We start from the raw sequence: 288,358 nt of genomic DNA on the forward strand, positions 1-288,358 counted from the left end.
TGTTTGTATTTGGTTGTACTTGCTGTAAATGTGTTGCGGGTACACAATCTTCAAGATGTTGAAGATGTTTGTGATTGAAGATGTTTATAATAATGAGCATGATGAAAGGAAGCTATAAGAATGATGATGATCAAGATGACCTTGATGCCATAAGAAAGATGAAGCCTTGAAAGAATGAAGTTTCTCCAATGTTATGAAGTTGTTAATCTCTCTAGGGTGAGAGGGAGCCTGGATAGAAGAAATAGTACATTTCCCCAATTGAGAGGGAGGGTATATTATGATAGTCATGATGGATACCTTGAAGAAGAAATCGAAGAATGAATGAAGACTACAAAATAGATTTGCAATGTACTGAGGATGTATTTGATACCACTAAAGAAGTGAAAGAAGAAGAAAGCTTCCGACAATTTGTATATGAATAAGTGGCATCAGGATGATTGAGGACCCCGAAGGTTTGTGTTTACTTGTATGTATATTTGAAAGTTTATTGTTGATTGGGGTTTGTGTTTGTATAGGTAAATCTCTCCACAAGAAGGTTGAATACTTTGGAAGCATGCTTGGACAAATGGATATATCTAGTTTATTAGGGAGAGATAAAGCATCTAATGGTGGATGCTTGGGAGGACATCTGGACAGCCTATGTGTTGATTTCTAGATCCTAAAGAGGGAGGGTGGTGTTGGTCTTGGAGCTCTGACCTTGGATATGCACCTAGATCCCTGGGTTGATGGTTAGCAAGTAAGCGTGATGGTACTTAGACTGGATGAAAGCTTTAGTCCATCGTAGCCCCACTAGGATAGATTACCCTAGTCAAGAACCCGGATAGGTTACCCTGGTCAGGAATCTAGTCCGTAGCACTGAGTGTGCTAGAACTCTTCGTAGTTCATTTCATTTTGAAATCTTCCATGTACTCTTATATATGTAATTATGAATACCTCCCTAGTTAAGAGGGAGTGTTGAAGAATGTAACTAGCTTCGGTCTTCATAATTGTACTTGTTAAAAATAAAATTTATTATTAAAGAAAATGGCTTATTAAATCATGGGTTTCATGCTTGGGTCAAAGTTTTCTAGGTCAAAGCCTCCATTGAAGGCTTCTAGGTTTTGTCTTGAGTCATTAGAGTCATTGTCATTTTTATTAGACCCTTCTTGGGCTTTTGTATCATGTAAAAAGAATTATTTTTGAGTCAAAAAGGTAATTTGTCACCTCCACACCAAGTCGACCTTGTCCCCAAGAAGTCGGCCTACATAAGGGCAATTCGACCAGCAGAAAGGTGATTCGGCCTATTTGTCACATTCATTTAACAAGTTCGATCTTCAAGCAAGTGAAGCAGAAAAAGAGTGTGAAGTAGCTGGAAGAGGATGAAGTTGCTGGGAAGACCTAAATCAAAGTTTCTAGGTTATCTATCTCTCACACGTGCATAGTTTTTGGGGCCGAAAATCTATGTTTACTACAGGTCCGAAATTCTGTTGCTGGGGTCGAAGTTCTGTTGCTGGGGGGCCGAAATTTTGAACTGAAGTTGTTGTTGGGGAGCTGTCACTTGGAGTATTTTGTGAAGATCATCTATTGCAGGGAAGGGCTGACTTGGTGGTTGGAGGAGGTCTTTGTCTAGGTCTAAGAAGTTTGGAAGTGTCTCATCTTGAATTGAATCTACTAAGGAAGAGTTATTTATTGGTTTTTCCCCTTATAGGGGTTTTGCCCTGGCTATGCGCCTACATCTTGTGTCTCTTGTTTTTGTGATCTTCATACACATATAATTTGGTAATTGCTTGATGAAAGATAAACTAATTAAGAAGTAAAAGAGGCCAACATAATTCACAAGTAATTATCAGGAAAGAGGAATCAAACCTTAAATCCTACTAGTATTGATATCTCAACACCAAAAAGCCTTTTATAAAGTTGGATGTAAAATTTGATTTGCCCATGTTTAACAGAGAATCTAATACAGAAAAGCTAAACAATTGGATCAGATAGATTGAAGTATATTGTCGAATACAATAGATCAAAGAGGATGAGGCAAAGATCCAGTTAGCATCTCTTTGACTGCGAGACACCACTCTTGTATGGTGGGAGAGCAAACTTCAGAAAGGTAGCAAGCATATGGGTAAACTCATCTTTTCTTGGTTGGAATTTGTTTCTGCATTAAAAGGGCAATTTTATCCATTGGGATACCGACAAAAAGACATGATGGATGGCAACATTTAAGACAAGATAAAGGCTAGATTGTTCAAAGTTTCACAAAAGAGTTTAGGAAACAAGCATTAACATTAAATATTACTATAGACTCACATGATACTTTGATGAAATATATTGGCTATTTACATAGTTACCTTTGGCATTCATTGTTGATGTTTGAATCCACTACTCTTGATGAAGCTAGTGTGAAAGCTATTCACCTTGAAAATAGGGGAAAGCATGAACAAGACGACCATGCAAAGAAGACAACGACAACAAAGAAAAAGGAAGAAAAACCCTCTTGCACTCATTGTAAGAAAGAAGGGCATGATGAGGAGCATTGTTGGAAACTGCATCCAGAATTGAAGCCTAAGAAGTATGGTGGCAAAGGGAAGTATAAAATTGTTGCTATAGTGCAACATGACCTGGGTTTTGATTCAGGCGATGAGATGAAGATCACAGCTGTTGGGATTGTAGGTGTTGGACCAATGATGGGCAGAACATCAAAGAATGCATGGCTCCAAGAACTTGAGGAGATCAACCAAAGCATTCAAGTAGAGAATGTTGAACTAAGAAGACTTCTACAAGAAGCAGAAGAGGAGAAGCAGGGATTGCAACTTCAATTACAAGCCACAAAAGAGGCCTTGGAAAAGTTGAAGTGCAGTGAAGGCTTAGTGAAGCCATCATCACCTACTTTAGAATTGGCAACTGAGGTAAACAATGTCAGTGATTTTTTAGTTTCATGTTCTCATTATAATGATGATTTTGGTGCATTTGAAAAGCACACTACAAGAATTGGTTCAAAGGTAATAAAGAAGATGGGATATGAACGAAAGGGCCTAGGAGTTAATGGCCAAGGCATTGTGAATCCCATCCAAGTGGTGGAACTACCTTGATATGCAGGATTGGGCTATGTCAGAGAGGAACTTGAAAGACATTCCAAACCCACGGAGACGGGAGTCTTCAAGTGAGAAGGCTGAGTCAGTACAAGATGTTGAAAGCACATCGCAACATTCTAGTGATAGTGAGCATTTCAAGGGAAGTGCTAAGGCAAGTTCTCCCAATTGGGCTTGCACCAAAGACATCCGTTCAAGGAAGGATATGTCACCCAAGAAGCAGACACAAAAGAAGGTCAAGAAAGTCTGGAGGAAGAAAAGCCATTGCAACAGGGGTGGACATAAAAAATCCACATGTTGGAAGCTCCATCTAGATATGCCCAAAGAAGGACCGAGAGCATATGAAAGCACCTGTGAAGGAACCAGCCGATGAAGTAGTTCAACAAGGAAGCCAACTACAAGAAGAAAGCCCATTATCTTGGTTAGGTAAGATATGGGTAGCATTTTTAAGTAGTTGAGTATGGCCACCATTGTAAATCACATGTTGCTTTTAAAAACCCCATAGATGGGAAAAAACTTGTAAAAGTGATGAGGTGTATAACATCACTTATGAATGCAACATAGTGATATTTTGGCCTTTAGTTGGATAGCAAAGGGTATGGGTTCTATTGTAAAAACTTGACCATGAGTGTTTTATAAACTCTTGGCAAGTATGGTCTTGTTTGGAATCTTGCAAGTTGGACATGTATTGGCAGCTACAGATTTGCATATGGATACAGGTGTCGACTTCATCATTCTTGGTTCCAAAGTATAAAGGTGAAGGAAAGAAAAGGTGGCCTGTCAGAGACATTTGTTATGCAGATCAAGATTGCAGTACTGTTTATACTTTTAGAGGACCAAAAGTCCTTTAGTGGGGAGGAATGATCTAGGAGTATCCCTAATGGCCCAAAAGACAAAGTCTTCAAAATTCAGGGAAACCAATACCAAGTTTAAGAGCTCGTCACAAGGAATCCAACGACGCAAATGGCGCCTCAATCCAACTTCATAGGAGAAAGTTACTCCCATCTGAAGTTTGAAACAAACAGTAAAAAAAATTGCATATTGGTACCACATGGTGCCACGTGGCATTCCCTCAGGTTGCCACATGGCAGCCCTGTCAGCAGCACAACAGGTAGTACGAATTGATATTGCACCATCCAGCAACACCACATGGCACCACTTGTTGACCTCAGTGGCACATGGTGGCAGTGATGTGGACTAACCAGCGGTCGCCATGTGGCCCAATCATTGGGTGCCACATGCACCTCGTGGTTAGCCACTCAGGTCGACCAATTATAAAAAGAGGAGTAACGGACGGGGGTCGAACCCCCAACCTTGTCGACACCATTCCAAACCAACTAAACTACTGACCATTGCACCAACAACTTCATTGTCAAAGATAGGGTGGTCGAACAAATATTTTAAGGGGTTGTTTGTAGTATTTTTAAAATAAAAAATGGGGGTCGGAGGCCCACCGGTTTGACGTTGGGACCCCTGCCCAATGGATGCCACACAATGTTTTATGAATGGTTAGTGCATAAGGTTATGCTGCGAGATCAAAATATGTGCCCAACAAAAAAATAATTTGGTTAACTGTTATGGTACAATGGTCCAACGATTTGAATTTGTTTAAACAACAGTTTAATTTGGTGGGTTCCAAACTATTATGTAATATTGTTCGACGGATATATATATCTATATATATATATAGCAAATGGGTGTACACCAAAATGGGGGTCCGTGGGGTTTGAACCCGCGACCCCCGCCAACAAACCATTTTAACATATCATATGCCAACTGAGAGTCCAAACGCCAGGGCTTTGGTTAGTCTACCAACCATGGATTATTTAAACTCGTTCATTTCATTCAAACATAATAGAGGACTGGCGGGAGGCTGTTGAACCAGAACAGTTAGGAACCCTGTGCGCGACGGAACCAGGCCAGGGGCAAAACCTTGTGGCACAAATTTTGAGAGAATATTCCTAGGGGAATATCCCTAGAAGGAATCTGCGGTGGAATCTAAAAACTTCTTTGAGGGGCCCGAGTTGACATTGATAGAATATAGTCAAGTTTATACTCAAATTACTTGGAATTTTGAGAGGATTTCACTGGTGTAGTTTGTTTGTGGATCTGAGTAGCCCATTTTCAAGTCACTCCCAGTATTGGAGGTATAATGATGTATTTTGCCATGTACTCATTTTCACTTTTGCTTGAGATGAATGAAGCGTCCTCCCCACTATCGAAGCAGGGCCCGGAGATGTAGTCCACATTGGACGAACTCCATTATCAAATATTGTGTGCATTGTCTCTAGGATCTCCTTTATATTGCTTCTTCTTTAAGTGTTTGCATACATGTTTTTTCATGCAATTCTGAAAACATCAATCAAGAAAAGATCCCAGATCATTCAATTCTTTTGATTTTTGCTGATTTTTGCAAAAAAGATTTTAATACAGATATTGCTGCTATAAGATCGCTGACATGAGGTCTTCCAAATAATATCAACTTTCTTATCTTGGTTTACTGTCGAAGTTTACATATGCTTGTTAGATGTCTTTGGCTGATTAGAAAGCATTGTTAAGAAGATTAAGCTTTATTAATTGGAAATCCTTGTAGAAAATATTAAGTCTTACTCCTGTATTTGTATCTGCAGATAACTTGGTGGGCAGAGGTGGATATGCAGAGGTCTACAAAGGAGTTTTATCTGATGGGCAGATGATCGCAGTTAAGAGACTGGCAAAAGCAAACACAGATGAACGAAAAGAAAACGAATTTCTAACAGAACTAGGAATTATTGGGCATGTATGCCATCCCAACATAGCCTCATTGATAGGGTGCTGCATAGAGAACGGTCTTCATCTCATATTCCATTTCAATGTACATGGTAGCTTGGCTTCGCTCCTTCATGGTAATTATCCAAATTGTCCTGAGATGGTTTGTAAGATGTGGATGTGCAATCTTCCCAAGGCGTGACTAGTTGTGTTAATTTCATTCTGCTACTGAAAAACCGCCAATTGCATTCAAAATCATCTTCTGAAGTTAACAGAGGCTTGTCTGGTTGGTTAAACGATGGTGGTCATATCTCCCCTAGCAAATGTTAGCCCCTTGCCATCATGGCCATGAAATCTGGCAAGATGTGATGGATCAAGCTTCTAGCTAGCGTGCCAACAGCTTACACAGAGTTTTACAAAAAATATCATCTCCTGAAGCGCAAGATGGAGACCACCATTTTTAAATTATTTTTCTATAAGGGCAAACTTACAGTTATAGCTCATTGCCGATTAGATTTCTGTTTAGGTTTTCCTAACAGAAAAGCAAGAACCTAAATTGAGAAACATTTTTTGTATTTTGTTTACAATTTCATGATTTGGAGTGCTTTCAGCTTTATTTCGTGTTCAAATCAATTGCTGAAACTCCACTTTGATTACCATATTGCATGGACAAGCAGTGCATTAGTATTCTAAAATCGCAAAGTAAATTTATCTATGAAAAACAGGTACCAAGACTAGGGTGCTGGAATGGTCAATTAGGTACAAGGTAGCAATTGGAACAGCACGGGGGTTGCATTATATACACAAATGCTGCCAGCGACGCATCATCCATAGAGATATAAAGTCTTCAAATGTCTTGCTAGGCACGGATTTTGAACCACAGGTAACCCAACTCAAATGTATACTTGCAATAAAATGGAACACATATGCAATCTTTTGGTAGGAAACCCATTTGAAAACCATGGTAAATTCAATTTGATCGGACAAAAGCACAATAGAAGATACCTTCACATATCTCTCTGTTTAGGATATTGTTGACTCATATATATTTCATCTCAATGCAAAAATGTTTCCAAAGAATGATAATTCTTGTAACTATGCTTGTATTCTGATTGTCATTGATAGTAGAAGTACTTGAATATCTAATTTTTGGTTTATAATCTTATCGTTGTTTTGACCTTTGCAGATTTCAGATTTTGGATTGTCAAAATGGCTTCCAAAACAGTGGACTCATCATTCTGTAACTCCAATTGAAGGAACTGTTGGGTTCGTAGTTTTTTAGTCTTCCACCTCTACCTCAAATCTTACATTACTAATGCCCATAATGGCTTGTTTTCTTTACAGGGTTGTGATATAATGCGATAAATTTCTCTAACAGGTACTTGGCACCTGAGTATTTCCTGCATGGGATTGTCGATGAGAAAACTGATGTCTTTTCATTTGGGGTGCTATTACTTGAGATTATCTCAGGTCGTAGACCAGTTGATGCTTCTGAGCAGAACATATTGTCTTGGGTGAGTACAATTGTTTGTCTGTAAGCAACTATGTTTTACCCACAAACTTAACAAAAGCATGCCCCATCAAAAGATAGATGCCTTTCCTAGTTAACTTTCTAGTTCTGCATAGAAGGCCATTTACTAACCCATGGACGTGCGCATGTATAGTTGTGACATGTGATGGCCTAATACAATGAAGATTAAATCATAATAATATCTCTGTGTCAAATTCATTTGTTTGCATTGAAAAATCAAGTTGAGGGGTTTCGGTACTTGGATTCTTCTTAATACCATTGAACGTCTTTGTTGAATATAATTGACCGAATAAATCAAAAGCAACAAAAGATAGTTGGTGGATAAGTGGATTTATGCCAAGTTTGACTGCATTTGGTCCAGGCCAAACCCTTAATGGAGTCTGGAAACATTCATGAACTAGTAGATCCACGGCTTCAAGGTCAATATGACACTCATCAGATGCAGAGAATGGTGTTAACTGCTTCACTCTGCGTAAGACATTCAGCTATCTGGCGGCCATCAATGAATGAGGTGTTTTGATTCATCTTTCAGAATTCAAGTTCTCATTGGCACACCCGGATTTGTTATCTTATCTCTTTTCTTTAAATTATTTCAACTCTTGGCAATATTGATATTGATTTTCCACTTGGCAATGTTGTTGTTGATTTTTCCGTTCAGGTGTTACAGTTATTGATAGAAGGTCAAAGTAATGAGCTAGCGGATTATTGGAAAATGCCAACATCCTTGATAAATGAAGATGATGATGACTTCTGGGGATTTGGGGAATCGGAATCTGAATGTGCTGATGCGAATAGAACCATATAATAGAGAAGCCTCCTCAGAACAACTGTGATTTTAATTTGTTTTCTAAGCAACCAGAAATTGCTTATCTAACACTGAAGCTTGTATCTAACTGGTTAAGGGTAATAGAATGCTGCTCGTAGAACTATTTGTTTGGGAGGTAGGGAGTTCCCTTGGAAAATAATTTGAGTCCATTTGGATGCACAAAATGTGGTAGATGTCACTGGTCAGTAACTTCTTCCTCTCTGGTAAATATATTACTGACAAAGGAGCATCATCACTTTGATATTTAGGTGATTATGTCTGTTGATGTTTGTTTTCCACTTTGATTATCCCATGGCATAAAACTACCTAAAAAACTGGGAAGACAATGCTTGATAGACCCACCTGTGACACATTGCAATAATAATCATTCCGAAATCGAGCAATGCCTTGTAAACAATGATTGTGCTTGGGGACAAGTGGATCATCCGACAAGCTGGGTGGAGTATGTGGTAACTGGGATTTCTTTCTTATGGAGATGTGGCCATCATGCCACTTTTTATAATGCTAGCATATCTTTCACCCTGGCAAGTCTCTCTCTTCAGAACAGATTTGGCTATTCAGATCGCTGCTAGAATGGCTATTCTCTCCAAGCGGGTGCCAAGGCGGATATGCTAGTCCTTCTTGCTTGTGTATGCAGGGGTGTCTGGTGTAACCACTGTGTGGGGCACTGGATATGTTACCATTGATGTTCTTGCTTGATTTTTCAAGAAATACATGATGCATTTTCAAGGAAAAAAGTGACTCCCCATTTTTGAAGCTATAGTACCTGTTAATTGATATGTAATATATGATATATACTTGATTTTTATTAATATAAAACAAAAAACAAAAGTCTCCTAATTTCTGAAGCGATATTACCTGACATTGTTGGATATTAACAAGAAACCAAGAAAGTAACTTTTCTAATTAATCAAATCACCACCAAAATAGTGAATTTAAACCAAAATAGGTCAAAAAAATTAGAACAATTAGACAATTTCTTATTGATGAGGTCATTAGTCAAATGCAGAACCAAATTTGATAAAAGCAACCCATATAAACTTATATGATGGCTATTAATCTGATTTCAGGTTGTGCATGAAAGCCTATGCGTGTGACATCCACTAATCAAAATTGCATCTGGATTCAGTTCTGATAGTGAGTAGGACCAAGAGAGTGTCCTATTTGTTATTTCTTTTGCGATAATTAATGAATTACAATATTACTTGCTGTTACACATTGATGAATTTATAGCTAATGTTCAACACTGGGTAGGGAAACTGTGGCCTGCACATACAGTGCACGATAGCCTTGAAACAATTGGTAGAACCTCAGGTTGACAATTAAATGTGGATTGGGTGAATTGCATGATTCATACTTGGACACCAACAAAGGCCTTGAAGCAGTTCAAGCAAGGTGAACAAGGGAAAGAGATCTAGAGGGAGAAATTGTTTTTCAGCAGCAAACTCCATTAACTAAGCCTCCTTCTCAGCAGTTACCCGCACTAAAGTGGAGATTATTCCAGCAAATCCAACTTCAAAGATCTTTCTTGACATTGAAGAGATCCCTTCGATGGATATTTTTTACAACCCTGCGCACAAAGCGGTGGTAAAAAGAGGAAGGAAGAAAAGGAAGATAGATGATTCCCAGGCCTTAGTCCCAGGGAAAACTTCACAAGCTTCTCCTTTTGAAGTTCTTTGGAAAGGTACTTCAACTGCCCCTGCTGATGAACTTGGAAAGTTAACTCAATTCATAAGTGCATATGCTTCTGCCACCATGGACAAAGCCATTGAAGTACAAGAATTGCTAAGGGAGGAGGATGAGAAGATTGCCTCTTTGATCAAACACTCATCAATAAGGAAGAACAACTGAGAACACAATGGAAAACTCAATTATATCAAAAGGAGATTGCACTGGCAGAGCTGCAAAAACAGTTCAATCCCCTTCAGATTCAACATGCAAAGGAGGTCAAGTCAAAAGATAAAAAAACTCTGAGAATCTTAGCATAAGAGAAATCAATTATAGGACAGGACACTTCAGCTGAAGGATTTCAAACAAGAGGTCCATGATTTGAATGCATGGCTACAGAGGCAACAACAGTTGTTTTGTGAGAAATTGGGTTTGATCTAGGAACAATTCAGATTGGGAAATGCTTTGACTAATGAGTTAGTAGAAATGATCATGTTTTGATGAAGCCATGAAGGATCTCACTGAAATGTTAGAATGGCAAGATAGTGTTGAGGGGAGGAAATCCAACTTTCCCAAAATCAATGCAATGCATAAATCAGTGATTCTTAAGGGATGGAAAGCCAGGATACATCCAGTTAAAAAACTCATCAGTGATGCTCGTAAAATGTCAAATGCCCTAGTTGAATCCATCAATGATTCCCTACTCAAATTGAATCTCATCTCCAGTTGTCCAGAGGATTCCCTGCCAAATGTGGAGAGCTTTCTTAAGAATTAGCTTGAAAAAGGGGTCGAGGTCACAAAGAGAGTTAACCAAGTAAAGTTGATCTCGAATCTAATTGGCATTTTATGTTCAAACCCCACACCAATTGGTTGATTTTAAAGTAACTTACCAACATCTCCACTTAGATGTTGTCACCATCGCAAGTGGCTATCTGCAACAGCCATACTCAAATCAAACCTCGTTCCCCTCCAGAATTGGTGATGCTTCTAAATATTCAAAAATCATGGCAAGGATGGATAGTGGAGCATGGGTCCACTTCAAAGGATCAAGCGAGCCAACAATGAAGAATTTTCTGATTCGGGAATCATGACAGATCATTGTCATTTTGCATTTTGTAAATATTTTATTTTCAAGAAATAATCAATTATGTTATGTAATAATTAGGATAACTAGGCCATTGGCATGCTTGCACAGCTAATTAGTTAGACAACTAGAGCACTCTGAGATATTTTGGGTCACTGTTTTTGTTGGGACTCTCCCTATAAAAGGGAAGAGGAACTCATTTGTAAGGGTTCAATTTTCTATTCTAGAGGCCATAATCTTTTTCAAGTTTGGCAAGTTTTGAAGTTTATGAGATGTATGATATTCCTAAATACTAAAGAAGATGTTTTGGTGATTCCAAGCATTGATATGTGAAGTATGTGTTCCTGTCTTTGTTTATCATTTTCATATGTGTTTCTTTCCTCTTAGAAATCATGTAATTGTAGTTGTTGGAACTCAGTCTTGTATGTCAGATTTATCTATGTCATGCTATGAAAAATGGTCTCCATGGTTTTCATATGTTAGATTGAAGGTCTTAAAATGCGCTCCATGGTTTCTAATTTCATTCACTTTGTTTATTCATAATTCCATTGGAATTTAGTGCACGAGATTCTATAACTAGCCCTCTGCACCAGATTTCTTTCTTTTATTTCTTCTTTCACCTATACTACAACAACTGAAAAAACTTCATTGTCTGTGTGTAGGCCACCATGGATGCGCATTAATTCTTTGGAACAAAATATTGTTAATGTATGGAATGTGATTCGCCTTTCAGTCAAATAATTCAACCAGATTTAAATCATTTTACAGGTAACTCTTGTGCAACATTGATTTATCTTCGAGAGACACTAAGATGTCCTAGGCACTGACCCTTCTCCTCAACCTGGGGGTTGTCTCTAGGAGCAACAACACTACTTTCAGATAAGGTTATGGACCATGTTGAAGATGGACTAAGTTGAAGATGCACTTCAAGCCCTAAGGAAGGAAAATAAGTTATTGTTGCAAATAATGTTTTCATATGATATATGAAGGGACAATTGACAATGTGATGCTAATGGTAAAAAATGTTGTTGATCTTGGCATGGATATAGATGCAAGAAGGAAGATAAAAATTGAAAGCACAAACTCAGGGGGTGCACGAGAAGTTCTCAGTAATAGAAATAAACGAGACAATGCAAATAGGGGGAACACATGTCAAGAAGTGATGAGAAGATGCAAACAAGGGGAGCACACCATTTTCCATTAATGTCAAAGGGGGAAAGAATATTGAAAGGAGGAGAAATGGAAAGATTGTTGTCATCAATGACAAAAGGGGAGATTGTTGAGTAAAGTTATCATTGATGTTAGAGCCCTAGCCCTAGGATTGGTGCCCTAGCCCTAGGAATAAAGCCCTAGCTCTAGGAATGATGGAAAAGAGCTTGGAATCATGTTAAATCCCCAAAAGGAATGTCAAAGCATGTGATAATAGTTCAACAAAAGCCCTAAGAATCCAACAAGAGGTGTTGCAAAAGGGTTTAAGCCCTTAAAGGCAAAGATGATAACTAAAAGAATCCTTTCAAGAAAATCAAGAAATAAGTGGTCAAAGTCAAGGCAAATGCAAAGGAAAGCTACATCATCAATGTAGCCCTCAAAGATACCTTTTCATAGGTGGCATGGCTCCTAACTCTTAATGGTCTAGTAGAAATGAAATTTTGAACGTAGCACTAAAATCACATCAAGTGGACATGATGGTTCAACCAAAAGTCAAGTTGGCCCATGTGTGACACCTAAAAACTAGTATAAATAGCCATCCATATTGGTCATTTTACACTTATAAACTTGTAGATCAAGGAAAATAGAGGTATGCAAAACCATAGGAAGGAAGAGGTCTGAGTTGAAGAAGAAAACTATAATTTTTGGGTATATATTTTTGTATTTATTTTTTGAATTTGTTAATACCAATATCTACTCTAGCCAAGTTGGAGTAGAGGTTAATCTGTGGCTGAACCAGGAGAAAAAATGTCGAAACTTTCTTGTGTATTTATGTCGCACATTTTTAAATAAGCAACTCGTAAATAAAGATGAGCATCAACATAAGGTCGTAGTTTTTATTTGTTGTGGTTATCTTCATGGCATACTGAGTCATCTGTAGGTTTTTGAGGCCCATCCGCAAGAGAAACAACAAAATAGTGAGCTTGTGGAACCGATATTAGTGGCACATCTAAATAGATTTGTGAGTAGGAGAAATTCATAGCTATTATCGAAATTACGTGGCAAATTGGAGTTATTTATGTGACATATAACGTATATAAAAGAATTTGGAGAAATATTATTTTATCTACTATGTTTTATGGGAAATTTTCCAATGCCAAATATGAGCGTGTACTTGAAGTAAACCGTAGAGTTGCTTTGAGTTTTTCAATCCAAACCATAGTTAAAAAGGAGCGGGTGGAGATAAAAGGAAAAAGGTCGGAGACTTGTAGCTAAAGTGCCACACCACTTTTGCAGTAGTAATACGATCCACAACAACTTAAGAACTGTGACATAATCTGACCTGTAGTAAAAAATTGAGCCAAAGTTAAATTGTTTTACTTGTGACTTTTCTGGGTTATGTAGCTAAGTATTATTGATGTGAGCACCAAACACTATTTTCATAAACTTGGAATCAAAGAAGGATCATTTTCGTGTGAAGAAACTTTATGTCAAGGCCTGAATTAACGGTAATGCAATTCACAGATTTATAGGCTAGGCTACACTAGTGTATAAAGGGTGCCAATAGAAGAGGACTAAGTTTTTGAAACAGGGATTGAAGTCCTAGTAGTAAGGAATACAATAGTGTATTAGGTTCTTGTTGAAGTATTGTATGAATATTTTGTGTGAAGAACTGAAGGAAGACCTAAGTCATATACAACAATATTGACAGTGACCTATAATAATAAGTTTGAAGAAGCCCTAATTGCAAAAATGAAGCTTTAGTGATGAGTGTTAGTTACTAGGTTGGCAAACCCCTTCTTGATAAAATATATAAGAATTGATGTATTGTAGAACAAGCTTGATGAAACAAGTCAAAGTTGAAAAGCAGATCATGCTAGTGTACAAGCCGGGTTGTTGTAATCAAGGTAGAAAGGGTATCTGAAGATTGTGTGGTAGAGTGATGATCATTCAATGAAGGAGAATTTGTTGAGGACCTAATGTTATTTTTTATAGACTAAAGTACAAATTGAAGCTAAGGTGGTGCTCAGTCGAGGAATTGGTGTCTCCCATAATTTGTTGCCTACAAATTCACTAAGTTGGTGCTCAATTGGGGGATTGGTGTCTCCTGTAGGTTGGTACCTACAAAAGTTCTAAGTTGGTGCTTACAAAGGATTGGTGTCCTCTTTGTGACATTGTATCAAATTGAAATTATTAAATTAAAGTTGAAGAAAATCTTTGTGTTCATATATTGTTGATTGATACTTCTATGTGATTGTTGTTCAAGAGGAAAAAAGAGTTAATAATTGGTGTGATGTTGATTCATCCCCCCCATCTCAGTATCACTATGTGTTCCTACAATTGAATCCAGGAGACAAGGTCATCTTATTCCCTTTTCCTTCCCATTCAACTTGGAACAATCTTCTCTTAACATGCCCATTAGTGTAATCCCTTGATCCATTGATCTTTGTCCACCAAAAAGTTTTCCATATTGTGCTTCCAAAACTCAAAACTCTACCAATTAACTTTATCGATTTATGCTCGTGATTTCCTTTCACCACAAAAATCAATATTGTTGATCTCCCACTGCAAAAAGGTTTTCGATAGGCCTGAGCTGAAACCCTTAGTCACAAAGATGTCTCCTTGAAGCCAAATTGTTGTGATATCAAATGCTTATTTTAACCCTGTGTAGTTAATTATTGAAAATAGATTCTTAATAAAAACCCAAAAGATGTAATGGCACACACACATTTAACACATAGATTTTACTTTGGAAACCCAAATCGGGAAAACCATAAAAAAATTTCAATATATTATTTCTTTGTAATGTTATAATACAACATGTAAATCCCACAACATCCATAAAACCCCAATCCATTCACCTTGGATTAGAATACAATTTTAGTAATTCAACCAAAATTATAAAACCATGAGCTAAACCACCATGCACCACAAAACCTCCAAAGGTGAAAATCTTGTGTCAAAAACCACTAAAAACATATGCAAAAAGACACCCAATCTATTTTTAGGGAGGGGTCCACCTATGACCCCTTAAACAAGGGGGGATGTTGCCTCTTGTGACCCCTTTGCTATACCCGGCATGTATGAATTATGTATGTGACGAGTCATGTAAAGACGATAAAACATACCCAACACTTTTGTCGTCATACCACTCTTGTGAAAGAGTTTAGGCTAACCTAGCTTTGATACCATATGTTAATTCCTAAAGGGAGAAATATTAAGAGATCAACACAACATAACAAATATTAATCACACGAGACACCATCATTTATCCTAGAAACCATAAATTGGGAAAACCAACACCTAAAAGATCTATTAATTTTGGCCAAAACTGGCCAATCAAGGCATCTTACAATTGAGTTTCCAAGATATTTAATAGGTTATATTACATCAAATATCATAGGAAAATCCATGGGTTACCAAGACCATAGACTCGTTAACCCATAAATTACTATTATCTTCTACTCTACGATTGAGTCAATATTTAAACTGACAATCCCTAAGTCATGTGTCCTAGTAGATCCACTCCAAGTTCCCCACACACCTGTACCAACCATAAATGACCTACAAGAGATAGTTAGTAAAGTCGTACAATTAGGGACTAGCTTGCAATGGGGACTAAGAGGATGGACCATGACTAAACACAAAGGGTCTAGCAGAACAACCTAGATGGAAAAAACACTTTACGTAGGTCATATAAGCATAGTCTAATACAATGCATGGAGTTCAAATGGTCACATTTTTTGTTGATCATAATATGATACTGAAAAAGCATCATGGTGGCATATGTAATCATGGTATTTTTAGCTTTTATATCATCAAGATAGGCATAAACCTACTCATATGATGTATCACACATGGCAAAGAAAATGAAGTAGACTAAACTCAAACTAAGGGGTAACACCTCCAACACCTAGTCATGCAAATTATAAAATGCATCCAACTCCTTGGACCATTTTCCTACCAAAACGTTAAGTCCTAATAGGTAGACATTAGCCTATTTAGTGTTAACATCAATTGGTTACATGTCTTGAACAACATACCATTCAAATTCCTTGGTGTTGTACAACTATTGCGTGATTGGTCTAAACTATGCCAAAGTATGAGTGGTCTAAACTAGTGCAACAGAACTTAGACTCACCTGTTGGACTAGAATAACTAATCTCGTTCTTCATTGGAATATCAAATTTCTTGTAGCTTAACATCCTTTGCCACTAGGCGGATCATCTGCTTGGCTTTTTGTTGTAACTTATTAATGTTCTCTTAGATGGATTATGTAGGTTGCTTCCTTTGTCTAACATTTTGCACCTAACTCTGCATGGCTATCAAAATTTATGGTATGTCATGACCTAAATGTTCTCTATGAGCTACCTAACTAAGTGTGTGGTAGGATCCAAACTTTGTAATAACTAGGACAAATTTTATTGTTTGGTCAACTTCTCATAATTCCAAATTAACTTTAATTTTTTTCGCTACTTCATCTGATGAAGTTGTTTAGTAATAATAGGGAACAAGGTATACAACTCTAAATTGTGGAGAACAACATCTTCTTGCGGGGCCATCCACATCTTAATTAACTTATTTTAGGTTTCTTTGAATTTATTTGTTATGATGACCTTCTCTTATTAAAGGTTATTTACTTCTTCCAAGTTGTCATCAAGTTGCAATTAGAGCTAACTATTTCCCCCTTTAGTTGTGTCAAGTCCTATTCTACCTACAACAATCTATACTCGATTTCACTTCCAGAGATGAAGTGTTGGCAAATTAGGTCTACCATTAACACCTAGTTAATATTTAACAAATGGCACACCTAGGAGTGGAATGTTTCTTATGAATTCGAGATGGTTAGACACATTTATATGGTTTTGCTTGAGGAAGGCATGAAACTGGCCTCCATATTGTCCTACTCAACCACTTCATGGATTAATACTGGTGGTTCTAATTCGATCATGTATATCAACAATGATGAACTACACATTGTCAAAAAGATTTTGATACTCTTCCATGAGTATAAACTAATAATTTTTTATTTGCCAAGCCATAAGGTTAATTGCATGGTTTTCCTCATGTCTAAAGGTTTGGTCAAAACTATGATAAACGTAGCACTAGTCACTTGAGTGGTACTAGTGCTCAAGTGAACTTTTGCATCGACTCATTAATAATTGCTCCTACTAGCTTGGATCTTACTTGGGATTTGCAACTAGTGCTTCTTCTTTATCCATCTGCTAACTAAACACACCAATAAGGTCTTCCTTAGATTTTTGGATGTCCCCTAGTTGTTGTTCTTGGGAAAAATCCTAGTTGTCAATGGAGCCTCAACCATCTACGAGTTGTTATGTATGTTATGGTTTTTGACATTCTGCTAGGTCTAGTAAGCTAGTTTCTATTTTCAATATGATTGTCAGTAACGGGGGATTGTTTCTCATGTTCAAGGTCAACCATGGATTGTTGCACCAATGTTTGTGTTGGTAATGGTAATGTAGTGAGGGAAGGCATAAGGCGACTCACCATCGATCTAGTCATAGTGAAACTACTTGTGACTATGGAGGGCATCCCTTATGATTTTTTTCTTGGGAAAGTTGTGGTAGGTAAAGGGTTGATATGTGGCTTATTGGCAAGGGGCTTATGCATCAATATTTAGACCAATTGGGTCACTCCCTACACTGCTTCATCTTTAGTCTAGTTGGTTTTGTGAAGTATGATGATATTAGGGATCTAGAATGTTGACTTGGTGGATGTTAGGGCTATAGGGGATGACCCCACCTCAATTATGTGACTTGATGAGGCACCCTTTCTTGATCCCTTTCTTATCTTTTGTGCAACAAAGGCCAAGATTTGCATCTAATCATGTTATACTATGGTAACCCTTTCTAGATCCTCTTTGTCATTGTTCTACTTCTTTTCCAGAAGAGGAATAAGTCATCTTTGTTTATGTTGATCGTGTCGATCCTAAGCCAACTCTACACTTATTGACAATTGTCATAGGCAATTAATATATAAGCAATCGATTTGCCTCTATCTAATCTCATTAAATGATATGTTTATCATAGTTATTATCCTAGCTATCTTCAAATTTTAACCACTTGAGGTAGTGGTTATTGCTACAAAAATGTTGATTCATTGTCACCTCAACCATCCTTTTATACCAAGTCATAAGGACCTTGTCATTAAATTCCAGATGGTCCAATTCTTTCCTCTCCCTCTAGGGTACAAATGCCATCATGACTAGACCCTTTTATTAGGGATAAGTTGATGCCCAAATGGCACTTCCTAGTTGAACATGGTAAGTGTTATCAAGAAATAGTCATAGGTGAAGGAGGGTGTCTTCTTGTAGACCTCCAATATGGCCTCAATGAGTTCATTAATAAATTTCTAGCACTAGTTCTCTAGCCTTGTGAGAATGCCTATACTACAAAGAGGGTGTATAAATTACATGTAATCTTCATTTGTTTCCTAATGACTTGGCAGGAAAAAATTGTGTTTCTAGCTAAACTTGTATTGAATTATTAAGCTAATATCATCATTTCCACTACATCTGCATCTACCATAATTCATGTGCAAATAATATTCACCTAATTTATCGGCCCTCTTATGTTGTTGGAATGACATGGTTGTTAGGTCTCAATACTACTAGTGTAGCCCCTTATTGTTATTAGTGTAACCCCTTATTGTATTGTTGTGCCCATGTAGTCCCCATATTGTTATTATTGTGCCCCATAGAATCCCACTAGTGTTATTGTTGTGCCCTTACATTATTATTGTTATGTCGGCTCTGATTATATTGTGACCCCTTAGACTCCTATCTATAGAAATGAGGTTTTTTCATTTGTATCATCCAAGAATTGCTCATTTGTGTATTGTAAAGGAGGTTTCCCCCTCAAAGAGGCTTATTTTGAAGTCGTTGATCAATCCCTTCTTCTATTTTGTGAGTTGGTTGTATAACATTTGGAATCAGAGCTTTAGATTCTAAGGTTTCGCTGCTTCAAATAGATCATTGTGGCATTTTCGCTACAACTTTTTTTCTACGAATCTTCAGACGTTGAAATTAAAACCCATTTGAGCTGCAATCTTGACACACCTCATGACCGAATTTCAGATCTTGTATCGCTATATTTTTAGAGATATGAACTGAGGAAGTGAGGGTTTTTGCAGCCTCCAGAATTTGATCGCAAACAGGGGACCTTGGGAAAATCATCATAAATTTCTCTCTGATCATCACATTAAAATTTCGTTAAAAATGACAGAAAGAGTACGAACAATAGTTTGTTGGGTAATGTTTTCAGGGCCAAAGGTCAAAACAGTGACACGTGGAACTTCGTACAAGTTCACTCTACTGAACTAGTCTATAATCAGGTCATCGTGGGAGATTGGGCATAACTCTTTCTTGAAGAATCCAATCTTGATCAAACTTGTGTATTTGGAAAGAGGACTCAAAGGGATACCACATGACAAAATTTCAGACCTTGTAGATTCAAAATTACAAAGATATAACAGATTCAAGATCGAGCTCCTAAAAGCAAGAAAAAGAATGACTCGAATCAAGAAAATAGAAACACCTAGTAAGCAAAATTGGAGGGATGATTTGAAGAATGTGATCGAAGCTATGATCAATAAGATCAATGGTATAGAAGCAAAATTGAATGGAAACATGGAAGATTTTAATAATGACATGGAAGGTTTGAAGGAAGGAGGCACAAAGTCACTACACGAAAGGCTTCCTAATGGCGAAAAGGTAGTAGAAGAAACTCATGATGAGAACAAAAGAAATGTTAATCATGATTTCATAGAACCTAACGTTGGATTGAAGACCCACCATATTCCAAAGACCGATACGAGGAAGTTTGATGGCAAGGATCCCGCAACATGGATACTACAAATCGAGCAATATTTTGATCTCTATAATGTGCAAAACACACGAAAGGTACGTATTGCAACTTTATATTTAGAACCCAATGAGTTTGTATGGTATCTATGGATTTTCTATCGTAAACAAATAGCAATTAGTCCAATTTTATGGTGGAAATTATAACACATTATGAAGATACAAAGAACAACACATTCCTTAGCCAATTGATAAATCTCAAACAAAAGGGTTCAATGGCAAAGCACATTGAAGACTTTCAAAAATTGAATATAAGGGTAAATGATATTCCATAGGAGCATATGATTGATGTCTTCATAGGGACTTTAAATGATAACATCCAACTTGAGGTTCGCCTTTGGGAACCTTATTCATTGGAGAAGGCATTCAGGGTAGCCATAAAAGTGGAAAGCAAAATTATGGCAACAAGGAAATCTACCACTCACAACTATAAAGATGAAAGTGTTGTTGCTCCTAATCTTCCACCACCTACAAGGTTGACGTCACAAAAATTGGAAGAAAAAAGAGAAAAAGGGCTTTGTTACAATCGTGATAGAAAATACATTGAAGGTCATAAGCGTGCTGAGAAGAAATTAATTTACATAGATGGGGAAGAGGAGGATGAAAAGGAACAAGAAACTTCAAAAGAAGAGGATATACACTAGGAACCAATCCTAGAGCAAGAAGAAATGAATCTGACCATATCTTGTAATGCATTGACAAGAATTACCACTCCTCAAACTCTCAAGATTGAAGGACATATCAAGAAGAAAAAGTAATAGTGTTGATTGATTCGGGTAGTACCCATAATTTTATTCATTGTAAGATAGCCAAGGAATTGAATTGTTTCCTATATCCAACACCAAAGTGTCAAGTAATGTTTGCAAATGGAGGAACCATAAATTGCTCTGGAAAGTGCCATAATATCAAGCTATCCATGGGAGAATGTCTTGAATAGTCCAATACTTTCCATTCCAATGGGTGGTGTTGATGTTGTACTAGGAGTCCAATGGTTATTATCTTTGGGGGCAATAGCTTTCAATTTTCAAGAACTTTTCTTGAAATTTTTTTGGGAAGGAAAGGAAGTTAAATTAAGGGATATCGCCCCGCAAAGGTTAGGTCTCGTGGCCAACGGACGATCTGCTAAGTCGTCCGTGCCGTTGTGTAGGTCACGAGTTCGAGTCTCGTCTTAACCGAGGGTCGTTTTTACAGGCTGGGCAGTTCCTCCTAGAGGTTATAGTGGCAACTGGTGGGATTCGACCCCGTGTAACGTGAGTACGATACCACTGTCGTTGCCGATTCCGCTAGTCAACAAAAAAAAAAAAGAATTAAGGGGTATCGCAAGGAATCCAGGAAAGATAATCATCTCTAATGGCATGACACAGATTCTAAAGAAAGAACAACGGGGCGTAATTGCACAATTATGTTCACTAAAGGTTCAAACAACGAAATCATCTATTTCTCATGATCTCAAAAAAGTCTTGGACAATAATTCTAAGGTTCAAGCAGTGGAAGATCACTTCGAGCATAAACAACAAGTTCTCCAACTCTTAAAGGATAACCTCACTTTGGCACATAATTGAATGAAACAACAGGTAGATCAACATTGTAGCGGAATAAGTTTTGATGTAGGTGACTAGGTATTTTTACGGCTACAAGCATACAAACAAATGTCCCTCAAGCAAGATAAGAAGGATAATAAATTATCACCAAAGTATTATGGTTCTTACAAGGTGTTGCAAAAGATTAGTACTATGGCATACAAATTGGAGGTTCCTGCATCTTCCTAAGTGCACCCAGTTCTCCATGTTTCATGCTTAAAGAAGGTTATAAGTGACAATCTCTTAGTTCAAACAATATTGTCAGAACTTGACGAGGAAGGATAAACCATATTGGAACCTGAAGCAGTCACGGAAACAAGAACCCGACAGCTACAAAATCGATCAATTTCAGAGTATCTCATCAAGTGGAAGAACTTACCCACTCAAGAGTCCATATGGGAGGACGATAATTTTATCTCATCAAGTGGAAGAACTTACCCACTCAAGAGTCCATATGGGAGGACGATAATTTTAAATAGAAGCATCGAGAACTACTCAAGCGTTGAGGACAACATTTTTTGAAGGAGAGGGGCATGTTAGGTCCTCATACTACTAGTGTAGCCCCTTACTGTTATTAGTGCAACCCCCTTATTCTATTGTTGTGCCCATGTAGTCCCCATATTGTTATTATTGTGCCCCATAGAAGCCCACTATTGTTATTTTTGTGCCCTTACATTATTATTGTTATGCCAACTCTGATTATATTGTGACCCCTTAGACTCCTATATATAGAAAGCAGGTTTTGTCATTTGTATCATCCAAGAATTGTTCATTTGTGTAATGTAAAGGAGGTTGCCCGCTCGAAGAGGCTTATTTTGAAGTCGTTGATCTATCTTTTCTTCTATTTTGTGAGCTGGTTGCATAACATTGGCCACCTTTGGTCCATTAATGGACAAATTACTAAAGTTTTGACCCTTCTCTAGCATAAATGGTATGGTTTGTCCAACCATTAATTTTCTTGGTGAATGTTATTGGGCAATAATTTGATGCATTTATGTATAGGAAGGGAGGCTTGAAATGTAGATCGATTAAGAATGTTCAATATCAATGAAATTTGTAGTGGCTACAACTCTAGAAGCATTTCCTCTCTTGTGTCTTCATCTATGAGTTGATTAGCACATCTAATAAGTAGGTTATAAATCTAGAAATTATTCAACGTCAATTAAATTGTCCTTCACAATTAGCATCTATTTAATCTTTCATTCAAATTCCCCTCTTTTTAAAATTTGTGGATCGATTGTCTCATCTAAGATGACCCATTTCCTTTCACTTTCACATTTGGCTTACCCATGTCTTCTACACCATGAAATCACCTCGTCTATACTAGTGGCAACTTACTGATAAATTATTGAAGCATTGTTCTCTATTCTCCATTTTGTTGTACGTGAGTCATCAAGCTATACATTATCCTTCAACCTATTTCCATTTTTTAATGCTTTATATAATGACTTAAGAAGCAAACAATGTTAATTTATGTGGATTACTCTATGAATCTTGTCAATTTAGTATCAAGTTGAAATAGGGCAACATCCTCCATAAATGTAAAAATGTGACCAAATCTCTCCCAACCCTATCCCTAATTTTTTGTTATTAAAAAAATCTACTTAAGAGAAACATAAATTTGAAAGCAACAAAACACATATAATAACCACACAATTGTTTATCTTGGGAAGCTCCAATCCAGGAAAAATCAGCTAACATAATATTCTATTAGTGTCCCTTGGTCACACACGACCAAGCTAGCTAAGTGAGCATTCATTTCTCACATCCCTAGCACATTACAATGAAGCATTCCCAAGAATTTAAAAGGCTTCATTACATATAATCCATGGGAACAAAACCATGCACCCAAAACCACCATTGTTACTTTGACTCTTTCACTGAGTCAAGTTCACCCAACAATTCCCCCTTAAAACTTGACTTTGGGTTTCCCTTGACCAAATCCAACCAAATTGGCAAAGTGAGCCAACACCTCTCATCTCTGAGCCCTATCCATTCAAGGTTTATAACTAGGGTATCCGATAATTTGACATGCCCCCTATTACCTAAGTCTAACTCTAGACTTTACCAATAATTTCCCAAGGGTATGCATGTCGTATCAGGTCTTACAGTTGTGTGCCTATTTACCTGTAATTAAAAAAAAATATAATTCACTATAATGATATTTTTTTTATTGTCTTAGCACTTAACTACCATTCTCCTTTGGTGCCCCTCTCTAGATCCAACTTTTGTGCTTGTTCTCCCTATGAACCTATACACAACACCTCCATAACCACCTAATTCTTAGCCATTCATTATGGCTCATAAACATGAACCATTACTTCAAATTCATTAACATCGAACACATCTCCAAGGAGTTGAACCATCCTACATCATTTCAACTCCTATAACTAGATACTCCCACTACAACCCCCATCTTGATCTAATCAATCATGTGCTCGCTCAAATCACAATTCCAGTTGACCCGTTATCCCTAGACAAGGTATATGCCAACTCATCACTCTTGTCCCAAGGGGGATTCACTACACACGCCAAATACAAGCAACCTTTCCTTTGACGTGGTGTCTCAATGCGTTGCTTGATAAACAATAACGACTCATACTCTTAAAAAATCCAACATCTGCTTCATATTGACACCACATCGTGCTATGGGCATGGTTCACCTCTGTCTCCTTGCACTAACAACGAGAACAATCTCCTTCACTATTTCTTCATTCGTAGTGGCCATCAATTTTGTTGTTCATCTTGCACCTTTTTGATCTAGCAAATATAACAATTCCCTTGCCCATGCACCTACAAAGCACATCATCTCCAAATATTTCATGCATCCAAATGCATCATCTAAGAAATTCCTATGCCACTCTTGCTAGAGAATCTTGGCCAACTAGGGCTTTGAAACCAACTATTAAAAAATTTACCATAAAGAAATATAAATTAGTGCAACAAAACACAAATCATAAGCACATAGTGTTTATCCTGAAAAACTCCAATTTGGGGAAAAACCAACTAACAAAATATTCTATTAGTGTCCCTTGGCCAAACCCTATCAAGCCACCCAAGAGAGCTTCACCACTCACACCCCAAGCACATTACAATGAAGTATTCCCAATCATTACAATGTTGTGTTTGACTTGTATTTCATGTGTTTTATTCCACTATGCATGTTTAGTCAACTTCATTCACAATTCAATAAATTACTATGATGCACACGTATATGAATGTCATGCTATGCACATTTTATAATAATTGGTATCAAAGTCCTTTGTAGTAGTAATATGTCCCAACAAGGGAGTTGGGTGTGTGATAGAGTGGTAAGAGTCATTTGTTGTAGTAATGTGGCCTAACAAGGGAGTTGGGTGCGTTACAATACAAATAATGACATCAAGAAAAATTGAGTTTGAACAAGTTAATTAGTGAATTCAATGTATCTCAAATATTATCAATAATGTAATAAATGCAAATGGTGACATGCTTAATAAATAAGCCAACCTCACAACGTAACCTGACAAAAAACCGACTACATTCAAATGATAAAAAGAATTCAACATATCCAACATTAAATCTTATGCTAATAAAATCATAATTGACAGTTGAGCTTGAAAGAACAAATGAAATGAAAGGCATAGTTTGTTGATGAGGCTTGACTAATTTTTTTTAAGGGGTCCCACAATTCTAAAGACTCAGAGCTAGTCGAGACCTTAATAATTGGTCATGAAAGCTATACAATGTACAAATAATAGTGTCAAAACACAAATAGTTGTGTTTCATCTCAAACATAAACATATATAACATGTCATTAGATAAAATCAATTGAAATGTCTATTTGATGTAGCTCAAGTGGTTGTAAGGAAACATTGGTATCCTCTCCTTAGGGTCAGATCCCACTTTCTGACATGTTTTTTCTCATTGAGTTAATTGTTGATGTGCTATATATAATGTATCCATAAGTTTCTTGACTTGGCATTGTGCCCTAAAGAATCTAGGGTTTACCTTGAGTATCATTCTCATAATGAGGGTAAGTGATAGGGAAGTTTCCCTTGGGATATGTTACATGGAAAATGAAGAAAGAAGAAGTCATATTGTAATTGGTCCGCAACCACACATGACTATTAATATCACCAATGATTGCACAAGTATACCACACCTAGGTAATCACCTTAATAACCACTGGAGTAACACCATATCAAGATGAAGTATTATTTCCCAAAGTTGCAATACATGAGCATGCATAGTTACCCCATGCATGGAATGATGAACTTGGATAAGAAAAGTTTAATGTATAAATAAGTGACCAAAATTAGAGGCATTTCGGTGGATTTTGATAACACATAGCTTTGCGTATATCAATAACACTGTGAAGCTAAATCTTTTTGTGTATGTCACCAAGAATATCATTGTTAAAATAGTGGATGGGTAAGAAATCAAAGGAGAAAGAAGGTGCCATGAACTTTGAGTTCAAATACAAAATTCAAAGCTATAAATAGGATTTCACACCTTACCTCTTGCTACAAATGGATATGGTATTATGGGTTAAATGGTTGATTATGTTGGGTACTTATGCTACAAATCTCAAAAATTTGATCATGGAATTTAGTTGGAAGGGGAGAAGTATAAAGTACATGGTTTTAAATTGGGAGGCATCCCAAAACCTATAACCTTATGATTGAGAAATGAAGTATCATGAAAATGAATATAAAGGTTCCTATAGGAATTTACAGGGTAAGTTCCTAAGATAGAACACCAAAGGACACCGCTCACAAACAGATCACAGATCAATACACCAGTATTCCTGACGTGGTTAAAACCATCAAAGAGGGAAATAGTCCACGGACTGAGCCAACGCGGCCACTTCAGACAATTTATTAATGTAAAAGAAAGAAAATTTACATAAGCTTCTCTCATGAACAGTCACCCTACAAATGACCCTCCATGCTCTTTAAATAGATATCATGGACCAATTGGGTGTTAAGCCATGTATCAAGTGTCGGTAATATCGAGGAGAGAATGAACCGTCGGATCATTTAATGTCTAGAACATATCGTGACTGTCGGATTGTAAGTTACAAAAGTACATAGCAAAGAAACACACTTTACCTAACTCTATACTAGACCAAGTTATACTTAACTATGTCCTCTGTGTCGAAATATCCTAACATCCCCCCTTAAGAACAACTTGGGATAGGATTGAAGGATGTACACATATGACACAATAGGAGAAGGAAGGAGGCATTAGAGCCTATCCCCCCTTAGTGACAACTTCTTGAACTCCAACCATAAATCGAAGTTTAGTAAACGTCGCCTCTGTGAGAGCCTTTGTAAAGATGTCTGCAACGTGATCATCAGTTGAACAATATTGCACTTCAAGAACATGGTCATGAATGAGCTTTCTGATGAAGTGCATGTGTAGTTCAATGTGTTTGTTGCGCTGATGTTGGATTGGATTTTTGCATAGTTGAATGGCACTTTGATTATCACACCAAAGTGTAGTCGGATGCTGCTGCTGAAAGCCAAACTCTAACAGGATCTGACGAAGCCACATGGCTTCTTTACTAGCTTCTACGATGCCACGGTACTCTGTTTTTGCTGAAGAAAGAGAAATGGCACTTTGTTTCTTACAAGCCCATGTAATAGATCCAAAACCAAGAGTGAACACATAACCTGCAGTAGACTTCCGATCATCAGGGTCACCAGCCCAATCGGAATCAATGAAACCAACCAATACAAGGGATGTTTTTTCTCTGTAATGAATTCCAAACTGAATTGTACCTCAAAAATAACGAAGTATTCTTTTAGCTGCTTTCCAATGACTTTCATGTGGGTTTTGCATAAACTGAGCAATAAGGCCAACATCAAAGGAAAGGTCAGGACGAGTATGAGTCAGATACAAAAGTTTTCCTACAAGTTGACGGTATAAGATAGCATTAGCTTCAGTGGAAGTACAAGTGACTGAAAGTTTCACTCCAGATTGAAAGGGAGAAGGGGCTGGATTACAGTCTTCCATGTGAAAGTGGCGTAGAATATCATAGGCATACTTGGACTGGGAAAAGGAAATACCTTCCTTGGATTACAAAACTTGAAGACCAAGAAAATAATGCAAGTGTCCTAATTCTATCATTTCAAACTTCTTTTTAAGGTTGGACTTCACATGATTTATAAGGTTGGGATCACTACCAATAAGGATAAGATCATCAACATAAAGAACAAGAATGATAAGAGACTTATCCACTTTCTTGGTGTAGACAATATTGTCAGAATGACACCTAGAAAAGCTAGTATCTAAAAGAAAGCTATCCATTTTGGCATACCAAGCCCAAGGGGCTTGCTTGAGACCATAAAGGGATTTCTTAAGCCGACATACAAGGCTGGAGTCAGTTTGTATAAAGCCAGGAGGTTGTTCCATATAGATTACTTCATGCAAGTCCCCATGCAAGAAGGCAGATTTAACATCCATCTGATGGGCTTCCCATTTGAAAGATGCAACAAGGGAAAGAACAAGGCAGATAGAATTCATTTTGGCAATAAGGGAGAAGGTTTCAGTATAGTCAATGCCTTCAACTTGTGAAAAACCCTTAGCAACAAGACGAGCTTTATGTTTATCAACTTTTCCATTTGGTCCAAACTTGGTTCTATAAACCCATTTGCATCTAACAAGCTTTTGTCCCTTTGGAAGAGGAACAAGATCCCATGTATCATTTGCCAATAATGAACGATATTCTTCATTCATAGCTGCATCCCAATTTGGATGGCCTGAAACTTCTACAAAGGTGTCAGGATAATAATTCATTGAAGCTTGAGCCAGTAAAGAAGAGGCTCTATCGAACTGAGAACGTGTACGTCGTTGATCTGTAGGATCACCTGCAACAGCACCTGCTGCATCCCGAGTAGCACAGACCCATTTTGGAAGCTGAGTAGCTGAAGGAGGATCCTGAGAAGGTGAGGGAGGATTGTCATCTTCGTTATCATCCTCTAAAGAAGAAATATTTTCAGAAGTAGAAGGGATAGAGAGAGGTGGCACATCCACCGAACTAGGCTCGTAGGCCGATATATTTTCAGCAAACTTTACATCTCTTTTAATGATAACATTTTTGGATTTAAGTGGAATAAGTCTATATCCTTTGATATCTTCAGAATATCCAACAAAAATACATTTTTCACTCTTAGGTTCTAAGGATTTATGTTTCTCATCTGCAATATGGGCCCATGCTTCACTTCCAAAAACACGAAAGTGACTGACATCTGGTTTAATTGAGCTCCATGCTTCTTCTGGAGTGATATTCTTTAAAACCTTAGTAGGAGTGTGATTTACTATGTAATTTGCACAGTTAATTGCTTATGCCCAAAAATTAAGACTAAGTCCTTTAGATTGAAGCATACAATTAGCCATTTCCTTTAAGGTGCGATTCTTCCTTTCATCTACACCATTTTGTTGTGGAGTATATGGAACAATATGTTGCATTTGAATTCCATGCTCAGTGCAAAAGTTGATGAATTTGTTGTTAACATATTCTCCGCCATTATCAGATCTTAGCTTAAGAATTTGATGTCGAGATTGTTTTTCAACAAAGGCCAAGAACATGTTAAATACTTCACTCTTGAGTTTTAAGAAGTATACCCAAGTGCGTATGGAGAAATCATCAATGAAAGTTAAGAAATGCTTGTAGCCAGAGAATGAAACAACTGGAAGTGGACCACATAAATCACTATGCACAAGCTGTAAAGGGGCCGAGGCATGCCAAGAGGCATGTTTTTCAAAACTATCTCGATGATGTTTTCCGAGTACACATCCGAAACAAACACCATCTCTGCAAGATACCATAGGAAGACCTATCACCATATTTTCTTTAAATAGATTTTGAAGGGAGCGATAGTTTAAGTGACCAAATCGCTCATGCCAAAGTTTGCTCACTTCATCATTATGAGCAACAAATACCAAGGGAAGAGTTGATGACCCAAAGTGTTAAACTTATACAACCTTGTAGAATCATCAACAATGCCAATAGCTAAAACCTATCTTGGATTTCATATGTCCTTAATTACAACATCATGAGGTGAAAATTCAACAATTTTACCTTCACCTGAATGAGTTCTCTGATGTACATATAGAAGGTTGCGGGATAAGGTTGAAACACATAGTACGTCATTAAATTGAATATTGTCTAGATGAATAGTTCCAGTCCCTACGACACTAAGAGATCTATCATCACCAACATATATATTTTTGGTGTTACAATCATTTAAAGAAGAAAACATGGCTTTGTTTTTGGCCATATGATAAGAAGCTCCAGAATCAATGAGCCACTAATGAGAATGAGAAGAAGAAGATACATTTAGTGCATAACCAGATTGAGATGCTTGACAACCACATGTAGAAAGTGCAATTCCTGAAGATGAAGTTGAAGTTGAAGAATGCTCCAAATGGATGTTATGCTTCTTCATTTCTGCTTCCAAAGCTTCCATCTTCTTAAAGCATTTGGATTCTAAGTGGCCATCTCAATTACAAAAGTTTCAATTACTATCAGTCTTCTTCCCTTTGTTTTTATTTGCCTTATCATTTTGTAGAATTGATTTTTCATTTTGAGACTAAAATTGCTTAGGTCGTGTTGTCGCTGTTGCGACAACACCTCCAAAAATCCAGGTAACCATTAAATTTTTGGAGCCCCTACATCAAGCCCAAGCTTCGGCCCCACCAGGTCCTGCCTGAAGGTTCGTCAGCGTCGATAAACCTAAAGAGAAATCCAAGTTTCTGACTAAGTTAAGCCAAGTCATCAGTTCACACCTTGGTAGACCGTGTCGCATAGTCAGAATGTGACTATCGCCTGTAATCGGGACCATGGAAACCATTGCGACCACAACGACTCGCGGGTCGCAAGGTCACATAGTCGCACCACCAACCGCTCAAGTATCCTGCGACCCCGCGACCTTGCGGCCTTTCGAGTTGCAAAGTCGCAAAGTCACCTTAATTACCGTCAGTCACTTGTGCGACTCCGCGACTCGCAAGGTTGCAAGGTCGCAAGGTAACACCGCCTATTCATGCCCTCTAATGCGACCTCGTGACTCATGCGACTTCGCGACCTGCGAGTCGCAAGGTCGCAATAGCCACACTCCCGACCCTCGCAACCTCCACACGTGTGATTATTTTATAAATAGGAGGGCACCCAGTCGCATTTGTCAAGGCTCTGTTGGTCGCACTGGAAGCCAGAAGCCCCTCCGACCCGAATTTGTGCGCGCGTCCGACTCCGGTAACGGTCCTCCCTCCTGCAATGATTATTTTCTTCCAAGTGTCACTAACTGCATCTCCTGAACTCTGACTCATCTCTCGCCCTAGGGTTTAGCCTTTTTCTTAGCTTTCCTCTCTGTTTCATGCTTCATAGCTTGCCCTAGCATTTTCCCCGTGCCTCCACTCAAAGTTTCAAGTTTGCCTTGCATCTGATCCCCTTATTTGATCAAGAATCCAAAACTCCATCCTTCTGAAAGTGACTCCGGTCTCCCAAATCCATTCTCAGGGCCTTCTCTGAGCAGTAGACGCACGCCTCGTGGCCGCGATACCCTTCCCCTCGTGACTCCGCTACTTTGCAACTCCTCATCCCCGTGACCTTCGACCGTTTGCAACCACCACCCACTGTGCGATCTGCGACCAAATTTTGGGCATCGTGACCTTGTAGTCACTCCCCGACCTTTGACCTCAGTCGCGCAGTCACATTCTTAACATTGGAGACCATGCGACTTGCCTTCCCCGCAACCTTCCTTTCACCGGCTAGGTCTCCTTTTATTTTTCCAATATATTGTCATGCCCCTAGTCTCATCGTGGGATTGCGTTTTGGACATGCCAAGTGACGTCGAGCTTGAGTGAATATCCATTTCTTCTTTCGAAGAGGAGATGGGTCACCTGACTACTAAAGCAGCTCAAGGCACCTTGGGAAGCGGGGCATGGGAAGCCGATCCAGACGAACAACCACCTATATTCACAGACACGACTTGCAATATAAATAAAATCACCAGGCTCTCCTAGTATGAAATCTACGAGGAATTTGCTAAGAAGGATATCCCGGAAACACAGGAGGACTTCCAAGTATATATCAACGTCAAAAGGTCAAAATTACATAAAGTAGCGGCTCATCCACCAGTATTCCCGTGCACTGAAACCATCGAATGGATCTTGCAGTGTACAAGCACAGATGACTGGATGATCAGGGGTCATGATGGAGCACCCATAGCCACCATTGCTTCGACAAGCATCAACGCCTACTACAAATTGCCTGAGAAGCAACAGATTTTTAACACCAAGTGGCTCGCCGGGTTCACCATCCCAATGAAAGACATCTTGAGGGATTGGTGGCAAGAACCTGCGAAATTCCGGGTCAGGACAGACCAGGCTTACAAGATAGAGGGGCTACGCAAAGCATATCAGTTAATCGTTGCAATGATGTGCCGGCTATATGGCAAGGCAGACTGTGATGTTTTTTTTGGCACGTGGGTTCCACTCATGTATGCTGTCGCCACTCAGGGAATTATTTTTAATTGGGTGAGCATCCTCTCATCATCCTTGAGGACAAACATAGCCGCTGCCCAAAGCCCACCCCTCGAGCAACCTCCAGAATTTTATATGTCTTCATACCTCCTTGATGTTGTCTGTTCGAGGTGCCACTTCGAGCACTGGAGTTGTAATTGGGACACATTGGTAGCCCAACTCGTCCACTGCCACTACAAATTTTTCTAGGACACGGCTTATAGAATCATGTTGGATGTAATATCCGAAACATTTATCATCCCATTATACCAACTGCTATTTGGGGAAGAACCACCTTGCATGTCACAGAGAGCCATGAGGACCGTGGTTAAAGTAGCTCATTGGTTCCCCATTGATGAAGGAACGATTGTCAGGGTGTTTGGTACTCATAAAGCTCCTCACGCTCTGCCCAAGTTCGTCACAGATAGGACACTTCTACGAGAGGTCTGTTACCAGATGACACAAGGTTTCTCGAAGGTTTTGAACAAAGGCAAGAAGAAACCTTGGCCGCCTTTCCCTCTCACTATTGGGGCGTACGTAGTAGAAAAATTCAAACAGGTAGAAGCGGAAGTTGAAGAACTGGAGGGGAGCCATTTCATGACCCTAAATTACTAAACATATGACCCTGAGAAAGTCATAGCTGCCCACTGTAAGAAGGCGAAATTCAGTTGGTCTTACACCCACACTAGGAAGGATCTCAAGGACAGGATTAGGAACTGGTATAACTCCACAAGGGATATCAACCCCAGCAAGCAGCAAGCCATAGAAGATGATCTCCTTGATGATTTCCAGGATGATGTAAGCCTCAAATAAAGAACACCAAAGGGAGCCGAGGAATCAAGGAAACGAAAAGGAAAAGAGGTTGAAGACCCTCTAAGCGACAGCGAGGAAGAAGAAGTTACGCTCATACAAAGAAATGCCAAATCAGCAAGAAATAAGCGAGAGCTAAAGAGGCGAAGTGAACTAGAGAGCAAACAATCGCAGGAATCCGGCGACCAAAGCCAGAATGAGAAAAGGAGAAAACAAGAAGAAGAAAATAAATCGCAGGATGAGAGAGAGAAGAAAATGCAAGAAGACGAGAAAAGGTAGCAGGAAGAAGAAAAGAGAGCACAGGATGAGACAAAGAGGAAAAAAGAAGAAGGAGCTGAAAAGCAGAGGCAAGCAGAAGAAGTTGCAAAGAAAAAACAAGAGGAACAACAAAGGTTAGAACAGGAACTGAAGAACATGGAGGAGGAGTTAGAAAGGCAATGGGCACTAGCAGAAGGAGAAAAGACACAACAGGAGGAGGAGCTTAGAACAGACAGGGAAAAGGAAGCTAAAGTAAATGATGAAGGAGAGACAAGCAAAGCGGTCGACTTAGGCTTAGGACAAAGTGAGCTTCCTCCTTTGGGTGTACCTCTCATTACTCCCCTCACTAGTGGACACCTTCCCCTCCGAGATCTAGGCATCTTACAAGATCAAGATGAAGAGGTTCTAGATCTAACTAAAATCACATTTGATGAAGTAAACCTCAAAATTATATAGGAGAGGAAGAAATCTTGCAGCAGGAACCCAACTGACCCATTGTCAGTAACTACGGCAATAGATATTGTGCCAAATATCACGACAAATCCTCAAATGATCGCCTCTGTCGGAACAACATTCGTGGCTGCCACAGAACACAATGTAGCCCGGATGAGTAAGCAAATTGTAGATTTGCAAAACAGGCTATACACATCCGAGCAAAGGGCCACCGTTGCGGAACAAGGGAAGAGAAGGATGGAGGAGGAAAATGTGACACTTCGCTTATTACACACAGGATCAACTAAATTCCAAGCGGTAGTCGCATCAGAAACAGAGATCCTGGGGGAGACTATGGCAGTAGTGTATGAAGAAATGGAAAAACTACACCACACTATAGCACCCATAGTGACCATTCAAACTCACTCAAAAGAAAGGGTTGCCATGCTCAAAGAGGCCATGACCGCTTTAGATAAAATACATGAGTGGTCTGAAAAGTACCCCGAAGCCCCGGCAGTAGTTCCCAGGAAAGATTGGATCGCTATGCAAAATACCAGGGTCTAGCTTCGTATCAAAGTTCAGTCCAGAGAAAAATTGGCCAAAGATGTAGAGAGGGTGTTGGCCTCCTACAGACAATTGTTCAGCAGTTTGGAATTAGTGATCCAACTACATGGGGCCCCCTCTATAGGAGAGATTGGACAGGTAAAAAATCAGGAGGAGATCAACAATGAGGTGCAGGCATTCGTAGAGACATATAGACAAGCCGCCCGCACGGGAGATATGCCGATCTCAAGAGAAAATATCAAGCGTTACATAGTAGAACTAGTGAGGCTCTACACCAAGTTGGGTACCTTGAATAATCATATACATGCCAAACAGAATACCCTTCTCCCGGACGCATTGGAGTGCTTACACCAACATGATGAAGGCTAGCCACAAATCTCTCCCATCGTGGCAGAATACAACATATGGCGCGCTTACCTGATAGAAAAGCTCGGGCTCAACATTCCGGAACTTGCCATCTGTAGATTAGCCAATTAGGATGGTAGTCATTTTTCTTTTGTGTACTACAGTAGCACAGAATGCCCTATGAACATGAAAGGTCACATAGAATGCCAAGAGTCATTTGGTAGGTGAGAGGTCATGAGGAAGTCCAAGAGTCAAGAGTAGACCAAAGGTCACTCTTATCCTATAAATGTAACCTCATGCCTCATTTGTAAGGGCTTTTTGTTGAGGACTATTTTGGAGATTCATAGACATATTTCTTGAGAGAATTGTTGTCCTTCTAGTCAATACAAGAGTTAATTGTACATTTTCACTATTGAATTCTTCAAATATCTATGTGCTTGTGCCATGAGTATTTTCCTCACTTGATGGATTGAATGTTCCCGAAAGCTATTTGATGTGCGGTCTCCCCACATGTTGTTTTGTACTTCAAATCTGGTTTTGCTATGTATGAATGGTATTTGGTTTACTCACTCTATACTCGTGCCAATGAACTATTTCTTTAGGTATTAGTATAATCTGTTTTGATTGCGCAGTAATGTACGCTGATAAATGGTTGATTGTTGTGAACTGGTTTACAATCGTTAAGCATTATTTATCTAGCATGCACAAGTCTTATCTAAAGTCCTGCTAACAGTAACTCTATGTGAGATTGTGTGGTTTACCTTTTTGCTATTCATGGTATATATATGGTACAAGAAATTTGTCAATTATTCTCTTGTGTTTATTAAAGCTCATACATTCTCCTAGGTTTATATCACACCTCCTTCAGAAGCTAGCTCCACAAAACTAAACGACAGTCGGGCCTACATACTGGAAGGGATCTCTAGCACACCCGGCGCAGGCTCTAGTTGGTAACCTACACCAGAGGGATCCTCTTGATTGTTGGTGTAAAATTCCAGCGCATCAACAGATTTGGCGCTAGAAGGAGGGCCATGGCAAGCACTAAAATCCCTCCTCACACAAAGACTTCCCATCAAAGAAGTAATCAACCTCAGCCCAATGTTGCACGAAGCGCCCTCCCCCCCTCCCGGTTCCAAGCCCCGAAGCGCGTCCCGTACGGAAGCGCCTAGGAAGCTTGGCCGGAAGCGCCGCTTCTGAATTTTTTGCCACTTCCTGGAAATTCGGAAGCATGGTACGAAAGAGCCGCTTCCGAAGCACCGAGTTTGCTTGTTGGGGGTGGGTCCACCTTGGGTTAGGGTGACGAAAGAAGGCAAAAAAAAATATAAATATAGCAGATGCTCCCTCATGGTAATGTTAAATTCCTAAAGTAAAAGTGACATTCTCCTTTATTTTTCATTTTCATCCTTTTACTTAAATTTTTAACATTACCATGAAATGACTCAGGATGTTTGAGAGTGGTTCCAGCCTCATTGGACTTCATATGGAGAAAATAGAATTTCATATCCTATTCAAAATTCAACAGACTTAACAGTTTTCAGGAATTCAGGATCAATGGGATTGTGGCATTTCATTAGATTATATCAAGTATGAAGGTATGCGATTAGCATTTAATCAAGAGCACCAAGCCCTATATGTACCCTAGTGTTGGTGGTGTTAATTGTTGAACTCCTTTGTCACGCGGCATGCCCTTAGCAAAAAATTATCTTTCAATCAATTCAAAATCATCGATCAAGCATGTTAAGCTTTTTCTACCATATTTTAAGTCTTGAATTAGGTAGTTTGATCAAAATTGGGCAATGTTGACTAATATCCCTAGACAATCGAGGTAGAGGCAAAGGCTAGACAAGAGCAGAAGAATCTAGATTCTAGATGGTTGATGCATCTAAACGGTTGATGCTCGAATAATTAATCATTAATGTACAATGGATGTTATATTTATCTTGATTTATGCAAAAATATGCATGTTTTCATGTCTTCTACAACTAATTTGGTATTTTGGATGTTTGTTTTGAGTATACATGCAAAAAAATATAATATATATATATATATAGTAGACGGTTCGCTTCCTAGATTTTTGGAAAATGACGCTTCCGCGTCCCTGCTTCTAAAAACCGTCCCACACCCCCTGAGGTACGATATAATCCTCCTTTCGGGCCACCCTTCATGAAGCCACTCCAGGAAGAACCCCATATTCCCCTCCTTGAAGACACCCCTGGAGGAGAGGAACTTCCCATGTACGAAGTCACTAATGAACAGCTCAGGGCTTTGCGCCCTATCACACGCCAATTCGCCAGGGGTCTAAGATGTATCCCCGCCACTAACTCCCTAGCCAACTCTCGCACCTCCAACCTTCAACATACACGTCAAGGCATCCTGGTTAACTCCATATCGCAGTTAATCAGCTTAGCCCTGGATGACTACGCGGACGTTGTTGAAAGACTATCTATCGAAGGGTTGGAAATCCAACCTGAAGATGAAGAAGGGGAGCCTAAGAATACCTTTACTGGTGAGAATAACCAGATACATAGAGAGGAAATGCATGGGAACAACCGACGAATCACTGAGGAAACCCCCGTTAACAATCAACCTCTCACCGGGGGCACTCATGGGATCTTGGGACAAGGAGTCGGGGACTACCTTAGAGACCGCATAAACTTCTACAACAATCAGCATCTCCTTAGAAACCTAAGAGACACTCGGAACGTGAGAAACACGAGAGACCTGGGACATCTCAGAGTGCCGAGAAGAGAAGGCAGGTGCCCCCCTCGCACCAGCGGGAGGCCAAGCACAGATAGTGAATCGGAAGGCAACGATCGTCACCTCGTTTTCAACCCTAGAGAAAAACCCCATCCCCCGCCGCTGGCTTGGATGGCGCAATCCCCTTTAAATCTTAGAGGCCTCCTTCATGATATGCCCCAACATTCTGAGAAGCACCTCCCAAAGTTCGACCCAGAGAAAGGGACCTCAGCCGATGACCACATTAGCAATTTCTACTTAGCTTTGCAAATGATGAAGGTCTAGTTCGACGACATAGCATGCCGCCTATTCCCGCATACCCTTGAAAATAAAGCGACCACTTGGTATTGGGCACTACCCGTCGCCTCCATCCAAACGTGGGATGAGTTCTGGAAATCCTTTCTGGACAAATTTTTAGAAGATAAGACACCTTCCATGCTCCTCACCAAGCTCAGCACGCTGAAATTCCATAAGAAGGAGAAGGTAAAAGATTTTAATCAATGTGTCACCACTATTCTGAACAAATTCCCCATGGATGTAGCCCTTGATGATTCCATCACGATTGATTATTACACAAGGGCCCTGCCGTGGGACATTGCCGTATTCATTAAGCATGAAGCAAAGCTCACTCTGGTAGAGAATTTTGCCGTGGCGCTCGAGGTCGAAAATGATCTTCTTTCGATCAGCGCCCCAGAATACGAGTCACGAGAAGACGCAAAGTCCTCCGGTAAGAAAAACCAGGCCTCCTAAAATAAAATGACAGATAAAGAGAAAGACTCCTTCGATTTCGAGGGACTAAGCAAATCTCTAAAACAACTAACCAATGAAGTATCTGAGCTAAAGTGAAGAACCAGTGATGCTTCGGGAGGGTCCAAGCCCACTAAGCCCTTTTTTCAGAAGACCAATAATTTCCCCCCTAAGGTCTTGCAAAATCCTAGCTCAACCTTCAACGTAGAAGAGTTAGGCAAAGATAACTTCTACACTTTCCACCAGGCTTCACACTTCGAAAAAACCTGCCCACAATGGCTCCATAATATGACCGTCGTTGTCACCCAATTGTTAGAAGACCAGACCGTTGGGGAAGCAGAAGAGGAAACTGACGAGTCGGGAGAAGATGATCCCCCCCTTGGTGACGATTCCCCATCCGTTGTGTTAACTTTCGAGGTCATCCGGGGAGGAGACGTGTGCACTACACAAGAAGCCTTTGTCGGGGAGACTCCCCAAAATCCCCCCAAAAGTTACAATCTCAGGAGTAAAGGCGTTGTAGCGGACCCTTCCCTGGAAGACAAGAAGAGGGCTTTGTTGTGTAGGATCTTACCCCCGACCGATACCAGTCAACCATCTTCCTCCTCACCCAGAGGAATGGATGATCTATGCCCGAACAAATTGCCAGCCAGCGCGAAAAGGAACTCTTCCACACCTAAAGATGCATCCAAAGGGGTTACTACTAAGACCACCACGACAACACCGCGCATAACGCCAGAATCTTTACCCATGGATTTAGATTACAATATCATCGAAGATTTAAAGAAAACGCGAGCTAATATCTCATTATTCGAGTTGTGCAAATTGACCGCTCAGCGTGAGCTAATAGCCAAAGCCTTCGCTTTCTCCCCCACCCCTGTTAAACCCGCTGCGTCAAACAAGGGAAATTCTGTAGGCCGATCCCCAGCTGTGGTCGACCTCCAAGCTATAGTAAACGCCGCAAACACCAACTCGAGAGGCTCAACTCCCCCATTCCTCTTAACCTTTGAAATGTTTAATTTCAATGTCCACAACTGCCTCGTCGACTCCGGCGCATCAACCAACGTTATGCCTAGTTAGTATGCAAGAAACTGAATATTCAACCAAAGAAAACCGACGCCAAAATTATCCAACTTGACAGGTCTCAAGTCCCCACCATAGGAGAATTAAATAATGTCATCATTCGGTTATCTTCTGATTCCCGAGTGCACCAGTGCATCGACATAATCGTCGTGGACATCCTAGAAGCCTACAGTCTTCTTCTCAGCAGAGATTGGTCTTGCAAGTTGCAGGGCTACTTCGCCACAGATTGGTCTCACTTATGGCTGCCTTACAAAGGAAGGAATAACCAGATCAGGGTAAATAGTGAGCCTTGTATGAAACATATTGTTACCAACCTTGAAAGCTCTAATGAGCCAATCAATTATGCACAATAAGATCTACGAGTATGCCTCCTTGAATCTTCATTTGGGTGCTATCAGCCTTAGACCTCAACCATTTCCCCGGATACCCAGATTGAAATCCCCATGCAAACCCCGAGCCGCGGTGATGAAATTTTTTCCTTAAACTTACATACGTCAGGTTTACCTTCCCCCAGCACAGAGACGTGGACATTGTACTATGATGGTTCAAAAACCCACGATGGAGCAGGGGCTGGATGCGTCCTACTAAATCCCAAAGGGGATAGATTTTTGATCTCATGCAGGTTAGAATTCCAATGTACCAACAACACTGCAGAATACGAGGCATTGGTGCTCGGCCTAAAAAAGGCTATCAACTTAAGAGCAGACTGCCTGAAATTCATTGGGGATTCAAAAATCATTATGAGACAGGTATGTAATACCATCCATTGTTTGTCCCTGCATCTAAAGAACTACCATCAAGAGGTATGGCGTCTCATAAATTCTTTTAAAGCTTTCAATATAATGCATGTTCCTAGGTTTAACAACGCTGCTGCTGATACTCTAGCTAATGCCGCAGCTAGGTTCACACCCGTTAGAGATGGTTTTTCTAGTGAAATTATGTATAAACCTGCAGTACCAGACAACATAACTAACTTGTGCGTGTTCAATGATGACCAACAGATTATGGAATTCATGGCAAATGTGGAAGTATTCAAAGACGCGGCTATCGACGAAGAGGAACATGAGAAATCATTACAAGATGAGGCAGATTCCCGGAAAGGAAATACCTTACCGAAAGGAGTGGTGTCATTGGAAAAATTGTTCGACCTTTAGAATTGTTTCAGAGGTCCGCCAAATGCCAAGACACATAGTTCCACTCTCTTGCATGGGCAAATCAATCTTGGGACCGAGTCTGACCCCAAGTACGTTAACTTGGGAACAGAGTGCACCCCAGAGGAAAGACAGGCTTTCATCAGTTTATTTCGAAAGTACCGCGATGTCTTTGCTTGGACTTATGATGACCTGAAGGCGTATGATACTCGGATTATTCAGCATGTTATTCCTACCAGAGAGGGGGTCAAACCATTTCAACAGAAACTGAGGAAGGTGCATCCCATGTTAGAACCCCTCATACAAAAGGAGTTAAAGAAATTGTTGGATGCCCGCATTATTTTTAAGGTCAGACACTCGACATGGGTATCTAATCTGGTGCCAGTAAGGAAAAAATCCGGAGAAATACGCCTATGCGTCGATTTCCGGAACCTTAATCGGGCATCGGACAAAGATAACTACCTAATTCCATCCATGGAACAAATCCTCCAAACCATCTCAGGAGCCGAGGTTTTTTCTCTATTGTATGGATCCTCCAGTTACAGTCAGGTTATGCTATCATAACCAGACAGGATTAAGACAACATTCCGAACGAAGTGGGGAACATTCGCTTTTCGTCATATGCCATTCAGACTCATAAATGCTGGGGCGAGTTTCCAGAGGGCTATGGATATCGCTTTTCAAGGGTTAATGGTTCAGAGTGTGGTGGTGAAACAGATTTTTGAAAGATGTCGGAAATATGGGATCTCTCTCAACCCTAAGAAGAGCATATTTGTTGTTTCGGAAGGCAACCTACTGGGTCACATCATCACCAAGAAAGGAATCACCGTCGACCCCGACCGCGTGAAAGCCATAGCACAGATCCCTCAGCCAAACACCAAGAAAGGTATGCAATCTTTCCTCAGCAAAATTAATTTCCTGCACAAGTTTATTTCAGATTTCGCACAAATTGTCAAACCTTTACAAAACATGATAAAGAAAGATACGATTTTCAAATGGGATCGGGAAGAAAAATAATCTTTTGATCGGATTAAGGTAGCTATCGTGGAGGCACCTTCCCTTTCAAGCCCCGATTTCAGCAAAGATTTTATCTTGTACACTTTCGCTTCAAATTCATCATTGGTCGCGGTCCTTACCCAAAAGGACTGCGATCATGATGAACGTCCTATATCATTCATGAGTATAGGACTCCAAGGGGCAGAGCTAAATTACCCAGACATCGATAAGCAGGCTTATGTTGTTTACAAAGCAGTGAAACACTTCAGGCCCTACATCCTAAAGAATCACGTCACCATGATGGTTCCCCATCCTGCCGTCAGATCCCTCTTTGTACAACAAGAGTTGGGGGAGAGAAGAGCCAACTGGATGACATCCCTCCAAGAATATGATTTAGAATTTAAGCCCTCCCACACTGTAAAAGGGCATGGTCTTTGTAAACTGGCCGTCGAGGCCACAGATCATCAGGACACAGAGTCTGATCGACTGGCTCAGGAAACAGAAGGATGGGAGCACGAGATCAAAATGTACCACAATGAACTCCTTGGCTCACACGACTCCTCATCATGGTATGCCGATTTAAAACAATACCTAATACAGGGGTCTTTACCTAAAGCCATGTCCACTAAACAGAGGAGATCCATCAGGCTTAAAGTTGCCTCATATCAAATGGTCCAGGGGAACCTTTTCAGGAAGCATCACCTCGGTGTGTTACTAAGATGTCTAGAATACGATGAAGCTCAACAGGTGCTAAAAGATCTACATGACAGACCAGCAGGAGGTCATTATGCAGGCGACACCATGGCTCACAAGGTCATGCAGGCAGGTTTCTACTGGCCCACTCTATTCAAAGATGCTCATGCCTATGTACGAAAGTGTCTGATCTGCCAAAAGCATGCAGGCAGATAGGCAAGGTCATCTGCTCCTCTGCAACCCATAGCAGTCGAGGAACCTTTTCAACAATGGGGTCTGGACATCATAGGCGAGATCATCCCTAACTCGTCAAAGCAGCATAGGTACATACTCACAACCACCGACTATTTCACCTGATGGGTAGAAGCAATCCCATTACGAAAGGTTAACGACAATGAGGTAATATCCTTTATCAAGCAGTACATCATGGCCAGGTTCGGCGTTCCAACCTCCCATGTTTTTGATAACGCTACTTACTTCTCATCTTTGAAATTATATAATTTTGCTCTAGAAAATAGCATAGTGTTAAAACATTTGACTAATTACTATCCCCAAGGAAACGGCTTGGCAGAATCGACCAACAAGAACCTCATTCCTATTATCAAGAAACCCTGCTCTCGTAGCAAAAGAATTGGCACAATGCCCTCAGTAACGCTCTTTGGGTTGATCGGGTCACTCCCAAAACCTCAATAAGCACATCTCCGTATTTCCTGGTCTACGGGAAAGAAGCCATCCTGCCACCCAATCTGTATCTCCCCGCCCTTAGGCTAGCTCAAGAGTCGCAAGGCACCCCGTGCCCATCTATACAAAGTTGGATCGATACCTTGGTAAAACTAGAGGAAGAAAGGTCCAAAACTAAGGAGAAGTTCGCCATCCACCAAGCCCGGATCAAAAGATGGTTCGATAGGAAATCCGTAGGGTCCCACAAATTTGAGGTAGGGGACCTCATGCTCAAAACCCCTCATGGGGAAAAAGGCAAACACACAAAGTTTCAAGCTTTGTGGGTAGGTCCATTCTAGATTGTAGAAAAAATTGGTCATCACACTTTCAAATTACAAACCCTGGGAGGGCGAGTGGAACCCCTCCCAGTGAACGGCCATGACCTCAAACATTACTTCACCTAGCAACCCCAGAGTTGCTAGCCCCACCTTGTACTATAGTCTACCATTGCTTTCATAGATAGTTGTCATTTATTGTCAGTTAGTTTCGATTGCTAGTTTAATCGTTGTCTTTTGGAATAAAGTAGAGATGGTAGGTTAAAGTTAAAACAACCCTGCACTTTGGATCCCTTAGATGTTCTCCGGATCCATTAACGGACCAAAGCTTAAGTTGTGACAAGAGTATAGTAGGCCGGATTGGTGACGATGGGGAACTCGATGGCATACACAGGTCCTCATTCGCGCCCACGTCGGTCTATCCCCACTACTTACATGGTCAAAATTCTTGAAGTCGTTCTAGCTCACCCGTAGTCCTGGGAACGAAAGAGAAACTGAAGAAACCAGTAATGAGTATACATATATCCCGGGAAAACAATAAGGACTCTGAAAAATCCAAAAACAGCCTCTTTTCAAGTTAAATAAGTCGGGATCCCTCGTCTGCCCAGGTTTTAAGCCTTCATTAAATAAGTGCATATATGCACAGGCAAAATAAGTGCCAATGAGCACCTACACCTTTTCATAATAAGGGCTAAAGGACTGAGAAAGGCTTCCTGCACAAAGAGGTGAAGCAATGACTCCGTCGGGGTACTGACCAGGCTCACTGGCAACGGAGCAACGTTCGCGATTTCTAGGTAGTGACTCCACCGGGGTATTGTTCAGGCTCGCTAGTAGCGGAGCAACACCAAAGTACCATGACCACTATACCGGGAATACCTCAAAACTCATACTGTAACTTCAGTTTCCCTTTTGGGCCCAAGACAGCAGGAGGTAGCACCCTATTGCGTGTGCAAAGATCATGTCAGGCCAGTCGAGACAACTGACCAAGTTCGAAAGGGGGACTTGGAATACCATCAGTGGGACTCGCAGCTCCATGAAGCGATATTTACTCAAGTCCCCTTAAGCGAGGCCCGTAAATATCAGAGATCCTGGGTTCTTCCAGGGAATCGCCAATTGTTGTAGCTGTTGCGACAACACCTCCAAAAATTCGGGTAACCATTAAATTTTTGGAGCCCCTACATCAAGCCTAAGCTTCGGCCCCGCCAGGTCCTGCTCAAAGGTTCGTCAGTGTTGGTAAACCTGAAGAGAAATCCAAGTTTTTGACTAAGTTAAGCCAAGTCGCTAGTTCACGCCTTGGTAGACCGTGTCGCATAGTCGGAACGCGACTATCGCCTGTAATTGCGACCATGGAAACCATTGCGACCACAGCGACTCGCGGGTCACAAGGTCACATAGTCGCACCTCCAACCGCTCAACTATCCTGCGACCCTGCGACATCGCGACCTTTCGAGTCACAAAGTCGCATGGTCGCATCGCCTATTCACGCCCTCCAACACGACCTCGCGACCTACGAGTCGCAAGGTCGCAATAATCGCACTCCCAACCCTCGTGACCTCCACACGTGCGATTATTTTATAAGTAGGAGGTCACCCAGTCACATTTGTCAAGGCTCTGTTGGTCGCACTGGAAGCTAGAAGCCCCTCCGACCCGAATTCGCGTGCACGTCCGACTGCTATAAGTAATGGTCCTCCCTCCTGCAATGATTATTTTCTTCCAAGTGTCACTGACTACACCTCCTGACCTTCGACTCATCTCTCGCCCTAGGGTTTAGCCTTTTTCTTAGCTTTCCTCTCCATTTCATGCTTCATAGGTTGCCCTAGCCTTTTCCCCGTGCCTCCACTCACAGTTTCAAGTTTGCCTTGCATCTGATCCCCTTATTTAATCAAGCAGTTGAAACTCCATCCTTCTAAAAGTGACCTCGGTCTCCCAAAGCCATTCTCAGGGCCTTCTCTGAGTTGTTGTGAGCCGTAGTCGCGCACCCCGTGGCCGCGATACCCTTCCCCTCGCGACTCCACAACTTCGCGGCTTCTCATCCTCCGACCGTTTGCGACCACCACCCGTTGTGTGATCTGCAACCAAATTTTGCGCATCGCGACCTTGCAGTCGCTCCCCGACCTTTGACCTCAATCGCAGTTGCATTCTTAACATTGGAGACCGTGCGACTTGGCTTCCTCGCGACCTTCCTTTCACTGGCTAGGTCTCCTTTTATTTTTCCGATATATTGTCATGCCCTCTCTCTCATCGTGGGATTGCGTTTTTGACATGCCAGGTGTAGATCTTTGAAATTACACCTCTCCTACACACTTTCCTAGACTTTTTCCACTCACCTGGACCTCCTAAGCTATCAAAATTATTGAATATTGATTCTAAAAGAGCATTTAACGTGGTTTTCTAACTATGTTTTGTGTTTGCTATTTGAACTAGATTTTGCTCATTAACTGCGGAATCCAGTCACTTTCCGCAACTGATTAACCTTTCCGCAGTTGTTTTTGTTAAACTCTATATTGCAGGTGTCATCAGGCAAAACAAGCCACATGGGCAAGTTAGAAATGATCTGGACATGGATCAGGTCCTATTGGTTCAGCCGGATTTATCAAGGGAAGTTGTGGTCAACGGTGGTCAAACGGTGGTCCAACGAAGAGTCCTACAGCAACCAGACTCCGTTTTCCAACACGTGAAGGATTCTGAAGGATGCGTGGCTGTTCCTAACTCTCTAGGGTCTGTTGCCACATGTAGACTGGCCCATGACGAGAATCTAATAGCCACAATTGATAGATTTAATATTCTCGACAACCATTATGCTAAATCCAGGGACGTTGTCTTTTACGTGTCCCCTGTTCACGCAATTTTACAAGAAAACAGTTATGTCGCCTTTGTTATAAATAACACGTTTCTATAACACATAGAGTTAGTCTTTGGTTAATGTAATTTTGTTGTTCAAAGTTTACTGTGTCGTGACACTAGTTTTATTGCTGTAACTGTGTTTTGAAATATATGAGAAGACTCTATTTCTACATGATTGCGTGAACGTAATTTTGGATTGATAGCTTGTTAACCGAGGCTGTGCAGGGGGCCCCTGTACGCTGAGGTTTTGTTTCCTTTGTTGCTGTAAAGTTTTATGCATTGTTTTCTTATTTCCATTCCATAGTTATCCACCTGTGTATATTTCAATTGTTATGGTATTTCACTTCTGTTCATGATTTTAAAAGTTTGTATAGCACTGATCTGTGCATGTATGTTTCAGGATAGAGTAGGCAGCCCGAGCATCTGCATATAATTTTCACAATGACTAATGACATGGGATTAATTCTCTGCTGACTTTGCTTTTCTTAGTATTTTAATTCGAGATCTGTTTTGTTGATTTCAGTTTTGTTTACTTGCTTTGATAGTTAGCTTAAATATTAAATTACTCATATCATTGACGGTTACCTCCAAAAGCCATAGCTAGACTAACTGGCGAGGGATCGAATTATGAATGTGTGATTTGATTTTAGTTTTACTTTTCTGCAACTAGATATTAAATTGCTAATATCATTGACGGTTACCTTCGAAAGCCATAGCTAGACTAACTGGCGAGGGATTGAGTTATGAATGTGTGATTTGATTTTAGTTTTACTTTTCTGCAATTAGATATCAGATTGCTCATGTCATTGATGATTATCTCCGAAAGCCATAGCTAGACTAACTGGCGAGGAATCAAATTATGAATGTTGTGATTTGATTTTAGTTTTACTTTTCTGTAATTAGATATCAGATTGCTCATGTTATTGACGATTATCTCCGAAAGCCATAGCTAGACTAACTGGCGAGAGGTCGAATTATGAATGATGTAATTTGATTTTAGTTTTACTTTCTTTGCAATTTTTTATTTCTTTGAGTGCAGTAGCTTAAATTACTTTTCAGTATTTATACAGCAGCAGAGATAATAGTTTCATGATCAGTAGTTCATTATTTACTTGTTTTAAATAGCTGCACATTTTCCATTCTTGTTCAAGCATTATTGTCATCATTAGTATATTCTAAGATCTTTTGAAGTGTTAAGTGCTGGAAACCATTATAGAGGACATAATTGCCTAAAATCCATATCCATGCTTGCCTTCTAGAGACTCAGGAATAACCATTCACATTAGGAGATAAACGAAGTTAAAAACCCCCAAAAACAAAATAAAAATTGAAAAACGACAAAAATATAAGAAAGAAGCTATCTTGCACATATAGTGCGCCACACTTCATCAGTTTACGACTCCTGGATTGATAATTAATGTAGCAATTTAGGACACACTAAATTGACCAAACATTTTGGCGTCATTGCTAGGGAAGTGTAACTAGGTAGTCAATCTCTTGAGAAAAAAAAAAGGGAAAAATTGATAACTTCTTGAAGTATGCTCTCCTCTTGCACCTAGTGTGATCTGGAGGATCAGAAAAGAGAGTTTTTAGTTTAATAATTTCTTGATTATGCTCTCTTCTTGCACCTAGTGTGACCTGGAAGATCAGAAAGAGAATTATTAGCTCGACTTGAAAAAAAACTAAAAAATAAAAAATGACATGCATAGAGCAAGAGATTCTAGGGGAAGGTTTATAGCTAGGTCCAAAAGTTCAATTTTCACAACTCCAACTACTTCAAGGCTTAGACAAAATACACCTCCATTATCTCCGACTCACACTCCCAGCCTTAGGATTCCTGGAATTCAAGGGGCAACAGCTGAATTAGGAGACTCTCCCACACTATCCATCAAATCTGACATAGGAGAAGAACCTTTCTTCACTTCGACAGGGGAACATATTGTAATCAAAGAAGTAGAATCACCTGAAGAAGAAGAGGGAGAAATTCTTCCTCGTTCGCCATTAATAGAAGAACCAGAAGACTCTGAGAACTCTGAAGAAACTATCATGACAGAGGAAGTAGTAGATGGATTTGGAGGAGGGGGTAGAGGTAGAAGTAGAGGTAGAGGAGAAGGAAACAATGGAGGAGGTAGAGGTAACAACGGGGGAAATAGGGATGGAGATAACTCATTTGGATTCCCTATAGCCGATGAGGAAACCCATACAATGATGAAAAACATTTCACCATCTGTCCTCCCAAACTTTTATGAGTTGCGAAGTGAGGATCCTGAAACATTTCTATTTGAGTTTGAAGTCTTGTGCCGAACCTATGACTATATGGAAGACTCTCAAAAACTCAAACTGTTTCCTTCAACATTGAAAGGAGCTGCTTTGAAATGGTTCATGGGATTAGTCACTCAATCTATTAGGACTTGGAATGATATGGAACAAACATTTTTGGATAGATACCTGGATTATTGCATGTCCCACCAATCATAAGGATGAGGTATTGAAGATGATGCAAAAAGAAGATGAAAACTTGGAGGATCTACTTGAAAGATTTCAATACAACTTAAAGAGAGCAAAAATGAGTAATTTAGATGAGGAAACCTTGAAAGCCCTTCTATTGAAAGCCATTAGAGATGAATGGATAGATATTTTAAAAATGATGGGGAAGGAAGATATTTCTCAACTTCCACTCCATGACATAGCAGAACTATGTGTCCATCTCTCAAGGGGAAAATCTAAAACTGGAAAAGGGCCTAGAAATCCTTCTCTTATTAGAACAAAAAAATTTGCAACTGGATCAGTAAGTAGGGCAGAGATTGGCAATATGCTTGATGAGTTCAAAACTGATATTCTAGGGAGCCTTAGTGAACAACTAGACACCCTTAAAATACAAAACAAACATAAAGCAAAAGCCAAAGCGTTAGCCATATTTTGTCCAAAATGTAGAAAGAAACATGCTTTAAGGGAATGTCCCTTGGATGCAAAAGTTGTAGAGACATGTATGATTTGCTCAGAAAGCCATGAGACCAAGGATTGCCCTTCAATTCCTGTGCTCAAAGCTGTCTTTCAGGAAGATCCAAATTCAGAAGAATCCCTTTGTTTTGTTTCAAGAAGACCATGGCATGGGCCACAAAATCAAGGATTTAACAATCCTATGAACTTTCAACTCCCACCAAATTGGAATTCTTGGCAACAACCTTGGCCCCAATCTCAAAATCCATACCAATCATGGGCACAAGGGATGCAAAATCCTTATGGGAGATTTGCTCAATTTTATCAATATCCTCCATCTTTTCAAAATCAACAAATTCCACAAATTCCAAATCAAAACCCACAGCTTTCATCACCATTTCCACAACAACAACCTTCTCAACAAAATCCAAATTCTCAACTCTTGCTTCCATTTCAACAAAAGACAAATCAACTACCAGCCCATCCATTGCCAAATCCCAATAACAAAAACCCTTAGAATGCTTACATGGTAGAAGGACAACAATTTCCTACCTATATGATTGTTCCTCTCAATGATGTACAACTCAGGTCTGGTAGAGTTTTAGAAAAACCTTTTATAGATGTTCAAGAGCAAGATACCTCTGAGGAGGATTCTCTTAAAGCCAATAAAAGTTCTGAGGAAGCATCTCTTCAAAACCCACACATTCAAAAAGAAAAAGAAAAAGAGTCAACCCCCACAACTCCTGTAGTTGAGCAACTTGCATCTTCATCCACACCTCCTTTCCCTAAAAGATTACAAATTGACAAAGGAGTGGAAAAACAAATCTTGTTGCCTGACTATGATTTCCTAGATAAATTAAAAAATGTCTGTATCAAGATTCCCTTGCTACAAGCCATTAGAGAGATTCCTATTCTAGCAAAAAAAATAAAGGAGATGAGTCTCAAAAGACCAGGAAGGAAACCAAGGGATACAAGAAGAATCCACCTGGTAGGAAAAATTGCAGATATCATGATGGGAAAAATTACCATGCAAAAATATGTAGATCCAGGTAATCCAATTGTCAAGACACATATAAATGGGATAGAAATTTCAAATAATTTGATTGACTTAGGGGCTACTATCAACATTATGAGTAGACAGACTATGGAACAACTTAAACTTCCTAATCTTCTTTTTACACCTACCTTACTGCAACTTGCAGATAGATCAATAATCAAACCAGATGGTGTATTAGAAGACATTCAGTCTCCTTAGATTCTTGGGAATATCCAGTAGACTTCATGATTTTGACTCCAAAGAGTAATTTAGGAGGGCATCCACTCATCTTAGGAAGACCTTGGCTAGCCACAGCTGATGGTTTCATTAGTTGTATATTTGGGGATATGTACATTTCTGATGGTAGCTCGACAAAGAAATTCAATTTGTATCCTCCAGCAAAAGCAGTTACAGAAGTAGGAGACAATGAATGGGTCGATAATGAGGACACTATACAACCTGTCTTTACCATTTCTAAAATCAGTGAAAATAGTCAAACTCTGAACACATTAGAAAATTTTGAAACATCTTCAGAATATGACAACACACAATTTCAGTTAGATTCTGACATTGAGTATTTATCATCAAGACAAATGTTTCTTTACTCTATGGAAGAGTTTGGTAGCTCTGCCATTGAGATTTTCCAGGTAAGACATTGAACATCAACAAAAATTTGGAAAAGTCACAACAGGAAGAGCTAACCAAAATCTTGCAAAAACATTCTACTGCATTTGCATGGGAGTATACTGATATGAAAGGTATTGATCCTAAGACTTGCATCCATCATATCTATATTGAGGAAAACAGTAGACCAATCAGACAACCTCAGAGAATGATGAATCCAAATCGTAGGGAGATAGTGAAAGAAGAGCTCCAAAAACTACTCAATGTAAACTTCATTTATCCAATTTCAGATAGCCAATGGGTTTCTCCTTTGGTTATAGTACCCAAAAAGAATGGTAAATGGAGGGTATGCATTGATTACAGGGAATTGAACAAAGCAACTTTGAAGGATCATTTTCCTTTGCCCTTTATCGATCAAGTATTAGATACATTAGCAGGCAAAAAGTACTTTTCATTTCTGGATGGTTTTAGTGGTTATAATCAAATTCAGGTAGCGCCTGAAGATCAGGATAAGACCACATTTACCTGTCCATGGGGAACTTTTGCTTATCGAGTGCTTCCTTTTGGATTATGTAATGCACCCGCAACATTCCAAAGAGCAGTACTAGGAATCTTTTTTTATCTAATCCATGATTGTGTAGAGGTTTATATGGATGATTTTACAGTTTATGGTGATTCGTTTGAAGAGGCATTAGAAAATTTGGAAAAAGTCCTTATTGAAGGTATTGTTTTAGGACATCATATTTCAGGGGATGGGATTAAAGTTGATAGATCAAAAGTTGAAGTCATCTCCAAATTGCCTATTCCAAATTGCCAAAGAGATGTTAGAAGTTTTCTAGGATTTACTGGATACTATAGAAGATTTATAGAAAACTTCACTAAAATAGCATCTCCACTCTTCAAACTGCTTACAAAAGACTGTGAATTCAAATGGGATCCTGATTTTCAATCAGCATTTGAAACTCTGAAAACAAGAATATCTGAAGTGACTATCTTGAGAGGACCAAATTGGAAACTCCCTTTCCATATTTCTACAGATGCTTTAGATACACCTCTAGGAACTGTGTTGGGTCAAAAAGATTTAGTTCCTTATGCCATTTACTATACCAGTAAAAATTTAACTCCCACTGAGTTGAACTATACTGTAACTAAAAAAGAGTTCTTAGTTGTTGTTCATGCAATCAATAAGTTTAGACACTATATAACAGGCTATGAAACTTTTATTCGTATTGATGATTCTGCAATTAGATATCTAATGAACAAACCTATTACTAATGACAGAGTTACAAGGTGGCTCCTACTTTTACAAGAACTCAATATCACTGTGTTGGATAGACCAGGGAAACAAAATACAGTAGCTGATTTCTTGTCCAGGATTCAGAATACTAAAGAGGATTCTCCTGTAGAGGATAAGTTTCCTGATGAATATTTATTTGCAGTAACTACTAAGACTCCTTGGTATGCAGATACATCTAACTATTTAGTTACAGGAAAACTACCTCCACATTTATTTCCTAGTGAAAGAAGAAAAATTATTCAGGAGAGTTCAAAATATTCATGGATTTCTAACGAATTGTTTAAAACAGGGCCAGATCTTGTGATCAAAAGATGTGTTAGGGAAGATGAAATGTCTGATATTCTCAAAGCATGTCATGATGAACCATGTGGCGGACACTTTGCTGACAAAAGGAGAGCCTATAAAATCCTCTCTTTAGGATATTTTTGGCCATCCCTCTTCAAAGATGCAAAACAATATGTCAAAAGGTGTGACAGCTGCCAAAGAATAGAGAAACCTACCCTTTCAAATGAAATGTCATTGCAACCACAGGTACTCATCGAACCCTTTGAAAAATTGGCTTTAGATTTCATTGGACCTATTAACCCACCATCTAAACAAAGAAAGAATATATTGGTATGTACTGATTATGTTACTAAATGGGTAGAAGCCAAAGCATTATTTTCTGCTACTGAGAATTTAGTTGTTAGTTTTCTTTATGAGGATATTTTTACTCGCTTTGTTGTTCCAAGAAAAATTGTGACAGATCAGGGAAGTCAATTCGCATCCAACCTGGTGGAGAAGCTGATGGAAGAATACAAAATCAAGCACAGAAAATCTACTCCTTACCATCCGCAAGCAAATGTTTAAGTGGAGTCTACAAACAAAATTATTGAAGCCATCATCACCAAAACTATTGATCTACACAGAAGAGATTCGGTAGAAAGGCTTCCTGAAGCCTTGTGGGCCTATAGAACTACATGGAGAAATACAACAGGACATTCTCCCTATGAACTTGTTTATGGGAAAGATGTCCTGCTCCCCATTGAGTTCCAAGTCAAAACTTTCAAGATGCCAGTTCAATTGGGAATGGATCTATCAGAAACCCAAAAGCATAGAATGGAGCAGTTGAATGAGCTAGATGAGATTAGACAAAAAGCAATCCTAAGAACTGATCTAGTTCAATATCAAAGAGCTAAGTGGCATGACAAATACATCAAGGAGAAAAAGTTTCAAGAAGGAGATTGGGCATTGCTATTTTGATTCCAAGTTTAAAGATTTTAAAGGAAAATTTCAGACTCATTGGCTTGGGCCATATGAGATTGACAAAATCTTTAGCAATGGAGCGGTAAGAATCAAAACCATTGATGAACATCAAACTCCTCTTATTGTGAATGGCCACAGATTAAAGATCTATCATAAGCCACTCTCAAAAGAGGAATTTGTCAAAATCTTTCACGATAGTTCTGCAATAAGGCTAGTGAAGAAGAATCCTTCTTCTCCACCAGCCTAGCCTTTGTTCTTTTCTATTTCTACAAAAAAAAATAAAAAATTATAAGCCTGAAAACCAATCACTGATTGGCAGTCTTATAAAGAAAAGACAGGGTGAAAATCAGGAACTCCTGATGCCCTATATTTTCCAAAAAATAAAAATAAAAAAACCCTCTTTCATTTCACAGTTTTGTGACACTCCACTTCATTTCATTCCACTCCATTTCATCCATTTCATTTCATTCCGCCAATAAAAGTTTTTTTTCATGACCATTTTCATTCATTCAGTCATCATTAATCCATATCCATTCAGTCATATGATTGTTGTGTCAGTTTCCGCAGCTGAACCCAGTTTCCACAGCCAAAAGCAGTTTCCACAGCTATCACTCTGTTTTCAACACTGACAGCTAGATGTTAGTTAAAAGATCATGAAAATCAAATGCAGGTATGACCAAGCACATATTTTGAAGGCATAAGGCACTTAAAAGCATCAACAGGGAGCAGTTGATCAAAGGATAATGGACGAAAAGTGACAAAAATTCCAAGGTATGGGTAAAATTTATTTCAAATAGCATTTAAAGCACATTTTATATAGTTTTGAAACAACGGCTCCATTATATGCAATGATTGGCGTTGATAGCTCCATAACCGTTCCACGACCCTCATATGATTCCTCCACAAACCTTGCATTTATTTTCAAACGGCCTCATGATCAAGCATCCAGATTTAACTTGTGCATGGCTGTACTTTGATACTCCATCTGTAATTATGAGGACGTGGTTGATTTGATCACGACTCTTCTCTGCTGCACAAATTCCGCAGCCATTTCTTGAGCATGTTTGCATCTACTTCGTAGACATCCCGTTTAAAACTCTGTCGGGCTCACTTTACTCCCCTACTATTCTATTGAAGTCACGTTTGCATTCCTACCCTGTTCACATAAGCCTCTGCTCCGCTGCATAAACTCACTCCCGCTACCTGTTCTCTATTTTCCATCTACAGTCACTGGTTTTTCTCCATAAATCCTGTCCATTTCCCGCTAACCCAACCATCTCACCTCTGTTCATCCAATACCCACGCAGACGTGTTTAAGACAGGAGGAAAGAATGGGTCCTCTGTTGAGAGAAGAACCAAAAGGGCCCAAATTTATGGAAGGGTATCTGCAAGCGAAAAGCATGCTAAGGAAGGTCTGGTGGTTACAATTTATTTAGAAATTCAGAGGCTACAACAAGGAAGTTACGAAGACTTTTGCAAGGTCCTTTGACGACATAGAAGTGGAGGTTGGAGACCTTAAATTGACAATTACATAAGCGTCCATAGCAATTGCAACCGAACTCCCACAGGAGGGAGAACGGTGGTTCAAAAATAAGAGCTTTGACGAGAGAACATGGAGGGTTATCCTACGAAATCCGGGTATGGATGTAACCATCTTTAATAGAGGAATCCTTGTCTCTGCTTTACAAGAAAAATGGGCTAGTTTACTATTAATAATCCATAAATTCATTACTTGTGAGGGTCGATTCGGGTCAATGTACATGTACCACACCCCGTTGTTGATGAATTTTCTAGAAAACCAAACTCTTAATTTGCCCTATTTCTTGCTAAATAGCCTGAAGAAAATGTCCACCACAGTCCAAAAGAATCTGGGGGATGTAGAACCCCACTTGTATCACCACGACCTTGTGAAAATCTTGATTGAAAGACAATTAAAGGAAAATAAGGATACCTGAGAGCAGTTTTTAGTTAGAAATTTCTTTGAAGATCCACAACAAACCCCTGAAAGAAGCACATCAAGGAGAAGCAAAAGAAAGGAAATAAGTGATAGAATTCGGGATACCCTACTATCACAGTCAAAGAAACTAGTAGGGAAGAAAAACCGTCTGAAGATAGGAAGGAAAGAACTGAGGGTAAGAAGCCAAGAAAATCAAAAGGAAAAAGAAATATTGAGGCTATCTATCAAACCCCAGAACCTTCCTTAGAAGAGGACCACCAAATACTGTCTGAAAGACTAGTTTACCTTCAAGAACAGTCAGTTGTAGCCAAGAAGAAAGGGAAAGAAAAACGGAGTTCTAGCCCACAAAATTTGAGGAGAAGTTCCAGACTTAAAGGGAAGTTGAGAAAAATACAAATTAAAGGGCCCCACTTTATTGATTTATGAGGAGAAACACCGAAACAACTTTCAGCAATCCCTCCTAGCCGTGGTCCCCACCATACTCCTATTTCTCAGCCAGATTTTGACATGAGTCCTTCTTAGCTAAATTTTGAAATCAGTCCTTCTCAATAGGATTTTGGGGTCAGCCCAAGAAAGGCCACACCTGAGATAGACCTGAACCAGCAAGAAATGTATGATTATATAGAGTCCTTGGAGAAAACGGCCACAGATCTGGGCACTTCATCTGCCCAACCTAATACAGCCCAAGAAGCTCAAATCCAATCACTGAAACAAGAATTTTTTGAGCTGGAGGTCTTAAATAGACACATTAAAAATGAAAATGAAACATTGAAGGAACAAAGCAGATTGGATAAGATCGTTCACGACAACTCCATGTTGCATCTTGGGCTATGGCAAAAGAAAAATAGAAAATTAAAGAAAAAGAACAGAAGGTTGAATAGGGCTCTCATCAACCTCAAGTTCAGGTGTCTAATGAGGAAGCCAAGGATGGTAGTGGTCCCAAGAAAGAAGAAAAGAAGGCTGGATGTATTGGCAGAGGTCTCAAAACACATGAACTGAAGGAGGGTGATCAAAGTTTTGGTTGCATGGGGACATGCAACACCTTCATAGTGGGGGTCTGTAGAGCTTTGAAATTACACCTCTCCTACACACTTTCCTAAACTTTTTCCACTCACCTGGACCTCCTAAGCTATCAAAATCATTGCATATTGATTCTAAAAGAGTATTTAACGTGGTTTTCTAACTATGTTTTGTGTTTGTTGTTTGAACTAGATTTTTCTCATTAGCTGCGGAATCCAGTCACTTTCCGCAGCTGATTCAACTTTCCGCGACTGTTTTTGTTAAACTCTATGTTGCAGGTGTCATCAGGAAAAACAAGCCACATGTGCAAGTTAGAAATGACCTGGACATGGATCAGGTCCTATTGGTTCAGCCGAATTTATCAAGGGAAGTTGTGGTCAACGGTGGCCCAACATAAGAGTCCTACGGCAGCCAGACTCTGTTTTCCAACACGTGAAGGATTCTGAAGGATGCGTGGCCGTTCCTAACTCTCTAGGGTTTGTTGCCACCTGTAGACTGACCCATGACGAGAATCTAACAGCCACAGTTGATAGATTTAATATTCTCGGCAACCATTGTCCACATGGGGTAGCTCAAGCGGCAAGGGCCGTGGAAATGAAGTCTCACTGAACCGGAAGTCTTGGGTTCAAATCTTGGGCTACCCCTCCCCCGTAGAGGGGTACATAATGGACATGTAAATCAGAGAGTCCCGCCCCAGCTTACAAAAAAAAAATATTCTCGGCAACCATTATGCTAAATCCATGGACGTTGTCTTTTATGTGTCCCCTGTTCACGTAGTTTTACAAGAAAACAGTTATGTCACCTTTGTTATAAATAACGCGTTTCTATAACACATAGAGTTAATCTTTGGTTAATGTAATTTTGCTGTTCAAAGTTTACTGTGCCATGACACTAGTTTTATTGTTGTAACTGTGTTTTGCAATATATGAGAAGACTCTGTTTCTACATGATTGTGTGAACGTAATTTTGGATTGATAGCTTGTTGACCGAGGCTATGCAGAGGGCCCTTGTACGTTGAGGTTTCGTTTCCTTTGTTGCTGTAAAGTTTTATGCATTGTTTTCTTATTTCCATTGCATATATTCCATAGTTATCCCCCTGTGTATATTTCAATTGTTATGGTATTTCACTTCTATTCATGATTTTACAAGTTTGTATAACACTGATCAGTGCATGTATGTTTTAGGATAGAGTAGGCAGCCCGGGCATCTGCATATAATTTTCACAATGACTAATGACATGGGATTAATTCTCTGCTAACTTTGCTTTTCTTAGTATTTTAATTCCAGTTCTGTTTTGTTGATTTCAGTTTTGTTTACTTGCTTTGATAGTTAGCTTAAATATTAAATTACTCATATCATTGACGGTTACCTCCGAAAGCCATAGCTAGACTAACTGGCGAGGGATCGAATCATGAATGTGTGATTTGATTTTAGTTTTACTTTTCTGCAATTAGATATTAAATTGCTGATATCATTGAAAGTTACCTCCGAAATCCATAGCTAGACTAACTGAGGGATCGAGTTATGAATGTGTGATTTGATTTTAGTTTTACTTTTCTGCAATTAGATATCAGATTGCTCATGTCATTGATGATTATCTCTAAAAGCCATAGCTAGACTAACTGGCGAGGAATCAGATTATGAATGTTGTGATTTGATTATAGTTTTACTTTTCTGTAATTAGATATCCGATTGCTCATGTTATTGACGATTATCTCTGAAAGCCATAGCTAGACTAACTGGCGAGAGGTCGAACTATGAATGATGTAATTTGATTTTAGTTTTACTTTCTTTGCAATTTTTTATTTCTTTGAGTGCAGTAGCTTAAATCACTTTTTTGTATTTAGACAGCAGCAGAGATAATAGTTTCATGATCAGTAGTTCATTATTACTTGTTTTAAATAGCTGCACATTTTCCATTCTTGTTCAAGCATTACTGTCATCATTAGTATATTCTAAGATATTTTGAAGTGTTAAGTGTTGGAAACCATTATAGAGGACATAATTGCCTAAAATCCATATCCATGCTTGTCTTCTAGAGACTCAGGAATAACCATTCACATTAGGAGATAAACGAAGATAAAAGCCCCCCAAAAACAAAATAAAAATTGAAAAACGACAAAAATATAAGGAAGAAGCGATCTTGCACATATAGTGCACCACACTTCATCAGTTTACGACTCCCGGATTGATAATTAATGTAGCAATTTAGGTCACACTAAAATGAACAAACACCAAGTGACGTTGAGCTCAAGTGCATATCCATTTCTTCGTTTGAAGAGGAGATGGGTCACCCAACTACTAAAGTAGCTCAAGGAACCTCGGGAAGCGGGGCATGGGAAGCCGATCCAGATGAACAACCACCTATCTTCACAGACACTGCTTGTAATATAAATAAAACCACCAGGCTCTCCTGGTATGAAATCTATGAGGAATTTGCTAAGAAGGATATCTCGGAAACACAGGAGGACTTCCAAGTATATATCAATGTCAAAAGGTCAAAATTACATAAAGTAGCGGCTCATCCACCAGTATTCCCGTGCACTGAAACCATCGAATGGATCTTGCAGTGTACAAGCACAGATGACTGGATGATCAGGGGTCATGATGGAGCACCCATAGCCACCATTGCTTTGACAAGCATCAACGCCTACTACAAATTGCCTGAGAAGCAGCAGATTTTTAACACCAAGTGGCTCGTCGGGTTCACCATCCCAACGAAAGACATCTTGAGGGATTGGTGGCAAGAACCTGCGAAATTCTGGGTCAGGACAAACCAGGCTTACAAGATAGAGGGGCTACGCAAAGCATATCAGTTAATCGCTGCAATGATGTGCCGACTATATGGCAAGGCAGACTGTGATTTTTTTTTGGCATGTGGGTTCCACTCATGTGTGTTGTCGCCACTCAGGGAATTATTTTTAATTGGGCGAGCATCCTCTCATCATCCTTGAGGACAAACATAACCGCCGCCCAAAGCCTACCCCTCGAGCAACCTCTGGAATTTTATATGTCTTCATACCTCCTTGATGTTGTCTGTTCGAGGTGCCACTTTGAGCATTGGAGCTGTAATTGGGACACATCGGTAGCCCCACCCGTCCACTGCCACTACAAAAAATTTTGGGACACAACTTATAGAAGCATGTTGGATGTAATATCCGAAACATTTATCATCCCATTATACCAATTGTTGTTCGGGGAAGAACCACCTTGCATGTCACAGAGAGCCATGAGGACCGTGGTTAAAGTATCTCATTGGTTCCCCATTGATGAAGGAACAATCGTCAGGGTGTTTGGTACTCATAAAGCTCCTCACACTCTGCCTAAGTTGTCACAGATAGGACACTTCTACGAGAGGTCTGTTACCAGATGACAGAGGTTTTCTCGAAGGTTTTGAACAAAGGCAAGAAGGAACCTTGGCTGCCTTTCCCTCTCACTATTGGGGCGTACGTAACGTATGACTGGAGGGGACCCATTTCGTGACCCTGAATTACTGAACGTATGACTCCGAGAAAGTCGTAGCTGCCCACTTTAAGAAGGCGAAATTCAGTTAGTCTTACACCCACACTAGGAAGGATCTCGAGGACGAGATTAGGAACTGGTATAACTCCACAAGGGAGATCAACCCTAGCGAGTAGCAGGCCATAGAAGATGAGCTCCTTGATGATTTCTAGGATGATGTAAGCCTCAGAGAAAGAACACCAAAGGGAGCCGAGGAATCAGGGAAGCGAAAAGGAAAAGAGGTTGAAGACCCTCTAAGCTACAGCGAGGAAGAAGAAGTTACGCTCATATAAAGAAATACCAAATTGGCAAGAAAGAAGCGAGAGATAAAGAGGCAAAGAGAATTGGAGAGCAAACAATCGTAGGAATTCGACGACCAAAGCCAGAATAAGAAAAGGAGAAAACAAGAAGAAGAAAAGAAAGCGCGGGATGAGAGAGAGAAGAAAAGGCAAGAAGACGAGAAAAGGTGGTAGGAAGAAGAAAAGAGAGCATAGGATGAGACAGAGAGGAAAAAACAAGAAGAAGTTGAAAAGAAAAGGTACACAAAAGGAGCTGAAAAGCAAAGGCAAGCAGAAGAAGCTGCAAAGAAAAAACAAGAGGAACAACAAAGGTTAGAACAGGAACTAAAGAACATGGAGAAGGAGCTAGAAAGGGAACGGGCATTAGCAAAAGGAGAAAAGAGGCAACAGGAGGAGGAACTTAGGACAGACAGGGAAAAGGAAGCTGAAGTAAATGAACAAGGAGAGACAAGAAAAGCGGTCGACTCAGGCTCAGGACAAAGTGAGCTTCCTCCTTTGGATGTACCTCCCTTTACTCCCCTCACTGGTGGACGCACTGGAGTGCTTACACCGACATGATGAAGGCCAGCCACAAATCTCCCCCATCGCGGTAGAATACAACATATGGCGCACTTACCTGACAGAAAAGCTCGGGCTCAACATTTCGGAACTTGCCATCTGTAGATTAGCTAATTAGGATGGTAGTCATTTTTCTTTTGTGTACTACAGTGGCACAAATGCCCTGTGAACGTGAAAGGTCACACAGAATGCTAAGAGTCATTTGGTAGGTGAGAGGTCATGAGGAATTCCAAGAGTCAAGAGTAGACCGAAGGTCACTCTTATCCTATAGACATAGTGCTTTAGAGAATTGTTGTCCTTCTAGTCAATACAAGAGTTAAATGTACGTTTTCACTATTGAATTCTTCAAATATCTATGTGTTTGTGCCATGAGTATTTTCCTCACTTGACGGATCGAATGTTCCCGGAAGCTATTTGATGTGGGGTCTCCCCACAAGCTGTTTCGTACTTCAAATATGGTTTTGCTACGTAAGAATGGTATTTGGTTTACTCACTCTACACTCGTGCCGATGAACTATTTGTTTAGGTATTAGTATAATATGTCTTGACAACACAATTATGTACGCTGATAAATGGTTGATTGTTGTGAACTGATTTAAAATCGTTAAGCATTATTTATCTAGCATGCACAAGTCTTATCTAAAGTCCTACTAACAGTAACTTTATGTGAGATTGTGTGGTTTACCTTTTTGCTATTCATGGTATATATATGATACAGGATATTTGTCAATTATTCTCTTGTGTTTATTAAAGCTCATACATTCTACTAAGTTTATATCACACCTCCGTCCGAAGCTAGCTCCACCAAACTGAATGGCTGTCGGGCCTACATACCGGAAGGGATCTCCAGCACACCCGATGCAAACTCTAGTTGGGAACCTACACCGGAGAGATCCCCTTAACTGTTGGTGTAAAATTCCAGCCCATCAACATGACCCTTTTTTGGTTTAGGACCATTCTTTTTAGGATACTGCTTCTTAGGATTCTTTGAATTTGGTTGTTTCTGGGTGGCTAAGGCTTTCTTAGAAGAGTTTCCAAGATTAAGAAGACCAAGATGTAAGAGTTTTTCTTGTTCTCTTTTTTAAAGAATCACAAAAGGCATCAAAAGAGGGGGACTTGTTGTCTGGTACTTGAGAAATGAAGACTTCTCTAGTAGAATGGAAAGTGGAAACAAACATAGAGTAGGCTGGTCCCAACTTAGTAAGAATGGAATAGATAAGGCTACCATCTTCTTTCTTAACCTTAACACCTTTCAAAAGAAGTCTAAGGGTCTTGAACTTGGACAAAAAATCTTCAATGGAAGAAAAATTATTGGGGTCCAACATCAACAACTCATTTTCGAGTTGATGGGCTCTCATTTCATTTTTAATTCCAAAAACTTCAGTGAGTTGTTTCATTGCTTCATTAGGGGTATCAAGTTTTGCGATATGGAATCTAAGGTCTAGAGAAATAGACATCTCTATCAACCCACGTGCTTGATCTTGCCTATTTTCCCATTTGGCTGCCTTATCTTCATCTTTAGGTTTAGTTTCTTGGCTTGAGGCTATTCTGTAAAGACCTTTACTTCTAAGTAAATCCACAATGTAAGACCACCATTGGAAGTAGTTGGTGCTGTTAAGAATAACTTGGCATGGACTTTCCATTTTAATAGAAACTGAAGCTGTAGATGCTGAAACTAAGTGCTCCAATGGAAAGATCTCGAAAAATTAGGCCGATTAAAAAAAAACGGCTCTGAAAACAACTTCCGGATGAAGAAGTTATGGTTTTTTGAAGAAAAGTTGTTGAAGATGCCGACAAAGTGCGTGAATGTGCGGAAGTGAATGATAATGTTATATTTAAATAAAACCCCCCATTTCCAAACTTAATCTAATTAGCTCACTTTAAAAAAAGATTTTATGTGACTCACTTTTATAAATAAGTGAAAGTCACTTTTAAAATGGTAATTTATGAGCTACCCACTAAATTGTAACTTAAATAAAAGATAAAGAAACTTTAGAATTATAAGTGACTCACTTTTTATAATGGGTGAGAACACTTTTACATAAAGTAACTTTAAAACATAAGATACATGTGTTTTTTGAAAAAGTAACTCAACAAAAAGAAAGACTTGAACTCAAATCTCTATTCTAATAAAGTAACTTTGGACAAAGTGAGCTAGTTTAAAAGGTCAGTAAATTTTGGAAAAGAGAAAGGGTTTTTTTTTTTTTTTTTTTTCGGTCACTAAAGCTTTGGAGCTGATTTGAAAAACTCTTTTTGCCTACAAAACAAAAAACCACACAACTCGACACGGACATACAAAAACACCAAACCTTATGGCTTGAAGTTAGCTTTTGCTAGAAACTAAATATTTTCCTCATTGTTTCTGATTTTTCGAGACACACTAGGGCGCGGCGGAAAATAACATACACATGAGGAAAATCCTTTCTTTCTGTTTTTGAATTGCCCAGATCGCATAGAGTCGCGGGGCAAAGAGCATACACATAAATGAAAGGTATAGATCCGGTAATAAAAAATAGAGAGATAAATAACCGAAATAAATAAATAGATGAATGACTAAAACTGCAAATAAAGACTGTATACCTCCAGATCTTAAAAATGATGTAGTTAGGGCTACCGAAAACCTTTTCGCGTGAAACGAAAGGGGTTCCTCACTGGAACAGATGCTCCTAACACAATAGAGTAGTCCTCTCGACCCAAAAGCAGTAAGAAACAATAGATATAGCAAATGACAGTTGGATGCAGTTGTACCGACTTCCGATTTCGATCACTAACGGATGCGGCCCTCAAATAGCTCTGATACCACGTAGGATTTTACAGGGTAAGTTCCTCAGATATAACACCAAAGGACACCGCTCACAAACAAATCACAGATCAATACACCAATATTCTTGACGTGGTTAAAACCCTAAAAAAGGGAAATAGTCTACGGCCTGAGCCAATGCAGTCACTTCAGGCAATTTATTAATGTAAAAGAAAGAAAATTTACATAAGCTTCTCTCATGGACGGTCACCCTACAAATGACCCTCCATGCTCTTTAAATAGAGATCATGGACCAATCGGGTGTTAAGCCACGGATCAAGTGTCGGTAAAACTGAAGAGAGAATGAACCGTTGGATCACTTAATGTCTAGAACATATCGTGATCGTCAGATTGTAAGTTACAAAAGTACATAGTAAAGAAACACACTTTACCTAACTCTATACTAGACCAAGTTATACTTAACTATTTCCTATGTGTCGGAATATCCTAACAGTTCCATGCTAAGTTACTAGATCAACTAACTTTACAACTTCATGAATGCCCTATAAGGCACCGTCAGATTGCAAGTTACAAAATTACATAGCAAAGAAACACACTTTACCTAACTCTATACTAGACAAAGTTATACTTAACTATTTCCTATGTGTCGGAATATCATAACAGTCCATGCTAAGTTACTAGATCAACTAACTTTACAACTTCATGAATGCCCTATAAGGCAATCTTTTTAGTATTCTAGATCAAATCAAGATCCAAGTCGGTCCTTTATAATCCGATAAGAGAAATATCGAGGACATGTTTGTAAGAAGACATTGTTGTTTATAGTCACTGCTCTTGAAAATGCTTTGAAGGAAATAAGTTTTTCTAAAGGGGAAGGCACGCAACATATATATTACACCTCACAAAAACAATAACAAAAACGATAATGGGCTTAGAGTAATAGTTGAAGTGGTTGGGAGGTGGGTTTTCACACTCTCCTTGTCGAGATTTAATTATTTTCAATACCATTTGGCTCAAAGCTAGAGGGGTGGGCATCCCTAGATGTAAGACCTCATGACATGTCTCTATATGTCTCAATCCTTTCTAAGTCATAAGTTGCTAGTACTAGCTTACAAGATGCTGATACTAACAAGAGATTTATAATGGGAACCACTTTGGTATTGGACATAACAAACTTATTTTAGTTAAAATAATGATAACAAAACTAATATATTAAATAAACTTATTGCAATATCAATAACCTCTGACCTTGAATTTAGTGATAAATCATTAAGAAATATCATCCATTATTTCTATTTAATAACACACATATACACCAACATGAAAATATTTTATTATTACATATATGTGCATGGTTGTGTTCATTGAAGCTTATATTATAAATTCAAATTTGGAATATATGAAACTTACATTTATTGTGATATATCCATAAGTTATGTAGACATGTCATATTAATAAATTGAAGTTAACCACATCTATACGTTATGTACACATGTCACATTAATAAATTGAATTTAACCTATGAAATACAAGTTAATCGGTTTGTGTGGAGTTTACTCTCCATCAAATTTTAAATTTAAATTTCATGGGGAGGGGTTGAGGGTTGAAGTCGTCAATTCTGAGGACTACACTTGTCTATGAAGACTTAATCCCCAATCCAAACTTAATTTAGTTTGAAAAAAACAATAAATTGAATTAAAAAATAATTAAATTTCATAATTAAAAAAAATCACAATTTTATAAAATTGCAATAAAATAAAAAAATGTGTTTCCTTATAAGAGGTTATAGGTTCATATCCAAAGTGTGGTAGAGTATGTACATCTCCATAAATTTTAGCAGTCAAATTGTCATGGGGAGGTGGGTCCCTTGTCCCATAAACAAGGGGTCTCATACACCAATTTAGGGACATGTTTGACTCGTGATAAGGCTTGAAGAGTAGGTGCCCCCACCCACATGATGTCGAGTAGGTGCACCCACCCACATGATGTCTCGACTCTTGTTGAGTCATAAGTTATTGGTATATCTGACTAGCTAGCTTTTGGATATACTTTTGGTGTTATAAGGACAATGGAAGATTTGCGCTTAGGCCTTGCCTAAATTACTTCAATGTGTTAGCAATCAACTCGATTTGAGATGACATATTCTTTGTCTCACAAAAAAAAGATCTCATACACCAATTTATAGACATGTTTGTTGTCATAAGGCTGAAGGAGTAGACAACCATATAAACATGATGTATCAACTCTTGCCAAATGATAAATTATTAATATATTTAGCTTAAACTTTATTAAACACTCATAACAATTAAAAAAATTTAACCTTAAACCTCATCCAAATTACTATAACATATTACCAATTCACCATACTTAAAAAAAAAAAACAAACATAAAAGGAAAAATTTCCTTTTGAATAGTAATATCTATCTATTTAAATAAAATAATATTTTTATTTTTAAATAGTCGTATTATGAATGGGCTAAAAAGCAATATACATTTAATCAAAAACATATGTAATAGAGTGGCGATTTAAAATACCCCTTCTAAGGCTTTGCTCATTGATGTCAACATTAACCAGAGGGCGCAGAGTTTGGAAGTGGCGATTTAAAGACCCCTTCGAAGACATTGCTAATTGGTGTCGACATTAACCAGAGGGGGGCGGTGAGTTTGGGAGAGATATATTGACCGGGCTCGCACTGACAATGCTCGCAGGTTCGGTTCCCTCAACTTACATGAATGGCACTAAAGAGAAGGGTGCCAAACTTGGCTAACCTATCTGAGGAGATTAAGTCTCCCCACTAGGAAATCAACGCAGTTTGGATTCAATATAAGGTTCGCCTTACAAACCTCTACAGGTATCTGTCCAAGAAACGAAAGCGGTATTTAACTGTTGAATGATTAAAGGGCGGCTAATAGAACATACACGTTGGCAATAGTTGCCAGAATTGATGACCCAGCGTCGGAGATTGGGGTTTGCAAATTGCGCCAACACATAGCAAACCATTGGATTGAAAGGGTGGGAGAAGGACCAACCTGGGGAATGACAGCCTTGGTGGTTTTCTTATTACAACTGTGCAGTTCGGAGGAAGAGGCCAAGGTACGGTCTTGATTCATGATTGATGGTTTCCGTGTGCCACTTTTATGGTTTCAGATTTGGATGCCCCTCTGCAAGTCTTGTTCAGCCCTTGGTACTGAGTTTCTATCAAGGGAAAAACCAATATAATGTAGGAGTACACATTTTCCTATGTGTAATGTCAACAAGGGTACTTAAACACTGAATTAGCTATTTATTGATTTGTTCTCCACTTAGATTTCTACCATTTACTTCCCAGATTTGAGCGATGATCTTACCATCCTCTGGCATTTCTAGGAATATTGATTGGTGGCTATCTGTATTTTCGTTTTTGTTTTTAAACACCATACATGGAATTTGAATGCCCTATTTCTAGGAATGTTGGTTGGTGGCTATCTGTATTTTCGTTTTTGTTTTTAAACACTATACATGGAAAATGTAATGTATGGAGTTGTTTAGGAGCTATAACTGTGGCATCTCTGGCAAGCACTACTAGCCACGGGATGGGTAGCCAGGAAATAGGGCATTCAAATTCCGGTCTCAAGGATCCATTTACCTTGACATAACATCACAGGGACAGGTCTCCCATAGAAGCTTGAAACAGTGCGATTTAATGCATCAAGGATCCATTTACCTTGACATAACATCACAGGGACAGGTCTCCTATAGAAGCTTGAAACAGTGCGATTTAATGCATGCAGTGGAATTTACAAGCATTGACCAACTATTTGATGACAGCCTAGTGCTCATATATATAATTAATCAAACACACACCTGCAGCTTGTGATCACATAATTTTTATAGCAAAAATAATATTAATTTTGCAGATTCATAAATAAGAATAGAACACTTATTTTTTAACAGGATTATGCCTGGAAACTAGCTGTCTATGAACAATTTTGTACCCAATTCCAGGCAGCTATTGAGGTGACAAGGGTGAAGGAACCAAGCTGTTGAGGCTCACTCAACCCAACCCTTTTTCTCTCATACTTAGCCAATTTTGTTATTGTGGATCACTCCGGGCATTAAACTTAACTCATTATACAACCATGGCACTCTCTTTCACCACCCAATACAACTCAAGGGAGATTTTCTCTTTCTTTGCGCAACAATGCCTTGGGGATATCCTTTCTTCCGTTGCTCTTTGGTGTGGGCAGAAAGAGTGCAATCTGTTTAGTGCTTTCTAGAAATTTCCTGCAAGAATAGTGCTTGGTTCTCAAGCATCCAAAGAGAAACAAGTATATGGTGGGTGAGGGTTTCTAGCTTGCCTAGCCTCTATGCACCATTAGCAGTCACATCACCATTAGGAGCTTTAAGCTCCATTTCCAATGCCTGGTAGTCCATCGTGTGCTTTCCCAACGAATACAACCACTGAACCCCCAATACCATATTGATGCCTGCAAGATCTATCACATAAAAATCACTTGTAAAATTATAATTACCTAGTGTTACGTTTAAACCTGGTATCATTCGGGTGCAATCCAAGTTATATCCATCCACAACTATTACATCCAGGCCTTTGAACTCTTCGGTGGGAAGTCCTCTTTTGGCCACCAATGCTACTTCAATGAAATTGTGTGTGGCTCCTCCATCAATTAGTGTTGTAATGCGTTGCCCCTTGACAACTCCCCTGACCCTGAAGGTGTAATACTTATGTGTACCTAAAAGGGTTGCAATCTTGACTTGGGATGAGACTTCTTTTCCTTGTTGGTCTTTTCTTCACCCTTCGCTTCCTCTTGTGGTTCTTCCTTGGAACTACTAAGATTTTCTTCTTCTTTTGCTTCCTTTTGCAGTGACTCTTCTTCAATATTTGGAGTGGCCTCTTCTCCTTCTTTGTCGTCAGAGAGCACCTCGATGTAGTGAATCTTCCCCTTTACTAAAGCTTCCGTAAAAAGCATGACTAATCTTTCTTCGGATATATCTGTTACCATGACAACAATACGTTCAAATTTTGAAATGAACTCTTCATGCAATCCTCTCTGCTTGAGAAGTGCCAATTCTCTGGAGTGTATGTTTGAGTTCTTCTAGTCAAACCTTTCTATCAACCTGTTGTGGCCACAACTACCACCCTATTAAAACATGCTCTGATAGCAAATTTTAAATGGGCCCCCTATAAGTCTGATCTATCATCTCTCTGAATGATCCTTTTCATCCTAGTAATTTTAACTCTATGGAGGGCCCAATCTTCCATTCACAAATGGGTAAAGCCCTTTAACAAATCCCTCGCTTAAGCCCTTCATTCCTATGTTTATCGGGATTTTTTTAACCCCTCAAAACCCTCATCGCATTATTATTCCCACCACAATGCCTTATAGCGGAAATCCTTCACAAAGCATGCATAAACCCTTTTCGGGGCCTATCGCAATAACACAAGGCATTCATGGCTTCCAGACCCGATGGGTTTTATTAACTCAAATGTATGCATTTTGGGTCTGGAGCCCCAGCGATCAAGCCCCATCGCAGATCGCTATCGGCCAAGCCCCATCGCAGATCGCTATCGGCCCAGCCCCAAAGCCATGTGTATAAACAACACACCCCTGGTCTCCAGACCTGCCGGCACTATGAACCGCATTGTATACATTAGCGGGTCCGACCCCCAATCGCATATCGCATTGGTTACGCGCAGCGATATAGCGGACCCGCCGACCTATCAAATACGATATATATATTTTCGGGTCCGAAGCCCTATCGCACATCGCGATCGGCGGAGCCCCAGGCTTGTGCCTATTGTGATATGCGATAGGGCGGACCTGACGATATTTATAGACTCCATCACATAACTTTTGAGGTCCGGCCTAAGCGATCGGGGCGGAATTTTCAGTGTTTTCCCATGTTTTTCCAAATTTTCCGAAATTACAAAGGATCGGGTTTTCAGTGTAAAAGAAGGGCCTGTGGAGTCCTGATAGTGCAATTGCGCATCGGGGCGGTGGAAGGCATGGGTCCTGTGACCTGAGAGGGGGTCGATACCTGATTGCGATGAAAGGAAGCCCTCGAAAATTGTGCCAAGCCTATGGGTTGAGCGGGAAACTGTATGTTGACTGTGTATCAGGCATAAATCCTTTTCACACTGGTTCAGTAGTTTTACAAAATGAATGAAGGCAACGTTCACGTTTGATTGAACATTTTTGTTCTGTTGTGCCCAATCATCAAGCTAATGATAGCTATCCTTGCAGGTGAGAAGCAAAGGACGGAAGAGGGGATTCGAAGGGCCTTGTATGCAGAAGTGCTGCGTTTAAGGGTTTGGCCGCAAGCGTTCCAGGTCGAAACCCCACGCGTTGCCTGTACATTCTGTAAGCAGAGTTGTCCCGGTCTTCATTATGGGAAGGCAACAGACAATCACCCTTTTCACCAACATCTGTTCTCTTCCTCAGGAAAGGAATCGATCCGGTCGTTATACTTTCTACATGCTAGCGGTCACGCTGACAATCCTACCTCTGTGTACTTGATTTGCATATCTGAAACAATGGGAAGATGAAGAGGCAGGGTAGACCTAGAGTCATGGGGCTTTTGCATAAGTATTACCTCCGAAGAGGAGAAATGGCTTTTGATTTTCGAGAAGAACAATGTTGCTTTATTGTGAATGAGGAGGACTGTTTTTGAGGGAAGAAGGAGCCTTTAGTTTCAGACTCATTGTATTGTTTTGGATCAGAGTGTTGTTACTGGCATGAATGTAAATGTGATTTATATTTATGCATATTGATGACTTACAGTTCACTATTAGTCTTGTTAAATTGAATGTGATTTAGTTTCATGGTTAACTTGTGAATGGTCTCTGATTTGAAACTAAATTAAACATCAATTGCAGTTTTAATTCCATAGAAGAATGTGGATTCCTATATGAGTGATTGGATTGCAATTTAGCTTTAATACAATCTTGTCCAACTGTGAATTCAGTGATTGATTCATTTGGACTTGAATCTATGCATGATGTTTAACCTTCTTTATCACGCTCCTGTTGAACATATATATGATGTTTAAACCTCTGTATTATGCTCTTGCAGGATAGATTAGGATAGCTAGGACTAGATTAGAGTAGTAGAAGTAGTATAGATAGGATTTAATACATAGTGGTTAGCTGTTTTATTTTGTTGATTTAACTGAGGTCTTCCTCTCGGAAGCAATCTTTCGACATGTTCAAACAGTTTACGGGGTCCCTTAAAACCTGTCGGAGCTAGCCATTCCAAAAGAAAACAGGTCTAATTGGGGCTTGCGATCAAGTGAGCATTAGCCATGTCAAAAAATTGGCGCTAGAAGGAGGGCCTGAATCGTTGTCTCCAGCTTTTCAAGATTTCATCTATAAGTGCCACACATGGATTCAAAAGGATTAATGTATGGATTGTAAAGGTCAGAGAGATCCTGCCACACATTTGAAAGAGCCTCATTTTGAAGAAATAGAGACCCCTCTAAGTCCTATTTCCGGGTCACCCAAGGAAGAGAGACTGTGGGAGTATCTTGTCACTCAGGAACAACCAGTCAGAGCACTTACTCGGGCTTATGCTCGTTCCCTCTCTCAGCTTCCCATCTTTCACTCTTTACCTCCGACAACTAAGAGAAAGCCAAGGATCTTTACCCTGAGTGAAGATACATCTGCAGCCACTTCTCTCGAAGATATTGTGCTAGAATCCTTGCAAAGTATCGACACCCCTTGGGAAGAAATTCTTGAGGATTCCCCTTCTAAAGGTAACTCCTCGCTTGATTTTGAGAATCCTAACGGAGAAGTCTCCAACCAAAACTTCCCTGTCCATAATATGGCCAACGTTCCTCCTCCAGGTGGGAATCAGCCTCCACCTCCTCCTCTGGGTGGGAATCAACCTCCACCTCCTCCAGGAGCACTCCCTCCTTGGCTTGCACAAGATGTTGTAGCGGTACTTGGGCAGCAACATCCTTTACCCAAAATACAGAAAGAGTGTTACCCAATTTCGACCCTAAGTGAGGAGATACCGCTGATAACCATATTCGCTCTTTCTTCCTAGCCTTGCGCAGGTTGGGGGTCGCCAATGAAGATGTGGTGTGCCGCCTATTCTCTTTTACTTTGACTAGTGCAGCCTCCATGTGGTATTTCAGCTTGAGAATAGGGTCAATCACCTCTTGGGATGCTTTTCAGCAGGTCTTTTTAGACAAGTTTGGTGATGACAAAACACCTGCGGCCTTAGTTTTAGAACTATCCTGTCTGAAAATGGAAACCAAGGAGAAGGTTAAGGATTTTAACATCCGGTTCAACACCTTGTTCAACAGAATCCTAGTCACCGCTAGACCTACTGAAGAGGTGCTAATGGAATTCTATATCTCTGCTCTCCCTGTCCCTACAACGATGTGGGTTAAAAGGAGTAATGTGCAAACCTTACAAGGTGCTATTGATGAAGCGGTGAAAGTTGAAAATGAAATGATCAACCTCACAACATGCCACCCTACAACTGGAGAAAAGAAAGCCTCTCAGACATCCAAGAAGAATAATGGAAATGATAACAAAGGGGCTGAAACTAAAGACAAGGACACCACGGATGTGGAAGGGTTGCATCGGATCATTAAGAAACTTACGAACACAGTCATTGATATGAGAAGGAATCATGGAGAGAGTACTAGTGGTAAGGGAGGAGATTATAATAATAGAAAACCCTTCAAACCTTTCTACCGGAAGAAAATAGAAGGTGGTCATGGTCAGCTTGCATTGCCTGCTCCACCTAATGAAGGGGCTTTAAACACAGAAGAATTGGCTCTGATTGGATCGCTCCTCAACAAAGAAGAACCTATACTGGAGCTCGAACCAGAATAAGGAGACGAGGAGGAATACCAAGTAGAAGAACCCTCGGATGAGGAAACCCAAATTAATGTGCTGTGGGATTTCCATAGTGATGAGAATGACGACGAGGGAGATAACACTGCAGAAATCAACGCTAATGAAATCCACATGCGCAGTAAAGGGTTGCTTCCAGGTGCGACAAAGCCCTTAGACCGAACAAAGCAAGATGTTCGCCCTGTGAAAGCATCCGCTCCCAGAGTTCTTATCGAGAAGAGTAGGCCTGGCGGTCAATCCAAGAATACCCCTGTTGCAAGTCACCCAGAGAAAGAAAATGCATCTCCCACTGCAACGAAGGCTACTCAACATGGTAAACTCCCACTTAAAAATGGCAAAACAGGTATGTTTACTTTGCCCTATCCTGTTTATAACATTGATTATAATATTGTGGATGATCTCAAGAAGTCTAGGGCCAATATCACATATTTTGACTTGTTAAAATTAACACAGCAAAGAGATTTGCTGCTGAAAGCTATGAATGAGTGGAACTGCAAAACCCCCACCACCTCAAGCACCCAAACCAAGAAGCCAATGTCCAAACCTGTTAGTACCACTAGTGCAGCCCAAATACCATCAACTATGGAGGCCACGTTATCTAAAATGAATCGAAAACCCCAAGATGTCAGCGCAGCCATGATAGGGAGGAAATCGAAATCTATGACTCCACCGTTCCTCATTACGTTTGAAATTTTCAACATGAACGTCCACAATTGCTTGGTAGATTCCGACGCCTCATCCACTGTCATGCCTTATGCTGTTGCTAAAAGACTTCAGGCCATACCTGAAAAAACTGGAACTCGAATCATGCAATTAGATAGGACAAATGTGACAGTAATTGGAGAATTGAAGGATGTGTTGATTCGGATGGCTGCTAAACCACAATACACACAGGTCATTGATATAGTGGTAGTCGATATACCTGAGGCCTATGGAATGCTGCTTAGCAGGGACTAGTCAGCAAAATTGAACGGATACTTCTCGACTGATTGGTCCCATCTCTTGTTGCCTCAGAAGGGAAAGGGTGATATGCTGAGAGTCGATAGGGAAAGATACATGAAGTATGTGGTAATGGAACTAAATGGTCCCAATGAACTTGTAATGTTTACCAACTCCATCCTTGGGAACTATAGTTTCAATGTTTATACTACAAAAACCTGTTTTGGAGAGTTTCATGCAGAAACCGTTGAAGAAACTTTGACACACACACAGTTGGAAATTCCCTCCCATAATCCAACTGATGAGCTATCCTGTATTATAGTAGATGATAGGACCAATTTCTTAGATAGTAGTTCAATTGATGTAACATTAGATGCAATATTCTGGACACTCTATTTTGATGGTTCTAACTGCCTTGAAGGTGCAGGTGCTGGAAGTATTCTCATTGACCCGCAAGGGAACCAACATCTAATGGCCAACCGGTTGGAGTTCGCATGCACCAACAACACAGTGGAATATGAGGGCCTGCTGCAAGGCCTGAAGAAAGCCATTGGTATGAATGTGAAAAATCTTAAAGTTTTTGGTGACTCACAAATAATTGTAGATCAGGTAAGGAAAATGATACATTGCAATTCTCCACACCTGGTGAGGTACCAGCATGAGGTATGGGATTTAATTGACAGTTTTGATTCCTTTAATATTACATACATACCTCGAGGCCAAAACCAAGATGCTGATCTGATGGCTAATATGGCTGCTAAACTTTTTCCTGATTTTAGATTGAAGAAAAATAAATGTTCTGTTGAATTGATTTTCAGACCGTCCGTGCTTGATAACATCTCGAATTGGCAGGTTTTCGAAGATGATGAGCAAATCCTTGAGTTCCTACACTGCGAGAAGACATTCAAGAGTGCAGTCATTGACGAAAAGGAGCATGACAAGCTTATGAGTGAAAGGGAAGATGAGGAAAAGGATCAGCCCAATGTGATTCCAAAATCAGTGGTTAGGATGGAGCACTTGTATGACTTGCATGATAAATTCAAGAAACCTACTAACTGCAAAACACACAGCTCGTCCATGAAGTATGAAACGGTCAACCTTGGGACCGAAAAAGACCCAAAAAATGTCAATCTGGGCCTGGGGTGCTCTCCGCAAGAAAAGGCTGCATTTGTCAAACTATTTAAAGAATACAAGGATGTCTTTGCATGGACATATGAAGACCTAAAGACCTTTGATACCAGTATTATGCAGCATGTGATCCCTTTGGAAAAGGAGGCCAAGCCCTACCAACAAAAGCTGCGTAAGATGCATCCAAGCCTAGAACCATTGGTGAAGAAAGAACTGAACAAGATGCTGGATGCTAAAATCATATTCTCGGTCAGACACACCCGCTGGGTAGCCAATCTCGTGCCAGTGAGAAAGAAAAATGGAGACATCAGGCTGTGTATTGATTTTAGAAACCTAAACAGAGCGTCTCAAAAGGATAACTATCCTGTCCCTTCTATGGAACACATCCTTCAGTGCGTTTCTGGGTCTGAAATGTTGTCCCTATTAGATGGGTTTTCAGGATATAATCAGGTACTGGTATCTCATGGGGATCAGCTTAAGACAACCTTCAACACCAAATGGGGCACCTACGCATACCGTAAAATGCCTTTTGGGCTCATTAACGCGGGTGCCACATTCCAGAGAGCTATGGACATAGCCTTTTGAGGGTTGATGAACAGATCGGTAGTGGTGTACATGGATGACATCACTATGTATTCATATCGCAGGAGGGATCACATTTATCACCTGAGGCAGATTTTCGAAAGATGCCGAAGGTATGGAATTTCTTTGAATCCCAAGAAGAGCATCTTTGCAGCCACAGAGGGGAAACTACTGGGTCATATCCTTTCTAAAGACGGAATTGTGATTGATCTTGAAAGAATACAAACCATCATGAGAATACAGCCCCCTGCCAATAAAAAAGCCATGCAATCTTTCTTCGGGAGGATTAATTTCGTTAGAAAATTCGTCTCAGGCTTCGCCGAAATAGTATGCCCCTTGCAGCTGATGATGAAGAAAGACGTTGTGTATAAATGGAGCGATGAAGCCAAGGAAGCGTTTTGGCGAATCAAGGAAGCCATTGTTGAAGCTCCTGCACTGGTCAACCCTGATTTCGACAAAGGATTCTTCTTATACACCTTTGCTTCCGACCTTTCATATGCTGCAATTCTCACTCAAAAAAATGATGATGGCAATGAAGTCCCCATTTCCTACATGAGTTCAAATCTCCAAGGAGCGGAACTGAATTACCCAGATGTGGAGAAACAGGGCTATGCAGTTTTCAAGGCCATTAAACATTTCCGCCCTTACTTACTAAAGGCCAAGACCAAAGTCATCGTGCCCCATCTTGTTGTAAGAGCCCTCTTCATGTAGAAAGAAATGGGTGAACGAAGAGGGAACTGGATAACCGCCCTTCAAGAGTTCGACCTGGAGATAAAGCCGACATAGTTTGAGGGCAGGGACTTTGCAGGCTGGCGGCAAAAGCCTTAGCAGACCAAAAGGAGGCATCCGAAGAATCAGGAACGTTGAGCGTGCAATACACACAAAGGGAACTCAGGGAGGAGCTCTTATGGAGTAACGAAGCGCTGATGTATGAGCGAGAAGCATCGGAAACCTTTTTGGACCCTGAGTCGTGGTACCATGACATATGCTTCTATCTAGTGCGGGGTTCGTGTCCTGAACACATGGATGCATCATAGAGGAGAGCACTCAGATTGAAATCCAATCTGTATCATTTGGCCGACAACATCTTATACAAAAAAAATCATGATGGAATCTGGCTGAGGTGTTTGGAGAAAGATGATGCCAACCATGTATTGAAAGAAATGCACGACGACCCAGCAGGTGGTCACTATGGCAGAGAGACCACTGCTCACAAAATATTGAGAGCCGGATATTATTGGCCCACAGTGTTCAGAGACTCGCATGCCTATGCTCGCAAATGCAAGGTGTGCCAAACCGCCGCAGGACGAGAAAGAAAGCCCGCTGTTCCCCTCAGGCCTGTCATGATTTACCGACTGTTCCAGCAATGGGGCCTAGACGTCATAGGCGAGATCACTCCAAACTCCTCACAACAGCACAAGTATATACTCACAGCGACTGATTACTTCACCAGATGGACCGAAGCCATCCCGCTCCGGAAGGTGAACGAAGATGAGGTAATATCATTCATTATCAACAGGTATGGCATCCCTGACGCTCTCATTTTTTATAACACTTCTTACTTTTCATCTCTGAGACTGACTGAGTTTGCCATTGATAAGTCAATCCACATAAAATATGCAGCAAACTATTACCCCCAGGGAAATGGAGTTGCAGAGTCTTCCAATAAGAACCTTATCCGCATAATCCGCAAGTCAGTCGCTGATAACCAGAGGAACTGGCACAACGCCTTGAAAAATGCCCTTTGGGCCGATAGGGTCACCCCTAAAGTGGCCTTAGGAAACTCTCCATACTTCCTAGTCTATGGACAGGAAGCCATCTTGCCCCCAAACGTTGCCCTTCCATCCTTACAGCTCTCCCAAGCTTCAAGAGGAACCCCTTCAGCCCCGCTTCAAGAAAGGATCGACCAACTGATGAAGTTGGAGGAATTAAGGGATAGAGCCAGAATTAAATTCAAAAATCACCAAATGATTGTAAAAAAATGGTTTGATCATCATCTGGCAGGAGATAAAGATTTCTAAGTGGGGGAGCTAGTCCTGAAATGGGACAAGCTGAGTGAGCCAAAGGGTAAACACACAAAATTCCAACACCTATGGCTGGGCCCATTCCAAGTTGTTGAAAATATTGGTCAAGGGACTTACAGGTTGAAAATGTTACAGGGAGAGACTGAAAAGCTCCTTGTTAATGGCCAACATTTGAAGAGATACTTCCAGTAGCCACCACATTGGTGGTTGCCTCCTGAGTAGGTTAGAGTTCATTTCATTTTTGCTGTTAGTTTAGTTGTATTTCTGTCCTTTCCTTTGTTTTCTGCCAAGTCTATTCTCCTGCTGTTTTGAATTACATTCCTTTTCAGCCAGCTGATTGTAGTCCTCCGGTCTCGTTCTACCTTTCAGATTTTCCCTCATTCACTACTCTCGGCCTTTCCCTTCCTCATTAGCTTGCTGATGATTTTGCTGTTCTTGAATCCATCATTTCCCCGCAAATCAAACAAACCTTCTATCAGCCCATGAGCACTTGAGAATCAGTAGTGGAATGCAAACCGAAACCCCTCATTGGCATCTGTTGGGAACTGTGTGAGATTTGTTGATAACTTGGACATCTGGAGCATGTAGGGGCATCTTTATAAAACAAAAAATGTGTAACTACAACTGGACTAGCATGGAGGAATGCTGCATTTAAATAAATCCCACTCAGACCTAGCCTATACTTGCTTGTAAGGTTTACAGTCATTCTCCATTGGTCCCATCCACATTAAATGGTCCAATACCTGTTACTCACAAGTAAACCTCCTTTCATGGGCTAAGCTCACTATCTCATACCCTGTGGCAAATCTAATTGTGCTCTAGTCCTTGTGCCTGAAACTGGAAGGACTTATCTAAAAAGAAATGAAATGTCAAGTCCTTGTGCCAATCTGGAAGGATAGGTTGTTTGGGAAGCCGGTTAGAGTAAGGACTGTTGCTAGGCTCAGAGTACCGGTTGACACAGCAAGCCCAACCTTGCTTAAGCGGTTTAAAAATATGGCATGATCCATGACTATGCCCCATTCAATCAATAAATATAGCATTGAAATTCTCATATAAAGTGCAAGGAAAACATGTCTACATCAAGCTTGATGAGCAATAAAGAGCTGAGGTACACACCTAAACAGGTATGGACAGACCAGTGACGGCCCCAAAGGGATTTTTGAAAGTGGGAAACAGGTAAAGGAAGGTCAATAAACCCCATAATACTGCCATTGGAGAATGCCTGTCAAAATCATATCAGCAAGTAGAAGCTATTTGTCTCTATCCCTTTTGAAGCAGTAATGTTTAAGTGGAACCCATGCTTGTCCATCTATATAGTTTGCATTTCAAGTTTATTTTAACATCCTGATGTTCTATTGATCTGAAGGTTATTTGGAAACAGAGATAACTGGTTCGCCCAGTGGTTCGCCATTTGTTGTGGCCACAACTACCACCCTATTAAAACATGCTCTGATAGCAAATTTTGAATGGGTCCCCTATAAGTCTGATCTATCATCTCTCTGAATGATCCTTTTCATCCCAGTAATTTTAACTATATGGAAGGCCCAATCTTCCATTCACAAATGGGTAAAGCCCTTTAAGCCCTTTAACAATTCCCTCGCTTAAGCCCTTCATTCCTATGTTTATCGGGATTTGTTTAACCCCTCAAAACCCTCATCGCATTATTATTCCCACCACAATGCCTTATAGCGGAAATCCTTCACAAAGCATGCATAAACCCTTTTCGGAGCCAATAGGCATTCATGGTGATCTGATAATCACCCTATGAGTGACCTCAGTTGAAGATTTATTAAACAAAAGGTATTACAGACTCATGTGCTGGTGTGTGTGTTCTGTGTTATTGAAACATCGGATCGATCAGATTGCCAATACACAGACATTTAAATGGAAAGACAGCAGAGAAATACAGTAAGCAACACAAAGACACAAACAGTTTTAATAAGGAGTTCACCCTATTCTCCAGGGCTACGTCTTCGGTCCAGCTTCAGTGGTGGCCTTGTTTTATTGTGACTTACAGCAGAGAAATTACATTACAGGGACTCAATGTGAGTTCTCCTGAAGCAGATTTTGCTTGGCAGGGTGGTTCTTGGATTCCCTAAGCCACTCGGAGTACACAGACTCTTGTTCTTCCTACCAGCTCTGTGACCCTTGGTCTACAGTGGAAAGAGCCAACTATGGCGCTCAATCCGGACAGATTCCTCTATGGGAAGGCTTGAATCTTCAAGCTCTCTGGTGCTCGATGCTGCCTTTGGTCAGCTCGGCCCTCTGTTTCCTCTGCTTGGCTTTACTGCTCTTTGTGTTCAGTCCTCCTCTCAGGGTTCACTGTTCACTGTCTCTCTTGGTCGCTTGGACTCTTCTCTATTCCTCTTCTCTCTGTCTCTATTCCTCTTCTTAGGTCATGGCTTTAGCCATTCGATCTCTATGTGTTCGGTTCCTCTCTCGCCTACGTCGATTCGCCTTCCGCCTGTGTGCTTGGAGTTCCCTGTTTGGCGTCAGCATGAACGCTCAGGAAGTAGCCACGTGTCCTCATTGGAACGGCGCCAGCCTGCGTGTCGATTCATTTATTCCGTTATGTCGTGGATATGTTCTTTCTCCACTGTGGCGGTCAATGGATTCCAAATCCCCTTAATCGCGACTTAATTCCCTGTTGATTCCGCTTTTGTCTATCGGGCGCAATCTCAGCCGTCCGATCTGGGCTCCTCCCGATCCAATGTCATACGCACGTCGAGCGCTTTTGACTTGCTCGACCGTTAACGCATGATCACGGCGGTTTTTCTCTCACCTCCGTTGCCACGCGTCGATCGCTGAGTGTGATCACTCTGCTTTCTCCAAAACCTCTTACCATTCAAAGGCGCCCCGATCAAACTGTCGGTTTCCAGGTCGCGGGTCCCACCTTCATACGATGGCGCTTTTCGTTTCTTCGCCCACGGTCCTCTGGCTCCCAACGTGACCGAGTGCTTAAGGCTCCACCATTTGGCCCTGTTTGCCCAGCGAAGTGCTAGTCGTGCATCGAAAATCAGCTCTTTTCCCATTTCGGGGCTCCCAGGGGCTACATCGACCTCCTGCGCAGTCTCTATGGGCCTCGGTCAGTGCACTTTGACCGAGGTCCTTGTCGTTCCGCGCCGGCTGCCATGGCCACTGGTTCTGGGTGTTTTCGATTGCTGTTTTGGATTCTTCAAGGATTTGTTTCGTCCCGATACAATCATGGTTCTATGATAGTCGTTTATGGATTCGATTTGGATCACGACCTGCCTACTGAAAAGCTTTCTGACCACCAAAAGTTGGTTTTCTTCAAGCATCGAGTAAGTGAGGAAACTAGTGTCTCACTTGTCCAATCTCAATCCACTTCGCACTGCTCGGCTTCGAACTTTTAAGCCCAATCATGAGGTATTCCACCTGTCCACTGCGCGTCGTCCTTACCTTCTTGTCCAGCATTGTGTCTTCCTGTAACTCATTAAGATATTCAGGTAGCAGGTCATCAACAGAAGGTAATTGACTCTGCTCTTCAGGGTCCTCAATCATTGAAGGTTCAAACAACCTTAAGCAATCTGCGTTCACTGTAGAAATTTTCAATAATTTAACACATATTCAATGGAGATTATCCTGATCATGTACTATTGCGGAATACATACACAATACATAAGCTCCTCTACGTTGATCATCAATATTGCAGCGTCAATAACAATAAAACATCAAGAGCATTCACACATTAACACAGTATGTAACCCGGGGAAAGTATCTCGCTAAAAACCCCACACTATCTGTATATTAATGATTGAGACCATGTAACATTACAAAGTACAATGCTTATCACAAGCAATCCAGTACCAGCTCCACCTGTTACACACAATACAGCTAAGATCTGATCTCCAAATCTATTCCATTGCTTGCCTGCCTCCACTGCTCAATACCTGCTCAAGAATGAATGAGAATGGTCTACCAAACTCGTATTTCACCTCCAAAGAATCACTCACAATGTGTAAGACGTGAGCAGAAGCTACAAACTGGGCAAATACATGAGCAAACTCATTGGCATACTCAATCCTTTGATTGTGCAAGATCTGATGCACAACTATAGTCACAACTGATAGCAATCTGATTCTCTAACACCTGTCCCTGCTGAACTGAACATGCACTGACATGCAAGTGAGTTAACTGATGTATTCTATAGTTGTATTATGAGTTAATAATTAGTTTAACAACTCATCATTAGTCTATTTGCAGTTAGACTAACTACAACTAGTTTAACCAAGTCAAACTGAACACAACTCCATCAACTCCACCAAACTCAACTGATTGAATTCTAACTGAAGTCATGCATGCAACAACTCAACTGACTCATAAGAAAAACGTACTTCCTTCTGACAGCTGCATGGGCCACATCTGTAGCTCAAACTGAAGTGCTCCAAGAGAATAAGATCAAGTTTATAGTCCAAATATTATTATGAGACAATAATATTTGACTTTTCTATTTTTGACAACCAGTCTAAAAATAGACTTTGATCACCCACACTTTGGTCACCCACATTGTGATCATCCACACTGTGATAAAAAATAGAACTTGCGCCATAATTTGCCTGCGGGCCCACTTAGTGAAGGCGACTCTTTTCACTAAGCTCCATCATCTTGTTGCAATCTCAACACTCCCTCTCGACTAGATATGGATTATCAGCAACCTCTATCCTGCCTCGGTGGTACTCGAATTTGCTCTTGGTGAGAGCCTTCGTCAGAATATCAGCATCCTGATCCTCCGTTGGAATGTATGAAAGCAACATGATCCTCCGTTGCACACAATCTCTGATATGATGGTACCTGATGTCAATATGCTTAGATCTCTCATGAAATACAGGATTAGCTGAGAGTTTAATGCAACTCTGGTTATCGCAGTAAATCACAGTAGGATCCAAATGAGAACCGAACAAACCAACCAGGATCTTCCTCATCCATATAGCCTCGCATGCAGCCAAAGTTGCTGCCATATACTCGGTCTCTGCTGAACTGAGTGCCACGGATCTCTGCTTCCTGCTGTACCAAGAAACTGCTGTCGATGCAATACTGAAGACCCCTCCTGATGTGCTCTTTCTGTCCATTGGGCTCCCTGCCCAATCTGCATCCATGAAGCCACATAGCTTCACCTCATCCTCCTGTCTGTACCACAAACCATATCCCGATGTGCCTCTCAAGTAGCACAATACATGCTTGCCCGCCTTCCAGAAGAGCTTGGTAGGCTTAACCATAGCTTGTGAAAGCTGGTTAACTGCATAGCATATATCAGGTCGTGTATTGACCAAATACATCAGCGACCCCGCCAACTGTTGATAAACAGTGGCATCCACTTCTTCTCCTGAAGTGGCATCCTCCTTCCTCCAACCTCCAGGAAGAGGAGTATCAAAAGGCTTGCAGCCATGCATGTTGAACTTCTCCAGTATCTCCCGAGCATACTTGCCCTGAGAAACAAACAGTCCACCACTGCGCTGCCATATTTCCAATCCTAGGAAATAGTGAAGGAGGCCCAAGTCCTTCATCTCAAACTCTGTAGCAAGATCCTTCTTGCAAGACAGTATCAACAGCTCATCACCCGTTAGAATCAAATCATCAACATACAGTACAATGATAAGCAACTTACCCTCCACCACAATCTGGTATAGGTTAGGATCCGCCTCGCTCTTGGAGAATCCAAGTCCTGTGAAATAGTTGTCTATCCGTGTGTACCAAGCACGTGGTGCTTGCTTCAACCCATACATCGCTCTCTTGAGCCTGCACACATGCGACTCGCTGCTGAAGACCTCAAAGCCTTCGGGCTGCTCAATGTACACCTCCTCCTCAATGACTCCATTGAGGAACGCAGTCTTCACATCCATCTGATGAATGTGCCATCCCATCTGCGCTGAGAGAGCAAGAATCGTCCGTATGGAAGAATACCTTGCGACAAGTGCAAAGGTCTCCTCGTAATCGATCCCCTCTATCTGTGAAAAGCCTCGGGCAATCTTGCCTTGTACTTCTCCACACTCCCGTCAGCTGCCTGCTTGACCTTGTAGATCCATCTCGAACCCACCACTGATTTCCCTTCCGGTCTAGGAACAATCTCCCATGCACTGTTTCTGACAATAAAATCATACTCTTCCACCATGGCGTCTACCCATGCGGGATCGTCCACAACTTCCTCGAAAGAGGATGGCTCAGTCACAACACACTTGCTCATCAGAGCCATGTATCCAGTGTACTGATCAGGTGACTGTCTCTGCCTGCGTTGGGCTGTAGGTGGTCCTACAACTTTCTCTGCATCTTCAGTTGCTCAGCTTCTGTCAAGCGCTTTCGCCCTCTGATGGTTGACGCTGCATGAGTGGTCTCTTCCACTCCATGAACCTCGTCCTGTGGCTGATCCACGTCCTGAAGCTCATCCTTAGGAACTAATAGCTCCTCATCTGCATGCAAGTGTAGCTCCCTCTCAAGCGAACACTTCATGGCTTTCTCCTCCTGAAATTTTATATCCCGTCGCACAACAGTTTTACCACTGTCAGGCAAATACACACGATAGTTGTGGGGCGTATCAGTGTACCCCACAAATATCCCAACCTCTGCGGTCGGCTCCAACTTCTTCCTGGCATCCTTCGTCACATGCATGTAAACGTTAGCACCAAAAATCCTCAAATGAGAAAGATCAGGCTTCTTACCAGAATAAGTCTCCTCAGGTGTACTCATGCCAAGTATCCTATGAGGACAACGGTTCTGCACATAAATTGCTGTATTGCATGCTTCCGCCCACAAGTGAAGGGGTAGGCCCTGATCATGCAACATTGCCCGTGCAGCACCCACAATCGTTCTGTTCTTCCGCTCAGCTACCCCGTTCTGCTGTGGGTTATGGGGAGCTATGAGCTCTCTACGAATCCCTTCTGCCTTACAAAAATCCTTGAACTCGTCCGATATGTATTCACCACCATTATTGCTCCTAAGAGCCTTCACCTTCTTCCCCGACTCCTTCTCGACCAGTGCTTTGAATTTACAGAACTTTGAATATGTCTCGCTCTTCTTCTGCATGAAGAAGATCCAACACTTACGAGAGAAATCATCAACAAAAATCACATGATACCTGTGTTTTGCTATCGAAGCAACTGAGAAAGGTCCACACACGTCTGTGTGAATTCTCTCAAGGATCGTCGTGGCGTGACTATCCTTCTCGTGAAAGGTGGCTTTCACAAACTTCCCCAAAGTACACCCCTTGCACTGATCTGACTGCGCAAGTGTGCCTTTAGGAAGCCCTGTAGTGATCTGCTGCAGTATCTTCAAGGCTCCATGGTGAAGGTGACCCAATCTCCTGTGCCACAACTCGCCATCATCCCGACTCACCAATCCTTCTGCCTTGCCCGCCATTGCTGCGCATCCATCTACATGCAACTGATAAAGGTTCCTCACTCGAACCCCTATCTTCCGGGTCTCACCAGTTGCCTTGCTGCGCAGGAAAGCCTTTCCCTCGCTGAAAACAACATCATACCCCTTGTCTTCTAACATCGCCACTGAGATGAGATTCTTCGTCAATCCTGGAACATGCATGAATTCCTTCAATACGAAGGGTTTACCAGACTCCCTCTCAAAGGAAATGGTACTGATACCGGTCGCACTATATCTACCATCATCGCCCATCTCGATGTGCACTCCAAGATCTTTGTCCTCCAGATCAGAGAACAAATCTCTATCTCCCGTCATGTGAAAAGACACACCACTATCCAAGAACCACACTGATCCCATCACACTTGAAACCAAGCATGCGATCAATGAAAAATCAAGCTCAAACTGTGAGGCTAGAGCCTCTCCTGCTGAAGATCCAGCAGCCTGCTTGTTCTTCTTCTTTTGCGGACAATTAGTGGCATAGTGTCCGTGCTGGTGACAGTGAAAACACTTCACCTTGGACATATCCTGCTTCTTGCCTTTCGCACCAGACTGAGAAGCTTTCTTTCTCTTCCCTTTCTTTGCTTTGGCAGCCAAAGCACAATTCTCTTCATCAGCTCCCTTTGACGAAGATCCGTCCCTGGTACTCCGCCTGATCTCCTCCTGCACAAGATCTGACCATAGTCTTTCCCATCCTGGCAATTTCTCCCGACCATTGACAGAGTTCTGATAGGAATGCCAACTCTTCGGAAGACCAAGGAGAGCCAAGCTCACCAAGTCCTCATCATCGATAGTAACCCCCACACTTCCCAGCTCATCTCGACACTGAGTGAACTTCGTGAGATACTTGGGAATACTGTCACCCTTCTCGCATTTGATGTTTCTGAGTTTATCTTTGAGCGCCAGCTTCCTCTGATCGCTCTTGCTTTGGAATAATTCTGTTAATGATTTCCACATCAAATATGGAGTAGCCTTTCCATGGAGGTTGGACACAATGTGATCCTTCACGCCCTCCAACAGAATCCTTCGACATTTTGCGGTCTTCTTTTGCCAAACTTCCGCCTTAGCAGCATCAGCAGGCTTTGGGATATCCGTATCTATGAACTCTTTCAGCCCGTTATCATCCAATACTGCCTCCATCCTGTCCTTCCATGCAATATAGTTTGAGCTGCCCTCAAGATCATACTCCAATCGCAATCCGTTGAAAGACATTGCTGCGTTGTCACCAAGAAAACACTGCTGCAAATTCGAATTCCACTAGCAACCAACTCAACCGCCTCGGATCTAAGATTCGTGAGAACACAATATTTCTTGTATAGAAATTGACTGTATGGGCATTCACCGGATATTTCACCTTCCAAAAGAAGGATGAATCCAGAGGCTACCTGGCCCGATTACAGACTCTGCCTGAAGAAATAGAATGTAAACACTTCCTGAATAGTAGATCTGATGATCAAAAACTCTGATACCATGTAGAATTTTTTTTCTACAATTATCTAGCTCTGATACCATGTAGAAATTTTGAATAATTTAACACATACTCAATGGAGATTATCCTGATCATGTACTATTAAGGAATACATACACAATACATAAGCTCCTCTACGTTGATCATCAATATAGCAGCATCAATAACAATAAAACATCAAGAGCATTCACACATTAACACAGTATGTAACCCGGGGAAAGCATCTCGCTAAAAACCCCACACTATCTGTATATTAATGATTGAGACCATGTAACATTACAAAGTACAATGCTTATCACAAGCAATCCAGTACCAGCTCCACCTGTTACACACAATACAGCTAAGATCTGATCTCCAAATCTATTCCACTGCTTGCCTGCCTCAACTGCTCAATACTTGCTCAAGAATGAATGAGAATGGTCTACCAAACTCGTATTTCACCTCCAAAGAATCACTCACAATGTGTAAGACGTGAGCAGAAGCTACAAACTGGGCAAATACATGAGCAAACTCATTAGCATACTCAATCCTTTGATTGTGCAAGATCTGATGCACAACTATAGTCACAACTGATAGCAATCTGATTCTCTAACACCTGTCCCTGCTGAACTGAACATGCACTGACATGCAAGTGAGTTAACTGATGTATTCTATAGTTGTATTATGAGTTAATAATTAGTTTAACAACTCATCATTAGTCTATTTGCAGTTAGACTAACTACAACTAGTTTAACCAAGTCAAACTGAACACAACTCCATCAACTCCACCAAACTCAACTGATTGAATTCTAACTGAAGTCATGCATGCAACAACTCAACTGACTCATAAGAAAAACGTACTTCCTTCTGACAGCTGCATGGGCCACATCTGTAGCTCAAACTGAAGTGCTCCAAGAGAATAAGATCAAGTTTATAGTCCAAATATTATTATGAGACAATAATATTTGACTTTTCTATTTTTGACAACCAGTCTAAAAATAGACTTTGATCACCCACACTTTGGTCACCCACATTGTGATCATCCACACTGTGATAAAAAATAGAACTTGCGCCATAATTTGCCTGCGGGCCCACTTAGTGAAGGCGACTCTTTTCACTAAGCTCCATCATCTTGTTGCAATCTCAACATTCACGACTGAGTAGATGTGCATGTAAGCTGGCAGATCAAGGCGAAAAACATTTTCACCAATCTTCTCAAGTATCCTGAAGGGTCCATACCTGAGAGGTTTTAGCTTCTTACCTTCACCTTGCATCCTGTCCTTGCTGATATACAACCATACTTGGTCTCTAACATGAAAACTATGCTCCATCCGATGCTTATCATACCTAGCCTTGTACTTGGCCTGGCTCTTTTCCAGTTGTTCCTTTACTGCCTGGTGGATCTCCTAGATTTGTTTAATGAACCTAGTTGCCTTGTCCACATCACTGTGTCCATCAACCATGGTATCTTTACCAAAGACAAAGTCCAAGGGAGACCTTGGTATGAAACCAAAGCAAGTCTCAAAAGGAGATCTCTAGGTAGAAGAATGTTTGGCTCTATTGTAAGCATGCTGCACATAACACAAGTGTTCATCCCAAAGTTTAGGGTGCTTGCTGCAATATCCTCTCAGTAACTGGATCACTGTCCTGTTAACTACTTCTGTCTGGCCATCTGTTTGTAGATGAAAAGCTGTGCTTTTCTTTAATTTGGTGTCCATTAGTTCCCACAGACTGGACCAAAACTTATCCACAAATTGGGTGTCTCGATCAGATATAATAGAAGTGGGTAATCCAAAATGAACCCATACATGTTCAAAGAATAATTTTGCAGTTTGTTCAGCTGTAATCTGTTTACTACAAGGTATCAAAATACACATTTTGCTGAACCTATCCACAACAACATATAGATAGTCATGACCTTTCGTAGATTTAGGCAGTCCTCCCCCGAAATCCATGGAAATGCTTTCCCAAGGGTGAGAAGGAACTGGCAATGGAGTGTATAAGCCTAGTTTTCTGTTACTGGGCTTGCTTTTAGCACACATAGCACATCCCTTTACATATCTAGAAACTGTCTCACTCATTCTTGGCCAATAGCAGAATCTTTGTAGCTGTGCAACTGTTTTACTTACCCCAAAGTGACCTGATATCAGAGAAGTGTGTGCTTCCCTAATTATCTTTGCTCTCTCAGTTTGTGGAATGCAGAGTTTCCCACAATGATATAAGAGTCGGTCCTTTACATGATAGTCCAATTCTTCTCCTCTTTTGCCTTGACTCAAAGTTGCATATACATCTTTAAAGTCCATGTCCTGAGCATACTGTTCTATGTAGCTTTCATGCAACACAAAATTATGCTTGCAGCTTAAGTATGGTAGATGCATTTATAATGGGTCTAGACAACATGTCTGCAACCTTGTTATGTATGCCCTTTTTATATCTGATGACTAAATGAAATTGTTGTAGAAAACCCATCCATCTATAATGTCTTGATTGTTGCAACTTAGTTTGGGAGTGTAGGTATTGAAGTGATGATGATCAATATGTATTACTGTTTCCTTGCCCATTAAGTAATGTTTCCACTTTTTCACACTCTGAACTAATGCATACAATTCCTTATCATATGTAGGATAGTTGACTACTGCAGGATTAAAAGTCTCAGAATGATAACATATGGGTTTACCGTGCTGTCTCAACACTGCTCCCATGGCATAGTCACTGGCATCAGTTTGGATCTCAAATGGTCTTTTGTAGATCTGGCAGTGCTAGTACAGGTGCTGTACTAATTTTTTCTTTCAAGGTGTCGAAGGCTTTCTGCTGTTTGCCTCCCCACTGAAACACCTTGTTCAATCCTGTCAAAGCATGTAAGGGAGCTGCAATTGAGGAAAAATTTGAAATGAACTTCCTCCAATACTGTGCTGCTCCTAAGAAGCTTTTCACTTCTGTAGTAGACTTGGGTTTAGGCCAGTTTACAGTGACTGCCACTTTAGAGGGATCTATTTTCAATTCACCTCCCCCTACTATATGACCCAAATAATTTAGAGAGGTTTTGCCAAATTCACATTTGGAGAGTTTAACATAAAGTTTTTCTCTTTTCAAAACATCTAATGTCTGCTTAACATGCTTTAAATGTTCTTCCCACGTTTTACTGAAAATTAGAATGTCATCCAGATACACAATAACAAAATCATCAAGAAAAGGTCTGAGTACATCATTCATTAATCTCATGAATGTAGCAGGGGCATTGGTCAAGCCAAAAGGCATAACCAGCCATTCATACAATCCCTACTTTGTTTTGAAAGCAGTGTTCCATGCATCTTGCTCTGCAACTCTGACCCGATGGTATCCACTGTGCAAATCCAACTTGGTGAAATAAACAACTTCCTTCAATTGATCTGAGAGTTCATCTATGTGAGGAAGGGGATAACGATTTTTGATTGTTATCTTATTCAGTGCTTGGTAATCAATGCACATTCTCCACGAGCCATCTTTCTTTCTCACCAAAACGATTGGTGACCCACATGGTGATGTGCTAGGCCTGATGAACCCTTTCTCGAGCAACTCCTGCACCTGCTTCTTGATTTCAGCATTCTCTAAAGCAGATAACTTGTACATCCCAATGTTAGGCAAAGGAACATCTTGCTGCAAAATAATATCATGTACTATTCCCTTTTTGGGTGGCAGACCTTGAGGTTCTTGAAACAAGACATCATACTCAGAAACAATCTTTTCTATATTAGCTTGCTGATCAGAATAACAGCCCTCAAATACATTGGTTTTATCAGTTTTCTTTTCCTTTACAACTATCAGTAAGAATTGTTTGCATGAATTTATCATTCTTTTCATCTGTCCTGAGTTTATGAGCGTATAATTATTCTTGAGCTTATGAGCTCTTACAAAGTATTCGATTCCATCTTTAACAAGTAGATACTTGTTCTCGGCTCTATAGAAAATAGCCTTTCTATCATATAAGTAGGGACTTCCTAAAACAATTCCACATATATCCAAAAGAATTACATCTAACTCAACTTCATCTACAAATGCTGACCCAAAAGAAAACTTGAGTTTGCACTGTCTAGTCACTTGTAGTTGTGCTTTATCATTCAACCATCCTAATGGGTATGGCTTCTTATGAGGTGTAGTTGCTAATCCCAATTTCTTTACAATTGCTTCAGAAATCAGATTTACTTGTGAGCCACTATCAAACAAAGTATCAATCTTTTGATTTTTGGAAACAACTTGAATATGGAAAAGCTCATGCCTTTTTCTCTCATGTTCTTCATCAATAACAGATTGAGCAGAATTACTAGTAGATGCTTCAGAATTCTTACCTTTTATACCTGTGGCTGCAATGATTGTTTCATCTCCCGAGTCTGACCCCAAATCTTTTTAAATAGTTGCAGCAGTCTTCTTGTTCTTGCCCTCGGATTTCTTAGGCCTCAGCTCTGGATGCAGAATCCAACAGTGCTCATCATCATGCCCCTCCTTTTTACAGTGAGTGCATGAAGCTTTGCCTTTCTGTGCAGTGTTAGCCTTCCTTGCTTTCCGCTTGTGCTTTCTTTTCTCCTTGCTCTTGCTTACAGTGGGTTGGGATGGTCCCCCAACTTCTGGATTTCCATTCTTTCCTCTAGCTTCTAGATGAGTAGCTTGTATAGATATCTCATCTATACTAGTGGGATTAAACATGAGGATGGTGTGCCTCATGTAGCTGTGTAGACCACCAATGTACTTCAAAAGAGTTTCTGGTGAGTCCAATGAGATACCCAACATCAATGCTCTCTTTCTGAACTCTTGAGTATACCCTTGTACACTTTGCCCTTTCAACTGTCGAAGATTTTGCCAACTCATCATGGCTTGTTGCATGTAGGCCAATGGATAGAACTGCTTTTTGATGGCAGAAACAAAGTCACTCCAGACAGAGATGGTCTTACCATGCTTCTTCATATCAGCTTGGGTTTTGCCTTCCCACCAAACCAAGGCAGTGCCTCCTAGGCGAAGGCTTGCCAGCTGAATCTTACTCTTGTCTGAGTCTATGTTTTGTACTCGGCAATACACATCAATTTGTCTAATCCAATTGCCCAACTTTTCAGCATTTAGCTCTCCATCATATATAGGCAAATCAAATTTAACATCTAACTTAATCAAAGATGCCTTCTTATTATGCACAGGGCTACTAGGAGGTGTAGGGAAGCTTTTTTCTTTTCCCTTTCCTAATTTTAGCTTTGATCTAGTGAGCATTCACAGCTAAACCAACACAAGCTTGTCTAACCTTACAACCTAGAGCTCTGATACCACTTGATCTGATAATCACCCTATGAGTGACCTCAGTTGAAGATTTATTAAACAAAAGGTATTACAGGCTCATGTGCTGGTGTGTGTGTTCTGTGTTATTGAAATAACGGATCGATCAGATTGCCAATACACAGACATTTAAATGGAAAGACAGCAGAGAAATACAGTAAGCAACACAGACATAAATAATTTTAATAAGGAGTTCACCCTATTCTCCAGGGCTACGTCTCCGGTCCAGCTTCAATGGTGGCCTTGTTTTATTGTGTCTTGTAGCAGAGAAATTACATTACAGGGACTCAATGTGAGTTCTCCTGAAGCAGATTTTGCTTGGCAGGGTGGTTCTTGGATTCCCCAAGCCACTCGGAGTAAACAGACTCTTGTTCTTCCTACCAGCTCTGTGACACTTGGTCTACAGTGGAAAGAGCCAACTATGGCGCTCAATCCGGACAAATTCCTCTATGGGAAGGCTTGAATCTTCAAGCTCTCTGGTGCTCGATGCTGCTTGTGGTCAGCTCGGCCCTCTGTCTCCTCTGCTTGGCTTTACTGCTCTCTATGTTCAGTCCTCCTCTTAGGGTTCACTGTTCACTGTCTCTCTTGCTCGCTTGGACTCTTCTCTATTCCTCTTCTCTCTGTGTCTATTACTCTTCTCTCTGTCTCTATTACTCTTCTCAGTTCATGGCTTTAGCCATTCGATCTCCATGACTGTTTGGTTCCTCTCCCGCCTATGTCGATTCGCCTTCCGCCTGTGTGCTTGGAGTTCCCTATTCGGCGTCAGCATGAATGCTCAGGAAGTAGCCACATGTCGTCATTGGAATGACGCCAACCTGCTCGTTGATTCATTTCTTCCGTTATGTCGTGGATACGTTCTTTCTCCACCGCGGCGGTCAACGGATTCCAAATCCCCTTAAATCGCGACTTAATTCCCTGTCGATTTTGCTTTTGTCTATCGGGTGCAATCTCAGCCGTTCGATCTGGGCTCCTCCAGATCCAACGTCATACGCACGTCGAGCGCGGTTGACTTGCTCGACCGATAACGCGCGATCACGACGGTTTTTCTCTCACCTCCGCTGCCACGCGTCGATCGCTGAGTGTGATCGCTCCGCTTTCTCCAAAACCTCTTACCATTCAAGGGCGCCCCGATCAAACCACCGGTTTCCAAGTCGTGGGTCCCACCTTCATACGATGGCGCTTTTCGTTTCTCTGCCCACGGTCCTCTGGCTCCCAATGTGACCGAGTGCTTAAGGCTCCACCATTTCGGCCCTGTTTGCCCAGCGAAGCGCTAATCGCGCATCGAAAATCAGCTCCTTTTCCCATTCCGGGGCTCCCAGGGGCTACATCGACCTCCTGCGCAGTCTCCATGGGCCTCAGTCAGCGCGCTTTGACCGAGGTCCTCATCGTTCCGCGCCGACTGCCATGGCCACTGGTTCAGGGTGTTTTCGATTGCTGTTTTGGATTCTTCAAGGATTTGTTTCGTCCCGATACAGTCATGGTTCTATGACAATCGTTTATGGATCCGATTTGGATCACATGGCTTCCGAACCCGATGGGTTTTATTAACTCAAATGTATGCATTTCGGGTCTGGAGCCCCATCGTAGATCGCTATCGGCCCAGCCCCAAAGCCATGTGTATAAACAACGCACCCCTGGTCTTCGAACCTGCCGGCATTATGAACTGCATTGTATACATTGTCGGGTTTGGCCCCCAATTGCATATCGCATAATGGTGGAGCCCCGGGCTTTATACATATTACGCACAACAATATAGCGGACCCGTCGACCTATCAAATATGATATATATATTTTCGGGTCCGAAGCCTTATCGCACATCGCGATCGGCGAAGCCCCATGCTTGTGCCAATTGCGATAGGGCAGACCCAACGATATTTATAGACTCCATCACATAACTTTTGAGGTCCGGCCTAAGCGACCGTGGAAGAATTTTCAGTGTTTTCCCATGTTTTTCCAAATTTTCCGAAATTACAAAGGATCGGGTTTTCAGTGTAAAAGAAGGGCTTGTGGAGTCCCGATAATGCAATTGCGCATCAGGGCGGTGGAAGGCATGGGTCTTGAGACCTGAGAGGGGGTCAATACTTGATTGCGATGAAGGGAAGCCATCGAAAACTGTGCCAAGCCTATGGGTTGAGCGGGAAACTGTATGTTGACTGTGTATCAGGCATAAATCCTTTTCACACTGGTTCAGTAGTTTTATAAAATGAATGAAGGCAACGTTCACGTTTGATTGAACATTTTTGTTCTATTGTGCACAATCATCAAGCTAATGATAGCTATCCTTGCAGGTGAGAAGCAAAGGACGCAGGAGGGGATTCGAAGGGCCTTGTATGCAGAAGCGCTGCGTTTAAGGGTTTGGCCGCAAGCGTTCTGGGTCGGAACCCCACGCGTTGCCTGTACATTCTGTAAGCAGAGCTGTCTCGGTCTTCATTATGGGAAGGCAACAGACAGTCACCCTTTTCACCAACATCTGTTCTCTTCCTCAGGAAAGGAATCGATCCGGCCGTTATACTTTCTACATGCCAGCGGTCACGCTGACAATCCTACCTCTGTGTACTCGATTTGCATATCTGAAACAGTGGGAAGATGAAGAGGCAGGGTAGACCTAGAGTCATGGGGCTTTTGCATAAGTATTGTTGTCGCGCAGATTGACACGACAACGCTCAGACCGGGGGCTGTCACCCTGATCCCCGATCCCTCCGTTTAAGCCTGTCTCCCAACCAACTGGTCGACAGTTGGTCTTCGTCATATCATAGGGTCTACCCTTGACGAAGACCAACTGTCGACTAGTTGGTTGGGAGACAGGCTTAAACGGAGGGATCGGGGATCAGGGTGACAGCCCCCGGTCTGAGCGTTGTCGTGTCAATTTTTGGCGCCGTTGTCGGGGATACTTTGTTCTCGGTATTTCAACGACTTTTCTCATATTTCTATCATTTGTTTGAGCCGACAACGCCAACATTATTTTTTGGCGCCGTTGCCGGGGACATTTTATTCTCGGCGTTTCAACGACAATCATCCTTCTCATTTCTTATCTTTTCATTTGGCCCGGCAACGCCAACATTTTTTGGCGCCGTTGCCAGGGACAGAGTTTTTCTGTTCCTGGAGTTTCATCGACATTCATCTTCTCATCTTTCTCATCTCTCATTTGAGCTGGCAAATTCGACCTTTGGGGTTATCATTTGGATCTTTTATTGCCTTGTTTTTCGTCATATCATCAGCATCTCTTCGGTGTGTTTCTTGTTTGGGTGGCGACTCCATTTTCTCATTTTTCCCAGACAAGAAGCCTTCCTCATATCTGCTTGTGATTCCTTTTTGGATCTTAGAATCAGATTCATTGTTCAAGTGGCGACTCCACTGCGTTCATCTATTGATTTTCTTGAGCAGATATCTAGTTCTATCATTCGTTTAATCCCTTATCATTCATCATGGATTATTCATTTAAACCATGTCGTTTTACTGAACGTCTCCATGATTTTCCGGAAGAGGCCATTTCTAAATTACCTATTTTTTCGGGTGGTGATTCAATCGCTGTTAGAAGGCATCTAGGCTTGTTTACTCGCATAATGATCATATATTGTAGACCCCCTTAGTTTAATCATGAAGATATCAAAATGCGTCTATTTGTCCTTTCTTTAGAAGATGATGCTTTGAATTGGTTTAACAATTTTCCTAAGGATTCTTTCACTTCTTTACAAGACATTATCAATGCTTTTAAAGATAGATATGGTTATCCAAACAACGTGCCTTCTGCCCCTAAAATTGTGCAAAAGAAAGAAAGTAATCTTATAAAAGATCCAGCTGTTGAAGAAAGTTTTCAAGATCAGAATGTGTCATCCACCGGAACTATCGCAGACCAAGTTCATGATAGTGGAAAATCAGGGATAAACGACAACGAAAAGGAAGAACAAAAGCAAATTATACAAGATCTAATGATGCTGGTGAAAAATATGGAAAGCAATCAAACTAATTATGTCAATGATGTGAAAACTTTATGCACCCACCTTGAAAAACGTAATAGGGAGATGGAGATTGTGCAAAATCAGCATGCTAAAGAAATTGAGGCCATGAAAACTAAGTATGAAACAAAAATTAGAATCATGCATAGCAAGATGTCAGGATTAGAGGAAAATATGGTGACCATGAAAGCTGATCATGATAGGGAAATTGATTCTATGCAAAACAAGTTATTAACTATGGATGAAGAAATGACTATCATGACGTTTGATCATAATAATCAGTTGGCCGCCATGCAAGCAAATCATAAAGAAGAAATAAACTCCATGCAACATTGCTTGATGGACATAAAGGAAAAGAACGATAAAGCAATAAAAGATATGGAAGAACACCATGCCAGGCAAATCAGTACTATAAAGGTGGAACATTCTAGTCAGATGGATGCCATTAAAATACAGGTTCAAAAATTTCAACAATGGTCAGAGGATAAGAGAAACCAGGGGACATCAAAAAATCAGGAGCCTTCTCATTTATTGCAACAAGCTCCATCTTATTATGAGGAGGTCATTGGTTCGATTGAAAGATGGTTAATTGAAGGTGATCCAGATAGACTTAAAAATGATAAAGATCAGATGCAGGATAAAGCAAAAACCCTAAATAATAAAATAATAATATTTTGAGTGAATGCATGCAAAATATTATTTTTAATAATAAGTTAACAATTTCGACGGATGAGATTAAGAGATGTCTTGATCCTCATCGACGGTCGAGATCATTTCGACATGGATCACTCGAACTAGCCGTTGGGATCATTTCCTTTAAATAGGGTGCTAGGGGTCATTTCAGATCATGGGATCTGTGAGTCTTGTACTGAAGAAGCTCTCTTGTAATCTGTTTTCTGGTTAATAAAAGAAGACTTTGGGGTCCAAATCTTGCTGGTGTTACTCTCTGGAAATGCTGTGAGATTGTTTAATTTTCTGCATATTTTATTTTTCAGCCATTAATAATAGCTTATTGTAGAGTATTGTGAGCACAGGTATCTTGTTCACTTGCTAGGGTTTGAGTGGTGTTACGGTTTCTGAAGTAATGGCAGGTATCTCCATTACTTTTTGAGATCTAGCAGCATTTTTGCCCTCTTTACTGATGGTTGAAGTGAGCTGTGCAGGAAAACTCTTACTGAAGAAGATTGCCGGGCGTTAGGGGAAGTTCTCGGCTGAACCAGCCAACTCCCGCAAGCATTTTTTGCTGAGCCCAGTTGGATTTGATCCTGGGTCTATCATTCAGTTTATTTTTCTAATTTGCATGAGAGATTTTCTGAAGTTCTTCACAGTGAAAACCTGAAATTTTTATTCTTTAAATTATTTCTGTGCTCATTGCTGAATCTGGCTGTTAAGGGGCCAAAATCTGTAAATTAATTAAGTTGATCTAGGGTTTCAATTTTTTTTTTTTTGCTTTATGCAGTTTTCATTAGGGTTTTGTTTTCTTTTACAGGGTTTTCATTAAGATCAAATTTTCAGAAAGAGATTCTCGAAATCATAAAGGGGATGATCGAATTTCGGAACTCAGCAAGCCTGCACTCCAATTCAGATATTCAAGGCCACCGTCACTGTCTATCAAACCAGCATGTCTGCATTCTGATCCAGCCCGCATACCTGCAAACAACTCAGATGATTTGCCTAAACGCCTCCATCTAGTGCCGGAAACTGCAAAACCGTGGGCCTGGGTATCAAAACCGTGAGAAGATAATAGTGTGCAGCTCCAAATCGCATTCATTGCCATTGTATAAAGGTCGAACGCACGTCCTGAGAATTTTCTCAGCGCGTCAAATTCTTCCTTTGGTTCTGAGGCTGGGTCACGTTTTCCTTTTCTCGGTGGCTGAGGCTCAAAGTAAACTTCAAAACAGGGCAATCAAAGGCATAGAGCGTGGCTGCCGCCGGCTTTCATTCACGCAGACAAACAAACACACATGCGTGGATTCGATTTAAGTTTGTTTAACGCCAACAAATCAAAGTTTTTCAAATGCAGTGCTCAGGTTTTCATTACGTGACTATCACCATCGACTGAGAGTGCTGAGAACGAGTTCATAGAGTGTTGAGAGCGTAAGGGTTCGTCGATTTCAATCCAAATCGAAAATTTTCAACGCTGGATTGCTCAGCGCCGTGCGTGGAGGGTTTCAATTGCGTTTTAATGACTGCGTTTCAATTGCGGGTCAAACGATTCATGAATCTGATCGAAAGCAAAAGCGTGGTTTCAAAATCGACTTCAATTTTTTCCTCGGCCGCCGACAGGGTCACGATTTCCATTCCGCTGCCATCAGCTGTGCCATGGTCGAAGGTTTCTGGTTGACGCGTTCATTTTTTTTTTCTGAGCTTGGGTCACGCCGTCACTCGTGAAGATCTTCTCCGTCTGCAAGTAATCGTATTTCCCTTTCTTTTGTGTGTTTTAGAGTGTATGCGTAGGTTTAGCATAGTTAGGTAGTGTTACGTTTCTTTGTTTTCATTTTAACGCACATTTCCATAGTATTTGTTCAATTGACTTTCATTTCTGCGTTTTAGTTAGGGTATTGATATTTTTAGGATTGAATTGTTTCATATATGCGTTTCAATTTTTTGGTTTATTTTAGATTTTAGATTTAGGTTTATAATATGTATATATTTGCATAGTTAATTCTTAGGCTTTGTTAGATTTTAAAATTTTGATTTAATGTTATATTTTAGTTTAGATTTAGTAGATTTTAATTTCAGATTTTAATAGTTTTTTTAGTTTAGTTTGGTAGTTTTAATGTTATTAATTTTTGAGCTTTAGATTTAGTTTAAATAGTTTTAAATTTTTATTTTTAGATTTTATTAATTAAAAATCATAAAAACAAGTATAAATATAAAATTCCAAAAAAATAAAATAAAATTGAAAAAGTATAAAAATATTGTGGAAATTTTCTTTGTCAGATCCAGTTATTTTCCGGAAGTTATCATGTGGAATAAATGTTTATCATGAATATTTGTTGCATTTGCGTGGTTGTTTAAAGCTTTGATCAAAATTTTCCTAATTACTGGATGTCGTTGTTGAGCCTTTGTCATTATAAGAGCGTTGTCGTTTTAACTGATATCTTTCATCGTTCTAGCTTTGATGATAAATGCTTGCTCTACATGGTTATTGTTGCAGCTTCTGACAATTAAGCGATTAAATATTTACTCCACAAGGCACTGGTTTTTTAAATTTCTAAATCCATCTAGTGCTTATCATATCGTGTCTCGTGTCTCCCAACCAACTAGTTGACAGTTGGTCTTCGTCATATCATAGGGTCTACCCCCCTTAGCCGTGGGAGACAGGCTTAAACGGAGGATCGGGGATCAGGGTGACAGCCCCCGGTCTGAGCGTTGTCGTGTCAATCTGCGCGACAACAAGTATTACCTCCAAAGAGGAGAAATGGATTTTGATTTTCGAGAAGAACAGTGTTGCTTTATTGTGAATGAGGAGGACTGTTTTTGAGGGAAGAAGGAGCCTTTAGTTTCAGACTCATTGTATTGTTTTGGATCAGAGTGTTGTTACTGGCATGAATGTAAATGTGATTTATATTTATGCATATTGATGACTTACAGTTCACTATTAGTCTTGTTAAATTGAATGTGATTTAGTTTCATGGTTAACTTGTGAATGGTCTCTGATTTGAAACTAAATTAAACATCAGTTGCAGTTTTAATTCCATAGAAGAATGTGGATTCCTATATGAGTGATTGGATTGCAATTTAGCTTTAATACAGTCTTGTCCAGCTGTGAATTCAGTGATTGATTCATTTGGACTTGAATCTATGCATGATGTTTAACCTTCTTTATCACGCTCCTGCTGAACATATATATATATATATATATATGATGTTTAAACCTCTGTATTATGCTCTTGCAGGATAGATTAGGATAGCTAGGACTAGATTAGAGTAGTAGTAGTATAGATAGGATTTAATACATAGTGGTTAGCTGTTTTATTTTGTTGATTTAATTGAGGTCTTCCTCTCGGAAGCAATCTTTCGACATGTTCAAACAGTTTACGGGGTCCCTTAAAACCTGTCGAAGCTAGCCATTCCAAACGAAAGCAGGTCTAATTGGGGCTTGCGATCGGGTTAGTTCCCCTTGTTGGCATAGCGAGCATTAGCCATGTCAACACAACCTTTGCGTAAAATCTTCTTAAGAGGTAATGTTGGCATGCCCCAATGTTACTAAACCATGATACCACCATTCATGCGCTTCCCCTTTAAGATGCAATGTGGCAAATTGGATCGCGTCTGTTTCTGCCATAAGGTTGAGCCTGAAGTAGGTGTCCAATTTCTGCACCCAAGCTCTTGCTTTACATTTAGATGATCCATCAAATGAGGGAAGGGAAAGTTTACTCACTTTGCGTATTAGATCAGAATTAGGCTATCCCCTGGGTATGTTTCCGAATATGAAATTACTGTATTCATTGAAGGTCATGGCAACTCCCGTGTTCTCTTCTAGCACGACATATTCCTGAAAGTAACTGTCCAACAATTTGTTTGGTTCAACAACTTCTTGGTTTGCTGCGGCTTGATTATTCATGAATTGAGGAAGCAATGGTCAGTGGCTCCGTCTGTTGGGTTCCCTGGTGTTAGGATAATCGGGGTTATGATTCCCACTCCCCTCCATGTTAGTTTTGTTGTTGCAAGCAACACTTTCATTCCCTATGAGATGAGTCATCAGCTGAGCAAGTTGTTGACCTTGGGCCAACGTTTGCATTAACTGTTGTCTTTGTTGTTGCCTCTGTAATATCAAATTTGATATTTCTATCTGACCATGTATCAATACATGTAAGAGATCCCCGATGTCTAGATCTCCTCGTTCCTCCTTACCTTCCATGGCTGTCTTGCGATTACCCTTATTCTTCCTGATTGTAACGTTACTTGTGTCTCCCAGAAACATGCACAAAACTCATAGGTTGGTAGGATTCCAACGCTCCGATACGATTGTAGCGAGCTAGGACAATTTATGCTAGGGTTTCGTAGGATTTCAACAATTTTCTTTCAATACATAAATTAATTCAACACCAGTAACATCTTCTGCAATAAAGCGTGCCAATTGTTGCAATAAATTGAAATAGAGCAATAAATTTTTTCCCTTCAATCAACACAACAATTAACCTTTTAGTGCATTATATGGTTCATAGATTCATACCAATGGGACACAACATCACAAATGTTCCACATTCAACACACTGGGACAATTCGTCTAATACTTAACCAAGTATTTATCCTTCTAACTTTTAAACGAAATGATACTTATCGATGATGAATACATGATCTGGAACAAGCTTAACCAATATAATTTTCAATGCAATCCAAATAGTGTGCACCAATTTAATAAAATACCCTAATTAGTGGTCCGAGCCTTTCTGCATACTGAAAATTAATGAGATATCTGGATTGACCTCAGGTTCGGATTTGGCCTATAACTCTGATTGGCTTCAATCTACTCTCCAATATCTGCACATGATCTTCGCTCACTGTTATAGCCTTGATCTTGTGAAACGAGCTCGAAAAAACTTCCTCACTCCTGCGCATAGTTATCAGAACCAAACTGGTAATTGAACCGGTATACCCCCCGGACCGGAAACCGGTCAGAACTGTACGGAAACCGGTAAAAAAACCGGACCAAAAAACCGGTCAGAACCATACGGAAACCGGTAAAAAAACTGGACCAAAAAACCGGTCAAACAAAAACACAAAATATTCAAGTTTTAAAGAAAAACATATATATTCATGTGCATCCATATGAATCCAAACCATTTGTACACAAATAAGCAAAAGTTCTCATTTATATAGCATGTAAGGGTGCACATAACCAAAATACCACCAAGAGCAATCCATCTCTAAATCGAAAATACATCAGCAAACAAGCTCCACATGGCCTCTAGCATCCAAAAAAAATATGCTACAACAAATACCTACATATCATCAAAATCATTACCTATATTGGGATCTTTGTCATCAATATCACCCTCTAAGCATTAATTTAAGATTAGAAAAATTATAACATGTCAAGTCAAGATTTTGTTGAGTGATGGGTATTTTTTCAAGTAGGTTCATGATAGAGGAGTTCAACAACCAAGGCCGCTAACATCAAGGTACATAGAGGGCTTGGTGCTCTTGATTAAATACTAGTTCCATACCCTTGTACATGAGAAAATCCAATGTAGCGTTGCAATCCCCCCAATCCTAAAATCCTGGAAAACTGTTAAGTCTGCTGGATTTTGAGTGAGATCTAAAATTCTACTTTCTATATATGAACTTCAATGAGGTCAAAACCACTCTCACATTCTGAGTCATTTCATGGTAATGTTAAAAATTTAAGTAAAAGGATGGAAAATAAAAGTTAAAGGAGAATGTCACTACTTTCATTTTCCATCATTTTACTTAAATTTTTAACATTACCATGAAATGCATAGCAATAGTAGGGCCATATGCTTGAATATTAGGCTAATAGGCACCTATTATGGGCTAGTGCCCAGCTAAGACAAACTTTAAAAGAAAAAAAGCAAAAAAGGTCCCACTTGCGTTCTATGTGGCTTTACCGTATCGAACCGGACAAAAATGGTTCAAGTCACTGGTTCGAACCAGTTTTTGCCTCAAAACGGTCAGATTAGTCTGAACCGGCCCGTTCAGTTGGGTCCTTATAACACTGCTCCTGCCTCGGTGTCCGAAGAATCAAATGACGGCACAAAATCTTTGTTAATGCTTTGGCCTGTGGTACGAGGCACAAAAACTGTCCTCGCTCAGCGTTCCTGGAATGAAACAACTGTACAATTGGACACCGACTAATTGCTCAGATTGGATTACGTACAGGTTGTGCGATTGTGCCAGACTTTGGGATCCGTTTCGAAGTGATGTACGTAGCAAGTTTGCGGAATCCTGCAAGGCTCGATTCAGTCCATAATTCAACTGTGACTTGTCTTCAAATGAAACTGCGGATATACTTAATCAGAACTCCAGCCTCAGAACAACAGAAGGTTATGTTGCTCAGCGTTATGACTCAGAAATTCTTTATCTTAGGATCTGCAGGTTGTCCTGCAGAGAACTATGATTTGGCTGGATTTTAAGTTTCAGTGAAGAGTTCAATTTTGCTACCAGGTGTTACTTCAGAACTTAAAGATTCCGCTGATTCGATATGGAGGGAAAACCTGTGCCAAAACCGGGATAAAAAAAACATAACAGAGTTTCACTGCCCTTCCATATATTGTCCTGTGCCAATTCAATAAACCAACCAACAGAGAACTGCGCTGTCTTCCAGATGATATATCCTGTGCCCAGAACAAGTAGAAAAAAATAGTAAAAGGTTTTGTCAACTAGGGTGGAATCTTTCACTACTGAAATTGATAGGGTAAAGGGGTCTTAAAACCCTCGGAGCCTCATGCTCAAAAAACAGAGATAAATTGATCCATACTTGATGCCCAAAATGAATTCATTCCTCTCATATTTATAGATTTCCTAGAGGGGCCTCTTCTTTCAAAATGGTTGAGTAAACTTTACTTCAAGCCCCAATTTTTGGGTTCCTTTGCTCAACTGCCCCAAAACTTTCCCAACAGTTTGGATTTTTGGGGTTTCCCTCCTTTATGGAGGACTATATCCATAGTTACCAAGTTCGGCCGTATCGGCCTGGAAAATTCGGAAATACGGCTATTCGGTTCGGTTCAAGTGAAAATTCGTTAATTCGAATTCGGTATGGGGTCATGTGAATAATAAATTTAATATTGTTATTTTTGGTAAATTGATATATTTAAAAAAAGTTATAATAACTTGTTAATTGTATATGAAAAATTATGGAATTTGATAAAAGAAATAATTGTAAATATAAAATTTAATATTAAAAAAAAAAGTTTTATATTAAAAAATTATAATTGTGGTTTAATTTTGTAAAGTTTTTTGTTAATAAAAAATTTAATATCTAAAAAATTGAAATTTTTATATTAAAAAGTATATAAAGAGTAAATTGTATATTAGAAATTTTGTATTTATAAAAAACAATCAGTTTCATATTAAAATATGGGAGAAAATAGTAAGTTTATAGTTACTAAAATAATAAATTCATGTAACAAAGATTATTAAATTCCTATATATAAATATTTGTAAGATATATAATTTCTATATAAAATGGAAATTTCTATATTAAAAGGTATATAAACAGTAAATTGCATATTAGAAAATTTGCATTTGTGAAAAACCATTAGTGTCATCTTGAAATATGGTAGAAAATAGTAAGTTTATAGTTACTAAAATAATAAATTCATGTAACAAAGGTCATTAAATTCTTATTTACAAATATTTGTAAGATATAATTTCTATATAAAATGGAAATTTCTATATTAAAAGGTATATAAACAGTAAATTGTATATTAGAAAATTTGCATTTTTGAAAAACAATCAGTGTCATATTGAAATATGGTAGAAAATAGTAAGTTTATAGTTACTAAAATAATAAATTACAACAAAGATTAATAATTTCTTATTTATAAATATTTGTAAGATATATAATTTGGAATTTTTTCCATATTAAATTTTATACATATTTTTTTTCAAATTTGGTAACTATGTTTTGTACACTCCAAAATGGAAAACCATGAATTAAGGTTTGGGTGTGCTTCCCCGGCCTAGAATGAGTAGAATGTGCAACTTTTAACTAAAAGAACAAAATCAACTTTTGAAAGTGTGCTTTCAACTAGATCCACTTGGAATGAGTAGAATGTGAAGCGTTTAACTAGAAGAACAAAATCAACTTTTGAAAGTGTGCTTTCAACTAGATCCACTTGGAATGGCTAAATCTATGAGCATGAATTTAGATTTTAGTTATTGATTAATAATGAAATTATTTTTCATTTTTAAGAGAGATATTAAAATTTATGATTTGAGGTAATTACTCTTTTCTAAAAATAATATAGGTTTATGGTCTTTTTTTTTATAGAATTATATAATATTAAATATATTTATAGTATTTTCAATTGTTTTAGTTTATAAATAATTAGTTCAAGAAGATAGAAAGTAAAAATATATATATTTTTTAAATAATTAAAATTTATAAGATCTATATTTCCGAATTTTTCCCGTATTGAATTTTAAGTAGTCGAATTTTTTCCGTATCGAATTGAATTCGAATTCGTATTTGAATTCGAATTTGGTAACTATGACTATATCCTACAGGGATTGATAGGCTACTTTGTCCTATTTGTCCTCAATTCTTAGAGGACGTTACAAAGAGAGAAGAGCTCCAAGTATTGACACCAAAACCTCTGATAAGTAGGTGTTCAACTAAGTTGCATTCTCAAAGACGTATCCAACAACAACAAATTGGAGTGACAGGAGAGCCTTTATTTATAGAGGAGGCCTCTTCATTCTTCTCATTCTTTATTGTTTTCTATCCCCTTTGATCTTTCTCATGAGAGCTATAAAAAAGACTCGTCACAAATTAAAGGAGATATTCAAAATACAGCAAAGATGTGCCATCTGTACAAGAAACCCTCCATGAGAGGAGGTCATCCAACAAAAGAGAGGTCGACTAGGGTACAAAGATCTCAATGTCTCTCCAAAATGCAAGGGGGACCCTCAAAATATGGTAATATGCTCCTCCAATGAAAAATAGTCAAAATATGTTGTCTAGCACCAAATGAAGGAACAGTCACATGTGTGAGGTACATAAGCTCCAAAAAGAGATGAATACTACTCTAAGCCATCTTTATCATCCACATGTTAAGTTTGTAAGGTGAAGGAACACCCTCAAGTCATGCAAGCAACCTCCACAAACTAGGAAATGACTCTTCCCCAGTCAAAAAGTGCTCCCATGTGCTAAAACAACTTGTAGATAAGTCCTCCAAAAGAGGTCGATCCTCGAATCAAGTGAATTATGCCTCCAAAAGTGAAGGAAACACATGTCAGGAGAAGACCCATGTATGTAGAAATAGCTCCATAGTGTCTTGGATAATATGACCAGTGCCTTGGGATTCATGGGCCCCAAAATGCCTCGGATGATGTGACTAGTGCCTTGGGAACTATGAGCTGCCTCTATAGTGTGAACTACCTTGGGAACTGTGAAAACGCCTAAAAATCTGAATGAAACCAACTGCCGAAGAAGTATTATGCGACATCATGTAGTCCTTCCACATGCTATCAAACCCTCCAGCTCATGAAAACAAGTGCCCTGGCTGTCCAAAGCTCAAACATACAAGAGCTAGTGAAGAAATTCACTAGGGTTGCCTCGTATGAGGGGTAACATTGCTGAATGCAATTAGAGGTCATTGATGATTGGAGCTGATACTGTATGAAACCCTACACAGAAAAACAAAGAACCCAGGTGGTAGAGGCCTTGGCAACAAATTGAAGACAATGTTTCAGAAGTGCAGATAAGTGATGGTGAGCTATAGGCTTTTGGGATCTGTTTTGCCAACCGATAATGTCTAACAACTGTGCCTGTGACCTTAGTGTCATCCACCTCATCTTCTCCATTCTGAATTTAGCTTATAGCTAAGTTACCAGGATTCGGATACGGATACAGATACGGATCCGGATCCGGATACGGATCCGTTGCATTTTTGAAAAGGCAGGATCCGGATACGAGGAGGATACGGCAAGTACAAAAATATATAATAATATTTTTTAAAATTTTAGAAAATACATTTGATGTTTAAAATCAAAACCATTCATGAATCACAACATTAGAACTAAAATTATTAGATAATTTATGAATTTGAACACTGAAATGATGAAATTTAAAAACTAATATAGTGAACTAATATATATTCCATGAAAATAAATTATAGTGTCTGTATGCATTTAATTTAAGGGCACTACTTTATGTCAGAAAAGTTTTTAATCAGGAGATATTTTGATGGTGTTTATGGTATCTTTGTGCTTGTAATGGCGTTCTAGGCTTTGTGAAATTGGCAAGGTGTTTGATGTCTATATAAGACACGAATGGCAAACAGAACAGATCCAGCGGCCAAGAGTGTTCATGGAACAAACCCTCAGAATTTGGTGGAGAAGATCCTACGGTCAAAGATCTACCAGAATTCATATTGGAAGGAACAATGTTTTGGACTGACAGCTGAAACATTGGTAGACAAAGCCATGGAGCTTGACCACTTTGGAGGCACTTATGGAGGGAACAGAAAAGCTACTCCATTTATGTGCCTTATGATGAAGATGCTTCAAATTCAACCAGAGAAGGAGATTGTCGTAGAGTTTATCAAGAATGAAGATTACAAGTAAGGCATTTGTTCAAGTTTTAACTAATTTTTTATTTTTTGGGGCTTCATTTTAATTTGTTGGTCATCTACTTTAGAAGCAGCATTTGTTCTAACTTAGGACTGGTTCCTAGTGCATGATAATTTGTTGTTAAAAACCGAGTGAACAGTAGTTTTTACTAAGTGCATGATTTTTTTTTCCAAGGAAAAATTCTTTTAGTTCTTTCATATGCAATAAGGCACTGAGGCATTACAACAAAAGCACAGAGTGTTCATACATATCTGACTGTTCTCATCTATACTGGCCAAGATGGGGCACCTTCAAAATAAAACAAAATAAACCTGAATCAAATATATGGTGTTAAATCCATCTCCATAGTTTCGCCCTTATAACCAAAAAGAAGCCCGATATAACAGGGTAAATTTTAGAGCATCTTGTGAAAGAAACCTGTATCACTCTCAAAGCCTAACATAGCAAGACCACAGAAAGGTATAAGCCAAGATCTATACCTGACAGCCTACAAAAAAGATAGCGAGTGGCCTAGTTTTTCCTCTTCTCTTGGCACCTTGAGTCCAAAAGCTAGGAGGAGAGGAGGTTAGGCTAGCTTGAAACAAAGATAATGCACAGCCTTTACTGAAAAATTTGGAAACATAAGCACCCTTGCTTGAGGACACCTACCTCCCGATGCTTCTGAATCTGACTTCTTCATAGGAGGCTCTAAGATCTGGCCTGAACCTTTGACCCTAATATCAGTGGAACTAATAGGGCACAATACTTCAGGACCTCTTTCAGAGGCAGATGGGAAAGCATGTGCTTCTGCTATCAGTTGCGACTGTTCACCCAAAAAATCACAGCAAGGAGATTCAATGCAAGGTCAAATCATTTCGACCTTGTTCTCAATAGAATTGATCTTTGCCCCTTGAGTAAAGTACCCATCATAGTGTCGAGAAAGAGGAGGAACCCCATGCTCCATAGCTGAAATATGGCTGCTGATCTGTCCCTCCTCTGCCTGTGTCTTCAATTCATCTAGAGCAAGCTCCCTCTGCAAAGGGCTTTGTGACTCAAAAACATTCAGGCCTTAGCACCCTTGGTCTCAAGAAATGTCGGCACTCCTATTGTCATATCCCATGCCACCGACTCTTGACCCAAGGGATCTAGAACCCCAAATTCAGGCATCCTAAAATCAGCACTGTAGGCCTCACTGACATAATTTTGAGCAACCAAATGAACTAGTTACTTGTCTCCTTTGCAACAGTCTCATGCCCAACTAGCTGAGAAGAGAGCCTGCCCCATTTCCATTTCCTGGCCATATCCTAGTTGTTTTAGATGAGTTTACCAGGTTCATTGGGATTCAACATCGTGTATTTGACCCTCTCCCCAAAGACATCTACGTTGCAATTTGCTACTTCGCCCCTATTTCATCTTAGTTTGTTATCCATAGTGACTCAGACAAAGACTCCTATTTGGGCCTTCTTAACCCTTAGATTTGCCTATTAGAATTAGAGGGTTAAGAGCCAGCTAGTTTTCATCAGGCTGGTATTCAGAGAGTTTTCACACAGGTCAGAGATGGCTTTCATAGACATCATGTACAGGTTTTTCAGTGATTTGAGTTCATTTCGGAGTCAGAGGCTTTTCAGAGGCATTAATCATCAGTTTTGGGGAGATTGCTATTTTTACTTTTTAGCAGTTGTCCTACTTTTTAGGAGATAGTGTTTGGAGGTCCACAATTCAGAGATGATTACATATTTGGGATACTTGTGAGTTCACTATGCTGATAAAGCTTGTTTTGGGCGATATGTGAGACATTGCTATTTTTAGTAGTTAAGGGTTTAGGGCTCGCATGACAATTCTGAGCATATGTTTGGATTCCTTGCAGAAAATTGAATTCGATGAGCCTGATTTCATTAACATGCCAGAAGTTGCTAGATTTAGCAGTGTCTATTTTTAGGTGAAACATTGGCAAAAAAATCTGCAAACCACGGCAAACATTTTTTTTTTTGTTGGTCTAGACTCTAACCCACAGGGATTTGAACTTTGAATCTCATGCTTTACATATTACTTCATAACAAGGTGATCACCAATTGAGCTAAAACCCGTGGGAAAACCACGGCAAACATTAAAAATACAAAATATATTCATTTTTCTCAAAATCAGATTTTTTTTTTGGCAAAAATCTGAAAATTCGCTTAAGTTAGAAATCACAATTTTTTGGCACATTGACAAAAATCGGTGATGTTATCAACACACTGTTGGACTGTTTCTAATGCTAAATAAATCTTGCATTTAATGCTATAACTATTGATTCAATTACTTCTATAAAAAAATCATTACTACCATTAATGTTGCAATTACAATGAATTTAAAATTAAAAGTTAATGCTGAAGTCAGTGTATTTATTAAGAGGAAAATGAAGAATGATTGATAGAGAATAAGGCAATCTCTGCTCTATTTATAATATATACTAGTTTATATGCACAAACTTCTAAGTCTACGCAATAATAAATGCAGTTTGGCTTACTGTAATGATAATCAATACAGATCAGCCTGCTATAACTGCTGTAGCATGTTTTGCATTTGCAGAGTATGGCTTACATTTAAAAACGACGTGGTATGCACTAAAAGAAGATTACAACCTGCTATCAATCAGCATCTTATCTGTCATTTGATGTTTGATATTGCTGTCATTTGCATAGTACAGCTGTTATTGTTTCATTGTACAGCTGCTATTTAGTTATGTGACACTGTTGCTAATTCATATATAGTACAACAGTTAATGAGTCATAGTACAGCTGCTATTTAGTTATGTGACACTGTTGCTAATTCATATGTAGTACAACAGTTAATGAGTCATAGTAAGGCTGTCATTAATGCTCAATTTGGATCCCCAATTTAATGTAGGAGAAATTTCGTTCCTGTTAGGGTTTAAGGGCCCCATGCAAGTTACTTTCTTAATATTTTAAAAATCCACGAATTATTTTATGGTTTTGTTTTAATGACTTTCTAGAGGATCTAAATGAGTGACATTGAGAAGGTCAGATATGTATTCTGAGCAAAACCTCCAGCATTTCCAATTAGGATATGGATCTGGGCTGGATCCTGCTGTATCCGGATCCAATCTGTGGAAGATATTAGACTCTGGCAGGCCGGATCTGGTAACATAGTTAAAATTAAAAAAATCTGATCTGCTGATACAGTTTTCTGCTAGGCTAGGACTATTCAGAAATTGATTTTCTTGAATTTTCTGCCAAAGCAGACATGTTGGTATTCCTTGCCTATGTAGGGAGGGATAGTTCACATGTTCATGCATTGGCTTGCTAATGTAGGATTATATGATGTATCCTATGGAATTTAAGATGTGTTTCTTCAAAAAAATTTGTTGTTTTCAAATATATGCTTAATGACTTTTTCTTAAGAAAATTAATGTGAGAGTGACGTTACTCGTTGAGAATCCCAACTCGGCAGAAATTACATTTGTAGGGTGGACATTTTAGATGGGATACTTCAACTAATATGTTAATATTTGCTTCTAAATTAGTTTTATTTCGTCTTTGAGGTTTCTGCGAGTTTCATCTTTATGTAGATTATCTTCCGGATACATCGCATTAAGTTTTCTGGCATTTAGTTTATTTCCTTGAAGATAAAACAAAGGACAATTCTAAACATTCAATTTTTTTGTTTTTCTGGCAACTGTCACTGGAATCTGGCTATGGGATTGTTGGTGAAAATGCAATTTTCCATTACTCAAATTGCATTCTTGAATGCATAGATAGATTCAGTGCCCCGAAAAATCCTTGGTGCACCCAGATTATGCAATTTCCACAACTGATATCTGCAATTTCAACAATTTTGCTGAATTTTGGGCCGGATTCTGAGCAAAACTGGTCAGCCAGGAAAAGTTTTGAAGGTCAAATGTTTAGACTTCAGTTAAAACAAGCCTTGCAGGGAGGCCAGCTAAAACATTCATAAGAGAAAATACAAACTGTACATACTACAATATGTGATTTAAATCTACATGGTCATATGTAGGCTTCAAATAATTATTGAATCTTACAGGGATGACATCCAAAGTGAGGTGCTGATAATCTGATTTCTATTGAGTTACATTCCCTACAATAAAATTTAAATATATGCTAGACTGGTTTCTGATTATTTGGCAGGATGAATAGGCTATCGAGATGCTGGAAAAGGTTAGCTCTCATATAGAGTTTCATTAGTTAAAAATTACATCTTTGTAGTATAAATTCCTAATATTATCCACTGATTGTCTTGAAAGTTTTTTGTTGCAGTGTTTTTTTTCATTTTTGAATGGATGATTGTTATTGGATGGACAATTTCACAATTGCATATATAGGATTAGTCTCATCAGCCATTGACAATTTCACAATTGTGTATATAGGGTTTGTGCTTTGTTTATGAAACATCTTTGGTTTAAGTGCTGTCAAATGGTTATCCTTAAATTTTGTGTTCTTATAATGAATTATTTACAATATATCTCCTTCAGATATGTTCGAATCCTTGGAGCTTTGTATTTGCGCCTTGTTGGTAAACCAACTGATGTTTATCAATATTTGGAACCTTTATACAATGACTATCGAAAGCTACGACGTAAGCTTGCAGATGGAAGTAAGTTTTGGCAGTTATTGTTTCTGATCAATTTTACATGCCAAACAATGTGCCTTTATTATTATCTGTGTGTTTTTGTTGTCATAAATGTTCAATATATCTTAAAGTTGCAAGTGCTATGAAGATTAGGTTTTGTTGCTCATTTTTAATTTATTTAATCGTTCCTTTATACTCATTAATGAAGAATATTTTGTCTTCAGGTTTTGGATTGAGTCATGTGGATGAGTTTATTGATGAACTTTTGACCACTGATTATGCATGTGATGTTGCTTTGCCACGCGTGCCTAAAAGGTGATTTATATTTTCTGTTTTTTTTTTTTAGTTTTTAATTTTTGAAATGATTAAAAAACTCTCATGCAATAAACAGTTAAAGAAATTATTATTTGTTTGGTGTTGGAATATGTAACTAGGTTCAGTCTTCATAATGTCTTATTTATTCTTGATTTTATGTATTTGATGTAAAGAGAAAAGAAAAATTTATTATTGATATATTTTAGCATGGGTTTCATTCTCAAGGTCAATTTATTTTTAGGTCAAAGCACTCATTGTGTGCTTCTAGGGTTTGTCATAATGTCAAAGAGTCAAAATAGTCATTTTCATATGTAATAGACCCCATTGGGTATCTTGTATCGAGGCAAAATAATTTATTTGAGTAAAAATTGTGTCAAAAGACCCTCCAAGGTCAAGTCAGCCTACAAGAGAACAAGTCGGCGTTGTTGTCCCCCGAAGTGTATACCAAGGGCCACAATGCTCAGGGCAGGGCTGTCACTCTGATCTCTGCCCACTCCGTTCTAGCGATCTCCTAGGCAAGCTAAGGGGGGTAGTCTCTAAAGGTGAGAGGTGAAGGATAAGGGGAAACTTGTTGGGAACCAACAAGTTCTAGGAGATACACTTAGTTATCTTATGAACTTGATTATAATTAATTTGCAAGTGTGATTAATGAGCAATGTGGTTATTAAAGATAGATTTAGTTAATTCAATAAGACACTTAATGAGATAAATAGATGATAGACTAGTGCCTTATAAACAATGCTCAAGACAAATTATAACACTTGCACAAGGATATTTCAAGCTATAAGATAAGTAATGTTGCAAGACCAGCGCTAGTACAAGAAACCAAGAGATTATAAGCAATTAAAATTATGAGCAATAAGACTTAAGGTAAAACTTGCAAGAAAGAAAGCTTGTACTTCAAGTAAAGATGCTTAATTTATGATATGACAATCAAAAGACAAATACATTAAATTGAGTACAAGAATATAAGGAAAAGCTTGCAAGGAAATAGTTAGCCCACAATTCTAATTACAAATAACCAATTGAAAGGGAAAGTTAGATGAATGAATGCAAGAGTAATCTATGTGAGATGCAAAGATTAGATCTAATATGCAAATGAAATGCAAATGTTAGTGCAATGCTTTAATGAGATGCAATTAAAATAATATGCTTCAAAGAGAGAAATGCTAATCCGCTTATGATGAAAAGTACTTTAAGCCCAAAATCACAAGATCAATGAAGCATGTAAAGTTACTCAATGAAACAAAGCGTTTAAGGAGAATGTCAATTAGAGAAATAACACAAGTGCTCTTAATTAGAAATTTGCTCTTTTGTGAAACAAAGCACAAGAATTTATTTAAATGATGAGAGATATAAGCAACTTCAATAGAACTTAGATCTATTAGCCAAATAAATGCTATTTCAATATAAACCAAAGCTATTTAGATCAATAGATGATAATCAAGTGAAGTGCTTAGGCAATGCAAGTTAGAAACAATAGCTAGATGGCAGTTAGATTAACAATGAAACTAGATCTAAATGGTTAGTGAGCTACTCTAACAAATGCAAGAAAATTAAAGAGTTAGGAAGTTAGCATAACTCAAGACTCCTCCTAGAAGATGAGACAAGATACCATGGGAAATAATCCCAAGCTCCCCTAAAAAAAGAAATGATTTTATTAAAGTTACAAATAAAACCCCTTTTCTGAGAAATGAGAGGGCTTTAATAATCTTAGGAACTTTCAAATAGAATTTTAATATCCTTCCCCAAGATACCTATGAGAGAAAAAACTTTATAATAATTTTACAATTTTAACAATAGACTTTATCCAAAAAAAAACAACTTTCCCCCACTCCAAAAAATAATTTAAAGTCTAAAATCAAGGAAAAGTATATGCTAGGGATTAAGCGGAATAAACTTTGTGGATGGAAATTTTTTAAATCCTAAAATCCCAAGCTTAATCAATTCTCTTTTATAAAATTAATTTGCTTTCCCAAAAAACAATATTCTTTCAAACCAAGAATTTGATGAAACCCTTGCTAAACCAAATATTAGATCTCTGCAAAAATGGCAAGGGTTAGATAATAAATCAAAAGCAAGAAAGAAGCCCAAAAGGCTTGCAACCTTCTTTAAAAAAATTTAAATAAAATTTTATGGCCTTCAAAGAAATTGATCTATGCAAAAATGGCCTGCGACCCGAAGCAAAATTATTTGAGCCACACAAAATTAAATCTTGTAATGCAAAAGGCTAGAATAAGCTTTCCAAGGTTAATGACTTCCAAAAATTAATGAAAACTCTAATAAGACTCCAACTGTGCAAGGAAAAGAGGGTTTGGAAATTAAAAATTCAATCTTCCTCTTGATCCACCTGCAAAGAGCTCGTTAGAGAAATCCTCACTCAAGCCTTCAAATCTGCAAACACAAATGTGAGAAAAAAATGCAAACAAATATATATATATATATATATACAAAATGAATGAAAAATATATACAAATAAATAAAACTATGCACAAGAATTTATTTACAAATTTACAACAGTTAGATCAATGGAATATGAGTATAACTCTGTTCCATGATTAGCTAATAACAACTCTAAATAGAAAATTTGTTCTATTAAGCACAATAGTTTAAAGAGATTTGAGATAAATAAAAGTTTCCTCTAGCTTAAGGTCTAGAACCCCTGCAACAAAAAATCGTCAGATAACTCCTTCGAGTAAAATAGAGTGGATCCTCCTACTTCCACTCAAGAGTTGGTTAACTTAAACAAAAACATCTCCTCACGCTTGAGTTCTGATTCATTTAAATATTTTCCACACAACTCAGAAATATTTTGTTAGCTTTAGATGAGACATGAAAAATATAATGAAAGGAAATTCTAGCAACTTAAACAAAAGCACACTAGCCACGTCCAATCCTAAAACATTTTTCAAATCTAATTACCAATGTAAGATAACTATACACTAATAATTCTATGTATGCAAATGAAGTAGCAAATATAATCACCAGTAGAAAATTAAGCTCAAGAATTCATTACCATATCCATAAGAGGAGCCACAATATTTCACCCCAAAGACTTGTGTATTATTATTTCAAAATAGAGAGAGCTTCAAGACCAAAAATCCAAAAGCACAACATCAAGAGATGTTACAATGAGGAGCATATGCTTCCTTATATAGAAAAAATGAGAGCTCTAGAGACTCTTCCAAGTGAATAACGACTAGTTCCATGAAGGTGCACAAATTTGACTTGGTCTTGGGTGATCAAATGCTTGATCCATGTCAAAATAATCTCCACCATTGATTGTTAATATAGTTGTCATTGATGTCAATATAGTGAAGAAGGCAAGGACATGAAGATGGTGATGAAGAAGGCTGGGACATGGTAATGAAGAAGGCAAGGACATCAAGGACATGATGATGGTGACCCTATGTTGAAGAAACCAAACGATGAAGGAGCCCAACACTCTGCCCTGCCTCCATTTCTGCACTAATAAATGATCAGTCACTTTAAATAATATTTTTCTCCATCTTAGAAGAAGAATCTCATCATGAGACCTGGACCATCTTAAAGAGCATAATTTTATCTTTCTAATGAGCTATTATGTGTCCCGAAATTCCAAATAATGAGAGAGAACGAGATTTTACAAATTTGAGTCATGAATCTGCCAGTGAGCTGACCTTACCTAGTCAAACTCATGTCGGCTCAACTAGGAGACACATCTCTTCATTGTTCACGCACAAAAAGGTATATATATACAGGATATGGTGTCGTTTTTGGATTAAGCGATTTAGTGGAGAAAATAAGAAACATATAGTTCACATCTCGTGAACTAAAGAACAGAACCAGCCACCTTAAAGCACAGATTGCAGAGTCTTTTTATGGTGGATTGTGGACTGTTTTAGGGTGGTTGAAGACTGTTTTGTAGACTGTTCTAGTCCTCATCTCCAAGCTGTGGAAAGGGTCCCCAAACTTGACTGTGGGCTAAGTAATTAACCCTCGGACTGGTACATCTGTTGTGAACTGAAGTCTTAACCTTTTTTGCTGCGGTGTATCTATAAGTTTGCTATATACTTGACTGCGGACAGAGTTATTATCTTGGGACAGAGTTCGTATGGTGGTCTGAGCAACGATGCCTCTCCCTACATGTAGATAGAAGTATTGTGCCTTTCTTACAGTGCAGACAATGCGGTGAAGACAATGTACAATTCAATGCTTGAGTGGAGATGATGATCTAATGAAGTAACCTGATGATACTGTGCCTGGAAAACATAACAGTGGGTGTTGTGATCTCAGTGGAGCCCAGAATTGTGGGTATTGTATTGATCGGTGAAGGCTTACTGTGGAAGGCTCGAACCTTAGGAAAGGCAGTCTTTTGGGAAGCTTCTTTCAAGCTCCTATCAAGCTGTGGCAGAGTTTTTTTTTGTGGTGTGACAGACCACTCTCTTGGTGCTGTGACAAACCTTGTTTGGTGTCAAAATTCCCTGGTGCTGTGGCAGGCTTCTATGGTTCAATCTGTGATGAATTAACCCCAGATCAGTGACAAGATATCCCTTGAAGTATTAGAGAGAACTTCAGACCTGTGACAATCTTAGTGCAGCAGTTGATTTGGTGTGTGGAGTAGGGAAAAGTCCTGGTGCAGTGTGATCTTCTTTGGACAGTTGGTGCAGTATGGTGTGAACATCTTAATACAGTTAACATGGTGCAAGAATTTTGATGCTACAGTAAAGTGTTTATGAAGAAGGGTGATGGTGCAGAATAAGGCAGATTGGTAAAGTGAAGTATTGGAATAATTTGAATAGTGGTCTGGTGTAGTGTGGTGCAAGGACATTTGTAAAGAAGAATTGTCACAATCTAGTGCTGAAGTCTTGGTGCGTTGGACAGTGGTGTAGTGTGGTGCAAGGATTGTCATTGTTGAAGTCTTGGTGCAGCATGGTGCATTGGGCAGTGTGATATTTTGAACAGTGGTCTGATGCAGTGAAGGATTATTGCTCATAGGAAGATTGAAGCTTGGGTCTGAAGTTTATTGACCTGTGAAAAGAACAGTCACCTGGAACCTGTGATGTGTGGATGAGTAAGACTTGAAGAAGCCTTGTAAACATCCTTGGAGACATGATGCTGTGCTGAAGTCATCATGAAGTAAACTTGGAGGATTTGATTGGGTACCATGAAGAACAATGGTGACACCTTCTATATGACAAGGTTGTCATTGATGATGTAAAGTGGAAGACTACAGTGAAGCTGAAGATTGACAGGGCTCGGTGAAGAAGATTTTGGGAGCCGTGAGTTACTACCAAACATATCTTGACGAAGTATTGCAGTGGGTTGGAGCCTCAAAAAGACAAGGTTGGTGCCTTGGATGATAGGGTTGGAATCCTAGAGGATCGGTGTCCTCAAGCAACTAGGTTGGAGCCTGTATGAGAGAAGGGTTGGTGCCCTAGGGGTTGGAGCCTCTAAACGAAAGGTTGGTGCCCTAGAGGTCGGAGCCTCACAAAAGTCCAAGTTGGTGCTTGTCAATAGGTTGGAGCCTGGGTGATTGAAGGTTGGTGTCTTCATTTATGGTTGGAGCCCTATATACATTGTATTTGATTTATTAAAGAAATTAATAAAAGCATTTATTCTTATTGTTCATTTTGTGTTTAAAATATAAGTGATCTGATTGGTAAAAGTCACAATTGAAAAGAGTTACTGATTCACCCCCTCTCAGTATTTCCAACATTGATTGTTTGAGAAAAAAATCGAATTCCTTGGTGAAGCTTTTTTCTTGGTCCATGTTTTTTTGACTTTTTCTCCTAGAAAAATCCCCATTCTCTTAACCAACTTGGACAATAAATTCGATTTTCATTAAAAAATCGATTTTTCTGGGAATTAATTCCTTTTTTCTAAGCTAAATTTTCTTGAATTTTTTCTTGCTTGATTTGTGGAGATTCCTTTCTTGGAAAGTGCACATTCCCTTTTTTAATATTTTTCACTTGGAGAGAATTTATTTTCTCTCATTTTTATTTTCTGACCAATTTCTGGCTAATTATTTAACCACTTTTTCATCGGAAAACCAAAAATAAAAATTAATTAATTTTTTGGCTTAGGATTTTAATTTATTTTGGCCAGAAAAATTAATTAATTGATACTAAAGGGGATTAATAATTTTTCCACCCTTAAATATTTAAGCCATGGTGTCTAAATATGAGAGACCATGCACCAAAATATTTTTACATCAAGATAGTACAATTTTAATCTTCAAAGGGGAAAACACCTTTAGACATAAACCCTTAATAATTTACCCAATTCTGTGACACAATATGATCTAGTTGTTATGTAACCAGCTCACAAAATAGAAGAAAAGATAGATCAACGACTTCAAAATAAGCCTCTTCAATGGGGCAACCTCCTTTACGTTACACAAATGAATAATTCTTGGATGATACAAATGACAAAACCTCTTTCTATATATAGGAGTCTAAGGGGTCACAATATAATCAAACCCGACATAACAATAATAATATAAGGGCACAACAATAACAATAGTGGGCTTCTATGGGGCACAATAATAATAATAATATGGGGACAATAGGGGCACACCAATAACAATAAGAGCTACAATGACAATAGTAATGGGGGAATCACTAGTATTATAGGGACCTAATATGCCCCTCTCCTTCAAAAAAGTGTTGTCCTCAATGCTTGAGTAGTTATGGATGCTTCTATATAAAATTATCACCCTCCCACGTGGAATCTTCAGCGGGTAAGTTCTTCCACTTGATGAGATACTCCGAAATTGATCGATTTCGTCGTTGCCGAGTTCTTGTTTCTGTGACTGCTTCAGGTTCCAATATGATTTTTCCTTCTTCGTCAAGTTCTGACAATATTGTTTGAACTGAGAGTTTGTCACCTATAACCTTCTTTAAGCATGAAACATGGAAAACTAGGTGCACTCAGGAAGTTGCAGGAAGCTCCATTTTGTATGCCACAGTGCCAATCTTTTGCAACACCTTGTACAGACCATAATACTTTGGTGATAATTTATTATCCTTCTTAGCTTGCTTGAGGGACATTTGTTTATATGGTTGTAGCCGTAGGAATACCCAGTCACCTACATCAAAACTTTTTTCGCTGCGATGTTGATCTGCTTGTTGTTTCATTCTATTTTGCGCCAAAGTGAGATTATCCTTTAAGAGTTGGAGAACTTGTTGTTGATGCTCGATGTGATCTTCTACTGCTTGAACCTTAGAATTTTCTCTTAAATACGATGTGATGGACGATGGATGATATCCATAAAGTGCCATAAATGGGGTCATTTTTGCTTTAGTATGAAAGGAATTGTTATACCACCATTCAGCCAGAGACAACCATTTGACCCATTGTGTTTGTTTATCAAATACAAAGCAACGAAGATATCCTTCCAAACATTTGTTTACTATCTTAATTTGCCCATCAGACTGAGGATGATAAGATGAGCTATGAGCTAACTGAGTACCAAGACAAGAAAATATTTCTGTCCAAAAATTTCCAGTGAAAATGGGATCTTTGTCGCTTACAATAATCTTTGGGTTTCCATGTAGCTTTTGAATTGTTTCCATAAATGCAGTAGAAATTGTATTGGCTTTAAATGGATGCGATAATGCACAAAAGTGTGCATACTTGGTAAGTCAGTCAACTACCACCACGATGACACTCTTTCCTTCGGACTTGGGTAAGCTTGTGATAAAATCCATTGAAACCTCCTCCCAACGTTGGCTTGGAATGAATAAAGGTTGTAATAGTCCTGGGGTCTTAATTGTTTCAACTTTATTTTGTTGGCAAACCAAAAATTCCGCCACAAACTTTTGAATATCCGATTTAAGGCCATCCCAAAAAAATTCCTTCTTAACCCTGTGGTAAGTTGTTAAAAATCCTGAGTGCCCTCCTAAGGGAGAGGTGTGCAATTCCATAAGAATTTTTTGTTTGAGTTGGGAATTCTTACATATGTATAAGCGATCTTTGTACCATAATGAATCATTTTTCCAACTAAATGTATTAGATGCACTCGGATCTTGTTGTAACTTTTGAATGAGTGCCCACACTTCTTCGTCATTCTTCCATTCATCCCTTGCTTCTTTTATCCAATTTGGTTGGATAATAGAAATGGCACAAAGCAATGTTTCCCCATCCTCATCCTTTATTGAGAGTGCATCTGCCACAACATTTTGCTTTCCGTTTTTGTAGATGATTTCAAAGTCATAACCCCACATCTTTGTGACCCATTTTTGCTGCTCTTCTGAAGATAATATTTGTTCTAAAAAGTATTTAAGACTATCATGATCCGTTTTTACCTTGAAGTGTCTTCCCATTAGGTAGGGTTGCCATTTCTTAAGTGCATGTAGTATTGCCAACATTTCCTTCTCATAAATAGCTTTGTGTAAATACTTTCCTTTGATTGGACGACTTTCAAAAGCAATGGGTCTTTTTTCTTGCATTAAAGCAACAACAATTCCATTTCTCGAGGCATCACATTCCACAATAAAGGTTTTTGTGAAGTCCGACGTAGCTAAGACCGGTGCTTGGCACATTGCCTCTTTAAGATGTTCAAAGGCCTTGAAATGTAGAAGGTGCATTGGTAAGGCCAAAAGGCATGACCAAAAATTCATAATGACCCTCATGAGTTCTAAATGCTGTTTTTGAAATGTCTTCAGTTTTTATTCTGATTTGATGATATCCTGAACGGAGATTCAACTTGGTGACGTAAATTGATCCAATAATTCGTCAATGACAGGAATGGGAAATTTATCTTTAATAGTGAGCTTGTTGAACTCCCTATAATCCGGACACATGCTCCATGACTCATCCTTCTTGTGCACCAATACTACTGGAGCAGAGAAAAAACTTTGACTAGGTTGAATTATACCAACCTCTAACATTTCTGAAACCATACGTTCAATTTCACTCTTTTGGGCATAGGGATATCTGTAAGGCCTGATGTTTGGAGGAACACTTCTTGGAATCAAATGAATAGCATGATCATGATCACGAATAGGTGGGAGGCCTTTGGGAATCTCAAATACCTTGGAATGATTGTCCAAGACTTTTTGGAGATCTAGAGAAATAGATGATTTCGATGTGGGAACCTCTAGCGAACATAATTGTGCAATTATGCCTCATTGTTCTTTCTTTAAAAGCTTTGTCATTCCGTTAGAGCTGATTATCTTTCTCGGTTTCCCTGTGATACCCCTTAATTCAACTTCCTTTCTTTCTGAAGGAAATTTCATGAAAAGTTCTTAAAAATTAAAAGCTATTGTACCCAAAGATTGTAGCCATTGGACTCTTAGAACAACATCAACACCACCCATTGGAATGGAAAACATTGGGCTATTCAATACATATTCTCCCATGGATAGCTTGATATTATGGCACTTTCCAGAGCAATTATGGTTCCTCCACTTGCAACCATTACTTGACACTCTGGTGCTGGATATAGGAAGCAATTCAATTCCTTGGCTATCTTACAATGAATAAAATTATGGGTACTTCCCGAATAAATCAACACTATTACCTTTTTCTTCTTGATATGTCCCTCTATCTTGATAGTTTGAGGAGTGGTAATTTTGACCAATGCATGATATGGTCAGATTTATTTCTTCTATCTCTAGGGTTTGTTCCTTGTGTATATCTTCTTTTTTTTGACTTTTCTTGTTCATTTTCTTCCTCCTCTTCACAATCTATGTAAAATAATTTCTTCTCAGCACACTTATGACCTTTAGTGTATTTTCTATCACAACTGTAACAAAGCCCTTTTGCTCTTTTTTTCTTTCAATTTTTGTGGTGTCAACCTTGTAGGTTGTGGAAGGCTAGGGGCAACAACACTTTCATCTTTATAGTTGTGAATGGTAGGCTTCCTTGTTGCCATAATTTCACTTTCCATTTTTATTGCCAACCTGAATGCCTTCTGCAATAAATCAGGTTCCCAAAGGCGAACTTCATGTTGGATGGTATCTTTTAAAGTCCCTATGAACACATCAATCCTATGCTCCTCTGGAATATATTTTACCCTTATATTCAATTTTTGGAAGTCCTCAATGTGCTCCATTGAACCCTTTTGTTTGAGATTTATCAATTGGCTAAAAAAAGTGTTGCTTTTTGTATCCTCATAATATGCTATCATTTCTTCCGTAAAAATTGCCCAAGTGACAATTTGTTTATGAGAGAAAAGCCATCGATACCATACAAACTGATTTGGTTCCAAATAGAAAGTTGCAATGTGTACGTTTTGTGTGTTTTTCACATTATGAAGATCGAAATATTGCTCCATCTGTAGTATCTATGTTATGGGTCCTTGCCATCAAACTTCCTCATATCGATCTTTGGAACATGGCGGGTCTTCAATCCACCGTTAGAGTCTATGAAATCATCATTAACATTTCTTTTGTTCTCATGAGTTTCCTTTACTACCCTTTCGCCATTAGTAAGTATTTCTTGTAGCAAATTTGTCAAATCTGTCTTCAAATCTTCCATGTTGCCTTTAAGTTTTTCTTCTATACTATCCATCTTAGCGTCCAAGCCTGTCTTCAAATCTTCCATTTTTCCTTTAATTTTTTCTTCTATACCATCCATCTTAGCTTCCATGCTTTTGTTTAAACCATCCATCTTAGCTTCTGTTACTTTTTGTGCGAGTGGATTTTGTTGCACTTGGTCTCGTAATTTTGATATATCATGTTGCATTTCTTCTTCTTCTTCATGAGTCATGCTAGAGCTTTCAGGTTGCTTACTAGGTGTTTCCACTTTCTTTCTTTGGGGCATCAATTAATGATAATAATTCTTCACTATGCCCTTTGAATTCTTTCAAACTAATTTTTCAAACCAAACTTATGCAAAATTTTAAAAAAACTACACACCTTTTTTCACTTTGTAGGAACTCGATATTGAATCTGTTGTATCTCTGTAATTACGAATCTCCAAGGTCTGAAATTGCGTCTTGCGGTAGCCCTATGAGTCCTTTTTCCAACCCCGCAAGTCTGTTCCACATTGGATTCTCTAAGGAAGTCTTATGCCAAATCTCCCACGATGACTTGATTATAGACTGGTTCAGTAGAGCGAATTTGTACGAAGTGCCACGTGTCACTGTTTCGACCTTAGGACCTGAAACCGATACAAAGAAAACTCCAGGCCGTCCTTTTGTAACTTCGTACGAAATTTCAATCTAATGCTCAGAGGGAAAGTTATGACGATTTTCCTCAGGTCATCTGTTTGAAATATAATTTGGGAGCTTGCAAATACCCTAACTTCCTTGGATCCTATCTCCGAAAATATAGCGAGAAAAGATCTGAAATTCGGACCCGAGGTTCATCGAGATTTCGGCTCAAATGGGTTTTAATTTCCGCTTCTGAAACGTCGTAGAAAAATATTTATAGCGAAAATGCCATGATGACCTATTTGGAGCAGCAAAACCCTAGAATCCAAAGCTCTGATACCAAATTTTATGTAACCAGCTCACAAAATAGAAGAAAAGATAGATCAACAACTTCAAAATAAGCCTCTTCGAGGGGGCAACCTCCTTTACATTACACAAATGAATAATTCTTGGATGATACAAATGACAAAACCTCCTTTCTATATATAGGAGTCTAAGGGGTCACAATATAATCAAAGCCGACATAACAATAGTAATATAAGGGCACGACAATAACAATAGTGGGCTTCTATGGGGCACAATAATAACAATATGGGGACAATAGAGGCACAACAATAAGAACAAGGGCTATAATGACAATAGTAAGGGGGGAATCACTAGTATTATAGAGACCTAATAGTAGTAGACCAAGTGATTTGTAAGAAAATAATTTACCCAATTCCCTTAAATTATCCTCAAATCACTTTTATAGCAGACTCTACTAAGAACACTAGGACTCACCTAAGACCTTGACGATAAATTCCACTCTAGCTTTGGGGTGAGGCTGGAGGGAAAAACTTTGCTGATCATCCATGTTTAGAAAAACAGATAATCAGTGAGGTGAAAAACCTCCTAGAATGAAATTTGTCACCAAAATAATAGGTTTACCTAGGTTGTTACATAATTAAACGGTCATACTAATCATTTACAATAAACTTGTAGAATTTGGGTTTACAATTCTGATGAACTGACGAATCATGATGATGAATCTTGGATATTTAATTGCTCAAACATGATGGAATTCCTTTGCAAAAATGTGTACTGCTATATGGTAGTTGACACGGAGTGGTCTACAGGCCTCATGAAGGCAATTCGTACCTCTTAGAAGCTTATATATAAGTGCATTCGACCTCATTTGAAGGATACATCCAAGAAATTCGATCAACCAAGAGAAGAAGTTCGATCACGAGAAGGAAGCAACGAGAAGGCAAGAAGGGAAGGACGAAGAGCAAGAAGAAGGAAGGAAGTTGAAATCGAAGTTTTTAGGTCTCTATCTCTCTCACACGTGCGAAGAAGAACTAAGGTTTCTGAAGCTGCGAAGTTGCTATGTCGAAGTTGTTGGAAGCTGCTAGGTCGAAGTTGTTGGAAGTTGCTAGGTCATAATTGTTGGTGAAGCTGCTAGGTTGAAGTTGTAGAAATAACTGGGGGTCGAAATTTCAGTAGTAGCTGGAAAGCCGAAAAACTGTAGCTGGAAGCTGTTTTGACTTTGAAGGAAAAGCTCATCAAGAAGGAAGGGTCACTTGGTCTTGGAGGTGTCTCAGTCTTGGGTTTAAAGGTCACTGAATTCATCATTGGAAGATTCTATAAGAAGAGAAAAATTACTTGTGGGTTTTCCTCTCTAGGAGAGGTTTTGGCCCTGGCTAGTAGCCTATATCCTGTGTCCATTTGTGTTATTGATCTTCATAGTTTGGTAGTTGTTTGATGATAAGAACACTATAATAATCAAGGGAAGAAGAAGCTAATTATAAATACTACAAGTTGAAGTAAAGAACATCACAAACAATTATCAAAGTAAAGAGAAATCAACCTAATCTAGTTGCTCTAGATTTTTCAACATGGTTTTAGAGTTAAGGTGACAAGAAGAGGCAGCTTGAAGATCACTCAATTGAAGAAGGATACATAAGGACCAAATACAAGAAGAAGAGCATCAAGGAGGACTAATCAACACATCACAAAGACTCTATCATCTTGAAGGAAGAACTCTTGGAAGAAGAAAGGAAGACCTCAAGGACCCTACATTCAAAGAAAGAAGGACCCTGCACATTTGAAGCATCTTGGGAAGTCTATCACATTCTACATCCAAAGGAAGCAACAAGAACACTTCATCATCAAAACAATCAAAGTAATCTCCCTCACACTGAAGAAAGGATCACATCTCAAGCATCTTTGAAAAAGAACATCTCTCCTTATATTGAAGAAGAAGCATTGTCATTCTTGAAGAAGGAAGATAATCATCAAGAAAGACATATAGTGGAAAACATCATTATCAAAGAAGCATCCTCATTTGTCATGTAAGTACTTTATATTTCATGTCTCATTCTACAAACCAAATGACTACTTTCTGCAAGGAGAACAATAAACTTGTTGGGACATCAAACTACCTTGCATGGAAGAAGAGAATAGATTTGATCCTCATAGAAAATGAAGTTATTGAATATGTCAAGGGCTCAATCACCAAACCTCCACAAGAACAATCTCAAGCATTATCAAAGTATATGAAAGGAGAAGTAAGGGCTCAAAGGATCCTCATTGAATCAATCAAGGATTCTCTCATTCCCTATGTAGCAAAGTTGAAGACATCAAAAGAAATATATGACAAGTTGGTGGAATTGTTCTTTGTAAGTACAACAAGAAAAATAATATCTTTAAGAACTGAATTATAGAAGATGAAAGTATCAAGGGAAGAAGGGGTAGCCTCATATCTCATGAAGGTATCTCAAATAAGAGATCAACTACAAGAGCTAGGAGAAACAATGTCAGATCCATAGATGACCTCTCTTGTACTCAATACACTACCAGATGAATGGGGCAACTTTGTATCAAGCATCTATGGAAAGAAGGAAGCCACTCCATTCAATGATCTGTGGTCATTATGTAAGATTGAAGAAACCAGATTAAAAGCAAAGAATGACGTTGGATCAAATGAACAAACACAAGCATATGTAGCTATGACAAGGAAGAAAGAGAAATTTGGAAAGATTGAACCTTAAAAGAAATTTCAAAAGAAAATTGACATGTCTAAGGTTTAGTGCTATGAATGTAAGGAATATGTGTTGGATGGTGTTGTCATTGATGTCAACCCATGGAGTTGACTGGGTTTGATTTTGACTAAAAACACCAGTCATTGATGTCAAATAGTTAATGAATGCTTCCTAGTAATTGTCGGATTACATCAAGTTGCAACTCCATTGTTTTCCATGGTCTTTAAAATGGAAAACTAAGTTAGAAGGTTTCTAGGAGATGTTCAATTAGGATTATTTGAGATTGTGAGCAAATAAGATGAGCAATATAAAATGAAATAAACTTTAATAACCATCAACACATGAGATAATGATAAGCATATATAAAACAATGCCTTCAAATATTGCTTTAAGAATAAATAATACTTGCTCAAAATAAAATGAAGTGTTTCAAATTGAAACACAAACAATCTTGTCAATCAAACAAAAGATGTTAGCAAGATATGATATCAATGCAAGATATAAAATATGCTTTCAAGAAATGCTTTTTAAAATATATGATCATTCATAAATTCAAAGCATGCAAAGAAGCAACATGGAAATGATTTGCAAAGGAAACAAGTTAGAACTTTACTTGCAAAAATAAATAAGATGATACTTGCCTAAATAAAGTATTCAGTTCAAAACATATTCATCAATAACAAGTACATGGATGATTTGCAAGTAAAATAGTAAAATGAAATGCACCTAAACTAAAATGTGATGCAATTATCTTGGTTACTTTTAATCTAAATGCCTAGTCGAGATGTGACCTTTCTTCTGACTATTTTGAAACAAGTCTCTTATGTAGGTTGTGGAAGGGGTCCAAGAGAAAGACAACGAAGACTAATTAACGATACCTTCCTTGGATTACCCAACACACCCGATGCCTCCGGCGCTGCAGAGACTATGGCTCTGACGACTGTAAGGTTACCGTGTTAACCACATAAGAGGGTCTATGTACCTCAAGTTGATGAAAGAAAGGGGTCCCTAAGAAATGTCTTTCGATCAAAGCTTATGCTTGGAGGTAAATTAAGTTAAGATGCAACTACAAAAATGCCTAATATGGTATGCAAGTAAGTTTTCTAGATAGAGATTTGCAATGCTTTCAATATAATGGAAATCGTGCTCAAAGTAAATTGCAAATATAAACTCAATTGGAAAAGAAAATTAGCTTGCACATGAATTAAGTAAGATTACTAAACGCTTTGCTTCAAGTAAATGGAAATGTGCCCAAAGAAAGATAACTTTGATAGTTTCTCAAGATAATGCAAGATACATGAGCTTCATGAACATGTTAGATTGTAAATTGCTCAAGATAATTGCTTTGACAAATAATAAACCAATAACCTACTAAAACAATGAAGCTTTAAATTTGTATGCTTGCAAAATGAACAAATAAATTGAAATAAATGAGCATGTAAATAATGAGCCTTATTGTGAGGCCAACATGAAGCAAATTGTTAGAGTAATTAAGTCAACTTTGCTACCCGAAATAAGATGCCTTGCATAAAATAAATGGCTTTCAAAAGTAAGATTTAGAATTGTGCTTGAAAGCTAAACTTGAAATGGCAAAGCATGCAAATAAGTAACAAAAGAAATTCAGAAAATTAGCTTGTGAAGGTGATGTTGTGTTAATTTTAAAGGCGTGCAAAGATAAAACAAGCTCAAGATTAAACCACCTACATGTTCCTCCTTTTGAAAAAGGAGAAAATGATGCCTTGGGTGAAAACCCAAGCTCCCACAAGAAAAACTAAGTTTTTATTAGATGTTACAAGATGAGAAGCCTTCAAGAGGTCTCAAGTAAATCTTCAAGAGGAGTTTTTACAATTCAATGATGCTTCTAGGGCTCTAGATCTTCTTCTTGAAAGTCAAATTCAGAAAATGAAATAAAATGAGAAAGCTCTCAAGATTGAAGAAGTTAAGTGTCTCTTGATGTATCAAAGCCTTGACTCCAATGGTGAATGAAATGTTGCACAAAACAAAGAGCCAATCCTCCTTAAATTCCCACAACCTCCCAAAAAATCAACCTTGGAAAGAGTTGAAAGGTCCTACAAGGAAAAATGTTCGAGTTTGTGTGATCCTTTTTTGATTCTCTTATCACCAACACTCTACCTATGGGCTGCAAGATCACTAAACAAATTAGTGTAGAGTGAATATGAAAACAATTAAATAACTTACAAATAATATACAAGAAATCAAATCAAGTGATGAGAGTGAATCCCAAGGCAAATGGTGACAATCCCAAAGCAAATGGGTGACAATCCCAAACCACCTTCATGCAAATTCGAATTTCCTAGAGAGGCCCACGCAATCCTTGAGAAGAGCTACCTTGTTGTTGAAGAGGGACAAATGTATATGGGAGTGGAGTGGTAGGAAACCACTCTCCACTAATCTTTAGTGAAACTCCAAGTCAAAGCCCACCAAAAAGATGACTCACCAAGGCAATTCGAACTCCTTTCCTCAATAATTGCATTTTCCCTTTGAGAAACTTGTGGTCCCCTCCAAAAATTCGATTTTCTTGGAGCACATGTCTTTTCCTTGATTTTAGGAGTCCACATCACCTTGGGACTTCAATTTAACTCATCAATGATTTTCCACCTCATTTAGCATGTGTGGATATTTATTTTTCTCCATTTATTTAATTGTTGGCTTAATTTATTGCTACTTTTCCCACTAAACTTAGGAAAAGTGGGTTTTGAGGGTCTAGAACACATTTTTAACCTCTCAAAGTGTGTCATAGTAGAAAGTTGAGGGTGAGAGGTGCAATTTTTATTACTAATACCCCATACAACTTCTTTAAATATCACTTATTACATTTCAGATACAAATTTTATTCCAATTTCTGCCTTGCGAGAAATAAAAAAAATAAAAGATGACCCCCTATACCTAACCAAATTCCACAAAACTTTATGAGTGATTTAGTATGGTAATATGAAATGAATCTAGACACTAGGACTCACCCAAAACCTCACCATCAAATCGTACTTTGGCTTTGGGGTTATGCTTGGAGGAAAAAACTCAATTAATTATTAAGTCCTCATAAGGAGATGATAACTAACCAAGTGAAAAAAACATCCAAGAGTAATACTCACTTGATGATAAGCTCCCAGGCCACCCATGCCTGTTACTTACTCGACTCCTCATACTAATATCACTTTTACATTGTCCTCGCAAGGATTGTGGAATTTGAGTACAACAAAAAATGATAAGAAGAAGAAATAGAGTTGAAAAACTCAGAAGCATGATGATCTCTGATGGTACAAACAAAAATTGGTATATCCTTGGGCATGGAGTCTTCAAAAATCTTTAGGTGCCAGTCCGGTGGTCAACAGTGCACACTTTCAAGAACTAGCAAAGTGTAAGATTCGACTGATTTGTTGGACAATCTTTGTTTTTATTGCCTTAGAAAAAATTTGTGGCTTGGTCTAGAATCTAGATGGTAGGTTGGAAAGGTACCTTGTAGGAAGAAGACCATAGGTCTGTTTGTGTCAAACCCTCAACCCTCAACCCTCAACCAGGGCTAGGTTGCAGGCTTATTTTGACAATGGTTTGATTCTGAACTAGCGAAGGCCAGTTAGGTTAAGGCCCGTCCCTCTTGCATTACAGAACTCTGCCTTAAAGGGTTTCAACCAAAGCAGTTTAATTATTTCAGGCACTATCCTATTCCTGCGGCTAGGGCAACCTCTAAGATGCAAGGGTTCTGATCAACATAGTTAACAAATTATGTGACTATATTCTCCTTTGTGTTAGTCAGTTGTGATGCGATTGCAATGCTTACCTTGACTTATAAACCTGATTCTTTACAGTGACACTTACAATCACATAATAAAGCAGAGCTGGACTTAATGATCTAGGATATGCTTACACAACAGTTTGACAACAGTGAAGAAGCATAACCTCGAGTGAAAGACATCCTGTGTATATGACAGGACATTAACATGTAGTGACTATATGTGATGAACACATTGATATTAATGTAACATCTTAATTTGACTTGACATGGTATGAATGAAACTGATTGTGGCAGTGACAACGTTGACTGTGATAATATTTAAGCAACAACATTCATATACTATATGACTTTTGTAATAGCTATGTTTGTTGACAAAACTGAAAAAGGTGAATTGAGTTAATACCTAGACATAACTAATGGACCTAACATACAAATGCTTAACATTTGACCTGATACCTTAACATGATATGTTAAGTTTGACTCATAGACTGATAAATGTTTGACAGTGAGTTGACAATTGTTGGTTGTAACAAAAATTGTGAGTTGTGACAATTGTTAGCCTTGGCTGAGTGCCTACTTCTGGTGTCATTGATCTTCATGCCTTTGATTTGATGATTGCTTGATGAAAAGAAGATAAAAGAACACAAAGAAAGTTAATAAGAATATAAGAATATCATAAGTAATTGTCATTATAAGAAAATCTTTTTGCCTCCAATTTTCTAACATATCTATGAGTCTCGACTTACTGGTTAGGGCAATTTTCTGAGCAATAAACTCCGAGCTTTTTGACTCTTTTAAAATTAATTATGAAATTATTGACAATGGCTCATATGCTTGCGGTCTTGTGTATTTTGGGACAAAATTCAGAGTGTTACCTTTGATCCTTGTGGATCACCTTTGCTCTGAAACATCTAGCTAAGTTTGGCCTTGTTTTTGTCTTGTAACATCTCCTAGCAGGCCAGTAGTACGAGCCCCAGTTTCATTCAAATTTTAGTCCTCAAGACCAGTCCACTGTGCATGTTTTGGTACTGTTAATCGATGATCTAAACCCTATAGAGTTTGTGGTAAAGTTCAACATCTTACACCTGCACCCAACCTTTATTTTTGTGGCATAGTGACGCTAGTTGAAGGAACTTTGTAACATTAATTCTAGGCTGTCTTCATCTTGACTGAGGTTGAGGCATCAATTGAAAGTTTTTGTGTGCACCAGAAGTTACATGTGGAAGCAGATCTAGAAGTATTATTGAGGCTTAAGGCCATTGCAGAGATGAATTTGACACAAATTCCCGAAGTCTGAACTTAGTATTTGGATGTTGACTTGGACAACGTCCTAAGAAGTATTGGTATTGAAGATTGTAAGGTGGAGAAAGGGTTTCAGTTCGAATACAGTTTTGAACACATAAGCTACATCTTCCAACAGTTAGAAGGGTTTGGGATTAAAGATGCTGTTTTAGAAGGGGTTTCACTGTTATACCATTTGCAAGAAGTCGTTAAATATTATTAGTTTGCAACAAAGGGTTTACTGTCATATCACTTCGTTGTAGTCTGGTAAGGATTGTTATCATTTACAAAAGACACAATGTCATCTGAAATAGTTGTAAAGGCACATTAAGGGAAGCAAAACAAAGTTAAGGGCAGAAGTATATGAAGGGAAGAAACATTTAACAAGCAGAAGCATCACATCATCTTTAGATTGCAGGTATGTTATGTGGCAAATTTGGAGTATTCATGGTTGGTTTGAAGTTGGGCATTTATATGTATTCATCAGTAGTTTGATATTGCACAGTTGAAACTGGGTCATTGTCCCAGGTACGGGAGCCCACATCTTATTTTTCATTTTTTATATTTTGAAGGTGGTTGGGTGGTGCAAGGTAGGTGATTGAAGTCACCTTCAGGTTTTAGCCTAAAAACGTGTTAGGGTGGTAGGGCCAAGTTGTAGCTTGCAGTGCATTGGAACGTCCTTCCGATAGTAGCTGCTAAAACATGGTGTTGTATTCTTCCTTTTAGTAGTTGGAGCTACCTGATAAATCTTGGACACTTTTCTAGAGTACTAGGGAGTTGGGTCTTCCCTTTCAGTTGGCGCTGATGTATTGTACTCATAAATATTATTAGAGAAGCGTTCGATGGTTTTTATCTTGGAAGGGTTTCCACCTAAAATTTGTCATGCATTGTTGTTCTTTGATGTGTTGAAGTTTCAAATGTTTAATGCTCTAAAAATTAATAAATACTAATTGTAATAAGAAACACTGATTCACCGCCCTCTCAATATTTCCATCAATTGGTATCAGAGCAGGTCCCTACACAATTGGTCTAACCATTGAAGGGAGATCATGGAGTACACTAAGAATGGAGTTCTATTGTTCAATGGGAAAAAACTATGCACTATGGAGTGGAAGGATGCAGATATATATACTTGCACAGGGATATGATATTTGGAGCACTGTTGAAAATAGTTACGCTGCACCAACCTCTCCTCCAACAGATGAAGAAGGTAAGAAACTCGTCGAGAATGATGCTAAAGCCAAGAATTCCATTTTGAGTGGTCTTTCAAAAGCTTTCTATGTCAAGGTGTTGGCTTGTAAAACAACTAAGGAACTTTGGGGCAAGATTCATAAGATTCAAAGAAGCAAAACTTCAAATTTTCAAAGCACAATTTGAACAATTGAAAATAAGAGAAGACAAGAACATTGCGGCCTATTTTCTTCGATTAAACGAAGTAACAAATGCTCTGGAAGGATTTGGAGAACCTTTAGATAAAAAGGTTATTGTGCGAAAGGTTCTAAGATCTTTTCCAACAAGATTTTATCCCAAGGTTTCTGTTCTAGAAGATGGGCCAGATTTAGACAAACTCAGCATGGACGAGCTACATGGGATTCTTACAGCTTATGAAATGAGGACTGAACAGGAAGATCCATCTACAAGTGAAGCAACATTCAAGGCCTCAAAGAAGACAAGTAAAAACAAGCAGGAATCAAAACAAAAGCCCAATCAAAGTAACAATGAGGACTCAGATGAAGAAGTAGCCAACCTCGTAAGGAAGCTCAAGAGAGGAACCGGTAAGTACAAAGGTAAGCTCCCTATATTGTGTCTTAATTGTGGAAGAATATGTCATTTTGCTTCAAAATGCCCCTATGTAGAACATTCTGACAGTGATGAAGAAGATGAAGCTCCCAAGAAAAATCAAAATCAAAAGGGGAACAGGAAACAAGGCAAAAACAAAATGCTAAGAGAAGACAGTTCTGCATTTGACAGTCATAGTGATAGTGATTCATAATAGGTGTTGTTTATGGCATTCGAAAATCAAGATATCTTTGAGGATGAAGAAGATGTGGAAGCAAAAGTTGACCTCAAAGGCAAATTGATAGGTGCTCTTGACGATTTGTAGGTAGAAAGAAAAAATGTCAAGAAGTTGCAAATAGAAGCAAGTAAATTAAAAGAACAATATGAAGATCTCGTAAAGAAAGTTGAGGACTTTGAAAAGATAATCATCGATCTGAAAATACAATTAGAAGAAGCAAAGAAGATTGAAGAAACATTCAACAAGGAATTGGAAGAAAGCTCCAAGACAAGAGAAAGACTGGAAGCAGAAATAGTCTCCCTCTGAAAGGAAGAACAAAAGAAGGATGTCCACCAGGACTTTATGAACAGTTCTAAGATATTAAGCGAAATCATCAAGAATCGGAGGTCATGTGACGACAAAACCGGTTTAGGATATAAGACAAACTTTGTTAAGGGATCAAGCTCCATGATAGGGAAGGAGGATGAACATAAAAGTTATGCCGACGCTGTCAAAGAATCAATTAGGAAGCAACAATCATTCTCAACTTAGGATTAGCTAACTAGAAGGATGCCCAAGCAACAACTAGCTAACAACTAGCAAGAAGGTCCATGGAGAAATACACCACCTAGAAGATTCCTTTCTTCCAGGTATCAAACTATCTTTCTTGGTGTTTGTTACTCTTGCAACAATTTTGGGCACAAAGCTGTGAATTGCAATGCTAGAAACAAGAGAACCTATGAAAACCATCCTCAGAACAACTATGTCAGAAGACCTCATGAAGATCAAAATCAAAACTACAACAGTTTTGCATTACTAAACAATGAAATAGAATGCTACAAGTGTAATAATTTTGGACATATAGCACAAGATTGTCGGATAATGCTCCTTTGAAAGAGACAAAGCCAAAATTCAATGCTCCTTCAAAAGTATGGAAAAGGAAAGATGAGACATGCAACCTTGCGTTTATTGTCGAGTGCAAGAAACATGAATGGTTAGTTGACAGTATGACAGGAGACAAAGACAGGTTTATAGACTTGTGAAAGGACAAAGATGGAACAATATCATTCATAAATGATGGATCATCCAAAGTTTTGGGAAAAGGCACAATTAAGCTTGGAGAATGCCTTACTCATTGAGAATTTGAATCACATTTTGTTGAGTGTGAGTCAAATGTGCGACTAGGGGCACACAGTTCTTTTCGACTCCAAAAAGTGTGAAATAAGAAAGAAAAAGATAGGTAAAGTGGTGGCTACAACATCTCAGGGACATAATAACTTATATTATCTAGATGAAATTGGAAAGGAAACATGTTGCGTAGGAAAGGAAGATGAAAGTTGGCTTTGGCACAGAAGAATGGGTCACATTCACTTTGACAACCTTGTCAAGGTCAGCAAGAAGGAAGGAGTCAAAGAAATGCTTGAAATCACAAAACCAACAAATGTCATATGCAAACATTGTTGGCATGGAAAGCAAACCAGGGTCAAATTTAAGACTAAGGAACATTCTACCTCAAAGCCATTGGAGCTAGTGCACATCAACTTATGTGGACCCATGAGAACTAAAGGGATGAAAGGTGAGCTTTACTTCATATTGTTTATTGATGATTATACTCGAATGACAACTATCAATTGCATAAAGAAGAAGCCCAAAGATTTTAAGCATTTTGGGATATACAAAGAAATGGTTGAAAATGAAACTTATCTGAAGATAAAATGCTTAAGATTGGACAACGGAGGTGAATTCACATCCAAGGAATTTCAACATTACTGTGAAGAACATGGCATTAAAATAAATTCTTAGTCGCCAGGACACCTCAACAAAATGGAGTCGCCGAAATAAAGAACAGGATTGTAGTAGAAATGGCCAGGACTATGCTAAGTGACTCAAAATTGAGCAATATTTTTTGGGTTCAAGTAGTAGAAGCCACAGTTCATATTCTGAATAGAGGAATGCTTTGGAGTAACAATGACAAAACCCCCTATGAGCTATGGAAAAGAAGACCAGTCAATGTCAGACATTTCAAAGGCTTCGGGAGCAAATGCTATATAAAGAGGGATGACTCAAAGATTGGCAAGCTAGATTCTTGAGTGGACGAAGGCATATTTGTTGGGTACTCCACCAAAAGCAAGGCATACAAGTGTTATAATCTGAGACTCAACAAAATAGTGGAAAGCATCAATGTGACATTTGATGAAGGCTATAGGACACAAACCAACTAAGATTCAACAGAACAAGAAATCGAAGAGCCAAGGAAGGAGAAAGAATCATTAGAGGAAGAACCAGAGGAACCAACAAAAGAGCAAGGAGAAATTGATCAACGAATCTCTCAAGCATCTTCTAAAGCACCTAAGAGATGGTACTAGAAAAATCACGCATCAAAACAAATAATTGGAGACATAGATGCAGGAATTGGAACGAGAAGGTGGCAAGCACATATGGCAGAAGAAAGACATTTTTCATTGTTATTAACCATTGAGCCTAGTAGTTTTAATGGAGCTAGCAATGATGAACACTAGGTGAAGGCCATGAATGAAGAACTTGATCAAATTAAAAGGAATGACACATGGGCCAAGGCTGAAGGAGAAAAATGTCATAGGTACAAAATGAGTCTTCAGGAACAAGATGAATGAAGATGGACAAGTTACAAGGAATAAAGCTAGACGAGTCCGTAAGGGATATGCACAGGTGGAAGGAGTCGATTTCAAAGAAACATTTGCTCTTGTAGCTAGAATTGAACCCATCTGGATGTTCCTAGGATATGCTTGTTCAAGAAGAATCAAAGTATATCAGATGGATGTCAAATCAACCTTCCTGAATGGAGAATTGGAAGAAGTTTACATAGAGAAGCCTAAAGGATTTATGCTTACTGATAAGAAAGGCTATGTTTGTAGGTTAAAAAGCCACTTTACAGTCTTAAGCTAGGCCCGAGATCATGGTATGCTCGCTTAGACAAATATTTGCGGAAGCAAGGTTTCAAAAGAGGAAGTGTTGATAGCAACTTATATATTAAGATTGAACAAGACAACTTGACACTCATAGAAGTATATGCGGATGATATTATTTTCGGCAATGATGATGACAGGTTGAGTAAGAAGTTTGCTGGTGACATGCAGAAGGAGTTCAAGATGTCCTTGGAGAATTGACTTTCTTCTTTGGACTTCAGATTTCTTAGGAAGAAGATGGAATATTCATCTCTCATTCTAAGTACATCAAAGACATGTTAAGAAAATTTCGAATGGAGGATTGCAAACTAGTTAGCACTCCCATGGTAACAAGTTGCAAGCTAAGTAAAGACGATGAATCTAAGGAAGTTGAATAAAGATTATATAGATCAATGATTGGTAGCATCTTGTATGTGACAACTTCTAGACCAAATGTGATGTAGGCAGTTGGACATGTTGCACTATTTCAAGCAACACCAAAAGAATCTCATGTCCTTGCTATAAAAAGGATCTTCAAATACCTCAAAGGAACAATTGATTTTGGCCTATGGTATCCTAAAGGAAATGAATTGGTTATTACAGCTTATACTAATGTAGATTGGGCAGGTTGCATTGATGATCGCAAGAGCACCAGTGGAGCAACTTTCTACTTGGGTGGATTTCTTGTGTCTTGGTTGAGTAAAAAGCAGTCTTCAGTCTCCTTATCTACAACAGAAGCAAAATATATAGTAGCAACAACATGTTGTACTCAGGTCCTCTGGATGAAACAAATGTTGCAGGATCTGCAAGTGAAGTTTGATGAGCCCATTCTGATGTTCTGTGACAACACCAATGCCATCAATCTCTCCAAGAATCCTGTCATGCATTCGAAAACAAAACACATTCCTATCAAATACCATTTTGTTTATGAGCAGGTTGCAAACAAGAACATAAAGGTAGAGAACATTGGGACAAAGGAGCAAATAGTTGACATCTTCACCAAACCTCTACCTCGTGAGACTTTTGAGTACCTTCGACAGAAGCTCGGGATTTTACCAGGTCCACATTGATCTTCATCTCTTTTAGTTTGGCACATAGGGGGAGAAAGGCATATCATTAGAGGAAGGAAGTAGTCACTTTGTCAAGTCCAGGGAAGCAGTTTAAAGGCATGCAATCAGGGGGAGCAGTGATCGTAGGGGGAGTCTATGTGTTGCTTGCTACTACTCAATCTAGCAGGATTCCTAGGAGGGGTTCCAAAGGGGCAACTACTAGACCAAGTGGCAATAATGGAGCAATAACCCACTGTCACCTCACCTAAAGCTCCTTGCTCTTTATCGACTTTCACCGATGGGAGGAGTCTTGGTACAAGGGAAATCACTAAGAATGTTAAATCAATGATAAAGAGGTAGTGATTTGAAGAGCTTATTTAAAGGAGAGACTCAAATGATAGGGATTACTTGCTCAAGAAGCAAGATGTACGGGTCTCCAAGGAGGGCTAAATGAAACCTAAACCTAGGGATTACGGGTATATCTTGATAAGGGTATCCTAAACCTAAGAATCCTAAGAAAATATGACTCTTTGAATGATCCTTGTAAAGTTAAGAGTGACAAGGTTCTGGGAGCGCAAAGAAACCCTAGTGGACCCAAAGAAGGTAAAGGGCTTTGGATGAAACTTCAAATAAAAGGTCTTGACCAAGTAAGGGAGGATAAAAGGACCATGTGAGTTAGATTTGTCTTGAGATTTAGTGCAATGATCCTTAATGAAGCCACTAACCAAAAAAACCTAGAGCCAAGGACGGAGTTGGAGCTAGGGCTTGTAATAATGCCAAATCTAGCCACGGGATTGATCTCAAAATTTGTGAGAACCTAGAGGACACCCCAACCCAGTTATGCTCCAACTCGCTTGCAAAATGTATGGCTTAAATTGGTTTCATATGATGCCCTAGGAGACACTAGGGTTATGGTTTTTAAAAGGGAGAGAAGGAGGTGAAAAACAAATTTTCGTTGAGGTGATCACCACGGATTAGACCATTGCCTAGTCTGTTGGGAGAATGAAATCAAGAATGAGATTGATTTAGGGTTTCACTATATCAAGGAGCCTAATTGCAGCTTCACATGCCCTAGTTAAGCAGTTACCTACAACAAGGATTTATACTTCAACTCGTCAAATAATGGAGTTTTAGGGTTAGGTTTTCAAAACAACCCCTAGGAACATTTGCTTTTCCTTGCCCAATGAATAACACATGCAATAGATCAAGACTACCAAAGTGATTCAAGATTTTCGTATAATTTAAAGCACGAGCAACATCATGATGCAATATTCCATACATTAAATATATAATAAAAATTTCACAATAAAAGAGAAACTTACATGGCAAGACAAGTATATCATCCATCACATTTGCGAGAGAGAAGCTCCAAAATAGAGTAGCATTAACCTAAACATCAAAATACATTGAAAAATATCCAATTTGTCCTCCAATAGCTATAGCGAAATTCTAGAAGAAACAATGATCCAAATCCAAGTGATGATGAGAGGAGAATGAGCCTCTCATTAATTTATATCATCCTCTAAGGGTTCGATTTGCCTAATTAGGCCTAATGATGCCCCTAATAATAAAATAGTTTGCCAAATAACATAGCTTGGTGACAAGCCCACCAAGATAGCTCCATAATATGAAAAATAAGCCTCTCAAGAGGGGTAAAATGACAAATACAATAGATAGAAGGGCCATTGAGAGGCCAAATGGAGTCCAACATGTGGCAAGATGAATGGAAGGACTTCAAACATAGTGATAAAGAGGGTGGCCGCTTGATATTCAAGCAAATGACCTGTGGTGCTCCCAAATGGCTATGGGGGTACAAAACGTCTTCATGGGTCTCCAAATGGATTGAATAAGCCTGTATCCCATCTATAACAGCTGGAACAATGATGCAAGCCCTCCCTTTGTCTCTCGTGGTGAGACACAACCTCATCTGGGTCGTGGATCAACTGCTACATGTGTGGTGCAAATGTGTAGCTGACTGGGCAAGATGGTCCAGGTGTATCATCATCGTTGAATAAATGGAACACTAACAAGCTAGGAGTGGAGCTAAAGGATCCCATGATGTGGCTATTTGCTCTCTACTATAGTGGAGGCCCATGGCTCACAATGCTCACCCTATAAGTGCCAATATGATCCTATGGAGGGCTTGGATCATATATAGGGAGAACCAAACCCAAGATGAAGACCCATCTACAATCTTGTATAAGATCCAATGCGTCTTCTCACCTTGCAATACAACAAATCATCAATGTAATTGAGTAAATGAGCTTACAAATCATGGAATCAAGTGGAGACTTCATGGTGGCATGCCCTTCCATAATGGGCTTAAGAACGTGCAAGTGTCTCCAAGTTTAAGGAGGAGGTCAACCAAGGACCCTATTAGGTGGTTTCAACCTCTAAGGGAGTGACAGGTCTATGGTACATCCTTTAAGTGGCAGGTATCATGTGATATAAATATGGAACAAACTCCAGGGGAAGGCGCCAAGCCACATGCCACAATACAAGGGTAGCTATGGTACGGGAAGCCCACACTTAGGTTTATAAATGTAGGAGGGAGCAATCGCGGTACATGTGTTACCCCAACCTTTGTTTTTCCACCCTTTTTCATATGCCTTTTTCCTTTTATTGTTTTTTCTTTTAATACTGCTTGGGGATCAAGGGGATGAGAGCATGATGTGTAAGATATAGCAGTGAATACCTCCTTAAGGTTGGGCAGTTCATCGCCCACCACGGGTTGGGACAATCACGGGTTCCAAAATGATGTAGAGGGCCAATATAAGTGGCCCTAGGAACCAGGGTGATGGCCATAATGATAAGGGGTAGAGCTCATGATGGATTTTGCCCACGTTCTAAATTTGTATGTCCTGACCATTTTTTGCATTTAATGGTACCTTTCCAGTTTAGAGTGGCCAAATTATGCTTTTAACTTTTTTTTAGTTGCATAAACCTCTAGGGCATTGTTCCAGGCTTGAACCATGGTGTGGACAAGGGGAAGGGGAGGCTAACTTCTTGTGGATCCAATGGAAAAATGTGGACCCGGATCGGAAATATGTGAGAAGGGGTTATAATGAGCGGAGGGGAGTGATGTATGTGGTGTCGGGAAGCGGGAATACGCAACCAAAATCGGGATTTCCCATGTAGTGCCACTCTTAGAGCTAGTAGCCAATAGAGGAGATCCCACGGGACTAGGATACAAAGTTAACCACCAAGTTGGACAAGGGGACAAGAGTACAAACCAAGCACATTCTTTCCGCCAAATCCCCCACTAATCCATGCCCACAAATGTCCATGACAAGTAAGCGGAGATACCCAACTACATAATGAAAGCCATATCTTTTGTGCTGGAAGCCCCACCTTCAAACATATGATCATAATAGATGGGCGAGGGAGCATAATGGCTGGCTTAGGTGGCCGAGATGATGGCACATCGAGCTATCTGGTGGAAACAAGGGGTTGTCGGTTGAGGACCATCTAGGAGAAAAAATTCTCCTATGGGTGTCACCCAAAGGTGGGGGGTAACATCTGGCTCCAACTGGGACATGAGCTCTTAGTAGAGTGCACGAATGTACTCGAACAGGGAGGTCATGAGAACACCAACAATCTCTTGGGACTGCAGACCTGTTACCTGCACATCAAAGACTAAGCACATGGGGCAACATGTTTTTGTGGTGTCTTATGATCACCCATGCTTAACATTAGGCCAAAAAACCAACAAGAAATAAAATTTAATATAGATGCAATTTTAATCTAAGTGCAACTAATCTGGCACGATAAAAGAATATGATGTTTGTCCTAATGCGGAAATCAATATGTAATGCATCCTACCCTAAGATGCATATAATACATCGTCAAGTCTGAGTGTAATCATAGAACCGATGCAACCAACATATCATTAGATCAATATAAACATGCCTACATGTATAATTACTCATGCAATAGATCCAAAATCCAACTCAAAAACAATCACATGGAGGATGATGCAGGTGGGAGGCGGGAAAACACGATATCCATATGATGTAAAAAGGAGTCTTGGATGAGGGGAAAGATACAAATTTAGATGTTCAAAGCTTCTCTTGTACGCATAAAATGGAAGAATGAATGATCAAGCTCAAGAACTCCCTATCATGATCATTGTTCGTAACTCCATGCTTTGTGGTCGCCTCAAGGTCATGATGGGAAGGAAAAGGGGACCTAGGACAAGGAGAGACACAACAAACAGATCGCATGATATGATGGTCACATTGAAAAGGGGCAACATTTGTGTGCTCACAACCCTGAGGGTATGACTAGGGAGAAGGGATACATCTAATGAGTGGCTCGTCCTCAACATCATACTCAGGAGGGGGAAAGGGTTCATCAATATTGGTGCCGATATGAGAAAGGGAAAAACAACGACCATTGGGATCTTGGAGAAGGCAAGGGAAATTAGGGCTCTTTTTAGGGTCGTTGCCAGTATCATAGACGGGGCCAACTACTTCTAACAAACCTTCATGTATGGGAAAACAATGATCCTCCTTCTCAGGGGTGTGAATGGATGTCATTGTGAGTTGTGCCCTAAAGAAAGGGACTATCAATTTCAACCTCATTGTCAGTGTCATAAATAGGGTCATTGCTCAAGCGATGGCTGATAAGTTCCTTCATTGCCCTTTCATGAACGGAAGACCCCACTTCATGATGTTCATCCATGTGGGCTTGAATGGGGCTTTCCTTAATAGCACACTCATTCCCTGCAACCTGAAGGTCCTCCATGGGTTCTTCATTTGTTTGATCATCGTGATTTCCTTGAAGATCATCCTCACCGTTAAGCAAGGAGGACTTCTCTTTCTTTTCTTGAAGAATACTATGAAGAGTCTCTACCATGAGTTTGGTACCATATTTCTAAGAAAAGATCTAATGAGGGACTTTTGTTATATTCACACTTCATAACATATAGCCTCTTTGATTGCTCACATAAATGGGAGAAAACATCCTTAGTGTTACATTTGGTCATAAGTTGCTTGCAAGATTCTTCATATTCCACCATTCTTTCTTGCAACAACTGAAGACTTTCTGTTAATTTTAGGTATGTTCTATGCTAGAGCAATTTATTTAATTTCTTTTCCATATTAGCAATCACATCAGCATAAAGTAAATTGCAGGTAGAACATAAATATATATCGCAGAAGACAAGCCAAGACAAGAGGACACAAGATGTGGCGCAAGCAAGGGACAAACCCCACAATGTGTGGGGAAACCCTTGATCAATTCTTCTTTTATGTTCTTCAAAGTTCAGCAGAGAAAGAGAGAGAGATAATACATTTACAATAGAAGTCAACACTTTGACTTATCGAGATCTGAGCATAGATCATCTCCTATAACAATGAGATCAGTTGAAGACATTTTGCTTCAACTGATTTTCCAAAGTGACTCCTTCACCTATCATCGTGCTGCATCTGGTCCTCTTGCTGCACCACTGCATACTGCACCATGCTGCCCATGTCTATGATCTTATCATGCTGCCCTTCATGTCCATGATCTTATAATGCTGCCCATACTAATGTGCATCATCATCATGCTGCTGTCCTTACTGATGTGTATTATCATTATGCTCCTCTCCTTACAGATGTGTGTTATCATTATGCTGCTGCCTCTGCTCCATGTATCATTGTGCTGCCCATGCACATGATCTCATAGTGCTGCCCATCATGCTGTTGCGTTTGCCTTCTTGTTGCTTCATCATGCTGCAACAATTTGCTTTTGTTGATATCAGCCTTAGCTGCTTGCTATGGCTTGCAACCTAGCAAAGCAGCTAGGCTATAGAATCCTCCACGCAATCCCATTATTTGCTGCGTATAGGGTTTGCTGTGTTAATGGTCTCCTAACACCTTCACATAGCGTATTGGTATTCCTTTTGACAGCTACAGGTTACCATAAGGGCCAGATCTCTTTGACTGTAGCTAGACATTATTATAGCAGCTAGATCCTGGGACCTGTGTATAAATGTTTCCACAACTGCGTATAAAGTTTCCATCCATGAGTGCGTCTTGTTGCGTATAAAGATTCATTGGTAATGTTGCATTTGACTGCGTCTTTTCCATAGCAGTTTCTGTTGCTTCATTTATCCGAGAGGTATGCCCAGAATGAGATAGAAACTTCGCTTTATCATTTAAATATTCAGATCATAGCTATGCGCTGAACCCTAGATCTGTTTCATCGAAATGCAGATCTTCTTGACTTTTGACTGCGTATAAATATTTCTAAGAACAGCATATTCATGAACAACGTCCAAATGTCTTCATGAACTGTGTTGGATTAAGTCTTCACAACTGCGTGGAGTGTCTTCATAACCAGCATATATATGTCCAGCGTACATAGAGTCTTCATAACCAACGTATTAAGCACTGCGGCTAGATTTGGGGTTTTCATGCTGTTCATAGCTGCGTATGTATCCCTTGAATGCTGTGCATATATCTTCATAGCGTTTAGGGCATTTACGTGACTGTGCGCATATTGTGATATAGTCATGACAATGTACGTATATATATTCTTCATTGTTGTACATATAGATGACAACGTATAAGTGCCTGTGGAACAACGTCAAGATTGTACTGCGGCTCTTCCAATGGAGCAGATACGTTGACTGTCTTGTGTAATGACTGTCTCCATGCGTATGACTTGTCTCCATGCTCAGCGTAGGATAAGGGCATCATCTTGCAGCTAGGGCTCCTTCTAGGCCAGCGTATTCTTTTGGTTCTCTCCTTCTCCAAAAACCCAAGACGTGGAGAGGAGATCACCTCAAGAATACATGTCCCAAATGACTTCAAGTCCTCACGTATTTATACTAAAACGTGGATGATGAATAGACACGTCTATTGGGCTTCTTGAGCCTACGTAAGTGCTGGTCGGCTTGATAATAATTACATAATCAAAATAAATTCATATCTCCATAAATACTTATCAGAATTGAATGATCTTTGGATCAATCCTACACCTCTCGACGAGAGGGATCCAATAAAAATATTAGCTGCCATAAATAAGTTGACCCACATGGAGTTTGGCCCTAGTTTCCAATTTAACACTCCCTCTCAATTAGGGAGAACTCCATCCATTGATCTATATGTTTGATTGTACTATCTCTGTCATCAGTGCTTTGCTCTGCTCAGCTCTGCTGGCTCTGCTCTGCTCAACTTAGCTTTGCTGAACCATGAAGAAGAAGAATTGATCGAGAATGTCTCATACCATTCTCCACTGACCTGAAGTCAGTCTCAGAGTGCGTACCACTTGTTGCAGACTAGTCTCAACCGACCCAAAGTCAGCGTCATAGTGGGTACCACTCCTACCACTGGTCCCAGACCAGTACCATTGATCCCAGATCAATGGAGGTCATCCTAGCGTAGGGAGTATGCTAGATACAACGATGCATCCATCGGTACTACTATGGTCCCTAACTTCATTTCCTTGCTCATTGATCAGATGAGAGGTACTTCCCATGAGTCCTAGACTACATGGGTAGGATGTCTTGACAGGAGAACTTAATCAATCCTGTCCTCACAGGAGAACACATCAATCCTGCTACAATCGCCATGGAGAACGCATCAATCCCGTCCTCACAGGAGAACACATCAATCTTGCTACAATCGCCATGGAGAACACATCAATCCAGGCCTCACAGGAGAACACATCAATCCTGCTACAATCGCCATGGAGAACACATCAATCCAGGCCTCATAGGAGAACACATCAATCCTGTTCCACAAGAGAGCGAATCATCTTGTCCCACAAGAGAGCAAATCATCTTGTTCCAGTGCACACCACCAAGGGAGGGTGAGTCACCCTGTGGTCGTATGATGCTCCAGTAAGAACCGCAAGCCCCCAGAACTCCCAGAACTCAATGTATGCAACATGCAGGACCCTTGTACAAGGGTTTCTTGACGACTCCAAGTCGTTTGGGAAAATCATAGATTTGATCTTTCCCCGAGGCTTTGACAAAGTGTTTCGACCTGTACATCATCTTAATGCGATGGAGCCTCCTTGCTAATCGACTTACCATATCCCAGATAAGGTAGTATCTGATGTCTATCTGTTGGAGCAATCGTCGAATACGAGATTCCTCGATAATCGAATCCCACCTTTGGTTGTTACAGAGAATCACAGTGGTATTTATCATGTGTACAAACAGCACACTGAAGAGCTTCCCCAACCAGGCAGCTTCATACGAGATCATACTCGTAGATATGTATCCGATCTCGGCGGTGCTTATGACAACCGACTTTTGCTTCTTGCTCGTCCTTGATATTGAAGCAGAATCCAAAGAGAAACAACACTAGGAAGTGCTCCAGTGATCCTCCACACTGCCTGCCCAATCAACATTCGAATAATCACGTAGTCAGTGTATCTTAATCCATGAGAGATTGTGCCCTGAAGACATCTCAGAAGATTCTTGGCACAAATCCAGTGAGGCTCAACCAAATATGAGCTCCCCGTGTTAACTGCAAGACGTATGTTTGGACGGAAGTTCATCAAGAACTTTCCCAAGTCTGGTCCGACATCACTACCGTATAACTTCATTGAGGTAGTGACAGGCTTGCAGTTTATATTTTCACATCTGGAATCCAACTCCCTCTTACTTTGCAAGTGAGAGGGTTTGGATAGGTCGTCCTCATAAGGTGCTGGTATGAGAGGTCTGTCATCCACAACCTTCGGATGGTTTGGGTCGATTTCACTCCTAGTGAATCTCAGCTTCATCAGACAACTGTTGATCCTCTCATACTGTGCCCAGGGTGTTTTTCTTCAAGCCATGGAGGGCTTTCTACCACCTGCATACATGAGATTCCTGATCATGAATCTCAAACTCCTCGAGTTGTTCCAAACCTGTGGACCTGCTACATGAGGGGAATGGTCCCCTTGTAAGATTTTCCTTCGGTACATCTCAGACATGTACTTTCATGCTCCTTTTGAATTTAGGCATCCCTGTCACCATCTGACTCACAGACCTTTGGTGCTACGTGACAATGGACATGGTCCCTTGCAATTTGATACAACCCTGAACTCAAAAGCATCTTTGAAAATTCTATTTCCAAACATGTACCTTTCCATCGATGAGTGCAACCTTGAGACCTTTGACTTCCATTTTTGAGATGGACACCAGGTTCTTATTGCGATTAGGTACATAAAAGTGATTCTGGGGTTCCTTGATTTCTTTGAAGAGATGACCATTTCCTTGATGACCTACATTACCAGTCATTCCTTTGATTCGGGAATGATTGTTATCTTCATCAAGAGATGTGTCTCTGGCATTCGGACACTCCTTCGCATAATGTCCGAACTTTAGATGGGCCATCAGAAACTTCTGCTACGCCATTCTGATAATATGCTCTGCTTCTACTTCACCCTTTGTGAATTATGAAGAACCCATTGATCCTTTTGTCTTGTCCCCACTGTCTTTGGTGATTGCTCTTTCACTCTTGCTTGGGCATTGTCTTCACCTCAGCTCCGATCCCATGTTAATTTTAGGTATGTTCTATGCTAGAGCAATTTATTTAATTTCTTTTCCATATTAGCAATCGCATCAACATAAAGTAAACTGCATATAGAACATAAATATAAATCGCAGAAGACAAGCCAAGACAAGAGGACACAAGATGTCGCGCAAAGCCAGGGACAAACTCCACAATGTGTGGGGAAACCCTTGATCAATTCTTCTTTTATGTTCTTCAAAGTTCAGCAGAGAAAGAGAGAGAGAGAGATAATACATTTACAACAGAGGTCAACACTTTGAATTATCTAGATTTGAGCATAGATCATCTCTTATAACGATGAGATCAGTTGAAGACATTTTGCTTCAACTGATTCTCCAAGGTGACTCCTTCACCTATCATCGTGTTGCATCTGGTCCTCTTGCTGCACCACTGCATACGTCACCATGCTGCACTAAACATGATAATCATCATGCTGCCCATGTCTATGATCTTATCATGCTACCCTTCATGTTCATGATCTTATAATGCTACCCATACTAATATGCATCATCATCATGTTGTTGTCCTTACTGATGTGTATTATCATTAAGCTGCTGTCCTTACAGATGTGTATTATCATTATGCTGCTGCCTCTGCTCCATGTATCATTGTGCTGCCCATGCACATGATCTCATAGTGCTGCCCATCATGCTGCTGCCTTTGCCTTCTCGTTGCTTCATCATGCTGCAACAATTTGCTTTTGTTGATATCAGCCTTAGCTGCTTGCTATGGCTTGCAGCCTAGCAAAGCATCTAGGCTATAGAATCCTCCACGCAATCCCATTATTTGCTGCGTATAGGATTTGCTATGTTAATGGTCTCTTGACACCTTCACATAGCGTATTGGTATTCCTTTTGGCAGCGACAGGTTACCATAAGGGCCAGATCTCTTTGACTGTAGCTAGGCATTATTGTAGTAGCTAGATCCTGGGACGTGTGTATAAATTTTTCCACAACTGCGTATAAAGTTTCCATCCATGAGTGCGTCTTGTTGCGTATAAAGATTCATTGGTAATGCTGCATTTGACTGCGTCTTTTCCATAGCAGTTTCTGTTGCTTCATTTATCCGAGAGGTATGCCTAGAATGAGATAGAAACTTCGCTTTATCATTTAAATATTCAGATCATAGCTATGCGCTGAACCCTAGATCTGTTTCATCGAAATGCGGATCTTCTTGACTTTTGACTGCGTATAAATATTTCTAAGAACAACGTATTCATGAACAGCGTCCAAATGTCTTCATGAACTGTGTTGGATTAAGTCTTCACAACTGCGTGGAGTGTCTTCATAACCAACGTATATATGTCCAACGTACATAGAGTCTTCATAACCAGCGTATTAAGCACTGCGGCTAGATTTGGGGTTTTCATGTTGTTCATAGCTGCGTATGTATCCCTTGAATGCTGTGCGTATATCTTCATAGCGTTTAGGGCATTTACGTGACTGTGCGTATATTGTGATATAGTCATGACAACGAACGTATATATATTCTTCATTGTTGTACATATAGATGACAGCGTATAAGTGCCTGCGGAACAACGTCAAGATTGTACTGCGGCTCTTCCAACGGAGCAGATACGTTGACTGTCTTGTGTAATGACTGTCTCCATGCGTATGACTTGTCTCCATGCTCAACGTAGGATAAGGGCATCATCTTGCAGCTAGGGCTCCTTTTAGGCCAACGTATTCTTTTGGTTCTCTCCTTCTCCAAAAACCCAAGACGTGGAGAGGAGATCACCTCAAGAATACATGTCCCAAATGACTTCAAGTCCTCACCAATTTATACTAAAACGTGGATGATGAATAGACACGTCTATTGGGCTTCTTGAGCCTACGTAAGAGTTGGTCGGCTTGATAATAATTACATAATCAAAATAAATTCATATCTCCATAAATACTTATCAGAATCGAATGATCTTTGGATCAATCCTACACCTCTCGACGAGAGGGATCCAATAAAAATATCAGCTGCCATAAATAAGTTGACCCACATGGAGTTTGGCCCTAGTTGCCAATTTAACACTCCCTCTCAACTAGGGAGAACTCCATCCATTGATCTATATGTTTGACTGTACTATCTCTGTCATCATTGCTCAGCTCTGCTGGCTTTGCTCTGCTCTGCTCAACTCTGCTGGCTCTGCTCTTCTCTGCTCAGCTCTGCTGGCTCTACTCTGCTCAACTTAGCTTTGCTGAACCATGAAGAAGAAGAATTGATTGAGAATGTCTCATACCATTCTGCACTGACCTAAAGTCAGTCTCAGAGTGCGTTCCACTTGTCCCAGACGAGTCTCAACCGACCCAAAGTCAGTGTCATAGTGGGTACCACTCCTACCGCTGGTCCCAGACCAGTATCATCGATCCCAAATCAATGGAGGTCATCCTAGCGTAGGGAGTACGGTAGATACAACGATGCGTCCATCGGTACTACTATGGTCTCTAACTTCATTTCCCTGCTCATTGATCAGATGATAGGTACTTCCCATGAGTCCCAGACCGCATGGGTAGGATGCCTCGACAGGAGAACTTAATCAATCCCGTCCTCACAGGAGAACACATCAATCGTGCTACAATCGCCATGGAGAACACATCAATCCAGGCCTCACAGGAGAACACATCAATGCTGCTACAATCGCCATGGAGAACACATCAATCCAGGCCTCATAGGAGAACACATCAATCCTGTTCCACAAGAGAGCGAATCATCTTGTCCCACAAGAGAGCGAATCATCTTGTTCCAGTGCGCACTACCAAGGGAGGGTGAGTCACCGTGTGGTCGTATGTTGCTCCAGTAAGAACTGCAAGCCCCCAGAGCTCCCAAAAGTCAATGTATGCAACATGCAGGACCCTTGTACAAGGGTTTCTTGACGACTCCAAGTCATTTGGGAAAATCACAGATTTGATCTTTCCCTAGGGCTTTGACAAAGTGTTTCGACCTGTACATCATCTTAATGCGATGGAGCCTCCTTGCTCATCGACTTACCATATCCCAGATAAGGTAGTATCTGATGTCTATCTGCTGGAGCAATCGTCGAATACGGGATTCCTCAATAATCGAATCCCACCTCTGGTTGTTACAGAGAATCACAGTGGTATTCATCATGTGTACAAACAGCTCACTGAAGAGCTTCCCCAACCAGGCAACTTCATACGAGATCATACTCGTAGATATGTATCCGATCTCGACGGTGCTTATGACAACCGACTTCTGCTTCCTGCTCATCCATGATATCGAAGCAGAATCCAAAGAGAAACAACACTAAGAAGTGCTCCAGTGATCCTCCACACTGCCTGCCCAATCAGCATTCGAATAATCATGCAGTCAGTGTATCTCAATCCATGAGAGATTGTGCCCTGAAGACATCTCAGAAGATTCTTGGCACAAATCCAGTGAGGCTCAACCAAATATGAGCTCCCCGTGTTAACTGCAAGACGTATGTCTGGACAGAAGTTCATCAAGAACTTTCCCAAGTCTGGTCCGACATCACTACCGTATAACTTCATCGAGGTAGTCACAGGCTTGCAGTTTATCTTTTCACATCCGGAATCCAACTCCCTCTTACTTCTGCAAGTGAGAGGGTTTGCATAGGTCGTCCTCATAAGGTGCTGGTATGAGAGGTCTATCATCCACAACCTTCGGATGGTTTGGGTCGATTTCACTCCTAGTGAATCTCAGCTTCATCAGACAGCTGTTGATCCTCTCATACTGTGCCCAGGGTGTTTTGCTTCAAGCCATAGAGGGCTTTCTACCACATGCATACATGAGATTCCTGATCATGAATCAAAAACTCCTCGAGCTGTTCCAAACCTGTGGACCTGCTACATGAGGGGAATGGTCCCCTTGTAAGATTTTCCTTCGGTACATCTCAGACATGTACTTTCATGCTCCTTTTGAATTCAGGCATCGTTGTCACCATCTGACTCACAGACTTTCGGTGCTACGTGACAATGGACATGGTCCCCTGCAATTTGATACAACCCTGAACTGAAAAGCATCTTTGAAAATTCTATTTCCAAGCACGTACCTTTCCATCGATGAGTGCAACCCTGAGACCTTTGACTTCCATTTTTGAGATGGACACCAGGTTCTTCTTGCGATCAGGTACATAAAAGTGATTCTGGGGTTCCTTGATTTCTTTGAAGAGACGACCATTTCCTTGATGACCTGCATTACCAGTCATTCCTTTGATCTGGGAATGATTGTTATCTTCATCACGAGATGCGTCTCTGGCATTCAGACACTCCTTCGCATAATGTCCAAACTTTAGATGGGCCATCAAAAACTTTTGCTACGCCATTCTGATAATATGCTCTGCTTCGACTTCACGCTTTGTGAATTATGAGGAACCCATTGATCCTTCTCTCTTGTCCCAACTGTCTTTGGTGATTGCTCTTTCACTCTTGCTTGGGCATCGTCTTCACCTCAGCTCCGATCCCATGTTAATTTTAGGTATGTTCTATGCTAGAGCAATTTATTTAATTTCTTTTCCATATTAGCAATCACATCAGCATAAAGTAAACTGCAGATAGAACATAAATATAAATCGCAGAAGACAAGCCAAGACAAGAGGACACAAGATGTGGCGCAAGCCAGGGACAAACCCCACAATGTGTGGGGAAACCCTTGATCAATTCTTCTTTTATGTTCTTCAAAGTTCAGCAGAGAAAGAGAGAGAGAGAGATAATACATTTACAACAGAAGTCAACACTTTGACTTATCTAGATTTGAGCATAGATCATCTCCTATAACGATGAGATCAGTTGAAGACATTTTGCTTCAACTGATTCTCCAAGGTGACTCCTTCACCTATCATCGTGTTGCATCTGGTCCTCTTGCTGCACCACTGCATACTGCACCATGCTGCACTAAACATGATAATTATCATGCTGCCCATGTCTATGATCTCATCATGCTACCCTTCATGTTCATGATCTTATAATGCTGCCCATACTAATATGCATCATCATCATGCTGCTGTCCTTACTGATGTGTATTATCATTATGCTGCTGTCCTTACAGATGTGTATTATCATTATGCTGTTGCCTCTGCTCCATGTATCATTGTGCTGCCCATGCACATGATCTCATAGTGTTGCCCAATATGCTGCTGCCTTTGCCTTCTCGTTGCTTCATCATGCTGCAACAATTTGCTTTTGTTGATATCAGCCTTAGCTGCTTGCTATGGCTTGCAGCCTAGCAAAGCAGCTAGGCTATAGAATCCTCCATGCAATCCCATTATTTGCTGCGTATAGGGTTTGCTGTGTTAATGGTCTCCTGACACCTTCACATAGCGTATTGGTATTCCTTTTGACAGCTATAGGTTACCATAAGGGCCAGATCTCTTTGACTGTAGCTAGACATTATTATAGCAGCTAGATCCTGGGACCTATGTATAAATTTTTCCACAACTGCGTATAAAGTTTCCATCCATGAGTGGGTCTTGTTTTGTATAAAGATTCATTGGTCATGCTGCATTTGACTGCGTCTTTTCCATAGCAGTTTCTGTTGCTTCATTTATCCGAGAGGTATGCCCAGAATGAGATAGAAACTTCGCTTTATCATTTAAATATTCAGATCATAGCTATCCCGAGAGTAGACTAGCCCGGATTCTGATGCGTTGAACCCTAGATCTGTTTCACCTAAATGCAGATCTTCTTGACTTTTGACTGCGTATAAATATTTCTAAGAACAATGTATTCATGAACATCGTCCAAATGTCTTCATAACCAGCGTATTAAGCACTGCGGCTAGATTTGAGGTTTTCATGCTGTTCCTAGCTGCGTATGTATTCCTTTGAATGCTGTGCGTATATCTTCATAGCGTTTAGGGCATTTACGTGACTGTGCGTATATTGTGATATAGTCATGACAACGTACGTATATATATTCTTCATTGTTGTACATATAGATGACAACGTATAAGTGCATGCGGAACAACGTCAAGATTGTACTGCGGCTCTTCCAACGAAGCAGATACGTTGACTGTCTTGTGTAATGACTATCTCCATGCGTATGACTTGTCTCCATGCTCAGCGTAGGATAAGGGCATCATCTTGCAGCTAGGGCTCCTTCTAGGCCAGCGTATTCTTTTGGTTCTCTCCTTCTCCAAAAACCCAAGGCGTGAAGAGGAGATCACCTCAAGATTACATGTCCCAAATGACTTCAAGTCCTCACCAATTTATACGAAAACGTGATGATGAATAGACACATCTATTGGGCTTCTTGGGCCTAAGAGCTGGTCGGCTTGATAATAATTACATAATCAAAATAAATTCATATCTCCATAAATACTTATCAGAATCGAATGATCTTTAGATCAATCCTACACTTCTCGACGAGAGGGATCCAATAAAAGTATCAGCTGCCATAAATAAGTTGACCCACATGGAGTTTTGCCCTAGTTTCCAATTTAACACTCACAGGATCCATCAATACAATGCATTGCTCGCTCATTTTCGACTTATTTGACGATGATAATGCACTTGAACCAAAGATGTTATCGCCAATCTAGCAGGAGTTCGAGGAGGGGTTCCAAAGGGGCAATTACTAGACCATGTGGCAACAATGGAGCAATAGCTCACTGTCACCTCAGCTAAAGCTCCCTGCTCTTTACGAACTTTGACCAATGGGAGGAGTCTCGATATAAGGGAAATCACTAAGAATGATAGATCAATGATAGAGAGGTATTGATTTCGAGAGCCTATTCAAAGGAGAGGCTCAAATGATAGGGATTACTTGCTCAAGAAGCAAGATGTATGGCTCTCCAAGCAGGGCTAAAGGAAACCTAGACCTAGGGATTAGGGATATGTCGTGATAAGGGATATCTTAGGCTTAAGAATCTTAAGAGAATAGGGCTCTTTGAATGATCCTTGTAAAGTTATAGTGACAAGGTTGTGGGACCAGAAAGAAACCCTAGTGGACCCAAATAAGGTCAAGGTGTTCGGATGAAACTTCCAACAAAGGTCTTTACCAGGTAAGGGAGGAGAACAGGACCAAAGAAGTTAGATTTTTCTTGAGATTTAGTGCAATGATCCTTATTGAAGCTACTAACCAATGAGTCGTAGAACCAAGAACGACGTTGGAGCTAGGGCTTGGAGTAATTCTGAATCTAGCCATAGGATTGATCTCAAAATTTGTGAGGACCTAGAGGACACCGCAACACAGTTTATGCTCCAACTCACGGATGTCTACAATTGGTTTCGTGTGATGCCCTAGGAGGCACTAGGGTTAAAGCTTAGAAAAGAGAGAGGAGGTAGAAAAAAACAAATTTTCATTGAGGTGATCGCCAAGGATTAGGCCAGTGCCTAGTTTATTAGGAAAATGGAGTCAAGAATGAGATTGATTTAGGGTTTCGCTCTATCAAGGAGCCTAATTGCAGCTTCGCATGCCCTAGTGAAGCAGAGACCCAAACAACAAGAATTTATACTTCGACTTGTTAAATAATGGTGTTTAGGGGTTAGGTTTTCGAAACAATCCCTAGGAAAATTCAATTTTTCTTGCCCACTGAATAACACATGCAATAGATCAAGACTACCAAAGTGATTCAAGATTTTCGTATAATTTAGAGCACAAGCAGCATCATGATGACACATTAAACATATAATAGAAATTTAACATAAAAGAGAAACTTACAAGGCAAAAAAGTATATCCATTCATCACATTTGCAAGAGAGAAGCTCCAAAATAGAATAGCATTAACCCAAACATCAAAATGCATTAAAGAATCTCCAATTCGTCCTCCAATAGCTATAGCAAAATTTCAGAAGAAAAAATGATCCAAATCCAAGTGACAGTGAGAATTACAAATGAGGTCTCATGTATTTATATGAGCGTCTAATAGTTCAAATGGGTCTAATTAGCCTAAAAAACCCTTAAAAGTGTCTTTAATGTGCAAAATAACATCATAATTGCTGATAAGCCCACCAAATAGCTCCATAACATGAAAAATAAATAGCTAGGAGGCCATCAGAAGGTGTAGTGGGGTCCAATATGTGCCAAAGTAAGTGGAAAGGCTCCAAATATAGTGATAAAGGGGGTGGCCCCTTGATCTCTAAGAAAATGACTTGTGGTGCTCCTAAGTGGCTGTGGGGGCACAAAAACATCCTCATGGGTCTCCAAGTAGATTGATCAAGCGTGTATCCCATTTGTAAGGGCTGGAACAATGATGCAAGCCCTCCCTTTGTCTCCCATGGTGAGACACAACCCCATTTGGGCCCTGGACCAGCTTGCCCAACCAGCTACATGCTTTGCACCACACACTTGGCAGTTAAGGGTCTTAGATCTAGGGCATCCCTTATAAGGAATTATCCTTCATCCCTAGTTATAGGTTCCCTTTTAAAGCCTTTCTTGGAGGCCCTACACATTGCTTCTAAAGAAAGAAAGCTTTACAATCCGACTCTCTCCAGTGAATGGGCTCTTGGAAACACTATGTACTCAATTGACCTACCTTTCATAGTGATTTCCCTCATACCGGGACTCCTCTTGTTGGTGAAAGTCCGTAAAGAGCAAGGAGCTTTAGCTGAGGTGATAGTGGGCTATTGCTCCATTCTTGCCACTTGACATAGTAGTTTCTCTATGGGAACCCCTCTTAGAACCCTGCTAGATTGAGCGGTAACATTGCCATCAATGCCAAAGGGGGAGATTGATGAACTATAAGGACAAAAAACCTTTAAAGACAAAAATGACAAGGGATTTCTAGTCTCATGGGCTCAGGACCATCATGGTTGGGTACTCCTTGTCATGCCGATTCCAACAATATATAGGATGTCATGAGATTCCTCACGGTTCGGGAAATATGCCTAGTCAAAGATCGTGCATCCACCTTGTGGTAAAAAAGCCTCAACAAATGGATGATGTGGCATTTTATTATGAGCTGGAAAATTCATGAAGTTAAGAGAACTATTCATTAAAAAATCATTGAGGACATCTAAGTAAATTTTAAAAAGCAATTATTAAAGTTGGCTTGATTTTGCTTGGTGTTTTTGGGCTCCAAAAATGAATTTAAAAAAATTAATTTTCCCTCCATGTAAAGTCAGTCTGCTCCTTCAAAATACACTTCGACCTCTGAGGAGTGTTGAAGAACTAACGAGGCGACATATTTTGGAAGGATTTTGGGCTATGGTTGAAACCTTAAGGGATTCATTGGGTTGAATTTGTTTGCAGGTAGTTCTGAAGAAGTACGCATGCCAAATCAAGGGTCAATGCTAAGTTATTGCCATACTTGAGGCATCTACAACCCTATTAGGGCTCGATCTGTCCAGAACTAATAAAATGAACCCCTAATTCATGACTTTTCTCTTGCGTTTGTTCTTCTCTTCCATTATGAAGGTTCCATCTTGAAATAGCCCAATTATGTGTCTTTTAAGTAGCTCTGGAACAAAGGTAACAAGTGAATATTATTTCAGTCTAATGGAGCTGTGAGGCATCATGAAATAAAACATAATCTGGATTAGTTTTCAACCTTTTTCTCAGAGCATCATATTCTCTGCGGCCTATCTTCTATGCCCTATTCAACAAATCTTGTTATGGACTTCAGTGGGTTTTTAAACATGTTTGCAGGCAGAAGGATTACACTCTATCTTGTCTCGGCCCACTCACTGGTTAGGGCAGTTTTATGAGCAATAAACTCTGAGCTTTTCGACCCTTTTAAAATTAAATGTGAAAATTGTTGACACTGGCTCATATGCAATGTTGCACGAAGCGGGGACGTTTTTTGGAAGCGGGGATGCGGAAGCGTCATTTCCCAAAAATCTAGGAAGTGAAGCGTCTACTATATATATATATATTTTATATTTTTTTTGCATTTATATTAAATAAAACATCCAAAACAGCAAATTAGTTTTAGACTAGATAACCGGATTCGTCCTATAGACCCCACGAATCCCGAATCCAGCGTGTCTGACACGATTCTGCCCTGATTCGTGTCCAAAAACCATGACACGTCGTGTCCTTTCCTGACTCGCCGAATTCGAGGTCATGTCACAATTTTGGCAGCGTGTCCTGTTTTCCAAGACTCGTTAGGCGACAAAAGTGACCTGCACGGGTATGAAAAGGCCGCATTTGGTCATTACAGCCATGCATATTTTCATTTGGCAAGCGTTTTGGCAGCTTAATGATCAAGTCTAGGCCCTAGTATTGATATGCTATTCATGGTAATGTTAAATTCTTAAAGTAAAAGTGACATTCTCCTTAATCTTCATTTTCATCCTTTTACTTAAATTTTTAACATTACCATGAAATGACTCAGGATGTTTGAGAGTGGTTCCGGCCTCATTGGATTTCATATGGAGAAAGTAGAATTTTAGATTTCATTCAAAATCCAGCAGACTCATTAGTTTTTCAGGATTTTAGGATTGGGGGATTGCAATGTTTCCATTTAATTTTGTCATGTATTAGGGCATGGAACTCGTATTTAATCAAGAGCACCAATCCCTCTATGTACCTTGATGTTAGTGACATTGGTTGTCAAACTCCTGTATCATGACCCTCCTAAAAATGTACGCATCACTCAAACAAAATCTTGACTTGACAAGTTGACATGTTATGCTTGTTCTATCTTATGTTAATGCTTAAAGGGTGATATTAATGACAAAGATCCCTATACAAATACAGAGGTAATGACAAAGATACCTCTGGATATTAATGCTTAGAGGGTGATATTAATGACAAAGATCCTGATTTTCCAACAAGACTAAAAAATTAGACATTTCTCGTGGTGGCAAGAGGGCCAAGCATAAGAAATAGATAATAGATTGACATGTATTTGAAAGACAAAGATGTGGGATGTCTTTCCTGATGATATGGGTCTGGACACCACTATTGAGTTGGCATTGGCCAACATGGATCTCAATGATCCAGTGCTAGAGCCTATTAGATTTGATGACTTAGAGGGGTCAACCTCCACACCAGCAGATGCAGAGGCGATTATGGATACAGGGAAGGAGGAGGATGCAGAGGAGAGCAGTGGGGACCATGATGATGAGGACAATGATGCTGATTCTGACGCTGATTGATGCCTTGAGGCTTGTATACCTGTAGTTGTTTTATATTTTCTATTTCTATTTGCCATTGGCATTGCACCAGCACTACCTATGTAACACATTCTGATTTGATGACTTAATGAGAAAACTACAATTGTCAGTGTGTTTATCTTACTATCTTGTAGTTGTAAGTTGTCTTTCAGTTATGAATTATGAATCATGATTTAAATTTTTAATAGATTTATCATTGATGTGACCAGTACCACTAACATTTATTTGAATTTTGTATGTACTATGCATGCTAATAGCTATAGATGAAGATCTATGTTTGAAATCAATAAATTTGTATCATTAATTAAAATTTGTGTAAGAAATATTTAATTTTTAATATATATATATATATATATATATATATATATTTAATAAAATAATATATAATGAATCCTACATGTCTTGTTCCGGGGGGTCAACGTGTCTGAACCCGACACCACGAATCTCGAATCCTACGTGTCCCGAATCCCCGTGTCAGGTGACTTAGGTATTAGAAGATATGGAAGCATGCATATTTGTACATAAATCAAGATAGATATGGCATCCATTGTACATTAATGATTAATTATTCGAGCATCAACCATCTAGAATCTAGATTCTTCTCCTCTTGTCTAGCCTTTGCCTCTACCTCGATTGTCTAGGGATATTAGTCAACATTGCCCAATTTTGATCAAACTACCTAATCCAAGCCTTAAAATATGGTAGAAAAAGCTTAACATGCTTGATCGATGATTTTGACTTGATTGAAAGGTAATTTTTTGCTAAGGGCATGACAAAGGAGTTCAACAATTAACACCACCAACACTAGGGTACATATAGGGCTTTTTGCTCTTGATTAAATGCTAATCACATACTTTCATACATGATATAATCTAATGAAATGCCACAATCCCATTGATCTTGAATTTTTGAAAAATGTTGAATTTCTTGTATTTTGAATAGGATATGAAATTCTATTTTGTCCATATGAAGTCTGATGAGGCTGGAACCACTTTCAAACATCCTGAGTCATTTCATGGTAATGTTAAAAATTTAAGTAAAATGATGAAAATGAAAAATAAAGGAGAATGATAAAGGAGAATGTCATCAAATAAAGGAGAATAATAAATGAAAAATAAAGGATGAAAATGAAAAATAAAGGAGAATGTCACTAAATAAAGGAGAATAATAAATGAAAAATAAAAGAGAATGTCACTTTTACTTTAAGAATTTAACATTACCATGAGGGAGCATCTAGGAAGCATCTAAGGAGCATCAAGGGAGCACCTTGGGAGTGTCTGAGAAGCCCCAACCCAACTTAAGTCAAAGAAAAAATAAAAAAATATTTAGAACCTTGTGGAACCGCCTGTCTCCCTTCGGATCCATCATCAAATCCGGGGTTTGGAAATCCAAAACTGCGGATCGGGCCAGCACGGTTCCGAATTTCCAGGGACCGTCTTCGCCGACCCAATCTGCTGTTCCGAAATTTCAGACCGCGAATCCAATAACAGATCCCCCACGATCCCTACGGGACACGATTCCTGGTTTGGATCCTTAGGGGCGGGGTGGTGTTTCGTGCAACACTGCTCATATGCTTGCGTCCTTGTGTATTTTGGGACAAAATTCAGAGCGTTACCTTTGATCCTTGTGGAGCACCTTTGGTCTCAAACATCTAGCTAAGTTTGGCCTTGTTCTTCTCTTGTCACATTTCCTAGCTGGCCACTAGTACATGCCCTAGTTTCATTCAAACTTTAGTTCTCAAGACCAGTCCACTGTGCATATTTTGGCACTGTTAAATGATGATCTAAACCCTACACAGCTTGTGGTAAAGTTCAGCCTCTTACATCGGCAATGAAACTTTATTTCTGTGGCATACTGATGCTGGTTGAAAGAACTCTATAACACTAATTCTGGTCTGTGTTCTCATCTTGACTGAGGTTGAGGCATCAATTGAAGTTTTTGTGTGCATCAGAAGTTACATGTGGAAGCAGATCTGGATGTGTTTCTGAGGATTAAGGCTGTTGCAGAGACGAATTTGACACAAATTCCAGAAGTTTGAACTTAGTATATGGATGTTGACTTGGACAACGTCCCAAGAAGTATTTGTATTGAAGATTGTAAGGTAGAGTAAGGGTTTCAGTCAAGCAATGTTACCAGACTCGGAATCGGCAATAAATCGGTGAGGCAAAAGAGCGAAGAGTTTTAATCGGATCGGGGAAAAATCGGGAAAAAATCGGTGAATTCAATAATTTAAGATATACACATATATTGAATTAAAAAAAAAAACATTTTTCATTGATATTCAATAAAGCCATGTCCAAACAATGCATAATATCAATAGATGTCCAAAATATCATGAATGAATAACCCTTTGCCATGGTCTACCTCTTCATCTAGTCTTGATGATGAACCACACTTATTGGTTCGAAATGCGTTGGCCAAAAATTTCTCGTATGTGATTTCTACCAAAAGTCTTTGCTTATCTCATATATGTTATGAGTCCAAACATGATCCAAAGTACTAGGTCTTGACTCCTAATGTGTGACTACTTTGAATCAGAAGCATCTGCTTCTAAAAGATAATAAAATAATGCATACTAATTAGTAAAAAAACAGTAACTGAAATCTCTTGATTGCTGCGAAAATGATACGATAATGGTTTGCTACTGAAATCTCTGACCAAGCACACACTGAAACTACAATGGAGCACACTATGCCTCTATTACACTACGACTCCATTACGTGGAGTAAATTGAAACTGAAACCATGCCTCTATTACCTTCTTGACGTATGAGTTATAGGCCTCAGCAGTGAGAAAAGTCAATTATAGACCGACTTTTAATTTTTAACCTAACTAAACTATGCAACAAAAAATGCGGGAACCCTAAAAGTTAAAACCCGTGCCCCTCGAGTTGGCGGTTGAAAATCACCTCAGACACCTAAATCTCAATTAAACAGTGAGTTGCAAGTGAAACTCGCGTTGACCACGAGTCAAACACGGTCAACGCAAGTTTGACTCACCCATAGTTGAATCGGATCATTTGAGGGAAGAGCAGAGTTTGACTCGTGATTAATTGCGAGTGATCGGAGATTCATGTTTCACTGCAATTTTGAAGGCATTAGTACATTAGTTACATCTTACAACATTTGGAAGGGTCTGGAATTAAGGAAGCCCTTTTAGAAAGTGTTTCACTGTTATACCATTTGCAAGAAGTCTGTAAAGATTATCAGTTTGCAGCAAAGGGTTTAATGTCATATCCAGTGTTTTTAAAACCGGAACCGGTGACCGAACCGGTCCACCTAGCTAACCGGTTTACCGACCGGAACCGGTCTAACCGGGACTGGTTTGGTCTAAACGAACCGGTTTTTAAAAAATACATTAAATAATTAATTTTTAATGAAACAAAACTATTTTTAAGATGTAAAACCATGATTCCAAGCCAATAGAGACAAAATATGCAAAGTTTGCTCATTTATATACCATGCAAAGGTGAATATATCAAAATGGCACCGAGTGCAATACATATCATCGACAAAATAGCAAAATACATAAGAAATGAGGCTCTAAATGGCCTATAAAGTCCAAAAACAATGCTGCAAGCTATGAGGCCATTGGCCTACTACAAGTCTACAGTGTACACATGATCAATCATCAAGTCCATCACCACTACTAGACACAGGATCATCATCAGGAGCTACATAGACATCATCTGGTTCAGAGTCTGAGGATGCCTCAGCACAAGTCAGAGTAAGGTCTGAGTTACCTATGTGTTTGAGACTGAGTCGTGAAAGAATTTCAAAGCCAGATCTCTGTAATATTGTTGTGTAATCTGAACTCTCCTAAAAGGGCCTAATCTAGGCCTTGTTGCAGATATTTTCTAGCAGAACTTGATCAAGATATTTAAAACATATTGATGACACCTTGTTGATGGACTGACGCCAGCAACCTGTGGAATAAAAGGTTCAATCACAAAGCGAAGATGCATGACAAAAATTTATTATACAGGAAAGAAGTAATGAATTAGTCATGAGAATGCAGACCTACAAAAAGATCATTGAAACAAAGCCAGAAATCAAAGTCCAAAACATATTAAAGAAGGCCCGTCGTGAAGTTTACAAACAGATTTTGAATTGCACTGTCAAGTACCTCATTTCTCTTTGAGATTTATTTTGTGCTTTTTTGAAATACAAATCATTTCATAGTTTGAAGGACTCTAAGATCTCCATGCAAAAGACATTACAATGATGGGTAGCTCAGCATCTCATAACTCACAGCCATAAATGAGTCTAACAAAATTATAAGTCTGCAAATGAAAGGTATGCATCATGGCTTGATTTACCCACAGTGACCTTAATCAATATTAAAGATTTTGCTTTGGCATCATTCTTAAAAAATTTCAAGGCTTGGAATAAAAGACATGTATCAAGAGGTTGATTTCACAAGAATATGATCAGTCAGATCATAGAACTGTCAATCTTGTTGAAGATTGGCAGCTTCGGTCAGAATTTCGTTAGCAAATTAATGGAGAAACTTAATATTTATGACTTTGGCCAAGTCAGCCTCGTAGAAGACAAGTTGGCCCCACATTTCTGACCAGCATTGACTATCTTGATTGACTTGTCCATAAACCGGCCGGTTTAGGACAAAACCGGCCGGTTAGCAATAAACCGGCCGGTTTTGACCTAAACCGGCCGGTTTTTACCGGTTAGGTCTATTTTCTGGGCAAATGAGGCTTCTAACCGGGTTTTTTCACCGGTTCTGACCGGTGAGCCTCCCAACCGGCCGGTTAGGCCGGTAACCGGTCAGACCGTAACGGTTTTTAAAACTATGGTCATATCACTTCGTTGTATTTTGGTAAGGATTGCTATCTTTTACAGAATGTCATCTGTGGCAGTTGTAAAGGCACATTAAGGGCAACAAAACAAAGTTAAGGGCATAAGTATACAAAAGGTAGAAACGTTTAACAAGTAGAAGCATCACATCATCTTTATATTGCAGGTATGTTGTTTGGCAAATTTGGAGTATTCATGGTTGGTTTGAAGTTGGGCATTTATATGTATCCATCAACAGTTTGAGCTTGGTTTCTTCGGCAGTTTGATATTGGACAGTTGAAATTGGGTAATTGGGCTATCATTGAACATTATTTTTAAGTGGGTCATTGTGCCAGGTACGGGAGCCCACATCTTATTCTTCATTTTTTATATTTTGAGGGTGGTTGGGTGGTGCAAGACAGGTGATTGAAGCGACCTTCAGGTTGTAGCCTGAAAACACTTCAGGGTGGCAGGGTGGTGTTAGGGGCAAGTTGTGGCTTGCAAGGCGTTGGAGCATCCTTCTAGTAGCAGCTGGTAAAGTAGGGTGTTGTAGCATCCTTTTAGGAGTTGGAGCTACCTGATAAATCTTGAACGCTTTTCTAGAGTACTAGGGAGTTGGGGCTTTTCTTTCAGTTGGAGCTAATGTATTGTATTAATAAATATTGTTAAAGAAGCATTTGGTGGTTTGTCTCCCTGAAGGGTTTCCAACTAAAATTGTGGTGTGCATCGTTCTTTGATGTGTTGAAGTTCAAATGTTGAATGCTCTGAAAATTAATAAATACTAATTGTAATAAGAAACACTGATTCACCCCCCTCTCAGTATTTCTAACATATATCATAATGACTAGTTCAGTGATGCCAAATCATACATCAGTGCACATGTCCTCAAAGCACCAGAGGGACCAAATTTAGATAGTTCTAGAGTAGGGCATCCTTGATTTGTTTGATCACCTCCCAGCTCTATAGGCGTAGCCAAAGATTTTTTGAGTTTATTTCTTTCGACCTCAGATGCTAGGAGTATCCCATTGTTCGTACATCGCCCCTAAGGATCATATAGCTGGACCCACCACTGGTTCCAGTGTACTTCGACAACGAGCCAGTTACTCGATCGCCTCCCTCACCATCGATCATCAATGTTTAGAGCGCTTGACATATTTAGCTCCATTGCCAGATCTTCCTATCTCACTGTTTCTTTCTTGCTAGGCTATTGATTTTTTAGTATTATGTCCCAACGTTTTATATTTTATATACATTTCGTAGCAACACTACCAGTTGTTCCTTTCTTTTTTCATGTTATTTTCAGCATTTTCTGTGAACTGTGCTTGCACTTCCAACTTCTATTCATACTGATTGTACTCTTTTTCGATCCCATTGACCTATTTTTTTGGTCATTTGTTGGACAATAATATAAATTATCTTCTCTTATCTTTGTGTCTTTCTCCTTCACCTAACCTTGCTTTTATTATCTTGAGTTAGTTGACTGAAACCATTAACCCTAATCTTCAAAGTGATTAATGTTTGAAATTAGATCTCTCCTCATTTGAGATCAATGGTTAAGATTCATCTAATTCACCAATGTAAAAACCTTTACATTTCATTAGACTAAACTCGCGTTTTTGTGTCGAGAGGCGCTCTCCAGCCCAGTATGGTAGAGATGTTGTAATGTAATGCCCTATAAACATTTTAACTCAGTCAAAATAGAAATAGAAATTAATTATTATTTTTATTAATTTTTATAAATTATTACAAGTGGTTTTTGATCTCCAGGTTTGTGAGAACCCATGGTATTGACCCATGACATGTGAAAATTCCAAAACTGAAATCCTATTGCAGCAATTGGAAATTATTTTTCTAGTTAATTAATTTTAACAATTTATTTGCTACGATAAATACTGAATAAATCACACTGCAGCCTTCACAAAAAAATATTGCTGAAATAATAGCGTTGGAAATTGATAAAATTCTAGCACACATGCACAATAAAAATGACGCCGTTATTTTTGGACAATTGTCCCCGAAAAACCCAACTTGGGAAAACTGATGCAACAGTTGAGGGTTTTATTATTATGCAATAGTGAGAAATTCCGAGTACAATAATCTGGATGCCGAATTTGGCAATCCTATAGAGAAAAATACTAGCAAAATTCTAGTGAGGAATTTTCCTCACCCCACAGGCAAATCCGGGCTTTGACTACAACTCCAAGTGAGCTGTCCAAACTGTCTCTGCGCTGGCCTACATCACCCAAGTGCAGTATTTGCCCCACTCAGCGTGAATCAACTGCTCCTATAGACGTCCAGTATGCCATTGGCCGAGAAATTGTCTTTTCGGCCTTGTGGAACCCTTTCCTGGCCTCTGGAATTGAAACTCGACTTCTCTCCAGCTAAATCGAATTGCCCTCTAGAGGCTTCTGGGCAACCCTTGCGTCAGCCTCACTGTGGTACTTTTGCCAGTGTTATCAGAACCGAACTGGTTCCGGCAAAAACGGCTGGTCCGAACGGTTTGGAGGCAAAATCGGTCCAAACCGGAAATGACCAGTTCAGTACCGAACCGGTCTGGACCGGTTCCAACCGATTCTGCTAGCTTGCGGGCCCCACGGCCGCACGGCTAGGCAGGCCAAAAGATTGATTTTTTCATTTTTTTTGGTTTTTTTTTTTAATATTCTTTTTCCTAAATTCTAAACCTAATCTAGTGCCCCCCCCAAAGCTATTTAAACACCCCCACCCCCTCTATTCTACTCACACTATTCATTCGAGTCTCTTGCATTTCTTGAGCTAAGTTCGGTGAGGAGAATTTGGAGAGTTTTTTGCAGGGTTGTTCTAAGGGAGATTTTTTGCAGATTTGAAGAGTTGATTGGAGTCTTGGAGAGCTATTGGGTTGGAATATTTTTGAGCTACTTCAAAGATTTATTTTTTGCCAGAGATTTTTGGGGCCAGTTGCAGTTTCAGGGCTAGGGGAATCAAGCTGTAATCCCATTGCAGACTTGGATGCTACTCATTCTTTAGATGAGGATGAGGAGCAGAGTTGCGGGGGAGCGCTCCCCCCCCTTCGAACCCACTCCCAATCTGCGCTCTGGGCAGGAGCGGCTTGGGAGCGGGTCGGGAGCGCGCTCCCAATAAAAAAATTTCCGCTCCCTGCCAAAATCGGGAGCAATATCGGGAGCATCGCTCTCGTCCCTCCCGGAGCAAAAATTACAGCTTGGGAGCGATCAGGGAGCAATCGCTCCCGAGCGTTAAATTTTTGCTCTGGGAGCGATTCGACTGACGACGGGAGTGATCCGGCGGAAAAAAAATCGCGGACGCCAAAAAAAAGATCAAATTTTAAAAAAAATTTATGTTTTAAAAACACAATGGGGCAAAAAAAATTTCATTATCACTTGAATGAGTTGAGTAGAAGTTGGAGATCGAGAGCAAAGGAGCGAGGAGAAGCGAGGAGCAAGCGCCGAGGAGCAAAGAGCAAGCCTGCAAAGAGGTAAGTAACTTAGTAATTTAGTTAGTTTAATTTAGTTAGGTAGTAATTTAGTTAGTTTAATTTAGTTTATTTTCATCATTTAGTAAAAAAATTATGAATCTAAATTAAATTAATTAATCTAAATAAATTAAATTAATTTGCAGATTCAAAAGCCTACAAATATCAAACATCATGGACCTGGCTATATTTCTTGGCATTTTCCTCTTCTTGGTCCCTTTTATGGTTATAATGGTGCTGGAGAGTAGGAAACAGAGGGGCCAAAATGAAGAGGGGGATGAAGAAGCTGGAGAAAGTGGATTTGATGAAAACCCCGGTGAGGAGGAGCTGGAGGAGGGTGAACATGACTCTCAAAAAACTAAACGAGACCAAACCCCATTGTGGAAATACGTTAACAAGCCTAAAGCAGGGAGAGGGGGTGGAACCACTAAATTTCATTGCCCCCATTGCAACAATGATTACACAGGTTCATACACCCGTGCCAGAAAACACCTTTGCGGCAAAAGGCCATGGGATGGAGACAAACAAATAGGAATCAAAACTTGTCCAGCGGTGTCAGCAGCGGATAGAGCCAAATACATAAGGGAAGAGGAGGAAGCCCAATACAAATCAAAAAAATCAAGGGGTTTCCTTGAACCAAGCTCACAATCACAAGCACAAAGAACTCCTTCAGCTTCCTCCCAAGGCAGTGGATATGGAGGCACAGGGTCAGCAGCTTTAAGGCATAGAACCATATCAAATTTCCTTGATGAGGGGTGTAGGAATGATGTGGATTCAAAGGTTTACAAGTTTCTCTATGCATGTGGGATACCATTCAATGTTCTTCGCTCACCTTATTGGCACGAAATGGTTTCTGCCATAAATGATGCCCCTAAGGGATACAAGAGCCCTGGGTATGACAAGGCAAGAACCGTTGGACTCAGGGTTGCAGGAATCGCCCCCCCCCCCGCCGGATCCAAACCCAGAATCGCGGATCGGAGCGAATCGTCCCGGAATCCACACTGGAAGCGCGATTCGCATTTGGAGGTGGCGCGATTCCGGCAAATAAAAACGATTCCTGCCAAATGCTGTTGCGGCCGCCCGGAACCGCGGATCGGAGGACGCTTCGGGCACGGGGTGGCGCCACGCAACCTGCCCGGAAGCGCACGCCACCCGCACGCCACACAGGCGCAACCCGGACGCAACCCCGTGGCAGCGCATTTTTACTTTTTTTTTTTTTTAATTTGTTTTAAAATGTAACTTAACTAGCATGAGGGGGTGGGTTAGGTGAGTTGAGGGTGAGTTTAGGGTGACTTTAGAAAAGAATAAAGCCCCCATTCTCTTCTCATTTTCTCACTTTGAGTTTATGAGAGTTGGAGAAGAGAAGAGAGGAGAGGAGAAGAGAAGAGAGGAAAGGAGAGGAGAAGAGAGGAGAGCTTGGAGGAGTGAAGAAGGAGGAGCTAGGAGAAGGAGGAGGAGCTTGGAGCAAGAGCTTGGAGGACTTCATCTACAAGAGCTAAAGAGGTAAGTTCAAACCCCAAACTCCCTTGTTTTTTTGAAAAAAAAATTGTATTTTTCTCCTCCCTCTCCTACTCTTTCCCATTGTTTCTACTTGCTCCTTTATTTACAGGTTGTCCACCACCTATATCCATATTCCAAGATGGTGTTCTTTTGGCTTCTATGTATCATTCCACTCTTGGTTTTAATGATGGCAAGGGTGAGGAATAGAGGGGAAGAGGAAGGGGATGAATTTGGTCCTAATAGTAGTGACCCAATGTATGATGAGGAGGAAGGGTTTGAAGAGGAAGGGGATGAACTTGAAGAGGACACTGAAGCACAAGATGGGAAAGGTACATCAAATCCCTTGTGGAACTATGTGACCAAACTTGAAGGGGGAAAGGGTGGTGGATCTTACAAATGGATGTGCCCTCATGGTTGTCATGGAGGAAAACCATATACGGGTTCATATACCCGTCTGAGGAGGCATCTTTGTGGGGTGCTAGACAGTGATGAAAAAAAGGGTTCTGTGGGGGTAACCATTTGCCCAAACATTTCAAGTGAACAAATACAAAAATACATCAAAATAGAGATGGCTGCACAACGAAAAAACAAGAAACAAAAAACTCATTGTGAATCAAGTGCAACCTCTAAATTTGGTAGTTGCCCATCTCCTCATGGTACTTTTGCAACCTCTGGAGGTAGAAAAACAATAGGGGATTTCCTTAATGTTTCTGGGAGGGATGATGTGGATGGAAAGATAGTCCGTTTTCTTTGTGCTTGCGGTGTACCATTCAATGTGCTTCGCTCTCCCTATTGGCATGACATGGTAAAGGCCATCAATGAAGCCCCAAAAGGATACAAGGCCCCCAACTATGAGAAAGCTAGAACAATGTTATTAGAAAGAGAAAAAGCTAAGGTTCAAAGAGCTTTGACACGTTTTACACATGAGTGGGTGGATTCTGGGGTATCCATTGTATCAGATGGGTGGACAAATATTAGAAACCAACATTTGATAAATGTTCTTGGTGTTTCTTCTAGTGGTGCAGTATTTATTGCATCTCATGACTCCTCCTCCATCAGTGCAACTGCACCAAACATTGCAGATCTCCTATTGAAATCAATCAAAGATGTTGGTCCGAATAATGTGGTTCAAGTGATCACAGATAATGCAGCAAATTGTAAGTTAGCAGGAAAAATTATTGAGCGTACTCATCCACACATCTTTTGGTCTGGGTGCCTGGTTCACACATTGAACCTTTTGATGCATGATATTGTGAGACACAAAGATTGTGGGTGGATTGCTGAGGTTTACAGGAAAGGGAAGCAGCTCATTAAATTCATCACAGGGCATACAAGGGTAAACTACTTCTATGGCACTTACTCCAAGTTGCAATTGCTTAAAATTGCAAAGACAAGATTTGCTAGTTATTACCTCACCTTTAGGCGGCTAGTGAGGGTGAGACAAGCTTTAACTAATCTGGTGTGTGCTGAAACATGGGATGAAATTAACGTCAGTACAGATGGTGCTAATGAAGTCAAGGACACTGTTCTTGACAGTTACTTTTGGTCACAGGTTAAATATGTTTTGCAATTCACCAAACCAATTTATTACATGATCAAGTTTGCAGATTCAGATCGACCAGTAATTGGGGAGGTGTATGAGCAAATGGATAGCATGTTGGGGCAGATTAAAGACATTGTTGAGCCTAGAGATACCACCTTGTACAATTATATTCGTGAAGAGGTGGAAAAACGATGGGATATGCTAAATGTTCCATTGCATGCATTAGCATATGTTTTGACACCTAAATACTATCATCCATCATGGCTTTCAAAACCAGCACCTGGGGGGGGAGTCAGGAGAAAACCACACCATGATAAAGAGGTTCACGAAAAATATATGGCTGCATTGAGTAGATTAATCCCTGATGAGGAGGAGGCTGCATTGGTACGGAGACAGGTGAGCAACTATACGAGCAACACTGGTCCATTTTCGAGCATGCATGCAATTCAAGATCGAGAGCATTTTTCTGCTCTTGAGTGGTGGAACATGCATGGAGGGCCTACTCCACTTCTACAGAGTTTGGCATTGCGGGTGCTATCACAGGTGGTAAACACTTCTTCTGCAGAGAGGTGTTGGAGCTCTTATTCTTTCATCCACAGTGTTAAAAGGAACAGGTTGAATTTAGACAGGGCAGAGAGCTTGGTTTATGTTCATTACAACTTGCGATTGTTGTCCCATTACTGTGAAGATGCAAAGTCTAATAAAGACTTGTTGACTTGGGACAAGAATCCAGAGGAGCCCAATTTGGAGGATGGAGTGTTGCGACTAGAGCAATTAGAGGATTCTCTTATCCAGGTATGTCCATTGTGGTATGAATTTTCCAATTTTCCCTTATAAAGCATTTCTCTAATTCATGTTTTTAATTTTTTTGTTAACTAGTGTTTTTTTTTTTGCATGAATTTTTTGAGCGATTCTAGGATGATGACACGGGTGTTGATATGCCACCACCCCCACCCCCATCTGGTCCCTTGGTTTCTAGGTTCCATGGTTCAACACCAACGGCAGGGGGTTCTTCTTCATCAGTTCCAGTGCCACGACTTACACAGGGACCATCTTCTTCATTGCCACCACGTGGAGGCCCGCCATCACGTTCTATTCGTGGTGGAAGGAGGAGAGATTAGTAGATATATTCACAATCTACTTCTTTTTGTCATAGATTACTCATTAGACTTGTAGACTTGTGAATTTGAATTTTGAACCTTTTTGGCTTGGCGGTGACCAAGTGACATATTTTGTAAACATTATTATTTGAATTTTGGACATGACAAATGTTGACAGTTGCTCACTTGCTAGATAAATCATAATATGCTCTATGTTTTATGTTTTATAATATGCTTAAATGTTTTATGTTTTATAATATGCTTAAAAATTTGATGTATGTTTGTAATAGCTAGAATATAGATGATTGTTGTACATACTAGTAACTACAATGGAATCATGGATGCCATATCTATCTTGATTTATGCAAAAATATGCATGTTTTCATGTCTTCTACAATTAATTTGGTATTTGGGATGTTTGTTTTGAGTATAAATGCAAAAAAATATATAAAAATATATATATATAGCAGACGCTTCCGCGGACGCTTCGCTCCCTAGATTTTTGGAAAATGACGCTTCCGCGCTCCGCGCTTCCGCTTCGCTCCCGCTTCGTGCAACATTGGTTGGACTTGATCATGAAAAAGCAAAAATATCACATTCTTTGAATAGAATGACAAGTTCTTGGACTGACCATGGGGTGTCCATTGTATCTGATGGATGGACAAATGTAAAAGGCAAGCCATTGATAAGTGTTCTTGCTGTGTCTGTTAGTGGTGCCATCTTTCTAACTGCACATGATTACTCAGACAAGTTCAGGACCGCCATCAACATTGCAGAAGCATTACTTGAAACAATTGACCGTATTGGGCCATACAGTGTCATCCAAGTTATCACTGATAATGCTCCTAATTGTAAGGCAGCGGGAGCAATTATTGAGGATAAGTACCCCAACATATTTTGGTCTGGATGTTTGGTTCACACATTGAACCTTCTGATGCATGATGTTGTCAAGAACAAAAATGCACAATACAAACGGATTAGTGATTTTTACAAGAAAGGAAAACAAATGATAAAATTTATTATAAATCATAGCAATACCCATGGCCTTTTCCGCAGTCACTCGAGATTGGAGTTGTTGAAGATTGCGAAGACCAGATTTGGTAGCTATTACCTCACCTTCAGGCGCCTTTTGAAGGTAAGAGAGTCATTGGCTAGCATGGTATCAAGTCCACATTGGCAGGTATTAAAGGAAAGGGCTACAAATGCAGCTGACAGGCAAGGTTTTGAATTGGTGGAGGAGGCTGCTCTTGATGGTCAGTTTTGGACAAGTGTGAGGCAAGTATTGGATTTCACCAAGCCCATTTATAACATGATTCGGTTTGCAGATACAAATAAACCAGTGATTGGCGAGGTGTATGAGCAAATGGATACCATGTTGGGGCAAATAAAAGATATTGTTCATAACAGAGATCCTGACTTGTACAAGCTGATTCATGATTGTGTGTGTGAACGGTGGAATAAACTTAATCTTCCACTACATTGCTTGGCGTATATCCTTACGCCAAAATACTACTCTGCATCTTGGTTGGGCCAACCTGCACCAAGGGGTGGGATTAGGACCAAACCCCATTTAGATGTAGAGGTAACTAGTGGATATTTGCAAGCATTAGAAAAGTTGATACCTGACAGGGAGGAATGTGTAGCTGTGCGCCTTGAAATAGGCAAATACTTCAGTGGCACTGGTTTGTTTGGTACCTTCCATGCAATGGAAGACAGAGACAGATTTGATGCTCTCACATGGTGGGAAACATATGGCGGCCATGGAGTTTTGCCAAAATTGGCAAAAAAAGTTATATCACAGGTTGTGAAGCACCTACAGCGTCATACACAATGTGAAAAGAAACAGACTCAATGAAAACCGGGCAGAAAGCTTGGTTTATGTGCACTACAACTTGAGGTTGTTGAGTCATTACTGTGATCGGGCTTATGAGGATCCCACATATAAAATTTGGGACAATCACCCAGAGATGACGATTTGGAGGATGGTATAGTGCATCTTGAAGAACTGGAAGAGGAACTTATAAGGGATGAAGATGAAGCAGCTGCAACAACCATGCCACCTCCACCTCCACCATCCAGTAGCAGTGCTCGAGTTCCGAGTCTTGTTTCTTTGCTGTTGCCACCTCCATCTACACCCTCACGTGGAGGGCATGTGCCTTCTAGTTCTGGTCGTTGGTCTGTGCGGGAGACTCCTAGAAGACCACCACGACCTGCTTATACTCCTAGAGACTCTCGTGGCAAGGGCCACATGTAGATTTACAGTTTACTTGTCTTTTCTAGTTTCTATTAGTTTTCATAACTGTTGAGTCTTGAGTCCTTGACTCTTGACTCTTGACTCTTTCATATCATAATGATATTTTTTGTAAACAATATATGACTGTGACAATGAAAATTTGAAGTTTGAAGTTGGCAATTATAACTCATTGGTAATGATTGTGAATTATGAATATGATGCTTCGTGAAAGACTAAAGTTGTTTCATTTCATTTCATTATTCATGTTTCATTTTATAACATTTCATTTCATATTAATAGTTAGAAGTTAGGACTTAGAAATATCTACGATATTATTTCTTGTAATGGTTAAACTTAGCTTACAAGTACAACTTTGGTGATCAATGATGATAAATGTTATATATTGAATTTTTAATTTTGAAAGCTTGAAGTTGAAACTTTAAGATTGAATTTGATGAATCATGACTCACGAGACTCAACATGTTGCAGTTGTAATATGTATTTTACTATCTTGTGGACATGGTTGATGAAGATTATAACTTCTAGATGATTGATGTGATATGATTTAATGATCAATCTATATTTTTTTATGTTTTTTATATCTAATTCATCATTCTACATGTTTTTGTTGACATATATGTATCAAAAATTAAAAAATATAAAAAATATATATATTTTTAAAAAATCTCTCCGGGATTCGCTCCCAAACTGGGAGCTTCTGAAAATGTCGCTCCCGCTCCCGTTTTCACTCCCGCTCCCTGCTTTCGCTCCTGCTCCCAAGTAACATTGATGAGGAGGATGATGATTCTGATGATGATTGATGATTTGATCATTGATTTGCTATAGCTATAGGTTGTAGCATTGTAGGATGTAGTATAATACTATGATCTAGCATGTTATTTTGGACTATAAAGGCCTTTTAGAGCCTGCTTCTTGATGTTTGTAACATTTTTGGTTCAACGATGTTTTGCACTAAGTGCTATTTTGGTTATATGCACTATTACTTGCTATATAAATGAGAACTTTTGCATATTTTTGTATAAATGGTTTGGATTCATATGGATGTACATGAATATATTTGTTTTTTCTTTAAAATATGAATATTTTATGTATTTTGGGTAAACCATTTTTTTGTTTGTTTTTGTGTATTTATTATTATTGTTATTTTTTTATTTTATTTGTATCGGTTTTTTTCTTGTTCCAGTCCGGTTCCCGGTCCACAAGGATTTTCGGTTCGATGACCTGTTCGGTTCCGATAACATTAACTTCTGCTTCTCTGCAAATGCATTCGCTGGATCTGGAAAAATTCCTCGAGCCTCACTGTCCCTGCCCCTAACTCTCTGCCTTGATTTCTGGCTCTCCGACAACTACTGCTGCTATCTAGAAATCGACTGCCAAGGAAATCGAACTCTCTGGTATGTCTTCTCCAAGTCTAATCGATTTCTTCTTATAATCCTCTGTTGGGTTTCCAACGGCCAAGACTAAATCTTAATCAAGGGCTAGGATCATCTTGAGGTCGATGCGTGCGAGTTTTTAGACTATTCTTATCTTATCTCAATTAATACTGATTTATTAACCATATTCCCTAAGTTTAGACTTAGGAAATATTTAAAAATTGGCTAATAATCAAATTGAGATACATCTAGGTGGAATTTCCAGAAACAAGTTTTGGGATTTGGAGATCTCATGTATTCTAGCCTCTCCACCAAATTTCATGGCTAGAAAACATGTGTTGCTACAAAAACTAACACTCCCTCTTAGCGAGGAGTGTGTTCTCTTTAGTGCTGCACATCCTGCCACAACACCTTGTCTCTATGTCACCTCCTGTCACGCTGCGGATGTCTGGCCATACTGCCCACCAACCACTGCGCAACTTTGATGCTGCATTTGTGCTGCTGCCGACACTGCCATACTGTTGCCAAGACTGCATCTGCACCGCAACTCCCTCTCAACTGTTGCTGCGGGTACTGCGACTGAGAAGCATCCAAAATACTGAATCAATTGTGTTCGAATGATGCACCTCTCTCCCAAGTTCTGACTGCTACTAACATCTACAATGTCATTGGAGAATCTATGCTTGCTGCTGACTTTGCCACTGAGCCACATGCTCTGCTGCCAACACTGCACTGCGCTCCTCCGCATTTGATTGCTACTAGTATACAACTGTCACTATGGTATTGACTGCATCAACTACCATTGATCCATCCTACTACTGAATACTGTGGGCCCCTGTAGCCAAGTAATGATCCATGAGGTGGACTCCTCAAAGACCCTGCCCAATATCTGTAGCTCTCTGGGGCTACAACTCCAAGTCACCCCACCTCACCCCTGGAGGTATGGCTTCCAACATCACGAAGTCTTCCTCCAACTTGGAGGACAACCTATCTATCTCAGCATGTGCTGCTACCTGGTCCTGCTTCTCCTGTGTGTCCTTTTTGAGAGGACATTGGGTACTGTAGTGGCCAAACTCGCCACACCGGAAGCATTTCACCTTAGATGGGTCCTTCTTCTTCCTTCTCTATTCCCCTTGCCCCTGACTGGGACCCTTTGATGCGAGGGCTACATTTTCCTCCTCCTTCACCACCTTCGATCTGCTGCTACTATTGCCACTGATGGAGCTCTTTAACGAAGCTTGCCTCAACTCTTCCTGCTGCAAGTCTGACCATATCTGGTCCCATTCTGGTAACTTGTCTCTGGCCAATATACTTTAGACAAAAACTTGCTACTCCTCAGAGTCATTGTTCAGTGCCAATCTCACTAGCTCTGTTGGTTGAGGCACTCCCCCTGTTGGAAAATCGGAAAGGCAAAAAGATTTTCTCTTATTGATAATTACTTGTGATTTCCTTAAATTATTATTATTATTATTTATTATTTTATTATTTTTATATCTTAGTTCATCAAGCAATTACCAAAACCAAATCATGAGAATCAGGGACACCAAATATAGGCGGACAACTAGGGAAACACGTCTATATAGGGGAAAACCCAGTCAAGAACTCTTCCTTTTGTAGATTTATATGACAGTGAGACAACCAAGACCAACAAACTTTCCTCCTCCACCAAGTCAGCCTTTCAATGAGATACAACAACCTTCAATAGTCCCTTGTCCAACAACTTCAACCCAACATCAACCTAGAAATTTCGGCCTAGCGTCACCAACAACTCTAGAATTTCGGCCCCTCCAACAGCTTCACAACTTCACACGTGTGGGTAAAAGAGAGAATTTCGACTTTGTATGCTTGTGAGAGACATTCTCCTTCGCTATCCTTCTTCCTCTTCTTCCTTGAAATTCACACTTTTTCTGGCCCCATAAATTGCAGATCGAACTTGTTGTGTGAGAGTGACAAATGAGGTCGCGTTGCTGCCTTTATATAGTGATTCTGCTGCCCAATTTTAGGCCAACTTGGTGGAGGAGGCATAAAAGACCATTTTTAATATAAAATAAATTTCTTTCTTGACAAATAATTCCCAAGAAGGGTTATTTACATTATGATATGGACATGGACACTTAATACAAACCTTAGAAGCCTGCAATGGAGGCTTTGACCTAAAAATAATTGACCCAAGCATGGAACTCATGCTTTAATAAGTCAATTTTTAATAATAATAAAATTTCATTTTCTTTCTCTTGACAAATACATTATATTGTGACTTAAATACATTTATGAAGACTAAACCTAGTTACATTCTTCAACAACCCCAACAACTGCAAGTTGGTCTTGGACCTCTTGAATCCTGGCGAGGAAGGGATCTATGCCTTCCCCTTTCTGCATCCTGATGCATTTTAAGATTTTTTTACAGGAACATCTTCTGATGCTCAGAAGTGCGCTGATATAGTGTGGAGAGAGCGTCCCACATCTCTTTTGCAGTATCCTTGCCAGCTATGTGTGAGACTATATGGTGGCAGACTCCATCCAGGATCAACCACTTCGCCTTCAACATTTCCTTCCTGTATTCTTTTAGCTTATCCACATCTTGGGGAACTACCACAACACTGTCTATGTAGAGCTTCAGGCCATATTCATCCAACAGGAAGGACAACCTGGCCTTCCAGATGTCATAGTTGGAGGAACCTTCCAATCTATCCAGATCTCTAAGTCTTGCTGTGGTCATCTCAAAAACTATCAAAAACCCCCTCTTTCCTTTTGCGTGGATGCTGCTCTGCTACTCGCACTCCCTTCTGGAATGCATAGATCTGTTAGCTGCTACTGCCAATCTGCCTGGAAAAATCGAACTTCTAAGACTTGAAGTTTCGTTAAAGATATTTTCCCTATGTTGTGTGCTTTTCTCTTCCACCTGATGCTGGTTTTGCTGCTGCAAGACCCTCTGCACCCAACCAAGGAATCTGCACAGTGAAAAACTGAGTTGCTGCTGCTCCCTCTTCTTGCTGGAGTCACTCAATCTGGAAAGTCAATTTTTTTTGCCACTTTGTTCTGAAGAATTGAACTTCCCAAAGGAACTTGGCCTGCCTGGCAATGGAGTGCGCTGCCTCTTAAGAATTTCGGCCTGCTACTCCTACTAAACAATGCAATTTTTTCCTTTGCTTCTGAGCTCCCCAATTGATCACTCACGCTTTGATACCATGTGGAAATTTCAAAGTTGAAATCCTATGGCAACAATTGGAAATTATTCTTCTAATTGTTATTTAATTTTAACAATTTATTTGCTACGACAAATACTGAATAAATCACAGTTCAACCTTCACAAATAAAATACTACTGAAATAATAGCGATGGAAATTGAGAAAATTATAGCACACACACGCACAATAAAAATGACACTGTTATTTTTGGACATTTGTCCCCAGAAAAACCCAACTTGGGAAAACTAGTGCAACAGCTGAGGGTTTTCTTCTTATGCAGTAGTGAGAAATTCTGAGTACAATAATCTGGATGTCGAATTTGGCAATCCTATAGAGAAAAACATCGGCAAAATTCTAGTGAGGAATTTTCCTCACCCCACAGGCAAATCCGGTCTCTGACTACAGCTCCAAGTGAGTCGTCCAACTGTCTCTACGCTGGCCTGCATCACCCTAGTGTTGTATCTGTTGGAAATACTGAGAGGGGGGGTGAACCAATATTTCTTTTTAATTTTTCTTTTTATCACCAAAACAAGTATATATGGAACACATAAATAGATAGCTGGAATAAATGCTTTTATTAACACAAACAGTGCAATGAAATAGATACAATAGATAAATAGTTGCAATCAGTTGCCAAGCACCAACTTGGATTTTTGTGAGGCTCCAACCTCCAGAGCACCAACTTTGTTTTGCTAAGGCCATAGTTCTGCACTTAAGAGCACCAACTCCCAAGGATTCCAATCCTTTTAGTTCTGAGGCTCCAACCCTGTGGGCTCCAACCCTAACCTGGAATAAACTGTTTTGCTGTTGTTCTCTGCTCCCAAACCTGTTGAGTTTCTGCTTTACTCATGTTCCCCTACTTCTCCTGACTCTGCTGCCTCTGCCTTAACTTCGGCTTCCTCTCACTCTGATTTTCGCACACGCTTCCTTGTTTTTTTCCTTTTTTGTATTCCTGATGCCTCTGACTGTTCGTTTCTGCTTTCCAATGGCTCTTCAGCTTCTTCAACGCTCGCTTCAGCTTCCTCTACACTAGCTTGTCCTTTGGCTTCCCTCTTCTTCATTGCTTTGGCTTTTCGGTTTCCTCTGCGCTGGCTTACCCTTCGGATTCCTGGCTTTTCGATCGTTGTAGCTTCCTCTGCGTCTTCGTGCTCACTGCTGCGTGTTAAAACTGTAAAAGAGCCCCTTTTTCTTTTAATGATAATAGGCATACATAGGACTTTATTATTTAGCGGAGAGACTGTACCAATCAGGATGGACCCACATGCCACGTCCCAATCGCAATGGCAATCGACTTTCGTTCAGGCCTCTTGAACTATCAGAATTCTTATCACAAGCCTTTTGGCCTAAAAACCCCGCGCAATACAATTATTCTTATACCACAAGTGGTATTTTGGAAGGGGCATAAGCGGGAACTGGTATTCAGCGGATGGCTTTTGATTCCACTTGGCAGGCGACACGTAGCAGCGGGAAGGAAGAGGATACCGCTTTTTCGGGCGGGTATTCCTCGAGCTATATGTCCACCCGAAATATATGTAGACCGTTGGATCTACAAGGGATGATCAACAGTGGAGGGTCGGATGCTCAGGTAATGCGGGCCCGCCTTTTGTGGTCGCAAATGTAATACACTGGAATATATGAAAAAACGCTAAAGGGTAGACTTCAAATTTATTACGCCCACATTTATAACTTTATCGGGTCCGCAGTGTATATCGCAATCGGCGTTTGGAGGAGGATAGCCCTTTGTGTATTTCGATATGTGATTATTGATAGGGTGGATGCGATATGATATTAAATCATATTTCAGTGTTTCAGCGGGTCCGCATGTATCGCAGTTATATGATATTTATACATATAATGCAAATTTGCATGTTTTAACGCGCCAATTCTTAGAGCTCGAAAAATTGAAATACACTAAAAACATGCTTCAGAACACTTTTGGCAGACTTCACTGTTTATGCACCCGAACTTACATGTTCCGTCGGGTCCGCACATATATGTCGCTGTCGGGGGTTTGGGGTGATGGCACATAACCGAACCGCCGATTATCATATCGCCGATATATATATACCCCCACTCTATACGCCGATATATATATCTTTCTCTGCTCTGATAGTGTATTCCAATATGACTAAGTCTTCCGCCTCCGATAATGTAAATGCATCCATATATGTGTTTTCTGCCTCCGATAGTGTATTTGTATGCATATACACTATATTGTCCCGATAGCCCCGCATAGTGTATTCTTTGGCATTCATTGCTCTGATAGCTCTGTTTGCTTCCTCTGATGGCTCTGTTTGCTCTTTGCTCCTCTGATAACTCTATTTTCTCCTTTTGGCTCCTCCGATAGCTCTGTTTGCTCCTCTGATGGCTGTGTTTGCTCCTCTTGGCTCCTTGAATATTGCCATATTGACATCAATGACAATCTATGTCAACAATCTCCCCCTTTGTTATTGATGGCAATATTCTTCTTCTCTCCCCCTTTGACATCAATGGCAAAGGAATGCATATGGACTCCCCCTGTCGAACTGCTCCCCTTGTAGAACTGCTCCCCCTGTCCTGCAACATCTTTATGAATGAACTTGAGTGATGCTAAAGAAATAACCCCCATCTTTTGACGAAGATGTTCAAATGCTTCTCGAGGAAGAGGTTTTGTGAAAATATCAGCTATTTGCTCCTTAGTATTGATATATTCCAAGATGATGTTTTGTTCAGATACTTGTTCACGAAGGAAATGATACTTGATTGGTATATGTTTGGTCTTTGAGTGCATCACTAGATTTTTGCTGAGACTGATAGCTCGTGTTATCACAATAGATGGTAATTGGTAGATCTGTACCTATGTTGACATCTTTTAGTGCTTCCTTCATCCACAATATTTGAGTACAACAGTCTGCTGCAACTATATACTCGGCTTCGGCTGTGGATAATGATATGGATGTTTGTTTTTCGCTGAGCCAAGATACTAAACAGTGTCCTAGGAAGAATGCATTTCCACTAGTACTTTTCTAATCATCTACACTTCCGGCCCAATCAGCATCGGTGTATGCAGTTACAGTCAGTGTTGAGCTCTTAGGGTACCAAAGACTGAAATCAGGAGTTCCTTTCAGATATCTGAGAATTCTTTTTACAGCTAACAAATGGGATTGTTTAGGAGCAGATTGAAATCTTCCCACCATTCCTACTGCTTGCATTATGTCGGGTCTTATAGCAGTTAAGTACAGAAGGGCTCCAATTATTGACCTGTAATGAGTTGCATCTGCTGGAGGGGAGTCATCATTTTTGCTCAATTTGCAATTTGTGGTCATAGGTGTGCTCATGGGTGCACAGTCTTCCATTCCATATCTTTTAAGCATGTCTTTAAGATATTTGGCTTGAGATATAAACAATCCTGCTCTGGTTTGAGATACTTGTAGTCCAAGGAAGTGAGATAGCTCTCCTATCATTGACATCTCGAATTCTCTTGACATGTTTTGAGAAAATTCGTGGCTCATTCATCATTATTTCTAGCAAAAATCAGATCATCAACATAAACAAGTGTGACTAGTAACTTACCTTCATCCGTCTTTATGTAGCGATTACTTCCTACCACTCCCTTCTTTAAGCCTTGTTGTTGTAGGTAGTGATCCAATCTTGCATACCAAGCTCTGGGAGCTTGTTTCAAACCATATAATGCCTTTTTCAACTTACAGACTAAGTCTTTTCCTTCCGTTAGATCAAACCCTTCTGGTTGCTCCATGTAGACTTCTTCCTTGAGTTCTCCATTCAGAAATGCTGATTTTACGTCCATTTGATAGATTTTGAATCCTTTTGAGCAAGCAAATGCCAAGAACATCCTGATAGCTTCCGTATGAGCTACTGGTGCAAATGTTTCTTCAAAGTCAATTCCTTCAATTTGTGAATAGCCTTTGCAAACAAGCCTTGCCTTGTTTCTGATAACTTGTCCATCTTCATTCATTTTATTTTTGAATACCCACTTGGTTCCTATTATGTTTTTATCCTTTGGACGAGGTACCAACTCCCATGTCTCGTTCTTCTCAATTTGGGACATTTCTTCTTCCATGGCTTTTACCCAATGAGGATCCTTGCTTGTGCAAATGTTTTTGGTTCTATCATGGATAAAAGAGCAATAACATTTCTCTTTGGTGTAATTATCATCATTCGGGTTTGCATCCCTTCATCTTTATTGCCAATAATCTGCTCTTCTGGATGGTATTTTTGGAGAAACTTCATCTTTGAAGGGGTATGAGGTGGTTCTTTTTCCTCTTCTTCTTCTTCTTCTTCAGGTTCTTCTTCTTCAATGAGAGAATCATCTACATGTTCTTCAATTTCTTTTTCTGGAATGTCTTCATCAATCTTTACATCAATGCTTTCCTCTATTTTCTTTACTTGAAAATTGTAGCACTTGTAGGCTTTGCTCCGTGTAGAGTATCCAAGGAATATCCCTTCATCAACCCGAGAATCAAACTTTCCTAGTGAGCCATCATTGATTTTTATGAAGCACTTGCTTCCAAAGATCTTGAAGTACTTTACTGAAGCAGGTCTTCCTTTCCATAATTCATAAGGAGTTTTTTCACAATTTGGTCTTAATTGAGTTCGATTCAAGGTATAGACAACTGTCCCAACTGGTTCTCTCCAGAATTTCGGTTGCAAGTCTGCTGCTAATAACATTGTTCTTGCTATTTCTTGAACTGTTCGGTTTCTTCTTTCAACTACCCCACTTTGCTGGGGTGTTCTAGCAGCAGAGAATTCTCTTTTAATTCCATGTATATTACAGAACTCATTAAACTCTTTTGATGTGAATTCTCCCCCTCTATCTGTTCTGAGGCACTTAATTTTTGAGTCCTTTTCATTTTCTACAAGTGCTTTTAGATTCTTAAAACACTCAAATGTTTCAGATTTATATTTTATAAAATATATCCACATCATTCTAGTATAATCATCAACAAATAAAACAAAGTACCTTTCTCCTTGGAGTGCCTGATTTCTAGTTGGTCCACATAAATCAGAATGGATGATCTCCAAGGGCTTTGATGTAGAGAGCTCCTTGATCTTGTCGCTGGTTCTGGTTTGCTTTCCATGTTGACAGGGACCACATACTCCTTGATTTGGTTTGAATAGCCTTGGGATGTATCGTACAGCTTTAATCTTGCTGATATTGATTAGATTTTCGAAGCTTGTGTGTCCAAGTCGCTTGTGCCACAACCAACTTTCATTTGTCTGACTTAGGTAGCATTTATTTTCTTGAATATTGTTCAGAATGTAAATGTTGTCCGGTGTTCTAACCCCTTTCGCCACAAGTTCCCCTAAGGAAGAGTTCCTTATTTCACAGTCTTTGCTGCTAAAGACAACATTATGTCCTTGATCACAGATTTCACTGACACTCAGGAGGTTGTGTTTGAGCCCGTCTACTAGCAAAGCATCTTGAGATTTTCCTTTTCCATTGATGAGGGTAATAGTTCCTTTTCCTACAATTTTGCTAGGTCCACTTCCAAAGGACACATTTCCTTCCTTTTTGCTCAATGAGACAAACTTCCTTTTGTCCCCTGTCATGTGTCTGGAGCACCCACTATCCACAAACCAATGATTTTCATTATTTTGAACATATAGAGCCAGGCCACATTTATCCATGTGGGGATTCTCACTACTTGCTTTTCTCCTTTTGAGTGGGCAGTTTTGTTCATAATGTCCATTATTGTAGCATAATGATCAAATCAGATCAAATTTGGTCAAGGGATCAAACGAATTGAAGGTTTTGATTTGTCCCTGCCTTTTGGGGCCATATGGTTTGATTATTTGATCCTTTAGCTTTGGTGTTTCACTCTTGCGAGCCATGCAATGTCTGGCTTGATGACCAAAGTTTTTACAGTGAAAACAATGCCCAAGAAAGATAGTTTTGTACCTGTTGTAGTAGCCACGGTTTGAGTCAATTTCCTTCCTTGGAATTACTTCCGCTTCATTCTTTGGATTTGAGATGGGCCTTTGATGGAATACTGGTTTGTATTTGCTGTAGTATCCATGTAAATTTTTGTAGATGTTCTATGCTAAGAGCAATTTTACTTTTCAAGTAGATAAGCAAAATGTAGATAGAACATATACGCAGATCTTACAGAAGACAAATCAGAAACAAGAAAAATGTATGTGTTCGTTTCGGCGGTCAACAGGATGCTTCAACCAGCAAAGTCTCCTTTGGTCAGCCAGCCCAGCATGTGTCACAACAACCCTCCAACCAGTAGATGAGTCAACCCAAGTCAGTTCTACAAAAGTCAACGCTGTCCTGAAAAGTCAACGCAGGGGCAGCAAGCTAAAAGTCAACGCAGTAGCAAAACGGTCAACCCTTTGACCTCGATTTTTGTGCCAGGTAGTACGGCCTTCAAAAATCGAACCTCCCACAAGTTTTCAGCTTGTTTGGACCAAGCGTTGACCAAAGTCAACGCTGGTCAAACTTCTGCGAAACCCTAGTAGCAGAAACCCTAGCAGCAGAAAAATCCTCTTCGTCCTTCCCACGTGTGGCTGAAATTCGTCCTCCAGGTAGCTCGTACTTTTTAGGATGAGAGAGGAAGATGTGAGTTGTGTTGTGATCAAATTCTCTCCAACTTTTCCTGTATATATATCCATCAATGAGGGTGTGTGACACATCTGTTGGGCATGTGAGCCTACATTACAAAACTGGCTGACCTTGCACATATAATTTATTAAGAATAATAAATTCAAAATGTAAGTTCTGCTCATCGGATTAAGACTATTTTTATATGGATTTTACACCTCTCAGAAAGAGGAATCCAACAAAAATATTAGCCTCTTAATCTGAGCATCAGAACATGGAGTTTGGACCTAGTTGTCCAAATTTAACACTCCCTCTCAACTAGGGAGAACTCCATCTATTAGTGCAATTAACATCGTGAGTCATCCCGCCGAAACTTGCTTTGCTGGCTTCTTTATTTCAGAACAGAAGTGGGTCAGTCACAAAGACATCATTCCCTGACTGACATAATCAGTCCAGAGGTCCCAGACCTCACAAATCTTGATCCCAGATCAAGTGGTTGGACCATGCCATCCTAGATAGAGAGTACGGCAATCTCTGATGCGTCCATCAGTCTTTGCTAATAGTCTCTAGCTTTTCCACACCTCATTGGCCAAATGAGAGGTACTTCCCATGAGCCCTGAACTCAATGGGTAGGATGCATACGGGGCACAGATTGAATGAGTGGCAAACCAGCTCAATAATCACAAGGGTGGGGCAGAAGCATTATGAGTGCTTATAGCTCCGAGAAGCTATCCCCAAAGCCCCCCAGAGCTCCCAGAGCTCATCGTCCAACAGGACCCACATCATAGGGTCTTTCCACGACACCAAGACTCTCACGGAAGGTTAGGAACTTGACCTTCCCCAGGGGCTTAGTGAGAATATCCGCGACCTGCTCATCAGTTCCTATATGATCGAGCCTTACGGCGCCTCACTGTACCATATCCCGGATAAAGTGGTACCTGATATCAATATGCTTGGATCGGTCGTGGAACACAGGATTCTCAATCATACGAATCCCACTCTGATTATCACAGAGTATTACAGTGGTATCTAGCACATGTTGGAACAGCTCACTAAAGAGCTTCCTCAACCAAACTACTTCATAACAGGCCATACTAGCAGCAATGTATTCGGCCTCCGCGGTGCTCAAAGCCACCGACTTCTGCTTCCTGCTCATCCATGAGATCGAAGCAGAACCAAGATTGAAACAGCATCCAGATGTGCTCTTACGATCCACCACACTGCCAGCCCAATCGGCATCAGTATATCCCCGGAGTATCACACTCCCGGCAGTGTATCTCAGCCCATGGTTTATCGTGCCCCGAAGATATCTCAAAAGATTCTTGGCACCAACCCAGTGAAAATGATGAGGCTCAACCATCTGTTGACTCAAAGTATTCACTGCAAAACATATGTCCGGACGGGTGTTCACTAAGAACATCAAAGCTCCTATGAGTTGACGATACTCAGTAGGATTGGCCAAGATAGGCCCTGCAGCGCTGCCACTCAACTTCTTAAAGTTGAGTTCCATTGGTGTCGACACGGACTTACAGTCCACCATCCCAAATCTTTCCAGAAGCTTCACAATATACTTTCCTTGAGAAAGGAAAATCTCTCCAGGTCTCTGCCAGACCTCCAGGCCTAGGAAATAGTGCATCAGTCCTAGGTCTTTCATCTCGAACTCAGCAGCAAGCTCCCTCTTACATTGATGAATGAGAGGGTCATCACCTGTCAGGAAGAGGTCGTCCACATACAACACTAGAATGAGAGGCTTTCCTTCCTCAACCTTAAAGTAAAGGTTTGGATCAGCATTGCTTCGAGTGAAGCCCAGCTTCATCAAGTAACTATCCATCCTCTCATACCAAGCTCTGGGTGCTTGCTTTAACCCATAGAGGGCTTTCTTCAACCTGCAGACATAAGTGTCTCGATCTTGAACTTCAAATCCCAGAGGTTGTTCTACATACACCTCTTCCTTTATTGCACCATGTAGAAAAGCGGTCTTGACATCCATCTGATGAAGACTCCATCCTTGTGTAGCAGCAAGGGCTATGATGGATCGGATGGTGGTATATCGAGCCACAGGTGCAAATATATCGTCATAGTCAATTCCTTCCTTTTGAGAGAAGCCACGGGCAACAAATCTTGCCTTAAACTTTTCAGCACTCCCATCAGATCCATGTTTAATCTTGTAGAGCCATTTAGCGGTGACAACAAATTTGTCCTTCGGTCTCGGGACCACATCCCAGACATCATTCTTCATAATAGGCTCATATTCTTCATGCATAGCATCCTTCCAGACTTGATGCTTGATGGCTTCCTCAAAAGATCCAGGTTCAGATTGTATAATAGTACTCATGGCAGCTAGATACCCTTGGTATCTACACGGCTTCTTGCTTTCTCGGAATGTTCCCCTTGGGGCAGCATGACCCTCAGCATCTTCGAGGGTGTCCCTGAGCCATGATGGCCTCTTTCCTAGAGAAGGGGAAGGATCAATAGGGTCCATTGGCCCTTCAACATCAGGCATAGTCTCATCCTGGGGTTCTTCCAGATTTCCAGGTCTTTCTTCATGGTTTTCTTCAGATCTAGGAAGATCTACTACTTTCTTCAGGGAAGCATCTTCGTCAAAAGTGACATCATGGCTTATCTCTACTTCCCTTTGACCAGGTACATAGACTCTATATGCCTTAGAAGTCTCACTGTAGCCCACAAACATTCCTTTCTTCCCAGTAGCATCCAGCTTACTTCTCTTTTCTTTCGGCACATGAAAATAGACAGGACATCCAAAAATTCTAAAATGTGAGACATCAGGTTTCTTACCAGAGAAAACCTCTTCGGGAGTTTTGGAGTCCAAAGCGGAATGAGGGCATCGGTTTTGAATGTACACAGCAGTATTTGCAGCTTCTCCCCACAGAAACTTTGGAAGACCCTGGTCACATAGCATGGCACGGGCAGCTTCCACAATAGTCCTATTCTTGCGTTCAGCAACACCATTCTGCTCAGGAGTATATGCAGTGGTAGTCTCCCTCTTAATGCCAGCTTCTCTGCAAAAGTCTTTGAACTCATTTGACTCATATTCAGTGCCATTGTCAGTCCTCAAAATCTTGATCTTCTTTCTGGTCATATTTTCCACCAAGGTTTTGAAGGTACAGAACCACATGAAAGCCTCATCCTTCTTCTTCAAGAAGTATATCCAGGTTTTGCGAGAGAAGTCATCAGTAAATGTCATATAGTAAGAACATCCCCCCAGGGATGTTACAGGCAACATACCGGAAAGATCAGAATGGACCAGTTGCAATATCTCAGATGTCTTTGTGACACTTGAGGGGAAAGGTCCCCTTGTATGTTTTCCTTCAGCACAGCCCTTACATACACCTTTATGATTATTTCCAAAATCAGGCATCCCTGTCACCACCTTCCTTGCTTCGGGAAGAGCCTTGTAATGAAGGTGTCCAAATCTTCGGTGCCATAGTTCGGTTTGACGGATAGTATCACAAGTCATAGCTCCCAACGGACTCCCTCCAACCTGGTAGAGTGTACCAACTCTAAAACCAATTGAGATAGCTTCCTTGAAGCTCTTCTTCCACATGAGTACCTTTCCATCAGAGAAAGTTACATTGAAACCTTTGTCTTCCATGGCAGATACAGACACAAGGTTTTTCTTCAATTTGGGTACATAGAGTACATCTTGTAGATGGAGGACTTGTCCTTGAGACAAGTGGAGGGTCACAGTCCCGGTCCCTTTCACAGGATAAGTGGCATTATCCCCAAGGATAATTTCTAGATTAGTATCCCTTTCAACCATGTCAGAAAGTGCTTCCTTGAATCCGGTGATGTGTCTTGAGGCACCACTATCGATTAGCCAGACATCCATAGTGTCGGGCGGAGATGCAGCTGAGAGAGCAGATATTAGAATATACTCATTTCTTTTATTAACAACATTAGACTCCTCATACCTGGTATTTCTGGTCCTTTTAGAAGGTGGATTGTTTCCTTCAAAGTGAGCCTTCCTCTTTCCTTTGGATTTGTCATTTCTTCGATTCCCATTCCTTCGGTTGTTGTTGTTGTCGTCACTATCGGGAGAATTCTTCTGGAAGGGGCGTTCTCTAGCATAGTGTCCAGTCCTATGGCAGGTGAAACATTTACCCTTCTTCTTTTGAGTCTTAGTCCTTCCTTTGTCCTTGGAACCACCAGAGTTCTTCTTTCGGGAATGAGCAACATAGGCAACATTTCTTTCATTATCAAATTCCTTCATCCTTGTTTCTTCTTGCATACATCTAGACAGAAGCTCATCAAAGTTAGGGATGGTATTATTGTTGAGAATGGTAGTTGTGAATACCTGCCATTCATATGGAAGTCCTCCAAGTGTGGTGAGAACCATCTCACGATCAGCTATTGTCTCCCCAATAGCTAGCAGATTGTTCCTGGTTTCGGTCAACTTCATAAAGAAAGTTTGAATAGACTCATCTCGGCCCTTCTTCATATTCTTCAACTTGTTCTTGAGGAATAGCACTTGGTTCACATTGTTTACTCGGAACATAAGTATCAGTTTGTCATACATCTCCTTGGATGTGCCTAGTTCAGATATGTAGGCAACCAGACTCTTATTTATGGATTCCCTGATCAACAGCTTTGCTCTGATTTCTCCCTTCTTATACTTGTGTTTAACAGCAGCAGAGGCATTTGATGGAGGTTCTTGAATCTTCCCTGTCACATGATCTAGGAGATCATGATCTTCTAATTTGAGATCTAATAACATCTTCCAGGCATGGAAGTCATCACTTCCAGTCAGCTTGTCATTCTCCCTGAATTCAAGCTTAGAGGAATCCATTTCCTTCGATGATGATTGCTATAGATAGAGTTTGTCTTCACCTCAGCTCTGATACCATGTAAAGTTTTGTAGATGTTCTATGCTAAGAGCAATTTTACTTTTCAAGTAGATAAGCAAAATGCAGATAGAACATATAAGCAGATCTTACAGAAGACAAATCAGAAACAAGAAAAATGTATGTGTTCGTTTCGGCGGTCAACAGGATGCTTCAACCAGCAAAGTCTCCTTTGGTCAGCCAGCCCAGCATGTGTCACAACAACCCTCCAACCAGTAGATGAGTCAACCCAAGTCAGTTCTACAAAAGTCAACGCTGTCCTGAAAAGTCAACGCAGGGGCAGCAAGCTAAAAGTCAACGCAGTAGCAAAACGGTCAACCCTTTGACCTCGATTTTTGTGCCAGGTAGTACGACCTTCAAAAATCGAACCTCCCACAAGTTTTCAGCTTGTTTGGACCAAGCGTTGACCAAAGTCAACGCTGGTCAAACTTCTGCGAAACCCTAGCAGCAGAAACCCTAGCAGCAGAAAAATCCTCTTCGTCCTTCCCACGTGTGGCTGAAATTCGTCCTCCAGGTAGCTCATACTTTTTAGGATGAGAGAGGAAGATGTGAGTTGTGTTGTGATCAAATTCTCTCCAACTTTTCCTGTATATATATCCATCAATGAGGGTGTGTGACACATCTGTTGGGCATGTGAGCCTACATTACAAAACTGGCTGACCTTGCACATATAATTTATTAAGAATAATAAATTCAAAATATAAGTTCTGCTCATCGGATTAAGACTATTTTTATATGGATTTTACACCTCTCAGAAAGAGGAATCCAACAAAAATATTAGCCTCTTAATCTGAGCATCAGAACATGGAGTTTGGACCTAGTTGTCCAAATTTAACAATCCATGATTCAAATCCACATTCTTCTTTGGAGTTATTCTCTCTTCGTTCTTTGGATCTGGGATGCGCCTTTGATGACATACTTATTCTTCTTTTGGGTTGCTAGAAAGTGCATCGACATAGCTTTTCGCACTATTCTTAGTGCTTGATGATTCTCCTTTAAAACCTATTCGAGACTTGTCATGTTGAGGGTTTTGACTTTTCAGGATAGTTTCAAGTATTCGAGAGCTTTTCCAACCCTTTTTAACTTGCTCCAATTCCTTCCTCAGAGATCCTATTTCGGCTTCACGTTCTTCACATCTCTTCTTTTTCTTTTAGCTTTGTTTCCAAGAGATCTTCTCTTCTTGTTTCCTTGTTTTCTACCTTGAGATAAATGATTTTATTCCGTACTTTCTCATTTTCTTCAATGGCACTTATTAACAGTTCATCAACATTTCCTTCTAGCCCTGAGTCATCATCATTTGTGAATGCCATGAATAATGTTTCTTGGCTTTCATCATGGTCACTTTCCTCATCTGATTTATTTTTGATGACTACAAATTCATCCTCATCAGACTCATCTTGCTTAGAGAAGTTCTTCTTATTGATCCCTTTCTTTTTGTATACCTTTCTTTTAGAATTTCCTTCATCATCACTATCATGTTTATGTTAAAATTGACAACCAGGGCAAAACTTCATGTGGGTCATCTTATTCATGGCTAATAATATTTTTATTAGATTCCTCTCGTCGAGAGGTGTAGGATTGATATAAAGATCATCCAATTCCTTTAAGTATTCATGGAGATATGAATTTATTTTGATTATGGAATTATTATCAAGCCGACCTACAACTCATGTAGGCTCAGAAGCCCAACAGTCGCATCTATTCACCCACCAACGTTGTGTATAAATATAAGAGGACTTTTCCTCATTTAGACTCACTCATCTCATCACATCTCTCTCTCTCTACTGCGCAGATATGAGTCTCTTCTCTATTGCGCTGAAATGGGTCTCTCTCTCTCACATATGTGAAGCCGGAAACTGCTGAAACTGAAGCTGCAACTGCAGAAGAAAAGATTGACTTGCGTGTCCTAGAAGATCTCCTCATCTGAACTGCGCTGTAGGTTCATCTGAACCTCCTCTGAAAGCCGCAACTTTTGGTGGTGGAATGAAGTCAATCCGACGAATGGTTTGCAAGATATCGACTACCCTAGTTTGAAGCAGGAAACTGCTGAAACTGAAGCTACAACTGCAGAAGTAAAGATTGACTTGCGTGGCCTAGAAGATCTCCTCTTTGGAACTGCGCTGTAGGTTCATCTGAACCTCCTCTGAAAGCTGCAACTTTTGGTGGTGGAATGAAGTCAATCCGACGAACGGTTTGCAAGATATCGACTGCCCTAGTTTGAAGCCGAAAACTGCTGAAACTGAAGCTGCAACTGCAGAAGCAAAGATTGACTTGCGTGGCCTAGAAGATCTCCTCATCTGAACTGCGCTGTAGGTTCATCTGAACCTCCTCTGGAAGCCGAAACTTTTGGTGGTGGAATGAAGTCAATCCGACTGTCGGTTTGTGAGATATGGTCTGCCCTAGTTTGATAATGAAGCAGCTAATGCTGATGCTATTGATCTAGGGTTTGCTACTGCTGATATGAATCAGATTTATTGTACTATTTCTCTCTGCTGAATTATTGAAGATAAAAGAAGATTTGATCAAAGGGTTTCCCCACACATTGTGGGGTTTGTCCCTGGCTAGCCGCCACATCTTGTGTCTCTTGTCTTGGCTTGTTTTCTGTCGATCGTTTAATGTTCTATCTGCACTTTACTTTATGTACATGTGATTGCTAATCGGTGGAATATAATAAGAAAAAGAAGTAAACTGTTATAAGCATAGAACATACCATAACTTAACAGTTTATGAGGACATTTCGCAACATAATGACCTATTTTTCCACATTTGAAATAGATAAGAGGGTACTTACCTTTTAGCTTAGATCTTTTCTTCAGCTTTCGTTTAAATTGAACCAATTTGGATTCCACATCGGAGTCATCACTACAGTGATTCTTTTCTTTCCCCTTCTTTGATTTTGAGGCCTTGAACGCTGCATCTTTGGAGCTTGGGCCACCTTTTCCCATCTCATAGGCAGTGAGGATTCCATGGAGTTCATCCATCTTGAGAGTATCTAGATCCTTTGATTCTTCTATGGCGCTTATTTTGGAGTCAAATCTGTCTGGAAGAGATCTTAATACCTTTTGAACAACGATACTTTCTTCAATCTTTTCGTCCAATCCTTTAAGAGAATTGACCACTTCAGCTACTTGAAGGAAGTATGATGCAATATCTTCTTCATCTTCCATCTTCAGACTTTCAAATTGCCTTCTGTGAGTTTGAAGCTTTGCCTTCTTGACTTTTGAGTCTCCATCGTATAAGCCAACTAGCTTATCCCACATTTCTTTGGCAGAGTTACAATTCATGAATTTTGTAAACTCGGAATCAGTGATTCCACTAGTGATGGAGTTCAAGGCTTTTGCATTTGCAATGTAGGCTTTCCTCTCGTCTTGATCTGTTGGAAGAGTGGCAGGAATTTGGTACTCATTTAGAACGAAATGCTAGACTTCAGGTCCAAGGGACATTAAGTAGTAGGTCATTCTCTTTTTCCAGAAACCAAAGTTGGTGCCGTTGAACAGAGGAGGTTTTCCTGACGCTTCGTGATCTCTCATCATGACTACGGATCTTTCTTCAAGCTGTTAGGCTAATATGAAGAAGCCAGCTCTGATGCCAATTATTGGAAATACTGAGAGGGGGGTGAATCAGTATTTCTTTTTAATTTTTCTTTTTATCACCAAAACAAGTATATCTGGAACACAGAAATAGATAGCTGGAATAAATGCTTTTATTAACACAAACTATGCAATGAAATAGATACAATATGTAAATAGTTGCAATCAGTTGCCAAGCACCAACTTGGACTTTTGTGAGGCTCCAACCTCCAGAGCACCAACTCTGTTTTGCTAAGGCAATAGTTCTGCACTTAGGAGCACCAACTCCCAAGGATTCCAATTCTTTTAGTTTTGAGGCTCCTACCCCGTGGGCTCCAACCCTAACGTGGAATAAACTTTTTTGCTGTTGTTCTCTGCTCCCAAACCTGTTGAGCTTCTACTTCACTCCTATTCTCCTGCTTCTTCTGACTCTCTTGCCTCTGCTGCTTCTGCATTAACTTCGGCTTCCTCTCACTCTGATTATTTGCACATGCTTCCTTGTTTTTTTCCTGTTTTTGTATTCCTGATGCCTCTGACTGTTTGTTTCCGCTTTCCACTGGCTCTTTAGCTTCTTCAACGCTCACTTCAGCTTCCTCTACGTTGGCTTGTCCTTTGGCTTCCCTCTTCTTCATTGCTTTGGCTTTTCGATTTGTTCTGCGCTAGCTTACCCTTCGACTTGCTGGCTTTTCGATCGCTGTAGCTTCCTCTGCCTCTTCGTGCTCACTGCTGCGTGTTAAAACTGTAAAAGAGCCCCTTTTTCTTTTAATGATAATAGGCATATACAAGACTTTATTGTTTAATGGAGAGACTGTACCAATTAGTACGGACCCACATGCCACATCCCAATCGCAATCGGCTTTCGTTCAGGGCTCCTGAACTATCGGAACTGTTCAGCGTTATCATAAGCCTTTTGGCCTAAAAACCCCGCGCAATACAATTATTCTTATACCACAAGTGGTATTTTGGAAGGGGCATAAGCGGGAATTGGTATTCAGTGGATGGCTTCTGATTCCACTCGACAGGCGACACGTAGCAGCGAGAAGGAAGAGGATACGAATTTTTCGGGCGGGTATTCCTCGAGCTATATGTCTGCCCGAAATATATGTAGACCGTTGGATCTACAAGGGATGATCAACGGTGGAGGGTCGGATGCTCAGGTAATGCGGGCCCGCCTTTTGTGGTCGCAAATGTAATACACTGGAATATATGAAAAAACGCTAAAGGGCAGACTTCAAATTTATTACGCCCGCATTTATAACTTTATTGGGTCCGCAGTGTATATCGCAATCGGCGCTTGCAGGAGGACAACCCTTTGTGTATTGCGATATGCGATTACCGATAGGGCAGATGCGATATGATATTAAATCATATTTCAGTGTTTCAGTGGGTCCGCATGTATCGCAGTTATATGATATTTATACATATAATGCAAATTTGCATGTTTTAACGCGCCAAGGCTTAGAGCCCGAAAAGCTGAAATACACTAAAAACATGCTTCAGAACACTTTTGGCGGACTTCACTGTTTATGCACCCGAACTTATATGTTCCGTCAGGTCCGCACATATATGTCGCTGTCGGGGGTTTGGGGTGATGGCACATAACCAAACCGCCGATTATCATATCGCCGATATATATATACCCCGCCTCTATACGCCGATATATATATCTTTCTCCGCTCCGATAGTGTATTCCAATATAACTAAGTCTTCCGCCTCCGATAGTGTAAATGCATCCATATATGTGTTTTCTGCCTCCGATAGTGTATTTGTATGCATATACACTATATTGTCCCGATAACCCCCGATAGTGTATTCTTTGGCATTCATTGCTCCGATAGCTCTGTTTGCTTCCTCTAATGGCTCTATCTGCTCTTTGCTCCTCCGATAGCTCTGTTTGCTCCTCTTGGCTCCTCCGATAGCTCTGTTTGCTCCTCTTGGCTCCTCCGATAGCTCTGTTTGCTCCTCTGATGGCTCTGTTTGCTCCTCTTGGCTCCTCGAATATTTCCATATTGACATCAATGACAATCTATGTCAACAATATCTACCACGCTCAGCCTAAATCAACTGCTCCTGTAGTCGTCCTGTCTGCCACTGGCTGAGAAACTGTCTCTCCGGCCTTATGGAACCCTTTCCTAGCCTCTGGAACTAAAATTAGGCTTTTCTCCAGCTAAATCAAACTGCCCTCTAGAGGCTTATGTGTAGCCCCTGTGTCAGCCTTGTTACCGCTCAAACTAGTAGGGGGCCTAAAAGGGGGTCCTAAGGGACAACTGCTAGATCAAGTGCAACGATGGAGACTTAGCCCACTGTCACCTCAGCTAAGACTCCCTACTCTTTACGGACTTTCATCAATGGGAGGAGCCCCAGTATATAGAAAGTCACTTGTGAAGGATGAATCAACAAATGTATGTGAAGTGACCTTAATGATCCTTTCCCTAGAAGGAGGTTAAGAATGGAGCTTGCTTGCTCTTTAAGCAAGGTACAAAGCTTTCTAGGAGGAGGTGAGGATTTAAGGTCTAGGTTAAGGGAATATGACTTGTAAAGAAGTTTCCTAATCCCTAAAATCCTTGCAAAACTTGGATTCTCGAGTTGTCTTGGAAGAATTGTCTTTGATGAGAAATGGGATGACATGGGCCAAGTGGACCCCAAGTTAGGTCAAGGGGGGAGGGTTTAGCAACCAATGATGAGCTTGACCTAATCAGGGACGAAAAGGGGATCAAAGATTTTTTTTTTCAATGAAAGGTGGCACAATGATCCCTATGAGGTAACTAGCTTAAGGAAAACAAAGGGCAAGAATTGGTCTTTGAGCTAGGGCTTGCGATATCTCAAGATCCCACCGTCGGAATCTCATGAAATTTGGAGGGCTTCTTGAGGACACACCAATACAGTTGTGGACCAAAGATAGAAGTATTTGGATGGTTAGATTGTGAGATATTCGATGCCCTAGGTGACCTATATGGGGCTAGACCTAGAAATAAGAGGAGATGGTGAAAAAGAAAGTTTTAGGGTGATCACCTATGGTAGACCAGTGCCTAATCCTTTGGGGAGATTGGAGTCAAGAATGATTATGAATTTGGATTTGATTTTCTTGGTCAAGGAGGCCTTAAAGGCAACTTCACTTAGCATTAGGGCAAAGGAGAGCAGCTTCAAAGACTTTATACTTCGTTTTGCAAAATAGATGGCTTATCAAGATAAATTTCAACCATGAAATATCCTAGGAACATTCACTCATCATACATGGCCCATACATGAAGCATCACTATCTAGAAACAAAATTTCCACAACTTCGCAATAATAGATGCAACAAATTAGCCCTAAAATAGTGAAATCCCAACAACAATGTATGTGACAAAAATAGAGAAAATAATAGCATTAAAATTGCACTTAAATGTGTTAGAGTATATCCAACCATCAAAATTTGCCAAACAAGAAGCTCCAAGACAAGAGAAAATGATCCAAACATCAAAATTCATTCCATGCTCCAAAATTTTGTCCACCAAGAAGGATAGCAAAGTTCTCTAAAGAGATACAAGTCCAACCAAGTGATGATGCTAAAATGAATTCACATCACTTGTATTTATACACTTCTAATGAGTTTGATTTAGCTAATTAGGCCTACATTAGCCCCTACAATAAAATAATGTGCAAAATAACTAACTTTTGGTGACAAACCCACCAAACTAGCTCATAAACAAAAGAATAAGCCTCTCAAGAGGTCGAATAATGAATAGTGCATGTCGTTGGGCCTTGGAGGAGGCCTAATGGAGTCCATATGTGCCATAATGTGTAGTTGAACTCCCAAAAGTAGTGGACAAGGGGTTGGCCCCTTGTAATAACCTGTGGTGCTCCAAATGACATGTGGGGCACACAAGTGTCCTCATGGGTCTCCAAACAAATTGAAGATGCCTGTAGATCACCTGCAAGGGCTAGGATGATGGTGTAGGTGATGCCACATCATCATGCAAGCCCTGGATCATCTGCCAAGTGTATGGTGCAACTCTGGGGCTAGCTGGGCATGATGGATCAGGTGCATCTTCCTCGTCCAATAAGTGAACCACGAACAATCTCTGAATGTCTTTGGGGATCCATGGAGTGTTGTTTGCTATTGTGAAGGCCCATGGCTCTCTATACACACCCTACATGTGCTAGTGTAGCCCTTTAGGGTCAAGACCCCGTATAGGGAGACCAAACCCAAATGGAAACCACCTGCAATCCTGCATAAGATCCTATGCGTCTTCGTGCATTCCATCACACTAAGTCATTAAAGAAATCAAGTAAAATAGTTTATAAACCATGGATAACAATTGAGCACTTGATAATGGCATGCCCTTCCATAGTGGGCTTTGGCATGTGCTAATGTCTTTCAACTCCAAATAGGGTTAGCCAAGCATCCTATTAGGTTGTTTCCACCTCTAAAGGGGGTAGTATATCCGTGGTACATCCTTCAAATGGTGGTGGCATGTGGCATAATGATGGAATGGAGTAGGGAATGAAAGAGGGCAACCTGGATCACATGTCATGGTACAAGGGTAGCTAATAAAAGGGAAGCCCACACTTAGGTAAATAATGTGTAGGAGGGAGCAATCGTGGTGCATGAGTTACTGCGACCTTGATTTTTCCACCCTTCTTCATATGCCTTTTGCCCTTTTGTGATTTTCTTTGGTTAACTACACGAGGCTCTATGTAATGAGAACGTGATGCGTAAAGTATAGTAGTGGATACCCCCTTATAAGGTGTTGCAGTTCATCGCCCATCGGGGCTGGGACAATCATGGGTTCCTGAATGATAAAGGAGGCTCATCAAGGGCCATGTAGGAACTAGGGTGATGGCCATGGAATGGGGTAGAGCTCATGTCATGGCTTTTGTCCACGTGTTAAACGCTTTTGCCCTGACCATCTTTTTCATTTTGTGGTACAATTTCCTCTTGGATGTGGCTAATTATGCTTTTTCTTTTTCCTTTAGCTGCATCAACCTCCGAGCATCATTCTAGGTCTGACCCAAGATGTGGGGCAAGGGGAGGGGGTGGCTGACCCTATGTGGACCCAGTGGAGGAATGTGGACCCAGGTGGGAGGAGAGATGATTGGGGGTGTAATGAGCGGAAGGGGAGTAATATATGCAAATCGGGGAGCGGGACCACACAACCAAAATTAGGGTTTCCCATGTAGTACCATCCCTAAAACCAATAGGTCAGTAAAAGAGATCCCACGGGACTAGGGTGCAAGGTTAACATCCCAAAAGAGACCTAGGGGACAAGAGCACAGACCTAGACCACTCTTTCCGCTAAATCCCCCCATTAATCCATGCCCAAAGTTTCCATGATAAATAAACTAGAATACTCAATTACCAAATAACAAGGCATACCTTTAGGTTTGGGAGGCCCACCTTCAAACATACGATCATGACAGATGGGTGAGGGACCCCATGGTTGGTTGTTGCGAGGGGCTGCCGACTGAGGACCATCATTGAGAAAAAAAATGCCCTAGGGATATCACGCACAAAATGGTGTGTAACAAGCCTCACTGTGGTACTTTTGCCTCTTTGCAAATGCACTCTCTGGATCTAGAAAACTTCCTCCGACCTCACTGTCCCTGCTCCTCACTCTGCCTCGAATTTCTGGTTCTCCGAAAACTATTGCTGCTCTCTGGAAATGGAATTGCCAAGGAAATTGAACTCTCTGGTGTGTCTTCTCCAGGTTCCCTGTTATGAATGTAATTCATAACAAATGACATAAATAAAATAAATATTAATATTAAATAATTAAATATTATTTAGGTTAATTAGTCATTAAATTAAGTGAAAAGGCATGTCTAAAAGACATGCCCATTCACGAAAGGTCGCCTGCCGAGGTATAAAAGAAGGGTCCTCATTGTACAGTGATATCATCTTATACATTTTATATGTAATAATAAATTATTATTTAAATACCTGTGTGTATTTTTAACAATTAAATCTACAAGCTATCAACAATTGTGTTTTAGCATAAGTTTTTATGCTACAGTGGTATTAGAGCCATGGCATACGATATAATCATGCAGGCCTTTGAATGTAGTTCGCCGCACAATGTGCCATTACATTCACATCGTGAACGCGTCAAACATTTTAGTGAAATTCAAGAAGCATTTCAGCATTTGAAAAAATCAATTGCAGAAGTTACAAATGGAGATTGTCGCGAGCAGGAAGATGACTTGCATCCATATGAAAACTCTAAAGAGAAGGGACGTGTGGAAGAAGTCCAAACAACAGATGATCCAAAAAGAACGAAGTCGGTTAAAATGGGAATAATGATTCAAGATTCGGAGCATGAACCTTCAGTAGCCAAAACTGTACAACCTGATGAGGTTGCTGGTCAGAAATCAGTGGAAAATACGGCTTCAAGTAGTGAGAATGAAAATGAGCAAGATATTGCAAAAATTTGGCCTGAAACTAAAAGCTTGTCCATCGATACAAAAAGTGATAATTATGAGTCTGAATCCATTGAAGGACAGGCTGGAGATGATGTAAAACAAAATCAGGAAAGCTGCCATGATTTTGTTCTTGAACCTGTTAGTAGGTCGGAATCGGACAATTTTGAACCTGCTAGCATGCCCAAACTAGGAAATTTGTTGGCCCTAAGAAACAACGAAGATCTTGATCCAGTTTCAGCAAGAAGGGGAGTATGGTTTGGAAAAGTTATGGAGGACACCCACAAGGCCTTCACAACGACTATCAAGATTGAAGGGGCGGGGGATCGAACCGTGGACGTCTCATTTTTCGGTGTATTTGATGGTCACGCTGGTGGCCAGGCTGCAGATTTTACTGCTGAAAATATTGGCAACAAGATTTTGGATGCTCTACTTCAGGCAATCAGAAATCAAGCAAATTCAGACATTGAATCTGCCAATAAAAATAATCTTCTTGAAAATAAAAATAATGTTCTTGAAAATAAAAATCTTCTTGATAATAAAATTCTTGAAAATGCAGTTAAAGCTGGGTACTTGAGAACAGACGAAGAATTTTTGAAGCTGGGTTTTCGCAGCGGTACTACCAGTGTGACTGCTCTCATTATCGATGGCAAATTGGTGGTTTCCAATGCCGGAGATTCTCGAGCAGTTGTCAGTAAAAGTGGCAAAGCCGAAGCCGTTACAGAGGATCGTAAAGCTGCAAGGAAGGACGAGCAAGAGCGCATACGAAAATTGGGCATTGGAATTAAAAGTGGGTACATACAAGTAGTAGGAATGGCTTCAAACGCTGTGGAGGAGGAATTAGTGGAAATCTTCGAGAAAGCGAAGAAATCTGCTGAGAAAGCCTCTGCAGACGAATACAAAAAAGCCGATGAGCAACGCTGTGTGGATGCCCTGAAAGCCCTTCACGCTTTCCCAATAACTAACCAATTTCTTCTTGCTACTCAGCTTGGCAAACGCCTTCAGATTCTCACAAAGCATCCTCGAGAAAATATCCATACTGTAGTGTCTAAATAACTTGATGCCTGGAAGAAGGCTGCGGCCGCTAAATTATCAGCAAAATTTAATCCAAAGGGCCCTCCAAAACTCCCAAGTACAGGGAAATATAATGAACCGTTGCATACAAAGGCCGAAGAAAAGCAAGTCAAATCTGTTACACCTGAGGAAGAAGAAAATAAACGCAAGCTCGAATTATCAGCAGAATCTAATACAAACCATCCTCAAAATATCCATACTGTAGCGTCTAAATAACTTGATGCCTGGAAGAAGGCTGCGGCCGCTAAATTATCAGCAAAATTTAATCCAAAGGGCCCTCCAAAACTCCCAAGTACAGGGAAATATAATGAACCGTTGCATACAAAGCCCGAAGAAAAGCAAGTCAAATCTGTTACACCTGAGGAAGAAGAAAATAAACGCAAGCTCGAATTATCAGCAGAATCTAATACAAACCATCCTCAAAATATCCATACTGTAGCGTCTAAATAACTTGATGCCTGGAAGAAGGCTGCGGCCGCTAAATTATCAGCAAAATTTAATCCAAAGGGCCCTCCAAAACTCCCAAGTACAGGTAAATATAATGAACCGTTGCGTACAAAGCCCGAAGAAAAGCAAGTCAAATCTGTTACACCTGAGGAAGAAGAAAATAAACGCAAGCTCGAATTATCAGCAGAATCTAATACAAACCATCCTCCAAAGTTCCCTATTGCTAAATGTAAAAAAAAAAAAAAAAAAAAACTATAACTATAATTTCGGAAGAAAAAAACCCAGACGACGCTGCCTCAACGTTCCAGTTCGCATTCTATCTATTGGCCAACAAAAAAATCGTTTATATATACTATACTGCCAAGAGGCATAACCCTTCGATCGTGTCATTGGCCGTTTTGGTTCATATATATATATATATAATTATATATATATATATAATTATTTATATATCACATGATTATATATTATATATATTATAATTATAATTTAATTAATTAATATATTCTAATTAATTAAATTATTATTATTACGAAAATATATATATATCAGTGAAAAAAATAAAATAAAATAAAATATTATTTAAAAAGATTGAAGTTATAAAAAAAATAAAAATGATTAGACTTTACAAAAAAAAAGAAAAAAAAGAAAAAAAAAAGAAAAAAAAGAAAAAAAAGAAAAAAAAAAGAAGGGAAATATAGATATACAAGAAAATAGTACTAATAAGCTACATGAGGAATCAATGACGAAACGACAGACACTAAGTGAAAGAAACCCCCAACAATATAGCTTTGAGGACAAAGCTTCTGAAGGAAGGGGCTATGTTATGAATATAATTCATAACAAATGACATAAATAAAATAAATATTAATATTAAATAATTAAATATTATTTAGGTTAATTAGTCATTAAATTAAGTGAAAAGGCATGTCTAAAAGACATGCCCATTCACGAAAGGTTGCCTGCGGAGGTATAAAAGCAGGGTCCTCATTGTACATTCATATCATCTTATACATTTTATATATAATAATAAATTATTATTTAAATTCCTGTGTGTATTTTTAACAATTAAATCTACAAACTATCAGCAATTGTGTTTCAGCATAAGTTTTTATGCTACATGCCCATCGACTTCTTCTTATAATCCTTTGTTGGGTTTCCAACAACCAAGATTAAATCTTAGTCAAGGGCTAGAATCATCTTGAGGTCAATTCGTGTGAGTTTCTAGACTATTCTCACATTATCTCAATTAATACTAATTAATTAACCATATTCCCTAAGTTTAGACTTAGAAAATATTTAAAAATTGGTTAATAATCTAATTGAGATACTTCTAGGTGGAATTTCTAGAAACAATTTCTGGGTTTTGGAGATCTCATGTATTCTAGCCTCTCCACCAAATTTTAGGGCTATAACACATCCGATGCTATAGAAACTAATATGGTATTCATGTGGAATATAGCCTATTTAAAAGGGGAAATTAAACCATCCTAGATCCATCTTAATTCTGGATCTACCAAGTGCCGAGAGCGGTGAAATCTCTTGAGATGCAAACCTCTTTTAGATTGAAAAGAGATTTGATCCCTCTTGGCATTTGGTAGATCCAGAGTTAAAATGGATCTAGGCTGGTACGAAAAGCTATTAACTTTAATAATTCCTTTAATTAAATTTGTTACAGTTGAAGGCCTTGGACGACTTCCACATGTCTAGACAATTAGACCTGTGTGGAAGTACTTGTCCAAGATACAAACATCAACATTTATTACATGACATTACATTAGTCATATTGGAGTGTTATACTCCAACTCTAGAGACCCCAGTGACATTTCTCTTCCAGATATCATACCAGCAGTTGTGCAGTTTCATCCAAGTCTAGTGCCTGTTTGCCTCTCTCAGGAAACAATGCCTGACGCAGTCTAGATCTTTTCGCAGTGCATCCTTTGGACAATCATCTATTTGGAGTTTCCCTCCATTTGGCCACGGGCTTAGGGGAGCTAGCTCTAGCGCACCCTGATACTTGGGTACTCTTTGTATTCTTTGCTCTGTATCCATTTTTCTTCCAAATCGGCTTTCTACTTATATTTTCCAGTCATCAGATCTTAGCTTAGATTATTATTTTGCATTCTACATCTTACTCTATATAGGAGTTGCTTTTGTGCTTCTACTTTCTATTGGCATTATTGTACTCAACAGTCCCATTGACCTACTTTTGTGGTCATCTGTTGGGCATTAATATATTAGTGATAAATTATAATATATTAGTGATAATAATGTCACTTTACTTGCATGTTCCTTCTTGCCCTCTCACAGTCCAAGTATCCTTCCTGTTGGATGAAGTGGCTGTCCCTTGTAATCTGACATTCCCACTGTTGTCACTTCTACCATCGGCTCCATCTACGGTCCTCCATTTTGAACCATCCCTTTGTGGTTTGCCACATCCTTCCACTTTCTCTGCTTGGTTATTGTTTTCTTCTTCGATAAGCACTTTAATTGCCTGTTAGTGTTCACCTTCTCTTAGATCTGGTTTGCCACACCCTTCCACTTTCTCTCCTTGGTTATTGTTGTCTTCTCCTATAAGAACTTTAATTGCCTGTTAGTGTTCACCTTCTCTTAGATCTGGTTTGCCACACCCTTCCACTTACTCTGCTTGGTTATTGTTGTCTTCTTCTATAAGCACTTTAATTGCCTGTTAGTGTTCAGGTTCTCTTAGATCCTGCCACTTCATTTGCAGAGGTTCTTCTCTCCATTCTGTCTCAGCACTGAACATTTAAAGAACTTATTAGAATGGGATGACAAAGCGGTTTTCATATAACTTAGAAATTTGACATTTGCAAAATGTGCTGTTCATGTATGTTTTATTAGGGATTGGTGCATAAGGCAAGTGCAAAGCTATATAATTTTTTTTGGGAATGCTTGTGTTAAAATTAGTTATGTGAATTAAGAATGTAAACTAGAAATTGTGCTTTTTGATTTCAACTTCATCATTAACTATTTGTTGGTGGTAAATTAATTAAGTTGACTCTGGTCGGACATACTTATATGAGATAATTGGAAGTTAGAAAGTGTGGTTAGATATACAGTTTGTTCAATTTTACTGTTGATTGTTCTTGAGAACTTGAATCTGTATATTTGTAGCTCTGGTGGTGTTTCAAATCCACATATTTTCGTAGTTGCATTTCATGCTATATTTTCTCTACCCATTGCAAGATGAAGGAAAAGTTATTTCTAAAGTTGACATTGATGAGGATGACAAAAAAGGTAGATGATTTGCTAGTCCTGAGTTCAAATGTTACAATAGGTGTTACTTTACCAATTGGAGGATGATCAAAATTTCAGTTTTTCACATTGCAAATTTATTTATACGTTACTATTTCTCATATGGCATTAAAATTAACAGGTGGACTCTTGAAGCAACTGGTCAGTTGGAGCCAAGGAGGAGTGCTCTGGAAGATGATTTTGAGGAGGAAGAAGAAAAAGAAGAAGAAGACCAAACACTGGTTGGCTTGGATTCACTTGCTTTAGATAAGGTTGCTACCCATCATCACTTTGGGTTGTATTCCCAACTTTTTGTAGCAAAACTATTCACTATATATATAATTGGATGGTTACTGTACATTTTTTGTATATGTAGGATCATCGTCGTGGTAGGAGTTCGCCGAGGGAGAGAGATAGAGATGCTAAAAAACGAGATATGTATCGGCAACACAGGTACCATTTTCTGAGTTATTTCCAAATTCATGGATTAATGTTTTTCTTTTTGCCTTGTCTTCTTATTAGCTTTTTGTACAGGCCAAGTAAAGAAAGACTGGATTTTATTCTTTCTTGGAAATTTTGGTTACAATGGTTCTTTCTAAATTTTGTTTTCAACCATGTATAGGATGGGTGTGTTTCACGCAGCATCAGCTATCACAGTCGATATTGGGGGCTTGTTCTCTTTAGCACTCAATTGATTTTGACGTTTAATATTTATTTGTTTCAATTTGTTATATATTCATGTTTAATTCAGTAGATACTGTTGTCTGTACATGGCTGGTACTGTTAATTGGATTTGCCACTACTGCATCTTTTGGGCGTTTTGTCTATCTATATTCTATCGATATGTTCTTAGTGTTGTTAGTAGATTCCCTGTTTGTTCTATCAGACATTCATCCTCTGCTTTTGATTTATGGAATAAAATGCCATGTTTGAGCTGTTGTATGCCACCTTCCTTATTGTCTCTAGGCTGTTATGGTCCTTGTATGAACAGTCTCATAAGATTTGTTTGATTTCATCACTTCTGAGATTATTGTTTTTCCTTTCCTAGTGCACATTATACTCAAATTCTTATAAACTGTACAATAGCTGGTTCTAATGATCCATTCTGTATGTTAAACCCTTCATCCTAGTCTAACTGAAATAGAAACTCAGATAACTTCATGGTCCAGGGTTTTCATGTTCAAATTTGCGCAGAGCACTCTGTTGATGTGACCAAATGACATTGTCAATGTTCATGGCATGACACTTTCTGTAGCCCTTTCAACTTAGAGTTCCCACCTTTTCTGACTCATTCTCTGGTGTTATGGTACTGGCTAATGTCAAGATATTTTTCTTCTATTGTTTTATATTTTACTTTATATGCTTTATAAAGTTTTGTTTGTATGCACAATATACACAGATTTTTGTGACACAAGCTTAGGGTTTTGAAAAATAATGTAAAATTGTTTTGCATGAAAGAAAGTGGTAAATTTGTTACGAGGAGGAGCTCTTGATGCACTTATATTGAGAATACCTTAACATGGATGAGCATAACAAACCCTTTGATGTGGTCAAAATCTACTTTATCAACCTAATTGATGCACAAAGAGACATTAAATGAGTTCTTGAAGGAAGTGCCCATGATTTAAAAGGTAACAGTTATATTTTCGGCATTGTATTTAATGATGATGAGTTCGGCCCAAGATTGGTTTACAATGATGAAGGATTTCCTGTGCAACTCACACATTTGAATGGAAGATTGGTCATGCAATCAAGGGAGCAACCATTTGAATGTTTGACTTTGCTTGCTAGAGGGATAAATAGCCATGAGGTGGCATAATTATGCTATTTCACTGTAAATTGCTGATGTCTTTCGGAATAGTTGCTTGAATGTTGCATCCGAGTGCATTCTTCTTTTTATATTTCATTGCTGAAATCGATTTCCGAGGTTGCCATTATAAATATGTTGTGAATACCTTTTTTAGAAGGGTTATTTTGCTCAGTAGCATAAAGGCAACTCTCATCTGGTCTATGTCCTAAAGCATCTCCATCATCTTTAATCATGACTGATCCTGATATCGAAATAACAATCCTTGTAGAATCAAGTTTGCATGGTTAATTTGTTGTTCTTATTCTTTCAAATTTATCCACATCATTGGAAATAATTAACAAATCAATCTGTATTCTTGGCTCTTCCCTACAGGCCCCAGAGACGTTTCCAGACCGTATCTCGTACCAGCAGGCAGATCTGATCCCCTAGACATCAACTGCGAGTTATCTGTAAAAATTTCTGTTTTCCCACCTCGGTTTTCAGTTTCTCTTTATTTCTCCCATGTAGTTAAATGCCCATTCCCATAACCATACATTTAACAGACTGAAAAAATAAATATTGCTGAAAACACAAATTCTGGAAATTTTTCAGAATGCTGGAAATTTCAGAATTAAAAATCAACAATAAAAAACAGCCATTAAAACACATTAAAACTCTGATATTTTTGGTCAACTTGACCCTGGAAAAACCCCCTACAACTCTTGGGGAAAACCAGTTTGAGAGCTCTTCTTTATTTCTGAAAATTGTCTTTTTACAGTGAGAATTATTCAGCAAAAATCAGCAAGCAAATTTACAACTTATCTCCTTTCCCGTGCCTCACAGCAATCTGGAAATTACAGCAAACAGGACAACAATAAATGCTGTATGGCCTCCGTTTTGTGTGCAGAAAAATCAGCAAACTGCTCCTCGATTTTTGTGCAAAAATCTGCCTTTCACTATGTGCTGAATCAGCTGTACAAATCTGCTCAACTGCTGCTTTGGAATGTGTGCCAAGCTGCTGTCTCCTTCTCCTCCCTGCTCAGAAATCTCTCTTGCTCTCTTGCTCTCCTTCTCCCAATCTGCTCATGAAAGAATGAATGACCTTTTCCTCATTTTCCTCCTTTAATATAACTCCAAGTGACTTTTGGGTGATCCAAGTGACTTTTGGGTGATCTCTAAATCCAATGGCTGAAATAGATTTAGATCAATGGTTGAGATTAAATGATCATTTAAATCTCACTTTCTATTTTTTAATTCACCCCACTTTAATAAAGACCCACTTAGTCATTTATTTCCAAAGTCACTTTTCCTTTCTAATTTTTCATTTACTTTATAAAAGTTACTTTAAAATTAGACTTAGTAACTTTATAAAAGTCACTTTTAAATTAGATTTAACTTTATAAAATTATAAAGTCACTTTAGGAGAAAAATTAAATTCTTTTGGACACTTTTCCCTAGGCCAAAGATCAAAGCCTAAGGGAACCACCTGTCCTCCGGTACCAAATTTCAACACTCCCTCTTATCGAGGAAGGTGTTCCTCACCACACCCATCTTGTCCCTGAAGTAGACATGCTTGCCCCGTGGTAAAGCTTTGGTAAGGATATCTGCAACCTGCTCATCAGTGGAAATATACTCAAGCTTCACAACTCCCTTCTGAACATAGTCTCTGATGAAATGATATCTGATCCCGATATGCTTTGACCTGTCATGAAATACTGGATTCTCCGTGAGTTTAATGCAACTCTGATTATCACAGTAAATCACTGCAGGTCTCAACGGCTGACCAAATAAGCCAACATCTTGCGAAGCCAGATAGCCTCACAACTAGCTAGACTGGCTGCCATATACTCTGCTTTCGCTGAACTCAGTGCTACTGACTGCTGCTTCCGGCTGAACCATGACACTACTGCTGAACCCAACCCAAAACAACACCCTGAAGTGCTCTTCCTATCAGAAGCACAACCTGCCCAATCAGAATCAGTGTACCCTGCCAATCTCACTCCATCTCCCTGCCTGTAGTCCAGACCATAATCCACTGTCCCCTGCAAGTACCGCAAAATGTGTTTTGCAGCCACCCAGTGAACCTTCCTAGGCTCACACATAAACTGACTCATCGTGTTGACTGCAAAACAAATATCTGGTCTAGTGTTGACCAAATACATCAAGGAACCAATTAGCTGCTTGTACAATGTGGGATCCACCAACTCAGAATCCGAAGCATGAAGCTTCTTCCAGTTGGTGATCATTGGTGTCGACATGGGTCTACAATCCTCCATGTGGAATCTGCTAAGGATGTCCACAATATACTTCCCCTGCCCCAGGAAGAAATGCCCCTCCTCCTGCCACACCTCCAAACCCAAAAAGTAATGCATCAAGCCGATGTCCTTCATCTCAAACTCCGCCGCAAGATCTCTCTTGCAGTGCTCTATGAGTCTCTCTGCACCTGTAATGATCAAGTCATCCACATACAGCACCAGAATGAGAGGCTTCTCACCAATCACAATAAAGTAAAGGTTCGGATCTGCCTCACTCTTTGTGAAACCCATCCCCTGCAAGTATCCATCTATCCTGGAGTACCAAGCTCTGGGAGCTTGCTTCAGGCCATAAAGGGCCTTCTTCAATCTGCACACATGGGACTCCTTTCCATGCACCTCAAAGCCCTGTGGCTGCTCAATGTACACCTCCTCCTGTATGAAGCCATTGAGAAATGCGGTCTTCACATCCATCTGGTGGATCTTCCAACCCATCTCTGCTGCTATCGATATAATGGAGCGGATCGAAGTATATCGAGCCACGGGAGCGAAGGTCTCCTCATAATCAACTCCCTCTACCTGGGAGAACCCTCTAGCCACAAACCTCGCTTTGAATTTCTCAATGCTGCCATCTGCAGCATGCTTTACCTTGTAAAGCCATCTGGAAGTAACCACGGATTTGCCCTCAGGCCTCAGCACCACCTCCCAAACATCATTCTTCATGATAGAAGAATACTCCTCCTGCATGGCCTCTCTCCAGACCTGCTGGCTAGCTGCCTCCTCATAGCTAGAAGGCTCAGAGTCAAGGATGCTGGTAACCATCGCCATATAGCTACAAAACCTCTCAGGTGGTCTACTCTCTCTAACCGGCCTCTTCGGCTAAGCAACATATGTGGCATCTCTCAAGGTGTCCTGAAGCCACTTGGGCTTCCTCTTCCCTGAGCGCACTTCTCCCACCGGAGAATGAAACTCCTCCTCCTCATCATCATCAGTAGCCTGAACTCCTGACTGTCTGTCTGCTGTCCTCCTGCCTGCACCTGAACCTGTAGAAGCTGAGGTACCGTGTGAACTGTCCATCAGTGGACTCCCTAGTGAACTGCTCTGTGAACTGCTCTGCATGCTGCCCGGAGCACCACCCCTCTGGCTCGGCGAGCCACTGCTCACTGATGGACCTGACATCCTCATGGATGTACCTCCGGATCCTCCTGATCCCTGCCCACTGGATCCCTGTGACTGACTCAACTGCTGCTGAGGGTCTGGCTGATCCAGATACTCTAACTCCCGTGACCTCCTAAAGGCCCTGTCCTCCTCGAACTTCACATCCCGTCTGACAACAACTCTCCTCTGTGCAGGAATGTAAATCCGAAAGGCCTTTGAGGTCTCACTGTAGCCCACAAAGATACCCTTCTCTGCGGTGGGCTCTAGTTTGGTCCTCTTCTCCTTGGGTATATAGGAGTGTGTAATGCATCCAAAGATATGAAGATGACCAATATCAGGCTTCTTCCCAGAGAAAGCCTCCTCCGGAGTCATGTGCCCCAAGGCACGATGCGGACTCCTGTTCTGCAAGTAAACAGTTGTGTTGCAGGCCTCTGTCCACAAGAACAATGGCAACCCCTGATCATGTAACATGGCTTTGGCAGCCCCTATGATGGATCTGTTCTTCCTCTCCGCAACCCTGTTCTGCTGGGGGTTGTAAGGAACAGTGAACTCCCTCCTAATGCCTGCCTGTGCACAATAGTCAACAAACTCTCCAAGGGTGTACTCTCCTCCATTGTCCGACCTCAAGGACTTGATCTTTCGACCTGTCTGAGTCTCCACAAGAGCTCTGAACTCCTGAAACCGCTTGAAGACCTCACTCTTGGTCTTCAAAAAATAAATCCAGGTCCTCCTGGAGTGATCATCAATGAATAAAACATAGTACTCATATCCACTCAAGGAAACATGAGACATCCGACCGCTCACATCGGAATGAATCAAATCAAGTATCCCAGTCGCTCTGCTGTCACTGCTGGGAAAAGGGGATTTGGCAAACTTGCCCATCCCACAACCTCTGCAAGTATCAAAGTGATCAGTACTGAAATCTGGCACACCTGTAGTGATCTCCCGCAATGTCCTCAAGGCTCCATGATACATATGTCCCATCCTGCGGTGCCAAATCTCACACAGCTCAGAACTGCTAGCTCTGCTGTCGGTACTACTGCTCAATGCCAAAAGGGGTTGGAATGCAAACTTGTACACCTTTGCATGGCGTACACCTATCACTCTAGCTGAATCAGCTGGAGTGCCCCTGGGATACATCAACACTTGTCCTCCCCTGAACAGTACCTCATATCCTCTGTCCTCCAAAGCTGAGACGGATATGAGGTTCTTCCTCATCCCTGGCACATAAAGAACCTCTGACACCTTCAAGGGAGGTTTGGACTCCCTCTGAAATGTCACTGTCCCCACCCCGACTGCTCTAACAACTCTGTCATCACCGAGTACTACCTCGATATTAGTGCCACTCTTTGAAAGCTCTGAGAAGTACTCACGGACTCTTGTCATGTGACATGAAGCCCCACTGTCCACATACCAGATACCTGTAGATGCTCCGCTAATCGAGGGAAAAGCATGCTCCCTCTGAACCTGTGTGGCAGGTGATCCTGCACTAGAGGACTCACACGTAGTGAACGCAAACTCTAGGTCAAAACGACCAGCAAAGTCCTCAATCTCTGCTGAAGCTGCCACGTCTTGGTTCTTCCCCTTCTTCTTCTTCTTCTCCGGACACACAACTGCATAGTGTCCCATCTTTTGACAATTCCAACATTTTACCTTGGAATAGTCCTTCTGTGTGTTCCCCAGTTTACCTTTACCTTTGCCTTTGCCCCCACCACTGCTTGTGGAAGCATGCTTCTTCCCTTTGCCTTTCTTGCCTCCTGCCACCAGTGCTACGTCCTCATCCTGCTCAACTGGCTTGGCTGCCCCAAGCTGTCCTTTCCTGATCTCTGTTTGAATACAATCATCCCAAAACCTCTCCCATGTGGGAAGGGTCTCACGTGCACAAACCCCATCAGCAAAGTTCAACCATGAACGGGGGAGGCCATTCACTGCAATCCGCACCAACTCAGTGGGTGGAATGGCCTCTCCAATCGCTGCCAACTCATCTCTCACATTGGTAATCTTTGTAAGATATCCAGCTGCACTATCATTACTCATCTTAATGTTCTTCAGCTTCTCCTTCAGGACCATCTTTCGGTTCTCATTGGTACTCTGGTAGAGATTGGACAATGCTGTCCACATCTCATGGGCATTGCTCTTTCCTCTCACATGAGGAATGCAATGGTCTTTGATTCCGTCTAGAATCAGCCTCTTACCCTTATTGTTATTCTTTTTATACTCAGCCAACTGAGTAACATCAGTGGGCACAACAACAGGGTTCTGTGCGGTATGCACCATGATATCCCAGACTTCTGCTTCCTCAAAGATACTCTGCATTCTCTCCTTCCAAACGCTGTAATTTATATGCCCATCCAGCCTATCCTCCACCCTCAATCCCAATGACATCCTGCTGTCCTAAAACTGAAAAATAGCACTGCTGTAGTAAAGATAAAACTGCTGTTTATGAAAAAATCAGCTTGCTGGAATTTTCTGAGTGAAAAATCAGCGACTGTAATTTTTCCTTTTGCTGTTCCAAAATGCCCTTCAGCACTCAAGCTCTGATACCATGTAAAAATTTCTGTTTTCCCACCCCGGTTTTCAGTTTCTCTTTATTTCTCCTATGTAGTTAAATGCCCATTCCCATAACCATACATTTAATAGACTGAAAAAATAAATATTGCTGAAAACACAAATTCTGGAAATTTTTCAGAATGCTGTAAATTTCAGAATTAAAAATCAGCAATAAAAAACAGCCATTAAAACACATTAAAACACTGATATTTTTGGTCAACTTGACCCTGGAAAAACCCCCTACAACTCTTGGGGAAAACCAGTTTGAGAGCTCTTCTTTATTTCTGAAAATTTCCTTTTTACAGTGAGAATTATTCAGCAAAAAATCAGCAAGCAAATTTACAACTTATCTCCTTTCCCGTGCCTCACAGCAATCTGGAAATTACAGCAAACATGACAGCAATAAATGCTGTACGGCCTCCGTTTTGTGTGCAGAAAAATCAGCAAACTGCTCCTCGATTTTTGTGCAAAAATCTGCCTTTCACTATGTGCTGAATCAGCTGTACAAATGTGCTCAACTGTTACCTTGGAATGTGTGCCAAGCTGCTGTCTCCTTCTCCTCCCTGCTCAGAAATCTCTCTTGCTCTCTTGCTCTCCTTCTCCCAATCTGCTCATGAAAGAATGAATGACTTTTTCCTCATTTTCCTCCTTTAATATAACTCCAAGTGACTTTTGGGTGATCCAAGTGACTTTTGGGTGATCTCTAAATCCAATGGCTGAAATAAATTTAGATCAATGGTTGAGATTAAATGCTCATTTAAATCTCACTTTCTATTTTTTAATTCACCCCACTTTAATAAAGACCCACTTAGTCATTTATTTCCAAAGTCACTTTTCCTTTCTAATTTTTCATTTACTTTATAAAAGTTACTTTAAAATTAGACTTAGTAACTTTATCACTTAAAGTCAAGTCACTTTAGGAGAAAAATTAAATTCTTTTGGACACTTTTCCCTAGCCCAAAGAGTAAAGCCTAAGGGAACCACCTGTCCTCCGGTACCAAATTTCAACATTATCACCTAGGCAGCAACATAGTAGAGGGTCCAGGTCTTCCCCTAGCTATTTTTCAGGGCTTCATCCTATCTTAAGTTTTCTTCATTTGGCCTTGGATGTTAGGAGAGGTATATCCAGTGGATCATGACCCAATCCCTAGATCCTTTCCCTTCCCACATCTCCCTCTTGTTGTGGCTTCTTGCACTTGAATATGAGGGTTTTTTCGTGTTTTCACATATAAACTTCATGTTTCTAATTACTTCTTGTTCTTTATATAAAAAACTTCTTAGTACTCCTGCTTTGTATTGACATCATTGTACTCAACAGTCCCATTGACTTAATTTTGTGGTCCTTTGTTGGAATTAGATTATCTACATATGGCTCAAATTGTGCAATTACTGGTTCATGATAGTAGTCATTTTCATCCTTCTCATTATTGGAAACTTCATCATATGCAAGGCTTCCACTATTCTGTTTTTTTTTAGATCTTAGTAGCAAGGAATTCTTGAACTCTTAGGGTAGTGTAGAAGGCTGTGTCCAAAGCTATTGGGTTTTGACTCCTTAAGTGGGAACAAAAATTTGTGATAGAAGCAACGACATAAATTACTAGAAATTTCTTTTTGTTAGAATGTAAAAAGAATTTATGCAATGCATTGACAAATTTAATATGAAAAATGAGACTAATTTCATAGTCTCTCTTCTTAATTTGAAATAACTTTCAACCAGGGATTAATTATTATGCATCCACTACATTGGTTCAACATCCATGATGAATCATACTCCTTTTGTAGTGACGTTACGAAGGGAGACTTAGACAGTGATTGTTGGGTATGTGTTCTATTCATTGCACAACGAGCCCCTTGTGCTAGGTTTTTATCGACAGGTTTTCATCGAGTGGTTTTTCTTCGTATGGTTTTTGCCTTTTGGCTGTTTCATAGCACATGGTTTTGTGGTCCATGGTAATGTAGTTTCTGTTAAGGAACTATGATTGTGTTATAATCCAGGGTTAATGGATTGAGGATTTATATTGTATTGTAGGATTTTAATATACTAAAAAGATTTGCCTTTTTTTTCATGCTTTGGGTTTCCAAGGTAAAATCTTTGTGTTAAATGTGTGTGTGCCATTGTATTCTTTTTTTTTTTAATTGAGAATTTGTCTGCAATAATTAATTGTACAAAGTTTAAACCCACATTTGGTATTAGAGTAAATTGGCTTCAAAGGGATGCCTTTGTGGCTAAGGGTTTTGGTTCTGTTACCCACCACCAATGGGTGACATCCATAGGAGAAATTTCTCTCCAGTTTTGTCTTCAGCTAGCAACCAACAACCCCTTGCAGCCACCAGATAGCTCGATGTGCCACCATCTCCACCACCTAAGCTAGCCATTATGTGCCCTTGCCCATCTATTATGATCGTATGTTTGAAGTTGGGTCTTCCAACCCCGAAGGTACGACTTTCATTATGTAATTGGGTATTTTTGCTTACTTATCATCGATACATCTGGACATGGATTAGTTGGGGGATTTGGCGGCAAGAATGGGCTTGGTCTGCACTCTTGTCCCCTTGTCCAACTTGGTGGTTAGTCTTATACCCTAGTCCCGTGGGATCTCCTCTACTGGCTACTAGCTTTAGGAGTGGCACTATGTGGGAAACCCAGATTTTGGCTGCGTGGTCCCGCTTCCCGATAGCACGTACATCACTCCCCTTTGCTCATTATAGCCCCTTTTCACATTGTGAAAATTTCAACTATTGCAGCAACTGGAAATTATTCTTCTAACTAATTAATTATTAAGCAGTTTATTTGCTACAACAAATAACGAATAAAACCACAACTGCAATTTTTACCATTAAAACACTGCGGAAAATAAATTGGAAACAGAGAAATAATATGCACTCACACAATAAAATTGACAGTTATTTTCGGACAATTGTCCTTGGAAAAACCCAATGTGGGAAAACCAGTGCAATAGATGAGGGTTTTATTATTATGCAAAAGTGAAATTCTGAGTACAATCTTGGATGCGTAATCTAGCAATCTAATCTGAGAGAAATATTGGAAAAATCAATTAAGGGAAATTTACAATCCTCCACAAGCAATCTTGACTCAATCTGACAACTCGAACTCAGGGATCCAAACTCCTTGCGCATGCTTCTGTGTTGCCTCTGCGTAGCCCTGTAACTTGCACTGCTCGAATCTTCTGCTGCTCAAGTCATTTTGCCTATTGCTAAGTCAGGAAGTGTCTCTCTTATCTTCTGGGAAATCTTCCCGGCCTTTGGAATCTGAAACGACCTCCTCTCCAGCCAAATTGAATTGCTATGCTGAAGCTACTTCAAGTGCTTGCACAACCTCCTGGAGAAATAACTTGGCCTCCTCTCACTGACTCATTGAAATTGGAAATATTCCTCCAGTCTCACTGTCTTTGCGTCCCTGCGTTGGCTCGAACTTCTCTCTGCTGAATCACTGTAGTTGGGAAACTCGATCTTTGCCAAGGAACTCGACCTCCAAATGTGTTCTTCTCCAACCCCATCGACCTCCTCTTATAATCTCCAGTTGGATCACCGACGACCACAATTAAATCCTCATTGATGGTTGAGATCATCTCTAAGTCGATCCATGTGAGTTTCTAGAGAATTCTCACCTTTCTCAATTAATCGATTTCCCTAAGTTAGACTTAGGCATTTTTTAATTATCGATCAATTAATTTAATTGAGCTGTCTCTAGGTGGAATTTCCATAAACGATTTCTGGGTTCTGGAGATCTCATGTGTTTTAGCCTCTCCACAAAGTTTGAGACTAGAACACCATCCGATGCTACAAAAACTAACACTCCCTCTTAGTGAGGAAGGTGTTCTCTCCCATAACATCCTCCATACATGTTGTTGATGTCTAACAACTGTAGCATCTTGCCACTGTCCATCAACCACTGCGCAAGTCTGATTCATTTGCCACCCTAAGTTGAATCAACTTGCATTTGTGCTGCTGCTGACACTGCATTGTACAATTGTACTGTTGCCAACTTTGCCACTGCACTACAACTGATCTCATGCTGCTGCCACTGCTGCAACTACTACAACTGAAATTCAAAGTAATTAATCCCTGTTATTGAAACAAGTTCTCCACTATACCCGTTTCCTCTCTAAAATCAACGAACTTAGCTCTTCCTAGAGCTTTCGTGAGTATATCTGCAAACTGCTCTTCTGTGGGAACATACTGTAGTTGTATTGGTCCACGCTGCACACAATCTCTGATGAAATGACATCGAATATCTATGTGTTTCGACTTGTCATGAAACACTAGATTTTAAGAGAGCTTGATGCAACTTTGATTATCATAGTAGACGCTCGTTGTCCCCATCCCTCTGCTTGAACAAGCTCACCAACAACTTTCGATGCCATATAGCTTCGCACGTGGCTATGCTAGCTGCCATATACTCTGCTTCTGCAGAGCTCAATGTTACTGACTTCTGCTTCCTGCTGCGCTAAGAGACCATCCCTGAACCAACACTGAAGCAGTACCCAAAGGTACTTTTCCTATTCATTGCATTGCCCGCCCAATCTACATTTGTGAATCCACATAGTCTGACATCATCGCCTCAAGTATATTTCAACCCATATTTTATTATATCGTGCAAATACCTCAGAATGTGCCTCACTACTGTCCAATGCATTCTCTTTGATTCCACCATAAACTGACTGAGAGTGTTGACCACGAAGCAAATATCTGGCCTAGTGTTGACCAGATACATGAGAGAATCAATAAACTGTCTATACAAGGTGGGGTCAACATCCTTGTCCTCTGATGCGTCTATCTTCCTCTAGTTGGTGATCATGGGCATAGACATGGGTCTACAATCCTGCATCCTGAATATTTTTCAGAATCTCTGTAGCATATCTCCCTTGACTAGGGAAGATCTTCTTGTCCTTTTGCCACACTTCCAACCCTAGGAAATAATGCATCAACCCTAAATCCTTCATATCAAACTCTGTTGCCAGGCTCCTCTTGCAGTCCTCTATGAGCCCTGATGACCCTATCAAGAACAGGTCATCCACATACAATACTAGGATTAGTGGCTTACCCTCTACCATCAAGTAGTAAGCTGTAAAGGTTGGGATCTGCGTCACTCTTGACGAATCCCATCCGCTGCAAGTAGCTGTCAATCCGACCATAGAACACACCTGGGGCTTGCTTGAGTCCGTATAGATATTTCCTCAGCCTGCACACATGTGTGCGCCTCTCATGTGTCTTTAAGCCCTCTGGTCGTTCTATGTACACCTCCTCCTCTATCACCCTGTTCAAGAATGTTGCCTTGACGTCCATCTGGTGAATTTTCCATTCCATTTGAGCTGCTAGGGATATAACTGACCAGATAGAAGTGTATCTGGAAATTGAGGCGAAGGTCTCCTTGTAATCTATACCTTCCTTCTGCGCATACCTCTTTGCCACGAACCTAGCCTTGTACTTCTCCATGCTGCCATCTGCAACGTATTTGATTTTGTAGATCCATCAAGAGCCCACAAATGACCTATCCTCAAGCCTTAACACTACCTCCCAAATAGAACTATACTCTTCTACCATGACATCTATCCACACCTGATGTTGTGTGACCTCTTGATAGCTGGAAGGTTCTTCAACCTGTGCCACCAATGCTTGGTACCTGTCTGGCTATCTGCGTTCTCTCTTATTTGTCGTAGGAGCTCCAATAAACTCTTTTGCATCTCTCAATGTCTAATGAACTTTCCTGCTGGTTCTGTTAGAAAATCAGAAAGGCAGAAAGGTTTTCTTCTTTAGATAATTACTTGTGATTCTTTTATCTTTTAGTTTATTAAGCAATTACCAAAAAAATAGCACAAGGTCAACAAATGTAGGCGGACAACCAGGGAAAAACCCCTATCTAGGGGAAAATCTTGTCAACAATTCTTCCTTCAATAGTTTCTTGGGATAGTCCAAGACTCTTGACCTAAACAAAGACTTCCTCCACACCAAGTCAACACTCAATCCTTCTTGTAGATGATAACCCTTTAAAAGCAAATTCGATTTAGCAACATCAACTTGCAATAACAGCTTTGACCCAGTAGCAGGAGCAACAACAACTTCGACTTAGAAAAATAAAACTTTGATCTCCTTTGATACTCCTCAGAAGTGAGAGAGGGATAGCCCAAAATTTTGATCTTGGTGTCTTCTATCTTCTTCCAAAAACTCACACTCCTTTCCATCCTCCTTCCAACTCTTTTCCAACTTCGCACTTCCCAGCTTCCAGCCTCAAGATATCGAACTATGTGTTAGAGAATGAATTGCTCCAAATGAATTCGAACTGCCTTGTATATATAGCCTTCCAGTGAGGTCGAATTACCCTTCTTGAGGCCGACTTGGTGTGGAGGAGACTAAATTCATTTTTGACTAAAAAATGATTCTTTTTACATGAATCAAAAGCCCAAGAAGGGTCTCTTTTAATGGACAATGACTCTAATTGCACAGAATAAATCCTAGAAGTCCTCAATGGGAAATTTGACCTAAAACAGGATGACCCAAGTATGAAACCCATGCTTTAATAAGTCATAAAGTAATAATAAAATATTTTCTTCATTCTTTTTCATAAGTACATTATGTAATGACTCAAATATATTTATGAAGACCGAACCTAGTTACATGGAAGATCTCAGAACATATGAACCATGAAGAATTTTAGGCACCGCAATGCCATGGACTAGATCCTTGACCAGGGCAATCTATCCAAGGTCCTCTAACAGTTTAGGCACTCACAATGCCATGGACTAGATACTTGACCAGGGCAATCTATCTAGGTGGGACTAAGATGGCCTAAAGCTTTCAGCCTCTATACATACCATCAAATTTACTTGCTAACCATCAACCCAGGGATCTAGGTGCGTATTCGAGGCCAAAGCTCTATGACCAACGCCACCCTCCCTACTTCAGGAACTAGACATCAACACAAAGTGCCGACTAGATGTCCTCCCAAGCAATGTGTATTACACACAAAGCCTCAACACTCCCAATTATTCCAATCAGTAACAAATCCTTTCCGATCAAATAGATCGGTAACAAATCTCTCCCTTATAATCTGCATGCTATCAACCTTAGAGATTTACCTGTACAAACACAATGCCAATTAGTAACAAACTTTAAGTGTACATAAGTAAACACAAACCTCCGGGGTCTTCCAAACAACTAGATGTTGCTTCTCAATTTATCACAAGTAGGAATTTCAAACGAATCTTGACAGATGATTCCTCAATCATATAATTCCTTTTCCTACTTCACATGCAACAACATATTCTACATAGATCCGACTTTTCTCATTAAAGCAACCCCTCAAAATACATTCTCCAATCTCTTCTTTCAAGGTGTCCATCATGACTATGATATGACCTCCCTCTCAACTAGGGAGATTCCTTTCATCCAAGCTTCCTCTTAACTTAGGGAGATTTCCTTTATCCAAGCTCCCTCTCAACTTAGGGAGATTTCTTTCATCCAAGCTCCCTAGTAACTTTCAGGGAGTTCCACTTCTTTTCTACAACATTGGAGAATCCTTTATGGCTTCCAATCTTCTTATCAGAGTTATCATAACCATAATTATTCACATAAATTTCTTCATCATGCGTATCATATCAACTTTACTTTACGAGTATCTTCACCATCTTGAAGATTATGTACTCGCAGAACTTAGAGAGCAAGTACAACCAAATCTATCGAAGCATGACCTTAACCATATTAGAATCATATAATAATGGAAGCATTCAACTTTATACATCAAATACCCAAACTTAGTTACAAACAAGAGACACATACTCTTCAAATTCTTTTAGGGTTTTTGTGACATTGGTAGCATTCTATCTTGGACATATCAAGCTTTCTTCTTGGTCCTCTTGACTTCTTGGGGTTTCCTTTCTTGTGAGAAGCAGAGTATGCATTTGAAACCTTTTCTTCTTCATTGTTGGATACTAATGAGATTCTCATTTCTTCTTGGGTGCAAGCACTCCATAATTGCTCTAAGGTAGGAGCTTCTTTCTAGTTGTCGAGTCCTGAAGCAAAGTAACTCCAAGTAGGTGGTAATCCCAATAACGCAGTGATTACTAGCTCCTTTTTCGATACATTTTCATCTATGGCTTGAACTTTGAAGTTCATCTCTAATTCTATATATCCTTACAAAGAAGGAAGCCATATTATCATCCTTTGTCATTTTTGTAGTCCTCAACTCATTCTTCAAACTTGCTGCTTGACCAATGTTTTTGATAGTAAATAATTTTGACAAAGCTTCATACATTTCTTGAGCATGGTCTATATTGGAAATGTATGGGACAAGATTGTCCTTTATGCTTTCTACCATCAGTGTCATAGCCAATATTTCTAACTCTCTATACTTCACCTTGTCTGCATCACTGGATTCTTCGGTAGGTCTTTTCACTTTTGCTTTGACCAAATCTAAGACCTTGCTCTTTTCAAGAATGAGGTCAATTCCCTTCTTCCAAGACCTGTAGTTTGATGCTCCTTCCAATTTGTTCTTACTCTTTATTGTGTTTGACATTGTCCTTGAAGATAGTGAGCTTCTTCTCTTATAAAAGCTCTTTATATGATCCCTTGATCAATTCTTTAGACTTCTTTCAGTAGATACTCAAAATTACCCTTTTCCTCCTTCACCTTAGCTCTAATACCATGTTAGAAAATCAGAAAGGCAGAAATATTTTTTTATTTAGATAATTACTTGTGATTCTTTTATCTTTATGATCTTCTTTTATCTTTTAGTTCATCAAGCACTTACCAAAACAATAGCACAAGGACAACAGATGTAGGTGGATAACCAGGGCAAAACCCCTATCTAGGGGAAAACCCAGTCAACAATTCTTTCTTCAATAGTTTCTTGAGATAGTCCAAGACTCTTGACCTAAACAAAGACTTCCTCCACGCCAAGGCAACCCTCAATCCTTCTTGCAAATGATAACCCTTTAAAAGAAACTTCAATTTAGCAGCATCAACTTGCAGTAGTAGCTTCGACCCAGTGGCAGCAACAGTAGAAACTTTGACTTAGACAAAGAAAACTTCGATCTCCCTTGATACTCATTGGAAGTGAGAGAGAGATAGCCCAAAATTTCGATCTTGGTGTCAGACCTCCTTCTAACACATAGTTCGATATCCTGAAGCTGGAAGTTGGGAAGTGCGAAGTTGGAAATGCATAGACAACTTACTCTTTTCAGTATGGTAGTTGGTACCTTTGGCATAAACTTGGCAAAGATGGCAAGATATGTGGGTCAATCAGGTAAGCAATTCCAATTTCCAATTTGTTTTTCTTTTCAAGTTAAATTGTTTACAAATTTACAATTCAAATGTTCTATAAATCCTCTATTTGTAAATAAGTAATGAAATTAACTAGGTTACTAATTAATGTCTTTTTCTTTGTAGCACATTGGTGGGAGTCATTTGGTGGCCAGTGTCCTCAATTGCAAAAGTTTGCAATTAGAGTCCTCAACCAAACTTGCGGTGCTTTAGGTTGTGAGTGCAATTAGTATGTTTTTGAGCGCATACACATGAAGAAGAGAAACTGTTTGGAACAATTTGGAACAAAAATGATTAAATGATCTTGTCTTCGTGCAATTCCTTCCTCAGCAAGGTAAACCTCTTGCTCAGGTCTACAATAGCTATCTTTCACCTCTAACTCAGCTGCTTTGAGTTCCTCACTTAATCTGATGTACATTCTCCTCTTTATCTGTCTCTGTAGCAGCTTCCATTTTATTTTCTTTCTTTTCATAGTCCAACCATACCTTTGGTCTTTCTCATTCCTCTGTAACAGTTCCATCAATACTTCAAGATGGACTATTATCTCAGCCTTCTCCCTCTCATATTCTTCATCAGTCAACTGCTTCCATATGCCATTTTCCTTGGCACCTTTCTTTCTTCTGTTGTGGCTTCTCTCTGAACCCCTGCTATGACTATCAGTAGTCATTTTCTCATCTCACTCTATGAGTTCCTCACTCACTATGAGCTGCACTAAGCCTCTTGCAACAACAAGTCCTCCCTGTTGTCATTTACCTCACCAATCCCCTCTCTGGACTTGGTCTTTTGGTAAACATTGGTTCTCTATCTCTGGAACCTCTTGAGCACTCTCTTCTGCTCTCTTTAGGCTTATATCCTCAACTCACCTCTCTTGAGAACACTTTAACTGTCCTCCCTGTCCAACTTTCAGCTGGAATATTTAGGTTCACTGCCACTAACACAACTCCTCTCTTTCTTTACACAGTCTGCTACTGTGTGTTGCTGCTATCACTCTCTTCCCTATAAAACAATTCAAATGAAACCGACATCAAAATATAACTCATACCTGAGAGATATTCAAATGATCTATCTCTTTAACCTTTCACTGGCTTGGGCAATACACATGCTGCTTTTCTTTTCACTGTCTGCACTTCAGTTCTTCTTTCAACTAAATTTCTTTTCTTGCTGAGTACATCCATATTCACTTCATTTGCTGCAATTTCTTCATTCGCTTCTTTGTCATAGCTACGTGCTGGAACATCTGTTGTTACTTTGCATTCTCATATATATCATTGAAATTTTAAAACCTGCACAACCTCTACCTGATTCTGTCTTTCTCAAATCTTTTCCACAATCTGTCTTTGATGAAATGTTGAAGTCCTCATTGTCTGCAACATCTCAGGTTTCCTCTATGCATGAATCATTGTGTCTTGTTCTCCCTCTATATCAGATCCATTATAATGCAAATTATATACCTGTTGGGAATAAAATTCAATCTCTGAACAAACTCCACAGAGCATTAGTCTGGCTCTGATACCAAAAATGATGCAGCAAAGCCGCATCTTTCATGACCTGATCCTCGGCCGGTGGGTTATGGGCCCACTGTATGGTTAATTTTTATTGTGAGATGCTTTCGTTGCAGTGGCCCATGGTTTCCTTCACAAAAATCCTTCACAATATCGCAGCTCACACAATCGTGTGACTCCTCTTGCATGCAATATGCTTAAACATAGCTAGAATGAAACGATCGTTTGACTTGTATGACCGGAATTCAAATAAAATTTAATCCTCTTTGATAACATATCGGGTCACAACAGGTCCGTTAACCCACGCACATGTTCATGCGCGATTATCGTCCAATCAATCAACCAACGAACAGTCTTGATGGCCGAAACTCAACGAGGTTTTAATCCCGTTGTATAAAACCTTATCGCATCCATTTCTAACGTTAACCTGCGTGCACTTTCGGAAGCGATATGCGTCTGATCACCCATTAAACAGACGGTCTGATCACTCTAAACCTTAAACTCTTTTTAATAACCACATCACGTTCATTTAAAATGTTAACCTGCTTGCATGTTTTGATGCGATATGCGTCGATCTCCTCTGATCGGACGATCACCGCTTCCCCGCGATTTCCGTCAATTTTAGCAGTTTGCCAAATTTCTTTCTCATCCACCACTTTTACCTTGACTCCAGTCTACACTCTGCGGCCACAATACTCCTCCGAATTCACACAATTTCTGTCGATTATCTTCAATCTGCCAGATTTTAGATTGTCACGATTATTCCTTTGCAGCTAATCAATAACCAGACATGAGTTTACAGAACATCCAACCACCAAGCCAAGGGTAGTTACCAGCATAAACCTCTATCACCAAAAGGATTATTATAGAATCAAAACATAACGAACACAGAATTGTGTGAGTTCGAAACATAAGGAACACAGGTTCAATCATTTCACAGGGAATCTAAAACCTTCGGAATTTGACCATTCATGCGTATAAATTACAGAGATGCAACAAGATACCAATTAGGAAATTAATAATCACAGACTCTCACTACCAGTGCACAAATTCAACTATTCAAGCGAAGAAACCCCGATTGTCACACAGATATATACAAATCCACATTGTTTTGGTATTTATAAAATATTTACAAAGGAAACCATCACATTCGACTGTTTCAGTTCTTTTCCATAAAATCCCTCTACTACTCTTTCTAACCTATAGCTAACCTCCAATTCTCTTCCCAAAAGGAAGAACTCTTTATTGAAAAAAACCTCTCGAATGTTTCTAAAGCTTACAATATATAAAAGAAAAGGATTCATGAACCATTTCAGTTCTGATCCCACAATTCTCTCACTTTCTCCTAAAGTATCTTTTCAGCTCCATTTTTCCCTCAACAAAATCCTAAATTAGATATTTCAAATCCCTAAAATCCTCACTCTTCCTAGGATTACTCATTCATTCCTAAGATCTCTACAACTCACGAGATATTCCCTATTAATCAAATTACATTCCAATCTCTTTAAAACTCAAAATAAACTTAGGAAAATAAATAAATAATTAAGGGAACCCACTCCCTTTAGTAAATGTGTGATAAGACTCCTAGGTCTTATAAACCTTGAAGAATGCTCCTGCATCAAAACCGTAGCCTACAAGCTTTAATTGAGAGAAACAGAGGAGCACCTGATCCAGAAGAAGTAATTGAGATACCCGATTGCTCTATGCTGCGGTCGGTACACTGCACCCTGTGTGAAGCCCTCAGTCAACCACGACATAAGCCGCTGTGTAAGTCCATCTCCACTTCTCGCTGTGCTATTCACTGTGCCATTTGCTGTCGCCTCTGCATTGTTGTCACCCCCGCTGCATCCATCCACACGTCGTGATTTGCCGCATATTCCCTGCCAGACTTCACTGCCGCCTGCTCGACTTACCATACCCCGTCCCACTACAAAACCCTTCCTTCTCATTCCAAACCATCCACCGTTAATTACACAGGTACCTTTGTCCCATAGCAAACCGTCGACCATTCTACCGTCTAGCTAATACACTGCACACCGCCGCTTTGTCTCCACACTCGCTCTCGGCCCTGTCTCCTTGCAATACATCCATTCTTCTGACACTATTGCCATCATTTTGTCTCCATCGAAAAGTCAACTACACGTAAAATCCTTGCTGGTTGGGGGGTCTCCATACGTCACGTCTCATCTTTTATCACGATTCGTACGTCGGTGTATTGTATAAGGTTGATTGTTATATATATTATGAGGTTAATATATAATTGGCCAATAAACATTACATTAATAGAGTTATCTTATAATAACATAATTTAATTAATTAAAATTATTTAATTATAAATATTTATCTATATATATTATTAAAAAAAAATAATTAAAAAAAATGAAAAAAGAATAAGAAGAGGGGGGATTAAAATATATATATATATATTAAAAAAAAACCTAGTTCCAAAATAATACTACCAGCAAATTATACAAGCTAAGGTACTAGTGACGTCGAGTTACATATGCCAAGATGAGAGAACGCAAGATAAAGAAAATTGACAACAATATAGCTTTGAGGACAAAGCTTTTTGAAGGAAGGGGCAATGTTACGAATATAAATTATATAAAATAAAATAAATATAAATAATTGTAAATAATAAATAATCAAGTAATGATTATGTTAAATAGTCATTAGTTAAGTGAAAAGCAATGTCTAAAAGACATGCGCAATCATGAAAGGACACTTACCTGGGCATATAAGCAGGGCCTCATTGTAACATTCAACATCTTGTACATTTCATATATATTAATAAAATATTATTACAAATACCTTTTGTGTATTTTTATATTTAAGTCAACAAGCTATAAGTTTTGTTGCTTCATTTGCCTTCTATTTGCATGGATGCATGGCTGATCTTTTCATCATCATTGTCAATACCATAAATATCGAAATATTTTCCGCTTTATTGAACCATGTAACACTGCAATTCTCGTTACTCCGTCAAATTTGGAGAGTTCAAGTTTTTCTCTTCGTTGATGTCTTAATTGTTGAAGTAAAGAGAGGGTATTGATTCACAAACCGCATATTTGAGAATTGATTCCAGAGCTACATATTTTGAAAATTTGTGTTACTATTTTGTTGATGGGGTATGGATGATGCTTTTGGAGACTCAGGTTTCTCACGTGATTCTGGCGAGTTTGACGAATCCAAAGAATTGAGATGTTGAGTAGCTTCACTATTTTGGGGTATTTGATAAGGTGTAATCTTCAACTTGTCACAATTACAGGTCAACATCTCCATTGCTTGACTATGATTTAGATTCGTCGTATTTGAAGGTATTGCATGATCCTTTTTAAATTCATTATGGTTTTGCTCGAGCTGACTTTCTATTCTCTTTGTTGTATTTTGGAGCTCCTCGATTTTTCCATTGTGCTTAGTGACCTTAGTTTCAAGGTCTATTATTTTTTTATTAAAATCAACCATCGTCATAGATGAAGACATTGATCGGGTATGAGGTGGAGTATACTTATCCAGATTAACTCTTTTTCTTAACTTGATCCTAATTTTTATTTTATTACTATTTTATTTTTCTACTATTTTATTTTTAAACTATATAATAATATAATTATTAATTAGTAATATAAATAAAGAATTACATAATTAATTAATTATATAATCCACTTAATAATATATATAACTTTATAATCTAATTACAAGTGGGGACACTATGATGTTGTGGGGAAGGTTAGATCGGTCAACAGAAGGTGATAGGAGCATGACAGTTGTTGGTGGTAGGGTTTGATGGTCGGGGAATAGCACGACGACAACAGAAGGGTGTTTCAGACTGAAGGGAAACAAACATTTTCAACGTTGGTCGGGAGCAGGGAATAAGCGCTGTTGGGGTGTGGCGATGGTGACGATGTTGTACTAATGGATAAATGGTAGTATGGTGGAGAGAGGATGCGGTTGGGGGCAACAACAGTGGAGTGATGACTCATTGACAGCGGTGGCTGTGCTACTGGTTGGGTGGCGTCTGTATGGTGATCGGATCAGGGAATGGATGCAAACAACAGACGCAACAAGGGACAGGGCGAACACGCTGAATGACCATGAGTTGTGTAGCAGATACCAAGGAACGAACACGCTCTGATACCAAATGAGGCACATGTTGAAGAATCTAGGGTAGTTAGCATTAGATAGATTCTTCTATACTTGATAACAATTTGTGAAATGCTTTTACTATTTATCTTATCTTGATCTTCTTCTTATTATGAGTGTGTGTGTTTACTTCATCAAACTGCTACCAAAACAAAGAGACAAGAACACAAGAAGTTGGCATTCTACCAGGGCCAAAACCTCTCCCTCTTGGAGAGGAAAACCTGCACATAATTCTTCTTATAGAGATTCTAATTGATGAACACCAAGACCATTATACTTGACCCTCTATGTCACTGCAAGACCAAGACACCAATCCTCTTCCTTTGTCACTACTGAGATCATCATCATAGTTGCTTCAACGAGATCATCATCGTCGCACCATGACTACTTCTTGAGATCACCACTGTGCCATTACTGAGATCATCTCTGACCTTCATTGAGATCATTATCATAGTATCACAGACGTCCTTCCTTGTTGCACCATTGCTTGTTTCACCATGTCAATGAGTTCTTTCTACTGCTGCACTCCAACGAGACTTGTGACAACATTTAGTAGCATGCTCCACTGAGACTTGTGACAACATTTAGTAGCATGCTCCACCGAGACTATAATTGTATTCTCCTTGCACCGAGATCACAATTATGCCGAGAAAGTGTAACACTGTAATGCTTATCTGAAAATCACAGTGATCTGAGTTTGCTGCACCATTGTACCTTGTTCGAAATTCTGTTCTTCCTGCACCACTGTACCTTGTCCGAAATTCAATCCTGCACCCATCCGAAATTACAGTCTTGTACCCATCCGAAATTACAGTCCTGCACCCATACGGAATTGCAGTCCTGCACCCATCCAAAATTCAGAGGAATGCGAAGTTCTGTGTTTTCTGTGGTGACCCCAGCGGGGTATTTATAGTTGTCACGTCTCCATAAATGAGCCAACATACAATGTGAAACGTTGTGTCTGTTTATTGAGCTGACATGATAGTTATATATATATATATATATATATATATATATATATATATATATATATATTTTTGAGGCCGACATGATGTTCTCTTCATTGTTTTGCTTGCAGGCTTCTTCTTTGAAGGATGGTGCTTGTCTTGGAGGGCTGCTTGACACTAGGTTGACTCATGTTCATTACATAAATGCTCAAGAAGAGCTCTTCAATATAATTTTGACTCTTTGACTTTCCTAGACCTATAGAATGAGCAAGAAACTCATTCATATAATTTATAAAAATAATAATTCTTTTTCTTGACAAGTACAAAGATCAAAATTACATTGACAAATACCGAACCTAGTTACCCTTTTCTTCAACAACACACAATTCATTGATTGACATAAATAAGAATAGATATTATTAATTATTGAATGATGGATACAATTGTGGGAGGCCTTGGCTTAAATACTACCTCGGGTGCCTCTTGGTGAATTAACTAATAATTACAGACTAATTAATTTTTACATAACATTGAAGGCCACACACCTTGTTCTAGCTTGCTCAAGCACTTCTCATCATTTAAGGAAATGATAAATGTGTGGAAGATTTTTTGATGATGGAGGCTTTTCTAATGACACTTCACCATGAGGTTCCACTTGGACACATTTGACACATTTCATGCAAGGTTACATGGCTTATATTACCTTTCATTGTATCATTAATGGAGAGCCTTGTCCATAGGTTGAAGCCAAGGGTTGAAAGGAGGATGTGAGCAAAGAAAACCATAGAAGATGAATACCCTACCTCAAGAAGCTCCCAAAGCATTTAATGGTGACATGAAGGTCAAACACAAGCCCTACGAGAAAATTCCCTACCTTATAAGAGGTCCAAAGCTTGGCATACGGTAGGGAAAGAGCGCAAAGGACGAAATGCTCTATCTTGGAAAAAGCTTGGAGCACGATAGGTTGGAAGGCAAAGATATAAAGGAAATGCATTGCTTTAAATGGTTCGATGTGTCACTAGTTTTATTTTATTTTATTTTGTTTTTTATTTTTTTTATTTTATTTTATTTATTTATTTATTTATGGTCAAAGGAAGTCCCTTAAGGACATTGTACATTATTTGAGGTATATTCCACATATTTAGAGGCATGTTTCCTTTGTGAGGTATTTGGGGGGCAATACACTTTGTTCAAGGCATGTTCTAAATATTTGGAGAGCCCCTTGTATGCGGAGCTACCGCGTGACATGGTCCAAGCCCTTAAACAAAAATTTAACACAATCTAAATAAATAAAAAGATGACAAGTGGCAAGTGGTTCTAGCAAAAGTAGGAGGTGCCAAGTCAAAGTAAGATCTATAAGCTGAAGGGAGGTCAAATGAAACATCATGTTCACTCAAGAGGAAAATGAGTAGTGTTTGTGACCTCTCGAAGAGGTGTGTTAGAGTTTAAGAGGTCCTAAACAACTATGAAGAAAGCATAACGGGGTCTTACCTAGGTGGGAGGACAAGATTTATGGATTAAATCACAATTTTCTTCTTTCTAAACCCTAAAAGGAATAAATCCTAATTTAGGAGGATGGAAACCTATAGATAAAGGAGGATTTCATTTAAAGCTAAAGGCATGGTTGGCAAATTGCAAGTTCCCCTCCAAGCTTAGTTGAATATCTTTGGGAGGATTGAACTAAGGATGGGTTCAATGTGAGCTTTTCCACCTCTTTTTTCTTTTCATGGATGATCAGGGTTTTTGCAAGGATTTCCATGGTTTTTCCTGCTGAAATGATTTTTGGAGAAGGGAAAGTTTGTCATATGAATAGAGATTAGGGTAGCGGTTGTAAACCCTCCTTAATCCTTGATGTAACCTTCAATTATTGGAGGATTTACTGCTGTAATTTTTTGGTTAGGTGAAGCCTATTCAGTCATCTTCATATTGTTATGAAATCATATTCGAAGAACTAATGTATTGTTTGCTTTTCATTTAATAAGAAGGCTGTCCAATCCTGTCTATTTCATCTAGAGTTTCAAATTATGTCTGTTCCTTCTTTGTTTAATGGTTGTATGCTATTCTTGGTTGTAATTTCATGTTTGTGATGGTGCATCGTGTATAAGGGCACTCCCTTACTCTTGCATAATAAAAAAAAATGTTTTATTCCTCTTGATCTTGTTGTGAGATCAGATTTGATGAACTGATGTATTGTTTGCTGTTCGTTCAATAAGAAGGCTGTCCTACTTTATCTACTTATATAGGGTTTCCAATTTTGGCTGTTCCTTCTTTGTTTAATCGTTGCATGCTATTCTTGGCTCTCCCTTACTCTTCATACTATATATATATATATTTGGACTAATTATGGTGCATCAGTGAATGGCTTAATCATGTTTTTTTCCATCATATTCAAACCCTCTTGCTCTTTAATATCAACTCCATCACCCAGTTGGATAGACACTGGCCTTGGTAGTGTAGAAAATCCACACTGCTAATATGAACAATCTGAAAACTAGATTCTTTTCATAGAGACAATTTTTCTACTTATTTTGCAGCGGAATAGGAATAGAAATAAACACACAATCACCTAAGTCACCTAACATGGGACACGAAGGGCACAGGGATTCGAGTGTCGGACACGGACACGTTGACCCCCGGAAGAAGACACGTTATATATATATATATATTAAAAATTAGATATTTCTTACACAAATTCTCATTCATGATACAAATTCATTGATTCAAACATAGATCTTCATGACTCATCTAGATGTAAGTTTTACAAAGTAACATTATGCATACAAATACAATTGTGACATAAATGATAAATCATAATACATATTCATCAATGATCCAATAGGAGAAAGACAAGATACTGTAGTTTTCTCATTAAGTCATCAAAATCAAAATGTGTACAATGTTACATAGGTAGTAGTAATGGAAATGGCAAATAGAAATAGCAAATACAAAACAACTACAAGCCTGAAGGCAGTAGGTAGCTCATGAGTCATCAATCCTCATAATCAAAATCAGCATCACTGTACTCATCATCATGGTCACCACTGCTCTCCTCTGTTGCATCCTCCTCTGTATCCAATGTCATCTCTACATCTGCTTGTGTGGAGGATGACCCCTCTACAATATCACCATCATCAAAAGTGGCAGGCTCTAACACTCGGTCATTAAGATCCATGTTGGCCAATGCCAACTCAACACTGCTGTCCAAACCCATATCATCAAGAAAAGCATCCCACATCTTTGTCTTTCCCTTCAACCATTCATCCCTATGCCTGTAAATAAGACGAAGGTTGGTGTGCAAATACACCATTGTCTCTGCCCTGGACTGCTCAAGCCTGCTCTTCTTGACACTATACAAATTCCTCTCGCAACAAGAGGATGAAGTCACCTGAGAAAGGAGCCTCATGGCTAACTGCTGTAGAGGAGGGCTTGTTGCCCACCAAGAATAGGGTTTCTTATCCCCCTTGTGTCTAATCACATCATATCCTGCAAATTGACCAGTGCTAGTGGAAAACTCTGGAAAGGCATCCTACACCTCATCAAGGGATGCTCTATCGTGAAAAACCTGCCTCAATGCAGCTTTCCTCCCTTTTGAAATTTCCCCATCCATGTGAGATGGGAATCTGCATGAAGGTCCATCATTCAGCCACTCATGGCTGTAGTATTTTGGGTTCAATGAGTGAGCCAAACAATGTAAAGGTGTGTAATTCTTGTCCCATCTGCTAATAATAATATCCTGTATGGTGGTGAAGAAGGTCTCAAATGATGTCTCATACTCGAGGCACTCACTTTGTAAAATAATGCTCCTCGTAGACCAATCATGGAATCCCATCCCTCATAAATCTCTCCTATGATGGGTTGGTCTGTATATGCAAACCGAAGCAAAGAAATGATAGGGTCCATGATCTGAATAAGTAGATCTACCCTCTCCCACCAAGCATCATCTAACACTGTGTCCTTCACTCTTTTTGAGGCTACTTGATCTGTCTTTCTTCAAAAAAACCAAAACTCTGAAATAACCATGGCCCCAAGAGCGGTCTTGACCTCCATCAACTGCTTCAACATGATGAATGAAGAAGCAACCGTGTATCCACAATCTTCAACAATGATAGATTAGTGTACTCGTAGATAGTGAGGGCATTTGTATGATTTTGTACATAGTTGCGGATATGCCGTGCATCCTCAATAATGCTTCCAATCCAAAGCACATTAGAAGCAATAGATTTAAGTGCTAAATTCAAAGAATGGACAATGCAAGGTGTCCAAAATACTTGTGGATATTTAGCTTCCACAATCATGCCAGCAACCTTGCAAACATCTGCATTATTTGTAATGATTTGCACACAAGAATCAACGCCCACATCTTCAATAACTTTAATAAAAAACTCACCCATATATTGTGCATCCTTGTATTGTCCAAGTGCATCCACTGATTTCAAGAAAACTGGACCATTCAAGGAAGACACCATAAAGTTGATGAGTGGGTGCTGTGCTGGATCTGTCCATCCATTAGAAACAATGCTAACCCCATATGTTGGCCATGTTGATTTAATAGGCTCAAGCATTTTGTCCACCTCTTTCTTTGCCTTCGTCAACAATGTGGTTCTAAGCTTCTCTGACCCAGGAGGCACATAGCCTGATGGAGCCCCTTGAGTTAGAGCTCGACACATCTTAATAAATAAAGGTGAGCGTGCAACATTAAAGGATATGAAGTTCTAATAGAAAAAAATGCAATGTTGAGATCAATCTCTTCCCATTTCTCTTTTTGAAAAATCTTGCCCATTGGACCAAGTGCCATTGCCTTTCTTTTTACTGTTTGTCCCCCACCAAAACTCTAAAATGGAAATTTGTTGCTGCTTTTCATCAAGAATGAAAGGGGGTCTTCATTCTTGTTTTTTTTAGATGTTGCAACCATCTTTGCCATACCAACGTTGGCCTCTTTTTCCATTTCTTTCCTCTTAGTTAAAGACACTTGTGTACATGCTGCAATTCCACAACTTGATAAAGACAACAAATGAGCTTTCACACGGTAATATGTGCTTATGAAATGATGTTTGCAATAGTTGCATTTCCAAGCAACATTTCCTCCTCCCTTCTCTTGCTCCCTGGCCCTTGTTGTCTTGTGACATATTTCCACAAGGGGTATTTGTTATCTTGACGCTGTTGTCTTCCCTCAACATTTGAAGTTGCTGTTGCAACCCCACTTGCAATAGAGGGAACACTTGCAGACCCTGATGAAATTGGAAGAGGAGGGGCGTCTCCAATGGGGACATTCTTCCCCTTCCTTTGCCCCTTCCCTGTTGCCCTTGATTGAGACATGAATGCTGTAAAAAAATAAAGAAAAAATGCACAAATTTGTAAAACAAATGCACATGCAAATTGTTGTAATAAAAATGCAAAAAAAATAGAGAGAAATGCGCTTACCTGTTGCTTGAATCGCCTCCAAAATGCTCCCACACCCTTTGCTCTTAGCTCTCACACACCCACAACAAACCCACAATGACTTTGGTGAAGAAAGAATGGCCAAATCACACTTTTAAAGCTGCACGGAGGGCAAAAATCCGTGACACGTGTCCTGGAATCGGGACACGATCCAGAGTACACGTGTCCCACCAAATCGTGTTTGATTCGGGACACATGGGGCTAGGGGAACGAATTCGGTTTCTTAGACAATCACACAATGGGACACGATCAGACACGATCTAGAAGACACATGCCCCACCAAATCGTGTCTGATTCATCCGATTCAGGACACGTGGGGGTCAAGGGAACGAATCCGGTTTCTTAGACAATCACACAATGCAACAACACAATTTTTCTAGGGAATCCAACTAGGAAAACCCTCTGCTTGATTGAGAATTTTATTGATAGAAGAATGAACAATAGATCTCTTACAAGACACTTTTGTTTCAATAGATAATACAGTGATCTCCTTGCTTGAACTAAGCTTGAAACAATCCGCAGGACCCTTGATTTGCTTGCCTTCTTGCCTTGCCTGAATGGGCCCAAAATTCTTGCGCAAATCCTTGGAATAAGCCCCTATTTCCTAGCGTATGGACTGCTCCTATTTCTTAGGAATTAGCCCCTATTTCGTAGCGCATGGGCTGCTCCTATTTCTTAGGAATTAGCCCCTATTTCCCAAGGCAATTCTTCCTTCTTCAAAAACTCGCACAAACTCCTCTTGCACATTCTTTCCCTCACAAACTCACTGGAACTTGTGCTCAAGAATGATAACAATTGTGCCTTCGCTCTTCCTTATAAGCAATTTGAATGGTTAATTCTGGCAAATTATATTTTAGGAATTGATTTTGTGATTGATTAGTTAATTGAATTGAACTAACTCATGCAACTTGCCTCATCTCAATTCTAGAACTTGAGATTCAATCACTTGTCCTTTTCCCAAATTAACTCACACTAGAAGACAACAAACTCGACTTTCCACTTTTGCACATTAGTTAACTGCTTCATAACTTTTCCTAACTTTTAGGAACAAATCCTAAATTATTGGAATTCGTCCTAACTTATAGGGAACTTGATGTGGTCCCTTTGATTAAGGCACAAATCAAGGAACCTTTCCCGCTATTATTTTCAACAAGTAGTCCACCATCCCTTTACTTCTAAAGAATATTATCAACTTCTTTATATAGTGTTTCCCCCTTTTGTTAGAGAAGAACTGGCTTAAGGTGAAATTAAGAGTTATGGTCAAGGTTACTTGGGAGTGAGAGCGAAAGCGCGTGCGGGAGTGACATTTTCAGAAGCTCCCGGTTTGGGAGCGATTTGGTGAGCGAATTTTTATATAATATATATTTTTTCATATTTTGATGCATATATGTCAACAAAAGCATGTAGATGATGAATTAGATATAAAAAGCATAAAAACGTAGATTGAACCATATAACATCAATCATCTAGAAGTTATAATCTTCATCAACTACGTCCACAAGTTAGTAATATACAACATATTGAGTCTCATGATTCATCAATCTTAAAGTTTCAAGCTTTCAAAATTCAATATATAACATTTATCATCATTGATCACCAAAGTTGTACTTGTAAACTAAGTGTAACCATTACAACACAGAATATCTAACATGAAATGAAATGAATTGAAACAACTTCCACACTTTCACGAAGCATCATATTCATAATTCATTACCAATGAGTTATAATTGCCAACTTCAAACTTCAAACTTAAATTGTCATATATTGTTTACAAAAAATATCATAATAAATATGAAAGAGTCAATAGTTATTAAAACTACTAGAAACTAGAAAAGACAAGTAAATCTATTATCTATTGCTAATTCTTGGGCCTCTTGCCACGAGAAATGTCTAATTTCTGAGCAGGTCATGGTATTGGTGGTCTTCTAGGAGTCTCCTCCCGCATAGTCGCACGACCAGAACTAGAAGGCACATGCCCTCCACGTGAGGATGTAGATGGAGGCGGTGACAACAAAGGAACAATAGTTGGAACTCGAGCACTGACACTGCTACTGGATGGGGGTGGCATGGTTGTTGTTGCTTCATCATCATCTCTCAAAAGTTTTGCTTCCAATTCTTCAAGATGTATAGTGCCATCCTCCAAATTATCGTCCTCTGGGTGGTTGTCCCAAATTTTATATGTTGGATCCTCATAAGCCCGATCACAATAATGACTCAACAACCTCAAGTTGTAGTGCACATAAACCAAGATTTCTGCCTAGTTTTCATTGAGTCTGTTTCTTCTCACATTATGTATGAAGCTATAGGTGCTCTAACACCTCTCTGCAGAAGAAGTATTTACAACCTGTGAGAGAACTTTTTTTGCCAATTTTGGGAAAAGTCCCATACCACCATACGCTTCCCACCATGTGAGAGCATCAAATCTGTCTCTATCTTCCATTGCATGCAAAGAACCAAACAAACCAGTGCAACTGAAGTATCTGCCTAATTCAAGACGCAGATTAGCACACTCCTCCCTATCAGGGACTAGCTTGTTTAATGCTTTCATATATCCCTCTTGTACTTATGGATCTGTATGAGGTTTGGCCCTAACCCCTCCCCCAAATGTAGGTTGGCCCAACCAAGATGGAGAGTAGTATTTTGGCATAAGGATATACGCCAAGGCATGTAGTGGAACATTAAGTTTATTCCATCGTGTACACACACAATTGTGAATCATTGTATACAAGTTGGGGTCATCTTCTTGAACAATATCTTTTATTTGCCCCAACATGGTATCCATCTGCTCATACACCTCCCAATCACTGGTTTATCTGTATTTACATAACGAATCATGCTATAAATGGGTTTGGTGAATTGCAATACTTGCCTCACACATGCCCAAAATAGACCATCAAGAGCGATCTCCTCTGCCTGTTCAAAACCTTGCTTGTTAACTACATTTGTAGCCTTGTCCTTTAATACCTGCTAGTGTGGACTTGATACCATGCTAGCCAATGACTCTGTTACCTTCAAAAGGTGCTTGAAGGTGAGGTAATAGCTAGCAAATATAGTCTTCACAATCTTCAACAACTCCAATTTTGAGTGACTGCGAAAAAGCCCATGGGTATTGCTATGATTTGTAATAAATTTTATCTTTTGTTTGCCTCTTTTGTACAAATCACCAATCCATTTGTATTGTTGGTTTTTGCTCTTAATAATATCATGCATCAAAAGGTTCATTGTGTGAACCAAACACCCATACCAAAATATGTTGGGGTATTTATCCTCAATAATTGCTCTCCCTGCCTTACAATTAGTAGCGTTATCAGTGATGACTTGGGTGACATTGTATGGCCCAATACATTTAATTGTTTCGAGTAATGGTTTTGCAATGTTGATGTCGGTCTTGAACTTCTCTGAGTAATCATATGTTGAAAGGAAGATGGCACCACTAACGAACACAACAAGAACACTTATCAATGGCTTGCCTTTTACATTTGTCCATCCATTAGATATAATGGACACCCATGCTCAGTCCAAGAATTTGTCATTCTACTCAAAGAATGTGATATTTTTTCTTTTGTCATGATCAAGTCCAATGGTTTTAGCCTTGTCATACCCAGGGCTCTTGTATCCTTTGGGGGCATCATTTATGGCAGAAACCATTTCATGCTAATAAGGTGAGCGAAAAACATTGAATGGTATCCCACAAGCATAGAGAAACTAGTAAATTTTTGAATCCACATCATTCTTACACCCTTCGTCAAGGAAATATGATATGGTTCTATGCCTTAAAGAGATGTTTGTTTTTGTACCTCCATATCCATTGCCATGGGAAGATGTTGAAGGAGTTCTTTGTGCATGTGATTGTGAGCTATATTCAAAGAAGCCCTTTGATTTTTTTGTTTTATATTGGGCTTCCTCCTCTTCCCTTATGTATTTGGCTCTATCTATTGTTGACACACTTACACAAGCTTTGATTCCTATTGGTTTATCTCCATCCCATGGCCTTTTCCCACAGAGGTGCCTTCTGGCACGAGTGTATGAACCTGTGTAAGTTTTGTTGCAATGGTTGCATGTAAATTTAGTGGTTCCACCCCCTTTCCCTGCTTCAGGCCTAGTAACATATTTCCACAATGGGGTTTGGTCTTGTTTAGTTTTTTGGGCCTCATCATGTCCACTCTCTTCCTCCTCACCAAGGTACTCCTCTCCAGGGTTTTCATCAAATCCACCATAACCCACTTCTTCATCATGATTAACCCTCATTTTTATACTTTCCAACACCATAATAACCAAAAAAGGAACCAACAAAAAGAAAATGCAAAGCCATGATGTTTGAAGTTTTGAGTTTGCAAAAAAATGGAGGAATGGGAACGGGAAATATAGAATTATTTATTTATTTAGCAATGAACATAAAAAACAAAAATGCTAGATTAGAGTGTAGAGCCTACCTCTTTGGCCTTTAATCCCAAGCTCCAATCTCCCTTGCAAGCTCCTCTCTCTTGCTCTCTGTAAGCTCCAAACTCTCTCTTGCTCTCTCCAAGCTCCAAACTCTCTCTTGCTCTCTCCAACTTAGACAAATGGGTGAATAATGGGAGGGGAGAGGGTCTTTTTAACCTTTTCCCCCTCCCCTTCCCTCCCTTTCCTCTCCCTCTCCCTCCACCTGCCGTCGCCTCTCTCTCTCGGCTGTGCAGCCTTTTTCGGTGCCGACGGGAGTGCTTTTTTAAGAGGGGAAGGCTCCCCGATTGCTCCCCTAATCGCTCCCTCAAAAATAGGGAGCAATTTTTTTTAAAGAGAGCGCACTCTCGAGGTAGCTCCCTACTAGCTCCCGAGCAGAGCGTGAATTGGGAGCGGATTCGGGGAGGGTGAGCGGGGGTGCACCCCCGCAAACCTGGTTGTGGTGACAGTAGAAAACCTTGCTAAGTGACCTTGGGTTTGTATTTAGGGATTTGAATATCTTTCAGGGCTAGTTCTTTGGAGGAGATTTTGTAAGATACATTTAGAGGAGGGTGACGAGTCTCCAATTGGTGATCAGCTTGGGGGTGCCATGCTTTGGGATGAAACAAATAATTTCTTTTTGACACTAAACCTCGGTGATTGCTTTCTGACAACTTCCTTGTAAACATGCAGTACATATGGGCCAAAAAATCCTAGGTTTCCTTGTAGAGGTTGCATGAAAAGCAATCTAATGACTTATCAATGCCCATATCTAATAACCAACAAGGCAACTGTCCACTCATTCAAGTCAATGTCTGTTCACACATCCTGATAAATCAATATGATGACAGGTTTTCCTTTGCTGTCAAGCTAGTTTAAAGTATTATGGTTTAACAAAAGTATTCTGTTTGGATTTTAATAGTGTCCATGTGCTTTTGTTTGAAGTATAAATGGTCATTGCTTTATGTAAGAACACGCAGGTAGTTTAATTGATGCCATGGCAATTATAATAGCAAATTTGAGTATCATAACATTCTGTCGACTTCTTTATCCAAGTGCTTGTGTGTATTTACTATAGATTTATGTATGGATTTTTGTAATTATAATCAGTTACTTTCCTGTTTTCATTATCTTTAAAATAGAAGCATGCTTTTAATTGAAGCTGTCGACGGTCTCTTTTTATCTGTTTGGTACTAACATCCACCATCACTCTGGGACTAGCACCACTTAAGAGGTCTTGTGTTCTTTAGTGGCCCCCTTGTGATTGTTCGCCGTGTGATTCCTTCTTAGTTTCAAGCTTACTTATAAATCTAGTAGTATATCCTTTGTTTAGGAGTTTGTTCAAAGTTATTATGATCATCTCTTTCTCATTATATCTATAAGAAAATTATTGACTAAATAAAGCTTCCTAGGTTTGCCCTTTAGATATCTGAACAACTGATATAAGTGAAGATTGTTTCTTAAACAGATATTCACATGACATATCACCTTTCTTTTCTTTTTGATTGCTAACTTGTTCTCAAGGAGTCATGTCTTGACTGCGGCGGGTTTATATTGATTACTCAAGCAGGACTTCTGCTGATTCTATGTTATTTAAATTTTCAATTTTTCCAAAGATGCATTTGCCAGGCATAAGCAAAATAGCTCCTTTTTCAAAAGCAATTATATCATTGATATAGATTTACTAATACTGTTCCTGACTAATTTTATGCAGAGATCGTAATCATGATAGGGACTATGATTATGATCGTGGTAGAGGAAGGGAGAGAGATAGGGACAGGGACAGAGACCGAGATTATTATCGTGATCGTGATCGCTTGCGAGATGGAAGAGACCACCCCCGGGAAAGAGACAGGGAATATCACAGAAGAGAACGTGAGAAGGAAAGAGACAGACATTGGGAAAGAGAAAGGCGCCGCAGCCGATCGCGTAGTCATAGCAGAGGCAGGGATCACAGAGATCGTGACTATGACATGCAGTCTGATTATAAGAAGCGACACCGTAGTGCAAGTCCTCAGAACCGTAAACGATTAGATAAAGATGCATTAGAAGGAGAGCAGAAGAAGAAGAAGGAAAAGAAAGAAAAGAAAGAGCCTGCAGCAGATGGAACGGACCATCCTGACCCAGAAATTGCAGAAGCCAACCGCTTGCGTGCAGCATTAGGATTAAAGCCTTTAAAGCTTTGACATTGTTAAGTCTGTCTTGCCAGATTTATTTGTATTGGGGCTTGGAAGAATTTAGACCGCTTCATTTCTTTTGGCGATGTATGTTGAGATTCGAGAACACTTATAACTCTATTATTGTGCATGTAAATACCTTGCGACTTCCTTTCGGCACCTGTTTGGAAGGACAACGGTAGGTATCTGTTACTAGGGATTCAAAGCATGCTTTTACATATGTATCAATCTAATTGGTATGGGCAAGTTGTGTTTTGCAGTGTCTATTTGAAATGCATATACAATTAGAGTTTCAAAGCAAGGACTATTATCTTAATTGCATTCTCAACCTGCAGGATTAAAGTATTTGTTTCAATGCATTTGATAGATTGAACGATAATCTACTTGGTTGTTTTAGTATGTCGGAAGGAACTTCAAAAATAAGTTCCTTCGGTAAATAGTTGTACGGATTGTGGGCTTTAGGTAATCTGTTTGTCCAGTTTCTTTTATATACCTTTTCTTAATGCTATACAGGAAACTCTGTTGAAGGTAACATCGTCTATGTGGAAAGTTTAAATGTGGTTAGAAGGGAACTATTATATATTATTAGCTATATGTGATCTGTTGGATGGGTTTAAACTGTCAAGGAACATCACCAGATGGAGGTGGTTATGCATTCACTATACATGAATGGTAACATATTGATATCATAATTTATTATTGTAATTATGGTACATTTTCTTCGGGTAAAAAATACTATGTTTTCTATTAACAAATAAGCCCAAGCAGCCACTATTAGCAGTGGCATTGAGGACATCAACTGCTTTGATTACTAATTTCCAAACTACTATGAATATATTCAAACTACGACAAACATATTCAAAATTCACAGCACCATTTGATGCAAGTTATGAAATCCACTGGTCAAAAAATTAGAGATGCCATCCCATTAGGAACAAAGGTCAGGATTATAATCGTTAAAATCATAAAAGAACACATTGAGCAGCTTCAAGAACTACTCCCATGGTCGCGGATCATGTTTATAATTATTTAGTTGCCTTGGCACTCCTAAATTGATGGTTTGGGCTTGGGGGATTTACTTCCTATCCATCTTATATTGCTCTTGGAGCTTCCCAATTTTTGATATTGCCAATGATAGTGAGGTAAACTCATCGTTTTGAGCTATGGGGAGGAGGGTTCAACACCAACTATGATGGCACTCACAATTCTCTCTCATTGTTTGCCCTGTTATTTGTCGACGTTGACAACTAGGTGGAGAATGGGCTGCTGGTTGTGAAGAATCTTTAGGAGGTACTTCATTCATGGTGCAAGTAGCTTGTCCCTAGTTTTCTGGGAATTCATAGATAATTGGTGTCCCAGCGATACAATCTGCATGAAGTTTTCTTTGCAAACTTGTGCTTTTCCCAAATTTGCTTCTGCATCTGAGATCGTGCGGCACAACCTTGCCTTAGTCGCAGGGGCTTGGCTAGCCTATGCCTACTACAATCAGACTACACCTGTTCACTTAAGTTTTATCTGTAACTTTTCCTTGAGTTACAATCTATCAAATACAACTAAGTCCTACTCAACCAAATTTATTCAAAAGTGGGTATGCGTCCAAAGTATCCTTTAAAACATCTCAGCAATACTTGGCCAATGCAATGCATTACAAGGGACAATAACATTCAATAACATAAAGAGTACACAACACATATTCATGGGTGGGGTACCCAAAGCAAGTGCCTTAACTTTAAATGGAGAATGTTACAATGTATGATGGAGGGGCACGACCAATTGCTTGTGGTTCATTTATAGACTAAGGTTACAAAAGACACAATGCCTACAAGAACTGTCAATCCAACCCCTGAAGCAAATACATGTATACCTCCTGCAATTCATATCTTCTTCTTTCACTTAGCTAGTGTAATTTACCCCACTGTGCCAACACCAGAACTTAGCACTTTTGCAGAGCTCTTTAGGAATCATTTTTGAATGACTTTTTGATCCCAGGTGCCCCCTTCAACTCCACTTCACCCACATAACTTGTTTGTTTGCATTTACATCCAATAGTGTTTGGGCACAAGTGCGGCATGCCTTTTCTTCTAATGGTGCACCCACACCCAAGTGTGCCTAGCAAGGTGCACGGTGCACCTTGCTGTTCCCTACAAGGTGGGTCCAAGTGTGCTTAGCCAATGTGTGTCTGTCCAAGCCTCCCAACTAAGTATGCCCAATGCACATACTCTCAACTAAGTGTGCCCAAGTAATCTATAAGCCAATGGGTGCTTCTTAGCCACTTTGTCCATCATGCTTAGTGCATTCCTATAGACGATGTCATTTGTGATATTCTTCTTTGCCTTCTCTAAACAAGTTCCTTTCCAAGCTTCTTAGCCACTTTGTCCATCATGCTTAGTGCATTCCTATAGACAATGTCATTTGTGATATTCTTCTTTGCCTTCTCTAAACAAGTTCCTTTCCAAGCTTCTCTTGGTGTGTCCAAGTAATGCGAATTGCCAAGGTTTTTGGTACCCCTAGTATGAGCAAGGGTGCCTAACATGTTTGTAGTGCACCTTGTCAATATGCCAGGGCACCCAAAACTGACTCTTCTAGATATCAACCTTCCATCATGTCCATTCATGCTAGTCAATGACCACCAAGGTGATCATGCATCAAAGGTGCTCAAATTCATTCAAGGTGAGGGCCTTACATGATCCCCCAGTAAACACCATTGTAGTCTTGAACAACATCCTTTAGAACCCATTGCCCTCCAACTCTATTGCACAAACCCATGCATTTGTTCATAATTGACTTCTTTAGCTACTCCACACTATTGTGACAAGAATTGTGATGCACTTGTCCATTGTCAAATTCTTTTTTTTAACAAATTGCCTTTGCCCAAATTCTACTAGCAATGCCTCTTGGACGTCTTTGTCATTGTTGTTGACTTATATTGCAACTGCTATTCAGCCTCCAGTAAGAAGGTTGTCAAAATGTCCAAGGGTTGCATTGTCCAAACCTACATTGCATTAGCACTTCGACCGACTTTGTCACACTCCTCTACATTGGATTCCCTCAAGCTTTGAACTGGTTCAGTAGTTAATCTAACCATTATGTCAGATCCTTGAAAAGACACTTCCCCATGCCCAAACATTGTTTTCCTTCTATGTTTTCAGCGATATCGAATAAATCTTATGATCAAAGAAAAATATCTGCATCCTTGACTCAAACTATTAAGTAATTTCTAAATAGCATTTTTTAAAGTACCTTTTTATAGGTGCACTTAGCTCCACTACTTAATCTTGGGTAGTGAGCCTCCTTGCCATGGGGTAATCAAAATAAAATGGAAAGTTGTTTCCAAGGCGACTAGTAATAATTGTACATCAAAATAGGCACATTCAAACCAATTATTCCATCATCCTCTTCCAACAATCTTTCAATTTCTAGGTTATTTTGCCAACCATCTTGCCCAAGTGCACCTAAGGAGGGTTCAACCTGTTGGTCCTCCCATACCAAGGTCACTTCTTGTTATGAAAAAATAATATATAAATAATATAAATATAAACAATGATGAGAATTGTAATAATGATTAATTAATTAGTACTTAAGTTGCATGTCTAAATGAGACATGACCTTCCATGAAGAGGCACCTGCCTAGGTATATAAGCAGACCCTCGTTCTCATTTATATAATTTCCTATTCATATATATATTCTTGTATTCTCAATGGAGATCTACATATTCCAAGTCTTCTGGAGTATTTAACTTGAAGAGCGAACTTTGTTCGTTCCATTTGGTATCAGACCCACATTGGCAGATCCCAATCTTCAGCCATCAACTTGGTGTCGCAACTAAAATGTTTCGCTACACGAGTTGGAGTTTCTCCATTTTCGGTCAGGGCTTAGGCCATTTAAAAAAAAGGAGTTCAAAAAAGAATTGGGAAAAAACTATAAAAGAAAGGAGTTAAAAAAAATTAAGACGTTTGACCATTGATATTTCAATGGTTCTAATTAAAAAAAAGTAGTCCAATGTAAATTTTGAAGGAAAACATTCACATATATATATATATATATATATATATATATATATATATATATTCTACATTATTGATAAAAAATGCATGAACATTCATATATATATATATATATATAAGTTCTACATGATTGATAAAAAATGCATGATAAAGTCAAAAGAGAATCTTTCCAAATATCTTTAAAACTATATGTAAGAGAAAATGAAGACTAGATAAGATTATCTTGATTCTTCATCAAGTGGTTTACAAGCTCGTGGTTTTAGCAACCCATTGTAATTGCCCATCGTATTTTCAAGGTAAAAGAACAAAAATAATACAAAATCTCTTTATATGAATGGTAAGTTTTACTTTTTAGGTGGAGAAAATTCACCTTGTCACACATAAGTGGACATATATTTTATATTATTCCCCAAAGAGGTGAATAGCCATGTTTCACTAGGGTTGTCATATTTAATTTTGAAATAAATCAAAATTAAGGAAGCATTTTTCAAGAGTAAAGGGAGGAAAAAACCAAATTATTGATTAAGACAATATAGTTAAGATAGTCTTCCGCAAAATCACATAACCAATCTTTTGTCGACGCGTTTCGAACCAACCAATGTGGTTCATCGTTAGGACAAGTTGAAGAACCAATCTGGCTTAGCTAGATTAAATAGAGCGTGCAGAGACTCCAACAGCTATAATGCTAACGGCTAATTTTACCTAATGGTCAAACTACTCAAATATTTTAATTAATATTTCTAGAAATAGTTAAAATCGGTAAATAAAGGAATTCATAAAAATACTATTAATATTATTTCAAATATTAATAATTTAATCTATAATGGTCATTATATAACCTATATTGAATGATTTATTATTATTCAAATTTAAATAAATTGAATAATAACAACATAGTATAATATTAATATTTTGATTATAATGGTCATTATATAATATATATTAAAAGATTTATTATTATTCAATTATTATTTAAATACAAGTGAATGGTAATAAATCACTACTATTTTTATAATTTAGTTACAATAGGTAATTAAGTAATAATTACTTAATGGTAAGTTAGATTTTCATTATTTAGTTCTTTAAAATATATCATATTCCTTAATTTAAATGTACTGGTCCTTAAATTAATAAGTTATATAAAGTAATATTAGATTATTGAATACTCATTCATTATTATTTATAAGGATAAAAAAAAGGGGGGACTCAATTTATCAGGAACTAATTAATAATTTCCGGAAAAATTAATAAACAGCCCAATAGTATCAAAATCATGTTAAGGTTAATATACTAATAAGCCCGAAATATTAATTAAAATATTTGAGTAGTTTGACCATTAGGTAAAATTAGCCGTTAGCATTATAGCTGTTGGAGTCTCTGCACGCTCTATTTAATCTAGCTAAGCCAGATTGGTTCTTCAACTTGTCCTGACGATGAACCACACTGGTTGGTTCGAAACGCGTCGACAAAAGATTGGTTATGTGATTTTGCGGAAGACTATCTTAACAATGTTATGGATCACAAAAGCCTAAATTCCTTAATAAGACAATATAGTCAATTTCTGAAAAAAAAATGGAGCTTAATTCAAAAATAAAGGAAGAAAGTTTCTCCTATAAAGGTATCCCAATTATAGAGCTTAGATTATTTACAGTAAAAAGGTGTATCCAATGGAAAGATATTAGTATCACTATTAATCCAAACATCGAGGATAATTACATCAATATTAGTTTGGCAAATCAATTATTAGTTCTAGAAACAAATATAGGCGGACAAAAAGGTATTTTTGACAAAAAAGAATATGAAATTAATAATTTACAAGTGACAATTAATTATTATGAGTACATATCTCAATTCCGTGTTGTAATTATGCTTGACAATGAGGTTGACATAATTTTTGGTCGATCTTGGTTCAAGAAATTATGTACGTTCGTTTTAAACACAAAAAAAATTCTTGATGTTCCATTACAAGAAGAAGATGGTCACGTTCCAAGACATGACAATGAAATCATAACTGATAATGCCTTCATTAAAAGATCTTAAAGATATTACGAAATTAATGTCTCAAGAGAATCTAGAAAAAATATCAAAGAAGCAGAAAGAGCTTGAAGAAGTCATATAAAAAAAAATAAGGAAAATTTATGTCTGAAGGAGCATCAAAAACTACTTACACAAGTGAGAAAATGTAAAGCTAAGAAACACCAGTTAGAACAAGAAAATGAAATTTCTGAAAAGAAACTCAACGAAAGTCTATCAAGAAAAGAGAAGGAAAGTTTATGCTTAAAGAACCTTAACCAAAGGTTATTAGAACAAATCAAGTATTTACAAGATGAGAATCTTGAAGACCAAAATAAAGTTGATTTAGAAAATGAAGAACTCTTACGTCTCATCAACCATAATGAAAGTTTACACACTCAAATTAAAAAACTTAAGGATGATAAGAATGTTGGACACAAATTGTCATTGATGTCAATATGGCAATATTCGAGGCGCAGATAGAGACGAGAGGAGTAGACAGAGCCGAAGAAGAAGAGCACACAGAGCTATCGGAGAAGATGGAGACGAGAGGAGCAAATATACCACAGATAACGCTATCAGGAGCCATCGGGAGCCGTATAGGCCACAAAATCTTATCGGATGCTAGCGATTACGCTATCGGAAGCTTATCGGGCCTGTAAAGCCCATATATGCGTTTAATACATTATCGAAGCAGAAACCATATAAATATGCATTAACGTAAACAAAGGCGGAATACTATGAATCCCCGAAAAATACACTATCAGAGTTGCGCAGATGGACGACAGATACAACACGATGGGCAAATCCAACGGTCGTGAGCAATAAAGATGCATGCAGGTTAATGAGCGGGAGGGCCGTATTAAAAGGCGGTAAGCGGTTTCCCCGCACCGCTCATAGGAAAAGGTGGCTTACGTACGAGATGGTGCGATCCTATAATAAAGCGCCGCTTGACAGATGGGACGGCGGGGAAACAGCTTTCCCTGCGGGCTATCGTGTGCGCAAGTTCGCGGGGCAGGAGTTGCAAACGCCGTTAGATCTTGTGGCGGATGATCGAACGACTGGATAATCGCGCACATTTCAAGGTTGATGTGATAGAGAAAGCCGCGGGCCCGGGATTTTGTTTAAGCTTAGGGTTATGAGGAAATGGTCATATGGCTGCTTTAACTCTGCGCTCGGGCTAAAAACGAAAAACCCTTATATGTGATTTTAAACAAAGGACCCTGGGAAAGAAGAGAAATGAGGATGTACGAGGTGAAGGGTGACTTATAACAGGGTCTTGAGAGAAAAACATAGATAAAGGGGTTTAAAAGAGAATGAAGGGGAGATGAAACCAACTGCTGCGAATCTCTTGAAAGCACAACTAGCACTGCCAAACCTGCTTCTTACCCATCAAAAGCTTAATCTTATAGTAGAGTTAACAGTCACAACGATCAAAGAGGGAAGCTGAAAGATCAAGCGAGTCAGAGGAAACGACAGCGACTGAGGAGGAAGCCTAAGAGATGGTGTAAGCGGAAACGAATGGACAAAGGCATGGGAATGTATAAAATAGTAGAAACAGAGAACTGTTGGTGCGGTAATGGTGGTGAAGAGCTAGATGGTGAGATAGTAGAAGAAGCAGAGGCAAAAGAGGCAGAAAAAGCAGCGGAGGCTGTAGAGGCAGCAGAAGCGGGAGGGTAGGAGTGAGTGAACCTCAGCTGAATAGAGTGTAGCAATGTATACTCAGATTGGGTTGGAGCCAAGAGGTTGGAGCCTCAGAACTGAACAGGACTGAAGTCCTTGGGGGTAGGTGATCCTAAGTGCAGAACCACTGCAAAACAGAGTTGGTGCTCTGGAGGTTGGAGCCTCACTGAAGTCCAAGTTGGAGCTTGGCAACTATTCACAATCAGATTTATAATTATATTGTATTTATTTCATTGCACTGTCTAGAGCTTGAATAAAAGCATTAATTCCAGCTGTTGATTTCTGTGTTCTGTATATACATATACATATCTATATATGTTTTGGCAATAACTAGAACAATTAAAAAAAATAGTAAGAAATACTGATTCACCTCCCCCCCCAGTATTTCCAATAATTGGTATCAGAGCAGGCTTCTTCATACTAGCCTAACAGCGTGAAGAAGGATCCGCAACCATCTTGAGAAATCACGAAGTGTCAGGAAGACCTCCTTTGTTCGATGGCACTAACTTTGGTTTCTGGAAGAAAAGAATGACCTACTACTTAATGTCCCTTGGACCTGAAGTCTGGCATTTTGTTCAAAATGAATACAAAACTACTTCCACTCTTCCAACAGACCAAGGCGAGAGGAAAGCCTACATCACAAATGCAAAGTCCATGAACTCCATCACTAGTGGAATCATTGATTCCGAGTTTACAAAAATTATGCATTGTACCTCTGCCAAAGAAATGTGGGAGAAGCTAGTTGGCTTGTAAGATGGAGACTCAAAAGTCAAAAAGGTGTTGACACCTAATCCGAAATGGATGGGTGAACTGGACAGTCATCTAGAAGATGAACTGATCCGTTTTATGTATGTATATAAATAATAGTTGGCTAATGAATAAAATCATCAGTTCTTTCTTGCGCTCATTAATTTCTGGAGTTAACCTGGCCTGACATGGTATCAGAGCACAGGTCCCAAAATAGTGTAACTCCTGCTGAGCGCTGCCTCATCCTGAGCGATTCCCTGACTGCAATACGTTTCTGATTTTTACTGAATGCCCTGCGCTCTCTGACTGCCAGAGACTGCGCCTCTGTCCTGAAGACTGCGCACTATCCATAATTATGCTGCTGAATGTGCGCGCATAAGCGTTGATGTGTTTCTAATTGAATGCATCTCCAGACAGAGAGCCGTTACCCTGGCCTGGCCTGAGTCCGAGGCGTTTAAACCGTGTGATTTTTTTTTCCAGAATCTTTCGGCTCTGAAATGTTTACTTGCATTTTGGTGCCGCCTTCAAGTGAAATTTTCTTTCAATAATTTTTGGGTTTGAAGGATTTACACTGCCATTCCGTCCACTGTACCGGGATACTCGACAATTATATTCCCTCGTCCCTTCAGATAGCTTACATGCTGAATGATCAAAGGACCGCCATTTTCGACGCCATAAGGCTGTAGAGCTTCCAATACATGTCTGCCTACTCTGTCTTCCTCTGGAACAAGATCAGACGGATTATTTTGAACATATTTGCTCTCTCCGATGATCTTTCGGAGCAGAGAAACGAAGGATTCGGTGTCCATTTCTCCGATGACTGCCATTGTTTCAAGCCTAAATTGAACCTGAGTTTAGTTCTCTGATAACAATTCTCTGAGTTTGAGGGATTTAAACTTGGTATTGCTGCCATCGCAATTTTTTATTATTTCAAAAACAATACAATTGGTCTCTTTCAGAATCGAGCCTATCTGCGGCAATGCCATGGCTATGAGTCCACGAGTTCCAGCAGTGAGGTATGGGATGGAGTTGCGGTTTGAGTTGAGCCAATAATATTCACTTTGAATGTTATATGTTCTGCGTTGAATGTCTTTTAAGGTCGTGACCTGGTGCATTTTAAACTGCTACATGTGTTTGAATTGTATGTGACTTCAAAGACTGTGTATGGTGCGTTTGAGATTTTGCTGTTAGTGGCCTTTGAAATTGCGGGAATTGAAATAATAATACAGTGAAGTGAACTGATATAGTGAAGTGATCCTTGCGCTTTTTTTTCAATTGCATTGATATATATTGTAGCAGTGATATATGAGCGCCCTCTTTTTTCAAAACATAATATTGTAGCAGTGATATATGAGATATCTTGAGCGCCCTCTTTTTTCAAAACATTGTAGTAGTGATATATGTTGAAGAGATACCTTGAGCGCCCTCTTTTTTTCTCAAAACATAATATTGTGGAAGTGATATAAAGAAATGGTGATATAAGAAATGCTGATGATATGCTGATGAAATGTTAGAAGAAAAATAAAATGCATAAGGCTATCATATAAGGATTTTTTTTTCTCTCTCAACAGAAGTTTTTTGGCAGAGATATTTTTTTACAGAATGCATTCAATCATTTCTATGGTCGGAATAGTTCTCACTGGCAAGGAGAACTATTCTGAATGGTCTCGGATGGTAAAACACACCCTCATCTACAATGAGCTATGGAAAGGAGTGTGTGTCGGAGAAGAAGACAAAGACCCTGTGCAGCCTACATCAGACAAAGAACTCGCCATTTGGGAAAACAAGAACAACAAAGCCTATGCATTGATCGCAACATCTGTAAATGAGGAAGTAAGTCGTCATATTTCATCCTATTCCAATTCCTTTGAAGCTTTACAAAAGCTGAAAGAACTCTATGATACACATTCTGCACTTGAAGTTGTTCAGCTTATGATTAAACTCTTCACTCTTGAACTGAAAAATAATGATCCTCTTGCTCTTGCATCTGAAATAAAGTCTATAATGCATGATATTAAATCCACTAAGGTTGAGCTGGATATCTCTCTTATTGCCTTTCTCAAAGCACTCTATCCTACCTACTCTAATTATCTTGAGTCTTTACAAGCAAATGGAAATCTTAAAGATATAACCTTTGACACTCTTGTGAAAAAGTTTGTTGAAAGAGAGAAATCCTTTGGAAAGAAAACAGTCCCTGAATCTTCTGAAGAGACTGTTTGCCTTGCTCATAAAGAAAAGCATCATGCTCAAGATTCTACAAGAGGAAGAGGTGGACGAAGAGGAAGAGGAAGATACTTCAGAGCCAGGGGGGGCAGACATCCTCAAGCAGAAAAGGCAGATCTGCATTGCATTCGCTGCAAACGAAATGGATCACATGATGCTTCTACATGCAAGCTACCATGGGACAAGGTTGAGCAGAGAAGAAACCAGCAGAAAGGTAAAACTGATGACACAGACAAAGGTAAAGCACCTGAATCCGCTCACTATATTGAGGCACAATGTAACATTGGAGTAAATGAAGATTTGTTTAATGCTTCACTTGCTTCTTCGAAAAATGACTGGTTGCTTGATTCAGGAGCAACCTGTCATATGACTCATAGGAAAGATTTCTTTGAAGATTTCACTGACAATGTTGATGGAGCAGTATACTTTGCAGATCAGTCAAAAATCAAGCCATCAGGGCTTGGCACAATCAGGCTTAAACTGCCTGGTCTTCCAGAATTTCTTCTGGATCATGTTCTATATCTCCCACAGCTCAAGAGAAACTTGCTGTCCCTGGTCCACATCCGCCAGCAAGGTCACTCCATTCACATGTTTGATTGCAAGCTTGAGGTAAGAAAGGCATCTGACCACTCACTTGTCATGAGGGGTATAGAAGAAGAAAGACTTTTTAAACTGCAAGGAACCTCTGCTCATGCACAACATTTCTCATATATTTCTCATCATGAAGAAGGTGCACTTCCATCAAGTTTATTATGGCATGCTAGATTTGGACATTTAAACTATGATAGTCTCCGCTTGTTGAAGAAAAATGGTGTTGCTGGTTTGCCTACAATTCCTAGAAAACATAAACAATGTGATGCTTGCATTCTAGGAAAGCACAGCAAACAGTCTTTTCATGATTCACATTCAAGAGCACATAGAAAGCTTGAACTTATTCATTCAGATTTATGTGGTCCAATGCTTGTTTCTTCTGCAAATGGAAATAAATATATCATGACATTTATTGATGATTACACCAGAATGTGTTGGGTTTATTTTTTGAAGAACAAATCTGATGCTTTTCAAACATTCAAGAATTTTCATAAATGGATTGAAAATGATGCACAATCTCATATTGGGTCTATTCGCACTGATAATGGAAAAGAATATACATCAAATGAATTTGAACACTATCTTCGCCAACATGGGATTAAACATCAAACAACTGTGCCTTATAATCCTCAACAGAATGGTGTAGCTGAAAGAATGAACAGAACAATTTTGAATATGGTACGATCCATGCTTTTCTTCAAAAAGTAAAGACAATGTTTTGGGCTGATGCTGTTCTATGTGCTGCATATATAAAGAATAGATTTCCATCTAGTGCTATAAGAAACAAGACTCCTTATGAATTGTGGTATGGACATGTTCCTTCGGTAAAACATCTCAAGATTTTTGGTTCCACCTTTTATGCTTTAATACCAAAGGTACATAGAAACAAACTTGGTGCTAGAAGTCATAAGTGTATCTTCCTGGGGTATTCAAACACATCTAAAGCATACCGCCTCTATGATGAAGAAAATAAAAAGTTTGTTTTATCTAGAGATGTCATTTTTCTTGAGTCATCCAAATCTGACAGTGTTGTTGAGCGGCAACTTGATCGCTTGGATAGATTCACAAAACCGAAATCATTCCAAGAGTTTGATAATCAGATTCCACATCTTGAAGGGGGGATTCCTATACTAGATCAACATGTGGAATCTCCTTCTGAAGAACAATCTCCCCTGCATGACACTCCAACAACGGATGATACTTTAAGTGATGTAATTGATAGAATTGGGAGACTTAATCTTGATTCAGTCCCAACTCAATCAACAGAACAGCCTGGACCATCTCAGAAAGGTCCCCCAAAGTGGCTGACAAAGACACTTGAAAGTGTTCATCCTGATGAAATTGGAAAAACAGGAACCAGAAATACAAACCGACAAGATGGAGGTGATGTAGATAACTCTAATTCACCTGTTGATATGGATGTTACTTATGATTGTGAATTGAACTTGTTTACAGATTTTGAACCAACTTCCTTCAAAGAAGCTGCTTCTCATGATGAATGGAAAGAAGCGATGCAGAAGGAGTATGATGCCCTCATAAAGAATGGCACTTGGAAGCTGGTTGATCCTCCATTTGGAACCAAACCAATTGGCTGCAAGTGGGTCTACAAGAACAAGTACAAAGCTGATGGCTCACTTGACAAGCACAAAGCTAGGCTTGTGGCAAAAGGTTTTGCACAGAAGGCAGGGGTCGATTATGAGGAAACTTTTTCTCCCACAGCAAAATGGGCCACCATCCGGACACTCTTTGCACTAGCTGCTCAGAACGGTTGGAAAGTCCATCAAATGGATGTAAAAACTGCATTCTTGAATGGAGATCTAAAAGAGAATGTTTTTATGTCCCAGCCTGAAGGATTTGCTGTGAAAGGACATGAACACAAAGTATGCAAACTTGTGAAGTCCTTGTATGGCCTCAAACAAGCACCACGAGCCTGGTATGAAAAACTAACTGAGCATCTTCTGAAACTCAACTTCAAACATTTTGATCTTGATGATGCAACTTTATTTGTCAAGAAAGTTGGCAAAACAGTTGTATATCTTGTGGTATATGTAGATGATCTTTTAATGACAGGGAACAATGAAAGCTATATTGCATCCATAAAGAAATAATTAGGAAATTTTTTTGAAATGACTGATTTGGGCTATGTTCATTACTATCTTGGCATTGAAGTAACCCAACATCCAAAGTCCACATTTCTTTCTCAAAAGAAATACATTGGAGATTTGTTGAACAGATTTGGCATGACAGAGTGCAATCCCCTTTCTACTCCAATGGAACAAAACTTGAAGCTCACATCTATTGAAGGAAAGGAATTTGAGGATGCAACAAAGTATAGACAGCTTGTAGGAAGTCTCATCTACCTCATTACTACCAGACCAGACATTTCATTTGCTGTTGGAATCCTCTCCAGGTTTATGCAAAAGCCTTGTGAGGGACATTGGTCTGCTGCAAAAAGAGTTCTAAGGTACTTGAAGGGAACTCAAGACCTTGGAATCAAGTATACACAGGTGGACGACTTCAACTTGATTGGATACTCTGATTCAGACTTCGATGGAGACAAAGAAACTGGGGTATCTACTTCAGGATATGCTATGAGTCTTGGATCAGGAGCTGTCTCCTGGAGATCACGCAAACAATCAGTACCGGAAGATTCCACAACAGAAGCATAATATGTGGCAGCAGTTGAAGCAACGAAAGAAATTGCATGGCTCAGGAAAATTCTTGAAGATTTGCAGGTAAAACAAATACAATCAACTCCACTCATGATTGATAACACCTCTGCAATAAAGTTGGCCAAGAACCCAAAGTTCCATGATCGTACTAAGCACATCAATACTAAATATCATCTGATCCGACATCATGTTGAGGCCAAAACAATCCATCTCCGTCATTGTTCCACAAACGAGCAAATTGCAGACATCTTCACCAAAGCGCTTGGAAGAGAAAAGCTTGAAAGATTCAGAACGATGCTTGGACTCACCAACATCCCTTCAGATTAAGGGGGGGAATGTTGACACCTAATCCGAAACGGATGGGTGAACTGGACAGTCATCTAGAAGATGAACTGATCCGTTTTATGTATGTATATAAATAATAGTTGGCTAATGAATAAAATCATCAGTTCTTTCTTGCGCTCATTAATTTCTGGAGTTAACCTGGCCTGACAAAAGGCAAAGCTTCAAACTCACAGAAGACAATTTGAAAGTTTGAGGATGGAAGATGAAGAAGATATTGCAGCGTACCTCCTCCGAGTAGTTGAAGTGGTAAATTCCCTGAAAGGATTGGACGAAAAAGTGGAAGAAAGTACCATTGTTCAAAAGGTATTAAGGTCTCTTCCAGACAGATTTGACTCCAAAATAAGCGCTATAGAAGAAGCAAAGGATCTAAATACCTTCAAAATGGATGAACTCCATGGAATTCTCACTGCCTATGAAATGAGGAAAGGTGGCCCAAGCTCCAAAGATGCAACATTCAAGGCCTCAAAGTCAAAGAAGGGGAAAGAAATGAATGACCGTAATGATGAGTCAGATGTGGAATCTGAATTGGCTCAATTTGTACGAAAGCTGAAGAGAGGATCTAAGCTTAAACGCAAGTATCCTCTTATCTATTTTAAATGTGGTAAACTAGGTCATTATGCAGCAAAATGTCCTCATAAACATGACAGTGATGATGAAGGAAATTCTAAAATAATGGCACATAAAAAGAAAGGGTTCAGTAAGAAAAACTTCTTCTCCAAGCAAGATGAGTCTGATGAGGATGAGTTTATGGTCATCAAAAAGAAATCAGATGAGGAAAGTGATCATGATGAAAGCCAAGAAGCATTATTCATGGCACTCACAGATGATGATGACTCAGGGTTGGAAGGAAATGTAGATGAACTGTTAATAAGTTCCATTGAAGAAAATGAGAAACTACGGAACAAAATCATTTCTCTCAAAGTGGAAAACGAGGAAATAAGAAGGAGAGAAGATATTTTGGAAGCAAAGCTTAAAGAAAAGGAAGAGACTTGTGAAGAATGCGAGGCCGAAATAGTGTCTCTGAGAAAGGAGTTGGAGCAAATTAAAAAGGGTTGTAAAAGCTCTCAAATACTTGAGACCATTCTGAAAAATCAAAAACCTCAACATGACAAGTCTCAAATAGGTTTCAAAGGAGAATCCTCAAGCACTAAGAATAATGCGAAAAGCTATGCCGATGCACTTTCCTGCAATCCAAAAGATGAAAAGTGCACCCCAGATCCCAAGAATGAAGAGAGAATTACTCCAAAGAAGAATGTGGAGTCGAATCATGGACACTACAGCAAATACAAACCTGTACTCCACCAAGGGCCCATCGCAAATCCAAAGAACGAGGGAGGAGTAATTCCCAGGAAGGAAATTGACTCAAACCGTGGTTGCTTCAACAAGTACAAAACCATCTTTCTTGGACACTGCTTTCATTGTAAAAACTTCGGTCATTAAGCCAGACATTGTATGGCTTGCAGAAGTGAAAAGACAAAGCTAAAGGATCGAATAATCAACTCATATGCCCCCAAAAGGCAGGGACAAATCAAAATGTTCAATTCATTTGATCCCTTGACCAAATTTGATCTGATTTGCTCTTTCTGCTACAATAATGGACACTATGAACAAGACTGCCCACTCAAAGGAAGAAAGACGAGTAGCAAGAACTCCAGCATGGAAAAATGCGGCCTGGCTCTATATGCTCAAAATAATGAAAACCAGTGGTTCGTAGATAGTGGGTTCTCCAGACACATGACAGGAGATAGAAGGAAGTTTGTCTCACTGAGTAAAAAGGAAGGGAATGTGTCCTTTGGAAGCAGAGCAGACAGAATTGTAGGAAAAGGAATAGTTACTCTGATCAATGGAAAAGGAAAAGCTCAAGATGCTCTGCTAGTTGACGGGCTCAAACAAAACCTCCTGAGTGTCAGCCAAATCTGTGATCAAGGACATAAGGTCGTTTTCAGCACCAAAGACTGTGAAATAAGGAACTCTACCTCAGGGAAACTTGTGGCAAAAGGGGTGAGAACATCAGACAACATTTACATTCTGAACAAGATTCAAGAAAATAAATGCTACTTAAGTTAGACAGATGAGAGTTGGCTGTGGCACAAGCGACTTGGACATACATGCTTCAAAAATCTAATAAATATCAGCAAGATCAAAGCTGTACGAGACATCCCAAAGCTGTCCAAACCAAATCAAGCAGTGTGTGGTCCATGTCAACATGGAAAGTAGACCAGAACCAGCCACAAGACAAAGGAGTTCTATACATTGAAGCCCTTGGAGATCATCCATGCTGATGTGTGTGGGCCAACTAGAAATCAAGCACTCCAAGGAGAAAGGTATTTTGTGTTATTTGTTGATGATTATACTAGAATGATGTGGATATATTTCATAAAGTATAAATCTGAAACTTTTGAGTGTTTCAAGAATCTAAAAGCCCTTGTAGAAAATGAAAAAGATTCAAAAATTAAGTGCCTCAGAACAGACAGAGGAGGAGAATTCACATCAAATGAGTTTAGTGAGTTCTGTAATATTCATGGAATTAAAAGGGAATTCTCGGCTGCCAGAACACCTCAGCAAAATGGGGTAGTTGAAAGAAGAAACCGAATAGTCCAAGAAATGGTAAGAACTATGCTATTAGCAGCAGACTTACAGCCTAGATTCTGGAGAGAAGCAGTGGGGATAGATGTCTACACATTGAATCGAACTCAATTAAGACCAAATTGTGATAAAACTCCTTATGAGCTATGGAAAGGAAGACCTTCTTCAGTGAAGTACTTCAATATCTTTGGAAGCAAGTGCTTCATAAAAATAAATGATGGTTCACCAGGAAAGTTTGATTCTCGGGTTGATGAAGGGATATTTCTTGTATACTCTACACGGATCAAGGCTTACAAGTGCTACAATTATCGACTGAAGAAATAGTGGAAAGCATTGATGTAAAGGTTGATGAAGATTGTTCAGTAAAGGAAATTGAAGAACATGAAGATGACTCTCTCATTGAAGAAGAAGAACCTAAAGAAGAAGAAATAGATGAGGAAGAAGAAGAAGAAGAAGAGGAAAGAGAACCACCTAATACCCCTTCTAAGACGAAGTATGTCCAAAGACATCATCCAAAAGAGCAGATCATTGGCGATAAAGATGAAGGTGTGCAGACCCGAAGAAGGATAACAATTACACCCAAGAGAAAAGTCATTGCCCTCCTATCTATGATAGAACCAGAAACATTTGCAGAAGCAAGTAAGGATCCTCATTGGGTAAAAGCCATGGAAGAAGAAATGACCCAAATTGAGAAGAACAAGACATGGGAGTTGGTACCTCGTCCAAAGGACAAAAACATAATAGGAACCAAATGGGTGTTCAAAAATAAAATGAATGAGGAAGGACAGGTTATCAGAAACAAGGCAAGACTTGTCTGCAAAGGATATTCACAAATTGAAGGAATTGACTTTGAAGAGACATTTGCATCAGTGGCTCGTATGGATGCTATCAGGATGTTCTTGGCATTTTCTTGCTCAAAAGGATTCAAAATCTATCAAATGGACGTGAAATCAACATTTATAAATGGGGAACTCAAGGAGGAAGTCTACATGGAGCAGCCAGAAGGTTTTGATCTAATAGTAGGAAAGGACTTAGTTTGTAAGTTGAAAAAGGCTTTATATGGGTTGAAACAAGCTCCTAGACCTTGGTATGCAAGACTGGATCACTATCTACAACAACAAGGCTTCAAAAAGGGAGTGGCTGGAAGTAATCTATACATAAAAACAGATCAAGGTAAGTTACTAGCTGCTCTTGTTTATGTCGATGATCTGATTTTTGCTAGTAATAATGATGAAATGAGCCATGAATTCTCTCAAAACATGTCAAAAGAGTTTGATATGTCAATGATAGGAGTGCTGTCCCACTTCCTTGGACTTAAAATATCCCAAACCAGAGCAGGATTGTGTATATCTCAAACCAAATATCTAAACGACATGCTCAAAAAATATGGAATGGAGGAGTGTGCACCCATGAGCACACCTATGACCACAAACTACAAACTGAGCAAAGATGATGACTCCCCTCTAGTAGATGCAACTCACTATAGGTCAATGATTGGAGCCCTTCTATACTTAACAGCTACACAACCAAACATAACACAAGCAGTAGGAATGGTGGGAATATTTCAATCTGCTCCCAAACAATCCCATTTATTAGCTGTAAAAAGAATTCTCAGATATCTGAAGGGAACTTTTGACTTTGGTCTTTGGTATCCAAAGGACTCAACACTGACTGTAACTGCATACACCGATGCTGATTGGGCTGTAAGTATAGATGATCAGAAAAGCACTAGTGGAAATGCATTCTTGCTAGGAGACTGTTTGGTATCCTGGCTCAGCAAAAAACAACCATCCATATCATTATCCACAACCGAAGCTGAGTATATTGCTGCAGCAGAATGTTGTTCTCAGATACTATGGATGAAGGAAGCTCTAAAAGATCTCGACATATGTACAGATCAACCAATTTTCGTCTATTGTGACAACACAAGTGCTATCAGTCTCAACAAAAATCCTGTGATGCACTCAAGAACCAAACACATACCAATCAAGTATCATTTCCTCCGTGAACAAGTAGCTGAACAAAACATCGTCCTGGAATATATCAGTACTAAGGAGCAAATCACTGATATTTTCACAAAACCTCTTCCTCGAGAAGCATTCGAACATCTGCGTCAAAATATGGGGGTTATTTATTTATCATCACTCAAGTTCATTCATAAATATGTAGCAGGACAGGGGGAGCAGCGTGACAGGGGGAGTCCATATGCACCCCTTTGCCATTGATGTCAAAGGGGGAGAAAGCAGAATAATATTTCCATCAATAACAAAGGGGGAGATTGTTGGACACAGATTGTCATTGATGTCAATATGGAAATATTCGAGGAGTAGATAGAGACGAGAGGAGTAGATAGAGCCGAAGAAGAGTAGCACACAGAGCCATCGGAGCGGATGGAGATGAGAGGAACAAATATACCACAGATAATGCTATCAGGAGTCATCGGGAGCCGTATAGGCCATAAAAGCTTATCGGATGCTAGCAATTACACTATCAGAAGCTTATCGAGCCTATAAAACCCATATATGCGTTTAATACATTATCGGAGCAGAAACCATATAAATATGCATTAACGTAAATGGAGGTGGAATACTATGAATCCCCGGCAAATACACTATTAGAGTTGCGCAGATGGATGACAGATACAACATGATGGGCAAATCCAACGGTCACGGGTGATAAAGATGCACACAGGTTAACGAGCGAGAGGGTTGTACTAAAAGGCAGTAAGCGGTTTCCCTGCACCGCTCACAGGAAAAGGTGGATTACGTACAAGATGGTGCGATCCTGTAATAAAGCGCTGCGTGACAGATGGGACGGTGGGGAAACAACTTTCCCTACGGGCTATCGCGTGCGCAAGTTCGCGGGGCGGGAGCTGCAAACGTCGTCAGACCTTGTGGTGGATGATCGAACGACTGGATAATCGCGCACGTTTCGGGGTTGATGTGACAGAGAAAGCCGTGGGCTCGAGATTTTGTTTAAGATTAGGGTTATGAGGAAATGGTCATATGGTTGCTTTAACTCTGCGCTCGGGCTAAAAACGAAAAAACCTTATATGTGATTTTAAACAAAGGACCCTGGGAAAGAAGAGAAATGAGGATGAACGAGGTGAAGGGTGACTTAAACAGGGTCTTGAGAGAAAAACAAAGATAAAGGGGTTTAAAAGAGAATGAAGGAGAATGAAGGGGAGATGAAACCAACTGCTGCGAACCTCTTGAAAGCACAACCAGCACTGCCAAACCTGCTTCTTACCCATCAAAAGCTTAATCTTATAGCAGAGCTAACAGTCACAGCGATCAAGGAGGGAAGCTGAAAGATCAAGCGAGTCAGAGGAAACGACAGCGACTGAGGAGGAAGCTTAAGAGACGGTGTAAGCGGAAACGAATGGACAAAGGAATGGGAATGTATAAAACAATAGAAACAGAGAACTGTTGGTGCGGTAATGGTGGTGAATAACCATATGGTGAGATAGTAGAAGTAGCAGAGGCAAAAGAGGCAGAAAAAGCAGCAGAGGCTGTAGAGGCAGCAGAAGCAGGAGGGTAGGAGTGAGTGAACCTCAGCTGAATAGAGTGCAGCAGCATACTAGTGTATACCCAGATTGGGTTGGAGCCCAAGAGGTTGGAGCCTTAGAACTGAACAGGACTGAAGTCCTTGGGGGTAGGTTCTCCTAAGTGCAGAACCACTGCAAAAAAAAGTTGGTGCTCTGGAGGTTGGAGCCTCACTGAAGTCCAAGTTGGAGCTTAGCAACCATTCACAATCAGATTTATACTTATATTGTATTTATTTCATTACACTGTCTTGAGTTTGAATAAAAGCATTAAATCCAGCTGTTGATTTCTGTGTTCTGTATATACATATACATATCTATATATGTTTTGGCAATCACTAGAACAATTAAAAAAAATAGTAAGAAATGTTGATTCACCCCCCGGGCAGTATTTCCAACAAAGAAATCATTGAAAAACAAATTAGAAGAACTTATCACGAAAGAAGTGTCGAATTCGGTCCAAGTGGAAAAAATAGGAACAAATATCGATCCAATGAATATCACAACTCAAGAAGATGAGAGACCAATATAAATTAAAACATATTCAAAAGTTGCAGTTCAAACAATGGAAAGTCCAAGTGATGATTCAATAGCCAATTTAATTACAACAGTGCCTGAAGTAAATCAAGAAACTTCCACACATAAGATAAGAGAAAGTCCTACTAGAAGAACTCCTTATCGATATCCGAATCACAAATGCAGAAACTAAGTCAGTCTACATATTTGAACCAATTAGAATGGAAGCAACAAATTTATCTTCCAAGGAATATTGAAGGTTGTAGAATCCAGTCCTATGATAACAATTCATTACCAATATCTAGTGATTGGATCCACAAAAGATTAATCTAGGATGGTCAGATCCATTCTCAGCTCGACAATTTTATTTATCACTCGGAGGATCCTATTGTCTTGTGTCAATGAGGATGATAATTCTGTGACGATAAGACACTCAAAACAAGAAAAGAGATCAAGCCTTTTCATCAATAAGCTTTGAGGACAATGATTTTTTAAGAGGAATGCAATGTTATATATATATATAGAATGATGATAATTGTAATAATGATTAGTTAATTAGTAATTAGTACTGAAGAGGCATGTCTAAATGGGACGACCTTCCATGAAGAGGCACCTGCCTGGGGTATATAAGCATGTCCTTGTTCTCAGTTGTATCATTTCTTATTCATACATCTAATATATATATTCTTGTATTCTCAATGGAGATCTACATATTCCAATTCTTCTAGAGTATTTAACTTGAAGAACGAACTTTGTTCGTTCCACTTCTCATAGTTGTCATCTTGGTTTGTGGTGAACTTTAACTCATGTAGGTCCATGCTTCATTGGTTTCCTTGGTTGAATCTCCCACCATTTCCACTATGCAATTTGAATTATAACGTCCATCTTATTTAAGCGAGCATACAAACTTTAGCTATTCTTATCATTGTGCAGTTCATTATGCCTTCATGCCTAGTGAGTGTTTGCGTCAATGTCTTTACTAAATTATTGTACATTGAAGGTTGCACAAGAATTCCACTTGAAGTCTCACTGATAGATTATCCATCAAGTCTAGTTCCTCCAAGTTCTCCAATGCAAGGTTGTTCAACTCCTTGATTTTCTATTGAACTGATCCCGGTGGCTCTAGAGACACAGGACAAAGAGGGCTTATGAATGCTTGAAAATCAAATTTCTCAGAATGCTGTCGACTTAGGACCAGAGCATAGATCTTGTTGTCCTGATCGCGGAGGTGTGAACGGTTCGTCAATCCGAGCTCGTATGAGGGAGAACGGGCCAGTCAAAGTTTTGGTCAAAATTGGGTTGTGGGCTAGGGTCAAGTGTCCTACAATTTGACTGACCCCGAGGCATGAAACCTAGCTCTTGAAATTAGTCGAAATTGTGGCCTCATTAATTTTCTCAATATCCCTTATTTCCTAAATATTTGAAAATCACCTCTATGTTAAATAAAAATTAAAAAAAATATATATTGTGGTGGCGGGCTACGACCCCTGCCACCCCCAAAACCCATTGCATAACAAAAATTTTATTTAAAAAGGCCGACGGGCCATAACCCCCACTGGCCTAACCGCAACCCCAACCAAACTCCACGTAACAACATATAATATGGGAGGGGCAGGCCATGATCCCCGACCTCTCCCCTGCTCCCACGGAACCACAGTGGTAAACATAAACGAGTGGTTGGCCGACCCTTGGGGCATAGACCGAACCACACCCACACAAATGAAACCCCCAAACCATAGCCAGCCATTAATGCGGGAGGGAGTTACGGTGGGCGAGCTGCCCAAGACGTGCCCGACCAAACCATTAATGTTTTTAAAACAAAAATTTGTTTGTAAAAATTATAAAAAAAGGATTTGGTTATGTAAAAAGGAGGAGGCGGGGTTTGACCGCCCGAACTCCTCCATATTAACTGGAGTTTTAACCAATTGCCCTACAACGAATTCCTTGAAGAATCCTCCGACGATTTTGTATTTAAACGTAGTTTTTCAGTGCGCTCAGGGAGGAAGACAGTGCACACAGTTCAAGGCAGAATTTTGCAGGAGGGCCGAATTTTCACTTTGTCAGATTTTGACAAATTTTATATGGTTTCAGCACTTCTCGACGCCACGAACACAATGGAATTGTCCGTGTTTCCATCAGAGTTCTGCATTTTTCAGTATGAAGGTGGAACCATGACTGCTACCGAAACAGGGAACGGAACCATGATCCTTGAAATTTTCCCAAGGAGGTAATTTTTCCCCATGTTGGAATATAGTCAAGTTTACAGTTGCTTTTCATGGTTTTCTGTAGGGATCGCAATGGCGAAGTCAAATTTTCCTTTGGAGTTGTAGATTTCTAGTCCACCTATGGAGCAGAGTCTAGGGGTATCTAAAAGATTCCTTGAGCCCAGATTCTCACTTTCTCAGAATTCAAAAATTAGATAGTCGATTTTGCACTATTCAACGCCACAAATTTGATGGTGCATTAAGATTTCTTATTTTCTCATTCTATTCTTCAGCCAATTTTCTAAGTGGAATGCAGGTATTAGCATTCACGTGCGAGCAGCCATTTCCATGCGATTAATGCCGTGAGATTGATAGCACAAACAACTACAGTAGTTTGACATCTTCTTCTTCAGATGGCCCTTGGTTGTGAGGTATATGCAGTGTGTCCATGTACTTCTTTTGCTATGCATTGTGCTGCATAGATCCCTGTTTGATGCTTGATGTGGGATCTTGTTTCTTACTCGTTTTCATGATTCCGGCTTGATGTGATGCAGAATCATCTGTGTGATGTACTTGTTATCATGATTCGTCATGTTATGTTTTGAGATCCATTTGTTGTATGTTGATGGGATACTCAGGTTGTCGTCATGCATGTTTGCATTGAGATCTCTTTTATGCCATGTTGGCGGGATGCTCATCATGCATGAGTTTATGTCATACTAATAGGAGTCCTTTTGATTGAGAGTTCTTGTAGCGGAACATCTCTTGGAGCCACTCCTGCGTGAGGGAATTTTCCTTGTGTGATAGCGACAACACCTCTTATGTACATCATCACTATTGACATCACTTAATGCAACGGTCTACACCATCTTGACACTGGGGCCCAGAGATGTAGTCCCTCCTGGACGAACTCCGTTATCAACGTCTTATGTTTTCATGTGCTGATGATTTTCATGTTTCTTCTTCTTTACAACATGCACATGTATTCATTTATGTTCTTTTAAAAATGCAATTTAACACATCACGAAAGTAAAAGGTCTTGGAAGGGTCCTTCGTCACACCCGGACCCGGATCAAGTGGTATCAGAGCGATTTTTGCGTGGATGTGAATTGTAGGGTGAATAATGCAACGTGCAGCGACAGAGGATGAAAAAGCGATGTACGAGACCATGCTCAAAATTTCCAAAAGGGTGGAAATCATGTATGTAACTCTACATTAAGAGACAGAGGAAAAGGAGCGATTGCAACTTCAGTTGCAAGCCACGGAAGAGGCACTGGAAGAACTGAAGAAAAACAAACATAATCTTCAAACAGAGAATGTTGAATTGAAGATGCATCTACATGAAGAGAAAGAGGAAAAACAAAGTTTGCTACGATAGCTGCAAGAAAAGGACGAGGCCTTGGAAAATCTGTAGTGTGACCCATGTGAGGTAAAATGTAATTCTCTGAATTCATGTATGTTTCTTGATGATGATTTCGCTGTTTTTGAAAATCATACCATAGGAATTGGCTCCAAACTGTTGAAGAAAATGGGGTATGAAGGAAAAGGCTTGGGTATTAATGGCCAAGGCATTGTCAACCCCATCAAAATAGAGGAATTACCGTGTCGAACAAGACTTGGGTATGTCAGAAAGGAAGTTAGGGAATGCGCCGAGACAACTAGCGAACCAACAACAATAGAGGATGAGAAGCCCTCATCAGGGCTTTCCAAATCGACAGAGGAGGTAAAAGATGTTGATTTCCTTTCGATTTCGTCTTCACATAGTGTGATTTCTTTTAGATATTTGGAGATCCCAATTACAGGGACAAACACGAGGCTCCTTACTAGGACGAGGCACGAGAAGGAAGAAAAACTTGGTATTAATAACCAATGCATAACTCAACCATTGGAGGTTGTGCAGAGACCTCAATTTGCAAGCATGGGATACACCAACGGAGAATGCTCGAAGGTGTCATATGCTTCCGAGACATCGTCGAAATCGTCGAGGAAAGAGAATGATGGGAACACATCCCCATCATCCCATGGCAGTTTCCATTGCAGGGAGAGAGATGAGGCAAGCTCTCATCGCCATACTTACACCAGAGATAACAAGGAAAGGTATAACCACTTTTGACATGCGAATGTTCATTTCAATTATGATCATGTTGTTAATGATGAACGTAAAACATGGCATCGAAAAACATGTACCTTTTGTGGATTATATAACCATACATTTTCTAAGTGTTGGAAAAGAATGGCAATGCACAAAAGGATGAGGCATGAAGGACCCTCTCGGCAGCAGGGAAAGAAACATGTTACACAAATATGGAGGAAGAAAACTTGTTGCAGCCATTGCGACAGAAGTGGCCATCAAAGAGCCACTTGTTGGAGGCTCCATCCAGAGCAGTGCTTTAAAGACAAAGTGTCGGTGCAGGAACCAGCTGAAGTAGTTGTTCGACAAGCAAAACCACCGCAAGGAAGTGACCCATTCACCTTGATAAGTGAAAAATGATTTCTAGATATGTTAGTGTTTCATGGTCGTGCTTTTGTAAATCATTTGTTGCATTTTAAAATGTAAAAGTGATGATGTGTTTTCCATCACTTGTTCAACAACAATGATGTCTGGTCTTATTTTGAGTTGCATGATAAACTGTGAAAGTGATGTCGTGTTTCCATCACTTGTCAAAACAATAGTGTTTGGCCTTATCTTTGTAAATCATGTGTTGCAGTGATGATGTGTTTTCCATCACTTGTTGAAGCAACAATGATAGGTTGGCCTTGTTGTCGTAGCTGGGGTCTTGCGTCCATCTTGATGTAAACTTGACCACTGAGTATGTGTTATAAACTTGTGGCAAGTGTGGGACGTTTGGGTCATTAGTTGGTCATGAAAGTCAAGCATGTAATTTGCAAACAATGTACTACAGGTTGCAGAGGTAGCAGGTGTTGGCTCGTCGCTTAAGGCTTCGAAGAATAAAGGTGAAGGAGATGGAAGCGAGACCTTTTCAAGACGCTTGTGATGTAGACAAGGTACAGAGAAGTTGCAAATTATTTTTCATGCTTTTGGAGGACCAAAAGCTCCTAAGTGGGTAGGATTGATCCAGGTGGCTCTAGAGACACAGGACAAAGAGGGCTTATGAATGCTTGAAAATCAAAGTTCTTAGAATGATGTCGATCGAGGACCAGAGCGTAGATCTCGTTGTCTTGATCGCGGAGGTGCGAATGGTTCGTCAATCCGAGCTTGTATGAGGGAGAACAAGCCAGTCAAAGTTTTGGTCAAAATTGAGCTGTGGGTCAGGTTTAAGTGTCCTACAATTTGACCGACCCCAAGGCATGAAACCTAGCTCCAAAAATCGGTCAAAATTGTGGCCTCTTTAATTTGCCTAATATCCCTTATTTCCTAAAGATTTGAAAATCACCTCTATGTTAAATAATATATATATATATATATATATATATATATATATATATATATATATATATATATATATATATATATATATATATATATATATATATATATATATATATCTATTGTGGTGGCGGGCCACCACCCCCGCCACCCCTAAAACCCATTGCATAACAAAACTTTTATTTAAAAAGGCCGATAGGACATAACCCCCGCTGGCCTAACCGCAACCCCAACCAAACTCCACGTAACAACATATAATATGGGAGGGGTGGGCCATGACCCCCGGCCCCTCCCCCGCTCCCATGGAACCACAGTTGTAAACATAAACGGGTGGTGGGCCGACCCTTGGGGCACGGACCCAACCACACCCACACAAATGAAACCCCGCCATGAATACGCGGGACCCAACCTCCAAACCACAGCTAACCATTAATGCGGGAGGGAGTTACGGTGGGCGGGCCACCCAAGGTGGGCCCGACCCAACCATTAATGTTTTTAAAACAAAAATTTGTTTGTAAAAATTATAAAAAAGGATTTGGTTATGTAAAAAGGAGGAGGCGGGGTTTGACCGCCCGACCTCCTCCATATTAACCAGAGTTTTAACCAACTGCCCTACAACAAATTCCTTGAATAATCCTCTAGCGATTTTGTATTTAAACGCAATTTTTCAGTGCGCTCAGGGAGGAAGACAGTGCACGCAGTTCGAGGCAGAATTTTGTAGGAGGGCCGAATTTTCACTTTGTCAGATTTTGACAAATTTTATATGGTTTCAGCACTTCTCGACGCCACAAACGCAATGGCGCTGTCCATGTCTCCATCAAATTTCTACATTTTTCAGCCATTTTCAGTATGAAGGTGGAACCATGACTGCTACAGAAACAGGGAATGGAACCATGATCCTTGAAATTTTCCCGAACATGTAATTTTTCTCCATGTCGGAATATAGTCAAGTTTATAGTCGTTCTTCATGGTTTTCTGCAAGGATCGCAATGGCGAAGTCAGATTTGCCTTTGGAGTTGCAGATTTCCAGTCCACCTATGGAGCAGAATCTTTGAGGAATCTAAGGGGAATCTAAAAGATTCCTTGAGCCCAGATTCTCACTTTCTTAGAATTCAAAAATTGGACAATCAATTTTACACTATTCGACGCCACAAATCTGATGGTGCATTCAAATTTCTTATTTTCTCATTCTATTCTTCAACCACTTTTCTAAGTGGAATGCATGTGTCAGCATTCATGTGCGAGCAACCATTTCCATGCGATTGATGCCATGAGATTGATGGCACGAACAACTTCAACAGTTTGACATCTGATTCTTCAGATGGCCCTTGGTTGTGAGGTATATGCAATGTTTCCATGTATTTCTTTTGCTATGCATTGTGCTGCACAGATACCTGTTTGATGCTTGATGTGGGATCTTGTTTCTTACTCATTTTCATGCTTCCTGCTTGATGTGATGCGGAACCATCTGTGTGATGTACTTGTTATCATGATTCGTCATGTTATGTTTTGAGATCCCTTTGTTGTATGTTGATGGGATACTCAGGTTTTCGTCATGCATGTTTGCATTGAGATCCCTTTTATGCCATGTTGGTGGGATTCTCATCATACATGAGTTTATGTCATACTGATAGGAGTCCTTTTGACTGAGAGTTCTTGTAGCGGAACATCTCTTGGAGCCACTCCTGCATGAGGGCATTTTCCTTGTGTGATAGCGACATCACCTTTTATGTACATCATCACTATTGACAACACTTAATGCAGCGGCCTACACCATCTTGACACTGGGGCCTGGAGACGTAGTCCCTCCTGGATGAACTCCGTTATCAACGTCTTATGTTTTCATGTGCTGATGATTGTCATGTTTCTTCTTCTTTACATCATGCCCATGTACTCATTTATGTTCTTTTAAAAATGCAATTTAACACATCATGAAAGTAAAAGGTCTTGGAAGGGTCCTTCGTCACACTCGGACCCGGATCAAGTCATCTTACTAACAACTTTATGTTTCTTCCTTATGTTGCAGGAACGACACATGGATCTTCCACTGGAAAGATGACCCAATAAACAAAGTGAGGTATACATGTTTTTTTGCTTCCATAAACATTCTTTCCCTGAAAAATTATCAAAGTCATCCGTAGGCACAATGGTGAAACTTAGAATTTCACTACAATCTCCAAGATTCAAGGTAACTATGTTGGTTCCACCAACCACCTTTTCCACTCTTGTAGTTCAATGCTTTGAAAGATCTATGTCAGCTCAACCTGCAAGCCAAACCCTCTTGCAACATCTTCCTTTATGATATTGTGGGTTTCCCCACTATCAACCATGGCATTCACTAAGCTTCCATTCAACATTGCTGAAACATAGAAAATTCTTGTGAAACTCTTGCTCTTGGTTTACTATAGGCTTGTCTTCTAACGCAACACCCCATACCTACAAAACATGAAAAGACAATTTATTCACAAGACATTTTGTTGACTTGCTCCATAAACTGTTATGAACATAATTATATATAAAATAACATAAATAATAGTTAACAATGTATACTTATCTATAAAAGGGCATGTCCCAAAAGACATGACTCCTTATGAAAGGGCACCTATGTAGGTATATAAATAAGGCCCTTGTAAAAACAATATATCACAATATATCACATCACTTGAACATTCAACATCTCTATATATAAATATTACTTGTCCAATAATGGATGTTTACATATTCCAAATATTCTGAATATTCGTGGGTATATGAACCTTGTTTGTTATTTTGGTATTAGAGTATCGTTCTACAATCCTAGCCATTAGCTAGTATGATCTGACCTTTGACCATCAACACTGTCATGTTAGTTGTTGTTGTGATTGAGACCTCTATTCTACTATTAGGCCTTTGGCCATTATTAAAAAAGAAGAGTAGGTTTGGACTTTGGGCATTAGCATGGAAAAAAATAAAAATAATATATATATATATATATATATATATATAAAATTAAAAAATAGGAACTAAAAAAGTTAATAATAATAATAATAAATAAAAAATAAAAAATAGCCGCACACTTAGCCACTAGCCACCACCTATTAGATGCCCTAAAAACGACTAGCTGCCACCAAGAATATGTCAACTACCATCGTTTGTTCCCTTTTGTGACTTCCTATCGCCGCCATTCCGTGTTGTCTTGCCTCCAATTGTCATCGCCTTCTCAAATCGCCACCACTTGTAGTCATTACCACAACCACCAACCAACGGGTCGCCATAGCTGCCTTGCTAACACTGCCATTGCTAATCAAACCCTAGTAGCCAATTGTCTTGTACATCTGTACCATCTGTCCATACACATGTTAATTTTTTTTTAATGTTGTACCATCAGGTTAAATTCACCACTGTACCGATTCGTAACCATTGTTGTTTATCTGCAACCATGTAGCAACACCTGTACAACCATCTAGTAGAATCATAGCACCACACCTCCGTACAACCAATCATTGTGTTCGCATAATCAGAGAAGAATCTAGTCTCATGTGTAACGTCACCACCTTTTGAAGAGCATCGTGATGTTCGGGGACTAAACAAAGAATTTAAAAAGAAATGTAAATAGTCTTGAATTAAGTACCAAAGTTTTTTTTTTCAATGTTAAATACTATTTAACAAGGAAGAAATAAAAAGACATGGGTAATATCAATGTAGAGGCAGAAGACTCTCTTCCGTGAAGAAGGGAACTTTTTCTTTACAAAAGTGTGTACCAATATTATTTTAGTTGAGTCACAACAACAACCTGTCAAATCAGTTATATGCCTAGAAACTATCATCGTTAGGCATAAAAGTAATTTATGTAAAGAGAAAATCCTCAATTATATTAGCTGATGCATGAAAACACTTTTCTTTTTATAAGAACACAATACAAGGGTCTTGGGAATCACGATTACCGTTAGACCAAAACTCGTAGGTGTTAGTCAATGATCACATCGCTAGAGATAAGGATCCACGAGAGGTGGTTAGTCATGTTGCGAAACACATGGGGAGCGGTGGTTTATCTAATGCCCAACAATGCCCCCCCCAAAGCGAGTTGGGTGTGTATTGAACTCGTGACCTACGCTCTGATACCACTTGTTGGGAATCACGATTGCCGTTAGACCAAAACCCGCAGGTCTTATTCAATGATTGCATCACCAGAGATAAGGATCCATGAGAGGCGGTTAGTCCATGTTGCGAAACACACGGGGACTGTTGGTTTATCTAATGTCGAACAAAGGGAAATTATACTTGGGGAAAATAAAAGATATTTACAAAGGAAAAAAATGGTCAAGTTAAATATCATTGATCCGAATTGGATCATTACATTGTTTGTTATCCTTCTCGATTCTTTCAAAGTAGAAAAAAATGGAGGTATCAATTCACAAGATTATTTTTATCGGCGAGATCCAGTTTCAGAAATTGGGCTCTGAAACCTTATGAGAGATTTTTGAGGCACTAAACAAAATTTTTGGGGGGTTAAAATTTGGCACTTTGGTGCCACAACTTTGTTTCATATTTTATACACAAAGACCTTTCCAACAACACAAGAATTTCCTCAATCAAATTTTGTATGCAAAAGTTATGCCACTCAAGAATTGGCTATCTTGTTTTAGCCACCATAATTAGAAAGTATGCGACATCAACCCCAATTATTGATGGAAAATGGGCTAACCATGTGATCACGATGAAGACGACTTTAGAAGAGTCAATATTGTAACTCTGGTTAAGAGGTGGAGTCAATCCTGACCACTAGTAGGTTATTGGGCTGTGTTATAACCAGTGCACCAAGAAGAAAAATGGTTCCATTTTTTTCAAGTGCACTTGTTCCATACATGAGCAAAGTAGCCGAGAGGGATAGGGAGAGAGAACACAGAGATTTGTGCATTATAGTAACCCACATGCCACATACTTGATTTCTTTGTACTCACAGGGATTTTCTATTCATAGAAAGAGAGTAGAGCGACCTCACATTCCAGTTGGATTTTTTGCCAAAAGAGTTTCTTAGGTTATATCTTGTGTCGAATCATGACTTGTGAATTTTTATTTTTATTTTATCTATTTTATGTATAATTATAACTTGCATGCATACACAATAGACAATAATTTACATATCCAAAAATCTAAAGAAAATTCAAACCCTTACTGTAGATTTCATATTTTAAAGTATAATTTTATCGGATATTTTGTGACAAATTGTCCAATGGAATATCCACAACAATTTATGGATCAATCACTACTAAATTACTTTATTCAAAGTATTATAATAAAAAAATTTAAACTAGAAGAAATAGGTGAATGTTAACATATTATTATCTCACGATTAAAATAAAAAAAAGGTATTAAAATAAATGAATAAAAAGAGTTCAAAGTAAATAAAAGTTCCCAAGTTATAATTATAGTTAGAAGAAGAATCAAATGAAAACATTAGTGTTTCTAAATAAAACACAAATTATTAAAATAATAAAAAATGCCAAGATTAAGTGAAATAATGCAAATTTCGACTAACATAAAATGGAGTCAACCATTGAGGAGAAATGAAAAATTATACAATAAAGGTAGCATGACCTAATCTTATGGGTTATGTACATTAAAAAGAAATATTTAAGTAAAATAGATTAATATTGTCATCAACGAAAACGGTGAGGAAAATTACATTAATATTAATTTGTCAAATCAATTATTGATCTAGAAACTAAATAGAATTGAAAATAAAGATGCATTGTAATTTTTATTATGTAAAACGAGGGAATAAAATGTGTAGACACACTAAGTGTGCATGTGCATTGAGCTTTTACATGTCTAAAATGTGTCAACACCTAGCACTGAAGGAGCAGGGAGTGAAAACCTATGCTAACAAATTATCTGGTCATAAACGAAAGAAAAATCCAAGGCATGCAGGCTCGAAAATCATAAGATTTGGAAAACAGGCCACAAAAAAATGGGAGCAAGGCGCACAGGTCCTTCGAAGTCCCAAGATATAGTGAAATAAATAATAAAAAACAACGCGCTGACGCTCAACGAGAATGTAAAATGTAACGCTAGGCCTGAGACCCAAATCCATAAAGGATCAGAAACGATGTCTAACCAGCCCCAAGAAACGACCAAGAAACCAACGAAAGCCATAGTATATACCATGCAAGGGAATGACTAACGTGGTTGACACGAAATGGGGGAAATATCCCCATCCCCTCAACAAATCACATAGTGGGTGTCACAACAAAAGCGACGACATACCTCTAGTCTAAAGACCCCAACCAGTGCCAAGACACCACGAACTAGTATTCTAGCGAGCCCTGAACTCATCGACGACAAGAAAAAAAGAAAAATACTGGGTTGCAAAAGCCCAACAAGAGCCCCCGAGGAAACAATGCAGCTACTATGAAGCTGGCCATAGTCGATGATGGGAAAAAGATTTGTGTGACACGTATTGAAGCAACAACCTGCAAGCAAATAGAACCACCACATAAAAACCCATTCCATGAATATGCAACTAACCCAACAAGTATAGGCATGAGAAAGAGACCATAAATCTCCAACTCCTCAAAACTCCACCAAATCCAGATTTGGCACCAACACAGTAGCAACAATACTAGTGACAAAGGAGGAGAGGCACGAAGCAGTGATAAAGGTAGCTAGGGTTAGCCGCTCGACCCCGCTCCCTCAACTCTCCTCCCTATTCGTCCATGCTATGGTTTTTATCCTAACCCACCAATATAAATGCTTCTTATTTTGAATCACAATACTAAATTGGGAACTTGCGAGTAAGAATTGAATATTATGAATGCATATATCGATTCAACGTCACAAGTAGGTTTAAAGAAGAAATCAACATAATTATCAATCTACTTTGGTTTAAGGCACTGGGTACCTTCAGGGTAAACATGGATATTTTTTTTATTACTCCTTATAAGAAGAAGATGATCATATTCTAGGGCATGAAAATGAAGTCAAAATCTATAATACCTTCATCGGAAGACTATAAATATAGTTTGAAACCAATGCTTCAAGAGAACCAAAAAGCAATATCAAAAGTAGAAAAAGCTTGAAGAAGTTATTTCTAATAAAATTGAAGAAATGTATTGTTTAAAAGATCATAGTCATAAACTACTTGCACAAGTCAAGAAGTTTAAAACTACAAAGCACGAATTAGAACAAGAAAATGAAGCTCTAAAAAAAACTCAATGGAAGTTTATCAAAAATTGGAGAAAAAGGAACAAACACTGATCCAGATAGTATCACGGTTTAGAAAGATACCAATCAAATTGAAGTGAAGACATACTTAGATGTTGTAGTTCAAATGATGGAAATTTCAAGTGAAGATCCAACGATTAATGAAGCAACTTTCGTACGTGAAGGAAATCAAATACCTCAAGTAAATCAGGAAATCGCCACAAGCAGGATAAGGGGAAATTAGATCACAAGAACTCATCAACACCCAAACCATAAAAGCATACATATCAACTAGTCTATATATCCATATCACTCAATCCATAAATGAGTGACATGTTCCAAAGAATATCGATGTCATCATAATCCCATCTTATGACAACAATTTATCCCATGTTCTTAGTAACTACAAGATTCCACAAAAGATTAATTTGAGATGGTTAGATCATCCTGCAGTGCGACAATTTTGTACCATGTCGAGAAGTTCATATCGTCTTGTATCATCGTAGATGATAGTTCCAAGAATTGAGAAAGATGAAATGGAATTAGGAGATAGAAAAAATATCAAGCCTTTTCATCTACAAGATTTGACGAAAAAGTTTTTCGAAAGGGGAAGGAAATGTTATGAACATAATTATATATAAAATAACATATATCATAATTAAAAAAATATAATTAGTTATAAAAGGGCATGTCTTAAAAGATGATTCCTTATGAAAGAGAACCTGCCTAGGTATATAAACATGGTCCTCATTTGTAACCAAAATATATCACATCACTTGTACATTCAACATTCCTATATATAAATATTACTTGTCCTATAATGGATATTTACAGATTCCTAATATTCTAAATATTTGTGAGTATACAAACCTTGTTTGTTACAAAAAACCTTTGTTTTATTGGATAGTTCTTGAAACTCATGAACATGATGGTTGCAAAACTACTATGTTTGACGGTTATTCGAAGTTAGCAGTTTGGAACGAGGCAATAGAAAATGGCAAAGGGTATAGAGGAATACTGCTTTTAGTGAAAGAAAAAAAGGCCGTCACATTCAGTTAGTGAAAGCAGATACAAATAAACAATATTTATGTTTCAAAATACAGACAATGAGAACCACATAAAAATTGCAGCATGCTATTTTGTGCCTCAAGTATAAAAAAATTACAAAAATAAGGGGTTGGACAACAAAGATCCATATGCAGCTTTAAAGCAAGATATTGTTGCATATTATCAGCAGGGAGAAGTTCTTTTAGTGGGAGATTTCAGTGCTAGAACAACAAATCAACAAGCTAGTATTCTTTGTTGCAAAGAGGATCACAATCGTATCTGGCTCATTGAAGAAGATAATCTTCAATGGTTGAGATGTTCAGAAGACGACAAAGTTAGTAATAATTTTGGTGAGGAGTTGCTTACGCTGTGTGGTGCTTTCAATTTAATTATGTGCAATGGTCTAGATAGATGGAAAAAATCTAGGAACTTCACTTGCAACACATACAACGGGGCAATTGTTGTTGACTGTGTTATTTGTTCACAAAGATTAATAGAAAGGATTGATGAAGTTAATGTTGGAGAGAATATTTGGGACTTAAAATCAGATCATAACCCAATTTATATAAAGCTATATTGGTTAGAAGGAAGACATCATAGGAGGAAACATTAATGTTCTCGACAATCGACATCAAGCAGCAAAATTATTCTAACACAAGAAAATTTGTACTATCTTGAAAACAATGCCGAAGATATCAATTCAGAAGGATAAAACTAGTCCCCAAAGCCTCAATAGTCACGAGTTAACAAATATAATTCAGGGTGCACTTGAGAAGTGCAAAAGAGAAAAAAATAGGAAATCATAATTGAATTGTTTTCCTATGAATGCTTGGTTCAATGAGGAATGCAAAATGGCAAGGCAAACCTTGAAAAACGCAAGCGATGAGAAGATGAATGTAAAGTTATATAAGCAGATTTTAAAAAAGAAAAAGACGAGTTCACGCAAACAAGATGAGAAGAGTTAATATATCTAGGAAAGAATAACCAACAGATTTTTTGGCAGGAACATCAACCAAGGAAGAAGAAAATTGAAAATAATATTACAGGCAATTAGTGGTTTGACTATGCGAGACAACACTATGGAAAAAAATTAGAGGTTGAGCCTCCTCCCAGGATCAATAAAACTACAAAGTTTTTCACATTATAGGTGGTGGAGGAAAGAATTAAAGTTGAAAACAGGGAAGGCAAAGGACTTGGTTGAACTTCAAGAAGAATATCTAAAGCAGGGAATGAACATTTTGGCACCACACATCATGGAAATATTCAACAACGTCATTTGACAAGGATTCCCAAGAGATTGGACAACTAGTCTAGTAATACCCATTTTTAAAAGCAGAGACATTAATAATCCTTCGAACTATAGAACCATTTTGATCAATCATTTGTTTTCAAAGCTTTTAAGAGGCATGGCATAAAATAGAATTAGTAAGTGGGAATAAGTAAAAGAAAAGAGGACGAAAGGGAAAGCAGGTTTTAGGTCGAAGCATTTTACATTAGATCATGGTATCACACTAAGACACATTATTGAAAAGGTTTGGGGGCACAAAGAAGAAGTATTTTTCTTCTTTGTTGACTTCAAAGAGGCATTTGACACGGTCCCTAGAGATTAGTTGTTGCGTAGAATGGAAGAACTTCAAATTCATTTACAATATAGAGATGTTGTTCATAGGATTTATGAAGAGGTGAAAGTCAAAATTAGAACTTCAATAGGCATTTAAGAAAGTTTTAGAAGTGACATCGGAGTCAAGAAAGGCTGCCCTTTATCCCCTACCCTTTTTGGTTTATATATTGACAAATTGGAAGAGTGACTAAATCTGCAAATTGGAAGAGTGACTAAATCTGCAAGGTGGGGAACATGTTCGGTTGGGGGAGTTTGCGATAAATCTTCTTCTATATGTTGATGATCTTGTATTGATTGCTAAATCAGCGCGTTGATTGCAGATGCACCTATATTCCCTTGAGAATTTTTGTAAAGTAGTGGGGATGCAAGTCAATACCAGTAAGGCCAAAATAATGATTTTCTATAATAAAAGGAAGCAAAGCCAACATACGTTCTTCTTTGAAGGAAACATTCTTAAGAAGTAAATGAATACGAGTACCTCGAGATCGATTTCAACAACAAACTTAATTGGGAGGACTGCAAAAAGAAGAGAATTTTAGGAGCGTGGAAAGCATTATATGCACTTCAAAACAGATGTAGAGAGGCAAAGTTATGGGATTAGAAAATGATCAAAGTGATTTTTGGACTCCTAGTTTTTCCAGTGATGTTATATGGGTGTGAATTGTGGGCTAGCAACATCCCTATTTCAAAATTGAAACAAATTGAGAAAATCCAAAAACGCTTGATCATGAGCAAGTTAAAAATAAAAATTTTGGTTCATTATGATATAATTTTGAGTGAAACAGGGGAATATCCCATCAAAGCAATTGCTATGGTGCGTCTTATAAAGGTATCTAAAAAGAATTGAGCAAATGAGAGTAGGTAGATGGCCGAAGGTATCTTCAATGAAGGCATGAGTGAAAGAAAGAAATCATGGATGAGACAAAACAACAAATGGATGCAAAAATGGAATATTTACCTCAATGCATGTCCCACAATAGCAAGGGGTTAAATAATTTTGTTATGGAGAATTTCCGTAAGCGTATATGGGGAAAAGAGTTGGGTAGAAAGAAGTATTATGTTCAGGAATTCAACCCCATTTGTGATCTCCAACAAAAAGAGTACATTGGAGCTAGCATTCCGTGGAGAGAAAAGATTCTTATTGCTCAATTAAGAACTAACTCACATCAACTTCGGTGTGAAATGGGATGGTGGAAGAGACCTAAAGAAGCTTGGGAAGAATGGGTGTGTACTTTTTGCACTTCTGGGGCAGTGGAATCAGAAAAGCATTTCATTTTGGAATGTGATTCTTTCAGAGACATCAGGGACAATTATGGAAGTATGTTAGCATCAATTCCTTGGCATTGTCTTTTCAGTGAGGGGACTATTAGAAGGTTGGGTCAACTCATCATCAATTTGAGTAAGAAAAGGATTGAATTGCAAAAGGAAAAAAATAGGGAGGTTGGTAGTCCCATAGACTATTTTTAGTCTCGTGGACGTTAAAATATCATTCATTCATTCATTCATTCATTACATAATGATCTTTGGAATGAATCTAACAAGTAGGCTTACCTTTTTCCTTAGGTGTGTGTTGTTGTTGGCCTTGTCACTACTAGAATTCCTAAATAACTTTGCCTTCTCCTTTTTTTCTTCTTGTTCTTACCAATCTATTGTGAGGATTTGCATGTTTTGACATTGTAGAGCACTTTGCACCCAAAGTTGCAATCCATTCGTAAAGTGGAAAAAGTTATCTTCTTTCGACATGTCTTTGATCACCAACATGAGGCTTGAAAACTCACTAATGTAAGTTTGAATCTTACTTGGATGCTTAAGATCCGATAGTTGATTTTGTTCAATTAAATATTGATTCGTTGACCCAAATTGATCCCTCAAAATTTGCTTTCATCTCTTCTTAGTTGTTAGCCGTATGTTGACAGGCCATAATGAATCACCAACAATTAGGGGGTCTCCCTGGTGTGAAGTCCCATTCAGACCTCACACCATTTGGGATAGGAGATCCATCTAGTAAGTGGGCCTAGATGATACCATGTGTGTGTGTGTTACTATTGGCTTTCAAATGTAGAGCAATAAGTGTGAGACCAAGTGTAAAATGGAAAAATAATGAGTTAGAATCAACCCTCAATTGATAGCTTGCAGGACACAATACAAGAAAGTAACAACATAACAATGAGAAGGACCATGTATTAAGAAATAATGAGATATCTAAGACTAACTAAGACATACACAAGTAAGAAAGTACTAGAAACCAACAACAAATTAGTTCATAATTAATTACTACTATGTGCATGGAATGAAAGGGCAATGATTCAAAGTAAACATACAAGCTACATGCAACAAATTTTTTCATTAACATGTAACCAATATAAAAACACACATGCATAAAAAGAAAAACCATTGGATAGTCATTACGAATGCCATTAGTACGCACATGAATCAATGCATGAAGTGAAAATTTTCTCATTAAATGTTGATAAGTTCAAGCACATGCACAACAAGCCTCTCAAAATATAATACTGGAATAAGAGTAGTTCATGTCATCTCTAAATCACAAACCCTAGCCTCACAATCACTTAGCCTATCAACTAGCAAGAGCAGATGCACTCAAAGCCTTGAAGACTATAACTATGCTAGGATTCAAATGCCAAAAGCCCCTACAAATGAGGCATGAGGGTCTTTTGTGCAAGTGGGTAGGTGAGATTTCATCTTTCCCATGACCTTTAGATTCCCTCATTACCTATTTGACACACATAACTCTTTACATTCCAAGTGACTCTTGGATAACTTATTATTTATCATTGAAAAAATATTACAATATAATGGAGGAAATGAAATAGACTTTGAGGCTTCAACATGTAAACATTTCGACTAGTAACCCTCCAAATAGCCTTGACTTTAAACGGTACCAAGCTCATCTTGCTGAGGATTTATGACATCAACGATCATATGAGAGACAACTACAATTTGTGAGCTTGATCCATATACACAATGCCTTTGCAATATCCCTGTAATTAAAAGAGCTTGTTAGCTTGTTCACGTAAAACCAAGCTTCATTTTAATAATGCATAAGTTTCATTTAATTGCTCAATGTTTATGCACTAATAGCTAAACCCTAGCTAGTGTAATCATGAAAAATAAATTAGGAAAAGATGATAATCTATGCCACAAACTAGGCACAAACTCGAGACACTGCCTAACTAACGTTTTAGGATTAATGACATTGTCATATTTTAATTAACTATTAGAAAATAATGATATTTCTAATAAGATAACTAAAACAAAAGAAATTAATGCCATAATGAATGAATTCATTCATATATTGTAGCAATCCTTAAGCAACTTCATTCCTACATGCATGCAACCAATAATTAAAGTACCATGTGAAAACATTGCAAATGTTACATATATTTCTTCATTCATTGCATTTAAATTAAATAATACATAAAACTAATATTAAAGGTTCAAAAGAAACCAATAATTAAAGTACCATGTGAAAACATTGCAAATGTTACATATATTTCTTCATTCACTGCATTTAAATTCAATAATACATAAAGGTTAACCACCTGTTAATAAAAAAGTTGGATGGCCCATCCCATTATTACATTATTCCCTTGGGTACCTCCCTTTGTATCCCATATTATCTCCCCTAGGTATACTATAGGTAATGGTGATGCCTTTTTTGTACGAGGAAGGTCCCAGAACAGAAACAAAAATAAGTCATTGAGTGGGAGATCTAAATCTCCAGGAAAACCTGTAAAGGTGTACTAGAAATGCGAAAAGGAAGGGCACTACAAAAGGGACTGTAAATCTAAAGCTCATGACAAAGGAAACGAATCTGATGATGTTCCTTTTGTAGAGGCGAAAACCACCTCAGATGAAAGTGGGGATGTGTACTTGGCTTCTTCAAGTACACATGTAGATCATGAGGCATGGTTGATTGACTTAGGTGCATCCTTTCACTTCACTCCCCATAGAGAGTGGTTCTGCGAGTATGAGAAATATGATGGTGGTGATGTCTTCTTGGGGGATGACTAGAAGGATAGAATTGTTGGTCGCGGAAAAAGTCAAGTTGAAGTTGCAAGGTGGAAGGATTAGAACACTTCCGAGTGTTCTGCATGTTCCTGCATTTGCCATAAATTTGATTTCTGTAAGCAAGCTAGATGATGCAGGTGTAAAAACAATGTTCGAGAAAGATACCTAAAAGATGGTTTGGGGAGCACTGGTATTGATGCAGGGAGTTTGGATTGGAACTTTGTACAAGCTGCAAGGTAGCACTGTTTGTTAGGCCCCTATACTACTAGTGTAACCCCTTATTGTTATTAGTACAACCACCTTATTATATTGTTGTACCCATGTAGTCCCCATATTGTTGCTATTGTGCCCCATAGAAGCCCACTATTGTTATTATTGTGCCCTTACATTATTATTGTTATGTCAGCTCTGATTATATTATGACCCCTTAGACTCCTATATATAGAAATGAGGTCTTGTCATTTGTATCATCCAAGAATTGTTCATTTGTGTAATGTAAAGGAGGTTGCCCCCTCGAAGAGGCTGAATTCTAAGGCGTTGATCTATTTTTTCTATCTTCTTGTGAGTTGGTTTCATAACATTTGGTATCAAAGCTTTGGATTCTAGGGTTTCGTTGCTCCAAATTGGCCATCGTGGCATTTTCGCTATAAAATTTTTTCTGCGATGTTTCAGAAGTGAAAAAAAAAAACCCATTTGATACGAAATCGCGATAAACCTTGAGTCCGAATTTCAGATATTTTTGCACTATATTTGTGGAGATATTATCTGAGGAAGTTGGCCTTTTTTCAGATTCCTGCATTACATTCCAAATAGGTGACCTTGGGAAAATCATCATAACTTTTGTTTCGAGCATTGGATTGAAATATCGTAAGAATTTACAGAAAGAGGACAGATTGTAATTTCTTGTGTATATTTTTCAGATACTAAGGTCAAAACAGTGACACGTGGCACTTCATACAAATTCGCTCTTCTGGAAAGGTCTATAATCAGGTCATCTTGGGAGATTGTGCATAACTCTGCCTTGGAGAATCTAAATTCGATCAGACTGGTGGCATTGGAAAGAGGACATAGAGTGCTAGTGCAGGTCACAATTTCAAAATTGGAAGAACTGAAATTACAAAGTTATAGTCATTTCAATATCGAGCTCCTAAAATCAAGAAAAGGCGATATGAGGAAGTTTGATGGCAAGGATCCGGTAAATTGGATACTTCAAATGGAGCTATATTTTGATCTACATGGTGTACCATTGTTACAAAAGGTATGTATTGCATCTTCATATATAGAACCAGATTAATTTTTATGGTATAAAGGGCTTTGTTCTCGTAATCAACTTGTTACGTGGTCAATTTTCACGGAGGAAATGATAGCACATTATGAGGATACAAAGAGCAACACCACAAAAATTGGAAAGAGTAAAAGTCTTTGTTACATAATGGAAAGAAAAATTATGGCAACTAGGAAGCATACCACTCACAACTATAAATATGGAAGTGTTGTTGCCCCTATCCTTCCACAACCTATAAGGTTGACACCACAACAATTGGAAGAAAAAAGAGCAAAAGGGCTTTATTACAGTTGTGATAGCAAATACACTAAAGGTCATACGTGTGTTGAGAAGAAATTATTCTACATAGATTGTGAAGATGAAGAAGAAAAGGAGCAAGAAAGGTAAAAAAGAGAGGATATACTCGAGGAACAAAGCCTATATAAAGAAGAAATGAATCCGACCATATCTTGTAATGCATTGGCTGGAATTACCACTCCTCAAACCATCAAGATAAAATGACAAATAAAGAAGAAAAAGGTAATAGTGTTGATTGATTCAGGAAGTACCCACAATTTTATTCATTATAAGATAGCAAAATAGTTGAATTGCTTCCTATATCCAGCACCAGAGTGTCAAGTGATGGTTGCAAATGGAGGAAAGATAAATTTCTCTGGAAAGTGCCATAATATCAAGCTACCCATGGGAGAATATGTATTGACTAGCCCAATGCTTTCTATTCCAATGGGAGGTGCTGATGTTGTACTAGGAGTCCATTGGCTACAATCCTTGAGTACAATAGCTTTTAATTTTCAAGAACTTTTCATGAAATTTTCTGCGGAAGGAAAGAAAGTTGAATTAAGAGGTATTGCAGGGAAACCGGGAAAGATAATCAGCTCTAATGGTATGACAAAGATTCTAAAAGAGGAACAAAGAGGTGTAATTGCACAATTATGTTAGCTAGCTATTTCCACATTGAAATCATCTATTTCTCCAGATCTCCAAAAAGTCTTGGACAATCATTCCAAGGTATTTGAGACTCTCAAAGGCCTCCCACCTATTTATGATCATGATCATGCTATTCATTTGGTTCCATGAAGTGTTCCTCCAAACATCAGGCATTACATATATCTATATGCCCAAAGGAGTGGGAACTCATTCAAAAGTTGCAGAAGATCCTAGTTCAAACATTATTGTGAGAACTTGACAAGGAAGGAAAAATCATATTGGAACCTGAAGTAGTCACAAAACCGAGAAATCAAAAGCTACGAAATAGATCAATTACATAGTATCTCATCAAGTGGAAAAACTTACCCATTGAAGATTTCACATGGGAGGAGAAGAATTTATACAGAAGCATCAAGAACTACTCAACCGTTGAGGACAACACTTTTTGAAGGAGAGGGGCATGTTAGGCCCCTATACTACTAGTGTAACCCCTTATTATTATTAGTACAACCCCCTTATTATATTGTTGTACCCATGTAGTCCCCATATTGTTACCATTGTGCCCCATAGAAGCCCACTATTGTTATTATTGTGCCGTTACATTATTATTGTTATGTCGGCTCTGATTATATTATGACCCCTTAGACTCCTATATATAGAAAGGAGGTCTTGTCATTTGTATCATCCAAGAATTTTTCATTTGTGTAATGTAAACGAGGTTTCCCCCTCGAAGAGGTTGAATTCTAAGGCATTGATCTATCGTTTCTATCTTTCTGTGAACTAGTTTCATAAGACTGTTATTGATGGGTGTAATGGTTCTGTGGTTCCTGAAAGCGGAGCAGAAAATCTAGTGGTTTCTGGAGAAAATACCATGCTATGGCATCAAAGGCTTGGACATATTGGAGAGAAGGGTTTTTGAATACTTCATGGTAAAGGTATGGTAGAAGTTATGACTAATAGCTCTCTGGATTTTGATTTCTGTGAAAATTGCGTATATGGGAAGCAGAATTGACTGAGTTTCCGCTTTGGTGGTAAGAGGGCGAAAGAGATATTAGAGCTTGTGCACAATGATGTGTTTGGACCTGTGAAGGTTCCATCAATGAGTAAGTCTATGTACTATGTATCATTTATAGATGAATTCTTAAGGCATACATGGACATATTTCCTTACATTAAATCTGAAGTCTTTGATAGGTTTAAATAATTTAAGGCTCTGGTGGAAAACCAAACATAGAAGAAGATAAAGGTGCTGAGGATAGATAATGGTCGAGATTTTTGCAAGAAGGAATTTGAAGAATACTGTAAGAAGTGTGGTATAGCACGGCAAAAGACTACTCCATATACACCTAAGAAAAATGGAGTTGCAAAAAGAATGAATATGACATTGATGGAAAGGGAAAGAAGCATGCTCAATGGTGCCAGTTTAGGACAGGAATTTTGGGTAGAGGCAATGGAGACTGCATGTTACCTGGTCAACAAATCACCTTCATCAGCATTGGAGGATAAGACTCCACAAGAGGTATGGACTGGTAAGAAACCCTCTCTTTCAAATCTAAGGGTATTTGGACGTGATGCATATGTACATGTTCCAATTGAGAAAAGAACAAAGTTGGATAGTGAATCTGAAAAGTGCATCTTTATTGGGTATAAGGATGGTTTAAAGGGTTATAAACTTTGGAACCTAGTAACAAGGAAGGTTGTGTATAGCCGAGATGTGGTGTTTATAGAGGTGAAAGATGTTATTAAACATGAAGTCCAACCAAAGGAACCTAAAAATATAGAGTTTGAGCTAAAGGAGGAAGAATAATACTCTATAGCAGAAGAGGAATCAGAAGATGAAGAGCCACAAACTCCGGGTGTGAGAAGATCAATTCGAGAAAGAAGGCAGATAGAAAGGTACAGTCCATCTGCTATCTGTTCAAATTTTTCTTTATATATTATTGATGATGATCACAGAACTGTGAAGGAAGCATTAGATTCAGAGGATAGAAAACTCTAGAAAGAGGCCATGGTTGATGAAATGGAATCTTTGCACAAAAATGAGGCTCTGGATTTGGTGGAGTTTCCAATTGGAAGAAAACCCATTGGCAGCGAATGGGTGTTCTATAAGAAGACAAACGCAGAAGGAAAGGTGGAGAAATACAAAGCTTGGTTGGTAGAAAAAGGTTATTCCCAAGTGTCGGGAATTGATTTGGTGATATTTTTTCTCGTGTTGCCAAGGTAGCTTCTATTAGATTAATTTTATCTGTTGCTGCTGCTTTTGATTTTGAGGTAGAATAGATGGATGTGAAGACAACATTTTTTCATGCGATATGGAAGAAGAGATCCACATGAAGCAACCTGAAGACTTTGCGGTGAAGGGTAAGAAAGAACTGGTATGCAAGTTAAAGAAGTCTTTGTATGGGTTAAATAGTCACCAAGGATGTGGTATCGGAAATTTGATACATTTATACGGGGACTTGGCTTCGCCAGAAGAAAAGAAGATCACTGTATGTATTTTAAATCAGTTGGTGACCATGTTATTTACCTGGTCTTGTATGTGGATGATATGTTGCTAGTTGGAAATGACAAAGAAATTATCTAGGATTTGAAGACCCAATTGTCTTCCAAATTCGACATGAAAGATCTTGGTGCTGAAAACTATATTTTGTGCATGGAAATTAAAAGAGATCGGCAAAGAGGTAGCTCTGGTTAAACTAGAGGAAGTATGTTGAGACAATACTACAAAGGTTTAATATGCAGGATAGTAAATCGGTGAAGGCTCCTATTCCTGTAGGTGTAAAGTTATTTGTTGAACAGTGTCCCAAGACACAAGAAGAGGAAGAGGACATGTCCTGTGTTCCATATGAAAGTGCAGCCGGTAGCCTGATGTATGCGATGGTCTGTACTAGACCAGACATTGCACATGCATTGGGAATATTGAGCAGGTTTATGTCAAACCAGGGAGCAGAATTGGACAACAGTGAAGCGGGTTTTCAGGTATTTGTGTGGCACTAGTGATTATGGTTTGTGCTACCAAGTAAGACCAGGATTGGAAAGAGTTTTGGATATTCATGGCTTTGTTGATGCAGACTGGGCTAGAGATCTGGATCAGAGAAGATCGAAAAGTGGGTATGTGTTTAACCTATTTGGAAGTGAAGTCAGTTGGATGACTAAGAAACAATCTGTAGTGGCACTCTCAACTACAGAGGCAGAATACATGGCAACCACTCATGCAAGCAAGGAAGCAGTTTGGTTGCAGAGATTGTGTTCAAGTATGGGGTTAGTACAAGGAGCTATAAGGATAGAATGTGACAGCCAAAGTGCAATTTTCTTGGCAAAGAACCCTGCTTATCATTCAAAGACAAAGCACATTGATGTTCAGTATCACTTTATGAGGGATATGATAGAAGACAAAAAGGTGTTGCTGGTAATGGTGGACACTTTGAAGAATATTGCAGATGCATTGACAAAAGCTGTGAGCTCTGAGAAGTTCTCTTGGTGTAGAGAAACACTGGGCATTGCAGGGCAGGATACATGACTAAGCTCTCCCGTGCCCCCTGTGGAAAGAAAACAATAAGTGGGAGAATGTTGGGTTGTGTTATATTATTTTTTTGGACCCTATATTGGGTGGGCGAACCTACTTATGGTTTTGTGTATGGTTTTTGCACATGGTTTTCGTTCCATGGTATTGGATGCTTCGGCATGTATATATATGTATTGTAACATTGAAAGGAAGATAATGATAAATCAATATGGTAGTCCCGTTTTTGGGATCTAGGGGAAAATATCTGTGTATATTTGTTTTATGTGTTATGCTCTCACTATTGTTTATTTTCTGTGTTTTAGAACTTGTATGCAGGTAACATTGTATGGGGTTAAAACCTACAATTTTATCAATACCAAAATGTTTCAAATTTCAAGGCCGATTTTCACAATGTATATATATATACCAAGAAGGATTTGATGAAAGATTGGCATGCGCTGCCATATATGGTAGCAAAAGAAAATATTTTGGCTATTATCAGTAAGTGGTCGAGCGATTGGCTCACCCCGATCGACATGACAACAACAGGCACAAGTAAGACCGCTGCCGAGATGAAGGATGAGAAGAAAGATCCGAAGAAAGACCCAAAAAAATATCCAAAGAAGGTCACGATTGACTTGGAGGAACCCACTGTGCCCAATATAGAGCACACAATTGACACAAAAACTACTAAGGAGGAAGAGGGTGGCATAGAATTCGGGTCTCCATTCGTTATAAAGAAGTAGTAGAAGAGGAGCGCTAGCGGTGAATGGAAGAAAAAAAAATCAGAAAAGTCCACTAGCGCTGAACCACTGTCCTCACGGAGGGGGACCTTGATGAAATTGGGGATACTGTCACATCCACGACGGAAGATATCTGGGGACATGTCAAAGAGGAATACCAATCAGTATTGACAAAATTCCAATAGGGCCTTAAGGAATTGTAGTTACAGACAGACGTTATGCAAGCAAACCTGGGTTAAGAGAACACGAGCCAAGTGAGCTTGAAGCAAGCGAACGAGACAACCTCAACAATAGAGCTTATCATAGACCTCTACGCAGTGTAGTTGCCGGAGGGGTCATTACATGTTGAGACTTCATAGGTCATGGAACACCTACTAGATATGAAGAATTTGAGCCTGAACCTTGCGGTGCTCCCCATTCAGTAATTGCATGAGCTACATCAAGGAGTATCAGATGAGCTCAGTGTCCAGGAATAGTGAGAATTATTGGCTATCAGTGAAGTCAATACTAAAAACCAGCAAATTTTTGAAGAAAAGGTACAGACGATAAAAGAATGAGAAGAGGTCATTGTGCGTAGTCAGCAGCTGGAAGTAGTGATAAGCAGAGGAAACTTCGAGTGAGAAATTACAAAATATGGTAGCCGTAGTGAAATAATCTAAGGCTGAGGTGGGAAAGGTGAAGTTTGAGATACATTTGCAAATTTCAGAGCTTCAGATGAGGCTATAGCCTACCACCCCTTTACAATTCTAAGAGCAGCTTAAGGCTGCTATCAAAGTCGTTATGGAAGTTCCTGCCACTATAATTTGTTGGACAGAGATTGTCATTGATGTCAATATGGCAATATTCAAGAGGAGGAGACAGAGCATATCGGAGCCAAGAGGAGCAAAAGGAGCCAAGAGGAGCAGACCATATCGGAGGAGCCACATATATCAGAGTAAGAGGAGCCATATCGGAGGAGTGCCAGAGCAAGAGGAGCCATCGGAGGAGCTATCGGAGCATATCAGAGCAAGAGGAGCCATCGGAGGAGCTATCGGAGCATATAGGAATTCATTTGATGGCGATCAAATGAACTACTAATATATACATGCCCAGACTTTCCATCAGAACGACGAGAGCATACACAGGAGCCATTTGACCTTCCAGATCAACGGTCCAGGAGACATGGGAATAGTGCGATGAGCTGTGAGCCATCAGATCACTAATCCGGATTGACGGTCCCGATCTAATCGGCGATCGGGAGATCGGAGGAGTGGAGCCTTTCGGGACTGCGAAGTGGAGAGCTCCGATATCTGGAGCCGAAGTCATATTAGAGAGCAGCCTAAAGGGAGATCGGGTCCGGTTTTGTATCGGCGGATGCATACAGATATAACCCACGACGAGCGATTGCCGATCGCTGACGAATTACCATTGGGCGGAGGCGGATGCGATAAAATATAAACTGTGGTGCATTGCATATCGGGTCTGCGGAGGACTTGTATCATTTCAGAGGTAGCGATCAGCGAAATCGCCGAATCATCCGGAGCCGAAATTATATAGAGGATGGTTGAATGGGAGATCGGGTCGCAAACCCGTTCTGTTATAACAATCCCGCCGATACGAATCCGCTGATATGACGGATCTGAAACCGATATAGAAGGGAGTTAATGAGTCGATCGGGTCCGTTAAACCTTCGCATTACAAATCCGCTGAAGCGAACCTGCCAATATCCCGGACCCGAATTCAATATAGAGACGGGAGTCTAAAAGGGCGTCGGGTCCACACCTCATCGGAGGTCAAGGCTTAAGGGTTTATTGAGACCGCCGAAATCCGGACCCGCCGAAATTTATAAAGGCGAAATTATAAAGATTTGGAATCCGAGCATTGGAAGTAGAGCGGGGATTATATGGCTTCCGTGTATTGATATATTATATGATATATGACTGCAGGGGTTAAGGCTTGCGGGCTTTAAAGCACTCAGGTGGTGGCTTCCGATGGTTGATAAAACGCTCGAGTGGTGGCTTCTGATGGGTGATTAAAATGCTCGGGTGGTGGCTTCCGATGGGTGATTAAAACGCTCGGGTGGTGGCTTCCGATGGATGATTAAAACGCTCAAGTGGTGGCTTCTGATGCGTGATTAAAACGCTCGGGTGGTGGCTTCCGATGGTTGATTAAAACGCTCAGGTGGTGGCTTCCGATGGGTGATTAAAAGCATCGATAAATCCTGTAAGAAAAAAAGAAAGAAAGCAAAGAAATGGAAGCCGAAGTGTCAAGCGATCAAGTGAGGAGGAAGCCAAAGAGTCAGCATGTAAGAGGAAACGAATGGACAGGGGCATGGAGCATATAAAAGCAAAAAAACATAGAACTGCAGTGGTTGTTCATGAACGATATAACCTGAGCATGAGATAGTGAAAGAAGTAGAGGAAAAGGGGGCAACAGAAGCAGTGGAAGCTGAAAAGAGCGCAGCAGCACACCAGTGTATACCAAAGAGGTTGGAGCCTCAGAATTGAACAGGATTGAAGTCCTTGGGAGTTGGTGCTCCTAAGTCCAAGATTGGTGTCTTGGCAAAATAGAGTTGGTGCTCAGGAGGTTGGAGCCTCACCAAAGTCCAAGTTGGAGCTTGGCAACCAATTGTGACAATCTATTTATTGTATTTATTTTTCTGCACAGTTATATTAATAAAAGCATTTATTCCTGTTGTTCATTTTGTGTTCTGAACATATATGTTTTAACTAGTAAAACAATAGTGAGAAAAAGAAATACTGATTCACCCCCCTCTCAGTATTTCCAACAATTGGTATCAGAGCCGGCTTCTTCATTCTAGCCTAACATCTTGAAGAAGGATCAGCAACCATGATGAGAAATCATGAAGCATCAGGAAAACCTCCTCTGTTTGTTGGCACTAACTTTGGGTTTTGGAAGAAAAGAATGACTTACTATTTAATGTCCCTTGGACTTGAAGTTTGGCATTTTTGTCAAACTGAATACCGAGCGACTTCCACTCTTCCAATAGGCCAAGACGAGAGGAGAGCCTACATTGCAAATGCAAAAGCCATGAACTCTATCACCAGTGGAATCACTGATTCCGAGTTTACAAAAATCATGCATTGTAACTCTGCCAGAGAAATGTGGGAGAAGCTAGTTAGCTTGTACGATGGAGACTCAAAAGTCAAAAAGGCAAAGCTTCAAACTCATAGAAGACAATTTGAAAGTTTGAAGATGGAAGAGGAAGAAGATATTGCAACATACCTCCTTCGAGTAGTTGAAGTGGTAAATTCCCTGAAAGGATTGGACGAAAAGGTTGAAGACAGTACTATTGTACAAAAGGTATTAAGGTCCCTTCCAGACAGATTTGACTCCAAAATAAGTGATATAGAAGAATCAAAGGATCTTGACACCCTCAAAATGGATGAACTCCATGGAATTCTCACTGCCTATGAAATGAGGAAAGGTGGACCTAGCTCCAAAGATGCAACATTCAAGGCCTCAAAGTCAAAGAAAGGGAAAGAAAGGAATGACTGTAGTGATGAGTCAGATGTGGAATCCGAATTGGCTCAATATGTACGAAAGCTGAAGAGAGGATCTAAGCTTAAAGGCAAGTATCCTCTTATCTTTTTTAAATGTGGTAAAATAGGTCATTATGCAGCAAAATGTCCTCATAAACAAGACAATGATGATGAAAGAAATTCTAAAAGAATGACATACAAAAAGAAAGGGTTCAATAAGAAAAACCTTCTCTCCAAGCAAGGTGAGTCTGATGAGGATGAGTTTATGGTCATCAAAAAGAAATCAGATGAGGAAAGCGATCATGATGAAAGCCAAGAAGCATTATTCATGGCACTCACAGATGATGATGACTCGGGGCCATAAGGAAATGTGGATGAACTGTTAATAAGTGCCATTGAAGAGAACGAGAAACTGCAGAACAAACTTATCTCTCTCAAAGTGGAAAACGAGGAAATAAGAAGGAGAGAAGATCTCTTGGAAACAAAGCTTAAGGAAAAAGAAGAGAGTTGTGAAGAACGTGAGGCCGAAGTAGTATCTTTGAGAAAGGAGTTGGAGCAAATTAAAAAGGGTTGTAAAAGCTCTCAAATACTTGATACTATTCTGAAAAATCAAAAACCTCAACATGATAAGTCTGGAATAGGTTTCAAGGGAGAATCCTCAAGCACTAAGAATAGTG

General features: G+C 39.5%; 2 protein-coding genes across 3 annotated transcripts in view; both read left to right on the plus strand.

Moving 5' to 3' along the window:
- Positions 1-8,935, plus strand: part of LOC149185550 (putative receptor-like serine/threonine-protein kinase At5g57670) — a 16,006-nt gene extending 7,071 nt beyond the window's left edge. Inside the window, exons 3-8 of the mRNA XM_089409078.1 lie at positions 5,662-5,953; positions 6,542-6,699; positions 7,003-7,082; positions 7,195-7,330; positions 7,709-7,858; positions 8,006-8,935. Coding sequence (XP_089265204.1) covers positions 5,662-5,953; positions 6,542-6,699; positions 7,003-7,082; positions 7,195-7,330; positions 7,709-7,858; positions 8,006-8,152 — 963 coding nt within the window. The 3' untranslated portion in view covers positions 8,153-8,935. The remainder of the gene's footprint in view (positions 1-5,661; positions 5,954-6,541; positions 6,700-7,002; positions 7,083-7,194; positions 7,331-7,708; positions 7,859-8,005) is intronic.
- Positions 8,936-65,452: 56,517 nt separating this feature from the next.
- LOC149185551 (uncharacterized) lies at positions 65,453-237,657 on the plus strand. Of its 2 annotated transcripts, none has more exons than XM_089410725.1 (7): positions 65,453-66,025; positions 105,421-105,807; positions 110,289-110,410; positions 110,611-110,701; positions 201,832-201,961; positions 202,066-202,142; positions 236,879-237,657. In XM_089410725.1, exons 2-7 carry the CDS (start codon positions 105,518-105,520, stop codon positions 237,348-237,350), a joined length of 1,182 nt encoding a protein of 393 aa, XP_089266851.1. In that variant the 5' UTR covers positions 65,453-66,025; positions 105,421-105,517; the 3' UTR covers positions 237,351-237,657. The 2 variants fall into 2 exon arrangements, with proteins under 2 accessions (XP_089266851.1, XP_089266850.1); XM_089410724.1 differs by having other exon boundaries at positions 105,473-105,807.
- Positions 237,658-288,358: the final 50,701 nt, after the last annotated feature.

This window comes from Pinus tabuliformis, chromosome 3_1 (genome assembly GCF_031772625.1).
Source record: "Pinus tabuliformis cultivar Carrire ecotype Pingquan chromosome 3_1, CPIR1, whole genome shotgun sequence".
In the NCBI taxonomy this organism is placed as follows: domain Eukaryota; kingdom Viridiplantae; phylum Streptophyta; class Pinopsida; order Pinales; family Pinaceae; genus Pinus; species Pinus tabuliformis.

What these genes read in the sequence shown, in the direction of transcription:
- LOC149185551 (XM_089410725.1), top strand. Translation starts at nt 105,518, where the DNA reads ATGGCAAACAGAACAGATCCAGCGGCCAAGAGTGTTCATGGAACAAAC. An exon ending in ATCAAGAATGAAGATTACAA is followed by an intron (nt 105,808 to 110,288) that starts GTAAGGCATTTG and finishes TATCTCCTTCAG; the next exon opens with ATATGTTCGAATCCTTGGAG. An exon ending in ATTCACTTGCTTTAGATAAG is followed by an intron (nt 201,962 to 202,065) that starts GTTGCTACCCAT and finishes TTGTATATGTAG; the next exon opens with GATCATCGTCGTGGTAGGAG.